Raw genomic sequence first — 210068 nt, forward strand, 5'->3', positions numbered from 1 at the left:
TAAAATACTAGATATATGAGGTCAGTCTCCAGATTTGGGTCATGGAGCATTATTTTAACGCTGGGTTAAGTCTGTGTGAAAGCTCTATTATACTTGATTGAATTATCCCCTTACACAGAGTGGGAGGCTGAAGCATAAACAAGTCACGCTGGCCGGGGAGAAGAACAGATGAATTTCCTTCTGATGTTTTTGTTACACCAGCGCTTAATTGTAAAACTGAAATGATATTGTTCCCGTGGCAGCTCTGTGTAAATGTTTTGTTTCATGCCAAGCGCTTGCTCTGTTTACCACTGTTTACTGAGCGACTGAGGCTACTGTACTGTGTCCTTGCTCTCGATCAGCTGTCTCAGTGCTGGTAGATGGTGAAGCCCAGAAAGGGGAAGTGTGGAGGCTTGTTACTGCTGCACTAGGCTGCAGGCATCAGCAGAAGGATTGTGAATAAAGACACATATGAATATAAAGATAATCCCAAATTTTCTATAATTATGTGTCAGGGCCAATATAAGTGCCAAGTATATAAATGTAAATTCCAGAAGATGAGCATAGAAATGCACATTGGAGAAAAGCTGCAACTCAAAACACAAACAAAACAGTCTCCAACATTCCACACGGAGAGTGTTTGTTTGTGTGGTGTGAGTTTGGGATTCGTTGTACAAGTGAATTTATGTGTATCTTGGTTTGTGTTTTTAAAGGTGAGCAGTCTAGGAAACTGGGACTGGGACGTTGGCTCCAGTGGTGTGGTAAACACATCTACTCCACTCAAAGCAACAGTAAATGCACAGTTGTGAACATGTTTGAGTACAGGTATACACTCCAGTAGATGCTTTCACCTTCCACCCATTTGCCACTTAAGAGGTTATGGCCTCATGTTATTTTTGTTCAGTGTTTAGACTCTTTAAAATTGTGTCTGGTAAACTGACATGAGAATATTGTTTTCCCAGTAGCATAAGTTTGTGGAATAAGAGAGTAGATCCCTGATTAAAAGTCATAGGGATGAGCTGAGTTTTGGTTTGATTGTCTGTGCACGCTGGGATGGCTCAGCGCTATCTATCAGTGTCACTCAGGTAGCCATGGTATCACTGTTAGTGTTAGCATCAGTGTGTGTCAGCTGGTATCACTCACTGGTATCTATGTCTGTGAGGCCTACACAGTTTGACCCTGACCCTGTATCTCTCCTGTTTCCCACACCTCTTTCTCTCGTTGTCCGTATGGTGCATCAGTGTGTATTGTCAGCCCAAACTCCTAGATTCCCTGGTATGTTGGTGGAATTTCGACTATTTTTCCAGGTCACTGTTGTTTGTGCCTTGTGAGGTGTGTCTGTAAATTCCCACACAGGGAGGGAGATAAACACACTCACACTGTCACACGCATATACAAACCTCGTCACATTGCAGCCCACACCTTGTACGGCGAAGAATTCACTGGCTCTAAATGTCCGACTCAGGCTCAGCATCAACACTCTTTGTCCTTTAACCCTCACAGTGGCTGTCTGTGAGCTGAACCTGCTGAAAGTTCTGCCAGTCAACACTGAGCTTGACGTCTGGCCTTGCAGTGAGTGAGTTATATCATGGATAAATTATGGATGACGAATTGGAGCTGTGTCAGGTCACACAGGCTTTCTAACAATGGAAAATTCATTGGGGTCACCCTGCATGTGGTTGTATGTGTCAGTAGTTGGAGCAATTATAGAAGCACCGGAAATGTCTTACATGCAATAGTGAGTGAGTGCCCAAAATACTGCTCCACCAATGGATTGAAATTGTTTGGAAAATTCCAGTTTTATTCTTTTTGTCAGCAACTTGCCAGGTCGTAGAATTGGCAACCAATCGCCTGTGGGAGCAATGTTTTGAGAAAAGACAACTGCAGTTGTTGCTCTGATATTGTAGGAGTTCTACTATGATGATTATCAAAATGTGTTGCCATTATGTGTGAACCATTATAGGAAATGACAGGGCAAAGGGGGCAATTAGTGAAGGTGGAGGAACTGGGGGCAAAGGAGTTGGGGTTGGTGAGAGGTGGACATTTTTTGTTGTAGGTTTCAGCAGATAAGTGTTTTGTGTCGTAATCCCCTTTTTCCCCTCAAAGCAGATGCGTCAATTCATACCCGTACTTTCTCTCCCTCTCTGTCTCTACACCCTTCAGGTCCTGGCAGGTCACGTAAATATTAGTGTGAGCTCCCTAATAAATCTGCACCTCGTACTGCTCCCACAGCCTCCCAATCCAAATCTGTTCCCAACAAAGCTGTGCCACCTAATACCTAGTGGCTGACACCCACCCCAGCAGACAGGGGCAGAGCAAAAGGATGAAAGGTGAGTGGAAAAGTTGCCATTGTTGGCAGCTGCATTGTAGGCCAGGTTTTAATCTATCAGAGCAGATGGAGCAGGTGTTCTTCTTAGTTCACCTCTTTGCTGGCGAGCCAGAGAAGAGCTTAGCTACATGAGCAAGTTGTTAGTGTTTAGGAGGTGTCAACAGGAGACAGATCCGTGGTGGTTGTTCATAGTACTGAAGGTTCTCTGTTGTTACACCAAAACTTTATCATCCCTGACCTCACCAAACTCTCCTTCCAAGCTCTGGGGAAAAAAATTACCCAAGTTTTACTGGCCTTGAGGTCTAAACTCATCCAACCACACACACACACACACACACACACACACACACACACACACACACACACACACACACACACACACACACACACACACACACACACACATACACACACACACACACACACTCTTGTATGTTTGTGTGCACTCTCTGGTCATGAACAGTGAGTGACAGAGTAGAAAGGCTCACTAACATACTGAGGGTCTTACCAGACAGGTGATAGGTGAGCTCAGGGGATACTGAGGGGGTCCTATCCTAGCCTGCAGGTACGTACATGTGAATATGTGTACGAAACAGATCACATGGCTGACACACGGACCACCCCGATGTGAATGTTACTGGGGAATTGTTTGTGGGGTCTCCAAAGCTTCTATCATAGGCATGGAGCAGGAGGTAGGTGGAGGGAAGGGAGATGTGGCAGGTGGGGCAATGGTGATGAATTGTGGGGAACGCAGTTCGTTCTGCTCAGATTAAGATCTGCTGATAAACATGCCTGCCAGGTCTCAAAGTAACCCTATACATTACTCTCTTCCCGTCATCCATCCTTTTGACTCATTGTCTTCCTTCTCACTGTCTTACGCCTCCTTTTTCTCTGTCTCTCAGTGGAAGCTGGATTTTAGAGCTATATGTTGGAGTCAACACTCCGACAGTCAAGGTGGTGGGCCCTGTCCATTCTGTCTACCTCCATGACGTTTTGTGCGTGTGTACTTGCATGCATGTGTGTATGTAAGTAGAGTGAAGTTCATACTCTGTTCTCAAGGTTGTTGTCATTTGGCCACCAAAGCTGTGACTGACAAGCATTACAGCCTAGACAAAAGGTTGTTAAACCTACACTACTGTCAGTAGCCAGACACAGGGGGAGAGACAGAGAGAGAATATAGAACAAGTATAAAAAAAGGGTGACACAGTTGAGAATAACTGATGTTGAAAAAATGATTGGGGCCATGTGTGCTGTGTGCGTTGCTAACAGTCTAAAGATACTACAGCAATGTGTGTGTCAGTGTACCAGTTTGAACAGGTCCGGTGTTATACAACTGGGCAACCTTTATTTTTCAGCAGGAAATATTTAAAAATTCAGATGGACCACAGTTTGATCTGAATTACTTGTACCTGTGCTTTGGTCCCAGTCAGATTACCTGGCCTTGCTGTGGAATTAAAGGATAATTCTGGTTTATTACAATTTGAATCTTATTTTATAGATTTGGCCATCGTTTCTATTGGTTGTGATAACAGTTTACAACCCAGTTCATTTCTTATATGTGGAAAAGGGGTAGACATTGCTACATTTTGGCAAACGGTAGGAAAACTGTGAGCTAGCACAACTACCACAAGTATGACAGTTCAAAGAAGAACCACAGAGTTGGTCTGTCAAATGTGATGGATGTTTACAGAGTTTGAGAGGTAATATTACTTTTAGTCATGGTTTTCTCTTCCATATTAGTTTGGCTAACCTGGGGTTTTCTTTAAAACCTGTATCGTCGTCTGACTGCTTGTGTTTCTTGCCCTGTCTGACTTCTTTTAGCAATGTTGCCACATTCCCAGATCTCAGATATGATTTGACAAGTAAAATTTTACCATAACCAATAAAGCTAATGGCCAATTCTTTAAAAATAAGGTCCAAGTCATGACAGACCAGAAGTATCCTATGTGTCCTCTTGTGTTGCTTGCTGCCATTCCTGTGCCCTCAGTCAGCACTGTCTCCCTCTCCTCTTCCTCGCCAACAATGTTGCCTGCCAGCTGTGAAGACCAATTCTTTGCCTGTGATACTCTGCAACCGGAATGCTCTCGGCCTGGCATCCAGGACACAGATAGACTCTGCCTCAGGACGCTGGCACAGGATTAGTCTCAATTACTGGATTGGCTTGATATTACTCTGAGGGACAATAAAGCTTATCTTATCCAAGATATTAGATAAGATAAGCTTATCTATTAAAAGACCACTCCTATGATGTTGAGGGCTCTTTTTGGGGCAGATGAGCTTGGTGGACTGAAAAGTGAATCATGAGTGGCCTAATATTAGCCCAATAAAAACCTTGATTATAAAAGCAGTCTCACAAGAATGGGCTAGTACTGGTTGAGGAAACTCAGGAGAGCAGTTTTCTATTTTCATCTCAGCTGCTGTATCTGAGTTTGTGTCTGCTTCCCACATTAAGGTATCTACAGACCTGGACAAGGAGAGATGATCTTATCACCAGTACAAATTGACAGCAGTGTTAGAATTTTACAGGAAATAGTACCAGTTTTATAAGACAGTTCTGGTTTGCTCAATAAAAAGATGATCAAACAAAATTCTACTTTCGTGTTTAATTTTGTTCTGGTGTGCACTGTTCTTTTGAATATATGTTATCAGGAGTCTCTGGGCTCTAATATAACAGAGAAAGAACTGGACTGATTTCTGGGAAGCAGAGGGGGCTGAGGCAAAGAAGATTGCTGGAAAGTATTCCCTTTGATAAGGCTGCCAAAGAAGCCTTTGATTAAATGTGGTCCTGGCAGGAGCCCACACTAGGTCCTCTGTGGCACGACCATGTCCAATCACCAGCTATCAACAGCCCCGGGTAATTACAGCCATCTAGTCATTAGCCTGGGACCCACCTGGAATTCCACATTGCAAGGGGTGGGATGAGGCCAGCACGGGGGTGGGGTTTAGGTTGGGCCTTTAATCAAACGCTTCCCTCACTTTGACTGATACAACACACCCCACCCTGATCCACACAGAATCAGCCTTTGTTACAGACATAGATTGTATTATTACTGCCCCAGTGTCTGTCAAATCATGCTGGTGAGGAGATGTGACTGTGTGACTGTGTGTGTGTGTGTGTGTGTGTGTGTGTGTGTGTGTGTGTGTGTGTGTGTGTGTGTGTGTGTTTGTGTGTGTGTGTGTGTGTGTCTGGGTGTGTCTGGTGCATGTATGCGTGTGTGCATGCATGTGTGCATGTGTGTATGTGTGTGTGTGATGGGAATAAGACGGCAGTTTAAGACAGCAGCACGGCAGAAGTTGCTCACTATCCTGCTCGGTCACATTGATTAGTCCTTCTCTGTCGGCACCATCTAGTCTTTCTTGCCTTCAACCTCTAGATTTGTCTGTCTGAACAAAAAACAAGATTCCAGTGTCATACTAATGCACCATATATTTCATATGAACATCTGTTTAGATAAGGCAATATACACAATGTTATACAAGCAAGCTGGAGAGCAGAGAAGTGAAATCTGACTGATGTTGTGATTATGTGTGACTGAATGACCATCCAGGCTTTCTTCTTTTTCTTCTTCTTCTTCTTCTTCTTTGTCTTCTTCTTCTTCTTTGTCTTCTTCTTTGTCTTCTTCTTTGTCTTCTTCTTCTTCTTCTTCTCATTGGCAATTTGTCATCTAACACAGCAAAAACTAAAATACGCTGTATAATCACAATAATGGGAGTGCTCTTCTCTCTCCCCTTGTCAGCCAATATAGTGCAGTCTCATCCGCAGATGAGAAATGAAAACAACACTTTACAATTTAAATAAATCACTTTTAAACAGCTTTGTTTTTTTGTTTGTTTGGTTTTTTGTCAGGTGTATTCAAAGTTCCAATAATGCATCCATCCATTTATTCATCTGGTGTCCATCTACGTGTCCTCTGGTAGTCCTCTGCCTGGACTTCTGTTTGGCCACACAGAGCCAAACTTACACTTCGATGTCCACTTCTCAAAGTGCAGTTGTCAAGCTACTTCCCAAAGTCCAACCAAGTATTCTTTTTGGTAGATAAAAGTGTATTTCCCCAGAAAAAGAAAGAAAATTATGTGAGTATATGATGTTGTGATAATACTGGATACGTTTGAAGGCTCAGTTAATGTAAAAATGTGTCTTTAAAGCATCATCAAAGCAGCAAACCATTTTTAACTCAGAACCACACACTAGAAAAAAGGCTATCTGGACTGAATCTTTGATAGAAGCCCAATCTACCCAAACCCCAAAGTGTTCACTGGTTACACTGTTCATCATCTGATCCCAGTAGTTCAGTCACAGGGCCATTCACAAACAGGGGTAATGGGTATTAATTCATATTGATGGGTACTGACTTCTAGTGCTTTCACACAGACAGGTAGAAAAGCCATGCAATGATGAACCAAGGTGGGAGCAGGGGAGGGCGGAGACGCAGAGCACTTTCGGATAAACTTTCCCAGAATGCCATGTTCCACAGGATGTCCTGCAAAGGGGAAAGGGGTGGGGTTGCATTACAGGGGGCGGAGGGGGCATGTCCTCAGGTCTGGTCCAACCATTCAGCTCGTTTCGGGGCCTTGCACGTGTGTATGTCCACGGCCTCCTCACAGTCCTTACACTCCACAGCACAGCACCATTTGAATTTGCACTCGCACTTGGTGATTTGCTTGACTCGCGTGGTGTCGTAGCCCCGTCCACAGCACATGACCTCGCAGCCGTCTGTGCCGCGTGATGTCTTATTGCAGACCCGCCCAGCAGTGCCCAGGGAACCTGCACAGAGTATAAATTAATGAAAGCTAAAAGTTACGTAAAGCTTGTTTCTCTTAACTGATCTTTTATGCTTAACTTCTACTGAATGAAAAAAAACTGGTTGATTATTTCGAGGGAGTCAAAGTCCTGACTACAGTAGAGCTGTAAAAAAATGAATCCACTCTTTTTAAAATTATTGTTTAAGTCATTTATCAAGCCAAAAAGCTAGACCTAGATTTAGCTTCTTAGTTGTGTGGATTTGCTGTTTTTCTTTGTTCTACAGATATGTCATAGTAAACTTAATATCGTTGGGTTTGGGACTGTTCAGTAGACAAAACAAGTGATTTGAAGATGTTACCTTGGGCTTTATGAAATTTTTCAGGATTTTCCTACAGAGAGCAAACAGTTAATCGAGAAAATAATCAGCAGCTTAATGATCCTAATTGTCAGCCCAAGTCTTAATGTCACATCGGGGCTGTTGTTCCACTAGCCTCTGTAACTGAATGAAATCTCTAATTGAAGGTTACGCTCATTGGTTTTTCTGAAAAAAAAGTACTGCAGCACTAGCTATTTTTTTTTTTTTTTTAGAATTTGAACATTATTCTTCATTATTTTAACAAAGTTAGACAGCAATTGATTTGATAGCATTCACAAAAACTGCAGCTCTCATGAAATCTATCCAGTGTGGAAGTACACTAATTACATGTCATTGTAAGCTTATTCCTTCTGATATCCATCCAGGCCGAAAGACAGCTAAAATCAGAAATACTAAATACAACAACATTACACTGTTGTTTTTTTTTTTCAGAATCTACCATCTCTGTCTAAAAAAAAATGAAGTGAACCTTGGAATATACTGTCAGCAAGTTTATATTCCAGGGTTGGGCTTTTAGTCATTTGTGTTATTACAATTTTCACTGGTTTCCAGTGGGGTTTTCTTACTTCTGGATCAGAACCCAGAAGTTTTAATTTTTACATTAGCTCTCTATTTGGTTCGATATTTGATCGGTAGGAGTATGCTATCCACCTGTGTTGAGTGTATAGTTGTGTTTAGCAGCTATTACCTAATGCAGTGGCATATTGTCTGCGTCTTATGTGAATGTCATCCCCACAGAGATTAGTGCTGGTGGTTGGTGTGAGAAGTTCCCTGTTTGAACGGCTGCCTATCACAACAAGCTGCCCATAGAACAACAGACCCACACACACAACTATGCAGTGTTGGTAGAGTGGCCTATAGTTACACTGCCTTTCCCAAGCCACTGCTCCCTTTGAAGCCACTGTGTGTGTGTGTGTGTGTGTGTGTGTGTGTGTGTGTGTGTGTGTGTGTGTGTGTGTGTGTGTGTGTGTGTGTGTGTGTGTGTGTCTGTGTGTGTGAGGGTTAAATGGACAGTGGAGCGTGACAGACAGACAGGCTCTCACACTCTTAGGCCCATTCTGCCCTCCAGCTACGCTTAGTTCAGACAGACAGAGAGTGAGAGAGGCTGTGACAGACAGAAAGAAGGGATTTTTTTTTTAATGAGTTGCTTGTGTCCCTAGGCTGTGGATTCCACTGGGAAGGTGAGAAAGAGGGGGCGGATGGACATAGGGACGAGGGTGAGGCAGACAAAGGGAGCGAGGAAGAGGAAGAAGTGGACAGAGCCTCTGAGTGATGGAGGTGTTGATGTCAAATATCCCAAAAGATTTTCCAACAGTCTTTTCATCCATCAACCAGCCAATCAGGGAACAGTCATAACTGATCAGGTGTATCGGAACACATCCTCTGACCATGTGGTCGTGTATATGTGTGTGTGTGTGTGTTAGTGTGTGTGTTGACAGAAACTGACAGAGGTGAGGTGGTCACAGAACGATCATGTCCCGAGGGTACAAGGATATTACCTTCCACAGACACCACACGGGAGGCCTGCTGTGTTATCTGTCTACCATTACACACACAAACACACACACACACACTGACATTCACACACACAAACACACTAGTTATGCATGAACATACACACAACATACACATAACAAAGTCGGGGCAATCCATCAACATCCATGTGAAACTGGCTCTCTGTGTCTTTCAGTCCAGTCTACCTTCTTCTTCTCTTTCTTCTCTCTCTCTGCTGTCTTACCTGCTGTTTTGTCTTGCAGGCAATAATCCGGAGAGTTCTCAAAGTAGACCAGGTCGTTCTTGGTTGCATTCCTGAAGGCTTTGTTGGCTACAGCGAAGCCTGTCCCATCCTGATTCATTGTCACCTCGATGGCCCCGTTGTATTTCCGCCTCAGGTAGTCACCGGTCTTCCTGAAGTCTGACATGGCCATCCAACATGTCCGTAGCGTGCAAGAACCGCTCACTCCGTGACACTTACACTCCAGCTTCATGAATCGCTTGACTGCCTAAATACATAGAGAGAAGTGGGGATATGGGTGTTTTTGTTATAGCCATCATGAAATATGGTTTTACCTTTTCTAAAAATGCTGAGCTAAGGCAGGAAAGGTTTTTTTTAAGTTAATTACATGAAAACATATTTTTTCACTTCCACAGTCTCTAGTGGTATGTAGTCGTGCAGATAGTTTTTTATTTCATTCGCCCAGGTTTTGAGATGTTCACCTTTTATATTTCTACTTTCGCATTAATACAATGGAGGTGGATGGATTTTTGTTTGGGATGCTCAAAGTGAATTAATCTCTGGTGATGCTGAGGTCTGTGGATTAAACAGAATTATGAGGACGCTATTTCCGGAAAGAGATGTAGCTATTTTAAATGAAATTTTTCACCTAAAATTAATTTCCATTCACCTTCATTTCATTAATGTGGCAGCAAAAAATCTCCATCCCAATTTACACTTTGTCTTAACATGTGACCTGTATCTAAATATCTTATCTATATGAATAAAAAACACATGTTAATGCAAGGTTTAAATGCAACAAGACTGTCATTTCTTCAAAAAATCTAGTTCAAACAAATTCGAAAGCAGCCCAAAGCTTCCCCTAACATACTGTATGTTGTAGCTGCAATCCTACTGGAGTTTGCTCCCCATTCACTTCTATGAGGAACAGTGCAAGACATATTCATTGCTGGACACAGACTGACACCACCCTATTTGCCTTGCGCAGAATTCAATTAGGTGAAACTCTGATAAACAAAATCATAACGCTCTCCAATGTCCAGCCAGTTTGATATTAAACTTCTTGTTAGCTATGCAAGCACCCATAGTTTGTACTTACAACTCTGCCCTGCCCCTGCTTTTTTGCCTCAGCATGCAAGTAAATTTCTGTTAATTCATGGTGCCTGCACTGCCTGACTTGAGTGACAAGTTAACATTTCAAGGCAGTTGTGTTTTACAAAGTCATTAAACAGAAGCACAGTGCATTTTAGTAACACCCCCTGCTGGAGTACAAGACACGGCCTGTTAATGCTTATTCACTGACAATTTTGAAACTGAGGAGAAGATTACATGTTTTGAACGGTAGTTGCATTTCAAATAAAAAGTGACAGCTCTAAAATTCACTCAGAATACATTACAAGTGGCAATGCAGTCAGATTAGTCAGAGACTTCATCCGGAAGGTCTCTGGCACGCATTGAGACTGGATCCCAGCAGGGTGTGAATGCATTCTATACAGTTTAGCTCTGTTGTGAGGGGGGAAAAATCCCTCCAACAAGGTGATAGGTCACCTAATTATTCACCTTCCATTATTTGCCCTGCTCCACCTACCTGTTTTGCATATAGAGATTTAGCGGCATCGAAATCGTGAGGACGCTTATGGTAAAAGGAAATGGAAAGGCACATGATGATTAACCACACAAAGTTGCCAGATAGAGACTTCATGTTAATACCAGCTGTAAATTGTGTCCAAGATTCAGATACATCAAAACTTGGGCAAATAAAACAAATCACAGACTTACTGTTCTGCCACAGCGGTTGTTGTGTAGGTTCATGAGTGCCCGTGCATCTCGGACAGTCCTCTCTTTGGCATCTATGAAGGCTTTGGCAAACTTTATGCCGTAGTTGATGTTATCGCTACAGCCACCCCAGTCAAACTCTCCTCTCTTATCACTAGCCCGTCCACGCTTGTGTGGGTCGCAGTTACATGTCTTCAGTTCCCCCTGGCTGCAGGCACGAGTAAGCGCATACACCACTCCTGCTGAGGAGATAGCGTAGACGAAGGCTGCTTCACGACTGCCTAAGAAAGACAGACACAGAATGCACAAAAGAAAAAAGAAACAGTGAGGTTAAACATATCACACGATACACCGCAATACAAGGTCTAAGACCTAAAGTCTTAGAGTTCACCCGTTAACGTGCATTCACATATACATCTAATTCCATGACCAGGCCTGGGTGTGAGCCATCGGGACGTGAAGGTACAGCTGACAGGGACATATCAGGTCTGATGTGAAGTATAGGACAGCTCTGTTTAAATATTATCATGGAAATAATTCTAGCTGTGGGGCTTTCCTCTGCTCACATAAATTGTTTAAAGACAGACACAGTGATACTCCATTAATCAGCGCCAGGGTGATGTCATGACAGCATTATCTACCATTGCTGTGCTCATCTGTTCTTTCCTGGTCTCTTTAATTCCCTTGAATATGACTCATCTATTGTGTGGCCAAAGACACGTAGAGAATTAAACATAGTGTTTGGCCACAGCTGCCTTTTGCGGTTGCTTTTTGTGAGAGTGAATGCCCCAAAAAGCAGCTGTGCAGAAAGAGGCATAAGAACTTGTCCATCTTAAGTCACGTGGGCAACCTAGCACACAGAGGTGGTTTTCGCTTGGTGCATCTGTAAAGTTAAAAAAGACTACTTTGTTGTCAACATTATGCTCACATGGCCCAAGTCAGTCAGGTAGTCTGTCAGTCAAACACTTCCCTCCAGAGCAAGATATTTAAACATTTATTGGCCGAGGACTTTGGTAAAGATTTAATGACCCCTAAAGAGTCTGGTCACCCCCTGTCTCCCTGGCAGACCATCTGGAATCAATGCTTTGATCAATGCCAAGTTATTTCAAAAAGTAATAGCTTATCTCTATGGCATTTTCTGTGGAAATTCATGGTTCCCAGATGTTTCTGGTCACCATGTAACATTTCCTCCAGTAAGCCAAATTTTCAACCACAAAAAAAACTTCTAAATCTAATCTTGAATAAATAATTACCTGCCATGAAATGCACTAAGCAAATTCACGGTCCCCAGATGATGAACTCTTTTGATTTTTGATCGACCTTCTGGCTAAAATGTCAACTCACTGCATACACAGTGTCTAATTCTGTAATGGGCAGATTGCTGTCTAATTTTTGATGATATTCAGCTCCGAAGAGGATAAACCACTTTTTAAATGACCCCCAAGTCCTTTGCTATAGCACCACCCTCTTTTGAGACTTTACACTTTAATCCCCACTGCTACAAAGTCTCTAAGAACGTCAAAATTGGCAGTATGTTGATTATTCTGACCCTCACCGTCATCACACGGGCTTTAATTAACTTTGCAGTCTATACAGTGTCGCAAATATGCATTTCAACCCTGCTGCTTTTCAGGCATCCATCTCAAATCTGGCGTAACAGATGTGCTCTTATTTTAATAAATACAGCTGTCTTTGCAGACCTGTGCTTCATACGTATAACTGCGACCTGAAGTCTGACCTGTGTCTCTGCCAAAATGTGGGTGGCAACATACTGTAGCAGTGCTGTGGCTGAACGCGTCCTAGCTTCAAACCTCCATCGACAGTGATGGATGACTGAAGCCTCTGCACTGCTGATTTCAACACACAGCCTTTGTAAACAGAGTGTTAGACTTAATCTTGTGTTATATCACCTTAGCTCGCAGTTGCATGTTAACAAAAGGTGCGTAGTGCATTCGTTTCTCAGATCTATTGAGCTGTCTGCGTTTCTAACCATGCTCACACAGATGTTCGTTTTTGTGTCATCACCTGAAGTTGTAAGAAGTATTTAAATGCTGTAGCATTTTTGTAGCAAACACTGTTCTGTAAAATAACTAATAATTACATAAGTGGAGCAATATTATCTTCTGAAATGTGGAGCGGAAGGATAATATTTCATGAAACGGAAATACTCAAGTACTAGCACTTGAAAATACCACTGCAAAGCTTTTTAACATATTACTGATTGATTGATTGTGAGGTGGGGCATTACATACATTTAAATCTAAAAATAAGGGACCAGCTCATTCTTCAAACCTATCTGAGCCAGTCCTGGGCCAGAATAGTTTGTGTGATCCAACCTGCTTGTTCTCTATTCACTGGAATGTCCCGTTTTATCCGTGGGGTGAAGAGAAGGGGGCAGTGGGTGCTGCTGGGGTGTATGTGGGGGAGGATGGAGGAGGGCATTGCTGGTCATCATTCAAACCTGCGCTGTTTGTCTGACAGTGAGAATATCTCTCTAAATATTTACATCTACATTACTGTTTATTCCTCTCCACCACCACCACCACACACACGCATGTACACACACACACACACAGCCTGTATCTCCGTATCTGCTACTTTTTTCCATGCATCGTTAGCCCCCACACATGCTTAGGATGGCTGGGAGAGGGACAATAACAGGCCAAGGAGAATCAGTGCCGTCAGACACTAAGTTTGCGGAGACAAACATCTCATTTTGTGCAACCTGCATCCAGATGCGCTACAATGAACTCCCGTAAATAAAGCATTTCCGATAATTCCTTGCATAATCCAAAACCATATTCGTAAAGATGTAGTTTCATACAGTGGTGGTCTTAACATGTTACACTCCTTGCCACGGTGACTTAAAGGTACATTACTGCATTCAAAATGCAGCTATAATCAGATCACTGCAAATAAAGGCACGATGAGTAAGATAATTTAATCAAATTACCATCTGATTTCAAGACACCAATGTAGCTTGGCTATGCAGTGTTTTTCCTGAAGAGCCCCCGTCCCTGTGTTCTTTAATAAATGTTCATGATTCAGACATTACGCAATTGTAACACCTTCATTAGGAGGAATTACACATACACTAGTTACAGACGAGGAACGTGTGTAAGTTACAAAGCAGAGAGGTCTGGCAGGAGTGGACAAACAAAAAGCCTGTGTGTTTATTGACGAGGCGTAAGGCATTTCAACCGTCCATTAGTGTCTATAAACATGGACCACCAGCATACGTGAGTATGAGAAGAAAAGATCTCAGAAAGAATAGAGTGAGGGGAAAAAGACAGAGCTGAGAAGGGAGAGATAAGGCAGTGAAAGTGAAGTGAATGATGAGATGAGGACTGAGGTAGTAGCAGATGGGGGCTCAGTATCCAGACCCTTTGGCCACACAATCAGAAATCAGACAGACATACAGTGCATGTAGACACACACATGGACTTACTCCGTAGCAGGACGCGTCCAAACACAGTGTGGTCACGGTCCAGTGTGCTGCAGTTCCAGCGATGGTGTCTGAACTGGTGCTGGCATTCTCTGATCCACTCCTTGGTGCCCTCACCGATGGCCTGCATGATGTCTGGGTGGCGCTGGCACAGTTGCCGCTGCTTATTCACCAAGCCTGGGATGTTGTCACAGATCACACGGGCCCCCAGCGCACCAATGTACCTGAAGATCCAAAAAACACAAGGAAATTCAAGGCAGTTTTGAACTGAATCAACACTAAGATGCTACACATATGCATTATCTGAACTGGGCTAGAATACAATGTACTGCAGTGATTGATAGTATACTGTAGTGGATGAGTACACATAGGTGCCCTCATATGGTAGGTGTATACACATGTAGATACACACTCAGATGTGGTGAGTGGCATGAAGGAGAGCTGCAGTAACAGTCCTTTATGAGTCAGAGTTCACTACACTTAACAGTTTAGGGTTTGCGAGTAGGAGGGGAGTGGAAACCATTTACTCCGCTCTCCAAATAAATAAGCACTTAACCTCTCCCAACAAGACCTGTGTGTGTATGTGTGTTTAAATGTTTCCCAATAGGATAGTTGAAATCATGTCGTCACAAATCAGAGCAAGAAGTCTGGGGCCTCTAATAACCCTGTCAAACTAAGACCCCATTTACTCACTTTACTCCTTTCTGTCTTGTGCCTGATTGCTCTCATCTAACTCTCAGTTCTCCTGCATTCTTCTTCCAATCTTACTCCGTGTCCTTATAAAAGAGACCTTTACAGTTTCCTGTTGAGATAAATGCGAGCCCAAAATAAACTCTAAACCTAATTGTGACGTGCCTCCATGTGTGTGTGCATGAGACCTCTTGCAGCTCAGAGGCTGCATGGCCATGGCGGGTCACCAAGGGGAGGTCAGGGGAGCGTGTAGTTGTGTGGTCATGTTTTATGAGGCCGAGCAAGAGGATTGAGGCTGGGGGCTCTCTACTCCCCAGAGTGGGATTAGAAAGGAGGAATAAGAACTGAGTGCTCATCAAAGGAAAGAGCCAGAGCAGCAATTCAAACTTAGTTTTCTCTCTCTCTCTCTCTCTCTCTCTCTCTCTCTCTCTCTCTCTCTCTCTCTCTCTCTCTGAAAGTCAGGAGGACTTGTGGATTTTATAGGATAGTAAATCATTATCCACAGGTCTAAAATAACATGCTGTAAAATGCTGTTACTATACTGTGGATTACAGGAAAAAGACAAGTAGGAAACAAATAGGGACACTGAAGGCTTCGACTGACTTCCGATGATATAGCCACAACTCCGGTAAATTACATTTTCCTCTTGCTACCCTGTCATTTTTTCAAGCCCACCTGAATAGTACACCCCCAAAAAACACTAGGACATTAATAATCTGATCATTTTCTGTAGAATTATCAGTAAAAACTCATTTCACCGTATAGTTTTTAGGACTCCTGTCAAAGTAGCTAAGGATGCGCAGATTTAGTGAATTAATGGTCATCAAAGTAAAGTTGCATTACTTTTATGGATGAAAGAGTCCAAAGAGAACTTGGTCACAACAAACATAACCCTGCTACAGACATGCAGACGCAAGATGATGGACTTTTATTGACACAAATTTATTACCCACGAGTAATAATTGAAGGCTTTGTGTGGTCATTATTTCACCATAAGATTCATCACAGTTATAAAAGTATGCATTATAAACACAATGTATTTATACTAAATTATACAGGTTTTTTGTTCACATTTCTCAAGTGGCTGGAACATCCCACAATCATTCTTGTGACCCTCCTAGGGTGTTAAAGCCCCAGATGTGTCCATATCATCCCTTACTGTACAACCACAGAAATGTGATAAACAGTTAAATACTGTATCTCCTCCACTAAATTCCCCTCAGAGACAATAATGCCCAGCCAAAGCCTTTACACACAGTCTTCCCACTACTCCCCATAACTGCTTTTAATCTACACAAACTATTAGGCATTCCATCACCCCCATACCCGCCCACACACAGACACTTCTCCTATAAACACACTCACACACATGGACATTTTCACGTATGTTATTACGCAGGCAATGAGATATTTTTTTCACCCCTCACCTATGCTCTAGATGGCTGGTTTTGGGGTATTTTAGTGAAGTCATTTCTGTGTGTGTGTGTGTGTGTGTGTGTGTGTGTGTGTGTGTGTGTGTGTGTGTGTGTGTGTGTGTGTGTGTGTGTGTGTGTGTGTGTGTGTGTGGTACCTGGTGAATTAATGACTGCTCTGCCTTGTCTAATGCAGGCTCCAGCTGAGCTGAACACGCGCTCAGCCAACAGCGCCGACATAAATTATATTTATCGCTCTATTATTATTGCTCAATATGGCAGGCCAACAAACTGACACAGAGAAAATGCGTTTAGAAACAAAACCCTAAAGAACTCATAATTGAGATTATTTTCACTTTTAACGCCCCATCTTTTTTTATTTATTTATTTATTTATTTTGTACTCCTTTTTTTTCCGGGAGCAAGTCAATTGGAATTTAATTATATGATGACAAAAAAAAAAACACCAAAAAAACATTTCGAGTTTTTCTTTGCAGTCATTGCCCCATAAAAATTACAAGGCAGTGCACTCATTCGTGACAAATCATAGCCTATGAAACACGTTTTAAAAGGAGGAAAGGGGGGGAAAAGTAGGTGCAGGAGAATAATAAAGTTAAAAATATTGCCGGCAACGTTCCACAGCAACAGGGATGAGAAAAGCAATGTCTGCTATTACAGCAGGCGTATGTCCGCGATAATAAATGAACTGATACAAAACCTCCATCCTCATAATGGCCTTGTGTGTCTGCTGATGGAAAATCGCTGCTCCTACTTAATTGGAATGGGTTTTTCTTTTGCTTTTGGGAAAGGGTCGTTAAAATACCCTAGTAATCATAAGTTAAATTCGTTGGCAGTTTGAAATCCTTGACGTTTTTAACGAAAGACACAAAACTAGGCAGTTTCAAAAGATAAAGATCAGTGATGGATGTGAAACTCTTGTGGCATTTTCTTACCTTCCTTTTACAGTTAGTCTTAATTTAACTTTTATAATAATGATAATAATAATAATAATAACAACAATAATAACAATAACAATAAACTTCCTTTACATACATTTACTGAATCGTTTCTCCCAAAAGAAAACACACAAATTTGGCTTCTATAAAAGTTGTTGGCAGGCAGGCATGCATGTAGGTGTGATGGATGCAGACTCACCACCACGACGAGTCCACCCGAGGCGTTATCAGCAGCAGCAGCAGCAGACACGCACAGTAAATCCTCGAACTGGCACCGGGGTTTTGGCATGAATAAGCCCGTGATGAGAGTCTGACTCCCGGCGAACCACAGCTCCGAATCCGCGCTGCCCGGAGGCTCGTAATCCTGTTTAACCCCAACATGGCTCTGTGCTTTTTAACCGCCAAAAGTTCGCAAAAAAAAAAAAAAAGAGTCAGATTTCAGAAGAAAATGCCCAACTTAAATAAGGTCTGATCGGAAGTAGGTTAAGAACCCATTCAGCAGGTAGTCCCCGTTATCCTGTGTGTGGCTCCATATTGCGCGGCTGTCAGGAGTGTGAGGAGCGCGTTTTCGGTGCCATGTGCGCACCAGACTCTCCACTGAGCACTTCTGGCTGCTGACAGGAGGTTTACCTGAGCAGGCGAGCAACAAGTGTCGGCTGTTTCACTTCTCAAGTCAGCTCCGCAAACACTTATCCTCGGCGTGTGCCCAGTTCAGAGGCAGAAAAAGGGGTCCGAATGAAAACTGGAGCCAGAGGCTGGTGGATGCGAGTCTGGCTGCGGTTCCGTCGGATGTGCGACTCTGAGCTCGGTCGGATGCTCGCACCGGACCTCTCCTTTATCAGTGCGCGGTGGACAGAGTCAGAGCTGAGAGAGAGAGAGAGACAGAGAGAGACAGAGAGAGAGAGATGAGGGAGGGCTCGCTGCTGATAGCTCCTCTCGCCCATTGGGCAGATGTAGGGGTTACAGAGTTTGACTAGGAAAGAGATATTAAAGAGGGATGGAAGGAGAGACGTGCGTGCGTTGGTGCTGGGATGAGGGGTGATGATGAGGGGACGGTCTTAATGTGAGGAGTTCATCTGTAACCACAGACAGAAATTACTATAGTTAATGATGGCGCCTTCATTTTACAACCCTGGAAAACCGGATAATTAAATCACAAGAAAATGTGGTTTTTCATATTTTAAAGGCATTTTTCAAAAGAGCATTTTCCTTTCTTATTATGGTCCACTTAATATTTTTTTTCAAATGTGTAATGCTGCAAAATGAAAACATTTATATGTAGAAAAGGGATAATGAGAGAGCTGCATGCACAAATATGGTGGGAATGCAATCGTTAATAGCAGTAGCTGTAATATATAGTAGTTAATAGAATAGTAGATCTGATATTCACAGATATTGTTTAATCTAAATCTATTGTTATTGGTAATAATTAATAATTCTAATTAACTCTGTCATATTTACTGGATATTTACATGATTGCACTACCTCTACTTCTCATGTTCTTCCTCACACTCACACACACCTTTTAAATTTTTAATGTTTAGTATAGACATCAACCTGCCCAGAGACTGTGGATAAAAAATTTTTGGCCTTTTGGCTAAATCTGGCACACTTAGATCATATTAATATTAATTAACGTATGCTGTTTCTGATAAAGGTATAAGTAAAGTGTAACAAGTAAATCCGTGACATCATTTAAGTTATCATAAATAACAAATACTTATTTAAATATTTGTTATTTCTGCAGTCATGCACCACCTAAAGCTAATAGCAGAAGTGAAAGTCAGAGAAAAAAGCAGGGAATGTTGGCCTCGGAGAATAGAGCCAAATCGTACAGTGGAACAGCACTATGGCTTAAATATGAACCACATGTGTAAGACAGAGAGTGCTGAGACAGCACTGGAATAAAGCATGCATTCAAACACACACACACACACACACACACACACACACACACACACACACACACACACACACACACACACACACACACACACACACACACACACACACACACACACACACACACACATATACACACTGTACATTGTCCCCGGGGAGCAACCATCCTTACCTTTGTTCCCATGCATTTGTTTGTGTGTCTTCAGGCTTGGCATTGTGCTGACATTTGTCATCAAATCTCTGATGTTTTTGTTCATCCTTGAATGGCTCCTGACAGATTAATAACTACTTTTGAGTATCCAAAGACTCAAAAACCACTTCTTGACTTGTTTACAGACACCAATTCATGCAGTTTTTTATCAGTGTAGACTTGAACTCCTCCAGGGAGTTTGTGATATTGGATTGAAAATACCACAGTTGATTCAGCTGACCCAGTAATACTAACAAACAAGTAAACAAATCAGGAAAATCCCTGTCGGAATTGAAGCTATTAGAATTAGCTATAGCAGTTTCATCAAAAGCTTGAGAAAACAGTTCTAGTGTTTATTCCAAAGCTGCTGTTAAAGCTAAGCTCCTTTTAGAGACGTTTGTATTTCTGCTTAGAGCTCAGCAGGCAGGCTGCTGTCAGTGAGACACACACACGCACGCACACTCTCTTTTCAACGTTTTCAGAGACATGCACAAACACACAGAGTGGAGTGGGTACAGGTTTGTGAGAGGCCGCGAGGTGAGGCAAAGAAGCTAAGCTCTGGTGAATATTTGTGCACTGCAGCTCAGCTCACAATTTTCTGCTAAATCAAAAGGAATTAGGGAAGCACAAACACGGCTGAGTTATGCACTCTCTCATGGGGCTGGAGCTGGAACAGACTCTCTCTCTCTCTCCCTCCCTCTTTTCCTCTCTCTCTCTCTCTCTCTCTCTCTCTCTCTCTTACTCTCTCCCAGCCTGTGAACTTGACCCCAGCTTTCTCTTCATAAACAATAACAGAGTAAAGTGCCTTCTTGTCAGTTGGAGGAAAAGTTTGCCCTGATGTACAGGATCCAATCTGGCAACCATCTCCTCAGAGGAAAAATACTGACGGGGATTGCTATGTCCAAACGCTTCACTGGGGTGAAGGAGGGATAAAGGTGAGATTTACAGAGGCAGGGGTTTTGGAGTAATCCAATTGATTTCTGTGTTGATACATTATAATCACTCAGGATTATTTCTGAAAAGGAAAGTTGCAGTTGGAGAAAGGAAAGGACTGAATGAACCAATGGCAACCCAGAGGTGTGCACTCTAGGTGGAAGAGTTGGACTAATGGCCCAGTAATGTATCCCCTGCAGGGATTATGCTTTGGGCTGTCACCAGTCAGGCAGTCGAGGGATGAGCTAAGCGTGTATTCCCATCCCCCGGCAGGCAAGAGCGGGGAGGACAGCCCGTCGTCAGGTCTGGCCGAGTACCTGTACTTATGGGACACAAAGGGGCAAACTCGACACTGGGCAGGTCCATGAAGGGACTAAGACCAAGGGACAGGTGGAGGGAGGGACAAAGACAAAAAAGAGGTGAACTGATACAAATTAGGGAAAGATGTGGAGTGTTACCATGTCCACCATCATTTCCCAACATCTCATACTAATAGAGAGTGCTCCAGTCTAAACAACAAAATAACTTGTTTGAAACAAGTCCTCCAAATGAAACAACAAAATACTTTGTTTGTTCATGCTCTCTAAAATGGCACATAGGAGTGTTTTCTGCTCTGACGCCCCTCTCAGCAGGACAACACTATTTGTCTCTGCCTTCCTAAACCGTTACAAATCACTCTTGAAAAATAAATCAGTTTTTTATGACGTGACAGCCCTATAGTTAAGGTTTGGTTGGGTTTATGCACAAAAACGACTTGGTTAGGTTTAGTGAAAGGTCATGAGTTGGGTTAAAATAAGTATTTTGTTAGGCTTAGGGAAGCTTTGGTTACCTCATGGTTACAACATAAATACTTGGTTGATGTCAAGGAATGATTGCAATTTAAAAAAGCAATGTTGGCTGTCGATTTGAAACGGGAAACAAACAGCAATCTCTTCTTTTTAAGTCAAAAGTTTTGTTGACCCACCCACGACTTGAACGTAAACATATGTCGTTTTGCAGCACTTGCTGAAATGACTGTTGCTGTCTTTCTTCTTCGTTTGTTATTTCTTTGTTTGTTTTAAATGTTTGAACACATGACCAATGCTGTCGTTTTTCTGATGAGGTCAATCTCCACTCTAAATGTTTTAAATCCTACTTATGGGAGATGAAATTAATATCGTAATTATTTCTGCATGTTAATTAGTCATGAGGAGAAAAGGACCAGGCCTGAGTGACTGTTTAGATAATAATCTGTTGAAAATCCGGTAGCCTTATCCATGAAGCTAATGAAAGGTCAGAATACATCACAGACCCTAAAAATACACTGTCCTTCAGGGACACACAAGCCACATTGTGCATGTGCATGTGTGCAAGCCAGAGAACCAGATCTGTGATAATTTATTGTCTTGCAAATTTAGATCTGCTGACAGAGATGGACTGCCTTGAACAAACACATTGACGCTGGAACTTCAGAAGCCTCTAAAACGTTTGGCTAGCTCTCAGAGAAGGTGTTGGAGCCTGTTGTCAGCCACTTTCCCCTGGTGCAAAGAGTGAAACAAAAGGCATGTACACTGAGACCAAGTTTGTGCTTGCACCGATGTAAAAACGCTCACAATCACATCCATAACGGCTGCTACACTATATACCCTTATGTTACATCATGGTTGGCCTCTGCAGGGCTAAGCTCTGCATTCTTGTGACCCTTTCTTTCTTTATCCCCAGGATACCCTGTCATTAATAGATTTTATAGGTCCTGTGAAATGAAACGTAGATGTTATGGTAGCTCTGTAATAGACTGTTTGCTAAGTTGCAGGAGGATGCTGTCATGCTGGACAAATTTAGAGAATGCACACACATGAACGCATACATGCACACGCATGGACACACACTCAGGCTGTGAGTGTAGAGCAGGTAATACAGATGACATCAAAGGGATATCCGGGACAGCATGGCCACTTTGACGTTTAGCACATCTCAGACACTTTTTGGTCAAAAACAGGCACGCCCCACTGGGTATTAGACAGACTGGGACAATGCTACACACAATCACGCAGACAGAAATAATCAGACATATGTCATCTACATTAGACGGGATAGACTGGAGTAAAAATGAAGCCGACTGCTTTCATTCCCATCTCCAATTAAAACATCAAAATTTTACAGAGAGAAAATGTTTTAAAATAATCCAAGTTCAACTTTACCTTTATGGATGCTGCTCATTTTTACAGCAGAGTGAGTCCTTGCTCCTTCTGAGTGGAACTGAGTTTGTGCTGAGTAGTTTCCTGTTTTAGTAGTGAACTGTCTGTGTGACGTACACTGCAGGTCATGGGCAGCTGGTCACATGGTGGCTAGCTGAGGTAGCAAAACGAACAGTGAATCAGTGAATTGAACCTTGAAACAGTGAATCTTTCTGTCTTTCTACTTTTTACACAGGATGAGGCGTGAATCAACCTGTAAACCAGGTTGTCCAGACTGAAATCATAATGGTAGAGGCACCATGTCTTTACGGGTTGGAGCTTGTGTTTTCCATTTATTTATCCAGGAGCTGGGTGAGAAAGTGGAAAGAAAACATTATAATTTTTCCATGCCAGGTACGTTTCACGTGTTGGAGGTGGCACCAGAACGTGCAATCAAAAAACCCCATCTGGGGTCAAAAAGCTGATCTGAACAAGGTTAACCATCTATTTTAGACTTGGGGTGAGGATCGTGTGTGCACAAATGTGTTTATGAGTGTGTGCATATTCAAATGAAAGCAAGAAAAGTTATTTTGTCAGGGTGTCTGCTTGCAATCATTACAACCTATCAGCACAATATTTTCATAATGCCATACAGTTGAAATCTGTCATCTTAAGAACATAATTCACAACTCGGCTGGTGTGATTTTGTGTAAGAAAATTAGAGTATTTTAATGTTTCTCTTGCTTTTTCCAAACAAAATAAAGTAAAGTAAGGTGCTGAAAGTTATACCATTTCATTTACTTTAGTTTTGTAACATTAAAGCTGCTCTTGATAGATGAAAAAATTAGCATCACACTCTGCAGTTCCTTTCATCTCTAGACAGTTTTATAGTGTCTTTTAGCTCATTGTTTTGGTTTTATGGCCTGCAACTTTACTGTTTTGGTTTAGTACCGCTTTCCGCTTTCATCAACCTGTTTTCAATGACAGCAGTCAGCAAAAATGCTCTGATAGCACTGATAGCACTGAATACCTACTCACCACCAAACACAAAACAAAAGACAAAGTTAGCAAATGTAGGGTGAATATACTGTATAGCAGTACATCAAACATAGGAGAAAATTGGGCTGTACTTGTGTCTAGAAGGTAAAAACAAAGAGGCGTCTTGTTGGCTATTATATCAAAGAGGGCTTAAAGCACATACCTCAAGTGCTGACACTGGTTTTGTCTGCATGTGCATCATGTTTGTGCTTTGATTACTGTATATAGCACATACTGTACAAGGAACTGTGGTTCGGATTAGGTCTTAAGCCTCTTTGGGGTTTGTTTAGTCTGCTAAACCTTACCATACTTTCACATTTCTCTCCTTTATGGTGTATTAAGGCAGGCTGAGTGGAGTGCAGTGTTTGCTCCATAAACAGAGGTCCTTGAGGTAGTTCCAGTAGATCCCAAGTAAAATTAAGAATCATTTATTCCGTCAGGTCCGGTTCAGTCAGATGTGACATTAAAAACCATCTCAGTTAAAGTTATCAGAACTAGACAGATAAGAATACAGATAAGACTGCGCCCAAGATACATTGAGAATCCAATCCCCCGAATCACACTCAGGTATAGTGCACAAGAGGATGCCGACGACATTCTTATTAAAGGGTTTTGAAGCCACATTTCTCATCTCTATGATCCACACTGAACTTTTTTCAATAAGAAAAACCCATATTGCAGCACATCTACAGTACTGTGCAAATGTTTTAGGCACTTAAAGTGAGGATGCTTAAAAAACAATGAAACAAATAGTTTTTGTTTATCTAATAACCTCATCCAAAGTGCGGTAAATATTTGGTGTGACCACCCTTTGCCTTTAAAACAGCAACAGTTCTCCTTGGTACACTTGCGCACAGTTTTTCAGGGTACTTGGCAGGTTGGTTGTTCCAAGCATCTTGGAAAACTTAGGCTGTCTTAGTGTCTTTGTCTCTTCGTGTAATCCCAGACTGACTTGATGATGTTGAGATCAGGGCTCTGTGGGGGACTCTGGCTGTATGTTTGGGATCATCGCCATGCTGCAGAATTAATATGAGACTGATCAGACACCTTCCCAATGGTATTACGTGATGGATAAGAAACTAAACATCTAAAATGCCTAAAACATTTGCAAAGTACTGTATATTACAGTATATCATCTTGAGTGAACTACTTTACTGGATCCAAAATAGTGTGAATGTTTTGGGCTTGCTGAATGGAAATATTAAGAAACTGACATATATGTATATGAACATTTAAAGAGAAGCAAAACACAATAATTGATGGCCATTGGAGATTGATTGTTAGCCAAATGTGTATTCCAGGTGAAAACAAAATCAGTTTCAGACATAATATGGATATGTCTGAATACAAGAAATTAGTCCATTTAAATTTCCCATGTGAGCGTACAAAGATTAATACATTTAAAGTTTCCCCGCTAGAAAGTTTCAATAAATACTGTTTTTATATTTCTACAATTTAGTAATTAAACAGAACACAAGAAAAAAACATAATCACTTCCTTAATGACTCTCTCTGTGACCAGTTTGTACATTTTTGGACGTCGATTAAACCCTCAGACTAGACCATACTGTGGTGGTTATATGAGTCCGGTGTGACTTGTGATGGAGGTGACATAGAACCTGTGGCTGAGGCTGCAGGAACCCCGCTGTGGATGTTCTGTGAGCACTTGCACCGTGTGATTGACGTTCAGTTCTGCAGTGAAAGTTGTATGGGCTACCTGGTGTTTTAGGTTGAATTCTTGAGTGCGGGCCATTATGGCCCTTTGGCAAAAGGCTGTGTGATGAGGGCTTTAAGTTGTAGGAGAGGTCCCTCCACTCCCTGAGTGATGAGAGCAGGGTTTAACCGGCTGCAGGTGCGCCCGAGACAGTCGAGTAGGGCCTTTGAAGTGGAAGCCAACTGGAACCCCGGCCCATCTCTGACCAGCAGCCAGCACAGACACATTCGCTTTCAATTAACACTCTCCCTTCTCTGTAGATCCCTTCTCTTTTGCTTTGTGCTTTCTTTTTTCAATACTGATCTATGTACATGTCCAGAAGAGAACCATTCAGCCTTAAAAGTGTGGTGAAATAATTTCAGTATGCTATTTGTCTTTACCAGTGAATGACTATCATTAATGAGCCGATGAATGCCCTGCAATCATGATGCCAGGATTATTCTTCAGAAGGATTTTGACTGTCTAACTGCTTGATGTGTGTGGGTGTGTGCTCATTTCTTCACCTCTCACTTAAGCTCCATGAATCTTCTTGAGTCTCAGTGCCAGGTTAAGCATCCAGAGAACACTGAGTCCTCAGCTCTCTGACACCCTGATCTTTATGTGATGAAATCATGGATCTCCTCACTCTCATATCTGTCATTTCACCAGAACACATCCTATCTTTGCCACTGCTAGACAAGCAAGCTAAGTCATACCAGTTCTATTACCTGAGAGAGAAATAATGCAAATGCTGTTGTGGCTTATTAGCTGTTTTTACTCAAACGTATATATATATACATACAAGTATGTATGTAAGCAAGCATGCAGACATCTCATTAAAGAGAGTGAAAAAGAGAAATAAATGGCTGTTTCGATGGTAAGCTCCCTGGAGGAAGCTACATCTGGCTCCTGTTAGCCACAAGCGTATAAAAATCAAATGCGGTTTAGTCCCAGGCATTCTGTACTACAGGCACACACACACACACACACACACACACACACACACACACACACACACACACACACACACACACACACACACACACACAAACACACAGACAGACACACTGGGAGGCAGGACTGCAGCATGGTGGTCACCCCCACCAGTCCCAGTCTCTCTAGTACCAACCTTAGTGAACTCAGCAGACATCAAGGGGCTCAGACATGGACTAGTATTCCTGGCACAAACAGTAGCAACAATCTATATACTGCTTCTATACAAAACATTAAACCCTTAAAACCCTGTGGATACTTGTCTGCTGAGCCTCTGCTAGTATGTCTGAGTGAGAGTGGGGGGTGTCAATAATAATAAGAGTTTTAAAAAAATACTTCTGAATCATACTGTAGCACTGTCTGCAGTAACATACTTTATTTGGTATAATACAAGTATTTTGCATAGAAATGTAAGAGGACATTATCATCTAATATTTCATTTTTTAAATTTATTATTTTATTACCTATATAGTGCACTAGTAGAACTGTTATTTTTAAATTCAAATTCATTTTGATTATTACATTGTTTATAATTACACTAGACCTGAAATAATTATTCGACTTGCAGAAAGTTAACTAGGAAATATTTTGATAATTAATTAATAATTTCAGTCAGTTTTAAAGCAACAAGACTAAGAGTCTCTCTAACAGCACCGTTAGCCTGTGGCATAACCAGCTGAAGCTGATGGGAATGTCATTACTTTTGAAGGTATTTGGTCATATACCAAAGGATTGGATAAATTTAAATATTTACCAGATGGTGGCACTAGAGGAAAGTGAGGGTATCACCAAAGTCATTAGAATTCATCCTCTGGAGACCATAAATGTCTATACAAAAGGTCACAGCAATCCATCAAAAAGTTGTTGAGATATTTGAGTCTGGATCAGTATGGTGGAGCAATAACCCACCAGCGGACCCGTATTGCCATCCCTGGAGCCATGCTGCTAGCAAGGTGAAAAACGTCAAAGATTGTCAATTGCCAGCTTCTAAACTGTGAAGATTTGACGCTTTCTATTTTCATATATGAACCTGAATTCGTAACCCTGGGCTATGGAAAAATGAATAATACTTTTATTGAGAAAATAATTGTCAGATTATAAAAATAATTGTACGTTGCAGCACTACATGACACATATCTCACTGAAAATTAGAAAGTTAACCATTAACAGAGAGTACATTTTTCCTCATTATGTATTATTACATGATATATTTCTCTTAGTGACCTACTCTATAGTGTGCTGTATGTTGAATCCAAGTCACAAAATGAAATGAGGTGAAAGTGTGCTACTGTACCAAACAAGGATGCTAAGATGAGTTAATCAACAGGATGTAAGAGATTATGCAACATAAACAGACACTCACGGACAAGCAAGTGAACTCAGACCAGGCTACCGCTACATCCCAGACATCCAAACAAATCTGTGTACACTCGGTGACACATGGCCGTGCAATGCTCCGCTAAAATCATGATTCATTGATTGAACAGCCATCGTCACTCTTGCTGGTGATACTGAAGTAGTTGACACTCTCTAGAAGCATGTGCCCTGGTGTCTGAGTGTGTAATGGGTGTGTAATTGGTATGTGTCCAATGCAGCGGTTGATAACATAAGTGAGAAAAACCTTTTTGAAATCAGGCTCAGAAGCGACATGAAAGCAAGCAAGTAAATTCATGATTATGGCTATCGCTTCTTTTCACCCCATTGGAGACTGACATTTAACATCTTTTCTCCACAATTTTCTGGTGTTCTGGTTGTATCTAAATGTCACCGAGGTTAAAGCCAGCTCATCCTGTGTGTTCCCCCAAGCCCAGCAGGCATGTCTGAAAGACTCTGAGACCCTGTGAGTCTGTCTCTGGCTTTCAATTTCCTGCCACGGTAAGTCCTAGACAAAAAAGCGATCTTGATTTCAGCTTGGGTGGGATGGGATGTACTTCAATAACTTTTGTATTATTGATATAAGCATGTAATGTCAGAGCAATGTCACTAGTACACAAACATATCGGTTCAAAGATTTGACAAGAAAGAAATTGTACTCATTTTGATGTGAGCACATCACAGGCAAGTGTATGTGTTATTGTCTTTAACGTTTGAGCGCTGGCATTATTTAAAGCCTTTGTTGCATACTCTGCCCTTTGTGAGCTAGTGACACCAGCTAACCAGCTCCATGTATAAGCCTTTGTATCTGCCAGGCTGATGTCAAAAAACTGCAAGAGAGCATCAGAATGAAAACATTTTCTCGGTGAAGAACACCAGCTTTCACGCCATATTTTAACAATAGTTGTGTTGTGGCCAGCCGAAGAAGTCCAGTCCTGGGCATATCTTTGGCAGCTGGCTGGCACTTGTCCTGGACTGTCAGAGTGAAATGTTGCCCTTATGTCAGCTCTCAGTAAACTCTACTATCTCTGACTGTGATGGATGGGCCCTCTCGTCGTCTTTGGAGATCTAACACACAGTGAGAAACACCGAGGCTTAGATCAGCTTCTGGACTGGTTCAAGGGCCTGGAATCATCTCCCGGCTTGCTGCTGCCAGGTTTCAGTGGATGGTGAGGAAAAGAGAGCTTAAGGGTTGTTTCTTTTACCTAGTTTCAGTGTACTGCAGCCGGACGTGAAAAAGCAGCAATACTATGATGTAAAAAGACTTAATTACAAGTAAAAGTCCAGCATTCAAACTCCTACTAAAGTAAAAGTATTTAGGTGTATCACTAAAATTTATTTCAAGTATCAAAATTAAAAGTACTTCAGAAAAATGGCCCATGTGACTGATATATGATCATACAGTTTATGACATTATTAGATTGTTAACACTGATTCATCAATATCATTTTGCTGTTGTAGCCGGTCAAAGTAGAATTTTTAACTACTTTATATTGTGTTGTGGTTCCCAACCTAGGGGTCGAACCCCCTCCAAGGGGTCACAAAATAAATTTAGGGGGGTTGTAAGATGACTAATGGGTTAGGAAAGAAGAAATATCAAAGTGCTGCTTAGAGACTCCTAATGTAGGGTTGACTGGCCCTACTAACCCTGATCCTCACACACAAATGTTGCAATGCCTCGGCGTCTCACCATGTGCTTCTAATCTGACTCCAGTGTCCTCTTTGGTGTTCTTCTGTCTCTTCATTCTCTCACTCTGAGCGCTCTCACTCGGAAATCATCTTGCCCTCTTCGTTTAACCCCCCACTGTCATCCCTGACCACACTTGGCCATACAGCTCTCACCCACCACACTTACTGCACCTTATAATAATGCATCTCTTTCCTCAACACACTTCACCCACATACACCACTGCTAAAGGATGATCTTTTTGATTATGCTTCGGTTTGAAACAACAGCTTAGTTTTAGTAGTCTATGTAGCGTCCTATATTGCAAATTATTTATTCTTAAAAATTATATTTACTTAAATGATTGAAAAATGGCAACGAGGAAAGAAATTGCTGTTGTTTAATGGAATAGTTAGATATTCTGGGAAATGTGCTTAGTCACTTTCTTGTCGAGAGAGATTAGATGACTGATACCATTTTCATGTTTGTATGCTGAATATTAAGCTACAGCCAGCAGCTGGTTAGCCTGCAACAAACACTTATTTTCATCATCGATTAATCTGCTGATTATTTCCTCTAGTAATTGATTCATTTTTTTGTCAGTAAAATGTCAGAGGACACTGGAGTGAGATTAGAAGCACATGAAAAGTGCCCAGATAAGTTTCTCAGAGCCAAAATTACTTGCTTTGACTTGCCAACAGTACAAAGCGAAAAGATATTCAATTTACTATAATACAAGACAAATTGGAGAAGCTGAAACTAGCAAAAGTTTGGCATATTTGCTGAAGAAATAATTCAAACAGTTAATCCGTTATCAAAAAAATTGTATTGATTGACCTATTAGTAATCAACTAATATTGGGAGCTATAACTAGCCATGGTCTTTCCAAAGGGAAAAACACAACAGCCTAAAAGCATCTCTAAAGCTCATTAATTAACACGTTATATCTCCTTTGTTTAATGCTCAAAAAACCGAAGTATAAAAACAAGTTGAGGTTGTAGGGGTGGTTATATACAATATTATTTCTTGGCCGGTAGTCACTGGCATCATCTTCATCTAGCTAGGTTGAGCATGAGGAGAGGACTTCTTGACAACAAGAGACAAACTACAACTGAGTTTACATGACGTTGCATGAGCGACAAATTAAAGGTCTTGTAAATCCCACGGACTTCCTTATCAGCTTGCTCTCTGTGGGATTTGAAACAGACGCTCTCGTCGTTGTTCAGTGTGTATGTGTGCGTTGGTGCCCTGTAGCGGACTGTTAGCAGCGGGAAACACATGTCCACATTAAGCAGTTTCAATGATCAAGCTGATATGACTTGAGATGAAAGAACAGAGGGGGACCCCCCCCCCCCAAGTGCGGCTGCTGCAAGCTGTCAGCAACAATACTCACTGAGTCAGCTCATTTTTTCATTGAAAATATGTCAATTTAACACTGCTGCTTATAAGGCAGATAAAATACAGCGGAAAGATGATCAGAATAGATATCATTGATTTGGACATGGTTGTTTGTGAAGCATATGATATTCATTTTTTTGTGGCAAAAACTCAAGGAGCTTCAGAAGGTTTTGTAAAAGACTCCAGAATGAGAACAATGAACAGGAAAGAAAGGGAAAGAGGAGAGCAGAGGAGTGACTGATTGCAGGGCATCAGACCAAATTGGAACCAGAGACTGTGAGATGTCAGAACTGCTATAGATTTATATTTTACCTGCTCCCCTGAGATCTACCACACATACACCCGCTCTGAGCAGAACAAAAGAGGGGGAAGAGATGTGAAAAAGTATGGGCACCAAGTCATAGGTCAAACGGTGCGAGAGGATTAGCAAAAGAGGCCTTCAAAGATGAGTGAGAGATGGAGAACCAGAGAGCAAGAGGGCTGGGTCTGAGGTGGATTAAACCTTTTGTACTCTGAAAGGAGCCCTGTACGCCCGCCTGTACATCTGCCCTCCGCATGTTGGACTGCAATGGGTGGGCTGCCCTTTTCTGCCTTTGCCCTCACCTCACACTGCCCTATATCTTTCCCTAGGATACGGGACTGGTCAGACCACTCTGTATATACTGAAACTGAAAGGGTCCTTGCAGGGAAGATTCTGATTCTGACACTTATGATTAAAAATTTTATAATTAAACTGCACAATAAGGCACAAAAATTCCCCAGTGAAAGTCATACTAATGAGATTCTTTAACTTGCTTTGGGGTAGGGCAACCCATTTTGCCCTTTCATAAGAAGAGCTTCAGCATCTTTGATGCATTTTCTCAACGATTTATAGACTCCTGGGAGTGCCCCTGAACATCAGGAAGACACAAATTCCCCATCAGCCGCCACCGGATGGCACCACTTCCCCACCAGTACCAAACTAACAACACCAGTCTTGAAAATGTGGAGATGTGGACATTTACAAAGAAATATATAATTACATCACCTGTGCCAATGGGGTCTTTGCAAAACTCATGAGCACAGTGTTTTAGAACAGGAATATACAAGTGAGAAGCAAACTGCTAATTTACAAGGCAGTTATTCTTCTCTACTGTATGGAGAGCCCTGGACCACCTATAAAAGACGCATCAGAGGTCTGTATTATCACCAGAGATGTCTTTGAAAAAAAAAAAAAAGTACAAACATCAGTGTGTTAGAGGAAAAAAACATCACTGCATTTCCACCTCCAGATGGAGGTAATGTAAGCAGTAATGAAACTCGACTCACGCCTTCCTAAAAAGATCCTCTCCTCTCAACTACAAGCAGGCCAGGGGACACGTGGAGGTCAGAGGAAGAGGTACAAGGACAACTTCAAGATCATCCTCAAAAAGTTCCACATGGACACAACTAACTGGGAGAACATTGCTCAAAACAGAACAACACGCAGGAGCTGCACTTCATGAAGAGGATCTCTGACTGGCTGCAGAGGACAAGTAGCAACAAAGAAAGGAAAGACACTCTCCACCAGCATTACCATGCATTCATACCCACGCTGCAATAAAGTTTGTGATTCTGACACTGCATCTTCCACCATGTCAAGGCCCACAAATAGGAAACCTCAGGAGAACAATGATACTTGACCCGGAGTGTTCATCAATTTAAAAAAAAAAGGGCACACACACTGAGTAGAGACGGGAAACTCTGGGAAACATGAATCAGGCTTCCCAAAAAGCTGTGTAAATGAATGAAAAGTGCACATAAAACTCGATGCATCTAATTTTATAGGCTTTTCTTGATAGCTCCCCTATCATATTGTGCTGGACAACATTTGTAGCTAATATCCATTATATAATAAAAGTCAATATCCTTCTTACTAGTGCTCTATATTGGTCTGGCTTACTACATCCAAGACATTCCAGTGCTAGTAAGCTATTTACTCAGGCCACTGGCCAGTGGGCAACTTACCACCACCCTCCATGTAGATGACAAATACAGCTCCTATCTGATCGACTGGGTTTGTCCCACCACAGGCAGCTTGTTGAGAGTACTGCATGAAACCACCAAGTGTAACTGACAGACACACATGACAGGACATGCCCCAGTCCACCAGCTAACAGACCATGGAGCTGCTAACTGTTACTTTGACTGGAGGCTGGTCTGAATTAGAGCCCCTCGCCACCTCTGCAGACCTCAGACCCTGATCCAAACCCAACTCCTGTATAAATCTGATCTGGCCATGTGATTTTCTGAACCCTGACATGTGTTTCTTTTCAATGGCCAACTTAGCCTATCTCTCACTCTTTCGCTCTAGCTCTGCCTTTCCTGCTCTGTCTCAACCCACGATGAATTAACTCACTTTTTAAGGAAGAGATGCACGTGGGCGTGCCCCACCTGTGCAGAGTTAACTCTGAGCTGATATATCACTATGTTAACGCTCTAGGCTTCACAGACAAGGTCTCACCTAAACACAGCTGTGAAGTTTTTATGGATATGTCAACCAAACTTTAACATCAAACCCATTCATTCTGTTGGCTGCATCATCAGAGATAGATACTGCTTTAACTGATTACCCTGTTAACAGCTGGTAGTATATCAGCCATACAAAGATCACTTGCCTAATATCCTCTGAGAATCCTCTGCAGATATCTGACATGAGTGAGCACATGAATTTATCATCTGCAGGAAATTGTAGACATAATAGCGTGCAAGAATTATGACATGATATGAGCAGGTGTGTGTATGTGTGTGTGCAGATGTAGCGGTGCTGGTGGTATATACTAGCTGAGAGGTCTAACTGGCTTTATCTAAAAGTCCTTAGATAGTATTAAAAGATCACATGGACTGCCAGACTCTATGTAGGTATGACCGTTTGAGGAGAAGCATATCCAGATGTGTGCTAGTATGCAGTATGCATGCGTGCAGATGCCTAATGGCCCACAGTGACTTTCTCCGATCACACGACACACACAACACACACACACACACACACACACCACAGAAAAAGGAAACATGAAAGCTCTGTCAAAAGAAACTCCTCAGGCCTCCTCACAGGAAGACCCCATTACAGCGTGTGCATCGATAAAAATGGTCCCCCCATCTGCCCTGTGGCTCCCGATAGCCATCTCCTCCCCTCAGTGGGTTCTTACTCAAGCTTCGCAGGTCCGACTGTATAACTGGCCCCCAGAGAAACAACATAATGGAGTTAAGGAGCCTGTTTTTGCTCCGGATAAAACAAATTTACCCTTACTTAATGCCAGATTCCCCATATTGCTGGTGGGCACTCACATATTAGCATGTTATGTTTTAAATGGATTCAGTAATGGCAAAATACTAGTGTTTGTGTGTCTTTGCGTGGGAGCATATTAAATCATTTGACTAAAGAATGACAGGTCTTCACCTGTCTGATGTGTGGTTCTCAAACAGTGCCAGAAATTAAACTGCTCTCTTTTGAGACTTTGATGTGATTGTGATCCGACTTGACACACAGAAGGACTCGGACATAAACATAGACCACCAAGGCTTTTGTACAAATTCTACTCTTGCATTTAAGATCAAGAACGCTTATGATTTTGTTTTGCATTGCAGAAATGTATGTTTTGTAAATAAAGCTTAATATGGCTTGACTTTTTTTTTTCTCAAACCATATTATTTGTAATGAAAAACAGCAGGTAAGAGAGATAAGATAAGATAGATTTTTTTCATCCCAATTAAATTTTTTGCCCCCAAGATGCCTAGGTGTAACATACTACATATACAACACCTACTCTATAGAAACACATAGAAATACATTCAGAATAAAGGGAGGTGCAAAGTACACATGACAATGTATGAATAGAAACGTAGGGCATTGGTTTCTATGTTAAAAATTGCAAACAGTTAAAAAGCTCGACAGTGAAGAGCATTTATTTTACAATACTACTGCTTTGCTTGAAAAAAAGATATAAGGTATAAATGTAGAAGAAAAATGACAAAAACAGATGAATTCCCTAACAGTACTAGGGGTTGCATCACGCTGCAAGCAGAAACCATAACATCAGGAGCAGCAGTTAACAACAATAGATTTACTTTGTCAAAATACTGTAGTTAGCGTTTAACCTTCTGTCAGTCGACGAACAGTTACAGCTCTAATAATAATCCTTGCTAGTGTTCATTAATGAGAAAGGAGTTACACAGACCGATGTCCACCAGGAGGAAGGACATCCTGTGGTGAACAGTGGTGGTGTCAGTCAGTTGCTGAAAGTGTTCCAGTGTTCATGCAAAAGCCATTATGGAGGTGAGAGACATTGATGATGTTCTATAGCTTGAACACTGGTGTATGAGCAGTGGGAAGGTGTGAAGCATTATTATCATTCCCTCTCTGTCCTTGAAAAAAAAAAGCATCCATCCTACAGTTTTTAATGGAAAATTATGCACATTTCACAGTTATCACTCTGAACATTTTCTGAAGAACTTGACTTAAATGCACACCCTCTCTGCATGTAACACTGCATCTGCCACATAAGGATGCAATAGTATGATGTCTTTACCCTGGGAGTTGAACTGGGAGCCTGTTTTTCCTTTGCAGTTGGAGCAATCTCATCATGACATTATAATGTGGATAAATGGCCCTGACCTGGCAGACTCTGCTCCATCACTGCTGATGGAAGAGAAAAGTCATATTTTACTTCTTGTGCAACTCTGCTGGCAATCAGTCTGAATTACAAGGCCGTGCACCAAAACAGGCTTTGTTTTTTATTGATCGGCCTAAAAGCAATCCTCATATGACAGTGAAAGAAACAATATGCCATATATGTTGGTGTCACAAGTGGAAGAGTGATATCTTTCACCCTCCTTAGATCTGTCTCTCTTGACCTATCATTTCAGTGGCTCTAGTCAGCCTCAGGATCAGCCTTGATCCCCACTTGACCTAGAAACCCCAGTAAATCAAACACCTTTGGACTGCAGTACATTGGTACAGTATGACATTTGCCCAAAACCTTAAAATAAAATATGAAATTGTGGAGCCATTCAGATGGCTGTGGTTACCATTTTTTTGGCAAGATTGTAAAGCTGTTGTTTGAGGGTTTGGTTTGAACTTTGTCAGCTGAAATTTGACATCTAATTTTGAACTCAGTGCAGTGGAGGAGTCATAATGAAGTATGAGGATCCTTTAGTTTATCTACTTTGTCTAACCTACTAATGCTGAGTGTGGGAACCACTTAGAATCAAGCTTCTCCCTGCACACTGAGTTTACATAGTGAAGTCTGAGCCTGTTGTCAGTGTCTCTCACTTTAAAAACAACAAACAGCCTCGAGGGAGTAAAACTAGCTACAGTTAAAGTGCTCAACATGCTCACAAATACATGCACGGACAACATTATGTGCAGTGGTCCCTCTCACTGTGAGGGATAAACACTCACAACACATGTGGTGTGGTCCAATCTGTTTACGATTTAGCCTCTGGCCTGGCCAGGGTCGTGGAGGTTATGTGTGTGTGTGTATGTGTGTGTTAGTGTCTGAGTGTGTTAGAGAATGTGTGATAGAGGGATCACAGGCGAGCTGGCCACTGCTTTCATAAGGAAAAAGCAAACATAAATGTTAGACAAGCACAATGTTGAGTTTTTGGTAGGATGAATAAGTTTTTCTTCCACGTATCCTGCTTTCTACTAAGAAAGGGACGATATTATAGATTAAAAAAAAGAAATTCTATGAGTTTTTCACCTTCTCTCTCATTCGCTCTCTCAGCCAGTAAATTGTGTTGATAGTCTCTGTGGTGGGATTGACATTCTCGGTTAGTTACGCTGTGTGATCCTGCTGGTGGTCGGTTCATCTTTATCCTCGTGGGAAAAGTCTCCACCCAAATCCACAGCTATCTATCTATCTATCTATCTATCTATCTATCTATCTATCTGTCTATCTCATATTTACACATGTGTGAAGCACTGTAAAAACATGTTCGAATTGATTAGCCCCCAAAAACGTAGATGATTACTATAAAAATGATAAGATCATCATTATTATCTATCTATCTATCTAGAAAACACTGTTTCCTTTATTCTGATTTTCCCTTTTATCGTCTCTTCTTCTTTCTGGCACACTTCTCTTCTTTGTTCACCTGTCATACTCCACCTCTTCCCAGAATGACGCATGTTGAACCCCTCAGAGAGGCTAGGAGAGGTCGTACCAACCCTCCTAACAGTGCTAAGCCCTGGCTACTGGGGTTGCAGCTGTTCCCTGGACCCAACTACTGGCAGGTTGCAACGCCCTTCTGGCGAACATAGAGCGGTCCACGAGCCCTGGGATACATGCTTCTGAATTTACCCGCTGGGATATTTCACAAGAGGCCAGCTGGGAAGTCGGTGGGAGCCAAGAGGAAGGTGAAGGGGTTGAAGGAGAGCGTAGATAGGAGAATTAGAGGAGAAAGAAATGATATGGGTAACACATGGAGAAGGATTAAAGAAATGAGGGTTCTGGTTTGTGTGTGAGAAAGAGGGAAAGACAGAGAGTCATAGAAAGAGATAGTGGGACAGTGTGGGTAAACTCTAAGAAGAAGGATTAGATACATACGGGCATACGCTTTGTTTCCCTTTGTTCTCTTAAATCACTAAATGCAGTCAAGATTATTGAAAATTAAATGGAAATGCAATACAATTAGTGTCCAATACTAATAATACTAATCAATAGACTAAAAGAGTGGCACATATATGTTGCCATCAGGACGCATTATTTGTCACATCTCATTTCACTTTTATGCAGATGACAGAGTTAAATATCTCTGTCAGGTCCTCTGAGTTCAACAAGCTGGCCACACTACAGATGTGAGAGCTGATGTGAGAGACTGGATGTCATAAAACTTTTTGCTGTAAAATTTCTGACAAAACAGAGTTCTTGATCTTCCGACCTGAACACCTCCAAAAACAAATCCAACCAACCCCGGCCCCTTACCCCAGATATCAAAGGTACTGCTAAGAAGTTGGGTGGAATTTTTGAACTTGACTTCTCCAATCATGTTTTTACCAATTCAGGAAAAATTTCCAAGATCCTAGCAATGTTGGCTTTTCTCAGTACTGAAATAATTATTCACGCTTTCATATCTTCACGCCTGGATCATTGTAATGCTTTTTCTTTTTACTTGCCTCAATGCTCAAGATGTAGCTCAGCTTCAGACTGTGCAGACCTTTGCAGCCAGGCTCCCAACAAAGACCAAATGTACTTCTCACGTTACCCCAGTTTTAGCCTCTTTGCACCGGTTACCAGTTTCTTCATTTTAACATCATCCACATTACTTACAAGGCTTTACATGGCCAGGTGCCAGAGTACATCAATGAATTTCTAACTCCTTACTGTCCCAACAGACCTCTTAGATCTACTGGGTTGAGGCCTGGTAGTCCAGATTAAAGTCAAAGGGTGATGCAGCCTTTGCTGGACCGGATCCTCGGCCTTGGAACAGCTTTCCAGTTAGTATTCGGTCTACTGACACGACATGGTCTCAGCTTTTGAATCCTGTCTTAAAACACATTTTTATAGATTCAACTTCTTGTCTGACAGCTAGACTTACTTGTCTCAAGAATACAGCTCTCTTGTGTGTCTGCCAGATGTTATGTCTATTTTAATTGTTTTTACTTCATGGATAATTTTATATGTAATGGTCTCTATGCTGTTGTTTTCATATGTGTGATTGTATTTTGTTGTTGTGTTAATATCTGTGATTAACCTGTGATTTTTCCCTCACTGGAAAGTACTTTGTGCTCCCATCTTGGAAAGTTTTATACAATTAAAATTATTGTTATCATTATTGCCTGAGACAAGTGAATTTAAGAAATATGACAATATTACATTGAGAATTACCTATTAACTGTTAAATCACCAATTACATTTCTAGGAATTGATGTTAGAACAATTTTTTAACCCAAACAGTATATACTTAATTATTTTATGCAATTAATAAAGCCCAAATTAAGGGTGCCAGGTCCCAAAAACAAAGATTTGGGTCTTTGTTGGAACATTATATTAAGATAGTCAACAGTTATTAACAGGCAAAAAAATCACTCAGCTGAGAGTAGTCAATGTATTCTCTCACATAGGAAAAAACAAAAAGATATTCATGAGAACTGTGGGTTTTATTACCTAAAGGTGACTAGAAAACAACAAATATTTGGCCTTCTACTTAATATAAAAAACACAGACAGTCAATTGTAGTACAACAATATTCACTGGCCAGAAAAATAGTCCCTCCAATTCATTCCAACACCTGGAATTAAAAATATTTTGTCAAACAAGGTTTTGACCTCAAACTCTGGTAAATTTAGTGGCAGGAGTTTGTGCTGTTGTTGTAGTTACTTGGGTCATGTTGATGTGTGCGACTAATGTTTCATGTTCTCTCAAATGCATGAGAATAATATTAATGAAGATTTAAATATAAGTTTCACACAAGTCATATTCTTGCAAGTCTTATACTGTATTACTTCTCACTGTTTAGTGACCAAGATCATATGTGAATGGTATATTTTTGAGTAACTGTTTGCTAAAAGCTTTGCGATACACATGCTGTAAAGCTGCTAGAGTGTATGCACATTTCCAAAACCTCATACTGCAAAATGACTGAAAATGGTCAATACTGAGCCTATCCAAGTTTTGTCATATAGCTGGGGAGAGAGAGACCCCTACTGGAAAGTTATGTTTTTAAGTAATAAAACAAACCTTAAATTGGAAGAAGTAGCATCTTTTTCTCATAAAGTCATAGCCATAAGAGACATTTTATAGACCTGTGTTTTAATCCAGGCTATAAATTACATAATTTCCCTTTTGTTTTAGTCACCTTCCAATCACAAAGTCACTATTTCCTCATGGACTAAGTTTGGGTGAGGTGTAGCACTAGTCAACTAGTCCCATGGACGTTTAGTTCATGAGTCCTGTTTTGACTGTCTTTGTGCACCTTTTAGTTCATGCTGGCGAGTGCCAGTGTGGAGAGCTGCATGTCGTATTGCAAGTTGCTGGTAACTTGGACTAACTAATTACGGATGTATTGACTTGAATATGTGTGTCAAAAATAGTATTTGACCCCAAGACGTTTTAAGAAGTTTTGGTACAACTTTATGCTAGGGCACCATTCATAAAGGGTTCATAAGCTGTTAATTTATAGCTTTATTAAGGGTAAAAACATTTAATACTTTACAGATCCCTTATAAACCATTATAAAAACAGCTAGGTGAGAAATCCTCCCCCCACATGACACTTTGTCTTGTCTCTTTTTTTTTTTTTTTTTTCATTAAGCAGACACCTCCAGTGGACTGTTTGACCACTTCTCTTGTGAAAAGGGGTGCAGGACAACAAAATCCATTTATAAATGTCGTAATAACAATTACAGCTGCAGACTCGATGGATTGTAGAACCGTTTATTAATGATTTATTAATGTTTGTATTTCCAGGTGACTGACTAACTTTTGCTAATGGCTGATAAGAATTTGAGAAAGCCAATAAATCTTTATTAATCACATACTACCATTTATAACTGGACACTTGATGAATTATTACAAAATGTGAAACCCTAAGTACATATTAACCATTTACCAACATTTATAACTACATTATTATACCACACAGTCATGTTATTAGTAAAACATTTTATTTAAAAGGGACACACTGATGCTAAAGAATCTTTATTTAAATAATAGATTGGGAACTTCTTAAAAATGTAATAAAAACAGCTCTTAATCAACATATATCCATGTTTCACATCTAATTAATTGTTCTCTATACATTTGTACTAGATTAAGTTTTACTTGAATATCAACAGCCTTTTCCAGAAGACAAGTGGTCAAACAGTCCATTTGAAAGGTCTCACTAATGAATTAAGTAGCTTCCCAGAAAGACAAGCAACGTGTTGGGCTGGAGGAGGATTTTCCACAACCTGGCAACCCAAAGGCTGTTTTTATTAATTGCTTATAACTGATCTGTAAAACATTAGTGAATGATTTATTAACCATTAATAAAGCAATTAATTACAGCTTATATAAGGCACCTTTATAAATGTACGGTCCTGTATCAGAAGGTGGTACCAAAGTTTTGATTTAGTCCAGACCTCTTATCCTCACTGAGAGTTGGAAAAGTACAGCTATATTTAATCACACGGTCATGTTCTCACCCTGTTAAAAAATCCAAAAAAAAGATCTTAATGAAGATGTTAATGATTTTAACCCGAGCTCCATGAACCTTGTCACACATGTGAAACTTTCCACAGTGTTCACCTCTAGATACCGAATACAAAAATGTATGGTTCTTTTTATCCGCAAGCTCATTAGTTTAGCAAGTTTATTACCTTGTCTCATCCTCATCTAGGGTCAAACAGGCCCCATATAAGAGGACTGATTGCATCTAGGACGACCTTCTTCCTCTCTGTTTCTCTCTCTGTCTCACACACACACACACACACACACACACACACACACACACACACACACACACACACACACACACACACACACACACACGTTGGTTATGGTATTCCTCTGTTGGACCTAATGGCTTCTAGTGTTCAAAAGATATAGCCCTAACTCACACTGACAGGAAAGATTAACACACAGGACTTGAACACGAGTGGTACAAGTCAGAGGTCAATACACAGACAGAGATGTAAACTGCTCGATGGTTGTTTGTGTGTGTTTGTGCTTGTGTATGTCTGTGTCTTTGAGAGTCAAAGCTCTACAAAGTTTTGCAAATCCTTTGTTGTAACCCAACAGATGAAATACTGTGTATTTCTGTTGAGTGTGTACATTTGCTCAAATAAAATTTTACATACAGACTCACACACACACACACACACAACCAGAACACTGCTACCCAAACTTGTAACCATATGCATTATTGAGTAGTTCATTTTTCTGAGGAGTACAGTTGCACATGTCACTTTCATATATTTCATACTCCTCACGTCTGTCTTCATTGAATCATCCAAGTTTCATTTCAGATTTTTATATCCCATTTCACAGCTATCATAAATGTTTCTAATTTTACTTTTCTTTTACTCGGTTTTTATTTTTAAGCCTTCTGTGTTGCATTTGTGAAGCAAAACGCCAAGACATATTCTTTTTACGCTTGCATATTTGGCTAATAAAAAAAGTTCTGAAATATTTTTTGTTCTGTCTTGAACACACAGCATGTTTAAGATCTACCCATAGATTTTTCAATAATGTTTAAATCCGGGGCCTGTGGGGACCTTTCCAGAAGCTTCAGCTTGTGTTTCTTGAAGTAGTTCATGGTGGATTTTGAGGGTCTGCTTTGGATCATTGTCCTGTTGTAGAAGCCAGCCTCTTTTCAGTTTCACTTTTTTGACTGACTACAGGACATTTGGATCCAGACTTTGTTGATATTTATTGGAATCCATTCTTCCCTCTGTCTGTACAACATTTCCTGTGTCACTGGCTGTCAAACAACCTAAAAGCTGAATATTTCCACCCCCATGCTTAACAGCTGGCAAAGAGGGAGTCACTCAGCACTCAGTACTTAGTAGGCTGGCCAAACTTTTCCACATGCCAGTTAGTTTAATTTGTTTCTATTTTTTTAAGTTAATGAAATAAAAAGTAGTAATTTGCATGACACTTAGGTTAAAGGTAACACTTCGAGGCGTCACCTTCACGTCTACCCACTTTGAACGATACAATATTTATGTGAGAGAAGTTAGATGACACAGGTAACGGCATTTTGCTTCTGCCTGACACGTTGACAAGAAAATATGAGGGAAAATCGCTATAACCAGTATAAAATGATGTGACTTTAAACTCCGGTACAGTAGGTGTCGGTAATGCACCTCTGAACTAGCTTGCCAAAGAGAGGAGGAGGAGGCAGAAGAAGAAGAAGAAGAAGAAGAAGAAGAAGCAGGAAGGCGGAAAGTACCGTTTGTTTGTTTATTCTCTAAACGCAGACAGTTTATTGGTTTCTTAAATAATACTTAATATTATACTTACATATGAGGTAAGAGAGATGCCTGTAAGTTACACGTACCACCTAACTAGAGCTCATAATATTTAGCATAATGAAATTCAGGGGCTCTGAATTGGCTCTAAAGCTGTACGATGCTACATAAGGCTGCTTTGTTTTATTTCTAAACGGCGGTTTATCCGGCTGAGCCGAGGTACGTTAATGCGGTCATGTTAACACATAAACATAACATATCTGTTGTAGCAACGATCACGGTTAACGCAGAGAAAACCGGCCCCATTATTTACTGTCGCTTACTTTCTCTGTTGTAGCGAAACATTCATAGAAAATATTAAGTAATGTTAGCTTGGCACGGAACTAGTGCTGCAATTAACTATTAACTTTTACATCATCGATTAATCTGTATTTTCCTGATTTATCGTTTGTTAATCGTTTGTCTATAAAATGTAAGGAAATTGTGGAAAATGCACGTTGTACCTTGCCACAGCCAAAGGAAATGTATCCAGATTGCTGGCTTTATTCAGCTAACAGTTTACTATTAACAGTTTAGCCACTTTATTATCCCATATGACGAACAAAAGCATAAAAATTCTCACATTTGAGTGGATGAAGCAGCAAAACGTTGGGAATTTTTGCTTGAAAAATGACTGAAACCATTAACTGATTATTAAAACAGCAGCAGATAATTTTTTTGTTGATCGACTAATCGAATAATAAACTGATCATTGCAAGTCTGAGTGCTAACAGACTTAACTAAACCCTCATTTTACGTTTAACTATTTGTTTTGAATATCTCAATATGCTGCAAGTCAAAAGTTAAGCTAACACACTAACTTGGAACAACCCAACTTTGTATTAAGAAATTTTTACCTCTGTTGTGAAGCATGCCTTTATTTTAAGCCTTGATACTTTACATACATGAGCATACTTATTGTAACACATTTCACGATGCAAATAGTGAAATGTTGTATTATTTATGATAGTTGTATAAATAGTTGTATTACAAATAATACAATGGTCCAGCTATAATTCCTCCATTCATAAAGGTTATAATTTTCAGTTTTTGTTGAAATTGTTTTAGAGAGGTGCTATTTGGAGGATGTAGGTTGTGGTGCTGTTGAACTGTACTGTATTATACAGAGAGGTGTTTCTGTTATTTAGCTTAACTTCGCTGATATAAATGGGAGGGACAAAATAATAGAATCATCTGTCAGTATAATGCGATACAGTTCAACAGCACCACAAACTAAAAAATTACCCTATAGTTGAATCAACACCTCGCTAAAACAATTTATACAAAAACTGTACTTAACAAACTCCCAACTGAGAGTACAAAGAAACTGAAAAAAGGTAAACAAAAGAGAAGAAAATGGTCCTTCCACCCATGTGGAGCATTGAGAGGAAAGGACACCAAAGCTCATCAAAGTCTTCAAGTTTCTCTTTCAAGGCACATCTTATTTTTTTAGGTGTAGGGTACTGCATTTCTGCAAGCCACTACTTCACTGTAGGCAGACAAGCTTTTTTCCAGAGTCTGACATTGAGTTTTTTAGCTGTGACTATCTCCTTTGAAACTATCTCCTTTGAGATAGTCACATGAAAAAGGGTTATACGGTGTCTCAGGAAACACAGGTTTGTTTGCAGCTCCGAATTTTTTTTCATTACTTATATATGTCACTTTACAAAAAAGTTTATTGTCATGTGCATTAAGAGGGATGTCTAAACAGAAGAAATGATATCTTTGATGTTTTTAATTTTTTTGTGAACCCAGTGATGGATCCAGTTCACCCTCTGGAAACACTGCATGGGATTGGTGATCATGATGGTGTTGATGTCACCTCCTGGGTGTCAGTGTGTCCAAGAGGCCTCTGGAAAGTCCAGCAAAAGCGAACACGCAAGGAGGGTCAACAAACTGTGGCTTATTCTGGAGATGTTACATGTCCGTTACTATTCTAACATTACTTCATTCCTCAAAATAAATGAACCATTTTCAGTTCATATTTTTGGAATAGAAATATGTTAAGTATCTAGTAATTTAGCTCACATAATGTTTCTGTCTCTTCTAGCATCTTCATCCGGTTACTTTCCAAGGCTGGGTTCACTGTGTCGAGTCCGAGTGCGGCTCAAAGCCAACATGGATGAAACCGAGAGTTCAGTATCTGATCATGGAAATGAAAAGCTGTCAGTCCAACCTGACCAGACGGTTACTGAAGTCACAGAAGCAGTGGAAACGGCCTTCCCAAGGTGTCAGGACTCTGTGCTGCAGGTCCTGCTGGGTGACTGGACTACGCTGAGGCTGGGGGAGGGACAGTGTGATATTACAGAAGCATGTTTAGAGGGGATGAGAGCCGGAGAGAAATGTGAGGTAAGAGTGAAGAGAGTATAGAGTAATAATTGAGTGTTACGTTTTTACAAAATTCTCTGCAAATTGTAAGTACTAACTGACAAAATCACTCATTAGGATTTTTGTTTTGTATATTTGAAGAGTATGTGATTTTTGCAAATTTTGTGGTATATACTGATATTGTAACATATTCCCATCGGTATCCTAAAATATATTTTTGGCTTTATTGCCCAGCCCTAATCCCTATAAGAAAATAAATACATTTACAAAAACCCCTTCTTACATTTTATTTCTTCTCTATATACTTCTCTCTTTCATAATCAGCCTGTGGTAACATTCATATACATTCATGTACATACATCATATTCTGAACATTGCTTTAGGTACATATTATAATATATGAAGGTAGATGGGCTTAAAGTGTCATTTTTATGAAATGGTTCCCTCAACACATGAAAATAAAAAAAAATGGAACACGGATAATTTGCTGAGGTATTACAGGGTATTTTTGAGTACTTTGAGCTTGTATATGTCACCTGAAATATTATCTCTTCCCGCTTGTATGCACTCAATTATGTCAGTAAGCTATTTTGTTTTAATATCAAGGGTGTCCAAAGGTACTCAACACTGATCAGTCATTACAGCAGAAAAACTAAAATTGTCATAATTTGTTATAGTTTGAAGATTTGACAGAGAAGAGCAAAAGTGACATTGTTGAGCAGATGCCTGAAAAGAAGCCAAGGTTAGGAGAGTGTCAAAGAATAGAAATAGAAAATCAGGATTTTCCAAATACTGATTGTGGTAACAGTTTGCCCATGCTTCCTTACATAAAGCTCACTGTGTAATGGCTGTTTCTCTTGCAAACTCCACATGTATTCTCATGTTCTTTCTATTGTTGCTTTCATTTTAATTGCTCTTGGTAAAAGCTAAAATATTAAATGCACAAAACCTGGCATTATGCATGACATTATTTTCTTATAGTTACTTTTTTTTCTAAAAATGTAAAAATTAAAGTATACAGGAGGTGTAATCGATGTGTTTTGCTACTCAGATACTACTTTCTCCAGTTGGAACTGGACCAGATGTCTCTGTTTCACGACCTGCAGAGGAACATCTGCCTTTACGTGCCACAGTTGAACTCCAAGCTTTCACTCCAGGCAAGGAATCCTGGGAGATGTCTCCTGGTGAAAAATGGGAGTGGGTGAAGTCACACAAGGAGAGGGGTGGAGTGAGATTCAGGAGTGGGGATGTGTGGGGAGCTACAGACAGCTACAGCCGAGCCCTCAAACTCCTCATCACTCTCTATGGCCATGTCAGAGAGCTGGAGAAAAAAGGACAAGAGCATGAAGCAGAGGAGCAGAGAGACACAAGCAATGTTGATAAAACACAGCACCTTCCCTCAGCTAATGAGTTCAAAACCATCAAAGCAGAGCTTCACTCCAACCTGTCTCTGTGCCAGCTCAAACTGAGCCAACCAGAGCAGGCTAAGGCCAGTGCAACTAAAGCCACTGAGCTGGAACCAGCTGGGGCTAAAGCCTGGTACCGGCTGGGACAGGCCTGCCAGATGGTGAATGAGCTGGAGGAGGCCAAGCGGGCGTTTAGGAAACTGCTAGAGCTACAGCCAGAATCGCCTGCTGCTTTGAAGGCACTTAAGGACATAGTAAGTAGAGAGAAAGAGACAAACGCACAGTTGGGACTGAGACTCAGCAAAATGTTCAGCTGAAGATGAAATATTATCAATTTATCATCAGATATTATCAGCACAACGGTATGGTTTTTCCTCATTATTCACCAACTACTGTACTTAAGTACATTTTGAAGCGCATCTATAGCCACTGGCTCAGCTCAAATGTAAAGCCATTAATCTATTGAAGCATGTTCTTCTCCCAACACTTTGCTGCTTGTGTGTGAGTTTCCTGAATGTAACTTCAAAGTAAAAACCACATGTCAAAAATATATTTTTGCAAAAATTACTGTGCTTATCTGGGGGTGTTGAGTGCATGAGATTATGGAAGTATTAAGTCATTAAATGTAACTAAGTACATCTACTCGAGTACAGTGTTTGAGTACAAATTAGAGGTACATCTATTTTACTTGAGTATTATCTTTTCATGCCACTTTATGCTTCTATTCCACTACTTTTCAAAGGAAATATTGTAATCTTGACTTCACCATAAATATTTGACAGCTGTAGTTACTAGTTACTTTATAAATTCAGACTTTACATTCAAAACATTACCTCATTAATCATTAATCAATCAGTCGATAGTCAGAAGTTCATATAAGTAATTTTTCCCTGCAAAAATGCCAAAGATTTCATGGTTCCAGGTTCTCAAATGTGAGGATTTGCTGCCTTTTCCTAGTAATTATTTTTAAATAATTTTATTAAACGATGAGAGTGAAGGCATCACCTGGGCTCTGGGGTAATTGTTATGGGCATTTTTCACTTTTTTCAAACATCATTAGTTGCGGCCTTAAAATAATTAAAATGTTGCTCCATCTCAACTAACAACAACAGTAAAATGCCGCTTACGCATTATTGCCATTTTTCTGCAGCACTGAGTACTTTCACTTTTGATGCTTTGAGTAGGTTTTCCTGATTATGCTCGCTTTTACTTAAAGTTTTTCAATGCAGGACTTTTACTTGTAATGGAGTGTGTTTAGAGTGTAAAATGTAAAGGATTTCAGTAGGGGTACTTCCTACACACCTGGTGGTATTCCCTGTGAAAAACGTGAAATAAGCGCCGATAAATACAAATGTAGTTCTTGTACTCTACCACAAGGTGTTGGGCTTGATCCGTCGATCCGATACAGTTGTTGGTATGTGCACACGGGTATGTTCTATCGTGTTTCCTCAAAATGCCGAAACCCGGGATCGAACCAGGGACCTTTAGATCTTCAGTCTAACGCTCTCCCAACTGAGCTATTTCGGCGTGATAGTCATTGGATACTGGAAGTGAATTAAATTGTTTATATAAATACTCAAGGAAAAAGTTCATGGTATTGTACAGCAAGATAATTTTACATGTAATGGGCAGTGCAGAAACACGCAGGTAGAGATAGCGTGGTTAAGTCTTAACGAGGGACGAGCTTGTTATCTAGTTCACAATGTCTCAAACGTACTAAGGTAACGTTTTCATAATCTACAGTTTGAATACAATGAAAGCAGTGTTATCTCGATATTTCTGTTGTGTAAAATCGTATTATGCCGATCGTTTATGCATTTTGCCTCATCACTTACGTATTAAGACCGGTTTTTGAAGGACATCGAGTGGTATGGAAGTTACATTTGTGTAATAGGTGATTTGAAAAGTCTATATTGCATTCACCAGTAAATTTTCATGTTTACTGTGGGTAAATTAATTATCTCAAATATTGTAGCTGTTGGGATGAAGGCTCCCTGAAATTAAGGTTACACACATTTAACAATGTAAAATAATGTGGTGTAGGGGACAAGGTCAGCAAGAGTGTGAAGTGCTCTTGGTAGTTAATGGTGCAAAAGCACTTAAGCAGTGTCTCTTTAAGTATGTCTGAGGTGATTAAACATACTCGGCTGATTACCCACTAAAATGTATCTTGACAGTCTTATTATGCTCTATCATGTCAGGAACAAAAGCTAAAATACCAACCAAATACTTGAATATTGGTTTTGTGTGAAGAAGTACTTCATATTACCGAAGGTAGTTTTCAGTCAAGTCATGGAGTTGTGCAAAATATAAACAAAACGAAGATGGTGTTGAGGATAAAAATTATTTATTTTGCTCTCTACCTGAGGCTCCACCAAGCCAGCACAAAATTCAAAGCTTCATTATCATATGCACATGGAAGAAGTTGCACTTTAAAATGAGTTTCTTAGTTTGCCGACAGTTATTGGTATTCAAATTTAAAATGCAGTGCAACAGGTACAGCATGACAAACCTTAAATGAGGCACGTCCAATCCAAAAAAGTAAACATTTCTTTTGGCTCATTTTGTTTTATTATCAATACAAAGTGTATACTTTCCCCAATTGTCTTTCCCTTAGTATCTCTTGTAGTCAGTGCCCCACAGTCCCACAGTCCGTTCTGCCTGTTGCTGCTCAGTTCCTCTTAGACTTGTGTGACTTTGTGTTGTCTGTGTGTGTCTGGGCTGCTGACATCTGTCTCCATGCATCCACAATGAGCACCAGCGGTATGACGATCCAAAGCACATTCATGAACACAAAGTAGAACCAGAAGTAGACTGGATGTCCCAACTCACTGTGAGTGTAGCCATCTCTGTGCTCTGTGAAGAAGTAAAGCACCGCTCCATACAGCTGACCTGGAATCAGATTGGGTGACAAGACCCAACATATAGATATTAAAACAAGATATTCGTTGGATTCTGAGAACTTGTAAGAGGTAGGCACACTTCCCAAAGGACTGTAGGTCTATTAACAGTAATGTACATATTACAGGTAATCATTGTTTCAAGTCAAGAGATGCTAGTGGAAATGGGGCAGCTTGGACACTGAAATTCAGTTTATCTGTTAGTCTAAATATGCTTTAACAATCGAAGCAACCCACAGTTTAAGAGTTGTTGCACCTTCTTACCTAATGAAATGATGAGCTGCAGAACAAATCTGTAGGGCTTGTTAGTCAAGAAGGCAAACACAGCCCAAAAGCTGAATGGTCCCCATAACCAAGCAGTCACGGTCTCCATACAGACAGTAAAGTTATCAGCTCTAGATAGAAAAGAAATATGCGGGGTGCAATAAGTTACAGCATTGTTCCTTCATTTTATGCAAAAGTTTAACATAATTCTGTTCAAAGATGAACTCACATCACATATCGACTGTCTCCTTTGGAGTACTCTTTCCCTGTGCGAGAAAGATATAAAACATACTGTATTAACTGGAAAAGCACTCCCTACATGCAGCATACGATATAATGGTTATGCACTTCATTTCAAAACATGTTTTTGTTTGTACTCACACAGCTGTGACAGGAAGCTCTGGTCTCCTGGAATAATATCATAATATAGTGAAAACCAGCCCTCAATGACGCCATGGATGAAACCACAGACAGCAAACCAGCACACAGCCAGACGCCTCCACGTCCCCAGCCTGCCAGTGGCCCCTTTCCGGCCAGTGATCAGCCAGGTCACAAGCAGAAACACCCCAGACACAGAGAAGAGAAACACCAGAATCTCTGACATCGATCGGTCATTGGCAACATAGGTGGGAATCAAAAGGTCCCGTGGCCAATAGGGATGAAGAACTCCAGTTGCTGAAGAGTCATCCATGATCTGTTTAAAGAAATACTTCACAAACATCCACAATAGGCTGAAAATGGATTGATTTCCACAATGTGATATTTCAGATATTAAGCACAAGTCAGTTTAACTGATGAATGAGCACATTCTGCATTCTGCAATTGCACTGAGACTATTAAATGTTATTAGAGGTAAGGTTTAATCAAGGATCTCAACAGCAGACAAAAGCAATAACCAATGCGTCTTTTGTCCTTACCAGTGATGCTATCAAAACAGGCGTCCAACTTCACAGTGTTGTAAAAAAAATTACAAAATATTAATATCCTGGAGATGCAACCTTCCACTGCTGTTTTCACTACATGCCTTACTAGTGCAGTAGAAGTCAAACACGGAACTCACTAGTGTAGGGGGCGGTTACTTGTGATTACAAAGACCAATCAGAAGGCCATATGCATAGAGCTAGCAGCACATGCGATCCGCCGGCTCGGTGATTGGCTCTTCATCTCGGAACATTGACGTTTACGTTGGCAACCACCAATGAAAGTGCGCCTCTTATTCCAAAAGACCCTCCACTCTTTTAAACGTCATACAATACTTCAGTGGGTGAGGGTTGAACTGCAGCACTTTATGTAAAGATATTTACATGTAAAGAGCAATGATTTTACAATAGGATATTTCCAGTGGTGGAGAGTGACTAATTTGTTAGCTTTTGTTACGTACATTTGCTAACGTAATGTACGTGAGTGCAATTTTGAGGTACCTGTACTTGAATATTGCCATTTTCTGCTACTTTATCATTCTACTCCACAGCATTTCAGAGGCAAATATTGTCATTATTACCGCACTAGATTTATTTTAAGATACCAGTTACTTTTTAGATTCTGATTATGTATGGAAAATATAATAAACAAATAAATTATGATAGATAGATAGATGGATAATTTAGGCATCCAGTAGCTCATTCAGTACAGAAAACACAAACCAGTGAAAACCAAACAACTATAGTAATTACAACTAAGGCAATAATAACTAATAAGCAGATGAAGTGTAAAATAATAACAAGCAATTATGACTAATATGTGGTGGACAAAAGACTAAATGTACAGTTTTGAAGCACTTGGACTTTACTTGAGTATTTTCAGTTCCCGCTTCTTTATACCTCTACTCCACTACATTTCAGAGGCAAATAGTGTACTTTTTACTCCACTACAATTATTTGTATCCAGTTACTTTGCGGATTCAGATTAATAATACAAAAATATAATCAACATATAAATGTCGATATATCATAGATTAAGAGAAGGCCTTATTGATCCCTGTAGGGAAATTCACAAGCTACTCAGCAAATTATGAAATAGTTAAAATTAGCTATAATTAATATACATAATTCTACATAATGAGTAATTTTACTTTTGATTCTTTAAGTATACTCTGAGGCTAAAACTCCGTAGTTTTACATTTGTAAAATTTTGAATGCAGGACTTTTTCGTGTAACAGAATATTTCTGCACTGTGGTATTTCTACTTTCAGTTAAGTAAAATGTCTGAGTACCTCTTCCAGTACTGCCTTTTTTCTAGCACAAGCCTTCGACGCTCTGTAGGAGACTATAGAGGCCATGTGGAGGTGAAAGCATCATCTACCTAAATGTGCAGGTCAAATGTTAATGTACAGCGGACCCATGACCCGAAGACCAGTGTGACTTAGCGTTAGATCATATTAAAAAAGGACACGATGTTGTAATGAAATTGCTCAAACAGCATTTAAACAAACTCTAATCGACTAACTGGAACACACGGGCAGTACATTCATAGTCATCACCAGTTAGCATTAGCTGTGATTAAATTGATTGATTAAATTGTTGATTAACTAACATTTACTTTTTTTACGCCAGTCGGTCGCAATATTTTCTTCAATATTTGTCTTCCTATTCTTGGTGTGAGAAGGAAAAAGGTTCCCTCCCATGCCGTGTCAGGGATCTTATCCCTGCCGTGACCCGGATTCGAACCGGGGTTGCTGCGGCCACAACGCAGAGTACTAACCACTATACGATCACGGCGAGCTACTGGGAGTCATACTGCCATACCCTTCAGGAGGCCTTATCAAGCTGCCTACCGCCAGCTAGCTAGCTGAAATGTTGAACTACGGCTCTGAACGTCTTCAACAGCAAGTATGTTGCTCTACTTCGTTAAATAAATATGGTATCTTCTATATTAATGACTTATGGTAACGGCTATTTTTAATGAGGAGAGCAGCTTTACCGTCGTTTTCAAAACTTCAAATCAGTTGTTGTTAACGTTAAGCGGGTTGGTCTCCAAAATATCTAACGTTGCCCGCTATGTGCTTGCAACATTAACGAAACGTTAAATGTTACTAGCAAGGAATAAAATACAGCGAAGCCAAGCTGCATATCTTTATTATTTCCACTGTAACGTTGTTGCTGCACATTCCTTGTCGTTTCAATAAATGTAGATTGTGGCTTATGCAGTGTATCTTAACATTACCGTAAGACAGCCCTCGTATTAAAGTTATATTGAATTTTACTATAAGTTGAATGAAAATTACATAGATATGCAACCTGAGGTGAAACCAAGTACAGTGGTTTCCAACTTTTATGCTTCCAACGTGTTACCTAAAGCAGTGTGTAGTCGGGGTCACATTTCAGATGTCTTCAGATGAGTTGTAACCAGCTCAACCAAAAAGCGATTTTCCCCTCTAAACTTCTCACATGATTTCATTTCAGTAAATGTTCAAATGATCCAACATCTCACCAAAAATCAAAGATTAGTGGAAAAAGTCCAAAAACTGAAAACAGATCAGCAGCTACAACGGTAACATGCTGCTTACACACTGATGCCTCAGTGTTAATCATCGAATGATGTCATATATAGTAATTTATCAGTCAGAGGGACCAAACCAGGACTTTTACTTTAATACTTTATCTACATTTTCCTGCTAATACTTTTACTTAAGTAGAATTTTTCCTGCAGTACTTGGATAGACGGAGTGAATGGATGGATTCATGGAGTATTATTACATTACTGTACTGGTACGTTTTATATAAGTAAAGGACCACCGGATATCTTGTTGGGCTTTTAAACAATAATTAAAAAAAAAAAATAAAAATACACATACTGTGCATCCAATGCCCCTCAGGCTCATTGACGAGAAAACGGTGGTGCGTTTCTTTTATGTGTACCAGGGCTGGCATGCTGAACAAGAGCTGCATGATGTGCACGTATTTCACACAAGTGCTTTTTTAAAATTGGACAAAGCGTCCTGGCTGACATTTAAATTCATGAACGGTGAAGTGATTACTATCAGTCCCATATGGTCTAGCGGTTAGGATTCCTGGTTTTCACCCAGGCGGCCCGGGTTCGACTCCCGGTATGGGAACTTCGATTTTTATTTATTATTTTTTGGAATGTATTTTTAAATTACCCACCTCTCCTAAAGACATGGTTTTTCATGATCATAGTTTCACATTATCGTTACAGGTCAGAGCTAAAAACAGTGATGACAGTAACCATGCAGGATGAACAGTTCGTCATGTAGGTTATAAACAAATATAAAGCTGCCTTTGTAAGTACTTGCTGCCATGAAAGTACTTAGAAGTTACCGCAAATGACCTAACATTACACGTTCAAAATTGTAATGCGATAACGCGATTGTCGTAACATTTCGTTGTTTTACTGCAGTGGGTATCGTGTGTGCATGTGATCTAAATCATGTGACGAGATGTGTCACATGACGCGAAACGGAAGCAGTAAAGTGCAGTTTATTCTAACCCTGGACTGCTGATTTATAGAAAAAACGACGACGGCAAGGACTGCACGAGAAAGGACTTGAGCTAGTACAAAAAGCCGACATGGGTGTGCCAGAACTGGAGGAATCTTCGTTGTCACTGGACGCAAAGCTGCTCCGTTTCATGGACCAGCTGGAGTTACTGGAGGAGAAACGGGCCACTCTCAACTCTCTCATAGAGCAGGTACCACAGAAAACCATATAGACTTTAGCAGAAATCAGACATCTGTCTGAGGGTGGCAAGCTGTCTATATTTGTGTGTCTATGAATTTATAAAATCGGCACAAAAATGTGTTTGAAGTTGTAATCCTTTTGAAATAGAACGGAAACTTCTACTATATATCAATTTGTTGATCAATTTTGGTAACTAATTTACGGGTTGCCAAAATGCACTGGCTCCAGCTTCTCAAATCGGAGGATTTGTCTATCTATATATATGTATAACACAAAAAAAAACCCAGCAAATCCTCAGATTTGCTATTTTTTTACTTTCTTCTATGACACTATCTTTGGATTAGGTACTGTTGGTCAGACAAAACAAGCAATTTGAATATGTCAGGTTGGGCTGTGGGATACTTTTCAATATTTTCTAATATTTCATAGACAAAATTATTAACAGATAAATCAAGAAATCGTCTGTAGATTTATAGATGAGGAAAATAATTAAGTATATTCCAGCAAACATCAGTTTTGCGTAAGTTATTTTTCGACTGCGTGTACTACAGCTGCAATGATTTGTCGATTTAATCAGTTAGCTGAAAATTAATCAACTATTTGGATAAAAATTTGGGGGTTTTGGGGACAAAACAAGACATTTAATTACCTTACCCCTTGCTTTAGGATAACATGATGGGCATTCTCATAATTTATTGAGAAAATATTCATCAGATTAATCAATACTGGAAAAAATCGTTAGTTGCAGCCCTTGTATGTACAGTAATAGCGCAAAAGTTTTAGGCGCTAAAAGTAAAGTGAGGATGCTTTCAAAAATAATGCCCTGAAAAGTTTTTTTTCAGGAAAGGTCAGACACCTCTCTGATGGTACTGCCTGATGGATAAGAGTCTAAACATCTTAAGTGCCTAACACTTTTGAACAATACTGTATATGTATGTGCACCCTTAAATATTTGGCAGTGTAATGTAACTTAATGTGTGCATAGCATACTAAGTAAATCTTTTAATCAAAGCCAGGTTTGATAAATTATCTGCATCAACAATATAGGCAAGCTTTGCAGCTGCACCTGTAAACTTAACGTTCGATCAGAATGTGTCTACTCCATCGGCAGGATACTCATGTCCTTATCTGCTATTTTACTGATGGCACAGGGTTATTATTACTATATCAATCACACTATCTTTTTTAAGTTTGAACCCTTATATTTTTCCCTGTATCCTCTTTACCCACTTTCGCCCCTATACCTAATGTAAAGTTGCCGTTTCGTGTTCCCCACAGGGATGGTTTTCCATGTCCAAGGCACGATATTCCATGGGAAACAAACAAGTCTCTGCACTTCAGTATGCGAGTGAGATTGAGCCACTTGTCTGTGTTCACGCTAGGTGAGGAATTAGACGTGTTTCATGGAAATGAATGCTCCAAGGTGAATCGATGTGCACTGTCATTTGTGGAAAGCTTTTTTTATGACTGGGATTTGTGTGTTACAGAACACTGGACAATTGTGAGGTGGAGTTCTGCACAGAAAGAGTTACACAAAGTAAAGAGTCTGGAAAAGATGTGAGGTCCATAGAGGATATTGGACCTCAAGAAGATGGTGAGTCTACCGTGGTCTGTGTTAAAAAGGTATCTAGTTTACATCCACCATGGTTTTTTTTTTTTGTTCAAATTCGTTATATTATTTAATTTCACAGGTGTCAGGAGAAGAAACAAACCTATAAAGGATATCACGGAAAAAGAGGCAAATGATAAAGCAACTAGTGAGAAAGCTCCTGAAGTAACTCCAGTAAAAAGAAGGGACCAGGATCCTCAGCAAGATCCACTGAAATGGTTTGGGATTCTGGTGCCACAATCTCTTAAACAAGCACAGTCGTCATTCAAGCAAGGTATGATGTTAAAGTGAAGCCATAGTAAAGGCTTTAGCATGTGATTACCTCTCAATGCAGCCAAAGTTAGGTCATCATTTTGATTCGATATATGTAGTATTTAGGTATTGCCAAGGGGTAAATACTTTTCCTGAGATTCTTACAGTGACCCCATGAGAGCTCAGCAAACTGCAACTTAACAAGATGCATGCAAATAGACAAAACACAAGTAAATGATGAAAATATCTACACCAACATGACAACAAATACACTGAATTTAGCTGCAAAGCAATAAAACAGGGGCAAATTGAGGAACATATTCACTAATTTGACAACACAAATGCAGAATAACAAAATGCCTACACGTACAGAAGACACAACCAAATACAGAAAAACACTGACTGACTGCCTGTCAGTGATGTTGGAAAATGCACTTCTGATTGCAGTGCTCAGATATTATTGCATATACTTTGCTATACACCAAGTGTTTGTGTTTACTAGACGCGAAATTCAAATACACTGACAAAATACACATAATTAAGGCGTTTTTTGTGTGATACAGGTCAACATAGCCTATGTTGACCGGGCTAAAATAGACCCTCATGTATTTGAGTGTGTTCATTGGTTTTTAGTGTCCCCTGGAAACTTGTTTTTTATGCATCTAAGTTCAGTTTTGTTCTGTGCACCTTCAGGGCTTCTATATTTACTTGTGTTTTCCTGTTTGCTTGTGTTTGTTTGTGTTGTCAATGTTTGCAGCCAATCACTGTATTTGGTTGTGATGGCTGTTTTTAGTACCATGCTTTGATATGCTGCATACAGTGTGTCATCAGATTGGGGAAGATGCTTTCTTTAACGGATTGTTATTTGTTTATTTACAAGTGTTTTCTTTAGTTGCTGTGACAAGCTCTCAGGGCCATGTTGGATTCTGGGCGACTAATATAAGGGTACAAAAAAAAACTAACCCATATGCAACATGGCGTTCCTCATTAGGTTTATAAGGAGAAAAGTGTAATTTTATTGGTGACGGTGGTATTTTAATGCACATGTGCAAGATGGAACCTGTAAACAGTTGTTGGTGAACTAATAAGAAATCCCCTTCCTCATTCCTCATCTTCTGTCTTTTTTTTCCCCGTCATATTACAGTTATAGAGCTGTCTGCTGAGATTGCAACCCTCCAGACTGCAGTTTTGAACACCAGACAGGAGCTGAAGAACGGCATGAAAGACAAACACGTTCTCCAGGAGAGAACCTCAGCAGCTGAGGTGGACAAGGTGGCAGACTAAATAACACCATCGAGGCAAAGCTGGAGATGATCTGACAGGAGCCTGTGGCCACAGAGAGTGACTGATTGGAGTCAGTAGATTATACGTCAGGGCCCAGTGAACTTGAACTGGTGGATTTCTAAGTGAAGATCACAGATGTAGCTTTTCCTTCTTGATGATTAATTGGTATTATATACTGTTTTGTGCTGTTTTGACTGTCTGACTGATACATGTGTAGCTTGTTTGAGATGGATGTATTTGTAAACGCTGTCTTTGAGCATTTCTCAGGATCAATTAAATCTGTGTTGTCGCCTGTAATAGATTAATTCATAAATATAAAAAGAACCTGTTTGACCTTTTTCAATAAATGATCGGTACCACTTTCTGATAAGGCAGCAAAGGGCTTCATTAATTATTAATAAATCGCTTACTGATGCTTCATAGATCAGTTATACTTTAATAAGGATTGTGGTCTGCCAGGTTTAGAAAATTCCTTTGTTCAGTGTTTATCCTTTTTATTTGGTAAATAAGCAGTTGTTATGCTAAATAAGTCGTGAATAAATAAATTTTGGTCCAGATCCTCTGCAGCCCTTTTCGAGAAGGTAAATGGGTCATACATACTGATTAGCCTCTCAATTATTTTTATATATTATACTGTATAGTGTGCTTGACATCTCAGTATGTTTTATATGCTGCTTTTAGATTTGTATCTTTTGTCTGTTTACTTGTTTCTTTCAGTGGCTTGTGTTCTTCTGTATTTATGTTTGTTTTGTTTGTGTAAAGCTATTTGTTGCAGTGGTTTTTAGTCAGTAAGGGTATTTTTCACAACCAGGCAACGCAAATGTTGTTCTTGTTAATAGTTTATAAATACTTCGCAAAGCAATAGATTTACGGACGATTTATTAACCATTAATAAAGCGAATACTTGCAACTTCTTAATTCTTTGTAAAGGATTTCTTTGTAGACAGTTGTACCACATTGTCTTTCATGCACACGCCGTATTCTATTTTTCTTCTTTAATTTAGAATTACAATAAGGACTTAAGTTTAATATTGAATTGTAGGCCTATATATATATATATATTTTTTTTTTTTTCAATTACAATCCAAATACAGACACCCGGTCTTACTTTCAAATTCTATTGGAAATGCTAAGATGTCAGAAGAAAAGCTGCCTCCTCTTATAACGACATCGGCATTATGGAAACATTTGACCGAGCGCCACCACCCTCGCATCCATGCAGCTTGACTGGGGACAGCCGAACATTACCGGGAACTGTCGAGATGGGATACGAAACTCCCGTTCATTGTGTGTACTTCCTGGTCCAATTATAATCCTGTCTACATGCCTCCATGAAACACACCGCTCTGCCTCCCCTCCGCTTGCGTCCGATCGACTGGTGGGAGCGCAGAAAGAACGGATCACTATTATATTATTGATGTATTATATTATTGATGTTTCCAGACATCCGCAGCAGCCTACGTAGCCTGATTGTGGCCGATTTCGGACGTGCGAGCGACGCTACTCCTGCTTGAAATTCAATTTCCTTTTGTCTGCGCAACTGGCAGCAATATTTGTTGATGTGTGATCGGGGATTGGGAAGTAAACACGCTGGCCTGCGCTCATGATTAGAGCCGAGGTGAGACTGATATCTCAGACTCAGATTGCCCTTGATCGCAAGTTGATTTTACTCCGGAGCAGAGGAACTGTTGGCTCCAATGGCGTCAGTTTCGAAGGTGTCTATTCTGGATTACTTTAATATTGTGTTTGAAGGTGAAAATGGCAAAATCGAGTCCAACTGCAAGGCTTGTGGCACCAGAATCCAGGCGAAGCGGAGTGTCACGTCCAACTTCGTAACGCATCTCAAGGTAATGATTTCAAAATAAAAATGTTATGTGTGCTTGTCAATGTGAAGGGACGAATCTTCTACACTTATTCTCAGTCTTAGCCATATTTCTGTCAGCATCAGCTGAAACAGTTGGCCCCACAGCATCTTTTCATGTATACTACACAGTGTCAGCTGCATAAACCTGACTGTAAAGACAGCCAGGTTTACCCATACTGTACCTTCTTCCACAGATATTCAGACAAGACAGTATGGTGAGGAGAGGGACACCTAAAGACTGAATTAAGTGTTCTACCTGTCTACCAATAACATTGCTGTGCCACTCTCTGTCTCTCTCCCATCAGCGGAAGCACCAGGCTATGTATGATGACTTTGTGAAAAGGAAGGATATGAAGAGAGAGGGTTACTCCTCTGGTTCCCTGCACAGTTTCACCAGCAATGGAGGGAATACCCGCTACACTCTTCCCATCGGTACTGGCGTGGGAGGTGGAGGGGGAGGAGTAGGAGGTGTTGGAGGAATGGGAACTCTGGAGGCAGGGATAGGAGGAGGATCAGGAGGAGGGGTGACAAAGTTCGACAGACATGACCCACGTCAGGTGTGCACTATAATCCATCACCACTTGACTCAGATAATTGTCCTGCTATTTATGTAATCCTGTAACAAGTGTTGCATTATTTAATGTGGCATCGCCATGAAATCATCTGCCATAACATAAGGGTAATTTACACTGGTTTCTGTCACCATAGGTTTTGATCTCTGAGGCTTTAGCTAAGATGATCGTGCGTGATCTTCAGCCAGTGTCCATAGTGGAAAATCAAGGCTTCAGAGAGCTGCTGCAGCTCTTGGAGCCACGGTACACTCCAGAGCCTCAGCACTACATCCAGAGCCAGCTCCTCCCAGCCTACGCCTACCAAGTCCAGCTGACTACCCGTCAGGCCCTGGCCTCAGCACACGCCCTCAGTCTCAGCCTGGATCTCTGGAGGGGCTTTTCTGGAACCACATCAGGGTAAGGAAGTAAAATCAACCATAAACAACATGATTCCAACTTGGTTTGATTCTCTCACTGATGAATCCGCTCTCTCTTCAAGGTACCTCGGTGTCACCTGCCATTATCTTACATCTGATTGGCAGATGCGGTCAGCCTTGCTGGCGTGCCTTCCCCTGACTGGTGGCAGCTCTGGGAATCGTGTGCTGTCAGATTTTGATGAAGTGTGTCACTCTCATGGGGTGTCAGGGAGAGCATTTCGTGTTGTTGCGGACCCTTTTCTGGCAACAACAACCGTAAAGCCATGTTGTCTTCCTGGTTTCCTGGTTTCATCTCCTCTCGCTAACGTGCAATATGACAATGATGAAGAAGAGGTGGACAATGGTAACGATGTGGAGGAAGGGATCAGGAATGGCCATGGTGATGGGGGAGATGAAGGAGAGTGGGAGGACTTATGGGAGCAGGGTCTGGGGGTTTGTCGGGTGGACTGTTTCTCTCGCTCTCTTGAACAGTGTGTCAGAGAGGGGTTGGGCTCCTGTCCACAGCTCTCTTCCACACTGGCCAAGGCTGCCTGTTTCTACAACTACATTACCTCTGCTGTCCCGCCTGAGAAACTCAGCCAGGTGTTTGATGGTACTGGGCTGACGATGGGGGGACCACGAAATACCCCTCCGGCAGTAACAGACTGGGCTGCTCAGCTTAAGGTACATAATATTACTAAGTCACTAAGTAGTAAACAGACACATAATTAATTATTTATAACATGCTATAATGTACTTGTAGGCCAATCTCTATATACTGTATGTCAACTATTTCTGAAGACATATTTTGTATGATTGCAGCTATGTTGTTGTATTGAATTATATTGTCAATCACCAGTTGTCCCAGTTAGTGAGGTTTCAAAGGAGGAGTTATAGTAAGAAATACATTAATTAACACTTAAAAATGTCCCAGTACATGCTTCCAACTACATTGTACTGCATTATGAACAATTGGTTGGTTGTTTATAAACTGCTTATAAATGCTAAATAGGGGTAAAGAGTTACCATTATACATTGCTTGTCCATAATAACATTAATTTTATAGGCTGATTATGTGACTATTGCATTAAGGTTTATATTATGAGACAGAGAAATTTCTGCAAGAACAAGATGAAGAGTGTGTTTCTTTAGTTTTAAAAATGTTAACTTTTTTGTTTCATTTTTGATGCAGGTGCTTCGACGGCTGCTGGACTCGGTGGAGTTCCTGGAGGAGATGAGTGGTCCAGGGGAGCTGGCGTTGGGTACTTCAGACAGAGCCGTCCTGAGGGAGCTCACTGACACTTTGGAGCCCTTCACTGAGGCCTGGGACATGGTACACGGGGACAGACAGGCAGACATACAGACAGACAGACATGTGTCCATCAGCCTGGGTCTGCCGTGTGTCCTGGGCCTTCGAAAGCATCTCTCTGAGACGTCAACCCCCCACTGCCCCTCTCTCTTGGTGGGCCTCAGCCAGGCTGTAGAGCGTCGGCTGGCCCCTATCCTGGCGGACCCTCTCTACATCACTGCCACAACTCTGGACCCCCAGTTCAAGCTCACTTGGAGCAGCAATCCTGACTGGCACAGACAAGTTCTCATAGAGGAGTTATCCAAACATTCCACAGCCTCCAGCCCTATAGACGCAAACACAGACCCACACCATCAATCCCAGACTCCTCCTGCTCCAGCACCATCGCCGGTCTCCTCACTTTCTCGGCCCTGCAAGCTGTTCTCTTTTATCAAGCAGAGACCCGCAACACAGGCCAAGAGCCTAGAGCAGGAGTTGACCGTTTATCTACGAGAGGAACCCACAGATGAGGAGGCTCTGCATTACTGGCGGCGTAAAGCAATTGACTTTCCTCTGCTGGCCCAGGTGGCCAAGAGGGCGTTTACCATACCTGCTTGTGGCACTGTGGTGGAGAGTATTTTTGCTACTGCTGGGTGCTCTCTGCGGCCGGAGAGAGGCCGCATCTTACCAAAGAACCTGGAGACGCTCATCTACCTCAAAGCCAACTACAGATTATTATGGACTTAGAGCTAAGAGTCAAACATTTCTTCTAACTAAACAGCAAATGAAGGCTTTGTACCTGCAGTAATGTTATTTCTTGGATACTAACCTCTCTTCCCCTCTAAGGAAACTGAGCTAACAGCTTAACACAGTTCTCATACTACACTGAGATGGAGTGAATTAACCAGAATTTCCATGCGGAGGCTGAGTTTAGAAGGGTTTTCCAGACTATAGTAGGTGTGGATTGCTGTCTGTTTTCCATGTAGCCTGCTTACAGACTATCAGACCACATGCTGTGGACCAAGGAGACTAGAAGCAGATCAATACTAAAGTATTTACTTTGACATTATTTTGCTGACTAGGGTCTCCAGACAACCATCACAACCCAGCCACTCGCCATCTTACCAACCTGAAAACAGCTTGTGTCTGTATCAGCCAACACTGGTATACCAACAATAACCAAATGGTCAATTATTGCATACTGTAGCATATGATTTATTTTCACTGATATACGATAACCCTAGAGGTTGTGACTAATTCATTTGATGTTGCGTTTGAAGGAAAGCATCAGTGGGTAAACAATATGTCATCCCCTTATTGTTTTTATTCCTCTCTATATGTATGCCTCATTCGGACATTATAATAAATGAGTTTCACTTCCTTACCTGTGGAGAAAAGCTGAAATTTGCTTCATATATCTCATTCTTTGACCCTAATTTTTTTATATTTTCCTCTGTCAGTCTTTTATAACTCTACGTGGGCTCTGTCAGAGTGGAGGTAAACTCCATTTCATTTTCATTATCAGCACTTTCTTCCTTTTTCAATTTCATGTCCAATTCTATCTCTGAACTTTGAGGAATTGAAATGGGTTTGACCCTGCCTCTGCCCACAAGACTAGCAGAGATTGAGTGCATGTGGCATATCATAGGCTTTTGCTTTGTCTGACCTCACGGAAATATTTTGAAACCACTTTGCATGGCATTACTTCGAAGGAGAAACTGTGAATGCTGCTGTGTGTGTTCGCCTTTATTCAGGGACTCTGTTGCTGTGGGCTGGGCCAGTGGGGAGGCAGGGTAATTGTGAGTAATTCCATTACAGTTAGATTTGAGACCGCAGGCAGACAGCAGTCACATCCAACACGGTCCTTTTTCTCACAAAAGCTCATTGCTAAAGAACTCAGAAATAAATGGCAGTAAAATAAATGCAGCTACTGTAGCCTTGTTCTCTAATGCTACATCAGAAGGCACAAACTACTTAAATGCATTGATTAAGGTTTTGTGATTAATAAGGAACAGTAAGACAACAATGACAATAAATTTGAAGATTAATGGCTGTGGAGGAATTGTGATGAGATGAAGATAAGGACCGTCACTAGGATTACATCTCTTTTTCACCAACTGCAGCATTGCTTCGCCCCCCTGTTACTGTTTTTTTGTGTTTCTGAAAACCACTTCAGAGGAAGTGTGTTAATCTGTTTGAGATACAATGAGATTTCCCTCATAGATCATAATTATCAAAGATTGCTGTGATCTTAATGATTATCACCCCAGGATGTCTCTGTGGATTTAGATGTGTTGCTAGATATATGTGTGGCTGTATCAGTGTGTTGATCTTTGAAAAGTGTGTTTTTGCTCATCCCCACGGGTGTTTTGTTGTCTGTGAGTATATGTGGAGCACCTTAAAGCACCCCCCCCAGTTGGATGACAGCTCATCCATTCGAGTTAGACGAGCAGGCTGGGCTGCGGTCCTACTGGTAATTGCCTCTGAAATGAATTACTTGGCATAGAGTGAGACTGAGGGAGGGGAGGAAATTGTAATTGAACTGCCCCCTCCCTCCCGCCCTCTTCCTTATCCCTCAAGTTATTACATCTGCAGTGCAGAAAGCCATTTTCCAGCCACACATAGACACACATAGACACAAAAATACACACACTCTCACAAAACCAATTTCCCCCTCCCCCACACAATGGCCTCAGCGGAGGGCCATATTGATGCAGGGTGATTTCATGGGCACATGCACACTGGGCCACACCACACTCCTTGTTCATAGCACAGAGACGAATATTCTCCTTACACATTGTGTGTTTGTATTTGTTTGCACTGCTCATCTCCCAGTCTTCCCCTATTTGGGATGCCCCTTAGCTGGAGTTGGTGTTTTGCTAAGGCCTAAGGGGCTGCAGGACATTAGAGCTGGTACAAACAAAAGCAGTGTTCCGTATCAACAGAGCCCTGGTTACCCCATACACACAGACACACACAACCAAGCATCGTTATTAATAACCTGCCTGTTGCTGGCCTGTTGACAGTTAAAGCCTGATGGATTGAAGAGTTACCATTCGTTGTGCTTTAGGTAGTATATGGTACAAATATGGTATTTTCCTTTCTTAATTTGGCAAAAAGTTTGGTTGGAAGAAATGTAAGTCCTGTCTTGCCCTACTTTTATCATGCAGCACATTGGCACCTAATCTTGTGTTTGGCCTTTTAATAGCCAGGGCATGGAAAGAGGGGGAGTGAGTTAAATGAGCCACCTACCCCTGCCCCAGCCAGACATGCACATGTTGTGACTCCAACCACAGCACACAATAGGATCTATTTCTGTAAATGCACTAGGGTTATCACTCCACTTCGGCTAGCTCTGTCTCTCTCCCTCCCTCTCTCTCTTTATCTTACACTGTCACCCACTTAGACAAAATCATGGCTGACAGAAACAGCCGGTTCAGTGTTAAGAAGAAAGAGAAGAAGGTGGAAAACAAAACAAATGATGAGAAGGACAGAGAAAAAGAAAAGGGGAAGGAAAAAAATGTGAAGAAGCCGGACAAACCTGTGAAGAAGCCAGAGAAGACCCCCGAGCAGCCCAAGACGGATGAAGAGAAGAGGAATGGGGAAAGTGGAGGGGCAACAGGCGTGGAGGCAGCAAACAGTGAAGAAAATGGACAGTTTCAGCCCATAGAGCTGCCACCGTTTGAGATTGTTACAGGGTGGGTAGATTTAATACATACATTGCAAGAGTTAGCGTCAGCATGTCCTACTTATACACCTGTTTTGCTCTTGAACACATCCACTTTTTGGTAATTTTATTCTGTAGTTGAAGTATTTTTTCATGTCTTTCTATAGGCCATGTTGTTCCCAATGTATGTTCTATACTTGATTTCAACGAGAAAGGATACTAATGACTTGCACCTGCCATCCTTACTAACCCAGCAGTAAGAATAGGAATGAGTCACAGAGTCGACACAGATGCCGGCCCCTGCTATATCACTCCAACTAGCATCTGTTCCCCATACTTTTACCTTTGAGTATTAGCTGTTTCATATCAAAGCTATAAGAGATCTATTTGTGTAATCCATCTGGTTATCTGGATATCTGGTTATATGTACAATATAACAATGGCTTAATAAGGAAAGGCAGGAGGAAAGGCAGGCTGAATCATGAAGGGCCTGGCACATCCAGAGATTATAGGATGATTTGCGAGCAGTAATATTAATAGAAACACCAGTTTACTCAGTGGTAGCCTCATTAATATTCTATTCACGGTATCACCGTGGTCTGTATTGAGGACTCACTATCATCACTTTTTTTTTTTTATCATCGTCATCGTAAAATGAGTGAATCATGCTCTCAGTGTTAGGCAAAGAAGTGAACGCCTTTTCACCTGAAAAGGCATTTCAGGTTACACTGTCATGCACAATGATGAGATGTGAGAAATTACCTTGAAAGTATTGTTGATAGATACATGATGCTGATTGTTTTTTCACTTAGTCCTCCTAATCTAACCTTCACGTGCAAAGATGACAGTGCGTGCTATTAAACAAAGTGTTTTGCTTTCACATTCACTGAAAAGGAAACAGGCTACTTAACATTACATTTATGGAAACTTTCACTTTTAATGTCCACCAGGGAACAGATGAGCCCATTTTACTTCAAGTTTCAGTTCAGGAACGTGGAGTACTCATCAGGGAGGAACAAAACCCTACTGTGTTTCAGAGTGGATACAGCAGGAGGCAGCTCAGAGCCTCTGAAAGGTTATATGGAGGATGAACATGCCACAGCTCATGCTGAAGAGGCCTTCTTTCAACAGGTAATGAATGCTCACTCTCAGCTGTTCTCTCTGTAGAACCCCATGGAGATCAAATTTCTATTAGTTTGGAGCATTTGCCCTTTTTTAGTATGTTTTTGTTTCTCCTTTATGCCTCCATAAATCCCCACTCTTTCCTTTCCAGGTGCTTCCTAACTCTTCCCAGGAGTATGATGTCACATGGTATGTATCATCCAGTCCCTGTGCGCCTTGTGCAGCCAAGCTGGCCAGCATCCTGCAGCAGCGCAAAAAGCTCCGTCTCTGCATATTCTGCTCCCGTCTCTTTGATTGGGAGCAGCCGGAGATAGTTGAAGGACTCCGGGCTCTGGTGAGTGCCGGTTGCAAACTGCGGATGATGAAGCCATCTGACTTCCTGCATATCTGGGAGACGTATGTGGAGAAGGAGGACCAGAGCTTTACACCCTGGGAGGACTGTCAGGAGAACTACGAGTACTATGTGGAGAAACTGGCTGATATCCTCAAGTAAATGTGAGTCAGTAAGTGTTGTGTTTGCAGTCAGTCTACATGCTTTTATTGTTTCAATAAATATCTTTAGATTTAAAAGTTTGTTTGGATAATTACTCTGTTTTCCTTGTGTCTTTTGTCCCGTCTTCTTAGTGCTACAGGCAGACAAGATCGTCACACTGACTGAACCACAAATCAGCCTACTTGAGAAATCACCACCAGTTGAACATTTGTTTCTTGCAGTCACAGCTGATGGTGCATATCAGTATTAGTTTTAATGAACACTCATGGCAAGATTTTGTGTTTTTTATTTGATCATTTCATAGGGAGACACAAAATGCTTGAATTCCCAGATAAATATAGCATAAAGTATCCAACTAGTCACTTTAGAAGAAAAAAAGCAATAACATTCATTGCTGAATCATTTATAATATTAAATAATCTTTGGAAGAGACTAACTTATATCTACTGACATCTGGTGTTTGTTCTAAGAATTGAAAACACTAATTGAAAAACTGATAAATTATTCTAAAGATCATCACATTATGCACAGTGCATAAAATATTTGAAATTTAACAGTGTATGTGATTGATGCTTATCAAAAAAATAATGTTTCATGTTTTAACAGTGCCTTTGACAGTCAGTTCATCAATACACTGATGTCAATTATAAAAATATATATAAAAAATTTACAATTACCACCAGTACCGTGCAACCAAGGACAGTAATATATGGGGAACAAATCTATACACAGTTATATTGCAATGACGATTTGTCCATTGCTCCAGAGTGTAGTATCTCATCAACTGTTTGATGAATTTCCATGAAATATGGTACCAACACTGTCCTAAGAGGATGAATCCTAATGAATTTACTCGACTTTTATTTAACATTGCAGGCAAGTCAAAATGTCCACCTGTCCACACAGTTTATGACAAAGTGCCTCTAAATCCAATGACCTTTAAAACTCATCCTTTAAAATGACCTCAATGATCCTCAAGTGTACTTTAAGAATGATACTAACATAGTGAACCTCAGAATGTTAGCTCTCAGGTTGAAGCACAACTGAGAATGAAAGTCTGACTATGTAGAGCTGAGCCAGACAAGCTGATTCTTAGATGTCCCATGATGGCCACCGTACAGAGTTTGGCCTCCATCCAGTGCTACTCTTTGGCCAAACTTGACCTCTTCTTTTTTCCCCACTAGTGATAAGCATTGCACAATAGCGAAACTGTCTCTCCAGTTTTCATATGTTCAAAAGTTTTGTTTACTGGTGTGTAACAACCATTAAAGCCTCAAAAGGCTGTAATAAGTCTATAGACATTCAGTCTTTTGATGATTATCTGCTACCAGGATGTGAATACATACTCAGTGACTCATTGTTTGAAGGAAACCAGCCCACCGTTGCTTTCTTCTGCATCATGGCTTTCAGTCGTCACAGCTAGAAAGACATAAAAGATTGAGATTTGGAAAGATGGATCGGTAATACATTATGTCTCAGCTAAAGAGAAGCTGGCACAGCATCATCATAGAGAAAATTTTCATCAGAAAAGTGCATTTGTAATATTACCTTGGTCCTCCTGTGTGGTTAGTGGTGTTGTTTCACAGCAAATCGTGCCATTCTCATCCCCTTCTGTAGGTCAAATTGTTTTTAAAAAAGCAACCAAGAAAAGCAGAAACTGTCAGTGAGGGATAAACACAGGGAACCTTCAGAAACCTTCAGAGTAGTAATAGAGCTGAAACAACCAGTCGATTTATCAATCAGTCGTCTGACAAAAAATTAACCGGCAAATATTATGATAATTGAACACTTGTTTAACTACTTAAGCCAAAAAATGTCCATGCTTACAGCCTGTTATGTGTTACTATTTAGTGTTTTTCTTATTCTTTTGTTTCGGTAAACTGAATATCTTTGGGTTCTGGGAAACGGAACCCAAAGTAGTAGTATATTACTGATATTTTATAGATGAAACAAATAATCGAATAATTGAGAAAGTAATCAGCAGATTAAAGAAAAATTAAATAAATAAATAAAAGTTGCAGCCCCATAAGTAATAACAGTTTTTAAATCATCTGTTTTATTAATCTAAAGGTCATTTACCTTTAGATGGTGCATTCAGCGTTGTATCGGTGATGTACTCAACCAGTGGACAGGGTGCATCTGCAAGAGGGAGGAAGGAACTTTAACACAAGGGAACCAACAGCTAAAGGCCAACTATGAAAATCAGACCCAAACTTGAAAATGTCTGTAGGTAGTTTCACTAACAGTAAATTCAAAAATAGATGAAAAATGAATCACTGGTGGGGCAGTTTCTGCAGCATATGCGGAAATGGTGACCAAAAACCACAAGTTATGGGTGGTGGTGTCAGCTTACCAGCGCGGCTCTTTAGCTGAGCCATGGTGAGAAACAGGTTGTCCTCTTCTGGCTTGTCTTCATCACCAGCTACATGATGGGAAAAGATAATAGGTCACCTCACTGTGCCTTTTGTTTGTAATTTTAATGATGAAATATATTAATATATTATGAAGAGGTCAGGATTTTACATTTAAACCTGCAATAATTGTTTTGTTTTTTTTGGACATTCAGGGGCAGCGGAAATGAGCTGTGAACACAGCATTGACACAAAACCACCCTTTAAGTTGATATTGTTTGTCAGCAAACAGTTGCTTATTTATACATCCAGCAGTCACGTAGCAACATTATTAATTTGGAGTCTGGTTTCTGGTCATGTGGCAAATGTAATTTCATATTCACTCTCTTTAAGTCTCCCTGTTGTTGGTCTCTACCAACTCCTGAGAAAAATATCTGGCTCTTTAGCTACTAACTGCTCCACTATGTTCACAAGCTAGTCACTAATTGTGTCTGCTGCTGTTTGGCGCTGAGTAAGTAGTGTACAGTGTTGTTTTTGGAGCTTTTTGTAGAAAACAGCAGTCTGCTGCTTCCAAGAAATAACACTATGAAAGCAGTGAGAGTGAACCAGAGCAGTTAATTTTTGGGGCAGGACAGCTAAACAGTGGGCTGAAACTCAATATAAAACTCCATAAATTCATAAAGATTGGGGTAATAATTATCTGTAGGTTCATCTCTACAATCGACCACACTGTCACATTGTTTTCACATTGTCCTTTGATACATTATTAGTATAACAACATTGCTTATCACTGCTGTAATAATGTACATATTTAGAATCCTGCGTTCAAGCTATGCATTAAGATAGTGCCAAACTAAAGTAATACCTGGTTTGCGGATGACTCTGAGGATAATGCATCCGAGGAAGGTGGCAACGAGGCCAAAGAAGAGACAGCCAGAGATGGAAAGAAGCACCCTCCTCTTCAAAACTGCAGATTTAAAATAAAAACAGAGAATGCGAGTGAGAGAGAAGGTTTGTAAGGTAAAAACTCAGAACTTCCAGACTTCACTTGCACTCACGAAGGTTCTTGGTCCTGAAAGAATCACTGCGTTTTGAATAAGATGGTCTCCCACTGCGAATGCCATGGCAGGTGTAAAGGCTCTGCTCTGGGTCATCATGGGGTGTGACTATATGTCTCTCAGAGGGCAGCAGATTCAGTGGTTGTTCCTCTTTGAACCTGTTTAAATTTTGTATGTAGAATTCTCTGGATTGTTGTTGAATTTTCAGAAAGGTGAGAATCCACACAGTTCATATATGAATGCGTTTAGAAAACTTTATTCTATAGTATTAGCTGGTGATTTTGAGGAGTATTACCATGTGTAGTTCCACTTATCATTGCTTTCCTGCACCTCACATCTGAGCACCAAGCTGTCTGTGGCGAAGACCTCAGACCAGCCAGTTAATAGGATTATATGAGCCTTTGGGCGCTCTGCAGCAAACACAATAAAAACTGTGATAAACACATTCAACACCTGCATACATACGAAAAAAGGGAAAGGAGGAAGTCAAAAAAAACTTACCTTGAATGTTGAGCCTAAGAGCCTGACTCTGGTCTGACTGGATGAATGTATCCACTCCTCTTTTAACTTGGCATTTATATAATCCAGTGTTTGTTGTCTCAGCTAAACTGATGTTAAGATTGTTTCCTGATTCGGTGAGTTGATTGCCATCTTTGTACCACAGGTACTCCCATCCAGAAGAGACATTAATGTGACAGCTGAAGGAAACTGAATCTTCAGTGTACATCACATTGTGCTCGGGATTCTGCATCAGTGTGACTCTGGGTTTTGTATCTGAGGGGTGATAATAATGCGCTTGGGATTTTAGTATAATAGCATTTAAATGTATATCACACTGTACAGCCCGGCATAAGGAAAGGTTGGCCTTTAACAAGATGTTTCAGATGGCTGTTTTGATATACTTAAACTTTACTTCCTTAGCCGAATGATGCATTTCTCTCTCTCGCTCAAAACCAATTTTTTTCTTTTTTCAGTTTACTTAAAGTTATAATTTGCTATTTTGGAAAATACACTTATTCACTTTTTTGAAAGATATTGATGAGAAGATACCACTTTCTTTTATGATGGCTAGCTCAGGTTAGCATAAAGACTGGAGGCAGGAGGAAACAGCTAGCCTGCTTCCGTCCAAAGGTAACAAAATCTGCCAATCCATCTCCTGTTTCACTAATTAACACTTAAATAACTTTTGTTTAATCTGTTTAAAAATCTGCCCCAGGTGGTCAAACCAACCGGACCCAGCTGTAACTTTATTTTGAACTTGACAGTTATAAAAGTGGTATTGTGCTTGTAATATAGACTCTTGGTAAGAAAGCAAATAAGCATATTTCCCAAAATGCCAAACTGTTGCTTTAAAATTACTGTTTTTGCTTAATATACTCACCACTTGCCACCTCTTCCAAGTCAAAATATAACAATTAATTTAAGAATGTCACTCCAAAGAACTGTGCCAAAAAAGAAGAAAAAAGAGGAAAAATAAAATCTCACCATAAACACTGAGTGTTAGTTCAGAACTGGGATTGCTGGTGACAGGCCTGCTCTTGAGTTTCCCTAAGCAGCTGTATTGTCCACGATATGAGGCTGAAGCAGAACTGATTGAAAGAGTAGCTCCATTCAAGTCAAAAGACACAGTATTATCAGCCTGGACCTTCTGTCCGTCTTTGTACCACATATATATCCAGTCAGAGCCGCGTTGCATCCCACAGCTCAACTTCACACTCTCAGTGGGGAACACATCCAACCACTGGGTCATTTGCTTTAAAGATGGAACAGGAATTTCTAAAAAGAGACAGACACATTAGCCACTTTTAACATCCTAAGAAATATATTGAGAGGTATCTTGATTGTAGATGATTTTTACCATAGCATGAAATCCATAAACACAGATGACGAAAGCATTATTCATCTCAGTACACATCACAACACATCAATACAAATTAACTTTCTTTGGCTCACCAGATATTTGTAAGATCCGTCTATCACTGCGCTCTGCATGGTACATTGATTTGTCTCTTTTGGCCATGCACTCATAAGTCCCACTGTCCGATGAACTGGCATCACGGATGTTAAAACTACTCCCGATGTGAAGGAGTGCTTTTCCATCTTTGTACCAGAGATACTCCCAACCAGACGAGATTTCAACTTTACATTCGAAAGACACTGACTCTCCAATGTACAGCGTGTCAACATCTGGCTTTTGAGTCATCAGGGGCTTAGGCTTTTTCTCTAAACACACAAAGCAGAAGAAACATATCTGTGTGTATTCTGTCATACCAGCAGGTCTTAACTGTTTGTAAAATATCTGACCAGTCAGATAGTAGGATCATAACTGACCAAAGATTCACTGCAGAAACACAGCTTGAAAACTCAATGCCTGCATACTACAAAGAAATATTTTCAGGTAGTCAACAGAAAGTTACCTTTAACTTCGACGTGCATAACCTGACTGAAGAAGAATTGATTTCCGCCTCTTCTTGCTTTGCATGTATATGACCCCCCATTTTTTTTCCCAACAGAGTTGATTGAAAACATGTTTCCAGATACATTAGGTTGATTGCCATCTTTGTACCACACGTACTCCCATCCAGAGGAGACATTAATGTGACAGCTGAAGGAGACCGATTCCCCAGGGAACATCACGTTGTACTCTGGATCCTGTGTCAGTGTGACACTGGGTATTTTATCTGAGGGTAGATAAACATACCGTTGCCATCAATATGTAAAATTACACTGTGCCCAGTCTGAAAGGAAGTTACCAGATGTGACAATAACAGATATTTATACTACCCCAACCCCTTGGCCTAATCCCCAAAAATGTTTAATTGTACCTAAAATAAAGAAAACATTTCCAATCATAGATTCCCCCCGAAATAAGTATTTATTATTTTTATGTAAATTTAAAAGAAAACTCACCATACACTGTGAGAGTAAGTTCAGAACTAGCACTGCTGCTGACAGACCTGTCCTGGAGGTGTCCCTTACAGTGATATTGTCCTGCATGTTTAGCTGAAGCAGAACTGATGGAAAGAGTAGCTCCATTCAAGTCAAAAGACACAGTATTATCAGCCTGGACCTTCTGTCCGTCTTTGTACCACATATATATCCAGTCAGAGCCGCGTTGCATCCCACAGCTCAACTTCACACTCTCAGTGGGGAACACATCCAACCACTGGGTCATTGGCTTCAAAGTTGGAACAGGAATTTCTAAAAAGAGACAGACACATTAGCCACTTTTAACATCCTAAGAAATATATTGAGAGGTATCTTGATTGTAGATGATTTTTACCTTAGCATGAAATCCATAAACACAGATGACGACAGCATTATTCATCTCAGTACACATCACAACACATCAATACAAATTAACTTTCTTTGGCTCACCAGATATTTGTAAGATCCGTCTATCACTGCGCTCTCCATGGTACATTGATTCTTCTCTTTTGGCCATGCACTCATAAGTCCCACTGTCCGATGAACTGGCATCACGGATGTTAAAACTACTCCCGTTGTGAAGGAGTGCTTTTCCATCTTTGTACCAGAGATACTCCCAACCAGACGAGATTCCAACTTTACATTCGAAGGACACTGACTCTCCCATGTACACCGTGTCAACATCTGGCTTTTGAGTCATCAGGGGCTTAGGCTTTTTCTCTAAACACACAAAGCAGAAGGAACATATCTGTGTGTATTCTGTCATACCAGCAGGTCTTAACTGTTCGTAAAATATCTGACCAGTCAGATAGTAGGATCATAACTGACCAAAGATTCACTGCAGAAACACAGCTTGAAAACTCATGACGACAGCATTATTAAAGACAAGGATATTCATGGGATTAAAACCCAAATACTGACTAATAAAAAAGGTTAGTTAAATATTCATTGTCAGTGTCTCATGTTTGAACTGTTCAAAGTAAGAAACCAGCAAAGGAAACAAAGTACATAAAAGTGTTTTGCCTGATTAACTTAAAGTAAAAACCACCATGTTCTTCCTAAGGGCACAAAGAGTCAGAAGCAGACCTACAATGATCGTGCAGACGTTGTAAAAATCAACACAAAAATAAGTCTTCAGTGTGTGACCTAAACATCCGAAGTGCAATGATGATGATGATGATGATGATGATGATGATGATCAGGTCAAACCATAATAGTCCATTTTCCACATGGTTTAGAGATTGAGAGACAATAAAAAGTGAACCTCAATCAAGTATTTATACAAAGGAAGCAGGGACCAGTTTCGCAACAGTTCCGCATCAAACAAACAAAAAAAAAAAAAAGAAAAATGGGAAACTGTGGACTGAGCTCAGAGGTTAAAGTTCAAAATAAACCAGTGGTATGTTTGAACCATTACAATGAGTAATTCTGACTTGTTACCACTTAGCCAACAACAGCTCTTCTACCCTTACACAAAACGTTCTCTCGCTAACTGATATTCTAGTGCTAGATACACATGCTGCACACTTCTGAACTGTCCTGCCCTGCATCATGCTACACCACAGCATCCTGTTTCAACAGAAAATGCATAAAATAACGGAAGCAAGATGCTCTCAAAATACTGTTCCGCAGAATTCGAAAGCAGCTTGGAGGTTTTTTAAGGTGTAAGTGACAACAGTAAGAGAACACAATATGACAACTTCATTTACATATAATAGGTGATTAGTATTTTTTTTTTTTTTACACATTTTACACATTTTCACCTCTGGTGACCTTGCACAAGTACGCCCACCCATCAGAAAGACTAAGAAGGATGCTGATGGTTTTGTTGGTGGTACAAGGGAGGTAATTTCCATCTTTGTACCACTGATAGTTCCATCCAGAGGACACATCAACTTTGCAAGTGAAGTTCACTGCTACACTGTACCTAAGCTCATGATGCAGTATTAGGTAAGCCAGTACAGCCTAATGCAATCGAATACAACTGTTTTTCCATAAAATCTACATTTATGATACCCACAATGGTCATATTTTTGAAACTGTCCTGTAGGTGTTAATTCAAATGTATGTTTTAGCATTAAGGTCGTAGTTAGCATTGGTGCTGCGTTACATTCAGAGCTATCTTTAATATCCTGTCACCCTTGTGTATGTAAAAAAAAATAGAAACACCTCTCAATATAACTTAGTCCAGTACAACACCACTTTTAACTAAGACCTCAGCAATAAACATACATTTGAAATTACACATTTCTGAAAATGTCAACAAAAACTCTAAAACATTATAAACTTTGTAAAGGCAGAATTTAGGACAGAGCACTTGTATTTAATTGTAATAGACTGTGTGGTTGTACCTCGTAAAATGGCCACTAAGTGTATATCAGTATGACCACCTAATTAAGTCTTAAGTTAATGAAATGGAATATTAAAATTAAGATGCAATAACCATATTTTTAAAAGAAAAGTTCAACATTTTGGGAAATACACTAAGTAAATTTCTTGGTGAGAGCTGAGGAGATTGATAACGTTCTAATGTCTGTCTGTATGTATGTATGGTGACTATGGTACACCATACATACATACATAAAAACCGTCGGTTAGATTAGGTTAATGCATAGACTCAAAACATAAGAAACAACTAGCCTGGCCCTGTCTAAAGCTGTCATTTTTACAATAAGGTTTTTGTGCCATTTAAACAAACAAGATATAATTTGTTCATTAATGACCTTTACATGTGCTAACAGGCAGATTTTTTTCCCTTTGCAGCAGAGCCAAGCTAGATGTTTCCAGTTTTTGTGCAAAGCTAAGCTAACAGGCTGTTGGTGATAGCTTCACATTTAAGTTAACAGGTATTAGAGTGGTAAAGTAGAAAGCAAATCAGCATATTCCTTGGGGGCAATGGAAACATGGTGTAAACACAACATTGACTTATCATCACCTTTTAAGTTGAGGTGGTGAATTTGATGGCAGACAGTTGCTTATTTACACATACAGCAGTTACAGAGACATTATATTTCATTTGGTGGTGTTTCTCTGGCCACTTGGTAAGTCCAATGCTCCCTCTTTTTTTATATCTGTTTTGGTACCTACCAACTCTGGAGGGAAATATTTGGCGCTTTAACCGCTAAACGCTCTAACATATTCACCAGCTAGTCGCTAAGTAAGCTATCTTACGTTTGTCTGCTCTTGGCGCAGAGCAGGTAGTTTGTGGTGGGTTTTTAGGGATAATTCGCTGAAAACAAATGCAAGGAATGCTTACCAGAGACCAGCAGAAGTGTTGTTTTACTCCCCTCTGTGTAGAATGGGCCTTTGCCTCTCTTGGCTTTGCAGTGGTACTCCCCACTATTAGAGTGCTCTATAGAATCTATGGTATAAGTATCTGTATTAGGTGCTTGAATTTCATTTCCATCATGGTACCACAGATATTCCCATCCAAAGGACGTATTGACCATGCAGGTGAAGATGACAGACTCTCCTGGGAACATCTTGTCAAAGTTTGGTCTTCGGCTCACGGTGGGCTTTGGCTTATTTTCTAATCAGAAAGAATAAAGAAAAGGGTTATACTCCAGTTATTCTTTATTATTCTCGTCTACACATTCAGCAGAAATTATGGATGATGGAATATAATGAAACGTACCATAAACGTTGACTTCAAGTGATTTGCTACTTTGAGTAGCAACGCCCTTTGTTTTGTGACGACCTTCACAGTGATAATTTCCAGAATACATTTGTGTTGCTGCAGTGATTATGAGCATTGATCTATCTGGAGAGATATACAAATTTGGATCTCCATCTTGTACTTGATCTTTATTTCTGTGCCAGGTGATGGTCCAGTCAGAGCTGCCACTGATACTACAATTCAATTCCACTTTCTCAGAGGGGAACACATCCAGCCATACCGACTGTAGCCGCAGAGATGGTATGGGAAGCTCTGGAAGTTCATTTAAAAATATAATTTATTGCATTAATATGATTACAAAAATAACATTATGCTGAAGTTGTGATGTCAACTAGGCCCACTGGCATTAGGCACACTGGCCCACTGGTCTTGACTGCAGTACTGAATGTGCTGCATGTGGCTTTAAAATGAGATTGAAATAAATACAATTACAGACTACGGTTAAATTTACTCATGAACATATGCTTATAAAGGTTTTCATAGGGAAAATCCAAATTGCAATACAATTAATATATTAATAATATGATGTATGATTTCTTACAGTTTATTTTGCACATTTAACAGGTTTCTTCTAAGTGTTAAACTGCAGTGATGTTATCTAGATACAAATCAGTACAGACAGTATAAATAAAATGATTGCTAGCACTTTTTGACAACACCCATGATGATTTCACAGGGGACATTTCTCATTTCTCATTGCTCCAAAATCAGTGGAATAGCGTGCTGTACACATTGATCTTTGGTGAAGTCCTTACAAAATGTATCACCTATATGTTTTTTGGAAAACTGACTTATTCAGGAAGTAATGCCTTTCCACAGTTAGGCTACAAGATTTTTTTACAAACTGAAGGAAGGTACACGATCATTATTACTCTTTTAAATTTTTGTACAGCAAGACAACTGAGGTTAAAATCTCACCATAAACAATTGGACTCTCCATCGATGTTGGTAAAGAAGTGTATGGAGAAACATCTGTGAACATGGAAGTGACTGGTGCAGGAGAGGAGAGGTATGGAGAACAGACTTTAGACCAGAACAACCGACATTTGTTCTTTTCTACATATCAAGTGGAGATTTAAACAGCAACAACAGTTATATTAAACTTAGAGCTGCAACAATTAATCACTTTTTCCATCAAAAATGTCAAATATTCACTGGTTCCTGCCTCTCAGATGTGAGTGTTGCTTTTGTTTCTCATATATGACAGCAAACTGACCTTGGTTTTTGGACTGTTGGTTAAATAAAATAAGCAATTTGAACACATCTCCTTGAGTTGTGGGAAATAACAGCAGGCATTTTTCACTATTTTCTTACATTTTATGGACAAAATGATCAATTGTTTAATTGGAAAAATATTGCTAATAAAAATATTTGTTAGTTGCAGCCCTAAATGTAGGATTGTACAATATATTATCAGGTGTTATTTTATCCACCACATATACTGGATGATACAAGATCAGGGACATTCCATGGACAATACAGTTTAGAAAACGTAACTATGTAAAAACAAAAAGTTTGGAGTACAGAATACTGAAATTTGAACTTGCACTAGTAGGAGTCTAATTGTAGGAACTGTCAGACTCATGACAACAAAGTACTTCATTTTTCTCATGTTTACATAACACTGCTCTACTTCCCAAAACTATTCTGTTCTGATTCCAACTTAGTGCACACTACTAAAACATTTAAAATACAATCACATAAGTTAACTTGGAAATTGAATATTTAATTATGTATTGCAGATTTGAACGACATTTTTGTCCAACTGCTTTCCGAATAAAAGTTTTCAATGATTAGAAAATGCAGACCTAGCCTTCAAATGAGAGCAAAATGGTTTTTTTTTCTTACCAGCCTGGGGATCCTCAGCTGCACAAATAGCAGTGAAATCTGTCAAATCAAATAATGATGGATGTTCAGTGAAAATTAGATTTGAATGTATATAAGAAAATATTCTTTAGACACTTAGATAAATTACATAATGAATGCAATTGCATAAAAACTTACAAATGACACTGAGGACCTTGATATGCCACATTTTCCGTCGAGTTGCAAATGTAGACGCTGTGTTGCTGAGTTGAGTCATGAATCGCCTTTGTAGTTCATCAGAGAATGACTAAAGAGTAGATGGACGTGTGTGACAAATTAATTTCTAAACTTACCTCAGGGTAGCGGCTTTCCTGTCTCTATGACATCTGCTGTTGAAAAAACAGGAAATGTGTGTCAACCACATTCAGATAGTTGTCTTCACAAAAAGAATTTGAAATGCTGATATCTGCTAAAAAGAGTCACTGAGTTTAGGGAATTGAAAAACGACTTGCGAGAATGTTAATGTGCTGGCAAGGCTTGCTATTGTGTTGTATGCCAAACAAATGTTGTGTTTATTGTTTACTCTGTGTGTAGGAAAAAAAGAGGTTAAGTGTGTTTGAAAAGGTTTTTTTCCTTTCCAATTTGAAAGATTTACAGTGTGTCAACATCATGTAGAATATTATACCATTTCAGTTATTAAACTGATTCTTGACAGAATTAAAAGTAAGCAGAACTAAAACCAAAAACTTATATTTTATCCTAGTGCAGTTTCACAGGAAATCTTTTTTTTTAAACACGTAGGTGTTACATATTTTTTTTATACTTCTGCGAGCCCACCCTATTAACCACAAAAAGCCACATCTGTTTGTCTTCATCTGAAAGTCAATCTCTAGAAATGTAAATGGAAAGCAGTTTACTAAACTTAATTCCCCTTGAAATAAACAAACACACACACACACACAAACACATGCACACACTGACACACACACACACACACACACACACACACACACACACACATGAATATATATATATATATATATATACATATATATAGACACATACATATATATATAGACACACATATATATTTAATTTCCAGATGTGTCACATATAATCTGTCCATCTGTCTGTTGTTTTGTCTCATCATAGTTACCATAAGGTGTCAGTATAACACAGAAAATTTCTTATTATTTCCAGTCACAGCTCAGACCCCGGGCACCGTGCAAACTGTATCTCTGGTAAAGCACCTCAAGTTTGCTGTTTTACACAAATTTACTTTTAAAAAGGATAAATATAAATTTACTTATACTATTGACAAAATACTCTGTCTAGTGTTATTGAATAAATCAATAACACTTAATGTATATGCAATAACTTAGTTTGTAAGGGCAGTTAAATTTATTTAGAAAAAACTGCTTGTGAAATACCACTAGAGAACTTCTCTTTGCAATATATCTATTAAATGGTGACACGTACTGTATGTTGGCTTCTCAGAACGCTATGTTTAGAGTGTTTTTATTCCAAGGACATCTGAGGAACATGTATGGGTCCTTCAGATGTGAGATTAACAGCTTCCTCCACCCTTGATCAAATGCAAAATTAAAGCCATTCCTGTCATTTAAGGATTTGGGGACCATAGTTCATGTTTTTATATAATCTTATCTCATCTACTGCAACTCTCTCTGTGTAGGAATCAGTCAGTCAGCCTTGTCTTTTCTGCAGTTAGTCCAAAATACAGCACGAGACTCAGAGGAGAGATGGTACTTGCATCGCTTCACTGGTTATAGATTCTTTTGTTTTTAAAACACTGTATGCACTGACATCAGATCGTATCTCTGCTCTGCTCGATCGCTATTCCACTTCTGGAACCCCTTAGACCTGCTGACCAGTCACTGCTCTTCATTACATGCTCCAGGGGTGATGGAGCATTATCCGTCATTGGCCCTAAACTGTGGAATTGTTAAAACCTCTCACTGTTTGATCTTCCTCCTTCCAGTGATACCTTGAAAACACTTCCTAAGATCAATCTCTTTTTTTAGGTTTTTAATAGTCATCACTGGTGGTATGTAACTAAGTACTAAGTACAATTATGAAGTACTTTACTTGAGTAATTCAATTTTATGCTACCTTGTATTTCTACTCCACTACATTTCAGAGTCAAATATTGTACTTTTTACTCCGCTATGGTTATTTGGGAACTTTAGTTACTAATTACTTTTCAGATTAAAAGTTTACAATAAAAAACAACGCGCATTCTTAAAGAGATTAAAGCATTCGTTCCAAACCTTTTTGGCTTGTGTGTTTTTATTATCTGTTAGTTCTGTGTGCAATACACCTATTGTAATTTTATAATTTTATCCAAAGTTATTGATTCTTATGCTTTTAATTACTGAGTGATTTATTCTCATCTTTTACTTTTTGCGATTTTATCTGACTGTAATCTCTATAAAGTACTTTGGACAGCACTTTACCTCAATATATAAAATGACTTGAGGGGACTATCTGAGACACTGCCAGGTAAGGGCACATCTCATTGTCTAGCACCAATGGAAACACCAATCTTTTGTTTAGAGGAGTTTTGTGATTCAGGTTGGCCAAAGCCAGTGATACACTAAATTCAGTGACCCATCATCATATTGTGACTTGATTAGGAGTTATAGAAATCCATATTGCCACTGCTAGTGTCTTATTTTATTTTTACATCACTGTCATATGTTTTTTTGATTGCTATTACCAAAAACTGTCACATCACACTATTTAGAAAGGGTCACAGCTGTTATTAGCAATGGTGGCCAGTAGTGTGTCTGTAGAGCAGCAACACCTAACCTGTGACCCAGTCTGAATATTGTGGCATTCATACTCAGCAGTGTGCATTCGTGTACAGATCTTGGAGTAAATGTTGCCTGCTTTTTTTGAAATACTGGTGCTCTTTTCAGAAAAAAAAAAAAAAAAACCCCACCAGTATTTCAAAAGTGATTCGAGAGATCAGGTCAAGACTTATCCATAGTTGACAGATTTATCAATTTTTACTTTTTTTGTATTTACATTTGCAATCAGAAATATTCACCCCCCCCACCTCAAAAAGTGATTATAGTGATTTGGATGAAAGATAATGAAAATAAAAGACAAAAAACCTCATTAAACAACAAAAAATATTTGATACATAGTTATTCTGACAACAGAAGTTGACTTAACTTTGAAGTTCAAATGATAAATGTAACTCTTAACATGTGTATGAGCAGTATTATTCAACCACCCAGTTTCAGTACTTTGTGGTGTATCCTTTAGCTTTTATAACTTCTAACAAACATTTTCAGTAAGTGCTGACAAGCTTCTTACACCTCTCGATCGGAATCTTTGCACATTCTTCATGTGCAAAAGCCTCTAGCTCAGTGATGTTTGATGGCTTCCATGCTGCAACTGCCTTCTTTAAATCCCAAAGATTTTCAAATCGGATTTAAATCTGGTGACTGAGAAGGCCACTCCAGGATGTTCCAGGATCTTTTTCTCAACCAAGCTTTGGTTGACTCGGAGGTGTGCTTGGGATCATTCTCGTGCTGGAAAGTCCAATGATCACCAAGGTTTAATTTGTCAACAGAAGGCCTCACGTTCCTCTTTAAAATGGCCTGGTATTTCTGGGAATCCATGATGCCCGGTACATGATCATGATTGCCAGTTCCTGCCGCAGAGGACAGCCCCACATCATCAATGACCCACCTCCATGCTTGACCGTGGGGATGGTATTCTTCTGGTAATAAGGCTGGTCTTTCACACGCCAGACATACCACTGGTCCGTATGTCCAAAGAGTTCCAGTTTGGTTTCATCAGTCCAAAGAACTGTCTCCCAAAACTCTGTAGTCTTGTCCAAATTCCTCCTAGCATATTCTAGTCAACTTTTGATGTTCCTTGTGGTCAAGAGTGGAGTGCGAAATTTTATCTTCTGAGCATCAATTACCCATGACCTATAGGTTTGAAAGGAGAGGTGTTTTTGAGAAGTTTGTAGCTTGCTCCTCCACTGAGGTCAGCAACTGGGGTCAGCTTGGATGCACAGCAGTAATAATGAAAGAAGAAATAATAATAATAAGAAGAAGAAGAAGAAGAAGATGCAAACACTCAGTTTCCTCATTAATACACTACTTACATGTGACTGGCATGGCACCTTTCAAGCCGAAGGATGGTGAGTATTTGATACAGTGGAGTATTTATTTAAAGATTCAGTTTACCCACATCACACAAAAAAACTCACTTACCACTGGTGGTATCTAGCCATGCAGATTTTTTACAAATTTCTTACTGTATGACCTGAGGTTTAGAGGTAAATGCTTTAGAGACTATTTGTTATCTCCTTGTTAGAGTGTACTTCCAGTAAAAACTATTGACAGCATAGTCTGTAAGTGTTTTACAGTAACAGATTCTAAAGTGTTTTCTCAATATGTTTGTCAACAATTTGAGCAGCTTAAACGAAAAAATTCCACTCGCTGCGGAAATCTTAGAGATGCCCATCTCAAAACCTCAGCAGATAAATCTAAACCTATCAGCATAGTTGGAAACCACTTTTTGTCATTTGGACAAATCCCAATGCCAACATGTCACTCTTCGAATGCCAGCAGATCTGACCATATAGGGCTGTTTCATTATAAAATTACAATGCTGCAAAACTTGCATCGGTGGTCTTGTAAATCCTATAAACTTGTGTAACATGTTACTGCAGTCATCAAACAGTATTGTGAAATTTGTGTAGAAACCCAGATAATATGTAATAAAATACAATTTTATTAAACAGCCATACAGTCATTGCAATAGCATGTCGAAGATGTCACTGTTTTATTGAGCAGTACATGTATATACTATAACAAACAGCAATTGGACACAGACAGAAAAAACATGGTAAATATAGCCTTACATACATGGTACCAACTAAAATAACGTACAACATTTGGCAAACTGGGATCGGTGGGGTGGTGTGGGTCCTCCCTGCATACTGGAAGGAGTGGGTGAGTTCGGATGTGTTGGTGGGAACAGATATGGAGATGTTGGTATGTTGTTCTGTCCATTTCTTCATTATGTACACACTGCTGCACAGCCAGCCACGACTTTTTCTCTCATCTTCTCAAACACTCTGGACGAGATAAGAGAGCTGTACAGGGAGGGTTAGAGGGATTTATTATATGTGGGCTAACACACACGTAAGCATAAACACACACACACACACACACACACACACACACACACACACACACACACACACACACACACACACACACACACACACACACACACACACACAAACACATGAACTCACCTTAAAACATAAGACCTTGACTTCTGCTGGTCCTTTAAAGGCACTGGTGGAAAGATAATTAAAGCAAGAAGAGGGTTAAATGGGGTCACGAGGTGTTAATAATCACTTCAGCCAGGAATGTTCTGGGAGAAACTGTGTGATTGTGTGTGCGAGGCTGTGGATTAGCTTGAGGTTTCGTATGTGTGTGAGATCCACTGCATATTTTCCACTGCAGATTATCTGGCTTGGTTTTTGCCCTCTTCGCCCATTCTACCTTCTTCTCACAGCACTCCACTCGGCCTGTTGACTCATGGTAATGTGAAGAGTTTGGCTGTGCGTCAGATCATCTGGAGTCATTTTTAGAAGCTGTGGAGTGCTGCGCTGATATCACCCCTACCCCCCAACCCAAAGGCGCTCCCTGTCTTATCCCTCGTTTTCCCCTTGAGGGACCCTCCCACGTATGGCTGTGCCTTATGGGACCGCATCCTGACACTCTGTAAAGACTCAGAAGCATGATCACATCATCTATAGGGCACAGTTTGCACTTCGTGAAACCGCTCCTTTGGTAATCTGATCACAAGTGGACAGCTGCAAATACAGGTGTGAATGCATCGCAACGCATCGAGGATGCATTAAGAGCAGATCACTCGAGGCACCTGGGAGGTGGTCAGGAAGGCATGTGACCCCATTTGCGGTATAGTGTGAACACACGTGTCCCTGACTGTACTGAAGGTCAAATTTGTTCTGCGCATGTAGCACAGAAAATGCATCCAGTTTATTTGCTTATGTCAAACAAGAAAGACGAGGAATTGAGTCCCTATGTTCAAGGATAAATACCAAAATGACACTGCAATCTTCCTCTAACTGTACACCTGAGAGCAAAATGTAAAGTGTTTTCACTCTGGCAGGGATCATGTTTTTTTAAATGATAAAATCAAATGTGTTCTGAAGGGCAACATTTGATCACAAGTGGTCATGCCTTCTGATGCCAGATGTATAACTATAAATGATGTCCAATATATATAGGCAAAATCTAGGTTTGTGATATCAATAGGTCTTTATTTAATGCACTTTAAAATGTAAGTCAAAATTTAACTAACATTTTTTTGTTTACAAATCTCATGAAAAGACTAAAACAAACAATGAATGTATTGTAATAAAAATATTGCCTGTGTAGCCAAAGCCTGATACAGCCAATATCTCTGTGCCAGAAACAATCGTTGTTTAAAACCTTTTAAAAACACTGCTGCACTGACATTGTTCCTTCATTAACATGGACACGAGCAATGTAAATTTATTGTGAGTCAATCCCATGATCTGCAGCTGAAAATGGTCCCCAACAAATGCATTATTTATTCCTGTTTGAGTAACGTTTGCTAAAAACTACAGTGTCCCGCTTAACATTTAAAAATCTCCTGGTAAATGTCCAGTTAAAGGGCAGAGATGCCTTTCATTTACATATCTTTCAAGTTCAAGATTTAAGAATTATCCAATTACAATGGCAAGATTCTGGCTGGGGACACATGATTACTTGGTCATGTTGAGCAACGTGTCCATGGAAGTGACAGAATGAAAAGAAAAACTATTTCCCTCCTTGTCGAAATAGATCATTGGATCCCAAATAATTCCAAGATTCAGTCAAATTTAAACACAACAAAACTCCACTGATTTTAAAATAAAAACTGAGCGGTTAATAATGTAACTGAAAAGAAGTTTAAACTCAAAAAAACTAAAAGAACCCACAACATTTTTTTTGCTACAGAGCCTGCTCACTCACTGCATCCTCAGCCTGAAGATACAACGAAAAAGCTCTTAAAGCTGCCTTGACATTCAGTCATGACTTGACAGTTTTCGTTCAGAATATACACTTGCCAATGTTATGAGAATAATTGCCAGGAATTGTGGCAGGAGTAGAAATGTAAGGAATGACAAATCTGCCCACAAAAGTCATAGCGAAATCCCACTACAGGCACCACATTTGAATGTGTTATGTCTTGTCTTAACTTCCTTCATGTGCATTTTCATGTGGTCTATGTCCAGACAGGCTCTAGTCGAGACCAATTTATGCTTAGGGGTTAGCCAGTAAGCGGAGGGGAGAATAGTGGGGAGGTTTTATATGAGGGACCTGCCATCTACGAAATATTTAATATAATTGGCCCCTTGCTCACGTGTTCTCACTGTACAGCAGGCAAGGAAAGTGATAGTGTTTCACACTGCCACAAAAAGAACCAGTGGTATGTCCTTCACAGTAAGATAAAACCATTATCCTTCACTCTATGACTCTTTCACAGCCTCCAACTATCCTGTGCATCTCTTTACCAACATGATTAATCATCTTAATCATCTCCTCATTGTGCTCTGCTCAAATGTCTTGCTCTTCTCCCCCCATTTTTCCCTTTTCTCTGTATTTTTTCTCTTTATTTTTTTCTCTCTCACCACTTCATGCTTTTTATAAATACTTAATAGGGGTTTCTCTTGTCAGCAGTAGAAATGACACTGCTGGCACTCCTTGAAAGGCTACACCACTCAAGCATATAAAAAGCTTAAATTAAAGTGCCAATACCAAAAGATGAACGTGGCTGCCTAATAGTGAGGCTATAAATCGAGACATGAAAGCTGTAAAAACATCAAATTTGGTATTTCTATTCGACTGACGTTAATCTCTGTCACATTACCACATCCAAAAGCAGAGCATGAATCTAAAAGATGTACCGAGCGGTTATTGGTTTCAATTTGAAGCTATGGGTTTAAGAACACTGCAATTCATGGTGGGTCAGCAGGCACGAGAGCATTATAAGCCAAGCATTGTATCATAATCTATGATGTAGGGTTTATGTGTGAAAGTAGTAATGAGCTTTGTTTGTTGTAGTTATGGTAGTAGCATGTGATTGAAGGATATTTTTGAGGAAATGAAGATTTATAGTGAGGAAAAATGCATGCACAAGTGACTTTTGTGTCCAAAACACTGGACTACTGAACATTCGCAATCTCTATCACACAGGAATGGGTATTTCTTTTTCTTCCTTACCTCTGGAGATTAAGATGTTAGTTTATTTGCCCTTCTCCTTGTCAGCCTCTGGAAGAATAACCTCTATTGGGAGAGAAATAAAGTTTAATTATGTTTAAATGGCTTTAAACGCTGGTATATTATAACAATCACACAGTTTCATGAAAGTTTAGGGTCAGGGAAACTGGAATTATTAACTGGGACAAATAACAGGTTCCCCAAATTTCCAACATTTAGATTAAAGGTGTATTAAAGGGTAAGTCTGGTGATATTATCCATGGTTTTCCTTACTGTCAACAAATCCAATGAAAAGACCAAAAGCAACAAAGAACTGATCATCCTGACAAGTGTTGTCTGTGTATTCAGAATCTGATATAGCTTATTCCTCTGTGCAAATAGACCTCCATTGTTGTCACATAAATGAGTCACTGTTGTACAGATCGAGATGTTCCTTTAGTACCATGAAAATGGGCACTGCAATGTATTTTCAATCGATCACTCGTAGACCATCATGCTGCTGTAAAATTCTCACTAGTGCAGCAAATCCACAGCTGAAAAAAGTAACCAACATATGCACTGTTTACTACTGTTTGAGTTACGACAGTGCCTAGGCGTTTTTAGAAACCATTTAGTCTTTTAAAAAAATAGAACTATTCATTTGTCACCCTTTAAAGTTTTAGCCCAAAGCCCCACGACCATTTGTCTCGGTTTGGGGGCTAATCAACCACATTTCCACCATGGTCTGCATGGACTTCACAGGAAATCCCTCTATACCTCAACTACTGTGAGATTTCAGTACTTGAGGTATAGAGGGGTAGAGTCTTTCAGTACTTCACAACTTCAGGATTGAAGGACAGACTCACACATTGTTGGTTTTGGTCCTTTCGTGGGATCTAAAATTATATAAAAATTATATATAGATTATATAAAATAATACATAAAGTTTTGCCAGCTTTATCCTTTAACCCGTAACTCTGTCTGGAGCTACATACGTTTGACCTCCAGCTTGCAGGAGACAGTGGCCTCTCCCTGGGCATTCTTGGCTCTGCAGGTGTACACACCACCGTCAAAGCTGCAGGGCTTACGGATCTCGAGAGAGCAAATGCCCTGGTTGGAGATCTGACGAAACTTGGGGTCGTCACCAATGACCATCTGATTTTTCAGCCACTCGATCTTTGGCTGAGAGTAGGAGAGGAGACAAAGTCACTAACAAATGTGTCTGTACCTCGTAGACACATTCCCCGTTTTGTTATGGTGCCAAGAATCCAAAGTATAAAATGTGTGGTTGGTGTTGAAATTCCAACACTATGAGCTTTGCTTTTTGATCAACTGTTTTACATGTGTTTTTACATTAACACACAACCTTATTAGGCTGGATATTTAGCTTGTTGTCAACTTGTCTTCCAGTGAGCTCAGTCTGTGCTAAGCATGACAGTTGGGTAGAAAGGGAGTAACATAAACCTTTTCCTGACTCCAGATATGTACTGCTCTGGGTTTCAGTGACACTCTCCCTGCGTGGATTTCTTCATGGTCCAGATTCATGCAAGGTGATTCTGGTTATTGAATTACACTTCAGCTGATGCACGTCGGAACTGTGTCTTCAAACCTTCCTCACTGATGTGTGATACATATTTAGTTCTGCTTACAACCAGTTTTTAAAATAGATGTTTCTTCTAGTTCAAGGAGTTATGGAACTGACGTATTCGTTTAGAAGGTAAGTGAGTATGTAGGTTATTCTGTAGTGAGGTAACAGCTGTACACTGATCTTTGAGATACACAGGATATTTGCCTCTGCCAAGGAGGTTATGTGATCACCCGTTTCTGTTTGTTTGTTGATTTGTCAGCAGGATTACGCAAAAACTACAGAACCGATTTGCACTGAACTTGGAGGAGGGACGAGGCATGAGCCGAGGAAGCACCCATTAATTTTGGGGGCAGATCTGGATCATTTACCATGAATTTGAATTTTATCCTCTGTAGTCTGGTGTATGTTCTTTGACACTGGCTTGGTGGAGTTCTGCACTCTATTGAATGAATATTGTAGTTATTATTGGAACTGACTTATGCAAAAACATCATAGAAAGCTAGTTCATGGGGGTTCAATCAAATGACTTCAACACTGTAATATTCTTTTGCAGTTTGACATTTTTTACGCAAGTACCATCATGTATGAGCAGGATTTAACATTGAGAAGGATTTGATTTGTAAGTTAAACGAAACTGGACAAACATTGTAAAGTGAAAACTAATACGGTCCGTTGCTTCCTGTCATCTTCATTACCCCTGCTGACATAGGAGGCGGAGGATGGCAAAAATGAGGAACATGTTTTCATCTTGTTGACCAAGTACTGTATATTTGAGACTTTGACATATGCTGCTGCTGCTGCTGTTGAGGATGCTGTTGCAAACTGACAAGTTAAACACGTTAATGCTGCTTGTGTGGTTATCTTAGTAGACCTGCAGGTTTAATAATATGACAGGAAGAGTTGGATATGTTACATCAAAATCTATGATCATATGAGATCGTAGTCATGATTTTTTTTTTATAGTAAACTGCACTTTAGTACAGCTTAGTTGATATTGCCTTTTTAAAGTTAAAATCCATGATCTATTGGCAATGGACCTCGCATTAGTCATTAGTGGTTGAGTTTTGTTTAACTGACACTGAGATAAAAAGCTAAACAAAGAAAATGTAAATCCATCCACTTATCTCACCAGCTCTCATTATTTTATCTTCCTCTGTCCCATCATGTTTATGTGTTTGGGCATCCATGTGTGTGGATGTTACAGGGATAGTCATTCACACTGATAAAAGAAATGCAGTCTGGATGGGGGGCAAAAATAGTACCTGCTGTGATGGAGCAACATTTCACTCAGCCATGAGAGGACAGTAAGCTGTACCTCTTATCACTGTCTCTTCTTTGTCTTTGCTGCTTATCTTTCCCAATGTGCTCTCTGCCTCTATATGTGACAGCTCTTTATCAGAGGCAGCAGGACAACTTATCACACTTACATGCCTTTCTGCTGAACCTCCTCAGCAGTTCTAAATGGAGTCTCTGGAGTCTGAGCCAGGGAAGAGAAAGAGGCTCAATAAACATGCTGTAACACACTTACAGCCCACATAAGTGTGAAATAATCTAGTTTTCAGTGGTTACATGAAGGGAGAGAGAGAGAAAAAAGCAAGAGAGAGAGTAAAAGCATGCATGATTGTGTGAGTAGCACAGAGTAAGTGTTTGAGATGAGAAACTGAAATTTTATTTCTATGTAATTCAGTTGTTTGTAATTATGTGGCTTATAATAGCGCACAGATGAGTCTTTAATTGGTGACGTTGTAGGATTAACCTGTGACAGCAGCTTCATATGAATGGGGTCAAACATGGGTTAAGTACACAGTCAGAGTATGTGGTTCTCCTGTATGAACAGGGTATTAAATGCCTCTACTTCCATGGTCCCCTACAGACGATGAGTGGATAGGTTTTCATACAGCTGCTACTACTCGGTTGCTCTGATTGCTGGTCAACAAGGAGAAGCACAGCAAGACTCATGTAGATATGGTGGGTGTTGGTTTATAGACCCTAATTTCAGGCCCAGGGCAAAAATCAACAACTGGGTCCTTATTCTCAATCACAGGCATCCACTTGGACACATGTCATGAGCCTGGGATGAGCCATAAAAATACTCTACTCACAGCTGTCTTTGAAACAACTACCTACAAGCCCATCCCCATCCATTACCCATCAGTCCCTCTTTTACATGTCAGTTCCTGTTTGATTTGTCTCAACAACACTGGCATGTGCACGCTGTCCAACCACTGCTGTCCTTGGCGACAAGCCAAGGACAGCTAGGATGCATAATGAACTGCATTTCCAACGTGGCTGGCCAACTAAGCCATCCGCATCAGCCAGACAACTGTAAAGATATGTTTAACCAGAGCAGTGGCTGCCAAGTACAGTGAGAGACAAACTGATATTTCACATAGACATACCAGTGCAAGCCCTACCCCATTTTTACAGTGGATCTTCATAGCAGTGACATTAACACCTCATTTGAAGCAGTATACCACACACTCGAAAGATTTATTGAGGGTCTCCAGTAAGAACAAATGGTTTAAATTTAGAATAAGCTTATGTGCTTTGTATAATATGAGAAATACCTAGAATTTCGACAGGACATGTCCTGAATTTCTCCATACTATCAACAGATGTTTCCCCAGGCCTCCTCACTGTGAGCATGTTCAGCAATTAGCCAATTAGCATTAGCTATCAGTGACGCATAACAGGAACACTACAGTGATCCTGGACAAGATACACTGATAAGATATACCATGGATGATGAAGTAGAGATGCAATTAACTATTATTTTCAAAATGGCCTAAACTGCAAATTATTCTCTTGATCAAATGTTTGTTCTTTATGATCTCAGAAAATAGTGAAGAAGACCTATCACAGTTTCCTCAAGTAACATCTGATTTACTATTGACTTACTTGTTCTATCCAGCTGATGAAAGATATTGAGTCAAGGAGAACTAAGAAAAACAGTAAATATCGACATAGATTGCAATTTAATAACTGCTCACAATCAAAATGCCCAAACTGTGAATGAAAGATGGAAAACCAACAAGAACACACAGAGTTATTTATTACTGCAAAGTCTTTTTTCAGGACTTCCCAGCACTATGTAAAACAACCTGGACCTGGATAAGCAGCAAAAAATGGATGAATGGATCAACCAATGGAAAATAAATCATTCATTTAAGTTAACTGATGTTTGTGCTAAAATCAACAATTGTTCATTATGAGATGATGAGCTTCCTACTGAAACTCCACAAAACACCCTCCTGCGCGAACAATGGACTGTCTCAACAATGCCACTTTTAGTTTACAGGTGTATACCACCTCCTGACAACCTGCAATCAAATTCAAAAACCTTTTATAACTAATCGGCAAGAGACAATATTTAAACGCCTGTAAATTAAATTGAAGACTTTCTAATACCTTCTAAGGCCTTTTTGGGGAAACTGAATTCAGTGCTTTTTAAGAACTGCAGATACCCTGCATGAAACAGTATACTGATCCATGGGCATCTATGCAAACTGCACTGGCATATAGACAGTGAGAGTACAAGTGTATGTCTGACCTTGGGGCATCCACGAACAGAACACAGCAGCTTGGTGGTGTATCCCACAGTGGCAGCGCGGTCGTTGAGGGGTGTCGTGAACTTTGGTGCCTCGCTGAAGTTGTGCTCCAGGTACTCGGGAGGCTTGTAGACAATACCTGTGAATGCATGGAGCAAGGAAAAGATCTCACTGGCGACTACATCTGGGTGTTGCTTGTAAAACTATATAGCAGTTTGAGTTGCACCGTTTTTAAAGTGATAACTAATACAAAGTGTTCATTTGAAAACAATGAGTTTTGTAGTAGTTTTGTTCCTGTAGTTTCAGCCTGCAGTAGAACAAAAGAACAGGAAGATTAAGTACTAGTGAAACAAAATGCTTACGGTTCATATTTCCATAGGCTGATGACCCATAGACAGCAAGGGAAGCAATAAACTTGCAGGAATAATTTGCTGCACATCCTACATAGAAGGTCCGGTTTCATTTAAAGGAAAATAGCCAATTTTCCATGAGGTTACATGGTGGCCTCCAATAGACAGGGCTGATATGGCTGAAATCAATATTAGAATATTACTAAAAATACTTTTACCACATACACATTTTATGTCATTTATGCCATTGCTATGACGCTACTTGGCATCATTTTCATATGATCAACATTTTGAAAGTACAGAGATGCAAGATGCCAAGATGCTACAAAAATTTTAAAAAATTTAAATTTTTTTTCACCCCTTTTCAGATCATTAAAGAGCGAAGGGAAAAACACCAAATGATAAGAAGGAAAACTCACACGTATGCACAGGCATTCCTAAATGCAAACGCATACTCAAATTAAGTGTACTGTCCTACATCACCAAAGGACATACCTTGCAGGGAGGCAGTCACAGGTAAATATAAACACATCCACAAACACGCGCACGCACACACACAAGCAACATTTGTTCTGACAGCTGTCTTAATGTTGTCGGAGCCTCTTAAAATTTATTTCAGTACTAGCTGAGCACTGGCCAAGAGAGCTACCCACTTATGATTAAAGCAGTGCGAAGGCTATTTCCACTTCTCAAGTCTTCTCTTTAAACACACATACACTCAAGACTCTCACAGACTTATTGCAGCTCATTAAAGTGTAAGTGGACACTTGTACTGCAGCACTGCCACCAAAATCTCGCTCACATAAACAAACCGACCCCAGATAAATTAAAGCACTATATGTATCAAGAAGGTCACCTGTCTTCTGGATGGTGGCCACCTCCCTAGTGACAGTGCTCGCCTCACTGATGCCCACTTGGTTCTCAGCAAACACCCTGAAGGAGTACGCGTTGCCCATGATGAGGTCTGAGACAGTGGCCGTTAGCCTGTGGTAGTGCTCCAGCACTGTGAACCATTCCTGCAGGTGTAGACACAGCAGATGGCTAATTCAGTACAGCACGCACAGGAAATGATACTGCGATCGGTTACTACCAGTGAGCTATCAATCAACCGATCATTAACCTGATATCTTCAGCTGGATTTTCTATCAGTTTTCGCTTTCTCTTTCTACCTTGTACCCTGGCTCCGTCTCTTTTTTTCAATCCATGACTCCCACATTTCTTATCTCCCTTTCCGTCCACCCATTTCAGACATCTGCTGAGGAATCGTCACAGGTTTATAAAGATGTGAATGCTTGTTTTAAGCCAATTCTCCCTACACCACCAGACATAAAAGAAAGACAGGGAAAGATGGAGTGCAATAGAATATGTACTGTATGTCCTAGACTGTATTTTACGTTCTTGTAGTTGTTTTGTTCAATATTTTCCAAGCCCCCTAACAGCAGTACCCTCTTATATCTCTGCCAGATCCCTTCTTAGAAAGAACCACAACTTTAAAAAGACCTATTTCCATTTTGAATGATTGTAAAGTAAAAACCACAGAGAAAAGAGATACAGCAATCTAAGAGACCCAATAATATAAGACCCGAATACAAAATCCAAAACTGTCTTCCTTGGCCGCTGATTTCAAAAATATTCTTTAACTCCACATTCCCCTGCTTTATACTTGCAACACTGCCTGACGCTTGCAGTCTAACGCTTCTACGTTAGACCGTACCTCCTCAAAAAATTTAACTATTGGGGCTATGGAGATACAATGCAGAAACCAGAAGACCTTAGAGGTCGTTAAAGCTTGGATACAACAAAAAGTAAGTTGAAAAAAATGCTCAGTTATCTTCCCTTCTGTGACACACATCTAACAAAAACCATTTCACTGCAAAACCCTGTTCTCTATCACTGTGAATGACAGAATGTTAATGCATACAATGTAAATAGTAGGGAATATAATTAAAGCATGATATGGCCTTATCATGTAAGATACAGCCGTCTAGAGTTGTGGTGGTACTATCAACATCAATCAAAACCTAAACTATAAATGAAAACCTACTTCGGACCCCCGTTAACATCTTGTGTCAAGTATGGGTCTGGCTTCTGTCTGCAACTCCGTACAGTGTGACAACGTGATTGATTTGTTTTATGAACATCTGTTAGTATATAAACATCTGCCATACCTCGGTCTTCCTGTCGGCCTTCTGAACGGTATATCCAGTGATGTCTGTGTTGCCGTTATCCTTGGGAGGAGTCCATTCAAGAGCAGCGTTGAAACCCCAGGTGTCCACCAGCTTCACACTGGCAGGAGGACCGGGCAGCTCTGAGGAGAAATATTACTGTTTACTATAACATAAAAGTTTAAAACTACAACCAGTGTGCTCCTTTATGGCACTTCCTCGAATGTGCAGCCACATATTTAACAGCAGCAGCTGACAGCAGGTTCAAACACAGGGTCAAAGGGCATCATTGTTAGAGGTGTCACGTATGCTGGCTTGTGCTTCGAATTTCTGTTGGAGCAAGTCACGAGTCTCAAAACTAACAAGTCAACAAGTCAGACCTTTACACATGTCGCATGCACACCTGTTTCAATGTTTGAAGATGTGTCTGCCTGTTTACGTTGTGGGCAAACATATGCATGCCATGTGCAACTCACCTACAATCTGAAGGGTGAGGGTGGCTTTGTCTTCAAAGCTGTCCACTTTAATAGTCATCTCATAAACACCAGAGTCCTCCCTCTGAGCTGTGCGGATAAACATGATGCTGTCCTTGTCACTGTTCCTGACGTTGACCCTCTTATTATCCAAAGGCTGACCATCCTTAAGCCAGGACACCACAGGTTTGGGCTTCCCCTTAGGAGAAAGGCAACACACAAAAAAATGCAAGGTTAAGGCATAATGACTGTGAAGTTTCCTGTGGCAAATTTATAAATAACTTGCGGAATATTCAGAATGAAATGTGTGTTTGTGCTGGCTTACAAGAAAGGGGATGACCAGGTTGATCTGCTCTCCAACCTGCCTGGTGTAACGGGATCTGAGAATGCGTGGCATGCGGATCTTGGGACGGTCTGAAAAACAAAACCTCTGGTCAAGCACGTTTACATTCTGCCTCATCCTGCATGTATTTTCTATCCTGATCAACTGATCTGTTGCAGTTGTTGGTCAATTGTGAACAAATGACATAACCCGGATGAATCAATCAATCATCCACTCGACAGCATTAGCCAGCATTAACAGCTATCAGTGTACAGAGTACAAATTGTGTGATGTACACTTCCCAGCGGGGCCATGTATGTTCAACATGACAGGTCAACAAGACCTAAATAGACCAGCCATAGCTAGGCAAAGCTTCATAGCTGAAGCAGCTAAATTTAATCCACAAGTTAGTTCACATAATAAATCATCCTAATCTATCACAAAAAAATCAATTTTAATAGTCTTGAGAGTAATGCTGATGGACAGTATATTCACTGGCATTGGTACTAATTTTTCAACCAAAAAGTCCAAATATGGTCTGGTTTTAGCTTAAAATGTGACAATTTGCTTCTTTACTCTTCTCTTTTCTCTAAATAATAGATTGAATATCTTTAGTTTTGGGATATATATATATATTTATTTACATTTTATAGAGTAAACAATTGTATGTTTGTAAAATTAAATATTATAAGTTGTAACATGTCAATGTTCTCAATTTATTATACTTGCACAAACACATAAACATACACGAAAAGAACAGAGTAGTAGACACCTTGTGCAAAAAACAAAACAAATTAAAAAAATTTGTTGTCATCTGATTAGTCTATTTTCCCTGACTGAGATAAATTGAGATGATGATACTTCCATGATACATCTAAAAATTAGTCACAACATCACACTTAGCAGCCCACCATCTGTGTGTCTGCGTGAGTGAGGAAAAGTACAGTATCTGGGCAGAGAGAGGCAAAAGAGGAAGACCCCTCATCCTGTAGCTACCGAAATAGCTTTGGTGACGAGAACCCCGACACGTGTCCCATCATGTCATGCACAGAGAAGCGGCAGGAAGATGTCATCACTGTCAACTGACTGGAGTGGTCCGACAACCCATCTAGAAACAGTGAAGTACAGTCTGAAAACTGCAGACACCCAAATCAATTAGGATAGCTGCTGGTATGCTTTAGCTATGAATAAAAACATTTGGATGAAACCGTATTGTAGATGGGACTTTGCAAGACATTTTCCCGGTCACTACAATGGATGGTTTTGTTCAGAGGACAGGTGCAAGTATCAGCAACAGCATCCCTCGCATGTTTTCTGCAGCAAATGTCTGAAAAGCTCTCGGGGCTTAGAGGATACATAAAACCACAAAGCTGCTGCCCTCCATCACCTCTCTCACCCTGCTACAGCCTCTGTTTCTCCTCATCCACTCCAAACGTCCTCTTATGTCTTGCTGCCCATCTTTTTCTATCTGTCACATTGTCACACTTTCTCCCTCTGTTGCTCTCCATCTCACTTGGTTTCTTGCCCAGCATGTCTCATCCTCCCTGTCCTTGCATTTGTCGCCGTAACACCGCTGCACAGGCCGGGATCCAGCTCCTGGAACTACCATTCCCCACGAAGATCAGGTCTGCCTCCAGATTTGGATCCAACACTAATCCCCCACTAATCAGCACACTTCCCAGCAATGCACCAGAAGTGTTGTAGGCATTACAGCATCCAGGAGCCAGCAAGTACTCCTGCAAATAATCTATAATCTGTCTTTGTCTCTGGATAAAGTGTCTTTGTGGGGGGCTTTCAGCATATGTAGGACAGCATGTCTTTATCAGAAGCTTGTACATGTAGACGGTTGTCTGGTCGGGACAACGTGTGACTGACACACAGCTGAATTTACCCCCCAACAAGCCTACCAGAATCCATCAATTAGCCTCATGTTTCGCTCACCTCAGTTGACCAGCAGTTGTGGTTGCATGACCGCATTTCTCCACTTAGGTTTCCTGTTTGTTCGCAGCGGTTTGAACCCAGACCCGGAAATATGCTCAGAGAAGGTAAGCTGTACTTCTGAAATGGATAACTGGGGTATGTCTAGGTCAGCTCAGGTCTACATTACATCAGTGTGACTCAGTGTGACTGCTGATGGATGAAAAACAAAGTTTTTCTTTTTTCTTTTCTGTAAACAAGCAAAGAGGAGGCTGACAGTGTGACTTCAGTAACCTGTGTATGTGTATTTTTGGGGGATATTTTGGCCTTTGTTACAGATAGTAGTAGAGAGACATGCCTTTGAGCTAAATGCTCACAATGATAGTGCTAACATGCTGATGTTTAGCGGATATAACGTTCACCATGTTAACCATCTTAGTTCAGCAATGTTTACATTTGCTAATTGGCACTAAACGCAGTACAGCTGAGGCTGATGGAAACGTCAGTAGCTATCGTGGCCAAAAAAATTTAACTGATGTGCAAATGTAAATGCTAAGAACATGTTCTATCGTGGATAGTTTAGAGTAACTGTGCCAGACAAACAGGACAGTTAGAGAGCCACTGACATACGCTACAGTGACACAGTGACAGTGAGGTCGCACTCGCATGGTAAAGGCAAGAATAGGGCTGCTAGATGGCTCATGATCTAAACGTTTATCTTTACCTTCTGAGTCTGGCATTAAATCATAAGGAAGACTGAGGGAGCAGAGTCTGTTACAGAGCCAGACAGTTAACCACTGCAGAGCCCACGTGTGACACTAACATTTTAACTGACGATTAGTATTTCATTAGTCCTACATTGTTTTATGCTTGATTTTTGTAAAGAACATTCTAATTGTTGATTTTGATTAGTGCTAAACAAATAAACTTTATTATGGTATATTTTTCTTGATATCTCTTTTAGTCCTTTAGTGTGTTACCAGCAAGGAAAAAAGGTCCATAGACTGTGAGTTCTAATTTAATAAGAGAAAAATTTTAAGCTGAAAATTTATGAGTGCTTGACCTTCTTATTTGTGATGCCAAACCTGCAGTAACTGCTGAAGATGTACGTACACACAAGTGAAAGCATGATCTACAGCTAATGAAAGCACCTGTCAGCACCTGTGGGATTTATGTGCATACATCCACATACATTGAGGCCCCTGGCGGTTATTAGCACCTCTGCCTCCCTGGTTGCAACGTGAGTATTTTAAGGATAGCTCGTAAGTTACCACTATCAGGGCGCTCCTGATAAAGAGGCTAGAGACAGACAATCTTAAAAGTTGTCTTTACACCAGTGAAAACATCAGATATTAACACCTCTGGAAACACTTATGTACCACTCCACAGACAGAAGACATAAATTCTCAGTGTAACAATTAAGACATAGCTGTAACTCCTTTGGTTGTTTTTTTTAAATAAAAATAAGAATCATAATGTACGGTTGCAAAGGTTTAGGCAAACTTTGTTTGAATTAGAGTAATATTCACATCAAAAAGTTGAAAGTTGGTTCTGCAGCTTCTCAGCAGACAATCTTGTAATTTCAGTTTTGGCTGTTTATCTATTCTTCTCTGCATTTTTGAATGGAGTGGAATTTAACTTGAAGCAGACACTTGTGAGTGGTGCTCTGTACAGTCTGAGAAATGACACTGGCTACTACTCACCAGCAATCTCACGGATCGGCACAGGCTCAGCAAGTGTACCAGGTTCACTACGGCCCCCGGGGTTTACAGCCACCACGCGAACATGCAGAAGGTCACCGGCTGTTAGATTCTTGATGCAGTAGCGGTTTGCTGGGGTCAGTTCCTCGTTACCTACAACCCAGTCTGTTGCTGCAGAGAAACCCAGGGTTGGAGTTAGTATGTAGCTTTTAGTGCAGTTTTCACTTTGGTTGGGCATAACAGTATACATGTCAGGATTTTTTTTATTTTTTTCCAATATATTCCTTAAAGTGTTATGGAATATTTAGGAACATCCCTTACCGGGACATGTTAAGTGGTTTATTGCCTGTCGACACAAGTTTACAAACAAGCTGCCTATGAGAAGTACCCTTTGGCCACCATGATCAAATCTCAGACGGAATGGTGTCATCTGAGCAAATGAGCGCTTCTAAAAGTGGTGTCAGGAGATACAGTGACAGCCGGTGAAATGCTGTCTGCCGTATACGGCCTGGACCCAGCTATGAGTCCATCTGCCCTCTGACACTCTGAGGACAGGTGCAGCCTTGCAGCCTCACATACACGAGCGCACATACACAGACTTACTTCCATCCTTGCAGTACTCGACTGTGTATCCGTCCAGGCCAGAGTCGCCGATGGTCTCCGGCGTCTTCCATTTAATGGTGAGGCTGGAGTCGTTCACATCATCCACAGATAGGTCCAGAGGAGCACTGGTGGGGACTGAAGGAGGTTGAAACAGAGCAGACTAATTATTGGTTGAAGTGAACAAGAGAAAGATAAGCTGAAATGACACTGAAAATACACACAAGCTGGTATAATTACCCACATACAGTACGTTCCATTCTACATCATGGTTACACGCAAGGCTGTAATTAACGATTATCTGTCAACTATTGTCTTGATTAATCATTTAGAAAATAGTGAAAAATATCCATCACAATTTCCTAACATTTTGTTTTGTCCAACGAAAGGTCCAAAACCCAATAGTGTTCAGTTAATTGTCACATAAGGCAAATAAAAGAAGCCAATCTCCCCACTTGATAAACAAGATACTTTTTTTCACATTTTTGCTTGAAAACTGACTTAAACAATGAACCAAAGGGGTTTTAGTCCCTTTTAAAGTCAAAAAGTCCAATATTTGCTGCTTCTAGCTTCTCAAAAGCGAAAATTTGATGCTTTCCTTTTTTCATACATGAAAACTGAATATCTTTAGGTTCATGTGAAGCATAACCACAGGCTGTGGAAATCATAATTGGTGTTTTTCATTATTTTCTGACATTTTATAGACAAAACTACTAACTGAGAAAATAATCAGCAGATTAATGGATAATGAAAAAATCATTAATTGCACCCCGAACCTGAAGTTATCAATCAATATGTCTGTAAAACTGTTATCATTCTGTTACGGTGTTTAGTTACATTATATCCTTTACAAACTCTCATTAGTTATATGTTGTGCTATTAATCAACTGGGAGCTGTAGTTGCCACACATTTCGGATGACAGCCATCTCATTTCTGAACAGATTTTTCAATTTGTCCCTGTCGTAACATCTCTCTTTGACCTTGACTGGGTGTCCAAAGCTGAACCAGGAAAACAGCAGAGCGCAAATGTCGGCATTACCTGCAGGAGGTGTGGGCGTGGGGGCCTTGGGTGGCTCCTCAACTATGACAGCTTCAGCTGGAGCAGCTAGCATTGAACAAGCAGGAGGTTAATATGTTGTTTCAGAAACAAACACCAGCAACAAGGACCTGATAAATATCCAGAGCATCTTTTCCAGAGTGAGACTTCAAGCTTTAACTTTTCAAAATAACAATCATCATTAGGTTTTAAAGTCGTATTTGCGACACAGCATGACAATCACCGTTAGGTTTCCACTGGAAAAGATACCAGGAGGTTCAGAGTTTGTTAAGAATCCAGTCGTCCTCACAGCTGGGGAAAAGCATGATGGATAGCACTTGATTGATGATATTTTAAATAAAGTCATCAATGTTTGGAGTGTATTTAAGTAGTAATTTTGTTATCTGTGTGGTGGTTTATGTTTACTGTCTGTGGGAGCATCTACAGCTGCACCATCTTTCGCAGCAGGAACAGCAGCTAGCGTTAAAATGCCATTAGGGAAGCCAATAAGTGACTTACATTATGACATTACTCATGCGGGAAATGAATCAGTTTCAAGCTAATTTGATCAAGATATATTCCAGTGAAGCAAGCAGCGGGACAGAGCAGTGTAGACAAAGCTTTCTGTATTCACAGTGACAAGAACGGGTGGATTTATGACCTGAAAACTGATTCCTGAACATATTTTGGAGAAACTGTAAGACATTTGCACACAGCAGAAGACCATAACATGTCCCCATGGACAAATGTCATGGGTTGGTTAAAAGACTAGGAGCTCAAAGATGAAAACTTATACATGAGGAAGTTTACAGACAGAAATCCCAACACAACAGATCATGAGCAAGAAAGATACACAGCATGTGTAGCACAGGGTGGGACACAATCAAACACACACACACACACACACACACACACACACACACACACACACACACACACACACACACACACACACACACACACACACTCACACTCACACTCACACAAACACACACCTTGCATTGCAGCTTGTGTGTGTGGACCACATGTGGTGTGTGTTTACCCTCAGCAGGAGCTGTCGAATCAGCTCCTTCCTCGGTGGCCGTGGCATCAGATGAAGTTAGGGGGTTACATGTCGAGGTTAGCAGGCAAAAACAAAAGCCATTCTACTGCCTCCACCATTTATGTACTTTACCACCAAGGTCAACTGAGTGACATTCACAGTAAATTTGAATGAGAGAGGGACAAAACAGGGAAGGATAACTAACAGGTAACTGGTTCATCCCTGGTATTAACCAGTACCTGGACTGTGATGTAGATATGACTTGTGGGTCCAGCAATGTAACCATCATAGGAATCCCCCTGCATTTTGTACTGCTACTTGTTCCGTTACCTTTTACAGGAACTGTTCCTGCAGGATGCAGGGACTTCGACAATGGATAATTCATTGTGAAAGATTAATGGCAGTAAAATTATTAATAAATCAAAGCATTAACGATGCTCTGAGTTAAAATTAGCAGCTGGAGGTTAGATTCATATTTGCAGCTAATAAAGCAGTTACTTCTAGATCTGAAGACTTCCTGAATAAGACAAATGCAATTGTTGGTCTATTTGTTCAGTCAAAGTCACTGTAAATGAAGTCTGGTGACTGCTATGGACGGGAATGCAGTCTCCAGCACCGGAACGGTGTTGCCAGATTGGGCAGTTTTCTGCCACATTTGGCTACCTTTTATTTATTTGGGTGTCTAAAAACTGTTTTGGGGTGGTTGTGATAATTTGGGCTACTTTTTGTATGGTTTCCACCAATGAAAAGTTATGCTACATCCCAAAAAAAAGAGTCCCTCTTTTCATCCGAGTAGTATAATTGAGAATGACAGGGCATGCAGTTCAGTAGGCTCGGGCCGACACACAGTAACTTTTGACCAACAAAACCAAATGCCATTTCAGTTGATTTTACTTTTTTTCCTATTCCAATTATTGTTCTGTCATAGTTCTGTGATTAAAAAAAACTTGAAAAGTATTTTATATTATTTTAGGTTCAGATTTGGCCACTTTTTGTCTTTCCAATCTGGCAACACTGGCCCTGGAAAACCAACAGCTCAACCACAAGCATCTTGGACCAGAGGTGCAGCTCTGTGCTGGTGTTATACTTCACTATACCTTACCAAAGACTACAGGGTTTTCTTTGACAAAGTAGTCACAGTGTGTTTGTACAATGGTCGGCTGCACACACCTATTTTAGGAGTTCCCAGTAAAACAGTAGGTTAAGTCAGTATTCTAGCATCGCTACACATACGCAGCATAAAAACATAATGCAAATTTTTATACTTTGAAGTTGTATCTAATGCATATTCTGGTCCTCTGCCGTATCTTTAAAATTAAAAAAAAAAAAAAAAAAAGATTTTAAGCCGTAGGAGCCATTGTGTCCACAAGTGCAAGATAATGTTACTGCTGATCAAGTACATGCAAATAAAGAACAGTAAAGAGGAAGACCAGCTAATGTTTAAAGGGCCACTTAACAAATATTTATCTCTGATAATGAACACATACACTCAGTTGAAAGTTTATTAACTACAACTAGCATAAACTAATGCAGTCTAATACAACAGTCCTGCAATAAACCCTCCCTTCGTGAAGGTTATAATGTTCAGTATTTGTTGAAAGTGTTTCAGAGAGGTGTTGATTCAACTTCATGATCATTCTGGAGGCTGTAATTTGTAGCGCTGAGAAGTGTGTCTGTTATTTGGACAAAATAATACAGACGCCTGTCTGTATCTCACAACAAAATTGAACAGCGCCACAAACCAAAGCCTCCAAAATGACCATTAAGTTGAATCAAAAAATGACTATTATAACCTTCATGTGGGGAGGATTTACTGCAGCACTAGACTGCATTAGTTTTAGCTAAGTGGACCTAATATTCTGTCTTGAGTCGACCTCTCTGCTCCCAAATTCTAGGCACTTACAAAAGCAGCGGTCCCTGACCCTGATTTATTGCTCCCTGTTTGTTAGTAGCCTAATCTAGCTCGGATGAGGAAAGTTGGCCTCCCCTCCATGCAGTGTGGTTATTAAGGTGACTTCAGCTCCATGGGACAGCACCTGGAGCGCTTCCTTCAGCAGCTGGGGTGTCCTCAGCTGACGGGGCGGGGGCTGCCTCTCCCTCGACGTGGGGAGCTGCAGTCTCGGGGGGAGCAGCTTCCACAGGTGCGGGCTCCGCAGGTGTTTCCGCAGGTGGAGCCTGCGCCGGGGCGGGCTCAGGTTCCGTGGCGGGCTCAGGCGCCTTCTCGGCTGCCCTCTTGGCTGGGGACTTCTTGATGGGCGCAGGTTTGGCTGGCATCGCGCACACAGACGGTCAGTCCTCTGGATGAAGGCACCAGGAGGGTCTTAGGTAATATATATAGTGGGAGGGTTGGTGGTCTTGTACGCAGCTCCACCCATTCCCTGACTCCGATGCCCCCCTCCCCACTCCAGTCACATCCTCATCTTTCTTAGGACCCGTAACCTGCGCAGGCAGGACAAATCCTGGCTTGGTATAACCCCAGTCACATTGTTTCACTAGAAGCAAGTACATCTGCATTCAGGAAGTGCTAAATTCTATCTTGCCCTAAAAAAGAGGACCATGCACTATTAAAATCATCATCCAGCCTAATAAATGATCATAAACAGTAATATTAGCGCCCCCCCGTGGATAAAATGATGAAAGCAGACAACCAAGGCAGGTAGTGATATGAAGAATGGCATGACTTTATTGTGTCCTTTGCTCAGTGTTAGACATATGGGATTTGATGTGGTTATGGAGACATGCCATACAACCATTATTAGGTCTCCTTTTAAGCCAAGTGCTCCTTCCTACTGGAGGAAGACAATAAAACCACCGAGGACGCCCATTTTCTGCATACAGGAGCCAAGCCTTCTCTTAGATCTCTACGTTTTTTAGTGATTGTTGTCGCAGATGCACTGACTATTTACAGTGTTTACAATAGTGATGTCATGTACAAAAGAGAAAAAAAACCTTTACAAATATTTGCATAAGAAAAAACAAATGTCTGCTCTTAAAAACAATGCGAAAAAGGGAAGATATCCAGTTATTAAAAAACCCTCCCGTGGTAAGGTTTAAGTGTGGTAGGTCCAATGAAACAAAACTTTGGGAACACACCAGGGATACATGCGTCATCATTACATCTCCGGGCTAATATCTGTTCTAACACTGCTCCCTACTCTCAGGCAACTCCTCATAGATGTCCAGTCGTTCACATTTAGGTTTAAAATGGTGTATAATCACACACAAGCAGCCCAGTCATGATACACATTCTGATCGACTGCAGAGTTTACTGACACACACATCACCTTAACTACCAGCCACAGGCCCAAATCGACTCTCCACCCAAATCTGGGCATCAAGGTGACGACATTAAAGTGACATCAGAGTAGTTGAGAGGAAGTGAAGATGTTTCCTCTAAATCGAGGCCTCCTTGTGGTAGATTAAAGCGGCTGAAAAGCTGCTTTAGGCCAAATTGTGTTTCAGGCACAGACAGACTTAGGCATCAGGTCTCTACTGTCCACCAGCACTATGCTGTTTGGAAAGTAGAGGGACATCTGGACAGAATATGGCAGTCTGAGGTACTTCAGGGTCAAGGGGTGAGGTTAAAGTTTATCTCTACTACATACAGTTTCCTCCTTTTGCACATTTTTATGCTGCCTTCCTTCATCACAAGAACAGTCAAGATGTGAGCAATAAATACTCTCTGTAATCTAGTACTCTATAACATATATTATGTGCAAACGAATGAAGGAAAGAAGTGAGAGGAAGCCACTTAAAAATGAGATTCAAGCATTCTTAACCCCAGCCCTTACTCTTACTGTAACTCTTAAAACAATGTGTGAGAAGGAAACTGATTTCTACAGTTTTGAAAAACGATATTAATGAGGAAGGAAATGTTTTTTTGTACATTTTCTTATCACTTGATGGGAGTTTTTTTTTTTTTTGTCCTCCACTTCTCCCGAGGGGATAATGAATGAGAAATGATCGAAACAGCGATGGTGGAACTTTGCCTCTACGCTGTCTGCTGCTGTCGATAATGGCATGCTTGGTATACATACGTACTAGATGATAATTACTGTATACAGAGGCTCATTGAAGATGACTCAGTATAAAATCCTAAAAAAATCAAGATTTTCAAAGCTGTATCCTCATCTATCACAAGAGAAGTTTGTGTTTTAAAATGGATATCTAAATACAGAATAGAAGCAAGCATAGTCAGAAATGGTAGGCCGTTTTGGCACACTAGATAAACAAGCAGTTTTTGTCGTTTCTTTTTTTTTCTCTGTGTCTTTACAATGCATTATTTTGAGTATAGGGTCAATGTCTGTTGTTATGATCAGTATATTACTGGAGCAAATCACTGACAATGACATTTTCTACACAGACTGCTTCATTTTTTCAATTCATTATTCACCCATGCATGTTACTCTTACAGCTTCTCGGTTCTCGTATTTGATCCATGAACGACACAATGGCTGAACTTGGAGAGACAAAAACATTCAAGGCCATTTTCATAGTTGTGTTATCGAGCGTGTGTTATCTTCTACCGAGCACCTTTGATAAGACAAAAAGCACACCAGGAGGGCACTGAGGCAGAAATTGGTAGATGCCGCTATCTAGAGGAATTACTAATGAACTGCATGATTTGGCCAAACTGATAGTCCCCCATTTGATACACAATCACTGACACAGCCTCCTTAAATCCAATTACCACATGTAGAAAATAAAGTGCATTTTTGGCTGTTGTCCAGTGATGGTCCTACTTTTGGGGAAAATCAGAGTCTTTTACCTCTGAGTTGAATTTCTTTCTGAAATGACACACGTGCCTTCATAGAAAACCAGTAAGCACCAATAGTTGTACTGAAATTTGTGGCAGTCAAACACACACAAAACAAAATAGAACAAATGGGTCTTGATCGGTAGGATTATAGGTAATATTTTGCATCATACTATTCCGGTTATCATGCATTTGCAGATTCAACAACAAACCATCTGGGACAAACTGGGGGCAGAGAAGAGACAAATCAATATCTTTCCCTGACAAGATCATCACAGCTTCCTATGAAAGCAGTTTAACTGTCCTTCCAATGTTGTGGTAGCAGGGCAGAGCAAACCCTTCATCCATAATCACTCTCTCTGTAGATCCTTTACATTTAGCTTTGTAACTGCTCACTGAGCACACAGTAAAGTTCATTACTGAGTCTTTAAAGTCTCATTGCGACTGCACTCGCTGTGTCAGCCGTAATAAAGAGTCCATAGTTCCATAGCTTGACTGACAGTCGTATGTTGTCCTCAGAGTGTAGCCAGCAGAGTGGGATCAAGACTGCCTTCTCGCTCTGGAGACTCTATGTAGTTGGCCGACTCCTGGAGCTTCAGCAGCATGGCCATCTGGAGGAGACAGAGAGGCAGAGTGAGTCAAACTGCAGATTAACAGACATGTTTTGTTTTCCAGGGTTAGATTTAGCTTGGCACAGATGAAATCCATTAACCTGTCAAATGTTTCTATGATTATTGAGATAGTCTGTTGGCTTTTGACATGTCAGAAAATAGTGAAATCTGCCCATCATTATTTTCTAGAGCTCACCGGCACATCTTCAAATGGGTTGTATTGCCTAAGCATTGGTCCCATAAAACACAAATAGAAATTTAAATCGGATATAAAACAGAAATAAGAGATAAATCCTCATATTTGAGGGACGTGTACCAGCCTTAATTTGGCATTTTTGCTTGATTTTTGCCAAAGATAAACATCTGCTGTGGGAACTTCATATTTAATAGACAGATATCAGAATGGTATCAACTTTCGGTATCAACAAGATATAACATGTTAATTATTGAGCTTTAGAGGTGCAGATTTTGTTACCTTGGACAGAACCGGGATAGCTGTTTCCACTGTTCCCGGTCTTTATGCTAAGCTAAACTAAGCTAACCGCCTACTGGTGGTGACTTCATATTTAATAGACAGATATCAGAATGGTATCAACTTTCAGTAAGAAAACGAACAAGCCTACTTCCCAAAATGACAAACTATTCCTTTAAGCTTTCAGTCATTTTCTGAAAAACAGGTCACAGATACAGTAAGTGCATGTTTTTGCAGATTTAGAACCCAACTACTGGGTGAGAAAAGGTTATGTGGTGAAGCTGGGTGTTGGTCACAATACTGCCCGCACAAGAAAAGGCTACAAGTGAGGAAATACCAGTTAAATAGCTCAATGTCATCAGCTCAGCAAAATGGGAGATGTGGGAGATTGAACTTTTTAAAAATGTAGAAAATAATATCACAGCTTACTTAACAAGTAGTAGTAGTTACTGGCTGTCTTTTTCACAAGACATGAAGGTAAAGTCTCGTGAAAAATAAGGTTTTTGAATTGCTGCTCTTTTGTCTTGTTATTTGGTGCCAAGCGGAGCTCCAGTAAAGGAACTCTACACTGCAGCTTTTAATTTGTGTTTTTCTCTCGTTCACTGTTTTGACCTGGCTATAGTCTCTCATCCTCTGTGTGTGTCCCTTAACAAAGTGCTGCAGATTTTACACTGGCTTTTCTCAGATGTTTCAAAGAAACTTGAGAAACAATTTCCTCAGCTAAAGTGGTCATTGCTTTGTTACAAATGCTATTAATATGAACTTCAGTTCCCTCTTCCCGTATTTTTTTCCAATGAAAAGGAACACCTTAAAATACATACTGCACGAGCCCAAACATGCAATTTTCAGTGGTGCTGCTTTTCTTTCATTTAACCTGTGCAAAACTGTGCAGTCTTTTAGTAAATAAGAACTTAATTTGACTGTTTAGCGCCTATAATCCTCTTAGTGTATTATCAAAATAATTTCTTAATGAATTTTCTGCTGATTGACTGATTAGCTGACATCTGCCCTTAACTAGTCCCCTCATCTCAAGAGAAACTCACCAGTGGGTCTGACTCCAGTGTGCTGGGTGGAGGTGTATCTTTGGGGGGTTTCTTCTCCTCACTGGGTGCACCTATGCTGGGGGGAGGTAGGTGAAAGAGTCTGGATTGGTCTTGCTGTGCATTGGGCCAAGGGAGGGTGCCTCTCACCCACTCCACTGGATCCTCCCATACTGCCTTCTGCCCATGAACCTGAGGGAACAGATGGAAATGTAAAACAACATGTGGAGCTGACTTCTTGTTGTTACCACTAATGTTACATTTTGGAGGAAGTCTGTGTCTCTGTTCACCTTGATGCCGTCTTTGGCTCCCTCTTGCAGGTAGGGTATGATGGAGTGGTTCCACAGGTCAATAAACCACTGCCTGAACTCTGCCACTGATACTGGGCACGACAGGAAGAAGCAAGGACCTGGGGGAGGAAAAAATTCCCTTTAACTGCTTTCCTGAGTTATTCCTCACTGTTACAGATCCAACCACCTCCCCTGTTCCCTGTTTTCTACCTTAACTGAGCCTATGTCCACTGTATCTCACCTATAAGGAAGTCTGAAGTGCTGTGTTTCTCCAGAAAAGTGTGGAGGTGGTACCAGAGCTGTGGGACCCAGTCGAGTACGTGGAGGAGAGCTTGCTGGCGTGCTGGGTCCTGCTCTTCCTCCTGGTAGGCCTCCACAGCTTTACGGTGTAGGTACCTCAGCAGGAACCCGTTTGCTGGTTCCACATTGTTGGAGAACGTCACCATCCTGTGATCATGTGCAAGTGTGTGTTACTTTCTGTTAGCGTCATTTTGCATTTAATATTATTTTAAAGTCAGAGAAGGCATTGTAAACATTTTTTGGCTTTGTGCTCACCTGAAGCTGAGGTGCAGTCCGTGGTTAGACGTCATCTTCAGTGGCTGATTGGTCGTTCCAACGATGTAAGGACTGAAAGAAACATCAGCAGAGGAAATTATTTACTTTCATGAACCAAATATTATTTTAACTCCTCAGTGAAATACTGTAACTGTTTGAATTGACTAACCATTTGTGATACTTGCAGGTGAGCGCTCCATTAACAAGTTCAGTGATGGCTGCTGAATCACTAATGTCATCTATGATAACAACCAGTGGCAGCTCTCCTCCACTGTCTCTGTCAATCTGATTCGCTAGGTTGGACAGATACAACTGCAGGTCCTATAACAGAAAAGAAAGGTGAAAATATAATTTTCATGAATCCGTATTCAGACTTATGAATGAAAAGAAAAAGACCCCTGAGTAACATCTTACCTTCTGTGACTGACGGTGCATGTTGAAGGTGACAGCAGCGCTGCGCCCCAGGAGACAGGACTCATGGTCGGCCTCAGAAGAGTCGGTCCAGCTGCGCTGCAGGAGGTAATGGGCCAGACGCTGAGCTAGGTAGGTCTTTCCTGTCCCACTGGGCCCAGACAGAACCAGACGCCTGTGCTTCAGCAGCAGGCTGATGTAGTGCAGCACCATGGGCTTAGGAATCAGAGTCTCAAACACCAACGAGTCAACACATTTTTCTCTAAGACCTAGAGAGAGGACAAGCAAGGGGATTTTTTTAGTACTTTAAAATGTGTTCAACAGGATACAATGTATAATTAAAGAAACAAGCCAGTGGTTTTGCATATTTTATGCAGATTAGGCATATATTTTACTTAATTTCCCTTTGTCCATTCTCCAAAAGATCCTTAATTTGATTTCTCACCATCTAGGCAACCATCGGTTTACTCTTATTTCAATATGGTTTGAAGATCAACTTGAAATGTGCTTGAGGGACATAATAGTTTAAATTAACATTCTGTTTCCTTGACAAAAACTTTAACTTTAGTTTTCATCTCAAGGCAATGCAGTGGTGAGCAGAGACTACTCTGAAAAAAAGGGTTTCGCAAAAGGGAACGTTTTTAGTGGAAAACATAACTAAATCCATACAGTCATTTTCACAATGTCCCTGTTTGCTTAATTGTTTGTCTTCTTTGTTAATTTTCTGATAATGTGGCTCACATGTAATTCATTGCAACAGCTGACTCTCCAGGATGTCAGATCATCTTAAATCACACCTGCATGCAGCTGCATTACCAGAAGATGATACCCAAATTTTGACAAAAACATAATGTCTCAAAGATGATTTTTATAGCATAGTGATATTAACTTAAACAAGTGGCTGCTTAGAAGCTAGTAAATAAACCAAATCAAAATGTTTGCCAATAATTGCGAATTAGAGACAATTTTAAGCAAAACTACGAGTATGGTTTCTATTATCAGTCGAGGACACTCATTAACCTTTCAGCGTGACATATATTCGAGCTGAACCACTGCTGAGACAACGATAAGGTGAGGCCTGAGGTTTGTCCCCTCCTATCACCCTCTGCCCTCCCTGGGTCAGCTGGTATGTGTTCAGCGAATCACAGGACAAACCCAGGCTGGCTGTCGGGTCCACTTGAGTTAGGTAGTCCTGAACAAAAGAGAAAAATAAATCAAATGACCACAGTTAAAACATATGAAGCTTGATCTATCAAGTCATAGCTACACTATTTGTTAGAACCACTAATGTCTACACAGTGAAAGAGGACGATTATTGACTTACTCTGAAGGTCTTTGCTATAATAGAGTCGAGACAGGCCCAGTCAGTCCTCGCAGTGACCAGCACTGAGCCCAAGTAATACTCCTGCTGTTTACTGTCCTACAGAGACACAGCGAGGGAAAGAGAGAGTCCACAATTTTCAAGTGCTTCAATTTAAAGCCGTTGACTTTACTGGATATTGTAGCCATTAATGGTGTTCTATCTTTACCTCTGGCTGATCTCCAATGCGAACCAGTACTCGTGCGCACACCTCATCCCTTGGCGAGGACACACTTAGCATGTCAACTGGAGACACGTCTGAAAGAGAAGAGGAAACAAGGAATGAATGAAATGTAACTTTTTCATAGCTAAATATTGGAGACGGTTCTGTTTGTCTCTCACCTGGGTCTTTACAATCATTCAGACTGAGGCTGAAGGACTTGGTTAGGGACATGCTCATCGGCTGCCTCAGTGAGGACCCCAGAAGAGAGGCGAGGCCTGAAGGCTGGGAGGTGGAGGAGGTGGGACCAGGGCCTCCGAGACTGGGCTGACTTCCTGTTTTCAAATGGTCATTCTCCGCCTTCAAGTTCTCCACAGTTGACTAGAACATGGGCAGGGAAATACTTGAAGTTATATTAACACACAAATGCAACATCACTCCTACATATACTTTCAGTATGTACTTTAATGAACAAACATGCACATACGGGCAAAACAAACCTGCATGTTGTTCATGGCTTCTCTGAGCTGCTCCAGCTGATGAGCGGAGTTTAAGGCCTCCAGTCGGATGTCTGTCAGTTCCCTCTCTTTCACCCAGAGTTCTGAGCGTAGCTCTGATACTGCTGTTTCCTCGTTGTCCCCTTCTTCTGTAGTCTCCATGATCCTGGAGGCGACAGGATGCACTCATCAGGGCCAGACACCCATGAAGGCAAAACTGGCTGTCTCACTGATGAGCTAAGAGCTGGAGTAAAGTGTTTAGGTACTTACACAGAGGAGGTGGCGGAAGCTGAGGTTTTGAGGGATGAAGGCTGAATCTCTCCTCCTTCTCCCCCCTCATGAAGCATCTTTGGGGAATTGGGAGCAGAGGAGTCGGGGGTGGCGATTTCCTCAATGTCTGAGTAGGCTTTGGAGCCTTTCTTAATGCTGAATGCCTTGTTGAAGGAGCTCCTCAGCTACAAAGAAACAGAGGAGCAGGGAGGAGGAAGGCGAGACGAGCAGACTATTGAAATAATATTCAGTGGTTGACTCTATTTATTACTAAGAGGATAAAGAAAGGAGTGTTAGGATTGTTAATTTGACACATGCTAAACATTACAGGAATAGTTTGTCATTTTTTAACCACACGTAACTCCTGGAAAACCACAACCTGTTCTTATTACAGGTCGATTTTTGTGCGAATTAAACAAACAAGATATAACATGTTAATTATTGAGCTTTAGCTGTGCAGATTTTGTTACCTTGGACAGAACCAGGATAGCTGTTTCCCCTGATCCCGATCTTTATGCTAAGCTAAACTAAGCTAACCGCCTGCTGGTGGTAACTTCATATGTAATGGAAAGATATCAGAATGGTATCAACTTTCAGCAAGAAAAACGAACAAGCGTACTTCCCAAAATGACAAACTATTCCTTTAAGCTTTCAGTCATTTTCTGAAAAACAGGTCACAGTTACAGTAAGTGCATGTTTTTGCAGATTTAGAACCCAACTACTGGGTGAGAAAAGGTTATGTGGTGAAGCTGGGTGTTGGTCACAATACTGCCCGCACATATTTTTGCTGAGGGATAAAATACACAGTAAAGCATGGTGTAAATGAGGGAAAATATAATTGAAAACTGCATTTAATAAACTTTGATGATTAAGCTGACAACTTCACTTTAAATGGAACATCATGTCTGCTGATTGCCACTCTAACTGAATTACAGCCAGCCATTCAAATTAAATAGTCACAGAACAGGCAGCCAATCAGTGGGCTAGGCGGTGAATCAGCAGAGATGGAGAGTACTTGAGGATTGTGTTGCAGTTTTAGATGACCCATCATGCTCTATGACAGAAACTTATAGAGGCTTTTATAGGGACACAATGACTGCACTCACCTCAAAGACCTAAAACAGCAAAATAACACAACACAGAGGAGGGTAAGACTGGTCATACTTCATTTTCCATGCTGCTTTATACATTATCATTAAGGAGAACAGACTGAACACAGGCAAACACCCGGCTTCACAGTGCATTCATTCTCACCCAGCTCTTTTTCTTCTTCTTCTTGGCATCTTGGTCCTTCAAGCTGCCAACACTCGACATACTGGTCAGGCTGTTAAGACTTGAGATGCTCTCACATGAGTTCTGACGTCGAATTCGCAGGTCTGGAAAACAGGATATGTCAACATCAAAACACAGGCAGATGTGCAGAGAGACAGAAAAACAGCATCTGCTGTTTACTCTCCGAACCTTTCATGTTATCTGGAGTGTTTAAAGCTCCTTGTATGACAGCGTGGGCCTCTTCATTCCTGGCCTTCAGAGCCTCGATGGTCTCCCGCAGCTCCATCAGCTCTGAGTCCTGCAAACACATTAAAGTCAAAAATGTCAGAGGGTTGGTTTGGGACAGATCAGTTTGTACCTGTTTTTAAAACTCAGAGCAGTGTAAGAGAATTAAATTTTACAGAAGCAGACTAGCTTAAGCTTTTCATCATCAAAAAGTTGTTGTGTTTTCTGTTCACTCATGGTCAAATTCAAACTTTTTTTTACGTTTATATATATTCAAAATCCTTAATATTTTTGCACATTCCTGTAATAAATTTTGTAAATAATCTCGTACCATGGCAATGTAGCATTTAACTAGAAATAGTACAGGTATAATGATGTATGTGAAAATAATAATTGGTTAGACTGCATGATAATATGTAAAATAAACACCGATGTAAATATTTTTTTAGGGAGGAGTAGTATTTCCTGATGTTTTTGTCAAGCATTGCAACTTAGACCCACAATATGAAGTCATACACTTGGTGGGCTTGATCTCCCTCGTGGTTTTAACAGTGTCCAGAACAGCAGAGCCCCTCTGTGCTGCTTATTGTGTGCTAAAGTTGATCCCACTCCATTATAAATGGAGCCACCCGGCCCATCTCCTCAAGGTTAAAGAGCCTGTGCTCCAGGCTGAGCTGCACAGGTCAGTGCGCTGGCACAAACAACAAAGACTTTTTCTGGGGCGGTCTAGACAGGGCTTTCAGTGGGAGCAGCAAAGCATGAAGCACTGAGAGCGACTCTTCACTTTTAGACACACACTCACACAAACACACACCGAACACCGCCTCAGGCACTGATCAGTTTATTCACACCTAAACCGATACAAAGGCAGAAGAATGCAGGAATGCGATGTTTGCCGTGAGTGCGCGTGCAAACTGTTTGCACTTTGAGCTTATCGTTCAGCCTAAAGTGAAGGTTTTTTTTTTTTTCATTGATCCGCTGTCCTCTTCTCACATAGACTCTCCCTGTGGAACTGCAGCCTGGGCCTCTCACCTACATTTAGCTCCTCACTGCAGGCTGTGATCAGAGTCACCTCGCTCCGTGTTTGCATAAACGCTGTCTCCTCTTGAGACGGGCACAACGATGTAATGCAGTTAGAACACCAGGTGCGTGTGTATTTGAAAGTGTGGATGTGATGCGTGATGTTACCTTCTGCTCGTGGCTTACTGACAGACTCTGAAGCCGGGTTGTCATCAATGCCAAACTTTGCTCAAAGGCAGCCACCAGATTTGCCTGTTTGGAAAAGAAGAAACATAAACTGAAGAGCAAAAACACAAGGAGAGATTTCATTTTTTTTCACAAAAAATATTTTTCTATGTAGTTGTATATAAGGAAATTACCAGGATATAAATCTGATACTTTTTTTTTAATCATTATTGATATCTAAAAGAAAATCAGGAAGCACAGGGAGACTAACTAAAAACTTCATGCCCATTCAGGAACAGTTTTTTCATTTTCTTTGCCTCTTATTTCTTGTACACGAGGTGCTAAAAAGCTGAATAACACACAAAGGCTGAACAGGATGTCTTTTGTGGATAATTCACCTCCTTTGTAATCTCTCTCTCACACATCCACTTTAGCTCAGAGGAGGAAAGGAAATTTACTTCCTATCCTCCTTTATAGAACATATTAATACATTAAAAAAATGGATACAGCCCAGTCATTAATCCAATTATGTTGTGATCTGTGCATCTGTTTTGCCTATTCACTTCCCTTGCATAATAACGTCGAACAGTATGAAAAAAAAATCCCTGGGGAAGAAACACACACACACACACACACACACACACACACACACACACACACACACACACACACACACACACACACACACACACACACACACACACAAACACACACAATCACTTGATGGATGTGTACTGCATGAATTCATGCATAATGCTTGTGCTGTATTCATGCGCTTGGACCATTGAAAACGCTGACAGGGTGGTCATTCAGAAACAACCTTGTGGAGTGGTTAGAAAGGGTGAGGCACCTGTGTGCATTTGTGTGTGTGTGCGCGCGTGTGTGTGTGTATAGCTAAGCTAAGTGGCTTGGGGAGGGGTTCAGGAGGAGGTTAGCATTATTCAGGCCCCGCATGGATAAGAAGTGTGCTGAGACTGCACAGAAATGATCTATGATTGACATACCACAGCTTGGATATTTAATCTCTCTCTCTCTGTGTCTCTTTGCTGTTTTGTATGAAGGGTAAATTCCTTGCCTTGTGTGAGAGAGTTTATGAATAAGGGAAGCGTAAGGTTTGGATAAATGGATATAATAGTGAAAGGCAAATGGTTAAGGTCTGAACCTGCAGAAAAAAAATCACGAGCATAACCACAGCAGGAATAAACTGGTACACTAACCTAATCTGATACCATCTGTATCAGATGTACCATGCAATTCTTGTTTTTGTTTTACATTAAAACAAACTGTCAGTCTGTGACCCTGTGATGCACAGAAAAACCTGTTTACCTAAAATTCTTCTAATCATAGAAAAAAACAAAAACAAATGAATGAAACCGTAAAAAACAAAAGAACAACAAAGCTAAAGGCACCTTGACATTGCTACTTCTTTACCTGCTATTCCTTGTTCAACACTGATGGTGTCTTTATGAGTATCTGTTACCTCAGCCTCAGGGCACACGTCATTGAGGTGGACAGTTCATCAAGATGAGCGACAAGTACTGGGGTGTAAAACTAGTGGGAGGGGCTGCTACTAATTCTTTAGCTGCCTCAAGTTAAAAGGTGTAGCCTAAAAGATGACATGAGATGTCACTCAAATAGATTAGTATCTGGTTGCACAGAGCAGGGTTTTTCTCCTTTTGATTTCTTATCAGATCATTGTTTTCTTATCTAAGCATTGGTGGAATTAGCTGTTTTAAGACATTCTTGCTTTTGTTATATGGTTGACAGTCCCCGGCTGTCTTTTGTTTTATATGATTTTTTTGATTAAAAAAAATGAAAACCTGAAATGATATTTTCCCTTATTTTTATTGCTAGGGAACGGAAAATTGTCTTCAAGAGTTGAAATGCACTCAAAAAGTTATTTATTTAGGAATATTTCCTAAAGACATTTAGTTAAATTGGTAAATCTGAAAATTATTTTTCTAATGAAATCTCAAGAAAACTTCTAAGAAAAATATGCTATTAAGGCACTTTATGCAAGAGGGCACTGTCACGTTAATTAATGAGGTTAGCAGACAAACAGCACGTACGTTTGCTGACAGCTGTGTGGTCAGATTAGACACCTTCTCCTGGGACGATTCCAGCTCTCTCCTTAGCTTGCGGATTTGCTGTGAGGAAAAACAGATAATGTTGTATTTTAAAATAACCAGGATTACTAAAGCTGGCAATGGCTGACATTACATGAGTAACTAGTGTGGATGGTGTTCAGGAAATGAATGACAGACTTGTTCTCCCACAGACACCAGGGATGAGAGTGATGGATGAAAGGAAAGACGTTGATGAGACAGAGGGGAAGAAAGCACAGGCAAGAAAACACTTACCTCTCCCTGAATCCTTTCCTCAGCCTTTGGAAGCAGGGGGAATAGAAGTCAAGACGTTAGATAAGACACAGCGGGAGAAGAGAGGAGAGGAGAGGAGAGGAGAGGAGACTAATAAGGTGCAGGGCATACCAAGGGAGAAAGTCTTGTGTCTAGCGGTACTGTTCAAAGTGTGAAACGCGAACAAACAAACAAACATCCACACAAACAGATACAGAAATACACCCCACACTGTACCACATACTGAACTGTATCTACCTTAGTCTGCATGCTGCCGACACTCACCGAGGAGTAGCTTGATGAGGCGTTGGATGCCAGGGAGAGTACAGACCCATGAACTGAAAATGGAAAATTAAGAGCAACACAATAAACCAATTAGAAGCTGATTTAGAAACAGAGTTGCACAACAACGCCGAACAGGACATTATATAACAGATAGCAAATAATTCAGTGGACTCACCCTCATCGGGCTCCTTGTCCCTGAAGGATCCGGAGCGAACCATTCCCATGCTGCGGGGACGCTCAGCCAGCGACAGTGTGCTGCCCAGTGGAGACGCACCGTACAGCTCTAAAGAGGCATCGTGCGTTGGGATACTGTTGGATCGAGTCATCCTCGGAGGTCCACCAACAGGGCTGGGTACTAGTAAGAAACCAGAGGAGTCGGAGCAAAGACAGTTACCAATGATATACATGAAATTAATCAAATGCATAATTAGTGTAGCACAATTCTAGTCAGTATACTTTAGTGTGTGTACACGTATATACTCACCCATACTAGTCTTAGAGGTGCGGGGCAGGGAGGTGGGTGAGGACAGCAATGGAAGAGTGAGCGAGTCGGTCATACTGAGAATAGTATGAGAGTGTCTCCTCTCTCCTTTCTCCTTCCCTTCCTCCTCAACCTGTGCGGCACCACTGAAACTACACAGACAGAGGACAAAGTCAGTTATGTTGTGGTGAAAGTTAGTGTACCAATCGCAAATAAAGAAACTGTCAGTCATTGTAGACGTGTTGTCGTGCATTAAAGTTCATGCACAATGCTGTGCAATCTTTGTGGACATTTAGGAACATCATGTTTAAAGCTATTGGAAAGAGAACAGAGAAAATAAAGCCAAAGTCAAAAGAAAGAAGAAAAATCCTTCAAAAACATACAATTTCTTTTCAAGTCATATGCACTAAAGTTTCTTCATAAAACTCCTGCAAATTTTGAAAACTTGTAAAAATTCACTTGTTATACATTTAGAACCATAACTGTGAAGTACAACCGCAACAATTAGTCAATTGATCAGTTAGTCAGTCAACAGAAAATGAATCTTCAGCTATTTTGATAACTGATCCAATCCATTTTAGTCCTTTTTCAAGCAAAAATGCCAAACATTTGCTTGTTCCAGCATTTCAATTGTGAGGCTTTACTGCTTTCATCAGTTTTATACAGTAGGAAGCTGAATATCTTTGGGTTTTGAACCATTGGTCAGACAAAGCATGAAATCTGAAGATGTCACCTTGGAAATTATAATGGCCATTTTTCACTATTTTCTGACACTTAATATATCAGACGTCTAATTGAGAAAATAATTAGCAGATTGATAATGAAAAACCTTAGCTGCATTCCTACTCTGAATGCTGATCTCTCAATATGAGAATGTTATTATAAAGAATAAAGATAAACAAAAATAACACAAATTTAACGCTCAGCCCCACCTTAGACCTTTGCATGTCACTATATACTGTACATCACTCAGAAGATGTCCAGTGAAATTCTGCATTACATATACAGTACCGATATCTTAGAGGAAAGACGCAGAAAATGTTGCCAGTATGACTTAAATGAAATACAATTTTGAGAGGATTAAGGCACGGTTTTGGAATACAAGTGAAAGGAATGTTGTCTAATAGCCCCGTGGGCAGGATTAGCGCTGTCTGTGATTCAGAACAGATCTTATCAATGGGATCTCTGTATGTGGGCAATTGAAGGACTGTGCCCAAATGGCATCAAACAATCACCGGCTGACAGTCGTTTTGTATAAGTGTGTGCATGAAGTGTGTAGCTGTATGTGTGTCAACTTACCTTAAACCTTTCTTTGGCAGTGTGTTTCTGTCTCTCTGAGAACTGTGGAGATTAAACAATGTCATTATTTAACCGCTGTTGCGGGGAGTTATTAAACTCTCAAGAACAGGCAGTAGGCACAAAGAAGCAGAGAACGACTGGCAGGCAGCTGGTGTCAACCAGTGATTATGACTTCAGTCAGTGGGGCCAGTGCAACACTGATAATAGGTCTGTAGTAATAACAGCTTAGCAACCCCTCAGAATGTGTGTGTGTGTGTGTGTGTGTTTATGTGTGTGTACATGGATGGGTGTGCATCCAAATGGTTGCATTTTCTTGTTGTTTGAGTTCGTAATGTTAATCTGATTTTTTAGCCTTCTCATTAAACCAATAATATGCAACAAATGTACCACAAAGTAGTTTGCAGTACGTCCAGACAGATTGGGTCTACCTCTAAAATAATGTTCTTAAATATATTCTGATATATAATATATGATTATTTGTGCTATTTTCATCTTAACAAGACCGGAGACATCTCTACACCAATCCATGTTTTCATTTTTTGTAGATTACTCTTTTCTCGTCTTGGTAGGTGCGAATAGGTTTTGTTTCTTGCTCTTCATAGATCCCACAGCTGTCAAAAAAACTCCATACCTTTTTCAGTATGCGCGGCATTTTGTCATCAGATGCCAACTAAATCACCTTTCCACATGCCCACTCAATAAGAGGAAGAGAATGTCTGATTGTAGCATAGAAAAAAAGCAAATTATATCAAAGCCTCTCCCTGACCACTCCTGCCTTCTCTCAACAATGAATGATGTTGGTGAAGTTCCTCAGCTAACCAGTAGATGGAGCTACATGGCAGTAGTAATGAAACATGGATGACGAAAAATGTCTGCTTTGCATGTATACCTGCGTGATGTGATTGGGTTTAAAATATATGCAAGGTTAAAAGATAACAGATGAAGAGATAAAGATAAAGTTAAAGATAAAACTCACCTGTCTGTGACAGTCAGCGCGACTTTACTTCCAGAGCTCCAGCTGGCAGGAGGGCCTCTGTCTTCTTGTCTCTCTTTGTCCCTGGACTCTATGGTGGTGTAGCCTCTCACCAAATTCTCCCTTTCCCTATCCTTCTCCTGCTCCTGGGGCTCTGGAGCCAGACTCATCTGGAGGGGCAACGACTCCATGCTCCGATGCAGCCCAGACAGACGAGGGTAGAGTAGGGGAGAGGTGCTCCCGCCGCTCCCTTCAACCCCAGGTGAAGAGACCTGCCTGTGCCCCAACCCTATCCCAGAGCTCGAGAAGCAGGCCGAAGAGTTCACATTGAGTAATGGGGCAGGGCTGGGGGTCAGGCAGGGGCTAGGGGAGCTGCCTGCTGAGCTAGCCAAGTCCTGGACCTTAGAGTAGGGGGGAATCTTCGGAGGCAGCGAGTCCTGTACCCCCAACTCCAGGTTGTTGGAGTTCAGCTTGTCAAGCTGGGCCATGGATGGAGGCTTTGCCAGGCTGCGCACCCCAGATAATCTAAAGACAGTACAAGACAATCTTGAAGAAAATGCATATTCATACTTTATTTTGTATATGAAAGTGTGTGCATTGGTTGAGAAATTATTGCATGTAAATTTTACATATTTTATATTGTAGTATATGAACTTTGGTACCTGTGTGTGTTGGGTGAGGGCAGATCTACACTCTTGCCACTGCTGGGAGGTCTCAGCCCCTGTAACTTCCCTCCGTTCTCCGAGGGGGTCTGAGCAGGACTACCCTTCATAGATCCACCTCCACACTCAGAGTCAGATACTACAGCTTTGGCTTTGGCTCTCTCTTTCTCTTTCTCTCTGTCTGTCTGATTGACAGGACTGGGACTTGGGATCCCACGACCCCCTGCCTTACTCAACCCTGTTCCAGAACCAAGCCCTGAGGCGGGTTCTTTGAGCCTCGAGCCCTGGGGCACTGTAGTGGACGGTTTGATCAGACCAGAGCCTGTGTCCATGGTAGTGCTTACTGGGCGAGCTGAGCTCGGCCGGGTTAGAGTCAGGGTACTTGTCTTGGCAGGACGAGGCAGAGAGCGGTATTGGAGAGACGTCCTGGCATTTGGGGACAGAAAACCACTCTGGTCGCTGCTTGAAACATCTAGACTTGTCTTACGTCCTCCACCACCAGCAGCCCCTGGTTTGACAGGAATACCTGACGTTTTGGGAATCTTCCCCACGGTTGCAGAGCCGCTGGGTATGGCACTGCCACCGGTGCTCATCACACTGGGCACACTGGCATTGTTTGTCCCATTACTGGTAGCTGTGGTGGGTTTCTTGAAGCCAAAGTTTCCACCAGTTGATGGTCTGACCAGGCCGGATGGAGGTTTACGTTGTTCACCACCACTGCTGCCATTCCGGTGGTCTTTACCAGCATCAGAAGAGGAGCGCTGAAGACCCGAAGTCTTCACTGCTAATCGAGACCTATCCATGGGCTTCCCATCTGACTTTCCTGTACCTAGAGATGTAGAGGAGGAAAAAAAGAAAAAAAAATCTCTGATGAGTAGCTTGAACAGTCTAATGCCTGAACAGTCTCTCTTGGTGAGAGAGACTAACCAAGCCATATTAGGACATGATATCTTATCTGAACACCCACAAGGTTTGACTGTCAGCTGATAAAAGCAAAATCCTGTCTGAACAGACAGACAGTGTGTAGACCAGACTAACAGCCAGCTTTACCCTCACCCACACTGTTATCGTGCAGTTACTCCTCTTTTCCATCCCAATGAACTAAAATAGTTTTCTCTGGCTTTCCAGTAAGTGCACGTCTATGTGTCACAGCTGTGGAGTGCTGAGATTAGCATGTGCAACATGGCTGTGGAAAACTGGTGTTCACGTTCACGAAGTGTGTCTGTGGGCACAAAACTGCATGAAACACCCAGTCTAGCTGAATTTCTCTACTCTTGAAGATTCTTTGGGGAAAGAGGGCGGAGTGAAAGATAACTTGGTGGAACGGGGGTGATTGTCCACTTCTGCACATTTCCAAATTGGCAAATTAATTGGACATGTTTGGAAGTTATTATGAGAAAAAACAGTCTATTAGACACATGTGCACTGTATGTACCACCCACACAAGTGCGAGTCCACACTACCCACGCTCTTAATTTGTATCTAATGGGAGTTGTTATGGGAGGTTTATATACAAGTCATTAACAGAGTCAAAGAACTGCTGTTGAATCAGACCCACCGGCATGCTGCCTGGGGACATCTGGAGTCACTTAAGGGTATTTATAAACCCGCAAAACACACATACGCACACATAGGAGCAGACATATATACCACACACACTCACTGTTCTCGGTGAGCAGATCTTATAGGAATGTGACACTGACAACACATCACGCTTGGAGTTCTTTTGTAAATGTGAAAATTGGGTTTAGATGTCAAGTCATAAACGTAATCCATCGTATAACCGCAACACTGCCCACTCCAAGAATATTAGGCTGCAGAAACACACTGTTGGCAGTGACACATACTGACAGAACCCAGACGTTTGTATTAATTTTGACATAAATGATGCCTGTTTTACTGACAACGGCTGTGAAGACACTGGAGCTCACAGCTTGACGCAGGGGCATGTGTAGAAGCGACAATGTCTCCACGCAAGAGGCCTGCATGTCTGAGGAGACGACGATCTGAACACACTGACGAAATTCAGACAGAGAGGCAGAGAGAGAAATCCTTTGCATAAAATGTCTATCACTGCCATCTCTTAAAGGAAAACGGCTCATTTAAATTCTTCTTCCCAAGTATCCTTCCATTTAAGGTGACTGTGGGAGAGGCGAGAGCAGTGCAAAGAGGAAAGTTTGGAATGAAGATATATTTATACTGTACACACAGATATAGAAACACAAGCCGCTTCATTCCTAGATGCCACGATTCTGCTGGCATTATCTCCTCTGATCAACAATCACACCTTCAACATTTGTGTTTATATTTGTGTTTGTTGAGATACAGTATCAGTGTTGATTTGTGTGAACATGAGATGTTTGTTACCATTTGGTGCAGAAAGGTGACTGAATGCATTTCCAGATGTGTGTCAGCTTGACCCCATGTGACAGAGGAAACAGAGAGGGAGACAAATGAGCATCACCGGCAATTTGCTCAGCGCTGCCAGAATGATGTCCCAATTCCAAACCGCATACTAAGTCCAGCAGATATATAATGCGGTCATGCTGAAGTGACAAAAATCAGTAAACTAAATCATTACGCTTACTAAAACAGTTCGATGTTTAAATGTACTGGTAATGGACAATATTGTCCCATAATGCAATGCATGAAGGAACTAGAGGCGATGCTCACAGCAGGAAAAAATTAACACAAATAGTGAACGGTGGTTTAAAGGCTCCACCAACAGTCAGAAAACCAAAAAAATAAGGTATTAATTCTTTGGAATAACTTTTTCAGTTCTCCTTGTTAAGTTTAATTGGCAGTAGTCGAGTCTAGTGAATTTCAATTTTATAAATTACAAAATTGTCTCAGAGGCTTTACAATCTGAGCAACATACAACGCCCTCTGTCCCTAGACCCTCGATGATGGAGAAGCCAGAGAAGAAAGGACAGACTGACATGCTACAGATGCTGTATGTATAAAGTAAAGAGAAGTAGCATTAGTAGAATTACGATATTAAGTAAATAAAATACATAACAAATAATAATAAGTCAATTTTACATGTAATAAGTTAAGAACTTTGAGGCAAAGGGTTTGGAATGAAGACAGTGTAGCTCCTGCTGTATGCTGAATCATTTTCTGTTAGTACAAAACAATAAAATTAGTCCTGAAACAAAGCATCATTGTTACCTTGTGCTTTCTGAAATTTTGATAGGTGTTCTTTCCCTATTTTTTAACTTTTAAACAATTACCAGAATAATTGTAAAAACAATCAACAGATTAAAAAATAATGAAAATAATCATTACTAGCAGCCCTAAATAAAATACACCAATCTTATTTACTAAAAGCATACTATGGTTAGCATATAGAACATGCTTTACACTATAGAATATGTGTTCGACATAGTATGGAATTGCAACACAGTGCTTGTCTATCCCTGGAAATGCTACAGCATCCTGCCAAACCTCAGCCATGAACCGATCCCATGCATGAGCAATAAAGACCTCTCTAACTATCTAAGAATCTCTAGTGTCTGTCTCATTTGCTTAAATTCATGAGCTCCTCCACATTGACGAGCCACAAGACCCTTTTCCAGTTTGCTTTCACTTGACTTCATCATCTGATTAATTAGAGTCTGAAACTCTGTGGCAGATTGAGGAGCCTTGATAGCAGATTCATACAACTGACATCAGTAACAACAACAGCCTGGCACACAGATCACAGGCTGGTTCAACAAACTTGTTTGGCATATCTGTCATTTCAACAGCTGGCAATGCAAACACAGGACAGTCCCAAAGAGAAAGAGGACTATTGACACAGGCACTGCCTATCTAGACTTGCACACAACAGCACAACTAATATCCTGTTGTTTTTGTTGTCTATATGTGTGTAAGTGTATGTGTGTGCATGTGTGTGTGCGTGTGCATGCATGTGCGCCTACGTAAACAGCACACAGATGGTGAGCTTAAAAGGCAGCTGCACAATCCTCACTATTGTGCTCTTTGTGTGTGAGTGAGAGTGTGTTTGTCTGTTAAGTGTGATGGGTGACACTCTCTAAGTCTGGCACAACCTCAGACCTGTCTGCACACACACACACACACACACCCACTGTATCTGGTCCAGTTGTTTTGGGCCTTTATCTTAGTGCTATAAATTCTCTCTGTTCAAAAAAATAAATAAAGCTTGGATAGGAAAGACTGGCCCAATTGGAAGAAAAAAAACTGTTGGTCAGTGTGTGTGTGTGTGTGTGTGTGTGTGTGTGTGTGTGTGTGTGTGTGTGTGTGTGTGTGTGTGTGTGTGTGTGTGTGTGTGGTTGGCTGGCAGGAAGGGAGTGGGTGGTTATGGGCGTTTGATACATGGCACCACTTTCTAAAGGCCCAGAGGGTGGGCTGCAGCTGTGGATGAATGTGTTGGACAAAGACAGAGAGTGTGTCTGTGACTGTGTGTGGGTGTGGGACTGCCAGAAAGAAGGGAATATTAAAAGACAGCCACAGAAATGTGTCAGTTTGCTCAGGTTATGAAACCATTTCAAGTGTAGCTATATATATATATATATATATATATATATTACAGCTCACTGCTTGTTTGAGTGTGTGTGTGTGCATGTGTGCGTGTGTGTGTGTGTGTGTGTGTGTGTGTGTGTGTGCGAGGTGGTGCATTTCTCCACGTACCTGCCACTTTCAGCCCACTCTGAGAGGTGTGGGTGATAGGGGATGTGACTCCCACAGGTGGGTTTCTTCCTTTCTTCAACACATTTCCTTGACCCAGGGTTTGAGGTTTCTTCAGTTCACCCTTCCCACCTTCCAGCCCTTCCCCATGCGGCCTTGTCTTTTTCCATTTATTGGCTGATTCTGACTTGAGACTTCCTGTATCGTAGACACTGCTGCCCTGGCTCTTGCGGCTGGGTTTGGTATCATCAGTGTCCCAAGACAGACCGCTCTCCACCAGAGATCTCTTCTCTGCGTCCGTACGCATCTAGAGAAAGACAGACACATGCTTAGAGACACTGCGTTGAGAAAATGTTTAAGAAGTGAGAGTGTAAGATCTAACTTAAGACGATATTTATTTTTATGTCTCCCGTAGGTTGTTTCCTTTAGAGGTATGGTTTTCCCTGAAATCTAAGGCAACCCACTTAAGTATATCCTGACAGCCTTAAAAGCAGACCTGAAAAACAAAACTGAGCATAAGCATCATGGCACCATGGCTTCTAAAGAACGAGACAATGAGAGAGAAAAAAAGCTTTTCTGGGCTCACATAAAAACTGCATATGGCTTTTATTGTGAAGTTAGGAAATTTGGGATGATCTCTTACACACAGTGAAATCAGAGAGTTCTTATAGGACTGGAGACTGGCTTTATAATTGACATTTTGATCAAAAGTGAGGAGGACCTGATGTTTGTACGAATCTTTGTATTCAGCACCTGTCCTACTGAGGTTTTTAGCCTTAATCTATATTTTTAGAAGTGCAGCGGGTGAAATCGTAAATGCTACTAGACTCGTGTGTCAACAAATCTGTCTCCTGAGCAAACTTCATCTGCTGATGTGATACTGTTAAAAGCCAAAGAAAAAGCTAATAAGTGAACTTGGGTATGGATTGTTTTGTCAAACTACATTTGGACATTTTAATCACTTTTTTGTCACTGGATTGTACCTATTTTACACAGTGAACATGGTTAGTTGAAGAGTTCAGTCCTCTTTTTGGTTTGGTAGACATTAAAACTCCAGCACACACAGTAGGTGCCACTGGTAAAATTATTATAAAATACATTTAAATTCAACTTGAGACGCACTTTAAGAACTGTACTGTATTGTTATATTGTTATACTTTTTTTTACTACTACTACTTACTTTTTTATTACTTAAAATCTAGTTTCACTCTGGGGGATTCAGTGCATGCCACAGAGTTAGCTTGGGACACTTGGATGAATGAGCCAGTGGAACAACTCACTGGATCATTTATGCAAAAACATTGTGTATCGTGGGTCACAGTTTGAAAAGCAGACATTTGATGAAGTGTTATAGCCTCAGACTCTGCCTCATCTTGATGCCCTGTGAGCAGAAATACATGTCTCACCAAGGCAACCTAAAAACTCAGTCACTGATGTCTCTTCTCCCCAATCTAAATCCTATTGTATGCTCTGTTTGAATACTTCAAAAAAGAAGTGGATGGAGACAGCAGGGGGAGAAACTGCCCAACAAATACACACATATGTCCTGTACACACACACACACACACACACACACAATACCACACAAATATTAGATCGGACAGAAAGACTCACACACACTTGACCTACACAGAGAAAACAGACAAAACAGCCTAAAATAATCCAATAAGGAAGAATGTCAAATGTTAATCTAAAGGAAATGTGAAAAACAGGCCATTACTGAGTCAAGGTCTTCTGTGTGTGTATGTGGTGAATACCTGCAATATACAATGGGTGTATGTGTGTGTGTGTGTGTGTGTGTGTGGGTGTTTATTTTAGACTTTACGAAGATGGATATGACAAGTTTTCAAAGAGACAGATTATACCACTCCCTCTGTAGGGGACCACAAGTTACATAATACATCAGAAGGTGTGTGAATGTGAAGATGGACGTGTGTGTGCATGTGTGTGCGTGTATGCCAGTTCAGGACATTGCACCCAGCGGTTCTCATGAAGTCTCATATGCTGAATTCCTTTTTTATTAAAACCAATAGACCCCATGGGCAGGTTCACATCACACGAGGAGGAGGTATGTGTGAGTTTGAGTGTGTGTGTCCTGTCTGACCAGACCTTGTTGATAAAACATTGTCATTTCCTCACACACATTCCCTGATTATTGAAATGGGAGGGGGGTTACACATCTGGCCAGATAGCTGTGACAAAATAATAACAACACAAACAGACAGACTGTGAGAAAGATAGGCCGCAGACACACATACACAAAGCTACTGGGAAAACAAAGTGTATTTTTTTCATCCACCTCCTTGAGGAAATGAGGAAATCCGGGTCCTTGTACCACCTACATAAACCATTTTTTGGTTTTGATTCTCTTTTTCTCTCTCTCAAACCTGTCTTCCTCGTGCCCCCTTTCTTCTTTACCCTTCTCTCATTCAACCTCATGTTGAGGTCACGTGTTAAGTATATTATACAATATGTAGGAGAGAAGAGGAGTGGATGTTAAGTCATAGTTATCTTTTGGGAAGTTAAAGTCAACAGGAGCAAAACAAATAAGAAGAAGTAATAGAGCCCAAGAAATGGCTTCAGGACACAAAGACAAAAGAGAAACACATGAAGAAAAACATCAGCTGAGAATGTTGAGAGAACAGGGAGCCACGTCTATTAGACAATGTCGGGTGCATGATGATGTGATGGTTGGTTGCCATGGTAATGATGCCATGGGGGGTAATGGTTGCTATGACTCCTGAAACAAGGCGTGGAGGGAGGCGCCCCAGTTCTTCCAGCTCGCTGGCCTGGATGCAGGACTGCAGATGGCCCTGTGTTTGTGTCTGTGTGTGTGTGTGTGTGTTAGAGTGTGTGTGTGTGTGTGTGTGTTAGTGTGTGTGTGTGTGTGTGTGTGTGTGTGTGTGTGTGTGTGCAGATGGCCACATTCTACACCTGTCCTTCAGTATATACAGGAGAAGACAAAGACCTGCACTCTGAGCATCCCTGCGCTTTGGTTGCTATGGTTACGCTGATTTACTCTCCCTCTCTTACTCCCTCTGTCTTTCGTTGCCTCTCTCCCTCTAAAATCCCACTACATCAGTCATATAAACCACATTATGGAGGTGTGACCTAAATCAGACACTCAAACAAACACACACACACACACACACACACACACACACACACACACACACACACACACACACACACACACACACACACACACACACACAGAGAGAGAGAGAGAGAGAGAGAGAGTCTGGAACCCATACAGCTACAGATGGATCTTAAAGAAACTCAAGCAGAGCTGTAGACAGGATTTAAAAGCACTGAGGTCATGAGTCCCAAATCCTCCCATTCCCACAGCAGATTTTGTGAGACCACAATATTGCAGTGCACTTAAGTGCATTGTGACAACAAACATAATCACTCAGGACAGTTGTTTCTAACTCCATTCAGTCAGGCTAATTATACTGCTGAAGTTTGCCAAAACCGCAGTCTCTGGATTAGCTGAATGAAGTGGCATATGTATGAGACTTTAGTGATACTGAAAGTTTTTTTCCAGTTTTTTATGGATAAGTGTAGATGACTAAATGAATGGTTACACTAGCTGACTGTTGTCAGACTGTATTTTTCTATAAAACTTCTAAAATTAGCCTGATTAGAATTAAAAAATTCAGCTCTAAAACAACCCATGATAAACCAAAGGGGAGTATTGTGGAGCAATGCAGCTGTCAAACATGCAGTGTGTGTGTGTGTTGCGGTGAACACTGATCGCTGCATAGAATACTTAATCAGGCTTTGTGTCTGATGCCAGTGTCCTGCTGCAGGTTGTGTGTATTTGTGTATGTGTGTGTCCTCTCTGCACTACCAGAGCGTACGACACATCATCCAGCACCTTATCAATATCTCACTGGATTAAAAGCTTAATCAATTCTACTGTATCCAACAAACACACTGCTGATCCATCTGTGTCAGACAGCTGTATTTGTGTATGTTGTGTGTATGCACGTGCGTGCCTTACTTACCACTATGGCTGAGTTTCTGCGGGAGCCGATGGGTGTGGTGGGAAGGGAATTGAGAGTGGGACTCGTATTGAACTCTTCAGAGCTCAGGTTGTCTGAGCCATCACTTAGACCACTGCTGATAGAACTGCTCTCATCCCAACTAAAAGAAACAATGACAAAGAGGATGTATCAGATAATATTCACATATTAATGCAGTGATTTCCATCCAGGGGTACTTGTACCTCAGGGGGCACTTCTGCATACTGCTAAATATGCAGTTCAAATACAGTAGGTAGCTAAAAGTAATGAATAAACAGTTAAGATAGTTTGCTAAAAGTAAAGGATGTGTACAATAGTCGGCTAAAAGTAACTGATATGCAGTTCAAACAGCTATAAGTAATGGATAAAGTTAAAATAGTTATCTATAACAAATGGATAAATTGTTTAAATACTTAGCTAAAAGTAATGAATAAATAATTAAAACAGCTAAAAATAATGGATAAACAGATAGTTTGCTAAAAATTAATGGATAATGGATAATGGTTAAAATATTTACTTAAAAACAATTGATATGCAGTTCAAACACTTCGCTAAAAGTAACAGATAAATGGTTAAAATAGTTCGCTTCTGTCAGTCGAAAGAATCCAAACGACCATACCAACCTCAACACTGACAGGTCAGTTGTATGAAAATATATTGTAACAATATCCACTTTACTATATACTTGGTGTAAAGCAATATTCCATTAAAAATCAATTCAAATGAGCACATTTGAAACATGATGAGTGATATCAGTGAAAAGGTACTTAGGGGGTATGTCTGAAAAAAAAAAAAGGTTGGCCACTGTATTAAAGGATCACAACTTGTAGGAGAAAAACGCAGTGTCCTACTCAACAAATACACTATCATTAGTAATCAAGAGTATAATTTCATCAGCCTCAAAACAACTTATCTGTGTTAAAGGCAAGACCGTTCTTGTACTAGAGTAATTAGGTTAAACCCAGACGGTTGGGAATCTCCTTTAACTGGTCAACACAAGTTTAAGTCCCAATGCCATCAAGCATCCACCTTTATGAAAGTGTCTTTGATCAAGATACCGCACCCCTACCAAGTCCAAGGGCATACAGAAACGAATTCTGATTGCTAATCTCTACACGGATCGATCAAGTATCACATACCACCACATGCTCTCATACCCAAGAATATCTTAGAAAACAAAGCAAACCGTTTCAGATATCCCCTCACGTTTGTTTGGTGCGTGATGCAGCCAAGCTCCACCAGCTCAGTTACATCAACGACTGGCTCACTTTGCAACATGTCTTCCAGTTTGTCTTTTGATTAAATATTCATAGATATAGACCTCTTTTAAAAAACTGTCTGCTCTATATTCCTAACTTTCACACTGCAAGTACTTGGGGAAGTGAAATTCGGAGCACTCTTAACATCATCTCAACCCACACACACAAAAATAGCACCAAAGAACATATACACTGATGCATGCGCCCACGTGTGCATGTAGGAGGGGAGTCTGTGCCAGGACTAAGTCTATCTGTGTGTTGCAAATCTGCTTAATGTTTGTCTTTTGCCCAAGAGCATTTGTTCTGGAAACCCTGGCTTAAACCGGTTGGGGTGCTTCTGCACTGGTTGCCTCTGTATATCTAAAACAATAACATCAATAGGCATTCTACTTAAATCAAAATTACACTCTTGGATAATGCTGGCACAGTTGAATATTAGCAATCCATGATGTTCAGAGCTTTCCTGGAAACATGTTACGAAACGGTGTTGTACTTGACTGTTTTTATACCTATTTTTCCTCAACCCATCTTGTCCACTTCTGATTCATTCTTTTTGCCTTTAAATGTCTCAGTGGCTATGCCCCTGTTCACCTCAGTGATTTGATAAGAAGATATGTTCCAGCCAGCGCACTTAAATCGTTGCCTGATAATTCACTAGCCATCCCAACATTTCCATCTGAAATTTGAGGATCAAACTTTATTTACTATGGCCCCAAGATCCCTCACTTGTGGCGTTTAATAAGAATCTTAAAACATACTTGTTTAGTCTGGCTTTTAATTACATCTCTGTTTTCATGTATTTTATCATTTTATAATCCTTCATATCCTTCCCTTCATCATTTTAATCATAATCTATTTCTGTATTGATTTCCTATATGTTTTTTTAGGCATGTTTTAATTTAATATGTTTTAGTTTTACTGTTCTTTTATGTTAATCCTGTGACACAAGTTGTTGGCCTCATATTTCAAAAACCTCTACAAATGAAGCTATTATTGATATTTTTGCAGGACACATTTCAACAAAAATTCGAGCATGTGGCTGAACTTGTAGCATTCAGCCGTTGACGAGCTCTTTCAGCTGAGAAATGGTGAGGCGTGCCCTTTACTTCATAACATGTGTATCTAGTAGTTGCAGCACATAATGGTTCTATTGCATTTTTTGCTTCTTTAAAAATGGATTTCTCTGTGTGGCCTGTGTGATTTCTAGTGAAAATTCAAGTGAGTCATATTTTTCCTTTAACAAATCAGTTGTGTTTCCTGACATTTCCTGTCTGAAGCTCACCAGTATCAAATACTATGTCTACAGTAATGTTAAAGATCAACTCATATAAACCTCAAGAAATAATTGGAACAAATCTGTCGTCTAGCTCAACACAATAACTGGCAGGAATAATGAAGTGGGGGAGAAGAGGGGCACATGTGAGATGCATTTGGGTATATGGTTGCACACTTATCTGTATACATTAAATAGGCCATGTTGAGGAAGTTGGGGGGTTGGGTTTTTCTCTCATTGGTGTCAATAGGTTAGACTGATATACTATACTGTAAAGCAAGTTAAGAGAGCGGAGTTTGCTTAATGAGGTCACCTATACTGTGGCACAGCGGCGGATGGAGACGAGAGAAAGTGGTGTGGGCCTTCCGGTTGGGTGCCTGTATGGGTCACACTGTACCCTGGGGGACTTGATGGCAGGGATCAAGGGGAGAGGGGAAAGCCCTCCCTGTCTAGCCATTGGATATCTTAGACACAAAAAAGAGCAGACGAGATCTTACGTCTGAAGTGGCTGTCATGCTCCCTTGTCTATATGCCAGACTAAGATTAAGGGCAAATTTAAGATTGGGCCAGACACTTCCAGAGAGCCAAACTACACTTTCTGTCTCAATGTGAAATGCTAAAACATTTCAACTTCTTCAAATAAGTACACAAAATCTCAAAGTGGGATGCTACACTTGTGCATTTTCACTTTCAACAGTAGTGTTTTTTATTCTTTAAACAAGGCAAAACAATAGACATTGCTATAAAAAAAATTCAAATTTTGACGATTGGATTGACGTTTTTATTTAAAATGTATGTTAACAAGTTTATTTAAAGATGAAAAAATACATCTGACACCCCATTGGATAAACAAACTCAATCTTTGCATTGATAATGTGGAATTATCTTATCAATTGGCAGATGATTTCAAAATATGCTGTTTTAGGAATAAATTGGAGATTTAATAAACTTTCTTAGGAGGATATAGTTTTTCCATACAAGCTGATCTTGTTTTATACCAGATTTCTCTTTTCCCTCCAGTACAAAAATGTACAAAAGAACTAATAAACTCTGAACTCATACAGAAGTGATTTATTTGTTACAAATTTACGCACATGTTTTAATTCATTCTCCACTGAGCAAACCCACTGCTGGGAGATAAACCTCTTTTTCGGAGACAGCTGTGGTTTACCATCAGCACCTCTGAAGCAATACCTGTCTCTTTGTATCCTGTTTTTCGGAGCTATCTGCGTGTCCACCAGTGCTTTTGTGAAGAATAATGCCCTCTCTGATGAATTATTAAGAAGTGATAACAGTACAAACACAGCCTCTGTAGGGTTTGGTTATCACTCAGCCGACAGATGTGAAAACAAGAACCCATAAAAAAAGAGAGATGAGTTCAGCGATCAATCACGGACAGCACCAGGCAAATGGGTGAATAAAATATAAAAAGGAGGACTTAATCTAAATTTATCAGCGACATCATCTCATACTGGATATGAAAAAAGAAAATAAAGTATTGGAATCACTAAGGAGAAATGAGAGTTGAGACGATGTGGGCGCCAAGAGGAACATGAGGCATCATAAGTCAGTGTTACAGTTTATCTGTGTGTATGCGTGTGAATTTCAGTATAACTGTCTTGGCAGTAAGTTAGAAAGCCTTCAGTCTTGATCAGCCAAAATTATGTTCGGTCAGACTTCAATGACCCACACTTCTCAGTTCTGTGAGTAGGAAATCTTTTCTCAAGTCCCAAAAGACTTGGTTGAAGGTCTTGAAACACTGTCTGTCCAAGTCAGTCCAAAGGCTTCTGGCTGAAAAAGAATTTGCTGATTTCCCTGCCAAACCCTGATATCCTCAATCTGTGCTGACCAAAATCTGGCTAAACCAGTCATCCAGCTCTTCCATAGTCCTCCATCAACTCTACTGGGTGAGATAAAAGGAAGACTGAGCTTGAAAAGAGGGTGATGAAACATGAGGATACTCAAGAGAAGAGGGTGAAATCGTATGTGGGGAGGAAAGAAAGAACTGAAATGACAAGCATGAAAAAGAGAGAGCTATAGTGGAAAGAGAAGTGCTGTTGATGACACATAGAGAACCTCCTCAATTTTCTCAGGACACGGCACTCTCTCAAGAGAATTGTCTCTGATCTCTTCTTCTAGACTTCCATCAACGTGCCTCCTCTCCCACAATCCGCCTCATCCTTCCTTCCTTTAACAGCAGCAGCTGAAATCTCCCTTGCCATAATCTCTCCTTGCTCCGCCTCATCTTTTTCATTCTATGGCAGCAGCTGCAGAGACTGAGGGATAATATTAGCACCTAATTCATCTACATCACCCCTTTTGCAGATCAGCTAGTGTCTCACAGCAAGCTCCATTTCAGTCAAGCCATTTCCCTGTCACATTTATATTCATTTTAATTAGCCCGACCTTCAGTACAGCTTCCTCTAGAAAGCATGCTAACACCAGTTAGCTACAGCGCTATAACACATCCTCAAAAAGCTGAATCTTTCGCCAACAACATTCAGGATGTAATAGATGAAATTATGATTTCATGAAATTACATGAACGTACAATGTCATTGAAATGTAGGGTGTAAACAATGGTCATGAAACACATCTAGATGCCCTGCTTATGGATGTTAAATTTCATTGTCCTTTTGTGACTTTATACCTGATCTCAAGTTAAAGAGCACAGCTGGAGGGAAAGGATCAAGACACTGAAAAATGGTACCCTATGACTGTAATTTTATGAGCAAAATGAATATCAATGGAGATTCAATTTAGGCTGCAATAAATGTCAATTAAGCTGAGATGGACTTGATTAAAATCATTCTTCACCTCCACCTGACCAATGATTTCTTTTTTTCAGTGCACCATGTGCAAAATGAAGCATCCAATTGAGCACAGAGTCTGCCACATGGACACACTGTGTATTCTGTCACCCCGAGCCAGCTGCACACAAGTGGTTTCCTACTCTGTCTTCAGGCATGACATTATAACTGCACCTTGAAAAGAGAAGCAACGGTGAGGCACATTTCATTGTCTCTCAGAAAGTGAGAGTGTTTCAAGGAAGCTGCAGAATAGGTTTAAATATTTCTCTTTCATTTACCAAATTAATGAAGGTCATGGAGGTCAATATACACCACATCCTCTTTTCACAGAGACACAATTTCTTTGTTCCTCATAGTCTGCAGAGAGGACTGGCACACCCACACAAACATTGAGCCTCACAAGCCATCCAGAGAATAGTTGAATATCTGCTGTTGAGCTAAATAGTCAGCTTTTATTAACGCACTTCTGTGTTCCTTCATTATTCAGACTATGGAGCACATTTCTTTGATCTCAGTGTGAATGGCCTTTTTTTTCTGCTCATTATGAGAGCTCTGCACCCTCTTCTCCTCCTCTCCTCTCCTCTCCTCTGCTCTCCTCTCCTCTCCTCTCCTCTCCTCTCCGTGACCTCTCCGAGGTTGAGGGATGGGAGAGAGAAATGGAGAGAAATACAGTAGATCCAGAAGGAAGAAACAGTCACTACAGAGACAAAGTAGCTTTGCCCGTGGTTTTTTAGAGCAGTGTTTGCTGGGAGCTGGAGTTCTGCCAGCCTAAGGGAGCAGACTTAACAGTACTGGTTGATAAGCTGTTCCATCTAAACAAACATTTGTTAAAACTGCATGAAGGCCATTTGGAGGAATGTGATGCTGAAGCTCTCCTGAGTTGAATTCCAACCAAGTGATTTTTGACTTTGCTGCATTGTCAGAAGATGGCAGTGATGGTGGTTACCGTCCACCACTCAGAGGATTAATAAAAAACAGTTAAGTAATTGCTTCATCAATAGTCAATGCACATTATAGAGAATTTTAGCGCACGCATGCAAAGCCTGCCACTAAACACCAGATTAATAGCAAGGAGGAGCATAATGTCATTATCAGTCTTGTTATCTGTTGATGTGTCATTGTGCAACAAAAGCAGGATATTCCTCTGGATCAGAAGACAGATGTAAGGCGTTGGCTAGGAGAGGAGACAGAGAGTTTTTTTTAAAAAGTATTAATTAGCCAATTATTCATCAAAACTAAACGCAAATTTTAAACACATTTTCAGAAAATCAGCAACAGAAAATGCAAAATAATGCGCGTTTCCATCCACTTCTGTTTTGTGATTTTAATATTGAGATGATGTAAAAAAAAAGAAAGAGTGCCAGTAAAAATTTAAATATGGCATATCTGTATGTTTCATGTATTAAAAGAAGGAATGTTACAGGCTCCCCAGCGGAGAAGAAACTTCAGTGGATGTTTAAGTCACATGCTTCATGTATGTAACGATTCATTTGTCAAGTCTGTTTCCATCATGCTTTTATCAGTACTGCAGCTTTTCAAATTTCCAGCATTTTCACTCAGGCTTTTTTTTATGTGCAAATTGCACAATAACAGGTGGATGGAAATGCTCTTAATGATACAGCAGCAGGGATAGAAAGGTTCTAGGCCTTGTGAATGTCATAGTACAAATGTAATTATGATATGAATAGAGGAGTTCAACTTTTGTTACCTCACGGGGTTAAAAATGTCCTCTCAAGGATGATATTTGGACACTGTCGCTCTCCCTTTTGTAAATGCATGGAAAGTGTTTTTGCAGTCCTAGAGTGGACAGGAACTTTCCATTCCTATTAAAATCCCCAGCGTCACATGGAAGAACCCAAAATGGCTAAATCAGACGGGTTCCTGGTTGTAGTGATGCCTTTTCAGGCAAATGGAAAGTAGGGCAATGCCAGAGTGGCACTGGGCAGCCGGCTAAGAAACCGGAGGGGGCACATATGAAAGGGCTGCTGAAGTCATTAGATTCTCTAAAGACTAAGTATGTGGGACTGTAACTGGTGCAAGTGATGACAGTACGGTGAGATGTGTTGTCTATGCTTGTGTATCTGTCTGTACAGTTGAGTATTTGTGGATAGATCTCAGATCAGCTTGAAGAGGAAGTAAACAGCATGAAGCTTGGCCTTGTGGGTGAGGGACATGTCTGCCTATACCCAAAAAACAATGCAGCTAAGACTCATTTATCATCCTGCCACCCAAATGTTATATTCCACCTTACAGCAGGTGTAACGATGCATAAATAATGTTATTTGTTGTGTTCAGAAAGTTTGAAAGACAAAATCTCAAGAAAGAGACGTAAACCATAAAAAGGAAATGGCATTTCTACAGCAATGTTATGTCTGCTTTAACATCCTCCATAAGTTTCAGTCTGGACTCATAAAACAGGATTTAAACACAATAGGGATGACTGTTTTCTCACAGTGACACTGGCGTAAACACACACTCTCACAAAACAAAATGACTCATTTGCAGGGGAGAGAAGCATGAACGACAACAACCATTACCGGTGTTTCCTCTTCTCCAAAACAGTTGCGTATAGTTCATAGTATAGTAGATTCAAGAGTAAGAAATGACGACTATGAGCATGAGCTCATCAAATACATGTGGTTGGTCATTTACTTGATAAAATAGAGAGAGTGTGAGTGTGGTTGGTGAGCACAGATGGCTGACACTATGGGTACCTGGAACACTTCAGCAGCTCATCACCAGGAAACATACACATGCACACATGGACTCATACACAGATCTGTGAATCATCTTCGTGGCTTATAACCACATCAGATTGTCCCAGTGAAATCATTATTTTCCAATCAAATAGAGAGTAGAAATCAGAGAGGTTGAAATGTTATCAAAATAGTGGGATGAGCATTTAAAACAGTCTGTAGGTCACACTGATTTTTTCAGCTGCTGTGCTCTTCTGCATAGCATTATCCATCACTGCAACACCATATGTAAGAATTCCCTCTAGAGGCCCAACCCATATTATATCTTGAAAGCCTCAAACTCTGACACATAAGGCCGGTAGAGACATAACATGGTGAGAATATCCAACTACTGCAGAACATACTGTAGCTATAGTGATCACGGTATGTATTACCTCTTTGTTACTGTATTTAAGATGCTGGCGGACTGATTACAAATATAGTTTAGCTGCTTATTTTCATAAAGTACCAGCCATCTGCTGGTCTCTGGAGTCCTGGAGTCATGGTGCATGTACTGCTATACTCTGCATGCTGTGTTGACACTGAGTCCCACTGATAAATTACAGATTCTACCACTTTTTACTGACGGCATGCTGTTGTCTTGGGGCACTTGTAGAGTAATTAGCAACAAATCTGTCATTATAAATGGCTTTTAATTAGCTACCCAAAACAGGTTCTCTGCTGAGTTGTATTGTTAAACACTTACAGTAAATAATTGACAGGACCCAATTAAAAACTAGGCTGTGCATGCAGACTTCCTTCGGGTACACACTCAACAAAGAAATTAATTTCCTCTTCCATGTTATTTATTATTTTCTCTCAGTCCTGTTTCCATGATGTGGAATGGAACAATGTGTGATGGCTGCTTGGATAGTCCTTTGTGCACACACATGCACATGTACTCACACGCACCACACACAGCAGTATTCGGGCATTACAGGGAATTACAGAGCAGGCTGGAGTTAATGAGCTCATAATTATTGCTAATTCCCTCTGCCACCAGAACCAGAGCAGACCAGGGGCCTCAGCTGGAGGTGCTGTATGTGTGTATGAATGTGAGTCCATGGAGGGACATAGGAGGTCACATCCTTAAATGGTCATCGCAGAGAAGAAACCCTGTTGTGCTTTTGACAGGCATAACCCTGACAGCAATGGCCTGGGGGCTTAGGACACAAACACACACACACGCACATACGCGATAAAGACACTGAATTACCATTGTCCCCTAGAGTGAAATTTGAATTAGCGGTGTGATGTTAGCAGCTGGTGGGAATGCAGCCTTTGCTCATGTCACTGCTCCACTGAGGGTTACACAAAGTCAGTCAGGCTGTGTATTACTGGCTCCAAGGTGCGTTGAAGAACATTGAGGCACATCATTCTTCCAAGTTTTCCACACAAGGACCGGGACACATTCTACAATTGCTTGGGGCTTTCTGGATCCAAAGTTAAAGCACTGAAAAGGCACTCGAAAGAATCAGGAATCCCGGTCAGTAACATTTTTTCTTTTTTTTTTTCTTTTATCAGTATGTGGGGGAGGTGGAGATCGATGGTAAGGAAAAACTGTACATCTTAAGGAGAGGAGAAGTTGCTGCTAAGCTTTCTCCTCAGAGAGCAAATTTATCTCTGAAACGCCTCGCGCCTCCTGACCTCCTCAGATTGGACGGATGAAGTTTGTTCAGAGTTCAACACATCGCAGCCGAGATTTGATTTGGCTCTGAACTATTTCATCCCTGTGAAATAAAACAGGACAGTCAAAACGGTGAAACGATCCAATCTGCATATAAGGAACTCCGAGTGGTGAATTACTCTTGGAACCAAAAATTATGTGAATGTTGATCATGCTGACACCCAATGGTTCATCTTGATCTTCTCATGCATGTATGCCCCAAAAAGGAAAACAGAAGAGATGTGTACAGAGGATTCCTTGAGAGGAACCAGACACATATTCTTCTTTGTCGTCTACATTTTCTTTGTGTTTGTCTTCTTCTTATTCAGCTTAAACAGGGTTCAAGTTTAAAGGTTACTGCCCCAGATCTTTGAATGCAGTCACAATACAAAAAAGGCTTTTGAATCTATACATGAAATAATAATGCATTAATTGCTGAAGAAGAACTGGAGAAAAATTGAAAATTTCTCCACAAAGTGTACTTTGCGCTTAATGGAAAGAGCATGACAAATTGGGTCAAAGGGTGTTAGATTTCACAAAAGAACATTAAAATGTCTGAGCAGTTTTGACCAGCAGGGCTCTACTATGACCCAATAAACCTTGACCTCCTAACTCCCTCTCTTCTCTGCAAGAGAACAGGAAGCAGAGGAGGGAGAGCACTCCTGAGACAAGGTGGAATGGCCTTTTAAATCACCTTCATAAGTAGCTCAGTCTGGGGTGCAGCGTGGAGAGCTTCCCAGTCCCAACTAAAGGGCTGAGAACCAGGGAAGAGCTTACAAGGGGAACCCCACCATGCAGAGGCCCAGGACAGGGGTTGGATCCTGGGGTAGAATTACCTCTGGCCTCCCTCCAGACATGTCAGCTGACTTAACGGCTGTGTGAATTAACTGCGCAGAGGGGATGTTTTGGTTTGAAAAGAGGGGGACTAGCGAAAGGACGAAAGAGAAGGAAAAGGAGGAAGAGAAAGAGAGGGAGGTACCACTTTTGAATGAAGCACGCTCCTTCCAGGTTGTTGTTAACTTGAAGCAGCTGTGCAAAAGACGGTGCCGCAGACATGTGCAAAAGAACAAATACATACACAAACAGTTCCTCTGACAAATGCCTTTTGATCAACAGAATAAAGTAAAAGTAACAAAGCCTGGAGCAACATCAACCAAGTAAGACACAGCTGTCTGGTGCGCATTTGAGAACAGTAATATCCTGCTAGAATGCATAGTCACTGAAACACATCAGAACAAACACAAGACAACACTAACAACAAAACAAGTGAAATGTGATACAGCTAACCTTTTAGGTCCTGGAAAATCGTGCACAGACCCAAGCTAAATTACTGATTTTAACTGAGAAATCTAATAGTAATAGTTTGGTATCAATTTACAACAATGAGGATACCGTTGATTTTTAAAGCCCTATCAAATGTGCCAAAAGGGGAACTATCCCAGTACGACAAACACTGTCATACATACACTCATGAGCATATAGCAGATGGAGGAAATACAATGTCAGCATGATATGAGCCGTAGTTCATGGGGCAAAAAGGGCAGTGGCTCAACATGGCTACCAAATGCCTCAGTCAGGACAAATGGTACAGACCCGTAAATAAAATTTCAAACAGAGAAACTGTAATGTAGGAAGGTCAGATTATTTTTCCTTGATCTGCATTCAATTCTATAGTCATCTCCATGTTTTCTTACGACAACAGCTAATTCCAGCCCACTTAATTATGTGATAATCTCCCAGATTAGTACAGAAGAAAGGAGTCGGTTTCCACATTGCTGTGAGATCTTACATGTGCGGACTGGACTGGATCAGTGGACTGTGGGCCAGTGGTACTGTAGAGGCCAAGCACCATATCTTCAGACAGTTTTAGTGTAAAAAAAGAGTAGATATGTAGAGACAGAAAAAACAGACTGAGAAAAACATAGCGAGAACACAAAGTGAGAATGTGTGAATAAAATGTGATTGCACAACTTTTGTTGAAAAAAAAAATCGAGCTACACAAAGAGGCTACACATTTGATCGGAACACCACTAAGCACCTGCCAAAGGTTGTCCAAACACCCCCTGAACAGAAAAGAATGAAAGTCTCATTGACTGGAGCAGAGATACTCTTTCACTTCTCCTGGCTGAGATAAAGCAGACACCTATTAAAACACACACATTACTTCCACGCTGTGGGTGGAGGGGACAGACAGGGCGCTTTGTGTGTTTTTGTGTATATACATACGTGAACATATGTGGTGTGGGGACGGACTGGCCTTGAGGCGCACCCTACAGGAGCTCACACCCATCACCTGCTGTCATTCATAACACACGCACACTCTGGTCACGCCACTTAAAGTTGTTACAGTGAGTTTGGGAGACATTCCTTGCCCTCGGGCTGCTCAAAACACACACTTCACATTCCAGCGAGTGTATTCTTGGGGTCCCACTCCCTAATCCTCCAACATATGCAGACGCATATATGCATACCAACGCACGAGTGCACAGACACACACAGAAATAAAATGACAGATTCAGAGGTTCCATTAAAACTGGAATCCGCAGCCTCAAGTTCATTGCTCCAACACAAACTGGAGGAATTGTCTCAATTTACATTGACCTCAAAGAAAGCCCTGAGAGTTTCAATGCAAGACATTGTCTGAGCTTTTTACTCATTCTACAATTCCTAGAAATCTGCTTCACTACCAAGTGAAAATGACATCCAGAGGTTATTATTCTCCATGGTGGTTGAGGTTAGGCCTGTGGCTTTCCTCCTTGTCCCCAGTGAGCCTGTTAAGGTGCAATGTTGTCTGGCTGTAGGTCCTTCTCTTGCTTTGATGTAACAGATGAACTCACTAAACCGCAGGAGGCACCACCTCGGGAAAATATGAGCTCTGTTTGTGAACACAGGCTCCTGTGTGTACGATAAAACAGTGTATGTACATGTGTCTTACAAGCGCAGGTTACAAGCATGTGTTGTTTTGCTCTCAGGTTTCCCTAATGACCTTGCAGGCAGGGCAAGTAAACTTGTTCACTTAATTACAAAGCATCAAGAGTCAGTGGCTGCATAAAATCACTCTGGCCATTTGTTTTTCTCCATTTTGACCCTTCCATCCACACTGACCCAGGTCTTTGGTCACAGAAAAAAATCAGCCATTTCTGAATAAATCTGAAAATGCTGGCAGTGAAAGACAGTGAAAATAAAGCTTTTATGAAAATTTCAGCGGTCTAAATACTCATGTGGTCTGGCTGATCAGCTGCTGGATCAAGTGGCCTGGACATGCCCAGTACAACAGATTTAAATGATTTTGATTGCTCTGATGTTTCTATATGAACGGGAAGGTTGTAACACCCAAAAAAAGACGGATGGATGGATGGAAAAATTTCAACATCTAATTTGTGTTTTCAGATTTATCTGCACTTGTGTGAACATGTTTGTGTGCTGAAGAATAATAATTCCTGTTCATGCACCCTGATCCATGTGGGTGTGATAACATCATCAACAGGCTGTTGACCCTTATAACTCATCCAGAGACTGAGTCAGCAAAGTGTGCTTCCAAAACAACTTAATCTGTCTTTGACTCTGAGTCCTGGATTCTCTCACAATAGACAAACGTTGTGTAAGTGCATCATGAAAACCGTGTTGCGTTTGTGACTGTGTTTCACCGCACTGTTGCTGGTATGCATAAAAAAATGTTACAGAACAAGTAACGCTAATGTCAAACATTTAATTTACTAAATCGTCAAAGTCATGATGTAAATCATGATATATTCATTAAATACATTATGTATTTCTGCTTTAATTACTACAGTATACAGTGTCTCTAATGAAGCAGCGGATGGCCGGAAACTGTGAAAGCTTTCAATCGGTTTCCATGCACAGCTAAATGACATCAGCTGTGACATGAGTCTGGTCTGCATCATAGTGACTGAGCTGCCGTTTTTATTTAATTAAATGAAACTGAGAGGATTTGGGTGTGACACACACATCTGCTGTTTGGATGAGGTTGTGTTGTGTGAACCAGAGGCGGATCTAGATAGGGGTAGGTCATGCTGAGAGGGCTATTTGTATAGTGTTCAGATGACAAACACACGCGCACACACACACACACACACACACACACGCGCACACACACACACACACAAAGGACAGAGATTTAGTTGATGTTGGATTGCTTTCAATATGACTAATAAAGTCATATTTGTGTTTGTGGGAACTGGTTACCTAATGATGTATGTTTTATGTTTGATTAAACACACGCTGACACCCACACACTGGCTTACATTTGCAAAGACTCACCTCTGGCTTCAATCAATATAAACTGGTGACTGCCTGAATGGTGTGTGTGTGCGTATGTGTGTGTATAAGTGTGTGCTTGTCAGGTTCTGCGTATTTGACCATTTATCAGTATTATGACAACCAGTCTGTTAAAGCACACACGTCCAACTCAAACACGCAGATAAAAACACTCTAGTTGGTCCCGTGGGACTCAAAACTGTCTGTTAGTGGGTTTGATGGCGAAAGTGATTCTGTCTGTCGGGTTTGTGCGTGTGTGTGTGTGTGTGTGTGTGTGTGTGTGTGTGTGTGTGTGTGTGTGTGTGTGTGTGTCTAATGTCCTGCTTTGAGGCCACTCTGCTCTAATGGGTTTACATAAAGGGTCGATGGATGCTATAGGGGTCAGTTGACCAAAAAGAGCAAAGCTGAACCCCCCCCAACCCCTTCACTCACACACACCCACACACACATGCACACACACTGATTTAATACCCTAAGAGCATCTCTGTCTTAATGCATCTGTAAAGCAAATCAGCTCCAGGATTAATCCAAAAAATAATTCTCAACAGATTACTTTTCTAAGTTTTCTATTTAACAAACACACTTCTTTGGAAATGCTGCTCCATTTACTAGGTCACCATCAACAGCCAACTCATATCAACTGACCCATATTACCCTCTACAATTAAATACTTTTCACATGGCGAGGGCATAAAGATGATTTGGAGGAGACTTGCCTGCTTTTGGCCCAATCCCAGCGGATATATACCGGAAGAAGGCGTCGTTCATAATGTAGGTCAGCCGTTCAGTAGAATGATCCGGTCCCGCAGCGGATCAATCAATGCGAACACACCCACCCACTCATATACATACAAACATACATACATACGAGCCTGCCTCTGCCGACTGAGCCACCAAACACCAGAAACCAGTTGTCATCTAATTCAGCTTAAAACAATGGACATGCCAGCAGACCGTAAAAAAATACTGAGACACTTAAGGCTCGCGTGCACATCGTGCGCGTGCGTACGCACACACACACGCGCGCGCTGCGTTCACATCCACTGACACTCTATTCTCATTAGGTGACTTGCAGTAATGCATTTCCTCCGATAAAGATTGAAGGCACGGAGATCAACCTGCCTTTTAGTTGCTGTCGCCAATACTCCACAGAGTAACCGATAATAAAACACAGTGCTGGTTCAACATATGCCTTTGCGCATTCAGGTCTGTGCCTATATGCCGTAGACCATAGTTCAGTCCATACGCTCACCAAAAGCCCCATCCTTTAGTCGGCGTCTAGACGGCGACACATTATCCTATAGCAGGCTAATCTGAGCGCATGCCGGTCACAATAATGAAACGTGCCACCATGCAGCTGTTGGGAGTTTTATCAATGAGACACGCTGCTGCTTGTTACGCACTGGCTCCGCCGGAGCTTCTACAACCCTTTCACCACCACCCGATGCCTCACACTTTCACGTTTTTCGTAATCAAAGGCACTGTCACCAGTGCGTCAATGAGCCTCTCATCCGGCATTCTCGGTCGCATGCGGGCTCCGGTCTCATCCGTTACCTTGACAGAAAGTGCATTGTCCTCGCCGCGCGCTGCGGAGCCGGGAGCTGCAGCATTTTCCCGTTCAGCACGCGCCCGCTCATTCTACGACCGTCCAGCTCTCACGCCGCTTTGCTCCCGTTTGGCATATCCCGTCGCTACGGCTCGGAGGCAAGAGAGAGAAAGAAAGAGTCCACCCGGTGCTTTCCGCCGCTGGTAACCAGGGAACCGCCTGTACGAGTCAGCAGCGTTAACTGACTGACCCACTCCCGCAGTGCCTCCACTCTGACAGACGCGCACACACACACACACACACACACACACACACACTCTCTCTCTCTCTCACACACACACACAGCTCACGGAGGGAGGGAGTGAGGGAGGCATGGATAGAAAGGCAACACCCCAAATTCCTCCTCCTCCTCCTCCCGCCCCTCCTCCTCCTCCGGCCCCCGTTTCACTGATCGCGACCAGCTGTGCCTTCTCTGAAAAGCGCAGAGAGGCTTTCACGCGCACTCAGCCGCAAGATAACCACGCAGTCATCACATTCTCTCGAGCGACACGTCGAAGACATTTCCACACTCTTAAATCTCTAATCAACATACAGGACACAAGACCTCAACCCCATGATACCGAGTCAATGCTACAATCAACTCTGGCATTTGTTTTAATGCTGGTTTAATATCCAATGTCTGTGGTAAATGAAGCATTAATTATTTAAACTTAAGAGTCGGAAAGTAAAAATGTTCCACTACACTGTACTACTAGACTCTTGTCATGTCATCTATAGGGCCTATTTTTATAATGTATATAGCATTTACTTAGTTTTCTGAATATATTATTTCAAATAGCTTTTTGTCTGTTTCCTTCCTCTTCAGACTGTTTCTTGTACTGCTGTAAAGTGATTTTCCTCTCTGCAATCACTTATTTGCTTACAGATAAAAGTACATCAGCAAAATGTACCTAACTATCAAAAGTAAAAGTAGGCCTAGCTTTATTCAGGATGGTCTTATTACCAGTCTGTGATGTATTGTTGGATTGTTATTCCTGATGCATTGATCTATCATTTGGCACCACTTTCTTTTTTGTCTTTCGTTCTTTTTTTTATACAATTGTATTTTTAATGAAATATCATGCCTTCCACTACAGAGTTTTACCTAAAAACTCTCGGTACCAATTTCTTATTAGGCCTACTTTGTAAGGGGTTTATAATACTGGCCTTATTAATGGTAAATAAATCATTTATTAATGCTTTAAAGATCAGAAAACCATTAAAAAAAAAAACTTTAGATTGCTGGGTTTGAAAATTCTTTTGGCCGGATTATATCTTTATTCAGCATAATTTGCTTTGCCTTTTTAGCTCTGTAATTACCTAGAGGGACAATCAAATGGACGTTTTCAGGTCCATAACTTCTGGAAAAGAGCTGCAAAGTTTGGTGGCTTACTGTAAAATTAGTAAAACATTAATAATGGGTCTTGGGTTTTCATTTCAAATGCTGAAGCCAGTGGAGGTGGAGTTCATTTTAACTGCATGATACTACTGGGTGGTAACAATGCATCATATTTTACAGTCTGGTCATATGTTTTGTATGTAAAATCTTAATTCTCATCTTAATCTTCTGCAATGTAATCGGAGATGTTAGCTGTCAGATAAATTTAGCAGGATAAAAAGCATTATATTTCCCAGAGAAATGTAGACAAGAATAAGAATAAAGTGGAGTTTCGTGGATATACTCGAGTAAAGTACCTTCAAATTTAAGTACAGTAAATGTGCATTTCTTACACTTTGATTTATTATTACACGTTAATATATTTCAACAGTCGCCCAATGTCTAGAAGAAATGCTGGCTAATAGCCAAACCATTGGTGGCATGAATAAGCCTCAATCAGGATGTAATGAAGCAGGGATGGTAAATGGCTCTAGTGTTTCTATTGTAACTGTGTGTGTATTGGCTATTGGAGACTTGCATAGGAATAGAGTGGGTATCATGTATCCACTCCCCCCGAGCTCTGCCCCCTCACAACATCCAGTGGTGTTTAAACACTTTATGCACTGAGTGGACCCCAGTGAATAGATATGCCTGTCTGCAGGGTCTGTTCAATAAATGAATGAAGGGTGAGAAAGAGAGACAGGCAGTCACAGGAGGGGGGAGATGGAGATAATTAACACTGTCTTTTCAGTAAAGACAGAAGAAAGAAAATGGTGTGAGTGGTGGAGAAAGAAAGACAAGAGATAGAAATAGAGAGATTGGAGAAAACACACCCTCAGAGAGAGGAAAAAAGAGATCATTAACACACTCTTTTTAAATGCAGACGGAACAAAGGCTGGATTCTTCAGGCTACTGCTCACCCGTACCATGGAGGGCCAGGTGGGCACACAGTGTGTGTATGTGTGAGTGGAGGGGTGTGTGTGTGTGTGTGTGTGTGTTTGGGGGGGGGGGGGGGGTCCTGATTGGCACATTGGCATGCTGAACTGCAGGTGTGTGGAGCCCCTGCCATCGTTGTTGCTTAGGGTTACTAATAAAGAGAAAGGAAAACTGTTTCTATGTGCACACAAACACTTCCAGACACACACACACACTTGAAATCCTCCTCAAGTCAGTTTGAGCTTTTTCTTTTATTTATGTCAACTCTCATCCGAGTTCCTGGAAAGGGTAGCTGGACAGCGCTCTGCGTCAGTCTGGCCAGCTTTTTACTTTGACCGCTGACTCATGTCCAGACATGCCCCCTCTGTCTCCCTCTCTGTTTATTTGCTTCTCCTCATCAAAGAGTGACTCTTTTGTCACTGCTGCCCTCCTTTTCACTCAGTATCTAAGACCACAGTGCTTGTTTTCAACATCCTAGATGCGTGTGTGTTGGTGCAGTAGGCCAGTATAATTAGGTGGTGATGTAACTTCGTAATGACAGTATGCAGGCAGGGTCATCCATATGACCCTGGGAACCTGTCACTCCTCTGCTGATGAAAGAGACAACAGACCTGGGAAAGCTCATCCCCCTTATCAGACCAGGAACACACACGCAGAAGCACATGTAAAAGCTAAGCCACATACTGTATAGAAAACAAACATAAAACACCCCCTTTGGAATACTCCTCCTCATTATCAAAGAGACATTTTTCAGTTACTTTATTAACTTTTCATTTCTGTTTATTTAACGGTCAGCATGGAACGTCTTTCTTTTGCCCTTTCACCGAAAAACCGCACCACATGCTTTTCTCACCCTCTTCCCGTCCACACTCAATCACACATGCACACACAGCCATTTATGCTTCTGAAGTTCCTGCTAAAAAAAATTTTTTTCTTCACTGTCATCAACTTCTTTAATTATTGAGAATAATTTTAAGTATCTGAACATAATTTCTAGCACGTATTTTCTTAATCCATCTCAATCTTCATACTATGAGTGATCAGGTGCTACACTAACCCACAATACTTACATTATTTGACATGAGAGAATTCTGTATTTCTTTTCTCCTCTGAGCTCTTCTCGCTGGTTTGAAGGGGGTTGGGTTCAGCGGGACAAAGGTGATGTCATGTACGTCTGTAGGCCAATCAGAATTCGTCAACGTCTGAATCCAAATCTGACAACAGTTGTGGAGTTGAGACCGAAGGTCCATTATTGACCTTGACCCTTTTTCTGAGCATTTTAATGACTTCTTGTCCATGTTGGCCGTGAGATCAATGTTGAGACTAAAAGATTTAAGAATAACATTTAAATTAAATTAAAATATGTTTTTCTAGACCTACTGATGGACCTTGTGATGAGATTTTTTTTACTGACAGTTGTTTGCTTACGTAGCCAGCACTGTCAATCAAATCTGATCAAACCAGACCCACACAGTCCTGATGGGGCAGCTTTTAACTTAAAAAGACATGATTCCAGTAGATTTTCTTTGGCAACTTTAACTTTGATTGTTGTGCATTTAGTAATGAATGTTTAATGTTATAGAGAAACACTTTGGATACTTATTCAAAGGGTTTTCCAGATCCAGCATGTTTATAAATATTTTGTATATGAAATGGGAAATTTTCATTTGTATAGTTGAAGCTGAATGTTTAGTTATTCTGCTTACACTACAAAGGTATATGCAGCTTTAGCATTAGTTACATCCTGAGTTAGACAACAGTTGCCAGGACTGTTGCAAAAAAAGTTAAATGTGTGTAATGAGTTATGAACCTGTATCTTAATCTCTACATCTGTACACAGATATGTGAATAAAAAGAATCTATCTGCATACACACACATTTTTGTCTGATTTCCTGGCAAATACCTTCCTCCCTCAGAGGAAGAGTCAAAGTGTAGTTTGTATAGCAGCCTGCATGCTCGGTCTATTAGCTCACTACAGACAGAACAGGGTTTTAAAAATCCAAATGCGGAAAACATGATCTCACAGTGACACACTCAAGGTTGAACTTCACATCTTGTATGTCCTGGTCTGAGAAGTTGCCCCAGTGGTTAATTGAGGGATCCTCCATGCCTGGACCACCAAAAGCATGTAATTAGGCTCTGGCTTGTTGAGGTTGCTATTCTTGAGGCCTAGTCTGCTGGGGACAATATGAAGTGGAACTGCTCAAAAAACTTGACTTCAAAGACGGTTTCTCTTTCATGACACACAGAGGAAAGAACAACAGTCAGCATACTAGAAAGTTCAAATATGGCTCAACAGGTTGCTGCAGCCAGTTCAGCCTGTGTCTCCTGGGAAAATAATGAGGATATGTTCACTGTTTGGAGCACTGGTGCACACAGGAAAGGATGAGATTAAGAGATGGTGTAATGAGGAGAACAGGAAGGGAGAATGATGGCAGGAGAGCAAAAAGAAAAGTGTGTGACTAATGTCGAAACAGCTCCAGAGAATAACACGGTGGGAGTCAATGGGAGGGGAGCGAGGTTAAGTCTTATGCGCATTACAAACCCCCGTCACACCCCAGTGTTAAACTTCCATGGCTCAGCACTAGTGTGCATATTGTATGTATGTGTGTGTGTTTGTGAGTGTGTGTGCAGTGAAGATTTGAGACGGCTTCTATCCAAACCTTCTAAACAGCTTGTCCTTAACCATGCAGTTTCATTTACCCCCCGTAGAGGAAGTAAGAATGTACTTTAAAGGCTGTATAGATGTGAGGGAGGGTATGACTGAGTGAGAGCAAGGTTAATGTGTGTATGTGTGTGTGTGTGTGTGTGTGTGTGTGTGTGTGTGTGTGTGTGTGTGTGTGTGTGTGTGTGTGTGTGTGTGTGTGAATGGTGGAGGGGAGGACTGTTTTTTTACTGTGGGAACCAATCTTCTGAGGAAGGAACCTGATCATTTCCTCAAACTTTTCTCTTAATAACAGAGAAAGCACTCATTTAACACTGAAAATAATGTTTTACACAAAAATGATAAAAGAGGAAAAAAATTGCTCTTCAAATATGCTTTTTGGCTCACTTTCCTCTGGTAGTATCTTGCCATGCAGATAGTATATCATATACTGCACATTACATACATTGCATATTTTGCTCAGTTTAATTTGTACAGGTTTTCAAGTATCCATCTCTTTCATTTCTGCCTCAATACGATGGAGCTCAATGGAATTTTTGTGGCGCTCACAGCATTAAAAAGAAAGTTTTTTAAACAAAAACAAAATTCAACAACAGAAACAGTGTCCATTTTACTCTTGATAATTCACCAAAGACGCTACCAACACTTGAGTTTGTTCTCGACTTCGATCTTCATTCTTGACTACCTCTGTAAGGCTTAGGCACAGCGGTGTTTCAAGCCAAACGCTAACATGCGCACATTGACCGTGCTAACATCCTGATGTCTACCAGTTAAAATGTTTACCATGTTCGCTATCATTGTGTATTGTAGCGTGATAGCATTCTAACATCTGCTGCACTAAACACGAAGTAGAGCTGAGGCTGATGGGAACTTCATTAGTTTTGCAGGTATTTGGTCATAAACCGAAGTATTGGATTAATAATAGTCTTGACCTGATGGTGGCGCTAGATGAAAAGTCAAAGGAAAGTCAAGGAATGGCTATTTCATGGCAATCCATCCAATAGTTGCTGAGGCATTTAACCTTCAACCATATAGTGTTGTTAGAGGAAAAGTCACAGGATCATCAGTCAGCAGCGTCTATCATCTGGGGAACATGAATATCTGTGAAAAATTTCACCTCAATCTATCTGATAGTTGTTGAGCTATTTCAATTTGGAGCAACAGACCAACCACTTGATACTGGCATCCCTAGAGCCACATTGCTGAAGTGGCTTGAATTATCTAAAGGCCCATTTACGATTGCTTGATTACTTAAGTTTTACTGTTACATCGTGCTAAGATTTGTATAAAGAGCTAAAGCTAGTAGGGTTTAAGATATCAGAGCTTCACTTCATTGGGATTTTTTTTCTCCTGTAGGAAGTAGTTCCTATGAAAGTTCTTCACAGTGAAGTATGCGGAGTATTCAGAGCAACTGGGAAACTGATTCTAGAAAGATATGTTGCTGCTGAATTATTTAACGGTAACTTTTCAGTGCCTTGAGCAGAGCGATCCAAATTCCTTTTGCCTCCACTGAATTGGGATAGAGGGGAAAATGTCAGAGGTAGATATCTCAAAGCCTGGACAAATAAAACCAAAATTATTTGTCTGGCTAGATACGACTCGAGGTAAGTGAGATTTTCTGTTTTTAATTTTGGTGAATTTACCCGTAACATATTATATTTTAATGGATGGTTTACATTAATTAGTTGTATGTCCACATTTCTTTGTTTTAGTCCCCATTGCAGAATTAACAAATTCAATCTATAGCCTTCCTCTTAAGTCTCAGAGGCAAAGGTTTGTTGACTGAATGATATCAGTCTATATGGTTTATATCTATGCTTGTTGCTTTTGCATCAGTTTTTGTTTTCACTTCATTTCCCCCCTTTTCATCTCTTCTGTAGGGCAAGTGTGATTATATCATAAGAAAAGAAAAGAACGCAAATTAAAAACATCTTCAGGAAGAAAAGGATCCATCTCTTTCCTTAAAGGAAATGGGGTGAAACTGGTCATCAGGCAAAAGTCGTGACATATTGACCTCTGTATGTTAAGAAGCTCTGCTCACACACACACACACTCCCTCACTCTGTTTATTTCCCTCGCACGCTCGTATTGTTGACATGGTAACATATCCCTCTGAACTACGTGGGGGTCCTGCACATGCGCACACACCATGGTCATCATGAACCCCCTATCCCCCACCCCTTGTCCTTGCAGACTGCTGACCAAGACCCTGAGTTCTCTTATTCTTTTCCAACCTGCCATAAGAGGAAGCCAAAGATTAGCGGGGATTATGCTGTAGCGTCTCCATAGGGATTTACTAGGCCTCAGCATGGGAGGCGTCTGGGCAACAGTAGCTGTGACAGTGGTTTTGGCTGTTGGTTGGGTGGTGGGTGGGAGAGAGGAAGCTGAATGACATGGCCTTCGAGAGAGAGAGTATAGTCATATTGGGAATAGGAGACAGATGCTGTAGAAGTTCAAGGAAAAGACAGAAAGGAAGCAGCTTTCTCAAAACTTTTCTTTACTTCCAAGTCAGAATGTGGGAAAATCTTTCCATGGGATGAAAGTGTATTTCCCAGGCTCCTATCCAGAACATGTGTTTGTTGCTCAACATCAGTATGTTTCACAATAATGAAATGGCCCATAGTCAAACTAAACACATCCATGGAGACCAGCAGGAGTAGAAGTCAAGCATTCCTGCAACAACTGACTGCAGCAACAGTGAAAGTCACTACGGATGAGCAGTTACGAGAAAGCCTCACTCATTCACAGTTTCCCATGTTTGTTTGGTCCTACAGTAAACTAATGTAGTACATTAAGAAGGTTAATAATGAAACCATGTGGCTCAAACAGCCTCAGCAAACACAAGACTATAAAAAAGGTACATAAGGACATTGTTCTCTCTGAAATAGGAGGTGTCAGGGGGTTTCTAGGACTGCAAATCCCTCTGTAGCCCCATATGCTACTCTCTGTTAAATCTTTTAATGTGTTTGTGTGTTTGTGCGTGTATGCCTGTATATGTGTATATGAGTGCATGTGTGGGTGGGTGTGTATCTGTGCCACTTTAGCGGACAAACAGATTAATGTCATTATTGTTTGTCAGCGACATCCTGCTGTCACAGCTGGAGCCGGTTACATCATCCTCGAGAAAAATAGCCAAGCAGATAAACAATATATTCAAATAAAAATTCTGCCCCCAGATATGAACTAAATGTTATTATCCTATAACGTTAAGTGTGGTTTTCATTCTTTATTAACTCAAAATAAAGTTTCTCAAACTGCTTGCAGAGTGCAATACAGAATGTCACAGTAATATCCATATGACTCATATTCCTAAATACTCATGTGATTGTAGTGAAAGGCTCTGAATAGTGAAGAAATGCTGTGTGTGTGTGTGTGTGTGTGTGTGTGTGTGTGTGTGTGTGTGTGTGTGTCTGTGTGTGTGTGTGTGTGTGTGTGTTTGTGTGTGTGTGTGTGTGTGTGTGTGTGTGTGTGTGTGTGTGTGTGTGTGTGTGTGTGTGTGTGTGTGTGTGTGTGTTTGTGTGTGTGTCTGTGTGTGTGTGAGTGTGTTCTCCATGGGTGTTCCCTCTAGTGTTTTGCCCACACGTGCTTGAACAAAGAAAGAGCGCACTCCTCCCCTCAGTCAAGTTCCCTCCTTAATGACAGGAAAAGTAATTGATTACACGCCGCACTGAGCAGACAAAGCCAAAGGAGCATTGCACTGAACCAGAGAGGCCCAGAGAAGAGCAGGTAGTGGATGACAAGAACAACACGTACCCCATTGCCCCCCTGAACCCCGCCTCAATCTGCCTCTCATCAACTTTTAATGCGAATCCCACCGTCTCTGACTCACAGTGGTATTCAGACAAAGAGAAAGACATGGTGATTAAGGGAGGAATCTTAGAGCGGAAAATGTAAAAACTACAGGTAAACCAATACATGTGCATGCAGAAACAAATCTCTTTAGTGAAAGATTTCAGTGGGCAAATAGAGCCTTTTTGTACAGTAATGGATTAACACATTAACCACTATCAGTCCTAGTGGACTGCTGTTGTCAAACTGTTTAAGTGAGGCTTGCACATCAGCGGAATAGTCTATCTCACTGTCGATCAACATATCACTAGCCCTGGTCCTTGTAAACAAAATGAGTGGTCATGACTGTTTGTAACCCTTCCTTGCATGTTATTCTGGTGATCCAGCATGTGAGCATCATTGTTTGGTTGTGTCCCATTTAGTTAATGGATGAAGAGGCTGTGAAGAGTTCACTGAATAGTTGCTTCTAGTATTTATTGGATATGATGCTTTTGTCAATAATTCACATTCTAGGAGTTGACTCTTGACCCCATGAAGTTAGAAAGGTGAGTGACATGGTTTGAATTTAGTAAATCCTGAGATAAAGTTACTGTATGTTTGCTGTTGCAATTCATCAATTTTCACCATTTATATTTATTGGATATGAGGCTGAGCTGTAAGCCCATAGCTCCTGTAAATTTCACCAAAAACATCACAGATGTCATTGATATTGGATTATACTGCTCTGCAATAAGTTATAATATTTGAAAACTTCAGAATTCTGATAAAATGCATTTTGTAACACTTTTTTTCTGGGCAAACCTAAATTCTACACGTACAGAGTTTCCACAATTTTGGCCTGTGTTGTGTCTAAAGCAACATGACTCCACAAGGTGAGGAACTGCCTGTAAAAGTAGGAAACCAGATCGTGAGACTTCATAATGACGAGAGTGTACAAAACCATCAGTAGGCTACTGAACATAGGCAGAAGCACATTTGAAGCAGTGGTCAGGAGGTACAGGAATAGACATACTACCAGTACCAGAAGGAGCAGTGGCCGCCCACGAAAAAATGATGCCACGCGCAATTCACTACTTACACAGCTCTGCATTGAAAAAGAGACGGGGAAGTGCTTTTGCTTTGGCATAAGGATTATCTGTGGAAACTGGTGTTTCAGTGACAGAAACGAAAAAAAAATGAAAGCTTAAACTTTGCCAAAGAACATGAAAAGAAGTCTCATAAATATTGGCAGCACATTCTCTGGTCAGATGAAACCAAAATAAATTTGTTTGGGCAAGATGGGATCCAGAACATCTAGCATGGACCTGACCAGGACAGCACAGTGACTGCACAGTGCTGACCGTGAAACACAGAGGTGAGAGTTGGTTGATACGGGGCTGCATGAGCGCAGAAGGTGTATGGGAGAGGAAATTTATAAATGGCTCAATGAATGTAAGTTTATATATCCAAATACTGGATGAAAAGACGACTCGCAGTCTCAAGACAGCAGAGGAATTTTCCAAAATGAAAACGATCCCAAACACATTGCAAAAATCACACAAGAGTATATAAAGCAGGAAAAAAGGGAAAACTATGACCTGACCAAGTGTGTCCCCCGACTTGAATCCAACAGAACACATTGGCAGCTAAAGAGGAAGGTAAAGCAACAAAACCCACCAGAAAGAATCATCTGTGAAGAACGGCAGAACATGTCTCCACAGATTTGTGCAAGACTGCTATCAACCATGACCAGGAGGATTGAATCTGTCATCAAAAATAAAGGCACACCTACAAAATATTAAAAAAGCTACAATAATGGACTCTCACTAACGAAGGGTAAACTGACTTTTGTTGCAGTTGGTTCTTTAATAGGTACCCTATTATAGTTTTATTAGTCAAACACTTCTATTTTCCGAATTAACTGGCTTAATTTTTCTTGAGTTTTGGTAGAAAACAAATAAAAATGTATTGAATGGACAGGATTTGTAATGACTTAACATTTTAGTGATACTGACCAAGGGTGTACTCAGTTTTGTTGTATACTGTATTATTAATCCATCATAAATCTTAGATGCAACTATTCACATCAAAGAAGTCTTCATTTTCAAATAGTTCTGGTTGTTGCAATACATCTATATTTGAAGCTAATGTGAGACTCTGGGAGGTGTAAAAAAAAAAAACACAGTTGTTATTCTGTTACTGAAAGGGTTATTTTGCTCCTTTTAGCTCCTTGACTACAAATCACATTGTTTTTTTGATTATAGCTGACCACTTTGAATATGTGTTTTCTTATATTTCAGGCAGCTACTTGTTTCCTTACTTTTCCATATGGTATAAAAATCAACAGCCAGACCCTTGAAACTTGCTTGAGCTGTCTAATCCAACACATTAAACATCAAGCCTGTATGAATATGTTTTAAAAGTTCCATTGTTATTACATATTAAGCAGTGTAAGTCCAGATTTATGTGAAAAGTCTGCACTGTTAGCCCAGCACAATGACTTTGACAAAAAAGAACTGCAGACTTGATGTCCATTGTGATACATTAAACAACTTTAAAGCATATGACAAATTGTACCATATGGAAATGGTATGGAACTGATGGCTGCTTGGAAAATAAGATTCAAAAATGCAAAATACTCCAGCACTGTTTGCTAAACACCTAGTGGTAAATGTGCAAAATCAGTGGTATGGTCTTAAAAAGGTTTAATCCGTAACCCATGATATTTCTGATTTCAACATTACTATGAGGGTTAAAAAAATGACTTAGCAGAAAAGTAAGTTACTTAAAGAGCTTTTGATAAAAAATTCTAGAGAAAAAGTACACAATCAAACTACTGAGTTGTGATTAGATATTTAGATCAGATGGTTCCATATTTTGAGCTGCAGTGGGAAAAGAAATTAACACTCATCTACAATTTCTCTCTGTTACCATCATCCCCAAATCCTGAAATTAGAGTAAACTACTACAAAAATTTCTCAACTCTTCATCTCCTTTGATATGTTAACATGGTTTAAATGGCACACAACAAGTGTAAATGCCCATTAAAGCATTTAATCAGCTGTATGTCAGAGATGATATGTAATGTATGTGTGTCTTTGTCACTTGGATCTCACTAAAAATGGCATAATTTGTGTAGTTTTCTCTACATTTCACCAGCCATTTGTCATAAAAGGCACATTTTGATCACAGCCCATGTTGTGAGTGCATCTAGATAGGGAAAAACTGCCTTGCTGACTTTTTTGGGAGGGGGTCGGTAACAGGACCGCAGTATGAGTCACAGTGTAAAGATCGGGCTCTTAGCAAGAGGAAAGCCCTGGGTGTGTCCACTGAGGATCACACCAGGAGGACGTGTGTGTGTGTGTGTGTGTGTGTGTGTGTGTGTGTGTGTGTGTGTGTGTGTGTGTGTGTGTGTGAGAGAGAGACACAGAGAGAAAGAGAGAGTGAGAGAGTAAGTGAGTGAGTGAGTGAGCAGACCCATCACCTGTAATGTAATCAGATCCAGATGTGGGAGGAGGAATTCATTAATCAGATGTGTCAGGCTGCATTAGGCTCTTAGCGTGTGTGTTTGTGTATGTGTGAGTGTGTGTGTGGTTCTAGTTTTTTGCCAGTAGATGGGGTCAGAGTATAGCAGGATTGAGCTTGACCTAGAGAAAAAAACCCTGCTGTCTACACCCAAACCATACACACACACACACACACACACACAATCTTCAGTGAAAACTTGTTCAAAGCCCTGTCATACTTGAGATAAGGTTTAGGGGCAATGAAAAGGTCTACTGAATTGCACCTAATTAGAGGTGCTTTACCACTGATGCAGTCAGATAGCCATCAGATAAAGGCCAGATAATGAGCTCCAGTGTTTGAATAAGGCCAAATATTCTGTGGCAGACATGAAGCAAAGCTACTAATCACATCAAAGATTATTCTAGGCAACATTTGTGTAACACACACGTTACTTCTCTATTAAAAAGTTCCTCTTTCAGTTCCCCGCACTGTACTGGACTGACACTAAGAGCAACCACCTCACTTCTGCTTTTCTAGAAGGCACTAAAACTAGCAGACGCTGAAAACTTCAGGGAGCCTAGAGTATGTGTGTGCGTTTGTGTGTGTGTGTGTGTGTGTGTGTGTGTGTGTGTGTGTGTGTGTGTGTGTGTGTGTGTGTGTGTGAGTGAGTGAGTGAGTGTGTGTGTGTGTGTGTGTGTGTGTGTGTGTGTGTGTGTGTGTGTGTGTGTGTGTGTGAGTGAGTGAGAGTGTGTGTGTGTGTGTTCCCTGTTCCAAAAAAATGTTTTCATAATTCAGGCGTTTAGTGCAGTGAAGCAGCTTGGCTCACAGTGTAACCATGGAGACTGTGCGTTTACTAATGGGAGGTCGCACTTCCACCCTGAAACAAAAGCGTTTGCACCCAGCAGGGCAGAAAACAAGCCATGTGCTCGACGAGTTGTCGACACGTGCATATGTTCGTGTTGAGCCCATTATCACTACTCCAGCAACAACAATGACAATCAATACTTTCTCTCAAGCCCAGATGAGGCTTAGACACTGACTTTATGATTCCTTCAGGTTTGTCATGTAATTATACACACACAGAGCTATTACACTCCCTTACTGAGCACAATATTTTTCCTCCCTATGAATTTTCATACACTCAACAGTGCTACAAAGACTAATACGTGTCGATCTCAAGAGGAAAACTATGATGACAATGCATAGCATTTACCCTACTGTGCTTTGTGGTATTAGCTGTTTTCTAGACAGTGGACTGCCTGCTCGTCTCTGTTATGAAAATGTGAGTATACTGTTTGTGTCAGTCACAGACATCGAACCTTCTGGGAATGGGAGGAATGCGGAAGCTGTGATATACATGAGGTGATGCTGTTGCAATTCCTAATGGTTACAAATGGAGGTTGCTAAGGAATAAAGATTGTTTGCTGTGCTGTTGAATATTATTCATAGCGTCAGTCATCATTTTTTGGACACTAAATGGTAGAAGAAGTCCAAATCAAGTGAACATACAGACAGCCCTGACATATTATCGTCTAATAAAGCTGTTTTGTCTATGATTTTGACAATTGCCTACTAAAGCTGGAATTATGCCGAAACAACCACGAAAGAATTTGTGTTCATCAATGTAAATGGACAGGACATTGCTGCACTGCTAGAAGGTCATTTTGTGGCAGTACTATGCTGAAGTATATGCCCAAACTTTGACTGAAAAACTGGAGAAAAACCTTTCAACAGGATCAAAAACTCAGCTTGCTTGATGTGCAGGTTCACACTATGCATAAAGGCATTCAAGTTTATCTCCACAGACGCATAATTCCAGCTTTATACATATCGCAGCCTTGAAGCAATCTTATCATGCAACAGCAGACCTATATGTCTGCGTAGTATGTTGGTTTGGCCTCCACCAGCTCCAGAGAAAAACATCTGGGTCTTTAGCTTGCTAGGTGCTCGTTTTTTTAGACCTCTGTTTTGGTAACTTTGTTTGCCTGTCGTTTGGTGCTGGGCAGGTAGCATTATAAGAGACTGTTTGCTGAAAACATTTGCTTGCTGCTGGAAACAGATTGATGAAAGAGGTGAGATTGAATTGTACAATAAACGGGCCATTAAATAAAAACAATGAATTAACACAGACTTAAAAATGGGGGGGGGGGGTCCAGATGTAAGTGGAACTCTTCAGACAAGAAGAGGCCCAGGCTATAGAGGCACAGGAAATGGATAACTGACACATGTGTGTGTGTGTGTGTGTGTGTGTATAGGTTCTGTGTGTCAGACAGGTCATGGTACAGTCACTGTAAACTTACTGTTTTGTGAATGTGATTCATGTCTATACAATATAACTCAAGTGAGTCACAGTGAGGCCCATGATGACACAAATCTTGCTCATCCATTTATGTTTATGACCAAGTTTGTATTAATTGTTAATATTGTTGTTTCCTTTATGTGTAATGGAACGAAGAGATGAGGGCTACATAACCCAAACAAAGAACATGTGTGCATTTGTGATGCATTATGTATGTGGGGAAATCCGATGTATTATATATGCTAGGATAAGATATGGTAGGGTAGTGTGACCTCTGTGTGACAGGGGTAGTGTCTCTATGTATAATGGATGAGGATGTGTAATAAATTATGAAATAAAGGAGATTAATCCAGCATGGGGCTACTTCAAGTTTACAGGGTTTAGAGAGCAGCAAGAAAAGGGGAAAACCGCAGCACCAGCCTGGCCTCTAGTGGTAAAGGCATATTAGTCTGACACTGCAGCAGACACAGCACTGCATCCTACAGGCTCAAAACATCCAGATAAATTATTCAAATACTAAAAGGAAAAGTCGTTTAAGAGATTAGCCGAGCAAAAGAAATTTAATAAACAAACATTTTGATAATAGATCAATAGTCTAAGGTTCATCACACTAAATGCCTACGTTTTGCCGGTGCCAGCTTCTCTAATGTGAGGAATTGCTGTTTTTTTCTGTTTTCTATCATTGCAAAGTGAATATCTTTGGATTTTTGAGTGTTGATAAGATAAAACGAACAACTTGGAGGTGTCACTTTGGTCCCTGGGAACTTGTTTTATCATTTTTTTGTCATTTTATGGACCAAACAATTAATTGATTTTATCTGAAAAATAAAATAAAAATGAGGTAGTAGTATACTATAACTGATAAATGACAACAAATTGTTTTGGATCAAATTAGATTGTACACGTTTACGTTATTCCACCCCTGGTACAAGCCTGCACCTTGTGCAGCTTTACGGATTATAAAGACATAACGATTCAACAATTCAGTCACAATTTGATGTTAAGGAGAAGGAACAGATAAAAATGGCTGAATTTTCCTTCTTCTTTGTCTAATTACAAGCTTGTGAGACTATTTTGTCCATCATCTCTCTTTCTCAATCTTTTTTCTTAAACCTGCCAAAATATGTTGCCTTTTGTTTTGCCTCCTCGCACAAAAAACAATATAAACCTGTATAACCAGTAATTGGAGGCCATGACAAGACACACAGTAAAGCTACAGGGACCGAAACTGTGTAGCAATTGATTTCCTGGCGACTGGGGGTGCATTTTTCCGGTTACCTTGGAGATGTCAAGCTGTGGCTAGCAGAGGGGTTTTTTTTGTTGTTTTTTTTTAAATTTGATTGGACAAGCTCTGCAGCTTACAGACACACACACAATCTGCTAGAATTATAGTTTACAATGAGATAATGTATTTGTCTTCGCTGTGCTTAGAGTTGGTCAGAGAAACCTGATGCTGTGAGTGCAACTGATTTAAAATTGTGTGTCACACCTTCTCATATTGGGACAAGAGCTGCAAGTTTTCCAAAACTAACGAAGAAAGTCTATGGAATGCAACTGGGACCCTCTAAACTTCTTAAATCTCCTCTATTTGTGTATTGATGACAATACACAAATAGAGGAGTAATTCAAGTAATTCTTTCTGAAGGTAGTCAGAAGGTAACATGTTGTCTTGCTGCGACAGAATGCCCTGAGTAAATAACAATTTGAACACTAACAACAGCTCACAGCATGATCTTTTTTATGACCTGTCCCTCTCATTCAAGAAAAACAACTTCGGTTCACAAAGGCACAATTCACAATCTTTTTGGGTTTTCATGTTATTGTCATCAGTAAGACCCAGACATATACCAAAACACATTCCCATTAACATTAAATTGATTGAGATTCTTCCACTGTAGCCCATTATAAAGTAGATAACACATGAAGGTTACAGACAATGACCCACTTCTTAAACTAGTCAGTCTTTGCTGCCACAGACAGCTGGAGACAGCCAGCTGTCATGTGTGAAATGAACAAAAAGGTGTGTATGTGTGATGTGAGAAACGATACCTTAGCAGATGTACCAACCATAGGAGGGAGAAAAGTTTCAAAGACATATTCAACCAGGGCAACAACCACTACACAACACAGCAAACGTGCCAATGAACATTTCTAAAGCTGTAACGGCTCTTGTTTTGTATTCTGATGCGATCTCAACATTAAATCTTTTGATCCAAGGAATCCATGGCTACTTTAAAACACAACCCATTCTGACCTTGACAGCTCTGACTGATTCCACCTTGGCTAGACAGAATGAGTTACCAGTTTTCCAAAGACATCTGCATTCTAGCTCTGCCAGGGGGCTCTGGTGAGCCAACGCTGCGAGGGGTCCACCACATGGAAGCCTGCTGGCAGAGCCGACAGGTTCACAGCTGAATATGACAGGATGATCTCTGTGAGGGGGCTTGATGATGGTGACATCATTCCCGGACTCTGCCAGAGGGCTGTTTTCTGATTATGGCCGAGCCAGCTGCATCTGGGGGGCTACAGCTGCCACTGTCAACGCAGACACTACGAGGGGGGCTTGTGATGCATTACAGAGGGGCTGATCAAGGCTTAGTTGTGCTGGTAAATCACTGACTGCAGGCCTGACTGCAGCTGCGGGGTTGTAACAGTTGGCAGGTTGCAGGATTCACCTTACAAGCAATGCTAAGATCATTTATGAAACACAAGTGTCCTGATAATTGTAGAGTGCAGCGTCATGTGGTCACGAACTGTTCTTATTGCTTCTAATGTTAATGAAGCAGGGGTGAAAACACATCATTTTCAAATAAAAAAGAACACAACTTACCCATTCCCCAGATCATCAATATCATCATCGTCTTCATCATCCTCGATGGGGCTCTTCCCGCCGAGGTCGCTGTCGCTGAGGTAATCTCCCTTCAGCAAGGACGGATCCGAGTCGTCCAGGGATTCGATGAGGTGGATACGAGAGGTGTGGCTGATCCGGAGGGGAACTTCTGACTGGGTGTTACCCGTGGACGGAGCTTCACCAGCCTGTAGACGGGGGCTGGCTTGACCCTGGCGCCATGACAATGGAGAGGAGCGATTTGAAAGACTAGAAACGGAGAAGGCAGCAGCTTCGTCGCTGTCGTAGCAAGTGGTCCCCTCCACACAGCTATTGAAATAGAATGAAAAAGAAGACAGGTTTTAGGATTCCTAGGTGGTTAAAATACAATATATTCACAGCAATTAGCTTCTCTATAGAGCTTAAAAGGACAGGGACAATCTTAACAGACAGGAAGTGAATTTCTGTCTTTAATTTCCTCTTTTTTTTTCTCAGAAAAAATAAGATCTGCTTCCTCCATCCAATCATCTGTCCTCCTCTCTCAGAAGGCCCCCACTGAAAATGCTTTTAGTGATTTTAAAAGGGATCTGGGATTAGTTGGTATCCAGGTGCCTGTGTATGTGTGTGCAGTGTGTCTTTGTGTATTTGTACACATGCATAATTAATATGTATGTGTTTTTTTCATGTTATTATTCCTGTAGGCAAACATGCATTTATGTTCTGTGCTTTGTCATTTTGTGTACAAATACCAGCATCGCTAACATCACGTGCATTCCCTGTGCTAAAGCAGCACAGTACATCACTGCTTAATGCCTGGGCTGAGAATGATGAGAATTAGCATATTTAAAGTTGCTGGCTCTCAAACTGTGTAACAGTATGTGCATTTGCCTGCCACATTAACATTAATCCGTGTCTGCAGGATACAGAATCATCTTCACAAAAACTGTCAATAGAGACATTTTCAAATGAAATGCTTAACAGCTAACAAAAAACAGGCAGGAGGGAAGTGGAGTGTAGATGAGAGAGAGGATGCTACCCATCTTGTTAGAATGGATTTTCACAGGGTTTCTGCTTGTTGCGCATTCACAGCATATCAGGGAAAATATGTGTAGACAAAACAATTTGCTTGCTCATGAGTCCATTTGTTTAATTAATGCAAATTTATCACTCTAAACAGTCGTTTTTCACAGGAAATATGACATCTTGTTTGCACAAGAAGCTTCCGCGGTCAGGCTGTAGGCCTCAGACCAGAGTATGTCCTCTGGGAGTGCGGGGAGTCATTCGAGGTTATTACAGTATGATAAAAGTATGAATGGCAAAGGAAATGGATTTCAGCAGGGAACCATCTGCTGATTTGCTCTTCATGTAGGGAGCTCCCACTGAGGGACAGAGAGAGGATACATGGCCGGAGATGCACAGACAGGCAGACAGAGGGGAAGCTCTCAAGGACAAAACCTCAAGATGTGCTGGACACAACCAAAATAAGTCAATGACAGACAGGAAGCGGAGGGAGGGAGAGGACACACACACCCACGCTCACATACAATTAATCAGAGCATTATTGCATGTCTTGTTGTGTGTATGAATGTGAGTCGTGAGTGTGCATTGGCAGGGTCGGCTTTGAAGTCAGCTTTGAGCTAATCCTGCTTCAGTTCCGTATTAACCAATGCAGAGGGAGAGCAGAGCAGGCAGAAAATGACTGACGAACGGCTACTGGTCCGTCGGGAATACTGATATTGATCTGAGATAGACAAACAAGCAGTTAACCACCTCACCCCAACACCCTGCTAACAGTGTCAATAAGAATCTGCCCATCTCATCTGCTGTTTTTTTAACTAACTTTTCCTGGTTTATATCTTTTGTTTGCTTTTTCTTTTCTTTCTAGTTATGCCGTCTTGTTTGTGCATGTATGTATATGTGCGTGTATGGTTGTATGTGTGGCTGACCTGTGGCTAAGCTGCACCCCTCTCAGGCTGGTCATGGTTTCCTCCAGGTTTTGTCGAAGGTCCAGAACATTTTGCACGGTTCTCTTCCTCTGGGACTCTGGGTCTGCAGGGGTGCACACACGCGCACACAAACACACACACACACACACACACACACACACACACACACACACACACACACACACAGACACAAAAGGGATATTTTTAGAAATGACGTGTTCCATGTTACATAATTAGAGGATAGCAAAACATTGAAAAAACATTTGAATATATATACTATATATACATACAAATCTAGAAAGAGTTATAAGTAATGTGAATTAATACAATTAATAATACAATTAATAACGTAATGACGATCATGGGTGTTTCCTATATGCTCAAAACTGACCATGTAGACGGATAATCATACAATATTATGTTAATCATAAAATGTTAAGTCCCTGTACCCAGTAGCCAAAATCTGAGATTATATCTAACCATCAATACAAAGACATAAATCTACATCTACAACATAAATCTACAACAGAGGAACAAAATGATGAAACTCACAAAGAAAAGATATGGCGGAGGTAACAGTGGCAGTGTGAGCACAGTTGTTTTTTCCCCAATGGCAGTGGAGCAAAGTTAATTAAAGACCATACAGGTCACATTACTTCTCCGGCTGTCTGGATCCCTCCTTTCTAACCACCCTCAGTTACAATGCTCAGTTGCCCGCTCATTGCACTCTGCCCCTTTGCCCCTCGACCGCTCCATGGCAGAATAAACCTAAATACTAGGTCACTTAAACCCAACAGGGGACACATTGGCATTTGTCTCACCCCTTCCTAATATGCTACAATCTGCTCAGATTGGGCCACATAGATTCATGCTGGGCCATTCAGCCACACTGCTGTTTCATGTGTGTGTGTGCGTGTGTCTGTGTCTGTTTGTCTGTGTGTGTGTGTGTGTGTGTGTGTGTGTGTGTGTGTGTGTGTGTGTGTGTGTGTGTGTGTGTGTGTGTGTGTGTGTGTGTGTGTGTGTGTGTGTGTGTGTGTGTCTTCAGACTGCTCCCCCAGGGGATTGGATGACTGGAAACAATCAAAGACAATAAGATTTTCTAAATCGTTTTGAAACACTTGAGCCACTACAACGCCAAAACATTTAAGCCACGTAGTGATATACCATAGACTACACACCCAGTATTCCTGTTCAGTAATGTCCTAACATTAAATTGGCTTTCAATTTGCAGTTCTAATTTCAAAATATGTCAAATTGCTCCCACTTTTGCTGCTATTATTACAGAATCCTAGGCTGTAAGGTCATATCCAGGCAGGAGGAGGAAAAATATACACACACAAATAAACTACCACATTTAGACAGTGAAGCTAAACAGGACACCTGAACTGCATGACATGACCTTTACCCCTGATCCCTCGTCTACTCTCTTGTGTGTATTTATGTGTGATGGGGGGATGATGATAAAAGAGTTATGGTGGTAAGATATGGGAGAGTATATTCACACTTGAGGTTCAGTTCAATAGACCTTTAGAACTATGGCAGATGACTCCCAAATGAGCAAGGGGAAAGATTTACTATAATTGAGGGACAGGGTAAAATTAAAATATAAATGAATTAAGATTATTATTGGTATTTTTGTCTGATTTTCACCTAGAATCTTGTGTTACTGACTTTTCAATTCCGCCTTTTAATTTTTTTTGGCGAGCTAGCAGGATAACACTGTTGGTTAATCAGTCACTCAGTCGGCCTCGACTTTAGTATCTCAACAGCTACTGGATGGATTACTATGAAATTTGGTACAGACATTCATGGTGCCCTGATGATAAATCCGATTGACTTTGGAGATCACCTGACTTTTCCTCTAGCATCATCATGAGGCTGACATTTGTAGTTTTGAATGAAATGATGGATTACTATGAAAATTTGTTCAGATAGTCATGTCCCCGTCAGGATGAATTATCACAACTTCGGTGATCCTGAAACTTTTCCTCCCCCCAATCATTTGTTCAAAATCTGACCGTGTTTAATGCTTTGGTTTACGACCAAATAACTGCAAAACTAATGACATTCCCACCAGCCTCAGCTGTAGGCAAGGTTAGCATGCTAAACTGAGATGGTGAACACGGTAAACATTATACCTGCTTTGCATCAGCAGGTGAACATTGTTATTGTGAGTATGTTAGAATGCTGGCATTAGCATTTAGCTGTGTCTATATACAGCGTCACAGAGCTGCTGGCATCATTAAAGGCTTAAATCTTGTTAAATATTTAAAATAAAATTCCCATTTTGAAAAACTAAAAATACTGAGCCTTTGCTGAAAAAACTCCAAGAACATATGACACCCCCCCAACAAACAAACACACACACACACACACACACACACACACACGCACACACACACACACACACACACAAACACACCAGCTGGCTAGTGAGGAGGTAAGAGGGGGAGTGACCAGTCAACATAGTGAGTGATGGCAAATCATGAGCTGCCAGAGGTGTCAATCTCAACAACAGCTGCAGACTAAAAACCCTTTTCATATACGCACATGTATATGCATGGTGGGTCTCCTCTCTCTCTCTCTCACACACACACACACACACACACACACACACACACACACGCACACACACACACACACACACCCACACACACACCGAAAAATGCTTACACCAGACTTTTATTAAGTTTGAACGATTTCTCCAAAAGAGAATTGACACACAGACAATTGATTAGGCAGCCCTGGGGACAGGAAGCTCAGTGGAGAGATGATGAAATCACTGTGATCCAAACTTCTGCCGCTCACACCGACATACAGACACACACATTCACACGTTGCAAATTTCTCATGACAAAAAATATCCATACCAAAACAGAGTTTCTTTGTTCTGCAGAGGGTGCTCATATAAGGTGCACTGCATGGAAATTCAAGCTCTAAAAAGACAATTTTCAGCTTTAAAATGTTTGATTTTGGTAATCTAGTCGTACAAAGGTTTAGTGGGAACAAAGAACCCATACAACATGCAAACACACACTCAAGCACATGCACACACCCTAACAGACTTTAATTGGGTGATTTTAATTACCCTAAACGGGAGCTTTGTTTAACATTGGCATCAAATTGATTAGATACGGTCTGCATGATTGTGCATGTGCGTGCGTGTCTGTGTGTGTGTTCACGTCTGTAAAAGACTTCCTGTCCCGCCTCTGCCCTGGCGGTCCCAGCTGGCATGGGGGGGTAGTGGTGATGGTGGTGGGGAATTAGGGATGCAAATATCCCTGTCAGCCCTGGCAGCTCCCCAGGGGTACAGATGAATTACACTCATCTGGTTTAAACCGAGTGTGTCTGTAGAAGGGCTTGTATGCACGTGCACGTACGTGTTGGGCTGGAAGCTCCACCTGCCTCATCTCGATACACTCATGAACACACACTCCAGCTCTGAAGAGGCTGTGAAACCAGCTGAGGAGCCTTTCATAATGACCCACTCAGACTCTTGAAATGAGAGTCAGCAAGTTAGATTGAGAGTGTTATTGTAAGTACATGCATGCACTGCATGTGCGTGTGTACTGCATCCTAATGCAAGTGTGCGCTCAGTCAAAAGAGGGAAAAAAAACCAGACAGATTTCAAAGAGGCTAAAGAAATGGAAAGTTATGGGTGTAAAGACGAGAGCAAGAGGGTATTTTATTTTGGCATATTCTGCCTGCTATATTCCAACAAGATTACAGATGGCAAGACCGAATAAATGCACAATGGCTATAAAGAGAAGCACTGCCTTTTTTCTGTTAATGTTTGATTGGTCTGGTGATAAGCCCATTAAATAGAATTGCTGGCCTCTGAATTAGCAGCAGTGTTAAGGAGCTTGTGTTTGAATCCTCCAGACATCAAAAGTTTAGGCAGAAGTTCAAACAGCGCTCAAGACTGATGGTCAAATGCAGAACATATGTAAATCAAGAAACTTTTAATATTATTCATAATTGTCTTATGTGAATGCTGTGGCATTTTGCTGCCTAACAAAAACACACATTTTAAATGTTTATCCCATTGTAAAGAAATCTCATGGAAAGATTACAACCAACACTGTATTAGTCTGGCTCTGCACACTTTCCCCCTTCCCAGTGAAGATGCAAATCCATGAAAATGCTTTTCAAGTATATTTTTTTAATTTAAAAAAAAGGTTAAAAAATATACTAAAATATCTGTACACTTTTTTTTTTAGCAAATGTTACACAAACAGGAGTAAATGTTTGTTGGGAGCTAGTTTCATCTGTGGATTAGTAAAAATTTGCCCTTTATACAGAACAGTGCATGTAGGATTGACTCAAAATGAACTACAGTGCCTATGTTCATTCATAATGAGGGAGTCTGCCACCCAGTGCAACGGTGTGACTCATTTATGTGTTTTAAATTGTTTTAGGACAACAATGTGAGAGGAATAACCTGTATCAGGCTTTGTAGACACATGAACTTGGTGGTTGAAAAAAATGCATTTCTGGTTTTGGTCTTCTAATGGGATTTTTTTTGACAATCCGAAAAATATAAGTTAATGCCAGCCTTATCCTTAAAAAGAAGAGGAAGTGATAAGACTGCATGATGAGGATGTCTGTTGGCTAGCAGACAGAGTGAGTGAAAAAATAAGAGACTAAAACTGCTGTCCACTTGGCGTCTTCTCTTGGTTCACTTGACTCTCCTCTCCATTAGAAAGAAACAAACTCCCCAAAGATACACTAATGGCTCTGTCCTTGCAGGAGTACTCTGCCATTGTGCATGTGTTTCATCTGCTCTGTGTGTGTGTGTGTGTGTGTGTGTGTGTGTGTGTGTGTGTGTGTGTGTGTGTGTGTGTGTGTGTGTGTGTGGATGTGTTTGTCTGGTAATATCACATCCTTCTTTGATAGTGTGGTTCTGTGTGGTGGCTGTATTCATGCATCTTCCTGCACATGAGAGTGCGTCTTCACCAGCAAGAGCTTCAGTTTTTTGTAGAATAGGAATGAAGGTTTGAGTAATGGCTCCTGTTTCTATTCTTTCTTTCCTTCCCTCCGGAGTTCATTTGTCCCTGTCCTGTCCATGTGTGTGCACATATGTTAGTGTCACTGTAACCCTCCTCGGTCTACACTACCCTTATCACATGAGAGAAGGGTGTGGTTGAACATCACTGGTACTATATACACTGTAAAACCTCAAGCAATGCGTGTTAAGTCTCTAAAATAGTCATATGCTTCCAAAGTGGGGGTTTGTCTGTTGCAAAGACAATCATTACAGCATTCCTGACAAGTGTTGTAAAAAAAAAAATCACACAAACAGGATGCTAGTAAAACTTTGTGGTTTTTGTTATTGTTTCAGCTTTTACATCATGCTCTTTTTGATAATATTTCTTTAGGGCATGCAAAAAATGGAAAGGTAAGATAAAGGTAGAGTATCTGATAACCAAAACATACACCGGTCACAATGTGTTTGAACCTGCTACGCTACCGAAATGGTTTGTTATCTCTTATTTTGTTTGAAATGACTATTGAATGTAATACTCTAATTCTTTGTCTTTGTCTTTCTCTTTTTTCTGTCCCGTCTCCACTCAACCTCGCATCACAGCACTCTGCTGACCTCAGACAGCTTCTAAAACTATGCGCACAAACACATGCTAATGCACCCAAATGTGCATCCACACGCTCGAGCACATAAATGCACAAAACACAGACGCAACACAACTCATCCACTTCACTGGGAGGTTACAACAGGATATTAGAGTCCTTGAAGATCCTATCTGATATGTGACTTGAATGGTTAATGAGCATAATATTGCATCTGTGTACAACAAATTCTGTTGGTTCAAACGTTACAAATGATGCAGCAGACAGATTAGTGAGTTAATGTACGTGTGTGGGATGGAGAAGAAATAGTCAGTGGTGGTTTGGGGCAGCTGGCTGTGTTGAAATCCATTTCAAACAGGAAAACCATTAGAGCAGATTCCGTAACAGACACAGAGAAAATCAGCACACACTGACTGCCTTAGCTGCAGACTTGTGAAATATCATAAACAGATCCAAATTACTCTGTGGAGTAATTGGGACAAAGTTAAAATCTTCCACCTTCACTCTTTTATCCCCTCAGCCAAGATCTCCTTGGCTGAGAGGAGGGGGGGTGGGGGGGTGGGGGGGTGTCTGGGCGTACTTTCAGAGAACTTGGCTCTCCGAAAGTTGACCCAAACACTAACATACGCACATAAGCACACTCACCATATCTCCTTAACCACAGCCCTATCTGCTTAGAGGTCACAACGCTATCCGCTTAGAGGCGAAGATGAAGAAGCTTTAAGTGACTTGAGAGACATTTTACTTTCTCAGAGGAGGAGGTCGAGACCTAAACTAGGTAACACTAAAAGAACATATCTCCTCTAGCACTCCTGATTAGACGTCAAACCACATGGAGGAGTGCGTGTGTGTGTGTGTGTGTGTGTGTGTCTGTATTCCTCTGTGCCAAGCTGCACTGGATGAGATTAAATGTGTGTGAGCGGCTTTAAGAGGAAAGTGATGAAAGACGGCACAACCTAAAACTCACACACCACATATAAACACACACATGGTATGCAGATGAGGATATCAAAAAAGTATCACCTGGAGTAAAAACACAATCATCCAGTTAGATGGATGATTGTGTCTGTGTGTAGCACCCTGAAATGTCAGATATTCCATCTCTATCTCTTGTGCTTCCTGTGTACACTTGAAAACTTTCATCTTAAACCTAAATCTGAACACATCTAAACAGAGGGTGCATCACACAGACATTCATGCAAGCACACAGCCACAAACTTACACCCATACTAAATAAACCCAGCAACGAGCCAAGGCAGACCACAATGTGTGGCAATGTTTGGGTGTATTTTTGTTCAAGAGAGTTGTTTCCTGTGGAACTGTATTTTATGATGTGCTTAAACCCAGCTGCAGCTCCGCTCTCACATGTCAGACAGTCTGACCGCTGTGGTAGGACTGAATTAAACAGATTTAACAGTTGGATAGGTTTGAAACGGATCTCTTTTCAACATGATTTTGGAAATCTGACTCTAAAGTCAGTATTTCATGAGATGCATACTGTATTTTGTATCAATTAATCTGTATGTAATGAATCAACTGCTTTGTAAAATGTCAGGAATGGTGAAGAATCACAAATTCCCAAAGCCCAGGGTGACATCTTCAAATGTCTTGTTTTGTCAGACCAATTGTCCAAACCCCGAAGATATTCAGTTGACATTCTTAAAAGACTATGAAAATGTTGACATTTGAGAAGCTGGAACCTGAGAATTTTGACATTAAAAAAAAAGATTTGATTATCAAATATTTAGCAGTTAATTTTTTCTGTTAATGGACTAAAAATTAATCGACTAACTTTTGCAGTTCTAGCTGACATGAATAAAATCTATCATAGCCTGTATATCTAATTTTACCAGGTGATTTGTAGGGCTATAGATATATATCCATATATATTATATCTTTTTATGAAAACTCACTTAAAAAGATGTTTATAGATTTTTTAAAAATGATAACCAAATACCTGACACATTAAGGCATTTAATTCCTATAAATTCAATATTGTCATAAAGAAAAGGTCTAATATAACCAGAAATTTTGAAAGGATAGCTACCTTTGTATGCATAGTATGGAAAAATCTCCATCAGCTGGCAAACTATTGCTCAACTCTAGCTGTATATTTGCATTTTGGCCTTGACATTTCTGTTATGTGTCTACTCTTACTGTGTTTGTTTACAAAACATCTGGGGCTGCAAGTCCCCCCAATTCCCTCACTCAATTTAGTTTTGAAGCCACAGCACTACAACTGGATTGTGACAGGACTGTGCCAAATACTGTTTCCAATTCAAGCCTGAAAACTTCCATAACTGGCTTCTGAGATCTGATAGGAGCATAAATCACAATTTTACCCATCCAGTTATGGGACTTGTTGCATCCTAGCATAATTGGGTGAGTAAAAAAAAAAATCTCAATACAAAAACAAATGTAAACATTGAATAGACTTGTGAACAAACCTACAGTAGTGTAAACAGTATTTATAGTTCAACAAATAGGATCATATGAGGTGTTGTGAAAAGCGTCTCTGTTTGCTCCTTGCTGCCGCTTTAGCTTCAGCCTGCACCACTGACACTGCATTAGAATCATCACTGATGTAAGCTAACCACAATACTGTCATGAGACTCAGTCAGATGTATGTCAGCAGCTAGAACACTCAGACACCTACATCAGTGACAATTTACATGTTTATCTGATCTTTCATAAGAGGAAAACACAAATAGAACAGAAATAGATGAATACTAAGTATTTATTATCTTAAGGCAAATGAAAGTATTAGGTATAGTTTATCATATTCTACATTTTTTGAGTCAACTACGCAGGGACTGCAGTGGTTAGCATCGTCGCCTCACAGCAAGAAAGTTTTGATTTCAAACCCTGGTTCTGGCGAGGCCTTTCTGTGTGGAGTTTGCATGTTCTCCCTGTGCCTGTGGGTTTCCTCTGGGTATTCTGGCTTCCTCACACAGTCCAAAGACAGGTTAATGCAGGTTAACTGGCGACTCTAAATTGCCTGTAGATGTGAACATGGGCGTGACAGGTTGTTTGTCTCTATATGTCGGCCTTCTGATAGACTGGAGACCTGTCCGGGGTGTACCCCGCCTCTGGCCCAGTGTCAGCCGGGATTGGCTCCAGCCCCGCTGCGACCCTCAAAGGCTAAGCGCTATAGCTGATGGATGAATGGAGTTAACTATGCATACACCACGTTTTTGTTATCATATGTTATGAACCAAAGATAGAAAATGAACAACAGTGTGAACGAATGATTTACTGTCATGTCTAATATACATGAAAAAGGCATGTGTAATTTTTTCAGGCCTGGATAGATTGCTTATGACCAGTATCATATCATTTCTTTATCTATCTTCTCTATTTCATCATGATACAGTATCTAAGCCAAGTACTTGTTTGTCTGTTTCACCCTGTAGCAATTTAATGGCAATCTTCCTGCGACACTCTTTGTAGGTAAGTTGAAAAATATAAAATATAATATAAAATATAAAAATATAAAAAATATATAATAAGGCTGAGTGCTCCAGCCATCAAAGAAATAAAAAATACAGCCCTGCCCATGTCACACTGATGGTTGGAAAATGACTATATTACAAATGATATAATCGTAACAGCATAATAACTTGCGTGTGTATCTGTGATAAGCGGTTTGTGTGTGTATATGTGTGTGTGTGTGTGTGTGTGTGTGTGTGTGTGTGTGTGTGTGTGTGTGTGTGTGTGTGTGTGTGTGTGTTGTATAAGAGCTGATGAGACAAAAAACACAGAGTACTAATATGATTTAGGAGGAGGATGACAGGAAGTAGACAGCACTAATGCAATGGCTCCTGCATTAAGTCCTTAGAGACTGACCACAAAACACTGGAAACATACACACAGACATACAACCATAGAGAAAAATGCATAATCATCCATGCATCCATATGTGTGAACTGTCTTCCTATTTATGAGTACTGCTGTTGACAAAATCCCTGTAGCACTAAAAGGATGTCCTCTGTCCTCCTCCTGAAACACGTGAACCAGAAATATCCTCTCTGCTGTCTGACTGGTGACAGAACACTGCTACCCGTCAACTCACATCAGAGTCGAAAGAGAGGAAGAGGAAGAGAGGGAGAGAGAGACAGAGAATTGGAAGGAGGCTTTTACTCCTCGCCTTCCTTGAGTATTTGTGTTTATTCGGCTTGTCACCATCTCCTCGATGGGAGGACGACTGCCCTGAATCCTTCAGTCAGCGAAGCTCAGGGTAGAACCAGGTACTCTGACCGCACCCGCATCACATTATAGACTCAGTGCTGTGATCACAATGCAGGGATGGAGAAAAATACTCTGCCACGGCCAAGAGGATGAGTACACGGGAGCATAGACAGGAGAGGATATCAGTGACTGAATGTGGCATACAGTGAATGTGCGTGTGTGAGCATGTGTGAGCTTTAAAGCTGCAGCGCTTTGTTGTTATTTCCTGCAGCGCTGTTAAGTTCTCTTGAACAGGCCTGTATGTGTGTGCCTGTGTTTGCCTGTGTGTGTGTGTGTGTGTGTGTGTGTGTGTGTGTGTCTTCTTTTTTAGGCTTTGTCGATTCCTCTGGAGGGTTTATTGTTCCACAGAAAGCTGACGAGGATGCAAGATTAACCATCAGCCACACAAACATGCCCACACACACACACACACACACACACACACACACAAACACACACACAATACAATGTCACACTAAAATTACAAGCCCGTTGGCAGTCAAGGCTGCCCTTATGAGCATTCATGTGTCACTGAGTTGCGTTTAGTTCTTTTCAACTGGGCCTTCATCATCACGTGTGATGCAGTCCCCCAATTTTTACCATCAGCTCAGCTCAACACCAAAACCCAAACAACATCTCCAATCTTCTACCCTAAATCTATTTTCTCTATCTGATCCTTCATAAAGTAAAATTCCCCTAAATACCCTAATCTCCATCCAAACAGATGTCCTTTTGGTTTAATCTGTAATTCATTTTAGTCTTGGTGGCTGGACTTTTCCAGGGTGATGGATCTGTGATTAGTGGAATGGAGGCTGAATCTTCTCATTATCTTTATGCAAGGCCTAATCTGGATGCTTGCTGGTGTCTTTAGACTGGATCCTCTCTAAACCATGCTTGCCCCATGCTGGGAAAGGCCACTGCTTTAGGGAGCTTACCCTCTCCCACACACCTCATTATGGGTGCTGGATGGGGCCGGGAGGTGTCATTAGTGGCAAACATCTGAGTTTCAGTGCTTTAGATTACCCTGGCAGCCTCTGCAACATATGCTTTACAAGGTGCCATTCAGGTTGACTCATTTTATTGGCAGAAATTTTACAAACAGAGTTCATCATCAATTTCTCTTCTTCTAGGATATTAATACTGTATCTTATAATGCATGCTGCATTTGAGAAATACTGCTGAATGTCCAGAGCTGCTGCCTGTGGACACACAAGTCAAGTAATTCTCTAAATCCAATTAACACAAAGCTCTTCCTCAGTCAGTGGTTAAACATGTATGCCTGATTAAAGAAACAGATAATACTCATCCTAAATCACCTCACAAGATAAACATAGAGGCCTAGACTTGAAATATTCTAAATTGTTTTTTTTTCTTTGTCTTTTCTTCTGTGTGAGTGTGTGTGTGTGTGTGTGTGTGTGTGTGTGTGTGTGTGTGTGTGTGTGTGTGTGTGTGTGGGATGGTGTTATCTCTTAAGTGCATAGCTGATGGTCTTGGGTTGTAACTCCTGATTAGACCTCCTTGGAATTCAACCTTCATCTTTGCCCACTACTGTAGCCTAATATCAACAGGACAGTGTCACAGTGCATGCTGCTAGCTGTCATCCAACAGGACATATACAAAACACAGGCACATATTTTACTCCCTGTAGCTAACAGCTAACATGTAGCTTCTATTACAGCGGGCTATGACCAGGTTAAGGTCGACTCAACATGATATACAATACCATACAGTAAGGGGACACATTGCTCCCATATAGGTAGGAAGCAGAAGAGGAGAAGGTGGGACTGTGAATGGGAAAAGGAGGAGTAGATCACTGAGAATGATCCATTGACCATCCATAATCTATCTCCCTATGACAGAGCACACAGAGCAGAAACCAATTAGCTTCGCGTCCCATCGGAAATGGAGAAGCAGATACGATAAAGGATGAGCCCACAGCTGCAGGCTACAGGGCAAGTTACAATTAGCCTCTCCCTAACACACACACACACACACGCACACACGCACACACACACGCATACGCAACGCACACACACACACACACACACACACACACACACACAGGCACGCGCACACGCTCTCACACACACACACACACACACACACACACACGCATACGCACACACACAAACACACACACAGGCACGCGCACACGCTCACACACACACACACACACACACACACACACACACACACACACACACACACACACACACACACACACACACACGCATACACATATGAGTGTACGCACACAACTAACCCACACACCTTGTTTTGGTAAACTGTATTGACCAAATGCTAAATTTGGTCATTAGGGATGCCGGACAGAACAACAAATGTTAAATGCTAAATTCGATTATATAATCGAATTGTAAAAAAAAAAAAAAAAACAGACATTCAATTGTGAAAATTAATATTCGATTGTGAAAAAAAAAGGAAAGAAAAAAAAATTTTGCACTACCGAGGCTGTCTTCCTCACAAGTTCTCGCGTGGGCCTTGGCTGATGCACCGAATGCACCACATGACTGACTGGAGTCACACAACGTCACTTTCATTGACTTAGAATAAAATGTAGGTCGAGCTGAAATAGGTGAATAATTCAACAACAACCGTGTGGGAATGATGGCAGAGTTCGCAACCCAACTCGGCCACAGGGAGAGTGATTTGCACTCCGAGCGATCTAAAAAGCCCTGTTTGGAAATACTGCACATTTTGCTCAGTAGACAGCAAATTTGTGGAACCTCAAGATAAAGTTGTATGCAAGCTATGAAAGCTACAGTTAGCTACCATTCGAGCAATAGCAACCTCAGGGCACAGCTCGAACATATGCACTCTATGGAGTTATGTCTTTTGTTATATTGGCTTGCCCTTTTATGGACATTATGCACAAAAATAGATATTTGAATTATTCAAACCTATGTGTTTTTTTAGAAGGAATAAATGTAATTTTTGGCCAATTTTGACCACGCTAGATAGAAATTTAGGTCACCGTCTATTACCTTTATTTTACTCCAGTGTTTTTCTTACTCTGTTTCTCTCTCTACTTTCTTTCTGTCCATTTTTCACTCCTCCCTACCTGGCTGCCTGATGTACGTAGATGTGGCCAGCAACATCACAATAAGGACTGGATCAAGGTCACACACAGATACACACCACACACACACACTCACATATCAGGTACAGTACATACACAAACTCAAAGCTGCAGGGGCAAGGTCATACAAGCAGTGATCTGGGGCTGAGTTGCAGGAGGCACGCTGGTGAAGAGAGAAAGAGGAAATGAGTCGAGAGGAGGAAGACAGAGAGGGATAGATACAGACAGATTCCCTCGTATCGAGCAAGATTTAACGACCTGCTACACTATTCTCTCACCATCTCCCTCGCACTCTGATGTTATCTGCTCCTGTTGCGAAGGAGGCATAGCAAGAGAATGAGAAATAGATGGAGAGAGACGCAGATGCACAAAGAGAGAGAGAGAGACAGAGTGTGTGTGTGTGTGTGTGTGTGTGTGTGTGTGTGTGTGTGTGTGTGTGTGTGTGTGTGTGTGTGTGTGTGTGTGTGTGTGTGTGTGTCTGTGTGTCTGTGTATGAATGCGTAATGGATGATAGGTGCAGATTCAGACCCTGGTTTGACCTATTAGTCACAAACTCATTCTCACATTACAGCCCCAGTAACTAAAACTTTGGATATACCGTGTGTCCTGGTACATTCCCCCCACCCTATGTGTGTGACACTGTGTTTATGGAGGTATGTGTGTGCATGGTAGCACGCTAACTACCTGCCCATGCCACCCCCCCCAGGATTCCCCTCTCTCCTCCCACACGTTGCCCCCGGTAACTGGGGGAGGCGGTGGGGAGGTAGGGGTGGATAGTGACCATCTGTCAGTGGCCCGGAGATCAATGGAACTAGAGAGGAGGAGGGAGGGAAGGGGTGAGGTGGGGGGTTGGGGGTTGGGGGTGAGGGAGTGGTGCGAGGCTAAATATGTAGCCCACTGTGACCCAGAGCCTGGCTCAATATGCAGCCGTTTTACTTACTGACTGAAAACACACACCCCACTAGTCCCACTCACACGGCCTTTATTAACGAATGGCTGATTTTGGTGTGAGCCAGGAGATGCTAAGACTGCAGTATTGATATGAAACCTGTAGTTTAGACTCTGAACTACTGCATACATAGACACATACATGCGTGGACTGCTTCAGTTTTAGAATTTGCTCCCATGGCGACAGAGTTGTGGATGTAGAATTGTGTGAGACAGACAAACTGAGAGATAGCGTTACAATGACAAAATAAGACGGAGGTATTTGATAGGTTAATCTATATCTAGCTCACTGTGGCAGTGGGTCAGACTAGGACAAAACACTACAGCGCTAGCTAATGAATCAACAACAAAACAACGTCAGCCCTGTGGAAATGCTTTACTTCAGCTTCTTCATGGACGAACAAATATACATACACATGCGCACACACACCCACCCGCCCACACACACACACAAGTACATGAAACATAAATTTTACACATATGAACAAAGCGCATTTGACTGCTACAGTGAAGTAGGCAGGGGGATTTTTGCTACCTATAGAGCGAGGGCTGTTACCATCATGTGGTGAAAAGCACACTGACATTATGTTGTGCTGCAACAGAGACTGAACTAATTTAAAATTCACTGTTGATGCTGGTGCTAGAGCCAGAGCTGGAGGGAGCAGTTTGGGTGTGGAGAAAAGAGGAGAAGAGAGGAAGAGAATGTTTATGTTATTCAATGTCCACTGAAGCAATAAGTAAGTGAACTTGTTGACATAATTGCATCCCATCCTAAGTGATGTACAGTAGGTCTCATACTTGAATGTGTATGTTGTCATGCAAAATAGGGGTAGAAATAGCGGACTCACCAAGCATTTGGCTGAAGAGTAACTGCTCCAGGTCTCCCAGAACCGTCACCACTAACTCTGGGTCCACCTTCAGAAAGCCCTTATCGTCTTCCCCCTCTATTCCTTTCCTCTCTTTCTTTTCCTCTGTTGACAGAGATGCAGATCTCCCTTTCTCCCCTGGCTTCTTACCATTAGTCCCAGTACTCCCAGCTCCATTGGAATTAAATTTAGTTGGGTGATCAGTGGGGTCTGTTTCTGCACTCTGGCCCGCCTCAGAGGCCTTGCTGATGGGCTTGACCTCAGCATAAGGTCCGCGTGGTCTGCCAGGGGCAGGGATTCGACTCGGCTTGCCTGCGTTAGAGGTCACAGCCGGGGAGCAGAGAGGTTTGGGCTTTCCCGGGAAAAGAGACTGTTCTGACTTCGAAAGGGTCCGGGAGAGCGGTGGTCTCCCACCCCCAGCCAAACCTGATTTAGTCTGGCCGGTCTTATTTGTGCCAGCGCCAGGCCGGCTTGTATCATCGTTCCACCGTGGAGATTGGTACAGGTGCAGCTTCTTCTCGGCATCAGTGAGTACAGACAAGTTGCTAAGTGATCGCTGCTTGCGGAGACCGGACGGATTGGGGATTGGGATTGGGATAGATCCAGAGGAGGGCCGGTAGACCTTTAGCTCTGACCCAGAGGGACGTGAAGGTCCCTGTGGCAGAGTGGAGGGCTTGGGTGGGGGCTTCCTAGAGGCCATGGCCTGGGCTGAAGTATCCTGGCAGGAGACAGCAGCAGACCTGAGGTCCAGCTCTCTGGGTTTAGCCGTCATGCTAATGTTAGCCAGATTAGCCTCCAGCATCCCCCCTGCAGAGAGCCAAGCAACAGCATCAGTGACACACTCTGAAATACAGACTAGCAGACTGAGAGAAATGGAGGGAAAAAGGGGAGAAAAAAAGGTGTGAAAACCCCAGGACTGTCTGGTTTGTTCTCCCTCTTTGCCTCTCTGTCTCCACTGGGTCCAGAATGAGCCAGACTCCCCACCGTGGGAGGCTGTGGGTTCACCCCTCTGTTGAAAATGATGAGTGGGTTAGTAGAGTGGCAGTAGCAGTCACCCTTACTCACTGCTGGTAATCCATGGATCCGCAGATCTGTGCCTAGCATCTAAATCCACTCCCTAACAGCGTGTCTCCGGCTCCCTGTGCAACACAGATGACAATAGCGCTGGTAGAACAAAATACAGCACTGACCAGCCTCTTTCTCAGTCTCCCACTCTGCTTCTCGCTTGCTCTGTATTCTGTCCTGCTTGCCAGGCAAGCAACAGCCGACTGACAGGAGAAACAGTCGCAGCTGCAACAGCAACATCCACCCTCCTCCTCTTTCTCTCTCCTCCCTCTACCTCTCGCTCACTCGCTGGTTAGCTCACTCTACCCCCGCTGGCTCATTCACCCTCCCTCTCCTCCTTCCTGCTCTTTCCTTCCCTCCTTTCTTGTTGTCTCTCGCTCACTCTCCTCGCACTGGCTAATTCACCCGCTGATCCTCTCTCTCTCGCCACCTCTCTCTCTCTCTCAAACACACACCGCAGATGCTGTGTTATGCTGCACACCAGTGAGTGTGAACATAAGGGCTTGGCGATAAATTACTAGCATACTAGCATCTTGTATAAACTCAGCTCTTCCCTGTCCATGTGGTGCAATAACAGCTCTTTTTTTCACACATCCTCTTTAAGAGTTCTCTCACCAAATCACTCTTCCCTTTTACTCTCCTTGTCCACTTTGCCAGCTATCCCTTTGTTCTTACCTCTTTTCTTTCTTTCTTTCAGAAAGAAGGAAAGAAAGAAAGGAAAAAGAGTATAAAATAGATTTTATTGAGCTCAGCTGCGTGTGACTTAAATTATCCTAGATGCCAAATATTGCAGCCAGAATAAAGACCCCCTGCACACACACACACATGCACATCCAATCTTTCATAATCATATTAGCTGCTCTATTAGTCCATTCACATTTTGAATTTCTTATGAGTCCAAATCACAAGGGGCCCACCCATGATTAAGCTGATTCATATTATCTGAAAACCAGCCTTGAGTGCAGGATAAGCTTAGGAGAGGAGAACAGGACACACATTTACCAGTCCCTAATACACAATGTGATTGGTCAGTCACTAATTATGCTTCAATTAGTAGCCAACAGACCACAAATGATCATCACATAACCCTCCACCTGCCTCAAATTACCTCTCTCCTCATTTCCATCGCTCTTTTCTCATTTCCTTCCTTCCCTTCCTTCCTTTCCTTCCGTCCTTCCTCCAGACCTACATCATATGCGCCCATCCCCCACTCTGGCTAATATGGATATAAAGTCCATTAAGTTTCTAGGGTATAGATTCATTACAATCTCAATCCATCCATCAGCACAGCCATTATGATACTTAGGTGGTTTAAAATAAGCGCACATGTATATGTGTGGGTGTGTGAATGAGTGTCGGAGTCTATATTTTTGTCTATCCTCCCCTGCATGTGTGTGAGTGTGTGTGTGTGTGTATGTGTATGGGTCTTTCTTTAGGAGTGTGTCACATTGATGAGACAGGCCGAGAGAAGCCACAGCTCCCATACAGGGACCACGGTTATCTCTGGCACGTTCAGCTATGTCATGTCCTCGCTCTGGACAGCCCATCTCAATCAACACAGGACACAGGAGTAACTCAGACCCTTCTCCATCCTCTTCCTCCTCATCCTATTTATTATTCCTTTGTTTCACCGTCAACATTATCCCTGTCCAACCTGGATCCTTCGCTTCAAATACCTACAGAATCTATTTCTGTAATTCCTCCTAACACACAGGGCTGGGTGGAAATCCCATAAGAGAGAGACATAAACAGAGACAGAAAAATAGCACCATGTCGTCATTTCTCATCTGCACTATTTCCATTAGATGAAATTATGATGACAGGGCATAAAATGAACTCTAAGTCCATCATAACTCGTTAAAAATCAATACAACTGTTTGCAGTACAATTTCTTTTTGTGTATTAATGCATCCTGTCTGTATAAAAGTCTTCTCTCGTTTAACTGGAGTAGTGTTTAAGCACCATTAGTGCACCTCACTTTCTCTTGTATGCAAGCAGCAATGCCTGCAGCTATGATGTTATCAGGCCTCAAACTGTTAGGAGTAGTATTCAGACAAGCAGGCTGTTTGGCTGATGCCCATTTTCTGTTCCATTTGCATAAATCGGTTGACTCTAAACCAGAGAGAAAACAAGCAATGTCCTGTTTGCTCACATTCCACACTCAATATTAGAGAGGTACTTTAAAAACAGCTCATTTTTCACCAGTAACCAAACTGGCGCCCATTGAACTTAAAAATGACGACGACACACATTGAGGTACGTGCACAGCACACTTGCCAACAACCTAACATCCATCTGGCCTTGAATGAGTGTGTGCAATACAGGAGCTGAGCAGCAGACAAAAACACACACATACATTAGCTGTTTTACTGTGTGAAGGCTAAGCCATTAATTGGAAGCAGCTAGCTTTAATAAAGGGCCAATGTTGAGGTGGGTATACCACACCGAGGCCAGAGCTGTGTGGTGACAGTTATGGGGGCTCTGGGGGCTGGTAGCAGGCCAGTAGGGGGTAAGGGATGTAATTTAAGGCTAATAGGTGCTGTACGTCAGCTCTTATACCTCCCTGATGAGGGATTAAGGTTAGTCAAACGAGAGTGACCGCGTACAAGGCAGGTCTGTGTAGCGCACAGATGCACGAGGGGCAAAGACATGCGTCAGTGCTCTTGAAAGCACATAGACACACAGGTTAAGTGTGTATTGGCAGCACACAGCTACTTGTTTGTTCAAGTACTCGTCTCTCTGGCTCCACAGTCTAATCACTTTAATATATGGCTGATGTAAACATATATTTTCTGCCTGACATCAGAGAAGCTGGCAGTTTCACAGTGTGATGAGTGCCACTGCTCGGTGTTAACCCACAGATTCAGCACATAGTAGACTCACACGTTCAGTATATTACAGAAGTGTGTATCTGTGTGAAAAAAAGTCTGAGGTCTAACCACAGTGGCTGGAGCCTTGGGAAAATTTGCTACGATGATGGGCAAACAGTTCCAGACACACATAAAGACACTTTTAAGCAAAGGTGAGTGAAGGTAAGAGAGACAGGTAGACAGAGATATTGGGATGAATGGATAGATTGAAAACACAGAGTGAAATAGAAGGACAGAGAGACAGACAGGCAGAAAGAGGCAGGGTTTCTCAGTACTTTGCATGAGTATATTTGCCCTTACATCTAAAAACAGTTTGGAACAGATTCACCACTATATTTCTACAGAGCAGTCATGTAGCCAGTTGGACACACAGACACTTTGTGGCGCATTATATGCATGTTTACAAGGTTACACAAGGTCTCCAGCTTTGAAAGGAAAAGTACTGTGAGAGAAGAGGAAAGCAATGTTGCTTTGGATGTAACTAACTTAATCAGAGAGCCTTAAACTTTAAGAGGAACGGTTCCCATTCGATTAAGCAGATGGCATGTGTTCTCACTTTCACCCACTCCCTGTTGTAACTCACTCTCTGTTGGTTCCTCTTGTTTTGCCTTTCTGTGTGTACGTACAAGAAAAAGAAGAGGTTGCTCTAAAGATGAGACAAGCGTGAACGGGACAGAGAAGTGAGAAGAAAATGACGAAAGAGAGTGTGACTAAGAAAAGAAGATGAAGAAAAAGGGAGCAAGTCAGAGCAGGATAGCAGACACCGTGAAAGAAGCTTACTGGATGCTGCTCGTAAGGAAAAAGGAGAAAGAGTGTAAGAATGTGAAATTATAACGCAGAAAACAATGCAGTGAGGAAAGTGAGAGGAGGAGGAGGAAGAGGATGGGGTGAGGAAGGATCTCTGCATGTGTGCCGGAGGAGCAGAGGAAGCCTGTAAGACAGAGAGGGGATATCCTGCCTCAGCGCCTCGTCACACCTGCTATGTTTGCTTATGTCCACTAACATGCTAATGCATGGGGTCCAAAGGACACAGGGAAGAATACCAGACCATGACACACACATACACAAGGACAGGCTCACAGTTACATGCCCACTGGTAGTGCACCACAATGACATGACTATTAATGTCCTGTTTACACACAAAATACTGAGACGACAATCTGATACATACACTAAGTGGTTTCCTAGTCTGAGTCAGAAATGTATGCGTGAATGAGAGAGGGAGTTTTTCCACAATGACACCTCTCTGGTGGTCTCACTCAGTGCTGATGATGCACAGCATGAGTCACTGGCTTAGGTATTTGGGTAATTCAGCCAGTTAAAGTGAATCAATGACAATAGTGTGAGTGTATCAGTCCTGATTCCGGAGGCACAAACACCGTTCTCTCCCAGGGTGAATCATGAATCACACACAGCTGAGGGGTGAAAAACATCAAGTGCCAACTGGAGAACCCTAAAGTAAGTGAAAAGAAAAAGAATTTGTATATTGTTGTGTGTTTTTTTTAAGGCATCGCTCTTTGTAGACGCTCCCTCGCAGACGCATCAGTGTTGACATTCTAAGCACACTTCCCAGGGGTATCCCACAATGCTGTGCTGCAGAGGCTGGTTGCTTGGTTACAGCGTGGTGTGCATACAGCGGCGATGGGTATCATCAGTGTGTGTAAGTGTGTTCGTTTGTGTAACTCTGCTTCTGTCGGTTGAAAAAACATGTTCTAGCTGAAGACACCTATACAGTAGTAGATAAATCAAATTTTAACATATTTGGTTAAATACGATGAATATATAAATATATAAGGAAAACATCAGGAATGTGCATCCTAAATTTATGTGCCCATATTCTGGCATGTGAGTGTCCGCTTGATTCTTCATCGGTTATTAATTTGACAGATAGGTGTCTTTGTGACTCCTTTCCTGTGAGCGCGGGTGTGTTAGGTCCCACAGAGACAGAGAGAGGTTGTGCACGTGACTAACTCCATAACTCGACTCCCTGGCTTGGGAGTCACCCCAGAGGTCAAAAAGGATCTTGTGTGTGCACTCATTCACCCATTCCTCAATTCACCCTTCTCCCTCCTTTCTCTCCGTCTTCATCTCTTGTTCCATCTAATGGAGCCATTACTGTGTGCCCCCTAGGTTGTAAGGAAATTTCCTGGTGGGGGGTGGAGGGGCTTGAAGGGATGGGTGGATGGCTCAGTGTGTGAGACGAATTGGAGAGTAAGGAGCTTCTCTTTGAGTCTGTGTTATGTTTATATATGTTCATTACTCGTGTGCCTTATGTGTGTTCGTGTTTACATTTAAGACACTCACTATCCCACACTCATGTGCTGTCCTCCCCATCAAATTCACTACCTAACCCCAACATAAAGGACTGGGCCTCCACTTCAGCTGTCCCGGCACTAAACTACAGAACTCTTGACTCTTGACAGATCAAAGTTAGGGTCAAATATAGAGCAGGACATGACATTAAACCCTAAATAGTGATTATTGCCCCACTACTGGTAATGAGCGAGGAGATAATCTAGTCCACGCTTATGTCTGATCATCTTCCCAAAGCTACTAAACCACTCATCACTGTCCAAGGCCAAAGCGGCATATGTCTCTATGATTAGATTGGCCAAAGAGGATTATGCACTGTCTAAGAGTAAATGCAGCCTCGGGTTATCAAAAATGCTTTTCACTAAACTGTCCAGGGGCATTAAAGAGATGGTAAGCATGAAATTCATAAATCGCATGCTGATTTCATACCTTCATTACTTATATTTGCCTCAAAGTGAATGGCACAAGGATGTCTCAAAATGTATTTCTTACATGGAGTAAGGGCTCTCCAAAGTGGGGTCTGCTGGACAAACCCTGCCTGTAAGATGATAACAAGACAAAATAAAAATATACTGTATCTCTATTTGTGGTGTTTTATAGTTTATATGTTTATATTTTATGAAAGGTAAATATACAGTCTGTAAGTCTACTGAATGACTTCAAGTAGTCAAAAATACTGTCTTCACGGCTATTTCAGTTGCCTATAAAAGGTGCCGAACTCTCTGTGTGTGCACCACTTTGACTTGTGCTTATTATCTCAGCAGCTGAATTTAGCTTTGTATTCTTCCCTCAAGATGAGCAAAGTAAACATCTAGGCTTTCAATTATTTGTATATCATTTATATTTTGCACAAAAATAAGACATGCATTGGGATCTCTTTACAACACAGGACACATAAAGATCATACAGTTGAATCAACACCTCTCTAAAACAGTTTTAGCCAAAACAGGACTTTATAGCCTTCATGAAGGTAGGATTTAATGCAGGACTGTTGATCCAACAGTATGATTATTTTGGACGATGAAGTTTGTGGTGCTGTTGAACTGTATTGCATTACACAGAGAGGTGTTCCATTAGCTAGCCCTGTTTGGGACTGTCTCCTCCACTGTGTGGGACACAGTCCTGGAAACTCCCAGACAAAAGCTCATGGAAGCAGCTGTGCACTGCATTTTAATGTAGGGAGGGCGGTTAACCAGACGTTCAGTACATTTGCAAAACCTACCAATTGCTTCTTATCCTTAAAGTTTTTTCTCTTGTAAAAGTAAAAAATATTTTTTGAAAACAGTTATAGTAAAGCGCAAGTCCCACCTTTGTATTTCTTGTCCGAGTCTGTTTTCCAGTGTGGCGTCTTCCTCGTTTTGAAGGTAGGTAAGACCTTCAGTTTTAGTATCTGTTGTTTTTTTTTTTTTTACTCCAAGAGGCTGCAATGAGCACATTACACACTCATAAACAAACGTCAACAAGCAACACAAAGGTGATATTTATGCTTTGTAATAAGTGTTTTCAAACAGATTTTTGGGGGGTTTAGCAATAGCAAAGACCTGAAGGATTAGCACTAACTGGTTGGTTTTGCAAAAATATATCTGGTTAACTGCCGAAATACACTTCAACAGCACCACAAACTGCAGCCTCCAAAATGATCACAAAGTTGAATCAATACCTCTCTACAACAATTTCAACATTATAACCTTTATAAAGGTAGGATTTATTGCACGACTGTTGTATTAGACTGCATCAGTTTTAGCTAGGTTGTACCTAATAAACTGGCAACTGAGTGTATATTATAAAAAGATAAACTAAGGGAACTGGGACAATTATACATTTCAGTATAATACAGTGCAAGCTGGCTCAAGGCCTCTAAAAGTAATTTTTGGCTCACCTTGAAAAACACATCATGAAGTCTGTGTGAAATCTGATCGACGTTTTCAAAGGAACACATGCCCATTTATTTTGAACGAACTGGTCAAGCTCACACCTGGAAAGTACAGTTTGTTTTGTTTTCTGTCTGTAAATGTCAATTTCAGATGATGTCACTGAATTTGTGAGTGTGGGTGGGCGATGTTGTGCAGTGTTTCATATCCTCGTGAACAGAGTTTTCAGACCAGATCTAAATCATCCTCTATGTTTGTCAGTGTCTATACAGTGTGTGTGTGTGTGTGTGTGTGTGTGTGTGTGTGTGTGTGTGTGTGAGAGACAGAGAGAGAGAGAGAGAGAGAGAGAGAGAGAGAGAGACAGCTGACAGACTTTGAGAGTGTCCGTAGGGAATATCAGTCCATACCCTCACTGGGAGATGAAAAATGATACACAGTCCACATCACATTTATCTTTCAAACACCATCTGTGTACTGTCACACATGCATACATCAGCACACATACACACATGCTCAAATACACTTCTCCAGAGAGCAACAAGGTCAGGAGGTCTGTGATGTAATTGAAAGACCACATGGTGCTACAGTCACTTTAAATGTTCAGGTCTTCATTAGGGTTTCGGATAGAAAATGTTAGAGCTGATTATGTTACTGCTGATTCAATCTATGTGAATGAAAGCATATGGAAGACTTTCAGTTGGGGGAAAACTATTCTTTTTGCATAGTCACTAAGGACAGCCATAACAAAATCACATCATGATTTGGCCTTGGTGTTATGTGTTCCTTAGCCTTCTCACCTCTGTGACCACATTTGCTGTTTGTTCTCTTTCCTCCTTAAAAAAAAAACAAAATCCATCAACCAATTGAACTCATCGCCCTCCACTTTTCATCTCTCACCCTTTCTCTCTCCCTTCGATCCAAAGTTTGCCTTCCACACTTGTTTCCCTCCTATCCTCCACTCCCTAAATTACAGTTATTACAGTGTCAGCCCACCCTCCATGTAAATGCAGCATCAGAGGAGTCTAAGACACAGTTCTGTTTCTAATGCCTGCTAGGGAGCAATTACAAGGCCACAACCATAGTCCCAAGACAGCCAAAGGCTCTTAAAGACTGGGGCTGGTCCACCACCAGTTCCCATCCCTCCTTTCCACAACCAGCTGGTTGAAACCTCCAAAAAGCTTTTAAAAGGTTTTATTTGAAAACTTCTCTATCTGTTAATTATACCTTTAGACAGACCATATCAATAGAAGAGAGAACTTAGAAGTCGAGGCAAAACTGTTTGTGACATAATTTACTGCATGTTGAAATAATTATTATTACTACTACTACTACTACTACTACTACTACTACTAATAATAATAATAATAATAATAATAATAAAAGACTTTCTGAATATGATGTTTTGTATGTACAGTAAAGTTATGAAGTACTAGGATAGGACCAACTTTTCATTGTACTGAAAAGGGCTGTAGCCAGGGCAAATTTCTAACTGAGGTCCACTAAGGGCCATTACAGCTGTCACTTTTTCAAAAAGTGAGTTTGAAGTTTGAAGAAATTTGAACTGGCACGGAATTCGTTTGAAGTAGTCTGAACACAATCCATATACTGTATATCCAATCCAATCCTTTGCTGGACCACAAGGGAAACTACTTCAAACAGTCTGATGGGTTTATAAACGTCTCCCTCTTTGCATCTCCTCTCCAATATTTCTGTCCACGTGGACTCCTTGACGCTAAAGATGTTTGGGCGGAAAAGATTATTTTTCTTTGACTGCACTCCCTCAGCTGATTCAATAAAACAAATAATACAATGTACCATGGTAAATTGTAATATATTTGATCAACATATATTAAAATCGATTAAAATTTCATTTTAATTTCACACTAATAATATAAGCAGGGTAGCGGTATAATTTGATTATTTCATGTGTGATGTGACAGTAGTGGGGGAATCATATTATGTGTCTGGGTTGAAGGCCCTTTAAAATTGAGTTCTGTGGTCTAGCCTTTCTGATTTTGCACATTTAAATTATGACATTAAAATTGGGAGTATGTATAAAAAGGGTTATAAATCTCACAGTGATTACCAAGTATGGATGGGAAAACCTCAAACACCCCTGAAACTGGAAACCATTGTCACTGTTTCATTGTAAACCATTGGTAGAAATACAGCCAAACAGAATACAAGACGAGGTAATAACCTAATATATGGCTGGACCGCTTATGGTCAACCATTGTTGAAATTCTGTAAGCAACTACTTTCAAAGGACAGTAGCTAAGGCCTGCACAAAAAGTTGCTAGATGTCGCCAGATGACATAATACGCTATTTAGCATATTCATGACGTCATTGTGTTGGATTTGCTTTCTGCCCAGTGTCAGCCAGTTTCAGCCCTTTATATGTTTGCTTCTCTCCTAATCTCTGTGCTCACATATACATTATTCTAATACAGCCAATTTCCAAATAAAGCTTTTCTCATTTACATGTTTCTCTGTGTCTGTTGTCAGACAACAGAACAAGTATGAAATAATGGCGTAAAAAGCGGCCCATTAAGACTACATGTTAACCAGCATTCACTTCCAAGTCATTTCCAAGCTGCTGCTCTGCGCTGCTAAAATCCTGATTTGATAACTGTGATGTCATATGACAAAATCAACATACGCAGAAGTTTAAGAAAATGGCTGTGCTGTGATTTCGTCTATATTTACTTGTTAAATGATCACTCAGAGAGAAAGTGCCATGCGGTCAATTGAATGAGGCGCAAAGAGAGGTGTGCCGTTGGAGGGAAGGCCCACCCTCGCACTTGCAGGGCAATACTTGTGACTTTCTTCCATGGAAAGTAGCCAAGATTTGTCCAAAAAGCTGCTAGATTTTTCACTACGTGCTTCTTTTTAAAAATATTGCTAAAGAGGCCTTTAAAGTTGGTAAATGTAGCAACAAAGGCACTAAGTTGGCAACGCTGCCTGTAAATCCCTGATGACGTAATAGAAACTGTTCGTACCAATTCATTTCGAAAGAACAATGGCCAATGGGGAAAATCCAACACTCAGCCGGCCGACCAATGGTGTACCTTCATCACTCAGTCAGTCAGTCAGCAACATTCGCGTTTATAGGGCTGTCCTTGCTGTTGCGGCTCAGCCCAAAACATAACTGTCCTGATACTTTCTGGCTACACTGTACATATGTATAAACTAGAAGGGATTTTGGTCATTAAAACGTAATACGCACTAACTGTGGACTGCAACATCCAAAGCCAGGCAGTCGATCCCTTGCTATCCAACTGATACCACATCAAAAAGAATGATTCACTAAGCCACGGATAAAGTCATATCTCTACACTCAGACTGACCTCGGTGATGCATAACAAAGGCTTTGGATACTGAACAAACCATTACTCAAAAGGACGGGAAGGGGGCCATACTGGTACTGTGGCTTTTTAGGTCAAAGAAGCTGGAGGGGAAGAAGTGCAAGAGAGGGATGGAGAGAAAGTGTGAGGGGAGGAAGAGTTCAAACTCCTCAACACTACTTGGATGAAGCTGAAATGTGCATATAATACTGCCTGACAGCGAATTGAGAAATGTGCCCCATTTCATCTCATTACTGACCCACATCACCCCCGTCACCTTCCTTCATCTTAACATCCTGAGCCCATCTCTCTTTTCCATCTCTTCGTCGAGGATCCACTGAGCTCTGTAGAGCCCCAGGCTGACACACACACACACGCACACTCACACACACACAAAATTACACCACCTAACCTCAGACATGGCTCCTGAGGAATGATGAATAGCAGCGTGACAAACATACATTTGGACAGAGAATGGTTGTCCCTTAGTCTTCACTGAGTCTATTCAGGTTCCACAATAAGACCCAAAGGTTGGCCACTGGCATGTCCTGTCTGACGCCATTTATGACTCTATTGCAGTAAATGTGTCTGGCTGCAACGAAGTAGGAATCCGTACCTGCCAAAAGAGCTCTTGGCCTCTCGGTGCCCTGATGCTAATTGGGCAGACAAAACTAGACTACAAGATTTCAGTATTGGAGACAGAGAGAAAGGAAAATTGATTATGACTTGTTATTTCTGTAAAATGTGTCAGTGCATCAAACCTGGTGTTAGATCATCACAGCAGACTTCTATGGATCCAGATGAGCAGTCACTCAGTTCATCCACTGAAAAATCCCCCTCCTGTACCTGCAGCCTGTTAACACATCATGAACAAAGCCATCGCACATCTGTTACTGTACATGCAAATCACTTCAATATCACTTATATCAATAACACACACAAGCTACTGTGTATGGCAGTAGAAGAAAATGGACTCTCCCAGATGTGTCGCATTTATTACCATAATAGCAAAATCACTGATGATGCACAAAGCACTGCAACTAATTCCCTAAGTGTTTGTCTTGATTTTTTCAAAGTCTTTATCTTATAAAGCATTTTACACCACGCATTCAATGAAAATAATTTCCTGCGTTGACTCATTCATTCTTCATGGATTGATTCATTTCACTAAAACACCACACGCCACTCAACAGCTCACATGAGACACAGTGACTCTATTTTTTTTACTTGCCAAGTTAGATTGACTCTTTTCTTGTTTTTATCCCACATCATGAGGGACTATGTGTGTGAGAGAGGACAACAGTATATTGAGTGAACCCAGAGGCTGTCAAGAGGACACTTCAACAATCAGCTCTGCTCCAGAAAACACCAAGTGTGTGTATGCATGCACACAAATGTATAACTGGAAGAAATACAAAGGGCTGCTCTTAAGTATCCAGAGTGGCAGCCAATGTTTGTGTGTGTGTGTGTGTGTGTGTGTGTGTGTGTGTGTGTGTGTGTGTGTGTGTGTGTGTGTGTGTGTGTGTGTGTGTGTGTGTGTGTGTGTGTGTGTGTGTGGGTTTGTGTGTGGGTTTGTGTGTGTGTGTACAAGGGGGACAGTGAACAGGGGCTCATGATGGAAGTCCTGATAAACTCAAGTTTGTGTGTGAGTGTGTGTTTGTGTGTGTGTGTGTGTGTGTGTGTATGTATATATGAGTCCAGGCCACTCACCTGTAGCTGAAGGGAGCCACAGTAGCCATGTTGACTCTGGGTGTGTGTGTCTCTATGGACACAGCCTCCTTGTCTAGATTTTGATCCTGTGTATTGATAGCCATCTTTGACATTACTGGCAGCGTGAATGTGATGGGTGGCAGGGCCAGGGGACCGGGAGAGGAGGCTGGACTACTGTCCTCAGCAGTCCCCATCTCCTCATCTGACTGGCTCATGGATTCGCTACGACCTCTGATGGCGTGCTCACAGCTCGTTTGAGCTAGACAGGGGCCGAGGTTACCGTTGTTCAACATGATGGACTGGGCTGGCTGGTTTTCTGGAGGCTCTTCTCCTCCTGGCATGCCCTCACTCATTGTTATAGAGTTGGAGTTTTCCACTATCCTGAACTGGTACGGTGGATGCCGGATGCTGGCTCCCCATGCTTGGTTCCTATTGGTGAGGGTGTTTCTGTTGCGATTGCCATCATGCGGTAACTCTGTTGGTGTGTGAGCCAGGGAAGGTTTTCCCTGATGCAGTGTGTCTTTGGAGTGTGGCGGTGGTACTCGGCGCTGGGTCAGCGGGCTGCTGTAGGCAGAGCGAGACACCTTGGGAGCAGGTAGAGCTCCCGTCTGCTGGAAGAGTTGACTTTTCGGGATAGCATCTCTCAGCAGGTCCCTGGAGGAAGGCCCGTGAATGCTGAAGCCCCGGTGGCAAAGTGAAGGAGAGTGCATGGGAGTGTCTGTGGGAGTGTGTGTGGGTGTGTGTCTAGAGGTCTGAGTCGAGGGCTTGGGCAGGTCCGTAGCGCAGCGGCGGGGGTCTGCTTTGGGGGAGGAGGGCAACAGGCTACGTGGGAGGGGGATTCCTGATGAGGGAGGCCCACGGGGGGCCGACTTTACATTGGCTGCCCCACTCATATCTGACCTAATGGAGAAACATAAGGAGAGAGACACGTATAATGAGTCAAGAAGTTGGACTATGAGGTGAGTGCTCCACTTTCAAGGATCATCCACAGCAACAATATGAAACTATCAGTATCGAAAGCCCTCCCAAAAAAGTTTGGTTATCCATTTCTATATTAAAATTCCATTGGAAATTAAGCTAATCAGGTAAGCCAGTATTTGCTTTTCTTACCACAGAGCTCAGTAAACATCCATGGTATGTTAGAATGTGAATCAAGCACATATGACACACTGAGTCATGGTAAACCATGAGCTTAGTTAAGCAAGGCAGGGAGCGTCTGCACAATTAAATTTGCATTCTAGGAGTTCAAAAAAACAAAAGCAGTTTTACATACAGACAAGTGCTCACAGCAACTTCAACCAGCTGTTTTTAGAGCATTATGTTCTCAAGCAACTATATAATTCAAACACACTATCACACAGACTCCCCCTGCACACACACACACTGCTCTCATCTGCTCTTGTACACATAACAGCTTCAGAGGAGGACTGTGATCATCCTCTTCTGATTTGCTTGATTCCAGATATTCACAGTTTCAGTAACCTTCTTAGCCATCCCACTCAGAATGACACAGACCTCCCAAGAGTTATAAAATTCTGCTTGATATTCTTTGTGGCCCCCTGTCCTAAGCAAACACGCAGTGAACGTTGGTCAAGTGAAACAATTCATATAATATCATATAAGTAACTACTTCGTGCTGCTCAGGTGGAGGGAGAGAGGGATGATAGCATCTTGGAGAGGAACAGCCTAATTCATTTGCTATCCCTCACAAAATAACAGAATCTCACGTGACATTTCTTTTTTAAAATAAAATCTAACTTCATTTGAACATGTAAACCATACCTCCCCACATTAGATTTACAATTGTGCTGAACAAATATTTTTAGATTCGTCACTCAAATTAAGACAGGAAAAGTACTGAGCAGGAGGAGGACAAATATTTTACCCTTAATACTTTACATTACATACATGTGTGATAAATTGTTTCTAAGCATCGTTTTTTCCAATTGTATAGACATTCAGTGAACAATTTTGAACTATTGTCCAGTCTGAGAAAATACCTGAACATATATCTGTAACTAAAAACTTTTCCTCATCAGTCTGTCTATAAAAAAACATCAGTCTGAGAGTTTTACTGTGAGGAATGCTTTAGCTAGACTTTTATGACTGTCTCACTTAACATAGTGAACAAATAATGTTGCTGTTGCTGTCCAGATGTGCAGGACCAGGTCAACAGCTGCTCTGCTCTCACTTTCAGCACTGATATAAACACATTCTTTCATTATTTCTTTTTTACTTTCGACTTCCTGTACAGCACATTTGCTTTGGAACAGTGCAGTACAAATAGATTTTAATATTATAATTATACACATCGTTGACAAATACACAGATTTAACGCTTAGCCCTACTTGCCCTTATTTAAATAGCGGAAAGTTTGCTGCCAGAAGATTTCTTTGGAATCTGTCTTTAGTAAAGCAGAGACATATCAAATTAAGATGTCAAAGTCACGAGGATAACATGTTGGATTATTTTACAGTGTATCCAATCACAGTATTGCACACAGTGTAATGTGGATCACACAAACACACACATTTTCCCAGCAGTCTCAGCAAAAGGTCTGTCATTTTCAGAATCCCTGAAGTGGAAAAAGGTTGACTGCTGCACCTCAAAAACTCAAAACATCCCTGAAAAAAACCTTTCAATTTCTTGTAAAGGAAATGACATTGCCTCTGTAGAGAGTCCTTCCTCTCACGAACTTACGTACTGACAGAGAAAATGGAGATTTGGTGTTTTGCCAAGGACTGGTGCTCTATCATAGTTGACTCAATGCTAATGCGCAGCAGCATACAGCAGCGGTGATGCACCAGAAGGTAAACAGAGACAGATGTGATCATCTATCCTCCTTTCCCCTCATCTCTCTCTCTAAATTCCTCCTCCTCCCCATTCCTCCCCAAATCTCTGTTTCTCTCTGTCTTTTTTTTTTCTCATTCTTTCTCTTGGGAGGCCGAGTCACTAATAAGCATCAGAATTTCTGTCTGTCTGATATAATTCCTGCCAGGGTTTCCAGGGGCACAGGTGCTGTCTGGCTATGTGTCTATCAGTATGGAAATTGGCTATTCCCTGGGGACACCCTGGGGTCATACTGGTACTACTGCAGCCCACGTAAGGACATACGCAGAACGAGAAAGAAAACAGAGAAAAAAAAAAGACACAATAAGACATTTCTGCTGACTGAACCCAGCAGCTGTAAGCAGGTGAAAAACTTGTAAATCAATATCTGGTCTGATTCCCTAACAGATAAGAGGATGTTTTACAGCACAAGTTTGTTACACGCGTAGAGTATGTTGTCATGTGTCTGTGTCATGTGTTCAAACTCTATACAGGCTTCAAAGACAATATCATTCTGTATCTTTCTGTTACATAAGTGCTCTTACAATGGTAAGATTGTTGGCTTGCTGAGGCTTTCACTGTAGGTCTAATCGCTTGTCTGGGTACAGAAATCAGTTAAGAATGTGTAGTTATTTGTGGAGTTGTCTAAAAATGTACAGGATGATCAAATGTGTGAGGGAAACTGTTTGTGCACCATGTGTATTTTTGGTTTGGTTGAGGCTGAGTTTTTTATGGTATGAGCCTTGTCCTAAGGCATACAAGTGAGGAATAAAAGGTTAGTAGTTAGGCCTGTAACTAACAATTATTTTCTATCAACTGCCATTTCTTTGCTTTTTTGATTAACCAATAAATCAATTGGTCCATTAAATGTCATATCATTGTGAAACATGACTATCACAGTTTTATAAAAACCAAGATTACATTTTCAAATTGTTATCTTTGACTGACAAACAGTCCAAACATCTGATGTGTTCAGCTAGCAGTGATATATAACACAGAAACGAGACAAAAGCTTAATCAATTATCAAAATTGTTGGAAAGTAATCAAACAACTTACTTAATTTGCCTTATACTATAGATAAGAGCATTTTGGTTAATAATGTGACATGCATTAGTGTTTCTGTTACATTCACAGAAACAGACAAAACCTCTAATGTGTATTAGATATTTAAGTAATAATAATAATAATAAACTTTATTTATTAAGCAATTTTTTAAGGTTTAGTTTAAGAGTGCTTTACATCAAAACAAAAAAAGTCAGGATAAAACAATTCTTCACAATGAGAAGAAATAAAATCAGGCCAGTGAAAGTACAAAGAATGAAACAGAAAAAAATGCCCAACATCACAATAACAAAATAAGATAAAAGATACTGGCGCAAAGATGCTAACAAAAACATACTGTCGATTTCATCGCTTTGTTGCAGGTGAATGTAAGGACTGGTGTGGATAAATCATAATCTCTAGTGTCTGACTTGTCTCCGGGTCATTCTGCAAGGTTAGTACTGACATCTGCTGGACATTGCAGGTAACTTCACCATCAGGGATCCTAATTCCTTCACTCGCCTTCTATTCTGTTTGATTTTCTTCCCATCTCCAAATAGCCAGGAGTTGCTGATGAAAAACACCTTTCACCTCAGCCATGAAACAGTTCTAGGTACGTACTTTGACACACACACAGCCTGAACTGAGTTTCATGTGATCGAAGAAACATCCCCTAACCTCTCTCTCTCTCTCTCTCTCTCTCTCTCACACACACACACACCCACCCACACTCACATTCACTCTTGTAATGAAAACCCTGTGACTCATCATAAAATCAGTAAGTGAGGTGGTAGCACAGACCTCTATGTCTGTAAACTGAGGGACATTAGCAGTGTCTGTGTTTCTGTGTGTCACCCAATCTGAAAAGTCGACATTAAATGAATGTAATTACTTGCATAATGACAACAACAAAAACAACAGCAATAATGTGCGTGTCGTAAATCATCTTACAGTATGCTAGTGACAAACAGTGGTTCAGAAACACTAAAATCTGCTGTCAGGACTCCTGGAAAGGCACAGTTTTCTTAGAAGTCGCAACAGCATATAATAATAACATCTGAAGCTCGTAAACTGCCTGCAATGAAATGTCGTGTGCCAGATCTGCTGTCCCACATGAGTATCTTACCTGTCACTGGGGTACTGAGTCCTTCAGTGTGCTGCTAGGCCGAGCAGGCAGAGCCGGCAGGAGGGAGGTCACACTTCTCCGACGTCCCAGGAACAATGGGCTGTTTTTTCCTGGATCACTGTTGCATCCTCACCGCTGCCCTCCCATTGGTCCACGCCGCCTCACCATTCACCAAGACAGGAAGCTGTAACAAACAGGAACGACATTTTCATCCAATCGGAGGCCCCTGTACTGCGGTGACTAATTTTCAAAGTCAATTTTTTTGATAAGATGTTCTCCTCTTTTGGCATAAAAACGTCATTTCACATACACACACACACACACACACACACACACACACACACACACACACACACACACACACACACACACACACACACACACACACACAATATAACCTGAAAACTGTCTGAACAATGAACTGAAAACTGTTTGTTATCATGAGTCAGTGACCCAAATGGGAATTTACTTGGCATACAGTGACCCACAATGACACATATGCTGTCATCCTCAAAAATGACACAACATAGCGTTTAAGTCATCTAAAAAGCTTATATCTCCATATATCTATATCTGCGCACATTGTCAACTGCACAGGAACACATTTCTTAAAATAGTTTTTGCCGTTAATTTCATCACAGTGTATATTTCCTGTCATAAAATGGGTTTGTAACTGTTTCATTTACTGAGGAAAACCACTTTACTGAAGTCAAAAAATAAAAATGACCTAAACTGGTGTCACAAGGTCTTCAGTGCAGCATAGTCCAAGCACATGGAGAAGTCATCGGTTGAGGAGTCTCGAGGTTTCTTCAGAAGGAGTGTGAATCACGCACAAACTAGGAAAAAGATGCAAGTCTAAGACACGCACACACACACTGACACACACACACTTGTACTTCTATCTTTGTGAGGACCCTCATTGACATAATGCATTCCCTAGCCCCTCTCCCTAACCTCAACCATCACAACTAAATGCCTAACTCCAAGCCTGACCCTAACCTAAACCTAATTCTAACCTGAACCCTAAAACCAAGTCTTACCCTCAAACAGCCCTTTAAAGTTGAGAGGACCGGACTAAAAATCGTCCTCACTTTCCCAAACTGTCCTCACTCCCAAGGTCTAAAACTCAAAAAGGTCTTCACAAAGATAGAAGTACAAGTACACACACACACACACACACACACACACACACACACACACACACACACAGTCCAGAAGTACTCATTATAGAAGCAAGTATGGTGGTACAAACATAAGCATCCACAAACTTAACAGGTCAGAGCATAACCAGACTACCAACAATATAAACATGACCATGTGTGCACAAACACTTTCCCTCCATTGCGATTCACTGCTACAGATCCTATCACGTCGTCCTCAGGTGTACACACGATAGTATGTATGTTACACATGCGGCACTGAGTCATACAGCCCCTATAGCGCTGACTAAGGCTGATCACATCATGTCACCACTAGTTATAGGATACCCCCACCTCTCTCATCCCCTCGCCATCTCTTTTCATCCCACTTAAGCTCTGCCTTTCTTTCTGTTTGCCTCTCTCTTTCAGTCTACGGCCATCTCTCCGTTACGCTGGTGATTTTGATACCACTGTGAAAATGTTCATAGATCAAGATATAGTGTTTTTATTTATCTTTTCACAGAATCATAGTTGGCTTTACACTAATGAGAGAGCACAGATTCACACAAACAGGGGGAGATACACAGCAACGGCCAAATTAACACATGCCTGAACAGAATTATTAAATATTGCCTCAAGTAAAATAAACACAAGGCTACACTCACCCTCTGTAAGCATCAGGATTCAAAGCCTCAAGTGAGTTTGTCTCCGATCTGTATGCTGCTGAGTGTGCCCAGCTGAGTCCCTGCCTTTGCTTCTGTCTACTTTCGCCTGGTAGGCCCCTGAGCTGCAAGCATGTGTATTTGTGTGTGTGTCTCTGTCTGTCATCCCCCTCCTCTATCACGTCATGCCGCTCTGCTGCTGCTGCAGTACGCCTGGAGCCATATCCCCGCCCCTCTTTCTTTTTTCCTCCCCTCATCACAATCCTTATCGCTCTCTCTCTCTCTCTCTCTCTCTCTCTCTCTCTCTCTCAGTAATGGACCTGTTGGCTGTGCTCCCTCCCTCTCTGAGATGAAATATGAGCTCAGCTAAGGCACACACAGGTTGGCCCATTAGCTGAATGAGTTTGGTTTGTTTGTCTGTGGCTGTGTGTACCCGCGCAAGGCTGCCTGTATAGTGTGAGTAATACATGGCAATTAAGCAGATGTGGCCACAAATGTGAAAAGCCCAAACCCATCATCCGGCTTTCAAGGTCTAATTGGTGGTCGGAGAAAGCAAACTGAAAAAAAAAACAACAAACAGATTATGCTATGATAGATCCGCTGACGAAAAATGAAAATGTGCATAAAAACACACAATCGCACACGTACATCTACATCTCATGTCTATATCTGTGTCTGTACTTGGTGTACATGCCTGCTTAGTGCATATGCCTGCATGAACGAGCACCCTGAGGGAGGAGCATCCCATCCATCACTCCTAATTTGTCCCACACCTCTAATGAATAGGGAAGAGGCGGAGCGAGAAAGAGAAGTAAGGGAGATACAAAAAGAGAAGAGAGGCTGGAAACAGGAGGCAGCAATGGAGAAATCAACGTGCACAGTGAACCCTCTACTGACGTCTTTTTCCAGCTGACAGAGTAACAAAATACACCCCAGATCTGACATTGAACTCAGCTTCTCCAGACTCTCTCCGTCTTCATAAACCACAGATTGTAAAAATCTCATCGCATGTAGCCAGCTCACAAACAGAGGAAAATGTTGTTTAAATGTAACAGCAGTGAGGCACACTGCTGGAACTGTCACTGTTGTTGTGTGTGAAGCCAGGGTTTCCCTAGGATGGAGGTGTGGAACTGAGATTTCATTATTCATGGTAAACACTTAACAAGCCCCAAAGATGTTTTATTAGCTATTTTGACTTCCAGGCATCATTTCCCTGTATTTATTCACAGGTTGTTTGTTTTATGAGTTTAACAGAAAGAAATCTGGTTATTCTGCGATTTTTCCTTTGTTTTTTGTTTCATTTGTTTTGTTTTTCTTCCTCCACCTCTCTTCCTGTTCTCTCCTCATATTTCTGCTGAGCTGGCTTACAGTTTGACTCACTGACATGAGGGACAGTGCTGAATGGTTAATGAAGATTTTGAAACCAGCAGGATCAGACCTACAAAATATGTCTGTAATGGCCCATTTTCACAGCATATATTCAGAGGCTTCAATTATTGTTTAAAAGTTCATTTCTGAGAATCATGAAATGTTTTTCTCGTATTGTGTGTATTTAATCAATCATCGGACACAACAGTCTGTAAGGGTCCTTACAGTCTTGATCTTGCGGTAAGGTATAGCCTCAGGGTTCCCTGGCTGATCACATATTGATCAGGCATTGACTGGCTGCACTAACGCTTGACTTTGCCCCCCCCCCACACACACACATATATGCACATACATTACAGTCTGCCCTTCATGCGGTAGACCAAATTCACTTAAATGCTCACCTCCAAATTCATTAATGCCAAGGCCCCTCTTCTGTTTTTCCAGCTCCCAACAATTTTGGATTTAAACGTGGGGAACTGATGCACGGCAAACATTCCGAACCCAGCCACAAGTACAAAACACACGCGGATGATCTGTTGCTTTGACTCAGTGGCTCATGAAACAGGAAGTGACTTGTATCAGAAGGATTATGGTTAGGAGTGTGCAAACGACTGCAACGTGTGTGTGTGTGTGTGTGTGTGTGTGTGTGTGTGTGTGTGTGTGTGTGTGTGTGTGTGTGTGTGTGTGTGTGCGTGTGTGTGTGTGTGTGTGTGTGTGTGTGTGTGTGTGTGTGTGTATTGGGGGGAGGGGCTTAATGTCATAGCTAATCTTGTGATGTCCCCCAAGGCATGTCCAACGACCCCCCCCCCAAAAAGCAGAGACTGACCCTGACACACGCTGTTGTGACAATGGGACATTTGTGTCACTGTCAGCCCAAGGAGCATCTGGACGGCTTTAAGGTGGGTGCTAATCTAACATGTTGACCGTCTGGAACACAGGGCCTCAGATGTATAGCTTTACTGAGATTAATAAAATTAAAAAAAAAAAAACACGCACACAAAAGACAGGACATGTATTGATCCACAAAAAAAACAGAAAAACACAATAAGTTGATTCAGCTTAGAGGAAGTCACCATTTTCACTGTGAAAGTTTATATCCAATTACCAGTTCTCCATCAAAGCTGCATCAGCATCCTGTTTGTCTCTATGACTGTGCCTCATGTGACTGCACTATTAACACTAGATGGCGCCAGACTGCCTCACTACAGTGTACCAGTTGAGATGAGGCCGGTTAAATGAAGATTTAAAAACTTGACTGTAAAATTACAAACTATCACTTAATAGAGGAAATTTATCTCTAAGATTTTTTTATTTTTTTATTGACATTTTAATTCTACCTTTAAAATTGTTTTTTATTGACAGTTTAAATCCATCCACTTACCCCTGGTACCCACCGGACATGACATGAATTTCTTTTTTTTCCCTCTCTACTCTCGTTTTCTTTAATCTCTCATGTCATTAAATAGATCTTTTTCACAGCAGACATTTTGGCTGTGGTGAACACACCTGTGCTTTTCCTGCTATGTCAAATTATGTCAAATGTCTGCTGTGAAAAAGGGTCTATTGCCTTACAAAGGGTGGGGGAGGGATGGTCGGTTTAGATGTTGGAAGTGGGCTCAACTGTTTTCCTCCACTTCTGTGGTTTCCTCAAACCCAGAAAGTGGCGGGCTCTCCTCCAGACGGAAGGCTCCTTCTTTGCTTTGTCGAGGATCTCCATGGGTTCAGGATCAGGGAGAGCATTAGGAAGAGACTCCTCCTGCTTGCATGTTTCATTCTCATGCTTTTCAACAGGCTCATCCCTCATTTTATCCTCCCGCTTCTCCTCGAGCTTCTCCTGACGCCTGAGCATTTTTCATCGGGGAGGCCCATTGTCCTCTCTCTCAGATTTGAGTTCTGTGGAGAGCTCATGGTTGAGTGAGAGCTGAAAGCTGAGCTGAGTTTTCAGCTCCTCCAGCTCTCCCTGCAAAAAACTTTTCCTGCTGAGCAGCATTTTGCTGTCTCTCCTCTGCCATTTTTTGACAGACAGTGTCCTGCTCAGCCCTCAAGTTTTGCATCAAGTGTTGGTCCTGTGACACACTATCTGCGTGAGACTTGATCTCAAGCTCACACTGAAGACTGTTAGCGTGCTGCCTGACTGTGAGGACATCAGCTTTATACCTTTGGCTTACCTCTTGGTATGAAGCCCTGAGTTTCACCCAGTTCCTCTTAGAGTAACTTATTTTTCTCCCTGTCTGCCTGGAGCTCAGCCGTAATCTTCTCCTGGCTGATTATATGTGCCACCTGCAGCTCCTCGTAATCTTTCTGAAGGTGTTTCTTCTCCTTTCTCTTGATGGTATTCCTCACCTGAGTGGCAATCTTTGTGGTGCTGAGGGTTTCTGCATCACTGTACTTTTGCAGACCCTCTCTAGCTCTTTTCTTGTTTCTTTTCCCCTGTTGATATACATGTCTTTCAGGGTTTTTTATGCCTAGCCAGCTGTTGTTTTGTCTCATCCAATAGTTGTTTTTGTCTCATCTTTCTCTTGGCAAAGTTGGACTATTCGTTTTCGATCTCTAGAACAGTTAGCCCTCTCCCTACTTAAGAGCCCCTTGAGGTTCCTAATTTCTTTATTAACTGCATGGCGGTCTTGAGACCTACCTGTGACCCATCTATTGCAAAAACTAAGCATTTTCTAAAACTGAATTATCTGATCTGACCTCACAACTATCAGTGATACTCTATTTACATGATTACATAATAAAGAGTACTGGAAAAATGGTAGAACATATTTAAAGTATGTAATTTATATTTAGTTAGGAGAGACCTGGTGTGTTTAACACTTAACAGCACTTTTTTTTACTTCCTCCTGTGGGGATTTTTCTTGTCTATAATTCTGTAACCTACCAAGGAGGTTATGTTTTAAGCCTGGTCTGTTTGCTGGTTTGTTTGTTTGTTTACTGGTCAGCAGGATTACAATACATGCAAAAAGTACTGAACCGATTTGCACCAAACTTGCTGGAGGATTGGGGCACGGGCCAGGAAAGAACCCAATAACTTTTGGTGTGGATCTGGTTAAGGGGGCAGATTCAGGAATTTTCACTTTCCTTAACATGGCAAGATCCGTCAATTTTCTCCTTGGCCGAGGTATACATTCTACTGAGTGCTAGTCTAGTTCTTTATGCAGTCTTTACTAAATAGTTCTGCACTTCAGCAAAGTCCAACAATAGATGTGGACCTATAAAATAAAGTCCCCCTGGCGGCATTATTTCAAACCATGATTCAGATCTAGATATTACTTCCAAAATCTGCCGGAAATCAAACTAATTCTGTGTCACTTTTTCTTTCTGACTATTTGAGATTATTTTCCATTTATTATTACACTCTGTCCTAATCCACACAAGTTTCATTATAATGAAAATGAATCCATTGTCTACATTATATAACTTAACATTTCATTTTAATTGGAAAAACATGTTGTATAAATTGAAATCATAGATTTTAATAGTTTAGAACTTTTAGGTGAACAGTATGTCTATATACGCAAGGAAAATTAATCCATTATCCAAAAAGTCAAAAGCAAAATACTGTAATACGGTACAGCATTTTCCATTTATCTTGTTCCTTACCATAAATCCTTTTCTCTCAGATTGTTAGACTGGACTTTACACTATGACCGGATCAGTACCTACAGAAATGGAAGAAGCTGACGAAATTTCACAAGCAGTACATGTTTCTTTGACCTTTTCGTTAATCATTTTTTCATTCATTTGTGTGTCCATTCAAGCTTCATCCGTGGACACCATAAATAGTTCACATTTTATGTTCTTCTTTTGCTCTCTTTGGTGCCGTCTCAGAATGGAGGACACTGTCAGATCCAAAACACGCTGGCTGGCTATTTTCAAAAGACCTTCTTCACAGAAAAAAAAGATTCAAATAGTTTTTTTCTGAGTGTGGACATTAGACGAGATAAGAAGGAGCAAGACCGAGCTTTAGTCACAGAGTATTCAGTAGTCATTACTACACTATTACATGAGTACTCAGTATTTATGGGTCGGACCACAACCATCTTCGAACTTGGCCTTCATTTTGATCTCAACTACACAACTCAACTATAACTGACTTTATCTTGCATAATTGTGACACTATCATGTCCACAGACAGACAGATTGACAGTTACCTGCCAAAGTACTCAAAACTGCCTCTGTGGTAGTTCTAGCTAACAATTGCAGCATGGCTGGTAATAATTTCTAGCATTATTATTATTCATTAATAATGCAGCACTTTGTAATTGTTAGCTGCAGCACTTTGGTCTGTTAATGTAAGCACACCGAAAATGAAGATTTATCAAAGACAAATGATATTGGAGCTAGTTAGCAGGGTTGAAGTTAAAATGTTATTCAAGGCATTATTGTTCAGTTTTCAGTGATCACAGTGTTATTATAAGAGACCTTGCAACCTGTGTTAAACTCCTCACCATCTTGGGCAGAGTCCCTGTGTCTTAGTCTATCTTTAAAGATGCTATATGTACGTTTTTGATATTGCTACATAGCAAACATTAGCATTAACAACTGTTTACTTACCAAGAGCTTCAGCCATCGTTGTGTTTACAAAACAACGATGGCCCAGAGGGTAGTGCTAACTCCCCTCTGGGCAGTGCTAACTCCCCTCTGGGCAGTGCTAACTCTTCAACCACCCATCCTGAACTAAGGGCAGACTGGACGCTAAAGTGACTCACTATCGCAAAATGGTATTACAAGATGGGACAGGCTGGGGCTAGCTGGTTAGCATGCTAACTTCATGCAAGAATAGAAGTGATAGAAATAGAAGAAAAACAAGAGTTAACATTGATGCTGCTTTCCAACACTGGAGACAGCTCTTGAGAAGTAAAGGAATGAGGTTTGATGCTGAACTCACAACGTTTCATCTAGACTGGTAAGTAAATAGCTGTTAATGCTAAAGTTGTCTATGTAGCGACAGCAAAAACTTGAAAACACATAGCACCTTTAAGTTACACTAGAAATAATACAGAGTAATTACAAGTGGAGCACACAATCAAAAGTTGTAAGTGCTTTGTAAAATGTAATACTTGTAGACCTATATTTATTAAAACGCAAAAGTAAAAAATATTAAAAAATATATAAAATGCAAAACTAGTGAAACTGCAAGTACTGCAGTTAAGGCAAAGAGTGTACTTAGTATTATTCAAGTCATTCACTATTTTATAAGAAATGTAAAGGTTAATTATTTCGTTTAATCCGGAAAAAAGAAAAATTAAAACATGAATCAAAATTTTATTTTTTTGTTTTTCTGTGGGCATCAAAAAAGTTAAATGTTCATCTTGAGGTGGATAATATAATAAATAAGAACAACATTTTCAATATTTTGAAATCTTGATGATTTACTAAAATACTTGAAAAAAACATTTACCTGAAATTTCTGACAATGATTATGATAATCAATAAAAGAGCTTATTAGATATCAGGTAAGCTGAGCTATGAGTCTAATTCAACTTATACTGACTATACTCTGCTCAAAGGTGATTTTTACTTCTTTTTAGTTATTAAAGTCCTCTATCTGACACCATTACTGGAAGTGCGGCTTTCACCAAAATCTCTTGAAGGTGAGCCCGACCACCTAATTCCCTCAGTTTCAGATGAACTGCTTGACAATAACATCTTCACCATAGCAGGTCGAATGATCGGCCATTCCTTCTTGCATTGCAGTGCCAGTTTCCTAAATCTGTCACTTAATGCAGTGGACTCAGCATTATAAAACTGCAATAAATCTAATCTATTGAATGCATCTGGCTTGAATGAAATATATTTTTAATTATGTTTTATTTCAACTCGACGGAGATGCTGAATTGAAAGAATTTGACTCCATCCATCAGCTCTGCCTGTCATAGAAACTGCCAGCGCCAAATGCCACCAACAGGAAACAGCAGTCTGAACAGCTTCTCTTTCATGCTGTAAATGTCAAAGTATTTTTCTATTTACTGTACTTTAGCTTCTCAACTCATGTTAATTTCTTCAAACTAGTGCTGAATACACTTAAGCCCCTGTCCTTAGATAATATTATTTCACTTCTGTATGTTTTGAAGGGCATTCCAAAGAGCATTTTCCACATCCTTGTGTTGATATACCTTTACTTGTAGAGACTAAAGTCTTTCAAATTCTCTTTTTGTGTGATAATTGGTCACCAAAAGCCACTTCTCTGCTGACAGTCATCTGTTTGGCCGTTACAGCAATTTATACAATACCCAACAGTCATTGTAAAGGCCATGTTACCGCTCAGATATATTATCATAACTAGTAACGGAGCTGACATGTACTTGTCAGCAAGGAAATTGAGTGCAACAAAAAAGGGACATAAGAGTCTATTTCCTTGTCAACACAAGAAAAATCTGAAAAAAAAAGTTCTAAGTCTAAGTTTTGTCAATGAGCTGAACTACTCTACCAAAAAAAGGCACTGGTTGTTTTCAAGTTTTTCTCCTGCCTTTATTGCCAAACTTTACACTAGCCCCTCTGCACTGCCACCTGAGACAGAATCCAACAATAAATCTCTATCATTCAATTGCCAATCATCTGATGCCTGGAGTCAGGGTGGCTTTTTGTTTTAAACTATTCAATTGACATCACTCCTTTATGCTACAGCTATTTTTTGTCATCGTACAATAAGCTACATATGAACACATTTAATCATTGCTTATGGAGATGTACTGTACAATTGTGTTGAGATCAGAGAATCAAAACATCTTTCTGATAACCTTTGACTTTATTAATTTCCAGAGAGAAGATTACCATTGAATTATTTTTTGTACATTATACCATGTCTCCTGTATTGCAGGTGACATGGTATAATGCCTTGTTTAAGCGAACAAGGCCTCTAATCAATCAGTTTCTAAAAGGCTTAGAAGAGACAGGACTCTGGCCACTTATCATTCACAAAAGAGACGTAATCTCAATCCTGTCTCCCAGGTAATCAGAGCTACAAGTCAAATCTCAGGTACTGATGCAAAGACACATCTAACAGTGTTCTAATGCTACATACGGTCCTTCATGCCGAAAAGGTTTCTTTAAATTTTCTTTACCATTGTTCCTACGAAAAATACACAATTTAACGCGGGAAAAGGAAATAAGAAGCACCAAAATGTTGAAAGAAGTACATTTTTGATAGAATCAAAAATTGCTGCAGCACAACTAAAAATTATAACTATTTTATTCCAGATACGCTTCTTTCTTGTCAAAACCTGGCAACTTCATTACTCACAGTGTAACTTTCTGACAGCTCTGTCCGAGAATTTGGTGTGTTGATGTAGCTAATGTAGCCTCGAGCTTCAGGCAGAGGTGAGGAGCGGGCTACAGAGGTCTGATAAACTCACTTTTTTCTACACCACCAGATTTTTTTCATTTTCAAACTTGTCGTCTTCAGCCCCAACCAATGCTGCCTCAAGTAACAGCAACAAAACGCTTAATACAGCTTTTTCCACATATGCAGTAGACCTGTAAACACATTGGTGGAGTTCCCTTCTAAATTTGGTGATACCTACAGTATGCTTGGCTTATAACTTTTGCTTTGCTTAAACTTCAAATGGAAGTTATTGTTTAAAATAAAAAATGGTTAATTAACAATAACCGTTGAGGTGCTCAGGTTCATTCCTTTGCCACTGTAAATTCCCCAACTATCAAATACTGGGAAGATCATAGATTAATTTGAATACAGCTAGAGTTACATGTGTATTCAGATGATCTTGGATTGCAACATATGGCCTTTGTCTGTAACTGTCATTTTTGAGAGCTAAATAGCAGAAGATGACGATGAGTCAGACATCACAGATGTATGTCAAGTGTCTGGCTACTTGAAAACATTTATTGAAAATGGTATGTATGAAGCTGAGGCTGCCGAGGCATTATACAGCATACAAAACATTTCATCAAGATCTGTGTGCATGCTAACAACCAGTTGCAGTGGTTTTGGCTGTGCCTGAAGTGGAATAATGTTCTTTAAGTGTATGTTGACTGAACCTTTTTCTGAACAGTTTTGCCTCCATAAAACATTTTACATTTCTTATTGCAACTCTTCATTTTTGGTTCAAAAGTTCATTTTATTCATATGGAAATACAGTGCTACCCTCCTAATCAACCAATTGCTGTATTGGCTATGGCTTTCTTGTAGGTATATTATGTGGTCACTTTAGTTATGAATTACAGGTGGTATCTACAAGAATTGAAAAAATAATGAGTAAACTGACTACAAATTGGCCGCAACTAATACTTATATACTAATACCAATACTTATACTTATATTTATTATCGATTAAAACGCTGATTAGTTTTTCAATCAATCAGTTAGTTTGTTCGTCAATAAAATGTCAGAAAAGAATTTCTTCAGAGTTTTTTTTTTTTTGTCCAACCAACCGTCCAAAACCCAAATACAGCAAAGAAAAGACTCAAAATAGTTGCTGACCAATTTTCTGGCAATCGACTGACTAATCAACCAATCGTTTCCGCTATGTAACCTTCTTACTCATTATTTTATATTAATAATACCCATTAACAACAACACAAAACATGCAAACATAAAGCTTCCCCAAATATTTGTAAGAATGCATTAAAATAGAGCTGAAAGTTAGCTCTAATTTATGTAATTGATAAACAGAAAGTTACGTGACAACCCCCACCCCCCACAAAATAGTTAGTTTGGACTTTTGGTCAGACAAGACAGACAGCAAGACATCTGAAGATGTCATCTTGGAAATTCCTATTTCATATTTTCTTACCAAAAAATAAATGGATAAAATAATCTGCAGATTAAATGATAATGAAAATAATTATTAGTTGCAGCCCTGTATTCAAAAAAACAGCAGTAAATGTGTTGCTGTTAATGCATATACAAATCAGTATAAAGTATTCACTATATGTATGTAGCCCTTCTAGCTTTTGTACTGGTGTTCAGTACCCACAATGATCACATGATGGTAGCAGATATCAATAAGTTTAGAGCTGAATATTCATCATCCACTCTGCTTTCTCTGTCTGGCTGAGCAAGCAGCTCCACAGTCCATTTCTATTAATGCCTTCTTATCCATTAAGCATATTCAAGTGACCTTTAACAGCTAGTCTCTAAAGGTCACTTAAGGTTGTGGTGATAAAGTACAAAGGCTGGAATTGCTTTGACACTGTGTCCTTTTTACTGTGTAAGAGAGAAAACAGCTGATTTACCATTACACTCTTCAAACTGATTATCTGTTAAAGGTTACCCTCTAGACAGAGGTAGAGCCAAGAATTTACTGGCTCACAAGATTAAACATGGAAATAGAAGAAAGAACAAGTTACAACAAAATCTGAAAACATCAAGAAGGAGGAGACCAAAGTTAAGTCTTTGTAATCCAAGAAAAAAATATCCTACCCATATTTCTGTCAACAGTCCTAATCTCAGGTTTGGATATGAGACAACGCAGGTAAGTTAACGCTCACCAGGCAATTTCAGGATTGGCAGGATGCTTTAAGACAAAGCCAGACAACTTATACTCCATAAAGAAAATGATTCAGCAAAGTGGAGATCACCCACTTTGGCAAGGCTGACTGCTTGTTGATT

General features: G+C 40.9%; 9 protein-coding genes, 1 long non-coding RNA gene and 3 other non-coding genes across 25 annotated transcripts; 5 read left to right on the forward strand and 8 right to left on the reverse strand.

Annotated features, from left to right (window-relative positions):
- Positions 1–5747: 5747 nt before the first annotated feature.
- LOC120803502 (protein Wnt-2b-A) lies at positions 5748–22689 on the reverse strand. The gene is made up of 6 exons (XM_040152006.1): positions 22647–22689; positions 17641–18305; positions 14388–14608; positions 10943–11220; positions 9167–9431; positions 5748–7073 (listed from the first exon to the last, which is right to left on the reverse strand). The coding sequence occupies exons 2-6, from the start codon at positions 17820–17822 to the stop codon at positions 6844–6846; spliced, it is 1176 nt and encodes a 391-aa protein (XP_040007940.1). The 5' UTR covers positions 17823–18305; positions 22647–22689; the 3' UTR covers positions 5748–6843.
- Positions 22690–42577: 19888 nt separating this feature from the next.
- fkbpl (FKBP prolyl isomerase like) lies at positions 42578–47291 on the forward strand. Of its 5 annotated transcripts, none has more exons than XM_040152007.1 (4): positions 42578–42670; positions 44488–44655; positions 44783–45081; positions 46112–47290. In XM_040152007.1, coding segments are annotated over exons 1-4 (1140 nt in total). In that variant the 5' UTR covers positions 42578–42669; the 3' UTR covers positions 46784–47290. The 5 variants fall into 5 exon arrangements, with proteins under 5 accessions (XP_040007941.1, XP_040007942.1, XP_040007943.1 ...); XM_040152008.1 differs by having other exon boundaries at positions 42656–42752; XM_040152009.1 differs by lacking the exon at positions 42578–42670 and adding an exon at positions 42677–42912 and having other exon boundaries at positions 46112–47291.
- Positions 47292–47920: 629 nt separating this feature from the next.
- On the reverse strand, positions 47921–47993 carry trnaf-gaa. The gene has a single exon. It is a non-coding gene; the product is annotated as a tRNA-Phe (tRNA).
- Positions 47994–48796: 803 nt separating this feature from the next.
- On the reverse strand, positions 48797–50695 carry LOC120803509 (EBP cholestenol delta-isomerase). 2 transcript variants are annotated; one of them, XM_040152020.1, is made up of 5 exons: positions 50548–50695; positions 50012–50324; positions 49860–49896; positions 49631–49761; positions 48797–49358 (listed from the first exon to the last, which is right to left on the reverse strand). In XM_040152020.1, exons 2-5 carry the CDS (start codon positions 50319–50321, stop codon positions 49138–49140), a joined length of 699 nt encoding a protein of 232 aa, XP_040007954.1. In that variant the 5' UTR covers positions 50322–50324; positions 50548–50695; the 3' UTR covers positions 48797–49137. The 2 variants fall into 2 exon arrangements, with proteins under 2 accessions (XP_040007954.1, XP_040007953.1); XM_040152019.1 differs by having other exon boundaries at positions 50012–50339.
- A 1580-nt stretch (positions 50696–52275) lies between these two features.
- trnah-gug lies at positions 52276–52347 on the reverse strand. Its single transcript has one exon. It is a non-coding gene; the product is annotated as a tRNA-His (tRNA).
- Positions 52348–53612: 1265 nt separating this feature from the next.
- On the forward strand, positions 53613–53684 carry trnae-uuc. The gene has a single exon. It is a non-coding gene; the product is annotated as a tRNA-Glu (tRNA).
- A 313-nt stretch (positions 53685–53997) lies between these two features.
- Positions 53998–57778, forward strand: ccdc115 (coiled-coil domain containing 115). Its single transcript, XM_040152021.1, has 5 exons — positions 53998–54276; positions 55545–55648; positions 55754–55860; positions 55958–56149; positions 57272–57778. Exons 1-5 carry the CDS (start codon positions 54157–54159, stop codon positions 57409–57411), a joined length of 663 nt encoding a protein of 220 aa, XP_040007955.1. The 5' UTR covers positions 53998–54156; the 3' UTR covers positions 57412–57778.
- A 978-nt stretch (positions 57779–58756) lies between these two features.
- On the forward strand, positions 58757–62915 carry si:dkey-109j17.5 (zinc finger BED domain-containing protein 4). Its single transcript, XM_040151991.1, has 5 exons — positions 58757–59258; positions 59581–59832; positions 59984–60243; positions 60326–60926; positions 61435–62915. Exons 1-5 carry the CDS (start codon positions 59109–59111, stop codon positions 62275–62277), a joined length of 2106 nt encoding a protein of 701 aa, XP_040007925.1. The 5' UTR covers positions 58757–59108; the 3' UTR covers positions 62278–62915.
- A 1917-nt stretch (positions 62916–64832) lies between these two features.
- apobec2b (apolipoprotein B mRNA editing enzyme, catalytic polypeptide-like 2b) lies at positions 64833–67244 on the forward strand. Of its 2 annotated transcripts, none has more exons than XM_040152018.1 (4): positions 64833–65228; positions 66148–66328; positions 66471–66822; positions 66944–67244. In XM_040152018.1, exons 1-3 carry the CDS (start codon positions 64945–64947, stop codon positions 66810–66812), a joined length of 807 nt encoding a protein of 268 aa, XP_040007952.1. In that variant the 5' UTR covers positions 64833–64944; the 3' UTR covers positions 66813–66822; positions 66944–67244. The 2 variants fall into 2 exon arrangements, with proteins under 2 accessions (XP_040007952.1, XP_040007951.1); XM_040152017.1 differs by having other exon boundaries at positions 64837–65228; positions 66471–66814.
- A 98-nt stretch (positions 67245–67342) lies between these two features.
- On the reverse strand, positions 67343–78999 carry LOC120803489 (hemicentin-1). Of its 3 annotated transcripts, XM_040151985.1 has the most exons (18): positions 78830–78999; positions 78674–78712; positions 77744–77815; positions 76784–77077; positions 76406–76678; positions 73600–73869; positions 73132–73422; positions 72639–72902; positions 72175–72444; positions 71707–71997; positions 70723–70995; positions 70517–70631; positions 70222–70379; positions 70029–70130; positions 69166–69234; positions 68892–68951; positions 68361–68423; positions 67343–68231 (listed from the first exon to the last, which is right to left on the reverse strand). In XM_040151985.1, the coding sequence occupies exons 1-18, from the start codon at positions 78906–78908 to the stop codon at positions 68167–68169; spliced, it is 3048 nt and encodes a 1015-aa protein (XP_040007919.1). In that variant the 5' UTR covers positions 78909–78999; the 3' UTR covers positions 67343–68166. The 3 variants fall into 3 exon arrangements, with proteins under 3 accessions (XP_040007919.1, XP_040007921.1, XP_040007920.1); XM_040151987.1 differs by lacking the exons at positions 72175–72444; positions 72639–72902; positions 73132–73422; XM_040151986.1 differs by lacking the exons at positions 67343–68231; positions 68361–68423; positions 68892–68951; positions 69166–69234; positions 70029–70130 and having other exon boundaries at positions 70276–70406.
- Positions 79000–82817: 3818 nt separating this feature from the next.
- Positions 82818–103948, reverse strand: mybpha (myosin binding protein Ha). Of its 2 annotated transcripts, XM_040151996.1 has the most exons (13): positions 103698–103948; positions 100623–100688; positions 99586–99720; positions 98986–99153; positions 95369–95457; positions 95047–95242; positions 94574–94713; positions 93262–93421; positions 92058–92194; positions 87915–88101; positions 86944–87006; positions 83937–83979; positions 82818–83771 (listed from the first exon to the last, which is right to left on the reverse strand). In XM_040151996.1, exons 1-11 carry the CDS (start codon positions 103933–103935, stop codon positions 86966–86968), a joined length of 1557 nt encoding a protein of 518 aa, XP_040007930.1. In that variant the 5' UTR covers positions 103936–103948; the 3' UTR covers positions 82818–83771; positions 83937–83979; positions 86944–86965. The 2 variants fall into 2 exon arrangements, with proteins under 2 accessions (XP_040007930.1, XP_040007931.1); XM_040151997.1 differs by lacking the exon at positions 100623–100688 and having other exon boundaries at positions 82819–83771.
- Positions 103949–106556: 2608 nt separating this feature from the next.
- On the reverse strand, positions 106557–197346 carry LOC120803487 (neuron navigator 1-like). 4 transcript variants are annotated; one of them, XM_040151978.1, is made up of 32 exons: positions 197326–197346; positions 192329–193228; positions 191380–191471; positions 179138–179962; positions 164432–164534; positions 162489–162815; positions 129483–129621; positions 125476–125779; positions 120823–121651; positions 120164–120685; positions 119188–119229; positions 117892–118040; positions 117583–117762; positions 117381–117460; positions 116835–116912; positions 114769–114852; positions 113545–113653; positions 113338–113459; positions 113190–113198; positions 112084–112268; positions 111817–111979; positions 111499–111697; positions 111326–111414; positions 111121–111216; positions 110817–110988; positions 109800–110065; positions 109555–109706; positions 109386–109457; positions 109072–109277; positions 108831–108949; positions 108544–108732; positions 106557–107028 (listed from the first exon to the last, which is right to left on the reverse strand). In XM_040151978.1, the coding sequence occupies exons 2-32, from the start codon at positions 193219–193221 to the stop codon at positions 106933–106935; spliced, it is 6891 nt and encodes a 2296-aa protein (XP_040007912.1). In that variant the 5' UTR covers positions 193222–193228; positions 197326–197346; the 3' UTR covers positions 106557–106932. The 4 variants fall into 4 exon arrangements, with proteins under 4 accessions (XP_040007912.1, XP_040007913.1, XP_040007914.1 ...); XM_040151979.1 differs by lacking the exon at positions 113190–113198; XM_040151980.1 differs by lacking the exon at positions 197326–197346 and having other exon boundaries at positions 117408–117460; positions 192329–193055.
- A 33-nt stretch (positions 197347–197379) lies between these two features.
- Positions 197380–199275, reverse strand: LOC120803522. Its single transcript, XR_005709347.1, has 4 exons — positions 199130–199275; positions 198366–198461; positions 198053–198161; positions 197380–197509 (listed from the first exon to the last, which is right to left on the reverse strand). It is a non-coding gene; the product is annotated as an uncharacterized LOC120803522 (long non-coding RNA).
- Positions 199276–210068: the final 10793 nt, after the last annotated feature.

This window comes from Xiphias gladius, chromosome 18 (assembly GCF_016859285.1).
Source record: "Xiphias gladius isolate SHS-SW01 ecotype Sanya breed wild chromosome 18, ASM1685928v1, whole genome shotgun sequence".
In the NCBI taxonomy this organism is placed as follows: Eukaryota; Metazoa; Chordata; class Actinopteri; order Istiophoriformes; family Xiphiidae; genus Xiphias; species Xiphias gladius.

Bases quoted from the DNA above. Each gene is read 5' to 3' on its own strand.
- fkbpl (XM_040152007.1), top strand. The intron at 44,656-44,782 runs GTCCGTTACTAT...TGTCTCTTCTAG, and splicing joins TTATTCTGGAGATGTTACAT to CATCTTCATCCGGTTACTTT. The intron at 45,082-46,111 runs GTAAGAGTGAAG...TTTGCTACTCAG, and splicing joins GAGCCGGAGAGAAATGTGAG to ATACTACTTTCTCCAGTTGG.
- mybpha (XM_040151996.1), bottom strand. From the start codon at position 103,935: ATGCCAGCCAAACCTGCGCCCATCAAGAAGTCCCCAGCCAAGAGGGCA. The intron at 99,721-100,622 runs GTAATGCCGACA...AACCTCCTTCAG, and splicing joins CACGCCCACACCTCCTGCAG to TCCCCACCAGTGCTCCTCTG. The intron at 95,243-95,368 runs GTAAGCCAGCAC...CTTTCTCCTAAG, and splicing joins ACCTGGTCATCCCCTTTCTT to GGGAAGCCCAAACCTGTGGT.
- LOC120803489 (XM_040151985.1), bottom strand. From the start codon at position 78,908: ATGACTCAACTCAGCAACACAGCGTCTACATTTGCAACTCGACGGAAA. The intron at 73,423-73,599 runs GTGAGCCAAAGA...GTCTCTTTTTAG, and splicing joins ACGGATCTTACAAATATCTG to AAATTCCTGTTCCAACTTTG. The intron at 68,424-68,891 runs GTAAATGACCTT...TTTGACCTACAG, and splicing joins GCTGAATGCACCATCTAAAG to AAGGGGATGAGAATGGCACG.
- apobec2b (XM_040152018.1), top strand. From the start codon at position 64,945: ATGGCTGACAGAAACAGCCGGTTCAGTGTTAAGAAGAAAGAGAAGAAG. The intron at 65,229-66,147 runs GTGGGTAGATTT...AATGTCCACCAG, and splicing joins CCGTTTGAGATTGTTACAGG to GGAACAGATGAGCCCATTTT. The intron at 66,329-66,470 runs GTAATGAATGCT...TTTCCTTTCCAG, and splicing joins AAGAGGCCTTCTTTCAACAG to GTGCTTCCTAACTCTTCCCA.
- ccdc115 (XM_040152021.1), top strand. From the start codon at position 54,157: ATGGGTGTGCCAGAACTGGAGGAATCTTCGTTGTCACTGGACGCAAAG. The intron at 54,277-55,544 runs GTACCACAGAAA...TGTTCCCCACAG, and splicing joins TCAACTCTCTCATAGAGCAG to GGATGGTTTTCCATGTCCAA. The intron at 55,649-55,753 runs GTGAGGAATTAG...TGTGTGTTACAG, and splicing joins CTTGTCTGTGTTCACGCTAG to AACACTGGACAATTGTGAGG.
- LOC120803487 (XM_040151978.1), bottom strand. From the start codon at position 193,221: ATGAGTGGGGCAGCCAATGTAAAGTCGGCCCCCCGTGGGCCTCCCTCA. The intron at 179,963-191,379 runs GTTTGATGCACT...GGCTCTCTGCAG, and splicing joins CTGTGATGATCTAACACCAG to GGGGGATGCTGGAGGCTAAT. The intron at 117,763-117,891 runs GTGAGTATATAC...GTTTCTTACTAG, and splicing joins CACCTCTAAGACTAGTATGG to TACCCAGCCCTGTTGGTGGA.
- LOC120803509 (XM_040152020.1), bottom strand. From the start codon at position 50,321: ATGGATGACTCTTCAGCAACTGGAGTTCTTCATCCCTATTGGCCACGG. The intron at 49,897-50,011 runs GTGAGTACAAAC...TTTCTCGCACAG, and splicing joins GAGCTTCCTGTCACAGCTGT to GGAAAGAGTACTCCAAAGGA. The intron at 49,762-49,859 runs GTGAGTTCATCT...TTTTCTATCTAG, and splicing joins GGAGACAGTCGATATGTGAT to AGCTGATAACTTTACTGTCT.
- LOC120803502 (XM_040152006.1), bottom strand. From the start codon at position 17,822: ATGTTGGGGTTAAACAGGATTACGAGCCTCCGGGCAGCGCGGATTCGG. The intron at 9,432-10,942 runs GTAAGTCTGTGA...CTATGTATTTAG, and splicing joins ACAACCGCTGTGGCAGAACA to GCAGTCAAGCGATTCATGAA. The intron at 7,074-9,166 runs GTAAGACAGCAG...TACTCTGTGCAG, and splicing joins CCTGCAAGACAAAACAGCAG to GTTCCCTGGGCACTGCTGGG.
- si:dkey-109j17.5 (XM_040151991.1), top strand. From the start codon at position 59,109: ATGGCGTCAGTTTCGAAGGTGTCTATTCTGGATTACTTTAATATTGTG. The intron at 59,259-59,580 runs GTAATGATTTCA...CTCTCCCATCAG, and splicing joins ACTTCGTAACGCATCTCAAG to CGGAAGCACCAGGCTATGTA. The intron at 59,833-59,983 runs GTGTGCACTATA...CTGTCACCATAG, and splicing joins ACAGACATGACCCACGTCAG to GTTTTGATCTCTGAGGCTTT.